At 41.5% G+C, this 280,821-nt stretch overlaps 7 protein-coding genes across 19 annotated transcripts; 5 read left to right on the top strand and 2 right to left on the bottom strand.

Moving 5' to 3' along the window:
• Nucleotides 1–9,000: 9,000 nt before the first annotated feature.
• Nucleotides 9,001–12,478, top strand: LOC126646668 (uncharacterized). Its single transcript, XM_050328133.1, has 3 exons — nt 9,001–9,037; nt 10,898–12,073; nt 12,231–12,478. Exons 1-3 carry the CDS (start codon nt 9,031–9,033, stop codon nt 12,476–12,478), a joined length of 1,431 nt encoding a protein of 476 aa, XP_050184090.1. The 5' UTR covers nt 9,001–9,030.
• A 515-nt stretch (nt 12,479–12,993) lies between these two features.
• LOC126640759 (RING finger protein 151-like) lies at nt 12,994–42,860 on the bottom strand. Of its 4 annotated transcripts, none has more exons than XR_007629131.1 (8): nt 41,364–42,294; nt 38,423–38,549; nt 37,225–37,450; nt 35,906–36,045; nt 34,030–34,192; nt 32,935–33,055; nt 26,192–32,012; nt 12,994–13,129 (listed from the first exon to the last, which is right to left on the bottom strand). XR_007629131.1 is itself a non-coding variant. In XM_050316885.1 (7 exons), the coding sequence occupies exons 3-7, from the start codon at nt 37,428–37,430 to the stop codon at nt 31,776–31,778; spliced, it is 867 nt and encodes a 288-aa protein (XP_050172842.1). In that variant the 5' UTR covers nt 37,431–37,450; nt 38,423–38,549; nt 41,364–42,294; the 3' UTR covers nt 26,060–31,775. The 4 variants fall into 4 exon arrangements, 1 of the variants encoding a protein (XP_050172842.1); XR_007629130.1 differs by lacking the exons at nt 12,994–13,129; nt 41,364–42,294 and adding exons at nt 13,541–13,662; nt 42,760–42,860 and having other exon boundaries at nt 26,725–32,012; XR_007629128.1 differs by lacking the exon at nt 12,994–13,129 and adding an exon at nt 13,541–13,662 and having other exon boundaries at nt 26,725–32,012.
• A 149-nt stretch (nt 42,861–43,009) lies between these two features.
• On the top strand, nt 43,010–106,606 carry RAD54B (RAD54 homolog B). Of its 6 annotated transcripts, none has more exons than XM_050316747.1 (15): nt 43,010–43,121; nt 46,035–46,183; nt 46,825–46,996; nt 83,114–83,314; nt 86,494–86,781; nt 89,273–89,435; nt 90,155–90,380; nt 95,236–95,443; nt 95,859–95,998; nt 96,585–96,875; nt 98,244–98,419; nt 100,588–100,849; nt 102,164–102,230; nt 102,537–102,737; nt 105,742–106,606. In XM_050316747.1, exons 2-15 carry the CDS (start codon nt 46,046–46,048, stop codon nt 105,966–105,968), a joined length of 2,760 nt encoding a protein of 919 aa, XP_050172704.1. In that variant the 5' UTR covers nt 43,010–43,121; nt 46,035–46,045; the 3' UTR covers nt 105,969–106,606. The 6 variants fall into 6 exon arrangements, with proteins under 6 accessions (XP_050172704.1, XP_050172723.1, XP_050172742.1 ...); XM_050316757.1 differs by having other exon boundaries at nt 43,100–43,121; nt 46,032–46,183; XM_050316766.1 differs by lacking the exon at nt 86,494–86,781.
• FSBP (fibrinogen silencer binding protein) lies at nt 61,112–68,662 on the top strand. Its single transcript, XM_050316853.1, has 2 exons — nt 61,112–62,000; nt 66,308–68,662. The coding sequence occupies exons 1-2, from the start codon at nt 61,630–61,632 to the stop codon at nt 66,831–66,833; spliced, it is 897 nt and encodes a 298-aa protein (XP_050172810.1). The 5' UTR covers nt 61,112–61,629; the 3' UTR covers nt 66,834–68,662.
• A 33,076-nt stretch (nt 106,607–139,682) lies between the features above and the next one.
• On the top strand, nt 139,683–148,290 carry GEM (GTP binding protein overexpressed in skeletal muscle). The gene is made up of 5 exons (XM_050316866.1): nt 139,683–139,797; nt 141,512–141,854; nt 144,744–144,820; nt 145,299–145,503; nt 147,070–148,290. The coding sequence occupies exons 2-5, from the start codon at nt 141,521–141,523 to the stop codon at nt 147,345–147,347; spliced, it is 894 nt and encodes a 297-aa protein (XP_050172823.1). The 5' UTR covers nt 139,683–139,797; nt 141,512–141,520; the 3' UTR covers nt 147,348–148,290.
• A 12,590-nt stretch (nt 148,291–160,880) lies between these two features.
• On the top strand, nt 160,881–189,542 carry CDH17 (cadherin 17). Of its 2 annotated transcripts, none has more exons than XM_050316464.1 (18): nt 160,881–161,006; nt 166,896–166,965; nt 169,712–169,810; nt 170,448–170,585; nt 172,118–172,256; nt 173,437–173,595; nt 174,254–174,453; nt 175,909–176,040; nt 176,857–177,007; nt 177,732–177,947; nt 179,219–179,295; nt 180,570–180,761; nt 181,991–182,235; nt 183,942–184,072; nt 185,002–185,238; nt 187,162–187,278; nt 187,385–187,501; nt 188,958–189,542. In XM_050316464.1, the coding sequence occupies exons 2-18, from the start codon at nt 166,921–166,923 to the stop codon at nt 189,062–189,064; spliced, it is 2,502 nt and encodes an 833-aa protein (XP_050172421.1). In that variant the 5' UTR covers nt 160,881–161,006; nt 166,896–166,920; the 3' UTR covers nt 189,065–189,542. The 2 variants fall into 2 exon arrangements, with proteins under 2 accessions (XP_050172421.1, XP_050172413.1); XM_050316456.1 differs by lacking the exon at nt 160,881–161,006 and adding an exon at nt 164,009–164,113.
• A 69,911-nt stretch (nt 189,543–259,453) lies between these two features.
• Nucleotides 259,454–266,984, bottom strand: PDP1 (pyruvate dehydrogenase phosphatase catalytic subunit 1). 4 transcript variants are annotated; one of them, XM_050329810.1, is made up of 3 exons: nt 266,871–266,974; nt 266,436–266,470; nt 259,454–263,425 (listed from the first exon to the last, which is right to left on the bottom strand). In XM_050329810.1, the coding sequence occupies exons 2-3, from the start codon at nt 266,464–266,466 to the stop codon at nt 261,774–261,776; spliced, it is 1,683 nt and encodes a 560-aa protein (XP_050185767.1). In that variant the 5' UTR covers nt 266,467–266,470; nt 266,871–266,974; the 3' UTR covers nt 259,454–261,773. The 4 variants fall into 4 exon arrangements, with proteins under 4 accessions (XP_050185767.1, XP_050185769.1, XP_050185761.1 ...); XM_050329812.1 differs by lacking the exon at nt 266,436–266,470 and having other exon boundaries at nt 266,871–266,984; XM_050329804.1 differs by lacking the exon at nt 266,871–266,974 and having other exon boundaries at nt 266,436–266,698.
• Between the last annotated feature and the right edge of the window lie 13,837 nt (nt 266,985–280,821).

Raw genomic sequence — 280,821 nt, forward strand, 5'->3', positions numbered from 1 at the left:
GTGAGTGTAGCGAGAGTGTGCGCTTTCAGGTTAGCAGTGATTGCTTCTTTTAACACCTCACTGAAGAATCGCGAACCCCAGAGCTGGACTGCTCCCTTCCTTGACACCATCGGACTGTGCACATATGTGCTCAACACCAGTATTTGGCTGGTAGGAATGGAAAGTTGTTTTGACAAGTTTTTGACAACGGTCATTGATGGGTGAGTGACACTCAAGATAACCCCGCTAACGGAAAAACCAGTTTGGGTGGATCAATGGCTGTTAAGTGAAGAAAAGGTTGCGCACATCAAGCAATTGGTGGAAGAACAAGTGAAAGCAGGACATCTAGTTCCAAGTACCAGTCCATGGAACACGCCCATTTTCACAACCCAAAAAATCAGGAGAGTGACGACTGTTACAAGACTTAAGAGCAGTCAATGCAGTGATGCAGGACATGGGAAGCCTTCAACCTGGAATGCCAGCTCCTGCTATGCTTCCCAGACTGGTCTATGACTGTAATAGACTTGCAAGACTGTTTTTTCACCATCTATCTACAGCCTGAGGATTGTGAGAAGTTTGCTGTTGGAGGTCAGGATGACTATGAAGATAAGGAAAAAGCATTTAAGGAGTGGAAAGAAATCCAGAAAACTGAGGCTACCTTTGAAGAATGGAAAAACTGACTTGTGAAAATGGAAAATGAACCTCAATGTGTTTGAGAGACTGTTTGCGGTGGTTTAGTTAAGCATAAAACCTATTTGTAGGTTGCCTTCCCTCCATTTTCCCTTTCTCCCTCATGGGCTGGTAGCCTGACAGGCTTGGATACAGCTTCCCATTGGTCAGTATACCATGCGGTACTGACCAATTCCGTTACCTCTGGTTTTCTCCTCCCTAGTTTCCGCCTCCTAATGTTTATGCATCAACTGTTGTCCTATCATTGTGAGCGGATTTGTATGCTCCGCCCAGGTTACTCCCCTTTTCCAGAATATTCAACCCCAGAGGGTATAAAAACCTTCCATTTTGTTATAATAAATGGATCAGCTTTTGGCTGTGCAGGTGTTCACTTCTCGTGTGTGTGTCTCTTTCCTGGGGCTCCGCGCGGTGGTGAACCTAACCTGTCAGTACTTGCTACTGCCACCTTACCATCTGCAGGCAAGGCAAGAACCTCTGTCGCTGGTCTGTCTCCCGATCCCAAGACAAGACTGCGACAGTTTGCCTTTTCAGTGCCTTCTGTAAACCTACACATGCCTGCCAAAAGGTACCACTGGGTCGTTCTACCCCAAGGGATGAAAAACTCCCCTACTATTTGCCAATGGTACGTGGATTTGGCATTACGGAGAGCCAGAGCACAACTACCAAATCACATTATCTACCACTACATGGATGACTTGTTAATCCGTGCACAAAATCTGGACCTGTCGAAGCAATACTCCCTTGCAAGCAGTGACAGTGTTCTCAGATGCCAGCAGTAAAACTAGAAAGGCTGGTTTTGTCTGGCAAGAAAATGGACAGTGGCAATCAGAAACAGTCTACGCATCAGGCTCAGTACAAGTTATGGAACTCGCTGCAGTAGTGCAAATCTTTGAGAAATGGTTGCACGAGCCAATCAATGTGGTGTCCGACTCACAGTGTGTAGTAGGCCTTGTTATCAGGATGCACAGGGCATTACTCAAACGAATAACCAATAAGGATTTGTACAAACAGTTCCTACGCCTGTGGCATCTGCTTAATGAAAGAATGAAGCCTTACTTTGTAACGCACATCAGAAGCCACACTAACTTGCCTGGACCTCTGGTAGAAGGCAATAGATGTGCTGATCAGTTGGTGACCATGTCAGCAATAGTCAAGCCAAACCTTTTCCAGCAGGCACAGCTGTCACATGAGTTTTTCCACCAGAATTCACAGGCTTTGAAACGGGACTTCAACCTGACATTAGCACAGGCGTGAACAATAGTTGCAGCATGCCCAGAATGTGCTCGTCTACCGAGTTTACAGCCTCAAGGAGTGAATCCTCGAGGACTTGCTCCACTACAACTTTGGCAAACTGACATCACAGAATATGCACCTTTTGGTCGGCTTAAGTACGTACATGTATCTATTGATACACATTCCTCCTTGCTATGGGCCACCGCACACTCATCAACTTCAGCAAAAGACATGATTAAGCATCTCTCAGAAGCGTTTGCAGTCATGGGAGTCCCACAAGAGATCAAAAAAGATAATGGCCCTGCCTATAAAAGCAAAGAAGTGGTATCATTCCTACAAGACTGGGGAGTTACTCATGTGTTTGGGGTCCCCTATAATTTGACTGGTCAGGTCATCATTGAATGGGCCCATAGAACCCGTAAAGAACAAAGGTCCTTAAATAAAAAGGGGGAGGACTTCCCTCTCCACATAAAATTCTTTGGAAAGCGCTGTATGTGCTCAATTGGCTGAACCCAAGAGGCATGGATATGAACACTGCAATTGAAAGGTATTTAATCAAGCAAGAACAAGAAAAAATATATCCTTTTTTTTCTGTCTATAATCCTGTTAACAATGTGTGGGATGATAGGTACAAACTAATAACCTGGGGGAGGGGATATGCTTGTGTCTCAACAGATTCAGGAGACGTGGTGGGTTCCTGCTTGTTGGGTCAAGCCATATCTGGATGACAGAAGAGTGCCCCGAAGCAGCGAGGAGGAGTATACTATGCCAACACCAGCTAACAACGAGATGGCGTAACGCATTGAATCAGCGACAGCTTTTCCCGATACTTTTATTCAGTTCAGCTTCCGGACTGTGTAAGTGGGATACTTTTGATTTAGATGATCAATGGAGCATAGAGGGGTGAGAAAGTGATTGTATTAGCATGTGAAAGTAGCCAGAGTATTGTATGATGTAACTTTATTGCACAAGTTGACTGTAAGGCCCATTGTACTTTTAGCAAAGTCAACTAGATGTCTCTTATTATCATAGCTGAGTTCCTCCTTAGTTTGGTTACATTCTGCAAGATAGATACAAATACCCTTGAAACACAATGGTAGAGGTCATACATAGGGGTGAGGAAGGTGATGGAGAGAGGAAGATGATGTGGGCAGGGGTTGTTCACCCCTTGCCCTACAGTAGGGCATGCGCAGGCTGTTGCCATGAGGTAATGAACAGGCGGTGTTTGGCTGCCACTCAAGCATCACCTTATACTACGTACTGGCCCTACGTAGTATAATGTAGAGCTGATAAAATGGGGTGTCAGGACTGCTGGGTTGAGCGATACTCATCCTTCCACCGAGACTGTGTTGCTCCGCGGGGACACCCACTAAGCATGAGTGCCGACGAGCCGCTGCAGATCCTGGTAGCCCTGACCCGTCTGTGCAGGTAAGCACAGTTTATTGATAGGAAGCAACCGAGAAAGCAAACACTTCATATCCTTTTTCTTGTATCCCTTTAATTCCCTTTTTACTGGCTAATATTGTATCCCTTTAATTCCCCTTGTACTAACTTTATACTTTAATAGAGGCTGTTTGTAGTATTGTATGAGTGCCAATAATTTTTTTGTATTCTTTTTAACTTTTGATTCTCTTTGCTAATAGTTTTTTTTAACTCTCACTGCAATAAAAGATATTTTGTAGTGTCTGAATGACTGTTGTACTCGTCTTTATTCCGGACATGTATCCTTGCGAACCTGATACAGACTGCATAGCATACGCAGTATTCTTGAAGCACGGTAGCTAGATCAGAGAGCCATGCCACTGTGCCCACAACACGGGTACACGTGCAGAGCGTGGATATGAGTAGATTGTCATAACTGCAGATGTTGTACGTGGAGAATTGTTAGAAAGCAAGAAGGAAGCTCCAATTTAACATGCTTAGTATGCTTTGGTAATTTATATAGATGTTGGACCCATGTAAATGGGCCCGGGATGCTTTAGGTTGGCAAGGAGAAATACATGATTTAATTGATTTAATTGAAAGTTTAGAGGTGCGCATACAGTTAATCTATACTTTTAGCATAATTACTGAAACCCTTAGGCAACAGTTATTGCAGCAAGCTGAAGTAGGAAAGCTTGACTGCGGACAGCATATTGTGGTACCTCGGTGTCACACAGTGGATGATCATCAGTAGGAGCGTGAAAAGACATTATGGAGAAGGAGACGGCCACATGGTTATCCCTGGCAGTCATAAGGACATGGATATGTCTCATCTAGGCACAACTGATTCAAATAGAACCCAGAAGCAACATATGGGTAACCACTGCAAATGAAACAGGACAGGAATCGTTTTGTCTATCTATGGCCACCCCTGGAGATCCCTTTAGAACTTGTTTAATAGGAGTACTGACTTTCGCACCTGAATGGTTTAAAGGTTTTGTGAACAATAAGACAGTGATAACATGGAATGACACCCAAGCTAATAATAATGCACAGGTCCGTCACCCTGGCATTAACTATACTGCGTGGTGGCAAGGACAAATCATAATGGCCCTGAATAAAACAATCATAGAACCCCAGGAATTAAATCTATTAGGATCCCTAGTGCCAAAATTTGGTGCTGTAATGTTCAAAGGAAACAAGGAAATAGCTGATAAACTTGTGAATGGATTAACTCAATTACATTTAGTACAAACTGTTTCTCCTAATGTGGCACTTTAGAAAGGGACTCAACTCACAGCCCACCTGAATGCCGATACAGTGATGTGTGGGGAAACAACACTGTTGGTCTAGCATTGCCTAAAGGTATGCTTTTGATATGTGGAGACAGTAGCATGGCCAGGAATACCCAGCAATCCTGCAGGAGGTCCTTGTTATTTAGGAAAACTTACCATGTTTAAATTAACCATGAAACAACTGCTAAATCATACCTTTGGAACATTACAAAAAGAGTGAAAAGATCAGTATATCAATTAGGGCCTAAGTGCGAGGATGATGTTCAGTTTTGGGATGTGCCAACAAACATAACAGCAATGGTAGCCCCCATAGGTACTGCTAAAGCGTTGCAGTTGGTGAAAAAGTTAGCAAGCTGGACAGTAAAACAACTAAATATCACCTCAAAAATAATTTCAGAATTGACAACTGATGTAGACGGTATCCAACATGCAGTGTTACAGAATTGTACAGCAATAGATTTCTTGTTGTTAGCACAAGGCCACGGATGTGAAGATGTAGAGGGAATGTGTTGTGTGAATTTGTCCGACCACTCAGAATCTATCTATGCACATCTTAAACAGTTAAAAGACAATATGAAAAATTTGACATTTGATCAATGGCTTAAGAACTGGGGAATTACTGGTTGGCTTAATGATTTAGTAAAAAGGGCTGTTATGATAGGCATAGTTATACTGCTTTTTGTAATCTTTGTACCATGTATTCTGCAATGCTTACAAGGAATAGTTGCAAGAATGATAAAAAACATATGGGTCATAAATAAAGAAAAAGGGGGAGATGAAGGAGAATTAGGGACTTTTTGGGTTAGGACAGGAGTGGACCAGCTGATGGGGATTTGAGGAAAGTTTCAAGGACTGAGTGTTTTTGATGATGCAACAAGGACTGGACATCTGGAGGTTGAGGAAAACAGCAACTGCGGATGGGAGGCTGAGTTAAACCAGCCAAGAGGCATATAAATAGAGTGTTATGGCTAGATAGAGAAGAAGAAGAATTTAGAAAAAAAAGATATATTAGCTAACCAATAAAGATGTAGTTTAGTCGTGTGAACAACTTGTGCTTTGTGTATGTAACCAATAACAAGTTAAATAGTCACATATATGGTAATTATTAAACTGTATAAAAGAAAGCATAATTTTCAATAAAGTCGGAGCTTCTAAAACATCATATTGGTGTGTGTGAAGTTTCCCTTGAGGCTCGCACAAGACAACAGAGAAAATAATGTAACAATGGCTATTCTACCTACCTGTTTTGTTGTGTTATCTATATTTGTACCTGTCTTGGGCTATCCTATAGGGACACGCCCAACTGGGGATGAATGGGAGGAGTATTTCCCTTTCCTTAATTTTGACATCAAAGGCCTGTTAAAGGAGATCGCCATCGTTACAAACGGTTCCAATTTTTACTAAAATTGTTCAGCAACAATTACTGATGAAGGTAATGGAAGTGTTATTTAAAATTGGAAGAATGGTGTTGTATTGCTTTCCTTGTTGTAGAAAAGGCCAGACCTCGAGAGGATTTGCTGGAACTTTGGGAAGGGTCTTGGAAAGGCCAGTTTCTGGATGGTAAGGAGCATGGGTAAATTTTGGCAAGTTGGTAGGGCGTGTGACACCTCCCATTGCTTGGGATTTTACACCAGAACAAGTGCCCAATCCAGATGAAATGGCATATTGTTTAGCAGAAGGGTGTCTTTCATATGATGACTCAAATATGCAGTTCCTTGCTTTATACTGGGGTTTAGCAACGGCTTATAGAGCTGCCATAGACCACTCTCGAAAGCCTAAGGTTGAGGCAGAAAGTCAAACTATGTCGCCCGAAATAAATGATGCCCCTATTGAGTCCACAGACGTCGGAATCAAGACTCAACTTGAAGCCAGTGCCGTCTCAGTATACTAAGTCGACTGAGTGTGGAACTCAGACTCAACCTGAAGTCAGTGTTGTCTCTATTAATTCAACTGAGCGAGGGACTCAGACTCAACTTGAAGTCAACACGGCTTCTGCTAAATCTGTTGAAACTGGAGTCCAACCTGTAGATCTCATGGACACTGGAACTCAAACTACAACTTCTAATGTTAAGGCTACGATGGAGACGGAGACCCAATGCGAGAATCACTATTGCCCCCCTAACTAAGAAGAAGATGTGGATAAGAGAGGATGCAGGGCCCACAAGTCCAGTTCCACGAATGAGGCGTGTAACTGAAGAAGAGGGAGTAAAGGGACTAAGAATTATCCCTTGCAGGGAATTTATCCAGTCCAAGTATTGACTGAAGGAAGAGGAGGAAGAAGTAGCCATGAGAGAAGGACGCCCCAAAGAATTAGGAGCACGTCCAAAAGAGAAGGGGACGTGTCCAAAGGAAGAAGGGGCAGCAGCACAGATTGTTGATAAAACACAAAAACCTCCAAAGAGAATGTTGACACCCGACTATACCCTTCTTGACTGTTCAACGGAGGAGATGAAAGACTATCTGAGATCCTCATCCCAGAGTCCGGAGGACTATTCATTACCTCCACCCGTGACGAGCCCATCCTGGTGTTGTGCTCGGTCTGCATCTCCACAATCTAGAAAACCATCCCCGCGGTGTACTCAGTCCCTGCCTCCACCTCCACAACATAGAAGCCCATTCCCACGGCATGCTCAGTCTCCACCTCCATGTGAGAGAAGCAGAGAGAGAGAGTGGAAACAGTTCCACGTAGATATGTCAGAAGGAAGTGGAAATGGTTCCACGCAGGAGAGACCCTTATTCTGGAGTGGAAGTTGTATGAACCAAGTGAAGTATTGTGAACAATGACCCCAGCAGAGCTCCGGGATCTACGAAGGGATTACAGCCGCTGGCCTGGTGAACGAATTCTCACCTGGCTAGTACGATGCTGGGATAATGGAGCCAGAAGCCACTTGGTAGAGGGTCAAGAAGCATAGCAACTAGGATCCCTCGCTCAAGACTGTGATATTGAACAAGACATTGCAGGAGAGACATATAATCTCAGTCTCTGGTTCTAGATCCTCCATGTTGTGAGGGAAAAACACCCATTTAAAGAGTATTTAATGAGTTCTCTGAAAAAGGAATGACTGCAGAAGGCAGCGTCCAATACCTACAAGAATTAACCATGCTGGAACTCATTTACTGTAACCCTGACTATTATGATTGCTTAGAACCAGAGAAGATTTCCTGTACAGAGCCGATGGGAAGGCAAGTAATTAGAGGTGCCCCTGCATCTTATGTCAACTGCTGTAGTAGTTTTAAGACTAGGCCTTCCTTGGTGACCAGGTTGTAACCAAGGAACCAAGGCCATGTTCCCAGTATTCCATACGATTTTTACGTAAGCAAGAGTATAAATAAGAGAGAGAGGAAACTCTCGCTCTCTTTTTCTCCCGGGGGACCGAAGGTGAAGGTAGCTTTGCTGTTGCTCTGCCCGGGCGAGGGAGTGAGGCCTAGCGCATCTGGTTGGCCTTAAGAGGCAGACAGAGTTGGTGGTTGTTTGGTGCAGTTCACTGTGTCTCTTGAGGGAAGTATTTGCTTTGTATCCCTTTTTACCTTTTCCCTTTCCCTTCCTCCTTTCCCCTTGGGGGGTTCCCTGTAGTATAATTTTCTGTATATACATATATTCTTTATATATATATAAATCTTCCACTTGAAATTTAGTTCGGTTTGGGTTCTTTTGATTTTCTTTTTCATGATCTTTTCGGTCAGCTGCACGAGAGTGAGAGGGAGGGGGAAGGCTTTGTCCCTGAGGTCCAGGCACTTGGCTGGGAGCCAAGTCCAACCTGGGACATTTTTTGGAGGTTCCACCGAGATTACCAGGAGGTTGTTTTGGTAACAATTTCTGGGCAGGTGGCCAAGTTCTGCCAAACATTGACTTTGTTTGGGAACAGTACCGGGATCGCAGCCCAGAAGGATTTGTTTATATAAATATACCTCTTGTTGAAGAACAGTGAGGACACCTATATAAATAATGACCACTTTCTTAATTTTTAATGTACTTTTAGCAGCTTTCGCACCTGTTTTAGGTTACTACATGTGGGACAATCCAAATCCAACGGTGTTCAATTGGCGAGACATTTGGGAAAGGTATTCTTCCTATCTTTACATTAAACGCTGGATCCTAGAAATTCCCAAACTGACTGTTGCCTCCAATGATTATCTAAATTGTGTGGCAACAATTTGGTTTATGATGAATGTGATGAACATGCTATTTAAAATTGGAAGGATTGTGTTACGCTGGTTCCCTTGTTATAGGAAAGGCCGTACCTCAAAGGGGTTAGCTGGAGCTTTGGAAAGGGGCTTGAAAAGGGCAGTTCCTGGTTGGCAAGGAGCATGGGAAGAGTTTGGTAAATGGATAGGGCGTGTGGCACCTCCCATTACTTGGGACTTCACGCCAGCACAGGCCTTTGATCCTAATGAGATAACCCATCGTTTAATGGAAGGTTGTCTTACATATAAGGATCCAAATACCCAAATCTCTGCTCTATGCTGGGGCCTGGCTAGTGCTTATCGAGCCGCTGTAGATCATGTTCAGAATGCTAAGGCGGAGACAGGGACACAAACTATGCCACTCGGAATGGAGTCCACCAAGACCAGAGTCCAGATGCCACTTGAAGCCAGCACAGCTTGGACCAAACCTGCTGACACTGGAGTTCCAATTATGGACTTTATGAACATGGGAACTCCAGCCACCTCTATGACCAAGACTGGGGCCCACACCACAGATCCTGAAATCACTATTGCCCCCATAACAAAAAAGAAGATGTGGATAAGGGATGATGCAGGGTCCACAAGCCTAGCCCCACGACTGAGGCGTGTAACTGAAGAAGAAATTGCAGGAGAGACATATAATCTCAGTCTCTGGTTCTAGATCCTCCATGTTGTGAGGGAAAAACACCCATTTAAAGAGTATTTAATGAGTTCTCTGAAAAAGGAATGACTGCAGAAGGCAGCGTCCAATACCTACAAGAATTAACCATGCTGGAACTCATTTACTGTAACCCTGACTATTATGATTGCTTAGAACCAGAGAAGATTTCCTGTACAGAGCCGATGGGAAGGCAAGTAATTAGAGGTGCCCCTGCATCTTATGTCAACTGCTGTAGTAGTTTTAAGACTAGGCCTTCCTTGGTGACCAGGTTGTAACCAAGGAACCAAGGCCATGTTCCCAGTATTCCATACGATTTTTACGTAAGCGAGAGTATAAATAAGAGAGAGAGGAAACTCTCGCTCTCTTTCTTCCGGTGGACCAAAGGCAAAGGTAGCTTTGCTGTCGCTCTGTCCGGGCGAGGGAGTGAGGCCTAGCACATCTGGTTGGCCTTGAGAGGCAGAGAGTGCCGGCAGTTGTGTGGTGTGGCTCGCTATCTCTGGAGGGAAGTATTTGTGTTATATCCCTTTTTATTCCTTTTTCCTTTTCCCTTTCCCTTCCCTTTTCCCCTTTGGGGGGTTCCCTGTATATAATTTTCTTTGTATATATATATATATATATATATATAAATCTCCCCCTTAAAATTCAGTTCGGTTTGGGTTCTTTTGATTTTCTTTTCTTTTTCGTGATTTTTTCGATCAATTGCACGAGAGTGAGAGGGAGGGGGAAGGCTTTGTCCCTGAGGTCCAGGCACTTGGCTGGGAGCCAAGTCCAACCTGGGACATTTTTGGAGGTTCCACCGAGATAACCAGGAGGTTGTTTTGGTAACAATTTCTGGGCAGGTGGCCAAATTCTGCCAAACATTGACTTTGTTTGGGAACGGTACCAGGATCGCAGCCAAGAGGGATTTGTTTATATAAATATACCTCTTGTTTAAGAACATTGAGGACAACTATATAAATAATGGCCACTTTCTTAATTTTTAATGTACTTTTAGCAGCTTTCGCACCTGTTTTAGGCTACTACATGTGGGACAATCCAAATCCAACAGTGTTCAATTGGCGAGACATCTGGGAAAGGTATTCTTCCTATCTTGACATTAAACGCTGGATCCTAGAAATTCCCAAACTGACTGTTGCCTCCAATGATTATCTAAATTGTGTGGCAACAATTTGGTTTATGATGAATGTGATGAACATGCTATTTAAAATTGGAAGGATTGTGTTACGCTGGTTCCCTTGTTGTAGGAAAGGCCGTACCTCAAAGGGGTTAGCTGGAGCTTTGGAAAGGGACTTGGAAAGGGCAGTTCCTGGTTGGCAAGGAGCATGGGAAGAGTTTGGTAAATGGATCGGACGCTTGGCACCTCCCATTACTTGGGACTTCACGGCAGCACAGGCCTTTGATCCTAATGAGATAACCCATTGTTTAATGGAAGGTTGTCTTACATATAAGGATCCAAATACCCAAATCTTTGCCCTATGCTGGGGCCTGGCTAGTGCTTATCGAGCCGCTGTAGATTATGTTCAGAAGGCTAAGGCAGAGACAGGGACACAAACTATGCCAGTCAGAATGGAGTCCACCAAAACCAGAGTCCAGATGCCACTTGAAGCCAGCACAGCTTGGACCAAACCTGCTGACACTGGAGTTCCAATTATGGACTTTATGAACATGGGAACTCCAGCCACCTCTACAACCAAGACTGGGGCCCACACCACAGATCCTGAAATCACTATTGCCCCCATAACAAAAAAGAAGATGTGGATAAGGGATGATGCAGGGTCCACAAGCCTAGCCCCACGACTGAGGCGTGTAACTGAAGAAGAAGAAGAACTAGCTGTGAGAGAAGGAACACGTCCCAAGGAATTAGGGGCGCGTCCAAAAGAGAGGGGGATGCGTCCGAAGGAAGAAGGGGCAGCAGCTCAGATGCCTGATGGAACACAAAAGCCAAGGAAAGTGTTGACACCTGAATACACTCTTCTTGACTGTTCCACAGAAGAGATGGAGGACTATCTGAAATCCTCATCCCAGGGTCCAGAGGACTACTCGTTACCTCCACCCGCGAGAAGCCCATCCAGGCGCCGTGCTCGGTCCCCATCTCCACAAGCCAGAAAACCATCCCTGCAGCAGACACAGCCCCCGCCTCAACCTCCACAACACAGAAGCCCATCCCCGAGGCATGTTCCATTTCCACCTCCACGTGAGAGAGGCAGAGTGGAAACAGTTCCACACAGATACGTCAAAAGAGAAGTGGAAATGGATAGGAGGGATGTCGATCCAGAAGCGGGAGTCGTGAGAACATCGGAAGTATTACGATCATTGACCCCAGCAGAGCTCCGGGATTTGAGAAAAGATTATAGTCGCCGGCCTGGTGAGCGGATTCTAACCTGGCTGGTAAGATGCTGGGATAATGGAGCTAGAAGCCACATGCTGGAAGGTCACGAAGCACAGCAGTTGGGATCCCTGGCTCGAGACCGTGAGATTGAACAAGGAATTGCAAGAGAGCCATATAGTCATAGTCTCTGGCTTAGGATCCTTAATGCTGTGAGAGAGAGATATCCATTTAAAGAGTACTTAACAAATTCTCCAGGAAAATGGACAACTGCGGAAGAAGGTATTCAATATCTACGGGAACTGGCCATGCTTGAACTCATCTTTAGTAACCGGATATTATGATATCTTAGACCCTGCGAGTCTCCCATGTACCAATCCAGTGTGGAGAAAAGTAATTAAAGGTGCCCCTGCACAATACATCAACTGCCTAATTTCAGCATTCCATCCAAAGTTGGATGAACCAGATGTAGAAACAATGTGTCAATGGATACAGAGCATAGCGGAAAATTTCGAAGATCTGTCCGATGTCCGACGTCAACCCATCCGTTCTAAGGGAAGAATGGAAGGAGATTATGAATATTCCAATTATGAAGATGACTACGAAGACAGAGATGACAGCGTTTCCCGAGACTACAGAGACACACCAGTAAAGCGATCTAGACCACGAGCTCGACCCCAATCTTGATCTTGGTCCAGATCTCGGTCAACAACTCCTCCCCCTACACACAGAAGGAAGGGCCCTAAACGCGAATCACGTAATCAGCTGTGGTCCTACCTGTGCGAACAGGGAGAGAACATGAAGAAATGGGATAGACAACCCACTTCCAAACTTCAGGCCAGAGTGAAAGAGCTGAAGCAGAAGGAAGCCAATAAGAAACTTGTCTTTGTAGTTGATGCGGATTTTGTGGAAAAGCAATTGCAATCTCCACAACACAAGAAGGCTGAAGTCCACTTCCTTGACAACAAGAAGGCCGCTGGTGGAGCAAAGAGGATATCTGACACTGAATGCTCTGACAATGACCAATAGAGGGACCCTGCCTTCTGCCAGGAGAAGGAAAGGGACCAGAAGGATAATCGGGTTTACTGGGCTGTGTGGGTTCGATGGCCTGGCACATCGGATCCACAGAGATACCGGGCTTTGATAGATACCGGTGCCCAGTGTACACTAATGCCGTCTGAACACAAGACTATGGAGACTGTGTCTATTTCTGGAGTGACAGGAGGGTCGCAAGAGTTGTCAGTGGTAGAGGCCGAAGTAAGCTTGACTGGAGACCAATGGGAAAAGCATCCCATTGTGACAGGGCCAGAAGCCCCCTGTATCCTTGGTATTGATTACCTGAGAAGAGGATACTTCAAGGACCCGAAGGGGTACCGATGGGCTTTCGGTGTAGCCACGGTGACTGAGGAGAAATCCAAGCAATTGTCTGCCCTGCCTGGTCTCTCAGAAGATCCTTCTGTTGTAGGATTCCTGCAAGTCGATGATCAACAAGTGCCAATAGCCACTTCAACAGTGCATAGGCGACAATACCGGACCAATCGAGATGCTGTGATCCCTATTCATAAGATGATCAGGAAGTTGGAGAGTCAAGGGGTGGTCAGTAAGACTCACTCACCCTTCAACAGCCCCATTTGGCCTGTACGCAAATCCGATGGCGAATGGAGATTGACAGTGGACTATCGTGGTTTAAATGAAGTCACACCGCCATTGAGTGCTGCTGTGCCAGACATGTTGGAGCTCCAATATGAGCTGGAGTCCAAGACAGCGAAGTGGTATGCTACCATTGACATAGCAAATGCATTTTTCTCCATTCCCTTGGCAGAAGAGTGCAGGCCGCAGTTTGCTTTCACGTGGAGGGGCGTGCAATACACCTGGAATCGACTGCCCCAGGGGTGGAAACACAGTCCCACCATCTGTCATGGGTTGATTCAGGCTGTACTGGAGAAGGGTGAGGCCCCAGAACACATACAATACATTGACGACATCATTGTATGGGGGAACACAGCAAAGGAAGTTTTCGACAAAGGAGAGAAGATTATCCAGATTCTCCTCAAAGCCGGTTTTGCCATTAAGAAGAGCAAGGTCAAGGGGCCTGCCAGAGAGATCCAGTTCTTAGGGGTGAAATGGCAAGATGGAAGGCGCCAGATTCCAACCGATGTCATCAATAAAATTGTAGCAATGGCTCCACCGACAAACAAAAAGGAGACCCAAGCTTTTCTGGGAGCCATAGGCTTCTGGAGGATGCACATCCCAGAGTACAGCCAAATTGTGAGCCCTCTTTATTTTGTGACCCGTAAAAAGAATGATTTCCAATGGGGTCCTGAACAACAGCAGGCTTTCAGGCAGATCAAGCAAGAGATTGCACATGCCGTGGCTCTTGGACCAGTTAGGACGGGACCAGATGTAAAGAATGTACTTTACACTGCATCTGGAGATAACGGTCCCTCCTGGAGCCTCTGGCAAAAGGTGCCTGGCGAAACACGAGGGCGACCACTTGGCTTCTGGAGTCGAAGCTACAGAGGATCTGAAGCCAACTACACCCCTATGGAGAAGGAAATACTGGCGGCATATGAAGGCATACAAGCAGCTTCTGAAGTGATTGGCACTGAAGCACAGCTCTTCCTGGCACCCCGACTACCGGTGCTGAGTTGGATGTTCAAAGGGAAAGTGCCTCCTACGCATCATGCTACCGATGCCACATGGAGCAAGTGGATTGCTTTGATTACGCAACGTGTCCGAATTGGAAACTCGAATCGCCCCGGAATTTTGGAAATCATAACTAATTGGCCCGAAGGTGGAAACTTCCGTCTGGCAGATGAAGAGGAAGAAGAGCCAGTGAGTCGAGCTGAAGAAGCTCCGCCATATAATCAACTGCCAGATGAAGAGACGCGTTATGCTCTTTTCACTGATGGTTCTTGCCGTATTATAGGAGGGAACCGGAAGTGGAAAGCAGCTGTTTGGAGTCCCACCCGACAAGTCGTGGAGGCCACTGAAGGTAAAGGCGAATCGAGTCAGTTTGCAGAACTCAAAGCCGTCCAATTGGCCCTAGACATCGCAGAGAGAGAAGGATGGCCAAGGCTCTACCTCTACACCGACTCATGGATGATAGCCAATGCCCTATGGGGATGGCTAGAGCGATGGAAAAACATGAGTTGGAAGCGTAGAGGAAGACCTATATGGGCTGCTGATTTATGGCAGGACATTGCTTCTAGAGTAAAGAAACTAGATGTGAAAGTCCGCCATGTAGATGCCCATGTACCCAAGAGTCGAGCCAACGAAGAACATCGTAACAACAGACAAGCGGATAGAGCTGCGCAAATTGAAGTGTCACAAATAGACCTGGACTGGCAACATAAGGGAGAGTTGTTCCTAGCCAGATGGGCCCATGATGCTTCAGGTCATCAGGGCCGAGATGCCACCTACCGATGGGCACGAGACCGAGGGGTGGATTTAACCATGGACACTATTTCCCAGGTTATCCACGACTGTGAAACCTGTGCTGCTATCAAGCAAGCAAGAAGATTGAAGCCCCTATAGTATGGTGGACGCTGGGACAAGTATAGATACGGAGAAGCATGGCAGGTCGATTATATCACGTTGCCACAGACCCGCCAGGGTAAGCGTTATGTGCTTACCATGGTGGAAGCAACGACTGGATGGTTGGAGACATATTCAGTGCCCCATGCAACGGCCCGAAATACCATTCTGGGTCTTGAAAAGCAGGTCTTATGGAGACATGGCACTCCAGAGCGAATTGAGTCAGACAATGGGACTCATTTCAAGAATAATCTAGTGGCCACGTGGGCACGGGAGCATGGTATTGAATGGGTCTATCACATTCCATATCATGCACCTGCTGCTGGAAAAATTGAAAGGTATAATGGACTGTTAAAAACAACTTTAAAAGCACTATGTGAGGGAAAATTTAAGAACTGGGATAAGCACCTAGCCAAGGCCACCTGGTTGGTAAATACTAGAGGCTCTATCAATCGAGCTGGCCCTGCCCAAGCAGAATCCCTCCACACTGTAGATGGAGACAAAGTTCCAGTGATTCACCTGAGAGGTATGTTGGGTAAAGCTGTTTGGGTTACCCCTACCTCGGGCGAGGACAAACCCATTCGTGGAGTTGTTTTTGCTCAAGGGCCAGGGTACACCTGGTGGGTGATGAGGAAGGATGGAAAGATACAGTGTGTGCCTCAAGGAAATTTATCCTTGGGGAAAAACTAACTTTGTGCTTCAAGTTGTTTTACAGGAGACCAGTCGCCAAATGAGAGAGACCTGACCAAAGCTGATACCGGTATCTGACGATGAGACAGTGAACCAGTCCTAAACCTGAACTGTGATTGTAACCAAAGTGCCAAGGATCTGAACTGAGCTACTGATGCTGAATGCAGATCTTCTACCACAAGACAAGCTTCTCCAAGGACTATATATATAAATACGTATATATATACGTGGGATATAAGCAAATACATGACATATAAGTGTTACAAAAAAATAGTATGGAATAAGGGGTGGAGAATGTAGTAGTTTTAAGATTTAGGCCTTCCTTGGTGACAAGGTTGCAACCAAGGAAGTAAGGCCATGTTCCCAGTATTCCATACGATTTTACGTAAGCAGAGTATAAATAAGAGAGAGGCTGTCGCTCTCTTTCTTCCAGTGGACCGAAGGCAGAATTGGCTTTGCTGTCGCTCTGTCGGGCGAGGTAGTGAGGCCTAGCACCATCTGGTTGGCCTTGAGAGGCAGAAAGTACCGGCAGTTGTGTGGTGTGGCTCGCTATCTCTGGAGAGTATTTATGTATATCCTTTTTGCTCCTTTTCTTTTCCCTTTCCTTCCCTTTTCCCCTTTGGGGAGATTCCTGTATATAATTTACCTTTATATATATATGTTTCTTATCACCTGCAAATCTTCACTTAAATTCAGTTCGATTTGGGTTCTTTTGATTTTCTTTTTCGTGATCTTTTCGATCAATTGCACGAGAGTGAGAGGGAGGGGGAAGGCTTTGTCCCTGAGGTCCAGGCACTTGGCTGGGAGCCAAGTCCAACCTGGGACAACTGCTTAAGAGCAGTAGACAATCCCAAGACAGATGAACCAAACGTGGACACCATGTGTTCATGGATAAGGACCATAGCGGAAAATTTGGAAGAGTCTTCAATGCCCAACACCGACCTACCCATCCTAGGGAAGCAATGGAGAGGCCTCATGAATATTCCAGATACGAAGATGACTATAGAGACAGAGATAATAGAGACTATAGAGACAGACCAATAAAACGGTCTCAATCACAATTTCGACCTCGATCTTGGTTCCAGCCTCATTCATGATCTCCTTCCTTAGCACACAGAAGGAGAGGAAACCCCAGACGTAGATCACATAATCAACTGTGGTCTTATCTGCGCAGCAAGGGAGAAAACATGAAGAAGTGGGATGGTGAACCCACTTCCAAACTCGAGGTCAGAATAAGAGAGTTAAAACAAAAGGAAATCAATAAGAAAGTTGTCTACGTGGTTGATGCAGATGTCCTGAGAACTGCAATCTGATGCTGATCTTCTACAACAAGACAATTGCCTATGGTTTTTTTTCTTTGCCCCAAGGGAAGAAGGAAGGGGGAAGGGGGTTGTTACTGTGAGTTTGGGCATTTGGCAGGGAGCCAGGTCCGAACCATAACACTCTACCAGCACTTAAAGCAGTGGCGGATGCATCCACTCCATCTCTGGGAAGCAATCTCAAGACATATTCTAAACCAGGCCTCCCAAGAAGTATTATTGAAAAGTCTTGTGGTTGAAAAGGCTAATGAAGAGTGTCAAAAAAAAAAAAGAAATCTAAAAAGCCTACCTTGCTCGAAATGATTGACGCCTGCCAAAATGTAGGATCACAAAAATCCAAGATTAAATTGCTTGCTGCTGCACTTAAATCTTCTCAAAAATGTTTTAATTGTGGGGAGGATGGACATTATCAAAGAAACTATCCGAAAGCCAATCCAAAGCCTAATTTACCACCTTATAATTGTACTCGCTATTGCAAGGGGAGACACTAGACAGCAGACTGTAGATTCAAAACTGACATTAATATCCAACCCCTCCCCCAAAAATCACCAAATCTAACTAAAAAACCTCTGAGATTTTTCAGGACACCACCTCCACAGAGAAGATCTATGGATCAACAGGGAAACTGGATGCCAGGCGCTGGGAGGAGCGCGAAGACACCAAATGCCTCCACTCAGTGCCAGTGCCATCAGGTGCTGTCTCAAGGCCAGTCCATTCCGAACCTCTTCAATATCAACGGAGGGGAAACCGAACTGTGAGTGTGTCGTGGATCATGCTGACACCAGTTCCACCATCTAGTGTCCTTTTTTCCCCTAAAAATTTAATCCCTGTCTCTCCTTCAGCAATAGTTTCAGGTGATGATACTTATTTACTCCCTGCTACGTCAGAAGCCACAAGAAAAGGACTTGTCATAATTCCTGAAATACTCAAAAACCTTGATCCTGATGATATTTATATCACAATTTATGTGTCCTTTCTTCCAGTTGAGATTTTCAACGATGTTCTGGTGGTACAATTGCTCTCTCTAAACCAGCTGGTCACCCTGCCTCAACCACCCAGGACTGAAGTGAACTGGGCACAGCCCATCAGTGCTCAAAGACCCATCATTATATATACTATTTTTTCTTTCGCAGCCAATGAAACAACACAAGTCACTGGCCTCTTAAACACTGGCGCTGATGTGACAATTATTGCGATGAAAGATTGGCCTAACCATTGAACATTCGATCCAGCAAGGATAAATGTTAATGGAGTAGGGGGCTCACAGAGCCCATTTCGAAATAAACGCCTTATTTCTATTTCAGATCCTGATGAATGAATTGCCACTTGCGGCCCTCTCATTTTAACCTTACCTATGACTTCATGGGGACAAGATGTGCTGCCTCCCAAACCACTGTTCATGATAAAAGATTTACTCTCAGGGCAATGGATGGGACCGGTGGACCTTGTGACGTGGGGGAGGGGTTATGCATGTGTATCTACAGGTAAAGAACTGATATGGATTCCCTCCAGGTGTGTCAGACCATACACAGGTACATCCTCACAGCAGTAGCAAGAACCAGAGTAATCCAGAGAGAAGAAACTGCAGATAAGCACAGTTATGTTTACCATTTGATGTTTACTATTGAAGATGACCAATGTGCGAAAATACAGTTTTGCTAAAAGCCACGGGTGTGCATGTGAAGAATGAGTGCGGCAGCCGCTGGTGTGAGTGTGTGTGAATGAATGGAGTTGTGTACAAGTGTATAAAGCACATTAAACACTAAGCCTTACAAAGGTACCATTACCTCAGCCACACAGTCATATTAGAAGAGTTCAGTTTATGAAATTTACCCTGTTGTTGAAATAACATTGAGTTTCCCTGTTCTATGTAAACCCTGAGATAAATGAGGGTTTCCAGTTGCATAAATACTACCCAGTTAGGCCAAAAGCCCCCAGATCAATAAAGTTGTTTATCCTGGTTACATTATACCCCTTAGAAAAATAAAGGTTCAAGCTTATATTAAACAGGTTCAAAAGGTTAAAGAGAATATTTCCAATAAATAAGTTTGTTAAAGAACCAAAGTAAATGGTGAGCTGGGTCACTGTGATACTATAGTACTCGTTAAAGGTTTACAAAGTTTGAAGAGGTACTGTTCTGTTATTTGCATTGTTCTGTGATTCGCCTTAAATATTTAAATCGGGGAGATGTAGGAAACATGTCCCAGGGATGCTGGCTGAGGCATTCTGGGATTGGTAGTTTCCAATGCTGTACTCTGACACACATGGGCAGAGTGAGTCCCACTGTGGTTGGTCAGGAGAATCATGTGTTGCTCAAGAGTATATAAGGGTGCTGTTTTCTTATAATAAAGGATTTGGTTGTTGGAAATCCTAAGCGCTGGGTTGTGTCTTTTTATATTACATTAATAAGCCATATTCTGCCACCACCGTCCTGTGCTATGACCTTGTCTGAGAATGATGAGGATTATGAGGAATTGGTAGGTGAGGATTACACTGAGGGTAATGAGAAGGATTCGGATGTTTTCCCCCCTGCAGAGGAACAGTGGTCATGTGATGATATGGGGACAATTGGGCGGGCAAAATTCCGGGAGTAGGCGTTGGGCGCAGGTGAGTGGAAGGTGGTTAACGCCTGCCCAGTAATCTATTGTCCCCAGCAGTGCCCTCAATATCAGACTTTGTCGTATGAAGTAATTAAAGAAATTTGGCAAAGAGCTAAGGAAAGAGGAATTTTATCTCCCCGTGTTCTTACATTCATGGAGGATTTAAGTACATACTGGAGACCAAAGAGATAGGAAACTAAGTATTGCTGTTAAATCTCTTATTTTATGGTTAATATGCACAAAAATAAAGTTTTTAAGGTTGTGTGTGTGATGTTTAAATGGGCAGCCACCAGATGTGTGTGGATGTGTGCGTGCATGTTTGAGTTAGTAAGAACGTGAATTTTTTAATTTATTTATGTATTTTAAGGTTCAATTACATTACTTCATTTTTTTAAAGGCTCAACATGCTCAATTTTAGTTATATACATAACCCTCAGATTTAAAGCAAATTTACAAACCCTGGTTTCCTTATATCTAGTATTATAAATCTTGGTTTCCTCAAATTTAACATTATAACTCTTGTTTTTTTGTAAGGATAGGCAGTTTTAATATAGATTTTAAAGACAAGTTCTGGGTTTAATAAGTGTTCATCATTAGGCTGTTTTAAAGTTTAAGTGCTAAGTTGTATTGTTTTGTATGGTTTTAGTTTTGTTTTAATTAATAAAAACGGGATGTGTAGGGTTACGAGAGAGTTAATATGGGATGCTTGTTGCGTAATGGTTGTGGTGTACACTGACAGTTGAAGTTCTGATGGAAGCCCACAAAAAGATGACCAATTATAAGTGTCCTGGGAAGAAGCTTTAAAGTGACTGGACAAGACTGCGCTCGCTCCCCCACGTTTTGTTACCACACCTTTTTCGAATATAAGAACTTGTTCAGCCATTAATAAAGGATTTTCCATTTTCCATCATCCCAGGAGGGTCTCGTATTTATTCACTGCCACACTCTGGAGAAATGAGCAAGAAAATTGGAAAAGTGACATCCATATAGTCAGAGGTTCACCCCAGATGGCTGAGCTCTCTGCAGTAGTGTGAGTGTTTCAACCATGGCCTGACCCTATAAACATCATTACAGATTCAACCTATGTGGCAGGCCTAGTTTCTAGAATAGAACATTCCTATTTAAAGGAAGTCTCTAATTCAACTCTGTTTGCTCTCCTCTGGAACCTTAAATGGTTCCTAGATCACAGAGAACACCCATATTTTATACAGCACATAAGGCCACACACAGTTTTACCAGGACCAATCAGCAAAGGCAATGCACAAGCAGACAAACCTTGCAGGCTTTACAGTGTTGCCAGACCAATTTGCACAAGCTCGCCTTTCCCACGATTTTTATCACCAAAATGCCAAAGCTTTACAGCTAATGTTCTGTTTAAAACAAGAACAGGTAAAGCAAATCATTCAATCCTGCCCTGACAGCAGATATTGCCTGCACCTTCTATTGGCACTAACCCTTAAGGTCTCTCTTCCCTAGAAACATGGCAAAGAGATGCTACCCACTAGCAGAATTCGGCAAATACAAATTTGTTCACATCTCTCTAGACACCTTTTCAGCTTGCATTTATGCCTCCAGGCATGTTGGAGAAAAAGCAAAAGATGTTTGCCATTACTTCATTTTGGCATTTTCCGCCTTAGGAATCCCAAAAACTATCAAAACAGATAATGGCCCAGGTTATGTATCACACAAAACACAATCCTTCTTTCTGCAATGGGGCATTCAGCATAACATGGCTATCCCACACTCTCCCACAGGTCAAGCAATCATAGAACGTGTGCACTGCACTCTTACGGCTATGCTGCAATAACAAAAAAGGGGGAGTGCAGGGTTAACCCCACAGGAACGTGTTGCCAAAGCCTGCTATGTATTAAATTTTTTAAATCACTGGACAAAGGAAGGGTCTCCTATCCACTATCACTTTAACACAGATGATGTGAAACCTCAGGAAAAAGCCCAAGTTATAATTAATAACTTGCAAATAAATCAGTTGGAAGGACCTTTTCTCATAATAACATGGGGAAGAGGGTATGCTTGTGGTTCTACAGGTTCTGGCCCAAGATGGGTGCCTGCAAGATGGGTCAAACCAGCACTGCCACAGCCATCCATGTGATTTGCAGTGTTTCTCCTGCTACGGTGTTCTGGACCTGCCTGGTTGGAGAGCCGGCTGACAAATGACAAATCCCTAAAGCACTGAGGCACAGCACAAAGTCCTTTGGTGGAATAGGGGACAGTTGGGATGGTTGGGTTCTTTATTATGCCTGATGCAAGGTTTAACCTTTTTGGGGATCTCCTTAAGGGATGAGAGTTAAATAGTTAGTTAAACAAGTGTCCTTAATAAAGAAGGGGAACATGGGGGGAACACGCAGGCTGAAGGTCTGGAAAGAACCAGACCTTAGCAGAAGATTTTGGGCCAAGCAGAGTACAGAGTAACTCATCACAGGGATGAGTTGCAACTCCAAAAGCCTGCAATGTCCCCATGTGACAGCTAGCAGCCAACTAGATGCTGTGGTTACAGTTTTTGCCTTATAAGGAATACTTCCATATTTGTGTTGGTTATAAAAGGCTGCATCCTTTTGAATAAAGTTGTCTTAGTTCCTTTCCCCCACTCTGAGTCCATGCCTTTCAATATGCCACAATGAACCAGGCCAGAGACATCATCATGTCATGTCCCGACTGCCAACAATTTGCCCCAATGCCATCTAAGGAAGCGGTTAATCCCCGGGGCATAATAGCTAATGAGATATAGCAGACTGATGTCGCTCATATAGCTGAGTTTGGTTGACTAAAGTACGTACACGTCACTGTAGACACCCACTCTATTAATGCCACTGCAAATACAGGGGTGTAGTGGTTTTGAGTCTAGGCCTTCCTTGGTGACTAGGTTGTAACCAAGGAACCAAGGTCATGTTCCCAGTATTCCATACGATTTTTACATAAGCAAGAGTATAAATAAGAAGAGAGAGGAAGCTCTCGCTCTCTTTTTCTTCCGGGGGACCGAAGGTGAAGGTAGCTTTGCTGTCGCTCTGCCCGGGTGAGGGAGTGAGGCCTAGCGCATCTGGTTGGCCTTAAGAGGCAGACAGTGTTGGCGGTTGTTTGGTGCAGTTCACTGTGTCTCTTGAGGGAAGTATTTGCTTTGTATCCCTTTTTACCCCTTTTTCCCTTTTGGGGGGTTCCCTGTGGGTGTAATAGTGTATATCATTTTCTTTATATATATATAAATCTTCCACTTGAAATTTAGTTCGGTTTGGGTTCTTTTGATTTTCTTTTTCATGATCTTTTCAGTCAGCTGGGAGAGAGTGAGAGGGAGGGGGAAGGTTTTGTCCCTGGGGTCCGGGCACTTGGCTGGGAGCCAAGTCCAACCTGGGACATTTTTTGGAGGTTCCACCGAGACTACCAGTAGGTTGTTTTGGTAACAATTTCTGGGCAGGTGGCCAAGTTCTGCCAAACACTGACTTTGTTTGGGAACAGTGCCGGGATCGCAGTCAAGAGAGATTTGTTTATATAAATATACCTCTTGTTTAAGAACAGTGAGGACAACTATATAAATAATGGCCACTTTCTTAATTTTTAATGTACTTTTAGCAGCTTTTGCACCTGTTTTAGGTTACTACATGTGGGACAATCCAAATCCAACGGTGTTCAATTGGCGAGACATTTGGGAAAGGTATTCTTCCTATTTTGATGTTAAACGTTGGATGCTAGAAATTCCCAAACTGACTGTTGCCTCCAACGATTATCTAAATTGTGTGGCAACAATTTTGTTTATGATGAATGTGATGAACATGCTATTTAAAATTGGAAGGATTGTGTTACACTGGTTTCCTTGTTATAGGAAAGGCCGTACCTCAAAGGGATTAGCTGGAGCTTTGGAAAGGGGCTTGAAAAGGGCAGTTCCTGGTTGGCAAGGAGCATGGGAAGAGTTTGGTAAATGGATAGGGCGCCTGGCACCTCCCATTACTTGGGACTTCACGCCAGCACAGGCCTTTGATCCTAATGAGATAACCCATCGTTTAATGGAAGGTTGTCTTACATACAAAGATCCAAATACCCAAATCTCTGCTCTATGCTGGGGCCTGGCTAGTGCTTATCGAGCCACTGTAGATCATGTTCAGAAGGCTAAGGCGGAGACAGGGACACAAACTATGCCAGTCGGAATGGAGTCCACCAAGACCAGAGTCCAGACGCCACTTGAAGCCAGCACAGTTTGGACCAAACCTGCTGACACTGGAGTTCCAATTATGGACTTTATGAACATGGGAACTCCAGCCACCTCTATGACCAAGACTGGGGCCCACACCACAGATCCTGAAATCACTATTGCCCCCATAACAAAAAAGAAGATGTGGATAAGGGATGATGCAGGGTCCACAAGCCTAGCCCCACGACTGAGGCGTGTAACTGAAGAAGAAGAAGAACTAGCTGTGAGAGAAGGAGCACGTCCCAAGGAATTAGGGGCGCGTCCAAAAGAGAGGGTGACGCGTCCGAAGGAAGAAGAGGCAGCAGCTCAGATGCCTGATGGAACACAAAAGCCAAGGAGAATGTTGACACCTGAATACACTCTTCTTAACTGTTCCACAGAAGAGATGGAGGACTATCTGAAATCCTCATCCCAGGGTCCAGAGGACTACTCGTTACCTCCACCCGCGAGAAGCCCATCCAGGCGCCGTGCTCGGTCCCCATCTCCACAAGCCAGAAAACCATCCCTGCAGCAGACACAGCCCCCGCCTCAACCTCCACAACACAGAAGCCCATCCCCGAGGCATGTTCCGTTTCCACCTCCACGTGAGAGAGGCAGAGTGGAAACAGTTCCACACAGATACGTCAAAAGAGAAGTGGAAATGGATAGGAGGGATGTCCATCCAGAAGCGGGAGTCGTGAGAACATCGGAAGTATTACGATCATTGACCCCAGCAGAGCTCCGGGATTTGAGAAAAGATTATAGTCGCCGGCCTGGTGAGCGGATTCTAACCTGGCTGGTAAGATGTTGGGATAATGGAGCTAGAAGCCACATGCTGGAAGGTCACGAAGCACAGCAGTTGGGATCCCTGGCTCGAGACCGTGAGATTGAACAAGGAATTGCACGAGAGCCATATAGTCATAGTCTCTGGCTTAGGATCCTTAATGTTGTGAGAGAGAGATATCCATTTAAAGAGTACTTAACAAGTTCTCCAGGAAAATGGACAACTGCGGAAGAAGGTATTCAGTATCTACGGGAACTGGCCATGCTTGAACTCATCTTTAGTAATCCGGATTATTATGATATCTTAGACCCTGCGAGTCTCCCATGTACCAATCCAATGTGGAGAAAAGCAATTAAAGGTGCCCCTGCACAATACATCAACTGCCTAATTTCAGCCTTCCATCCAAAGTTGGATGAACCGGATGTAGAAACAATGTGTCAATGGATACAGAGCATAGCGGAAAATTTCGAAGATCTGTCCGATGTCCGACGTCAACCCATCTGCTCTAAGGGAAGAATGGAAGGAGATTATGAATATTCCAATTATGAAGATGACTACGAAGACAGAGATGACAGAGTTTCCCGAGACTACAGAGACACACCAGTAAAGCGATCTAGACCACGAGCTCGACCTCAATCTCGATCTTGGTCCAGATCTCGGTCAACAACTCCTCCCCCTACACACAGAAGGAAGGGCCCTAAACGCGAATCACGTAATCAGCTGTGGTCCTACCTCTGCAAACAGGGAGAGAACATGAAGAAATGGGATGGACAACCCACTTCCAAACTTCAGGCCAGAGTGAAAGAGCTAAAGCAGAAAGAAGCCAATAAGAAACTTGTCTTTGTAGTTGATGCGGATTTCGTGGAAAAACAATTGCAATCCCCACAACACAAGAAGGCTGAAGTCCACTTTCCTGACAACAAGAAGGCTGCTGGTGGAGCAAAGAGAATATCTGACACTGAATGCTCTGACAAGGACCAACAGAGGGGCCCTGCCTTCTGCCAGGAGAAGGAAAGGGACCAGAAGGATAATCGGGTTTACTGGGCTGTGTGGTTTTGATGGCCTGGCACATTGGATCCACAGAGATACCAGGCTTTGATAGATACCGGTGCCCAGTGTACACTAATGCTGTCTGAACACAAGACTAAGGAGATTGTGTCTATTTCTGGAGTGACAGGAGGGTCGCAAGAGTTGTCAGTGGTAGAGGCTGAAGTAAGCTTGACTGGAGACCAATGGGAAAAGCATCCCATTGTGACAGGGCCAGAAGCCCCCTGTATCCTTGGTATTGATTACCTGAGAAGAAGATACTTCAAGGACCCGAAGGGGTACCGATGGGCTTTCGGTGTAGCCACGGTGACTGAGGAGAAATCCAAGCAATTGTCTGCCCTGCCTGGTCTCTCAGAAGATCCTTCTGTTGTAGGACTCCTGCGAGTCAATAATCAACAAGTACCGATAGACACTTCAACAGTGCATAGGTGACAATACCAGACCAATCGAGATGCTGTGATCCCTATTCATAAGATGATAGAGAAGTTGGAGAGTCAAGGGGTGGTCAGTAAGACTCACTCACCCTTCAACAGCCCCATTTGGCCTGTATGCAAATCCGATGGTAAATGGAGACTGACGGTAGACTATCGTGGTTTGAATGAAGTCACACCGCCATTGAGTGCTGCTATACCAGATATGCTGGAGCTCCAGTACGAGCTGGAGTCCAAGACAGCGAAGTGGTATGCTACCATTGATATAGCAAATGCATTTTTCTCCATTCCCTTGGCAGAAGAGTGCAGGCCGCAGTTTGCTTTCATGTGGAGGGGCGTGCAATATACCTGGAATTGACTGCCCCAGGGGTGGAAACACAGTCCCACCATCTGTCATGGGTTAATTCCTGTCATTAGACATTGGTTTAACTGTTTCACAGTTTTGGGAGTCCCAAAAACTATAAAAAACAGTAACGGTCCTGCTTACTGCTTGTCGAAAGTTAAAACATTTCTCACAGATTGGGGTCTATCTCACATTACAGGCATCCCATACTCACCCACAGGACAAGCTATTGTAGCGAGAGCACACCACACATTAAAAGGAATGCTACAAAAACAAAAAAAAGGGGGAATCCATCCATAGTCCACAGGAATGCTTGTAGAAAGCATTATATGTCCTGAACTTTTTAAACTGTGATGACACAGGTTACAGTGGATACGAGTGTCAATGTGAGTCCAAGGTGCTATCCTCTCCCAAACCACTGGTCATGACAAAAGACTTAATATCAGGACCGGTGGACCTCGTGACCTGGGGGGAGAGGATATGCATGCATATCCACAGATACTCAGTTAAGATGGATCCCCTCCAGGTGTGTCAGGTCTTTTGTTAATTCCTCTTCAGAACAAGAACAATCACTAGAAATGACAAGTGATGAAATTGAAGTAGAAGGAACACACAAGTCAATGACTGCTGATAATTTATACTTACAGTTGAAATGCAAATACAGAATAAGGATTTTAAATGTGTGCATGAAGTGTGGGTGTGGCAGCCACCTGCTTGAGTGGAAAGATGTGTGTGTGAATTCAAGAGCGCTTCATATCAATAACTGCCTCAAATAAAAGTACAATTATACAACAATATACCTCAACCACTCCAGTGTCCCCAGATGACAGTTAAGCACAATACTCATACCCTAACACATTTCCCCTTAAAATAAAGCTGATGTTTTTCACCCAGTTACATACATACCCTCAGATAAAAGTCCTACACGACCCACCTGTTAAAAACCCTGGATTAATGAAAGTTACACGGTTAGTGAAATTACTTAGCATGTAGCGTAGTTCATTCTAATAAAGGCCTTTTAGGTTTAATTCATAAAAGCGAGGGATGTGTGGGATTACGAGCAAGTTAATACAGGATATCTATTACGTAATTGTTGTGGTGTACACTGGGAGTTAAGTCCCAATGGAAGCTTGCAAAAGGATGACCAATTATGGGTGCCCCAGGAAGAAGCCTTGAAGTGATTGGACAGGATTGTGTTCACTCCCCCCACATTTTGTAACCACGCCTTTTTTGAATATAGGAACTTGTTCGGTTTTAATAAAGTAGTCTCTCCATTTTCACCATCCCAGGAGGGTCATGTTTTTATTCACTGCCACAGGCCCTGATTTGTATAGCTAGTTAAGATAAGGTGGTTTTATGTTAAGAAAAGTTTAAGAGTGTTACTGTTCTGTAACTTGTTATTATAATAAAGAAGGGGGATACGTGGGGAAAGGTTAACCCTTTACAGGAAGATTGTCAGAAGGAAGGATGGGAAATGTAGTCTCTGCAACAGGTGCCCAAAGAGAGTGCTTGACTGTGCACGCCCACTAGACAGGTTCAAGAATGATCGGTTGGGAATAGCACGTGTTCTATGGTGACATAACCTCTTATGTAATTGAGGGGTATGAAAACCTGGGCTTGACCGTTAATAAATGATTTACCAGCTTGCCCTCCATCTGCTGGGTCCGTGTCTGTCACTCATGTATGCGGTGAACAAAATAGCACCTATGTCTCCACCGGCTAACAAGACAGAAACACAAGCTTTCCTAGGCCTTGTGGGTTTCTAGAGGATGCACATTCCAGGTTACAGTCAGCTTGTGAGCCCCCTCTATTGACCCTTTTGAGTGGGGTCTTGAGCAACAACAGGCCTTTGAGCAGATCAAACAGGAGATACTCGTGCAGTAACTCTGGGGCCTGTTCGTACAGGACCAGCTGTGCAAAATATCCTCTACACAGCACCTGGGAAACATGGTCTCACCTGGAGCCTCTGGCAGAGAACACCATGAGAAACCCACGGTTGACCATTGGGGTTTTAGAGGTGGGGTTATTGAGGATCAGAAACCCACTACATGCCAACTGAAAAGGAGATATTAGCAGCCTATGAGGGCGTTCAAGCCGCCTCAGAAGTTGCTGGAACAGAAGCATGTCTCCTCTTGGCAATGCGGTTGCACTGGATGTTCAAAGGGAACATTCCCTCAACACATCATGCAACCAGTGCTACAGGGAGCAAGTGGGCAGCTTTGATCACACAGCAAGCCTGAATGGGAAAACCCAATTTCCTGGGAATCCTGGAAGAGATTATGGACTGGTCAGAAGGCAGAGGTTTTGGAGCATTGCCTGAAAAGGTGACTCGTGCCCAAGAAGCACCACCATATAATGAGTTACCAGAAAATGAAAGAGGCTATATTTGCTGATGGATCTTGCCATGTGGTAGGAAACCATCCGAGGTAGAAATCTGCTGTGTGGAGTCCCACACGTAAGGTTGTTGAAGCTACTGGAGGAGAGGAAGAATCAAGCCAGTTTGCAGAAGTGAAAGCCATTCAACTAGCCCTAAAGACTGCTGAATGAAAAAAGTAGTCTGTGCTATACCCCTATACTGACTCTAGGATGGTGGCTAATGCCCTATGGGGGTGACTACAGCAATGGAAAAAGGTCAGCTGGCAACGCAGGGGTAAACCCATCTGGGCTGCTGCATTGTGGCAGAACATCGCTGCACAGGTGGAAAACATGACTCTGAAGGTGTGTCATGTCGATGCTCACATGCCCAAAGGTCGTGCCACTGAAGAATATCAGAAAAATGAGTAGGTGGATAAAGCTGTCAACATTGGATAGCTCAGGTAGACTTGGACTGGGAGCGCAAGGGTGAGCTATTTATAGCATGATGGGCCCAAGAAACATCAGGGACATCGAGGAAGAGATGTGACGTATAGATGGGCTTGTGATTGAGGGATAGACCCGACCATGGAGGCCATTACACATTATTCACAAGTGTGAAGCATGCAGAAATCAAGCGAGCCACGTGAGTAAAATCTCCTTAGAATAGAATAGAGGGCGGTGGCTGGGCTTCCAGTACAGCGAGGCCTGGCAAACTGACTGCACTGGAACACTGCCACAAACATACCAAGGCAAGAGCTACATACTCACCATGGTGGAGGCAACAACTGGCTGTCTGGAAACATTTCCTATAAACCAGGTCACTGCTCGAAACACCATTGTAAACCTCGAGAGACACATTCTGTGGTGACACAGGACCCCAGAGAAAATTATATCACATTATGGGACTCTCAGAATAACCTTATAAGCTCCTGGGCAAAGAAACATGGCATTGAGTGGATCTATCACATCCTTTATCACCCACAAGCATCTGTAAAGACTGAGAGGTATAATGGACTGTTGAAGACTATGTTAAGAGCATCAGTTAATGGGACACGGAAGCATTGGGAGGCAAATTTAGCTCAAGCCACTTGGCTGATCCACACTAGGGGATCTGCCAACTGCCCTGGTCCATTATTCTATACCATTTGAGTATGACGCAAATGGTATGGAATAAGAGGTGGAGGTTCTATTTCATCTGGTTGAGCTGGAGTTCATTTCCCCACACAGCCCTCACAGTGCTGTGCTTTGCATTGGTGGCTAGAAGGGTGTTGATAATACACCAGTGTTTTGGCTACTGCTGAGCACAGCATCAGCACTGTAGCATTCCTTCTGGAAGGGGACACAAGTAGGCCAGATGACCCAAACTATCCAAAGGGATATTCCATACCACATGACACCAGCTTAGATATAAAATCTAAGGAAAGGAGCAGGAAGGGGGGAATTCATTGTTTCCAATGGCTGCCTGCTAAGAAACCACTATGTGTTTTCAAAGCCCTGTTTCCCGGGAAGTGGCTGGACATTGCTGCTAGTGGGAAGTAGAGAATAAACCTTTTTAATTTTTCTCTTTGCTTTTGCGCGCACAAGCTTTTACTTTTTTGCTTTAGTAAAGTGCCTTATCCCAAACCACAAGTTGTTTTCCATCTTATTCTCCCTCTGTTTTTCTGGCTGGGAAGGAGAGTGATAGAGCGACTGGATGGACACTTGGTGTGCAGCCAAGGTCAACCCACCACACTCTGTCACCCTCTGATGCCAGTGCCAGGCTCTGGCACACCCTGCAGGCTCTTGAGCACTAATACAGATGTCTGAAGTCTAAGTGATTGAGCAAATGTCTGTTGTGGATATTAATGTTCAAGTAGCCTTAAATCTGCCAAAAGAAAATGAAGGATATTCTAGGTATTTACACGTGCTTTAAAGATACTGAGTACCAAATGAACTGGTCTTATGCACAGAGGACCCTGTAGAAATAGCTGATACTTTCACATATAAAAGCTTCACATTTTTAAATAAAATATAGATTCCCTCCCACAAACTCCAAGTTACTCACACATCTATGTAAAAGGTTCTAGGTTGTTCTGTTACCTTGGGCTTTGGTATTAGTCTTTTAAGTGTATGAGCCTGGGAAATTAAAGAAGCTCTAAAGCAACAGTCAACCTCACCTGAAGCTGTTACATAGCAGAATCACAAATTAAAGTGCTTGCTTCCAACTTTGAAATATGATCTACAGATTATAAACAAAAAAAATTATTAATTTCTCTTACGGACTTACTAATTCTACTATTCACTTTTCCTAAAATTAAGTACATCCCAAATGCCATTACTGATGAATCACATTTGCTTTCTTGTGCTTTAAACATAGGTACTCCAAGATTGTTTCCTTCCTGGTCCATTACAGTCTATATCTTTGACTCTAAAAGGCTCTAGTAAATAATGCATTGAAGAGATAATAAGTCTCCTTCCCCCTTTTTATAAAAACACTAGCTAAAAATACATTTCCCAATTACTGGTTTTAACTCCCAGTGTTCCCTCAGAAAAAAAATCTCCCATTTGTTTTTATGCCCCAAAAGGAAACACAGTTGTAACTTAGACTTTAAAAGAAAACAAGTGAATCAGAAATTATATAAAGTTTACCAATCATTCGAAGAAAGTAGAGGTTTGCCAGAAGTCAGTATTAGAAGAAAATACTTTTTGATCTTACTACTGTTTAGATAACTGTAACTTCTCTCGGCTTTCTTTTTACACTCTCTAGTCGTGTCAGAGGACGGAAATTCATTGACTTCTTGCTTCCCTCTGTAGTAGTTAATCGGCAGTCCTTCTGCAGCCCCTTTAGCAGCTCCATTAACTCCCGTTTTTCCAGCTCTGCCTGCTCCAGCTCCTGACGGTGCTGTCTCTCCGCAGCCATCAGAGAGCGTACATCTGACATCAATCGTGATATCTGACTCTGAAATGCAAATGCAAGTTTACTGCAAGAAACAAACCCTTTTCTAATGACGGTGGGATGAAGTTGAACAGGCCATGCATATAGAACAATGGATTACGAAGAATAAGCAACACTGAAAGTATTTTTTGATAGTAGAGCAAATATAAACAATCTGAGACAATCCAGCATTCCCCTTCTGGGATTGTCTTGTTTTAAAGATTCCAATAACTTTTCAAAAAGTTTCTTGTAAAGTATGATAAGAAACAGCAGATTTACCCAGTTCCTGCTTATACTTTCTATTTCAAGACCCCAGTCAAAATAAAGTTTTGGTTATGTTCAGATACATTCTTCATGGATTTAACATCAAATCCGGCAGAAACTAACATTTAAACTATAAAGCACATCCATTGCTTTGGGCTTTAAAAATTATTAGTCTGCGATAAAACAACAACTAGATGACTGAAAAGATAAGGTGGCCTTGCTAATTTTTACTCGATGACGTTTATGGTGCAACTTTCCAACCTTCTGACACAGCTGGAACACAGTGTAAACACCACCATGGGCAGCAGTGCTCTGTGTCAGCTCTGGATTAAGCCACTTTGGATAGCATCAAGAAAACGAGTTGGATATTTAATTACACCCGATTTGTGATCTCTGCCCTGAGTTTATAGATACTGAAAATCTACAATGTTACATACGTGCAGAACATTGCAGTCCTTGCAGGGGGTACCCAGGTGAGCTTCAAGTGAACTTGAAGCAGATAAACCATGAGAATACAGCACTCAGACCTGGTTAACCTGACAAAGCTTTGCCACTTTTGCTTCCCATATTTAATGTCATTCTCCTCTGTATGAGACTTTATTTACAAAATAAGATATTGCTATCAGTAAAAAAGATAAACTGTTAAGAGAGAAAAAAAAAAAAGGAAAATGATCATATTTACCTTTAGTTCTTCAATTTCATTTTGCAGAATACTCTCTTTTTGGACCATATGCCTTCTCTGTGAATCTAACCTTGACTCCATCTCATGTTTTGCCTCCTCCACTCTGCAGATCATTTCTGACCTAAAAAGTTTATTTCTCCTTGTTAAGCCTTGTAAGTATGGAAAAAATTCCAGAAAGCCTTCTTGCAACTAAATGGCCTGATATGATTCCTTCAAACTCTATAAGGCACACCTCTAGAGGCATGATTTATTAATTAAAAAAAAAAAAAAATCATAAAGAAGTGCATCTTGCCCAAGGGTACTAAAGTGCCCATGAACAGCCTATAGAGGGTCAACTGCATCATATTCCTGAAGCAGTTGTATGAGCTCAAAAACACCAAACCTAATCACTCAAACAGCTTCACATCCAAAAACTAGCTGGTACTACATTAAACTTCTGAGTTCAGAAATAGGTATCAGAATCCCTTGTGTCTCAATGCATTTAAACCATATTTGAGCCTGACTTCACAGAAAATGGGAAGGAGCATGAGAAAGCTACAGAGCTACAGAAACATACATGAGAGGAAAAGGAATATGTTGGTAAGAAGAGTCATATTCACTGACTGTTATTTATCCATCAGAACTTTAACAGAAAATGACAATTAGATCTTCAGCAATTTAATCTACCTGTACCTGCAAAAATAATTATGAATTTTTATACTCTGCATCCGTAAAAACATAAATTTAATATAATTATTAAACAACATGACTTTGCGTCTGTAACAGGTCAACAGAAAAATTAGATCGCCATCTCAAGTCCAGTTTTCTTAGGTTTTTTGTCATTTTATATAGTAAGCTCACAGTTTTGTTCAACTGCAAGCAATAGTATTTTATGATTTATAGCAACATACACAAAAAAAACAAAAAAGAAAAAGAATCAAACCATCAAGAATTTGAAGTCTATGCTGACACATAATAAAACTCTGGCCCGTTAGTATCGAGTAATTAATGGACCATTTAACACACACCAGGATCCAGTACTAGTATATGAAGTGCTTTATGCAGTGACTTCAAGCCCAGACTAACAGAAACACCAAAGAAGCAGAAGATTTGTACCGAAGCAGTTCCAGCTCCGTTCTTAGCTCTGCTACACAGTTGTGCTGCGTGTCTTCCGCGCTGAGAATGGTGTAACCACAGCCATTGGGGCACTCCCGGCTCCGGTACTCACACACGGCCAGGTGACCATCCAAGTTACGCCGCTCGATCTGCACTGTACAGCCTGAACAGGGACGAGGAAGGTAAGCCAGTCAGTTACAACCAACAGAAGCATTCTGATGAATTCCAAACAAAAACACTCAAGAAAGGAAGCTGAAAAAAATTATTTCTTTAGAACATGAAATATGACAGTTATACATAGCTCATAATACAACACTGTTAAGAAATCTTAAGATATTTATCCATTAACTGAAAAGAGAGGTTGGAAGGAGGTATTTTATTTTCTGTAAAGTCTTCTACTGCTGGTCTGGCATTAAAGCAACTTCAGTAATGATAATGCCAATGTCAACCTAAGACACTGGCAGCTTGCATGTGCTTCCATTACAGACTGCAGAGACTGAAATTGATGAAGAATGCACATGTCTAAAAAAATATTAGGTTCTCAAATTTAGGGAAAAAATCCCAAAGATATGTAGTAAGAGAGATGTGGGTGAGATGGAATGTAACCTTGTTTTCCTACAGTTTGTTGGTCTTGTCTATAATGTACTGGACCACATAAATAAGAAAGAACATTTACATATGAACATTCAATACCTCATACAAGAACTCAAACATTTCCACAGAAATTCTAGGATACACACTTTGCAATTCCAGAGTGAATAAAAGTAAAATGTAAAGAATAAAAATGAACACTATATATAAATTACTGTTACATTTAACATTCTCAATGTGAAGTTTGTAGTCTTAACATTTAATCTTTGAGGACCTGTGTGCTGTAATACACAATTGCATTTAATTTGAAGTGAAAATCAACAATAAGGGAAATATGAAAAATCAACATAAGGGAACTGAAAGAGAGTAATGAAACTTTCCAACAAACCTTATCAGAAAATGACAAAAGAGCCCTCTAGAAGAGCTTTACTAATAAATATAATGATTTGTAATTGAGGTACTCAAAATACACTCCAGTGTATTCTTGGGAGAGCGTTCAAGAGATGTAAGAGCCCTCACATTCTGAACACCAGACATCAGGTGTGGTAACTCTCTAGACACTGTTTCTGTAGAAAGTAGACAGGTGAATCTGAAGCATCTGCAGGAGCCACTTACTGCTGAGAGAAATTATAACTTCCAGTACAGCAATTCTAGCACCTTAATCATCTCATAATTAATTATAATGGCAGACTCAACTATGCCCTTAGCATTATTAATTAGAAATTAACTTTATCTAGAAACATACAACATTTTGAATGAGATCAACTGGGAAATTTTAGCAATATGTTCCTTTTTAAAGGTGTAAGCTTGTTTTAAATAAGCATCTTGGCATGAACACAATTCTAATCAGAATTTAGCTTAGAACAATTGTGATTTCTGAGACACATTTTTGTTAAAACCACAGGACAGAGCGAGCACCAGGTAACCAGTTGTTATACAAATAAATTGTGAGCCATAAGTGTTCTGCAGGTGCTACTGCACTCATTCAAACATCGGAACATCCGGTCAGAATTGCAAAGCAAATGCATTAAAACATTTCATACATTTGAAGTCCATCATACTGATCCATTTTGATTAGTTCTCAGATAAGAAATACTTTAAATCATCATGGCTGCCATAAATCAGTACCATGTTTTGTTCAAAAACAATGCTGTAAAGAGCAGGTCATGCCAAAGCTTTGAATTTCTGTTTGAAAACAATGGCTGTTACTGCAGTTCTGTCGACCGGAAGATGACAAACACGTTTTGTAAACATAAAGGATTTAACTTCTTTGAATGTTACTCACCAGCATTGGAGCAAGGAATCTGACTGTATTCACACTCCCTTTCATGCCTGTCTATAGACTCCAGAGAACAAACCATTTCACAGCCGTACTCTCTGTTTCTGCAATGCAGCTGAAGACGGTTCAAATCATTTTTCATGTATCTACAATGCAAAGAAAAAGAATTTGTTCTTAAATCTTGGAATGTTATTACAAAACCTTATTTTCAGGTTAGGAAAAATTGTGAGAAACTAGTTTAATTTTTTAAAAAGAATTCAAGTGACCATATCAGAAAAAAACCAGCTTGAAAGAAACAATGTTAATGGAAAATTCAGTCTCCCAAACTAAATGTGCAAAGGAAATCTTTATTTTTGAATAATTTTTAACTGTGACCTTTCACTGACTCAGCAGATATTGCCAATAACAAACACCAGGACTACTAACTCATCGTTTAAGTGTATTTCTAAATGTGTTAAACTAAACAGACTATAGTGAGTACAGACAGAATAATCTAAAAATTAAACTCTAGTGCACTGTCTACACTGCAGTTAACTTCCACACAGTAAAATCTCATTAATAACAAAACTATGTTGTGAGTACTAATGAAGTAAATTTAACACCTGCAGCTGAAGACTAAACACAACATAATGCTTAATCTGAGTAAGATTAGACAATGCAGGTATTAAACATCAAGCAGCATCTACTGATGAAACTCTGTTGTGCTGGCAATAGCAGGAATTAAGAGTTTAAAACAGAATGGTTTGTTTGGAAAGGACCAGCAACAATAATCATCTAGTCCAACTGCATGACCAGTTATGGAAGGCACTTGTGAAAACAGCCTGCTTTACATGGCAAGGTGGCTCACAAAGGCATTCTTTTGTCTCAAGATTTTATTTTTTTTTAAGAATTTGAAGGTCATATCTCCAGGAATTATTCATTACAAACCCCACTACAGTATGTAGATAAGACAAAAAAATATACAGTGTAGTGACTGTTGTCCAGAGTTGCTTTGCTTGCTTTCTCTAAAATAAAGTATGGAATGTTTTGATGCTGTAGAAGGCATTTAGAATAATGTCCAGACAGGTATCTAGAAATGACATTCAAGATATAAAAAGGTGGAGAACAAAAGACGTATTCCTTCAATTTTGAAATTTAAACACCCTAAAAGATAGTTATAATAAATAGGAAATGCTAATGCCTTTATGCATATAATCAGTTTCTGCCACAGGCATACTGGATAAAGACAGCTGGAGTGAGTAAATAAAAAGAGATGAGGTTGTGCAAGCAAAACTGATAAATCCTAAATTCACATAATTTCAACATACAGCAAGATTGTGGAATACCTGTAGAGAGGCCGTAGCAAAGACACATCAATCACTTGTCTGTCTTCGGGGCAGTTACTGTGATGAACAAGCCAGCCATGGATGCAGGCAGTGCAGAAGGCGTGTTCGCAGGGAGCCTGCAATGGATCCTCCAACACGTCCCGGCAGATGGAGCACAACAGCCCCTCGTTAACGTAGCCCACGAAACGCTCAATGTCATAACCCATGCTCTCCACACACTTTCAATCTATTGAAAAAAAAAACCCTGCATAGAATTAAAGCCATCTTTGTGCTCAATCTGTGTGGTTAGATACACAAAAAGGCCTGAAAGCAACTCTAGGAACACAGGGGCCTTAACGTGAATAAAGAACTTCACAGGTGTGAATGCAAACACATACTTTGGAGACCTTGAGGTTTCAGTGAGAATTTGAGGATTGTACTGCTGGATGTCAGGATTCCAATTTTATATCCATATTTTCTGAATTCTGAAAGCAAAAATGTTAGTAGACGGTTGAGCTACACTTCTTCTAAACTCTGTTATTGAACATAACTGTAGCAGCCACTATGAAACAAACACTTTCTGTTTACATGGACTCTACCTGAAGCAGAAACATCACTGAAGTTCAAATGCAAATGTCTGCTTTCCATTTTAATGCCTTTTATGTAATGCCTTACAAGCTTACAAAACTGTGCCCTTACAGACAATAGCTGTGGCACTTTCAATGAGCAGATCATGTATTTATGAACCGTACATCTCTTAAAATGTGAATTTCATACTATGGTACTGCCAAAAAAAAAAGACTAAGATTCTCTGTTCAGACTTCCATTGCAGAGGGAACAGCATGAAATCTCCACATGCCTAAAGAAATACTTAATATTCAGGAAGTAAAAGAAGCCAAAACTGCAGCTAACCCTGAAATCACGAGGAGGTACAGTCTTCTCCCACATGGTCTATTTAATAAAATGGAGTAGCCTTTAAAGGGATTTGAAAGTTTTGTGAAGAAGAACTAATGGGCAATCTGCCTTCATCAAAATCCTATAATGAAAAGCCTAGTGAAACTCAATTAAGACTCCACAGAACTCATTTAAAAGAATGTTTTAGGTTCCATATTGCTCCTTAACATACAAAACTACTTTTCAATCCCACTGAGACTTGTAGAAGAGGTTTTCATTAGTTATGAGGTTTTCTAAAAAAAAGCAGAAACAGAAGACATCCTACCTTTGTAGATTTTACTACGTATATATGTAGTTTGTATATATATTTCTGAAGTATACTTCAGAAACAGTTTTCTGATCAGTAAGGCATGTAATACCTCCTTCAGTTTCTCTTCACTGCTTTATTATGCCTGTGGGAAAAATTAGAAAGAGTAAGGTTCAGTAGTGTTTCCTAAGTTACTGAGTCCTATGTCTAACCAGTCAGCTACTGGTTAGACATAGATGCTATCCTAACAGCCCATTAAAACCAAGTTTTCCAAAGCAAGTCACTGAAAAACCTACAGCATAAGAGATCTGACTAGACTGTGGGGGAAAAAAAAAATCATCAGTCTCTCTTTCGGTTATTACTGATGCAGATATTTAGCACATAACTGAACACCCTGCTGCCACTCAATTTTGAAGCCAGTTTCGTTTGTAAGACAACAGAATTCAATATTATTGAAAAGTAGCAACTGAAATCTGGTAAAATTATATTCCTCAAAAAGATGGAAGTTTCTAATCTAATCTGTTTTGAACTGGGTATGACATGCAGGTAATTTTTAAAATAAAACTATTATAGTCAAGTTCATTGCACTGACAAATATCATTGCTCTGATGTGTAGCATAACTTGCTACATAAGCTTGCTCACTTAAAAAAAGTATAGCAAAACATAAAAGATGTCATTACTTGTATGTCTTAAATTGATAAATAGCGATTGCAAGGATCTCTAAGGACTAATGTCAAATTTTGTTCTGAAGAGAAAAAACAACTCCACAATTCCTCTTCATGAAAACAACATAAAACTAGAATTCAGAAGTTTTTATGGATCTGAGTAGCAAAGTGTATCTTCACTGATTACAAAATGAGTTGTGTTACAAGGGCATTTGCTAAGACTAAAGTTAATAAAAGCCATAATAGTAGCACACATAACACAAGCAGGTGTGCACATTACTCAAACACAAAACACATCATCTGCTGCTTCGTTTCTGTATTGTGCTATGTTTCTACTGGCACGTTTATGGCACAGCCAGCACCAAGGCTTGCAGAGGTGCTTGAGCCAGTTTTAGATTAGCTGGGACACCTATAAGCCATGAGACCTACTGAGTGTTGCCACAAAAGCAGGGAGCACAATCCACAGACTCCTGACCATGTCCACAGCACATTTTACAGGCTATGTTTAACTCTGTGCTTCTGTGGCTACACTATCACCAACAACACAGGCAAGCTAAATTTACAGGTATCTGGGCTATGCTGTTTCTTCCTCCACAGCACCGACATTCTATGTTTTAAAAGGAGTCTTTTTTAGCTTATCATCTTAGAAGATGATAAACAATTATTTTTACAGTGTTGCTCCCTGCATGTTTTACAGGTTTCCTGCAGACAGAAAACTCAGGATTTTGCCAGTTCAGTGTGAACAAAATGTCATCTTTGCACAAAGCTGTGATTGTAAGGAAAGCAAGGATCACAAGGGAATGTTTAAAAAGCAGAGAACAGTGCTAATTATCGGTAAGGAGAACATGAAATCAAACATCAGTTTCCAGTACTGATGAAAATATTGAAACATACAGTATGCTTGTGCTGGAGGACTGTTAAACAGCATACATAGATTCAGTACTTTGAACCATGAGCCTATATTTTGATTTGGTTTGGTGAATCCCAGAGGATTCCGCTTTTAGAAAACTTTTAAGGATGCATAAAAGAAGTCAACAAAACTGTAAGTATTTTTGCTGTCCTAGAGTCTCTGTTCACTGGAACTGTGGATGCTGTAAGCTACATTTTGCACATACATTGCTGATCCCTGAGGACCAAGTCTTCAAGAGACTCTTTGGCATATTTTAGCAAGTTTGAAGTCTAACAGAACACAAGAAAGAATATTTTTATCAAAAGGAAGAAAAACTTTATTTGTGCCTGACAGAAAAATGAAGTGCAACAAATACAGATATATGTATATAAATAAATATATGTCTGTATAAAGCCCCAAACAAAACTGTAGTTCAAATGAAGAGTGGATGGGAACTTTGAGGCAAAAAAACACACTGAGGGGCATTCTAAAGATAATGTCCCAGCTGTTACTGAAGTGCCAGACCTCTTCCAGTAGAATTTTCTTGACCTGAAGAACCAGAGAAGTCTTATCTTCTTGCAAACTTCAAGAGATAAACTTTAGAGAAAGGCAGAGACAGTATCAGATGAATGCCACTCTAAGAGTACAGATGACTTTAATCAGTAGTTCCACCACAAAATGAGCTAATTTACAGCCTCTGCTCATTCCCACATACTTCTCCTTCCTCCACTTGGCCTCAAGACTTTTTGTATTACAATTCACCAATTGTTACTCTCACTCTCGTTTTTTGTTTTCACCTAGAAACAATTTTGTTGACAGTTGTTAGTTGTTTAGCTTAAATAAATAATTTTAAATAGAATAAGCCTCTTGATATAGTTACAACACTGTGTGATTTAGTATGCTGTTTACTTGCTTATTATGAGTAAGCTTGAGTTGCTGGAAGCCTGAGGACACAAACTGTGGACTTTCACACAGATATGCTTTTGGCTGGAACACAGTTAATTTTCTTAGGAATTTTCCTAGTAACCAGTACAGTGCTGTGTTCAGTCTTTAGAATTAGAAGAATGTTGCAACACACTGATGTTTTAGTTGTTGCTAAGTAATGTTTATCCTAAGTCTAGGACTTTCCCATGCTCTGCCAGGGAGCAGGTGCACAAGTAGCACAAAACAGAAGATAAGGAGCTCACAGCCATCAGAAGCTGCAACTCCACACAGTAAGAACAGTTAATGGCTTGCCTGCACGCAGATGGAGAGAAAATCCACCAAGGTGTTGGAAGACCCCAGACCACAAAGCACCAAGACTAGCAAGGCACATGAAGAACACATGGGGGAGGATGAATAAATTGTAAAGGGTATAATTGCACAGGGATGCCTTTGCCTGGGAGAAAAAAGATAAACTATTACATGGTATTTGCTTTCCGTTGTTTCACATATATTTTATTCTCCCCACCATCACTTTTGACAAGCAAAAATCTCCTCTAGACTTCATAGGTATTAACTTTTCAGCAACTGTCATCCCATGTTGTTTTGGAATGGACTGGAGCACAAGTCCTGGGAGGAACGGCTGAGGGAGTTGGGCTTGTTTAACCTGGAGAAAAGGAGGTTCAGACCTTATAACTCTACAACTCACAGAAGGTTATCCCCAAGGGGGGGTTGGCCTCTTCTCCAAGTAACAAGCAAGAGGACAAGAGGACTTAGGCTTAAGGGAGAGGTTTAGGTTGGACATTAGGAAGAATTTCTTCACAGAAAGGGCAATTAAACATTGGAACAGACTGCCCAAGGAGATGGCGGTGTCACCATTCCCTGAGGTGTTTAAGGAAAGACTGGATGTGGTACTCAGTGCCATGATCTAGTTGACAAGGTGGTCTTTGCTCATAGGTTGGACTTGATGATCCCAGAGATCTTTTCCAACCTGATTGTTTCCATGACTGAGCATCTCTAAGGCTGTGCAGGACTAGGTTCTGCTACACAGAAGCAACAGCAGGGCCAGAGGAGCTTCTATCTCCTGAGGGTCGTGGGAGGGGGAATTTTACACAACAAGAAGCGGGAAAGCCTCCGGGTCCGCCCTGGGAAGGCACTTCAGGGAAGGGCAAAGGAGAACAAAATAGGCCGGAAACATCTGGAGCATCAACCTGACACTGAGCAACAGCACCTACACGGCCTCAAGCAGCTACAGACACCCCTACAGCCGCACACAGCCACTCACAGCCGCACACAGAGCTGCACGCACACAGCTGCACACACACACGCACACAGCTGCACACACACAGCTGCACACACACACACGCACACAGCTGCACACACACAATTACCGTTCCCTTCCCCACACGCCGCCGCCAGCCCGGCACCGAGGCCGGCGGTCGAACGGGCCCTGACAAGTGCTGCGCGCAGTGCCCCCCGCCTCACGGCTCATTCCCCACTCTAGCCCCGCTGCCCGCCGCCCCTGCCGCTCGGGCAGCCCCGCCCGTCCCCGCTCGCCGCTCCCGTCCCCGCTCGCCGCTCCTGTCCCCGCTCGCCGCTCCGTCCCCGCTCGCCGCTCCCGTCCCCGCTCGCCGCTCCCGTCCCCGCTCGCCGCTCCCGTCCCCGCTCGCCGCTCCCGTCCCCGCTCGCCGCTCCCGTCCCCGCTCGCCGCTCCCGTCCCCGCTCGCCGCTCCCGTCCCCGCTCCCCGCTCCCGTCCCCCCTCCCCGCTCCCGTCCCCGCTCGCCGCTCCCGTCCCCGCTCCCTCACTCACTCACTCACTCACTCACTCACTCACTCACTCACTCACTCACTCACTCACTCACTCACTCACTCACTCACCCGCCGCCCGCTGCTGCCACCGCTGTCGCACAGCGCAGGTTCCCTTTACGGCCGCTCTCGCTCGGCGGCAGCGCGGCACGCGCCCGCCTCGCCATGCCGTGTGTTACGAGAACACTGCGCACGCGCACCTCCCGAGGGCGGGAAGGGCCTTCCAGGCCCCGCCCACCGCCCCCTCCCCGCCCCCCCCGCGCGGCCCCGCGCACGCGCACCCGGCGGGAAGCGCCGCCGCTCCCGTGCGGTTGGGGGTGTGGGTGGGGGTGGGCGCTCAGGGCGCAGGCGCAGCGGGGCCGGCGGCGCTGGCGGGACAATCGAGCGGCGCTGAGGCGGCACCGGCGGCACCGGCGGCACCGGCGCGAACGGAGGTACCGAGGGACTGGGGGCACGCACGGGGGGCCTCGGTGGAACGGACCTTAAAGATCATCCAATTCCAACTCCCTGCCGGGGGTAGGGACACCTCTCACTAGACCAGACTGCTCAGAGCCCCATCCAGCCTGGCCTTGGACAGTTGCAGGGATGGGGCATCCCCTGCTTCTCTGGGCAACCTGTGCCTCACCACCCTCACAGTAAAGAATTTTCCCCTAATACCGAATCTAAACTTGCCCTCTTGAAGCTGTTCCCCCTTGTCCTACCACTACATGTCCTTGTGAAAAGTCTTTACAGCTACTTATCATGTGAAGCGATTTTTCATTGATTTGGATGTTCAAGACGATGCAGTCGCTGCCTTCAGTTTAAATGACTGAAAGCTGATCCTGTGTCACACTTCTGTAGTTGCCCACAACCTCTGTTTGCCTCACCGTCTGTGCCGGGAGTGCCTTTTCAAACACTCAGGAGAGCAGCCTGTGACGTTTGGGCCGAGGTGGTTCACGTAGGCACGTTTAGCAGGGCTCTGTGCACACCGAGGTGGGTTTTGAACAAAACCCAGTGCTGAAATGTTCTTCTTATGCGTGTTTTATCGTAATGGAGCTATTAATGTACCAAAAGTACTACCAAATGCAGTGCTTGCCAAACCAGGTGCACTCCCGAGACAGTTTGGGCTGTGGTTTCGTGGTGCACTGGCTTTGGTCAGGCCGGGTGGCTAATAAAAAGCAGGATCTGTGCTTTTTGCTTTGCTTGCAGCTGTTTCTCTGCAGCTGTTCCCCTGCAGCCACACTTAAGGGTAAGGCAAGTACAGGATGGTTCGGTGTGTAAGTGGTGTCTCTGAGGAAAGGGCATAATTGCAAGTTAATTGATGTGGTTGTAAGGTGGAGCTGTCCCTTGCCCTTGCTACATCCAGTCTGATCTCATCTACAAACAAGATTTGGCTGATCAGTCGTTTGTTGCACATCCGTGATGGTCTATTTCAATTATTATCTTTTGTATTTTTGTTTTTATTATATTTTATAAAAGCTTATATTTTGAAGACAGAGAGGAAGATATATTGCTGGAAACAGTATTCCATTTTAAAAACACAAACCCCCTAAAGGTTTTTGTGCAAGTGGTGCAAGTAGGTAATACTGGAAATATTCTTACAGATTCTAAAATTTAACGCGAGGGAAGTTACTGATTTACCAACGGCAGTGTCTTTAAATTTCTTACTATTTTGCAAATTTCCTAATGAGTCTGATTTTGTGGTTTAAGACCCATAGGCAGCACAATGCCCAAACGAATTTGGAACCCAAAACACTTCTATCACAGATATGTGCAATTTATGAAGTGCACAGCTCCCCTGTTCCACTCGAGACGTGACAAGCTGTGGAAGTGCATGGGCAGGGTTAGTGTAGCAGCTCAGCCATGCTATGGACAGTCCTCATGCAGAGTCGTGGGTTGTCACCATGTGTTGTTGCGTTGGGTAGAGAACTCGATCATATTCACATGGCACCTGAAGCTGGCTGTGCTCAGTGCTGGCACTTGCAGTCTGCTCCTCTGGAAGGTTCTTGACTCCTTTCCAGTGTTCACAGTGACTATCAGCTGTTCACACTACAGGTATTCCTGTTATAATAACCAAGCTACTCCCTCATTGCATAGGGTTAACTAAAATCCATATGCTAACACTGCTGTCAAGTAGGCCTTACTTAAGTGAACTGCTGCTTACACAGTCAGGAGCTTCTTTCCTTGTATTTTTAATAACAGTCACAGTGGAAGTGACAACAGTTCAGGCCATTTTGCCATTAAGGTTTACAAACAGTAACAGCATCTTATATATCCTAATTGTTCAGATGTGCCGGAGAGATCTTTGCTTTTAGTGTCTGTGTGTTTGCAAAGTGTTTTGACCATACTCCTTTATTACTTCTATGCAAACCTTGGGAAGAATGGTGGTTGTGCCCCAGGAAGCCACTGGAGTGCAGAGTAGCGCCAAGAAAAGTGCAGAAACACACTGACTGTTGCAGCAGGATACAAATGTGCCTTAGAGATAGTAGAGAAGTTTGTATCTGCAATCTGTATTATGGTTTGTTTTTAACCTAGTAGTGGAGGGATCAATTAAAAAAAACAGTCCATGAAAATTAAACCCAAATATGTTCCATAAGTTGCTGTACCATGCTTGGCTTCTTCATTTCAGCTACTGTGTTATTTTATTGAAATTTTCTTCTCTTGTTTTGTTTCTGTCTACTACTTTGAAGCATTAAGATTATAACTTGTTATTCTAGTGGTTGCAAGTAAACTTTGTCATATTAACACTGGCATATTGGTTTTGCCCTAAGGTTGTTCAGGGGAATAATGTTCTTATACTTTGAGGGAAAATGTACTATAGATTTCTTCTGTTGTTCAAGTGGACACAACATGGAGCTCCACTCTAATTTTGAGCTTATTTCCTACTGAATTCTAATCCCATAGTGGATGAGGCATACCTTCAACTTTCATTGTTCATTGTACACTAATAATGGGCTTTTCAAAGTTACGTTTTAAGTGTTTAGAGTAGTTAGTTTTGCTTCAAATTTTCTTCCTTTTTACAAACTTAGGTAAGTTTGTTAAGCAGCCCGACATTGTTTAACTCCAGAGTATTTCTTGCAATTGGGAACAGCACTATTGGCTTTTTAAAAGAAAAAGGAGGTGTTCAACCACAGAATTTGCTGTAGTTGATCCTTCTTAGTACTTAATACATTGTAACAATACATCTTTTTCTTAAGTTGTATTATGCTTGTGAATTAAGATTGTTACTTGAAAATATTTTATATCTTTTATGTTGTTTTAAAATAGTGCTTATGTTGTCATCTTTGGATGTATTTTTATATTTAAAGCTATTCTGACTACAGTTGTCTTTATCTGCTTCCTTCCTTCCTGACCACCTGCCAAAGCAGTACAACTAAATATGAGGCGATCTGCAGCTCCGAGTCAAGTCCTAGGAAATGCAGCCAAAAAGCCCAAGTTTACACCACCAGGAAAATCTGTTGCAGTTTGTCCCAAGAATGAAACTAAGGAGATGGACCAAGAAATGAAATTAAAAGAGGTAAAATGAACAGTGCACTCACAAAAAAGTATATTTGTTTGTACAGTATTGTGACTAAAAGATAGCATCTGAGCTCATCACAAACAACCTCTGCTTAAATAGTCTGTTCAGAATAGATTTTGATAGCTTTGCTCTCAGTACCTTTATCTTCCTTCTCCAACTCTGTGAAGTGGATACAGAAAAATGTTTTTCAAATAAGTAAAAGTAATCAGTGTTGAGCCCAAATACAATTCCCAGTGTAGCTGAGGTAAGGATTGTATCTTTGTGTGGGCTTTGTTGGATGTTTTTGGTAAAAAAAGTTAAAAACCCAAGGTACATGTAATAAAGTGTCAGTACATTGAGTTGCAGTTTTGCTGCAAGGAACTTTCCCTGAAACCTTTAACAATAACCCAAAAAAGCATTACAATTTTTATTTATTTATCTACATAAGACTTTTATTAAATTCAGTTCATAAACTGTTGGCACAAGTGGTGTTTGTTCTGTTGTGAACACTGGGATGCATATAGTTGTGTAGGGATGTATATATTTATGCAGACAGTTTGATGATGACAATCGGTATTCTTGAGATCCCTTGCTATTTTCTCTATTTTTCTTTACCTGTATGAAGGAAATGCTATTGGGAACTCATTTCTCTTTTGCAGAGAGATGAGAAAGAGGGAAGTGCTTCATTGCTTTCTAAATTATACGTCCAGAATCAAAATGAAAATTTTACACAGTCTGTGGAGTCAACTGGGCAAGTAAAGACAAAAGCAACTTTCAACACTGATAAGTGTAGCAAGGTGGAAATGAAATCACTAAATGTCCCCAAAGCTGGTAAGATGATGTTTCTTATTTACTGCCGTGTATCATTAGAGAGTTTTAAAGCTTATGAATGACACACTGCTTATAAACTTCCATGGAATACTATTATAAGAGTTGTGCAATGGTGGCATTATTTAGTGTTCTGCTGGTTAGAGAGTAAAAGAAACAGCGTTAAATGACTTTTCTAATAAAAAGAGGCGGGGGAAGTGTTTTAGAAGCCAGTTGATAGTGTCATCAGTTGATTTGTGTCTTCCAGAAAAGCACTATAGTCAATTCACTCTAATCCACAGTTATAGCAATATAAGAGCTGTGATGCCCTAAATAGTGGGAAAGTGTTGTAATTTGGAGACCTTGCTGACCTCATGCAGAGGATGCTGATCCTTCTGAATGGATTCGGGTCTTTTTCCAGAATTCAGGAAGGTTTCTCTTCTTCAGTGTCCCCAGTGGGCATGCAAGGCTCAAGCCAACTCTACCAGCAGAGCAGAACTGGCTCTGCTCATTTGTGTGTGTGCACTCTAGTCCATTGTGGTCTGGTAATGAATGTTACTCTGAAAAGCTGGGTAGTAAGTGCTGCAAAGACACTGAAGTGTCTGAACTGTAGCAAAGGCACTTTGATGGACCTGAACGACTGTGTGGGGTCGAGTGTCTTTGTTTCCCAGTCTTGGTGTGCCCTGACCGCAGAAAACAGCACAGTTCTGTGTTGTGTGACCTCAGAGTCGAGTGCATTTTGAAAGCCTTGCACTTGAACTGGGTTATTACATTGATGGATGAAAATCACTCCTTTTAGAGCCAGCTCAGGCATTTCAACACCTGTCTTGCAGTTATTTCACTGTTGTTTCTTCATAATTAACGACATTGATAATGATGTTTTAGGGTTCATTTAATTGATAGTTTGTGTAATGAGTAGAGTTTTAAAAGAGCATTTCATGGCCACTTATCACCTTGAGTTGTTGGAAATATAATTCAGAAGGCTTTAACAAAGTCTTATTTTATTTGTGATAAAAGCAGCTAAATTTTGAAGCCTGATTGAAGCAAAGCTGCCATAGCTCTGCATTCCAAGGTCCAGCCAACAGTTAGGCTAATTCCCAATAGGGAATTATTCCCAGTAGGTGCTCATACATCCAATATAGATATACACACAGCTGGTAACACAGGCCAACGTAGACAGAGAACACAACACTCAGGCAAGCCCAAGCAGTGCCTGCCAATGGACACATCCTCTTCCCCTCTCTGGCTGATCAGGGTGAAAGCCTGTTCATGGAAAATTAATGAACATACTTGTATCTATCTGTAAATACACATGGACACAGAGAATGCAGATCACTCCAGTAACTGATCTTGTGCACTCAGTCTGTTCAGTAACCAGCTCCTTAATTTGTTGGACACCCCAGCTGTGGGCACATGAGCCACGAAGGCCCACAGCTCCCAGTCCAGGTGCTGGTATGCAGACCTGCACTCTCACAGGTCAGAGCACACTATAAGGTCCCTCAAGTACTTGGCCTTAGCCACTTGGTCTAATTACTGGTGGGCTCCTGGATCCACTTGTCTCCCAGCTCCTTTGTGCACAAGGGATGCACAAGTAAAAATGTGTCTGTCTGGTAGTGAGACTTACCAGTAGCAACCCCTAGGTGTCCTGGTCTCTGGTATCTTGCTTGGACTTACTGGTCCCTTCAGTAACCAACTCTCAAACCCTCTGGTCTCTCCAGTATTTGGCCCAGACTCATCACTGCTCCAATATTTGGCTACCAAGCCTCTTATCCGACTGCCAGCTAATCCACGTTGGTGTTAGCTAGCGATCACACACTGACACATGTATCCAGGCAGTGTGTATGGTCTCTGGCCTCTCTGTTGACACTTCATGTACCTGGGCCCTATGACCTGTGTGTGGTCCAGCTCCATCTGGACCATAAGCACTTATCCACAGCTCCATAAGCACTTATCCACACAGAATAGAGTCTTTTCATCTGGGAAAATATTTAGAAATGTATTCCAGTACAAAGGCAGGACTGGCTCGGGCAATAGGACGCAGTGCATTGCTGAAGAAGCTTTCTGACCGTCACCTGTTTAAAGGTGGCTGCCTTTCTCCTCTTATTATGTGCTTGGTCCTCCCTGAACCACCTTCATCTCTTCCTCTTGCTTGTCCTTGTGGTTTGCTTCCCTCCCTGCCCCCAGTCAGAAATCTCATTATAAGCCGTGAACAATCTCTAGATGCCCTTTCTTGCACAAGTTTCAGTAGGCAGCAACCCCCTCCATCCTGAAAGGTGCTTCAGAGAGGCTTTCCCACTGACTTCCTGCTGGGTTTCACCTCCAGAAAATGGGTGTGTGACAGCCCTAAGAGGGTGGTGCCACTGGCGTGTTATGTGATCCAGAGTAGTGTATGCACTCTGTTTGGCAGAGCTAATATGGACAAATTCAGCCTCCTTAAATGTCTTTGTCTTATGGATGGAACTTGCAGTTCTTCTGCTGAAGCTTACACTTGTAGATTTTCATTGTGTATGGGGCAAGTGGTTTGAGGGGTCATGCTTCCCTACAGGTACATCTGCAAAAAATTCCATCTGCTGGTTCTGACTAGCAGTGCACTTGAAAGATAAACTGTGGATTTATTTCCAAAATAATCTGGGAAATCAGCAGTCTTTCCAGCAAAAAGTGTTGTGAAATGGAAAAGATACTAAATGCGTTTTCAGTATCATGAATTCCGGGTGCAGCTGGTATGGGTCCTCTGTGATGACTTTCAAAAAAAAACCAAAGAGCTGTGGAGTGAGAGTGGCTGAGCTGCTTCTGTTGATGTGCTGCTGCCTTTCTAAGTAACTGAACAAACCATTTTGTGTCAAAAGCCTTTCTATGCCTGCAGAATGGGGCTAACCCTGCAAGGCTTCATAAAGCTATGATGAAATGTGGTATAAAAGACGGATATGTAATGTCAATGTTAGTTATGGTCTTCAGGTTCACTGGTAGTGAGAAAACAATCCTGTCTCCGTTAAATCTTAAGTAATTTCTTAATAACATAGATTTTCCAAGACAGTTTCTGCCCTTTACGTCACTTTTGTCTGCTATTCATTACACGAATGTAGCAATTACATAGATTGTGTAAACCATACCCTCCTTTGTAGTGTGAAATAAAATTGTGTTGTCAAAGCTGCTTTTGGTATGAAATTCAGAAGTAATGGAAACCATTTGTGAAAGCCAGAGTTAGTTCGGGGGTTTTATTATTATTATTAATGTTGTAATGGAATTTTATCTGACTGCCAGTCTCTGCAGCCAAAGAGTACTTTCCTGTTAAAGGGGCACAAAAATAATTTTAAGATTGAAAAAGTGTGTGTGTGTTTGTATTATTTTGGTTTGCTGTCTCTGTATCATTTAATGCAGATGATAAACAGTTTGTTAGTTTTATATCATGCTCAGAGTTGCTGTGTTTGGGTTTCCAATGCAGCAGTGGAATGTGTAAATAAATACCCTAGTTGCCATTGAAATTCTTGTGAAACACCTGTGGACCGCTGGACAACTGCACACTGTTCACAGAGCTAATCTTTCTGAAACCCAGCCCTGAAAATGCTGCACATTCTTTCAAAAAAGCTTGTTATCTGACACATGGTGTCCATTTCTTGAAGCAGACAAGTAAGGATTTGAATTGATAGCAGCAATCTAAAAATTATAGCATATCTGGCTTAAAACCCACTTGTTTTTCTAGGCTTCTTTTCAAAAAACTCCCTAAAAATGTAACTAATAAAAGTAAAGCGTAAGGTACTCAGAAATTCCACAAGATGAGCTATTTCTAAAGATGTTTAATAGTTTGTAGCAACTATAAGTGAAACCTATCTATGTGTTGTAATTTTAAGACTGTTTGAACTGTAAGATACTGAACGTGCTGTTCACTGGGCAGTTTACTATTTGTGATTATAAGTTCTGAATACTGGAAAATTATGATATGTATCTTTGTAGGATAATGAACTTCACTACTGCTTTTTGAATTGGTGTTTGCTTGTGATTAAGAGGCAGAGTGCAGAGTCATCTCCTTGGTATTGTTGTTTTGTATTCAGAATACAGTACTTGTTGACACTGACAATGGATGTGGGTGGGGGGAGGTAATTTATTTGACATTGTCATAAGTGTTTTTTCTCACATGCCTCCAGAGAATTCTATCAGCTAAGTTTTCATGCTCTTTTAAAATGAAAATTACTTTAACATTCCTAAACTATTTAGCAGTAAGTGAAAATAAAATCATAAATGTGTTTGGAAGAATATTATTGCACTTCTTAAGTGCTTGGTTTCTACTTGTCCTCATTACATTCTGAGAATCTATACGCAATAACAAGAAAATACAAATAATTTGAATTGAAAGAAACAATGGACAGGCAGACCCCTGAACTGTACTTAGTATCTCAGTGTTGCTGGTGAGCAGGATTGGCCAGAACTCACCATTTTTTTTACTAGCATTTTCTTCTTCACCTTAATGTTTTTAATATATATAACTTTATTTATATAAAACATACACAATGAATTTAAGTGATGTCTATTATGTGAGTTTACAGCTTGCCTTCTGTTGGTATTCTTAATTTAGGAGAATGTTGCTCTGTTTTACTCTTGGGCTTACTACACCACGTGAAGAAATGAATAGCTCTTTCACCTGCACACTTGGATGCCACATTCCAGTTGGACTGAGATTTCATTGTTTGAACCTGATGTAGGTGAACAGAAAAACTGGATATAGAGTTTTATTTTGTTACAGCTCACCTCCTGTTTGGTTTTTGGTTCAGGAGTGCCTTGTCTTTCATCCATCTCTAACATCTGTTCATGTGTGTTCCAGGAGGAACTTTGTCAGAAGTCATACTCAGATATTATCTTCGACCTAACAATGAGGACAGATTGTAAATATTTCACAACACGGTTAATGTGTTCGTCCTGTGTCTCAATAGATTCTGAATAGTTTCTGAATGCTTTCTATGCTGATGATATTAAATGTATTTATTACTTGCATATAGTTTTGAATATATTTTCTCTATCTCCTCTGCACTGTTAATGTTTACTGAGTACATTGGTGTGTAAGGTTCGGACTCTTTGCACACTTAAGTTTCATTTTTTCATAATGGGAATCTTTCTTGGCTCTTTCAGCTTTCTAGAACATTGCTACAGGTTTGTCTGATCCCTCCTATCACTTGATATGAATAAAAGTCCTCTTAACAAATTAGTTTGAATATTATAAGATGAATGAACAATCCACTGTTCATTTATGGCAGTAGCAATCAATTACCTATCACTTTAATCAGGATTGAGAGGATTAAATAATGTTATTTTCAGGGTTTGTCATATTGTCCATATTTCAGTCTAACTGCTTACTTTAGGTTTCCAGATAACACAAAAACATTCAGGCCTGGCATCTCATAATCAAACATATTATTGCTAGAATTCCATGGATATCTGGTAAAGTAGAAGTATTAATTCAATTTCTGTTGTTGCACTTCGCAGATGAATTAGAAAAGATATTCCAGTGAGGAGTATTTTTACCATCTGTCTATTTTAGTGGTGGAGCTGCATGTATAGCTGCAGCTCACTGTGCCCTTGAAATGTTTTATAAACAGCTGGTAAAGCAGTTAAGTCTTTGGGTAAAAGATACTGCATAAACATCTGTAGCTCTTAATAATTACCAAGTACACCTTAGTACAGCTAAGTTGTAACTGGATGCCTGAGTGTAAGGAATTTATTACCGCATTGTTTGCAAGTTAGATTTTGTGAGTTTGTAAATTTGTTATAATTTCTTATTCAAAATACTACCAAAGTACTTTGCAAGCTCTTTATGTTTCATAATGACCTCCTTCTCCCTGCAATGTTCTAGACAGAACAGTTTGTAATAGTGAATAGACACATTAATAGACAAGATGATTCTCAATTCAGAATAGTTTCTGATTCTCAATTCAGAATAGTTTCAATGCTATTTAGTGTTATCTGTACCTGTTTGATCAGGTCACCTTAGGAAATGGGGATTGGTTAATAAAACTGGATTAATGTACATGTATCATAAGAGAAACTTTCTATATCTCTGGTGGGAAATTGCTTCCACAAGCATTCATTTATTACATCAGCCACAGTGGGTATACGTGCACAGTGTCACTGGCCCAGTGCCACACTGTCCAGCAGTCACTGTGTTGCAGGGAGACTTGTCACAGAGACTTCTGTGCTCTAGATGGCTTGTGTTTTCGCTTTGAGACTCTTTGGCATCTCCTCAGGACAACACCTTTTACTCGGTGCTCTTCCTTGGGATGTGAGATGATGTCTTCTACTCTGCTGCTGTTTTAAGACCTTCCCCGGCATTTCCCCAGGTGATAGTAAACACTTGAAATTCCCTGGGCTGCTGTCCTGTCCCTAACTGTTGTTACTCATCCTGAATTTGGGATGTCCACCAGCTGAGTGGTGAGATACATGGTGCTAATAGAATTAGCAGCCAAGAGTGAGATGGAAAGAAGAAACTTAGAGCAGCATCCACCACCAAAAGTATCATCTCATATAATGTTCAGCAACTGCAAAGCTGCTTTCCTGGACAGGGCAGCCATTGGCAATGCTGCTGTAAAACAAATCCAGACTTGCATAATTCTAGTGAGATATTTCCACAGTTAGTACAACCTAATTTATAATTTCAGGTGATCATATCTTGCTGTCATGTGAATAACTAGGGTTTATGTAATTATAAATGATATAACCAGGATATTTACGCATTTGAGAAAAGAGCAGTGAATTGACAGAGAGAGAAATGTGCTTTTTGCTTGTTCCAGTTAACTGTGCTCTGTATTTGAACTTACGAAGATAACGAAAGAGAGGGGCAGACAATCAGAAATCCGAATGGCATTACATGATCAGAAAATAAAGAAAAAGGGTTATATTAGATGTATGATATTCAACATTTTCCAAAGAAGTTGGAAGGATAAAAAAGAAAGTTTTCCGGTCATAACTGGTCTATTGATTGGAACTGGGGCTGCTTCTTTACAATGAAAAAATATAAATTGTCAGGTTCCTTACTTTTTGAGTAGCGATATATCCACTATTAAAGACAGCTGTGCTCCATGTAAAGATAATAATCTTTCATGTATTTGTAAACAAGAAAAAAAGACTTAAATACTCTTTCTTGTGCAGAAACAGAGAGCTAATTTTGAAACTGCAGATATAAAGCAAACTCCCCTTTGCAAGGGCTGGCAGGGGATGTGGTGGGAAATGAACTTACTATCCCAATATATTTATTAAAATTTAGCTCCCTGAAGTTGCATGCAAACACACAGCATATAGTCTGCCATATATATAAAAAGAAATGATCTACTTATTCTTTAAAAATTAGGAACTTGGAAAATACTCTGTACAGACAATATTTTAAAGGATTCAGGTTTATCAGTAATAATTCTTTCTGTTCCTTCATTCATTCTGAGAGAAGGTATACACACAGTTTCTTCTTACTTTTTTTCTTGATTACCAGAATGTATTATCAGGCTGTGTGATTGTAAGATGGGCAAAAGAGAAATGCATGGCTATTCGCGTTTTCTCGCATGTTTTTTTTACATTCTTCCACACTTTGGAAAGTCCTAGTTTGGAGTGTGTGTGTGTGTTCCCAGCCCTTCTGTCTCTGACAGATACGAAGGTGGACTCAAGGGAAGACAGAGAGAATGCAGCTATCAGGTGGAGGGACAAGAAATGCCTTACTGAAGGGAACTGGGAGGTGTTTTTGAGCTATCATAAGTATTACTGCAGACTAGGCCTGGATGCCTTCAAAGGCAGTTGTCAAATCTTTCTGGAGCTGTGCTCATTGTTTGGATCCCCTCTGTTGCCATGCCAGCATAACTGGAGTCCAGTTCCAGCTTCTGGCTTTGGGCCTTAAGTTTTTCCCTGAAACAGAAGCTTTGTTACAATATGACTTTCCTGCAGTCAAAAAGATGGTTATCTTGCTGTCCTCAAAATATCCACTGAGTAAAATTAGAAGAAAGCTGCTCCTCTGTTTAATGCAGGGAATAATGCATGGGGAGATATTTTGAGGTTAGTATTTAAAAGCATAATCTCCAAAATTTTCATGTCTTTATGAAAAATCGTGAGAATTGCAGGAATTTGACTTCTTTTATACCATTTCTTTTTCTAGGGATATCTTGCTAGTGGGGATGTGAGAATTTAAGCAAAATATCCTGAGAAAATAATACTTTCAAACCTTGCTGTATTTCTCAGCTGCTTCTCATCAGTCATCAAAAAGCTTATTGGAAGAGAGGATCAGAGAAGATAAAAGCATGTATTTGGAATGGACACACTTCTTAATTTGTAAAGAATGGTGCTCTTAACTTTTCTATTTTTAAGGACATGACTTATAAAGTGAAGAGCTAATTCATGGTGCTGTATAGTCACACAGTATTATAATTTAGAGTCCTTTAGCTGTAAGCCAAACTTAGTTTGAAGGATGGTTACAGATCTGAACGTGTGGGCCTTGGAATGTCAGACTGAGATGAAGATAAATTCTTTAAAATTTGGCATGGGAGGCATTTTAATTGTCTAATGGATATATTTATTCCCCATTTCAGTGGGCTAAATGTTGATAGAATGCCTTACATCAGCAGAGGGAATGGAAGTGTAGTTTGGTTTTATACTTGGAATTTTAGCTGATAAGAGCTCTGGAGCAGGGTGTAAGCAATTCAGGCTAATTTCAAGAGAGTTCTGTAAAGGTAATAACTGCATTGTTAATGTCTGTGTTTTCTGTGCTTGCCATGACATACAGGCACCCTTGTTCTTGCAGCAGTTTCAAAAACTGTTAGAGGTTAGAAGTTAATACAGGTTAGATGGTGATCATAAAAACAGATGTAGGGAAAAAAAGAGGTAGAGCTTCCCCTTGTTTACCCACCCCAATGTAGGACAGGGATTTAGAATAATTGTATAGGAGAAAGGAAAGGAATGGTCTTGAGAGGTCCAGGTACACCAAGGATAAGAACAAGGAAGTACAAATTGATGGTAAAAGTGTTGATGAAGATGAGAGAAAAAAAATCAGTTGACATGAGAAAGCCGTTTGAAATACAATTTAAATAATCTTAAAGTATTTCTAAAAAATCTGGTGCAAATATATTTAAGCACTCTTAACTTCCAGGTAAGGTCGTCTTGCAATTTTCAGTTCACAAAACTTTTCACAAAACCCTCTCCTAAATGAATAACGCCTACACCCCTTAGCTTTAGAGATTGCCCATGAAACAACAGTCCCTATGGGAAATCTCTGGAGTTGAAAGCTTTCTCACCCACCCTTTGCTGCAGCAGGCTCTTCAAGACAGGCAGATTGAATGACTTGGCACTGTCTTGCTGTCAAGTCAGTAGAAGGGACTATATGATGACCTAATGGAAGTTTTGCAGCCCTTTCTACCTATAGACACTCTCAAATCATCTTATGCAGCTGCCAAATTCATTTGCAGGAGTGAACAACTGTCTTGATGCTTGTCAAATGTTTCCGTTGCCAGTATAGCCCAGTATATTCAGTGATGGGTAACATACCCCATCCTATCTGCTGAATCGTCTTACAGTTTATCATGAGCACAGGGGTAACAGGGTTTCATTTTAGTTTTGATTCAAATCTTGCACTTGTCCTCTTGTTCTCTAAGACTTTCAGGCTCCTCGGTGATTGAAAATGCTAACCCCAGGTCTCTGCAGAGCTGGTTTACTTGCGTATTACTAAATAAGAACAGGAGTCCTTCAGACTTATCCTGGGGCTACCACTTTGTGGGCAGAGCACATTCACAGGGCTTAGCAGTCTGTTGATTCGGTATTTTTTGCACTGGAAGGTCCCAGCCTGAATCACTTAAGCTGGTGTCATTCCCTTCAACATTCATGTTTGCTGTCTGATCCAAACTGCATCTTTCAAGACAGCTTCTTTCTTAGGGCATCCTTAATTCTCTCAGATGTCTTTCTGCCTTTGAATCATGTGCTTTATAGTGATTCTTTTTTTATGTCTGTCATGGACAGATTCTTCCTCAGTTCTGTGTGACAAAGGATCCTCCCTCTCCCTCTAACATGTTCCCCTGATTTAAGACATTCTTTTCAGGGTATTCTGTCTCATAATGTGCCTAAATTTACATGGGCTGTTATTGGCCATGATATAACTTGTAAAATTTGTGCCCACTGATCTTTTTCAGCAATTCACAGTAATTTGGCTACTTTAATCCCTGATTGTGTTATAGCTGTGATTAATTAATCTAAATAGCTCTCCAGATTGGACTGTTTTTATCTTTTTGGTAGTAATTCTTGACTTTTTCACAGCAAAACCCCTGAATTTACCTGTTACCTGTAGTTCTAAGTCTTATTTCCCAACTGTTGAAGTTCTGCAAACTTAGCAAGGGGCTGTTGCTTGGATTTTGAATAATCATGCTGATTTTTCTTTCCCTGGTCAAATCTTCTGATCGCAGCTGAATCCCAAATGCAAAACTCTTCTGTTTTCAGAATTCTGAAATTGGTGAATTCCACCTTAAAAATATGAAGGATAAATGAGCTGTACCTTGTCCATAGGATTAAAATGGGAAGTATAGAAGACAGTGAAGTGATGTGAGGGGTGCCTGTATGTTTATTTTCTTCAGCAGTGACCAGAATTTCCTCACTGCTACCTGTGGTTTGTTGTCCCCTCGGTTGTGTTAACACAAGTCTTTAAGAATATGGTTTGCAATTCACCCTAAAATCATCCAGATAAGAGGCTGAAAAAACTTCCTTTTCGTGAATTATTTGTCCTGTGGCATATTGGATCGAGGAACTACTAACCCAGCTCAGAAAAAATTATTAATGTGAGGACAAATCAGTTCCCTGATCTGAGTTGCTCAGAAGATTTGTCAGTGCTCATACCAGCACAGTGAAGGGGCAGGGACATGCCACAGGTGGGGGGAGGCAGAAATTACTGTTTTGGCAATGTCCCACATTTATGTTGACTTAAACCAATTATTAAATTATTATGCTTGCAAAATAAATAAATAAATAAATTGATTATTCTATAGCTGGATCATCTTGCTGAACTGGCTGTGTTGTGTAAGGGCAAGTGTTGGTGGTAGTAGTAGTTGAAGGTGTAGGATGAAGGGTGGATTGTAGAAACTTTTTTTTTGTAATTGTCTTGGAGCTACACCTATCGTTTCAGCTCAAAGTCTGTATGTATCATTAATATCCAGGCTTTCCACTTTCTGTGATTTCTCATCCAAGTACTGGTATGACCTTAGGCTGATGAGCAGAGCTATTTTAAAAAGGAAAAAAAAAAAAGAAGGAAAAAATCTTGGTCGGCAGCCAGCTTCATTTTTTACAAGGGTTATTTAACACTCATGCAGAACAATATGGAATTCAGACATTCCATCAGGCACTTGCTCAAGAGAAAACTTTATAGCAGTATTTTGCTATAATTACATGAGTGTGGAAACTTGGTGTCTCTAACAACACTAAGAGTAAAGTGATAGAGTGATACAAGTTTAGATAGGTCTCATATAAGGAGTTGCTGCATCTGGTGGCTCATTATAGAGGAGACTGCTGCAGCTCCCTGTGGTCAGGACCATAAGGATGTATCCCTAAGCAGCACATGTTGCACACTGTATGTGTATATACAGCCAGACATCACAAAATGCAGCACTTACACGAACACAAGCAGCTTCAATGGCCTCATCCTTTCCTTTCACTGACTGACTGTGATGAAAACTGTTTATGGGAAATACTTATGTACATGACGTGGGTCCAGCAGCAAGTGGCCTTAAATTCTTATTCTGCTCAGTTACTGGCCCCTGGATCCCCTCGCCTCCCAGTTGTCTCACAAACATGCATTGGGTCTCTCCGGCAGCTGGTCTGGGCTTATGACCTTGCCAGTGGCCAGTCCCCAGGTGCCCTGGTGTCCCTCCAGCAGCCGAATCTCAGGCCTTCTGGTCTCTGCAGAATCTGGCCCAGACTCACGGTCGCTCCAATTCTTTGCTCCCAAGCCTACTGCCTGGCTAGTCTGGCTTGGTGTTTGCCAGAGGTCACACACACAGGTATCCAGGCAGTGTGCCTGGGCTCCAGCCTCTCTGCTTGCCAATGCTTTCAGCACCTGGCCCGCTGTGACCCGTGGCACAACTCCAGCTGCTGCTTCCATACATTGTTACACAGAACGAAGATTCCCCACACACAGGAAAATAGTTTGTTGCAAATGTAGTGTAACAAGAAGCTAGTACAATCTGCAATGATCAGGTGCAGGGCATGGATGAACAACCATACTGAGCAGCCACCTGCTTACTACATGCACCTGGTCCCTCTTATGCCTTCCCCCCCCAGTATCTTCTTGCGATTGTTCTGTCCCAAGCCACTTCCATGGTTTACCCTCCCTTGTCTTGCCTTAATTTCTTTCTATAAATATCTCGTACTGTCTTCTGCAATCCCAAAATACTCTTCCTGGCATCTCACAATGAGTCCCCACCCAGTGGGTAGTAAGCTCCTCCTTCAGTCTGCAAGGTGGCCTAGAGAGAACCCCTCCTTGGAACTTGTCCCTCTGGGTTGCACCCTCGGCCCTGGGAGCAGCCTAACTGAGGGCTTGGTTCCTTTCATTTGGGTTATGTGGGTTTCTCTGCCTGACACTTTTCAGCTGTGCTCCTTGTGTCTGTGGGGAGGAACCTTTAATCACACAACCGTATAGTGACTTCTTTTTTTACTAAAAAGTCAAGGGACTGGGTGGGCACTGCACAACTGCTTCAACAGCACACTGTACAGCGTGGCTTGCCCCTCTGACTATTTAATTCTGACACTGCCAGAGCCTAAACTACCTGAAGCACATCCTTTTTTTTTGTTTGTTTGGTTGGTTGGTTGTTTTTTTTTGTTACAGAATAACAATGAAGTGCATAAACTGGGGGGGGGGAGGGAGGGTGGGAAGGATAACCACCAGCTTTCTACTCTTAATATTAGTAAAGTGCAAACTGAGAGGAAATAGGGAAGGATTAGGTGTTTAAAAGTGATGGTTTTCATATAGTGCTTCTAACCACAAGAGTATTTTGTTTCTCAAATTTGAGTATAATAGGCTTCAGACTATAAAATGCTTTATTTAATCTTGGCTTGAAAGCAATTCCAGCAAAGTGGACTGGTCCCAATTTCGTTGGGTGGTACAGGAAAGCCAAGTCTCAGAAAGGGTTCCAGAAGTGCTTGTTATTCTAAATGCTAATTGATTTTCAGCAGTTAAAAGTCTCCTTTTGTTTAATGTGAATTTCTTGTTTTGAATGCGGCTTGTGTCTACTTTGGGTTTTCTCCCCTTAGAGCAAACAAGTTTATACCTAGATCTTTATAGCCTTAGGATATTTCAAGCTATATAATTAGTTCTCTTTCCTTCCCCCCCTCTCCCCCCACCCCTCCACCCTGCTTCTAGGCTCCCTTGTTTTCAAGGCTGAACATGTTAAGCTTAGGAAGCTGTTGCCACTATCTCAAATGGTGTTTGTTTCCACCCTCCGGACTCTTTCAGTGGACTACGTAATTTTTCAAACTTAGTTTTTGCTTTTTGTGTTTGAGAGCACCTCTCCTTCCGTCTGCAGGTTTTTCTCTTTCTCTCATTTGTTGATTTAGTTTAGACCACACAAATGTAAAGCCTTGCATGCGTTATTATGTGAAGACTTGGCTTAAGGTGATACGTTGTTGAGCAGGGCAGACATTAGGAATGCAGGCACGTCTTGCTAACAAAAATAAGGTTTTTTTGTATCCTGAAAGAATGCCTGGATGTGTTATAATAGAAGTCGTTTGTCTGCTGGTGGATACTGGAAAACCCCGGTACCCTCACGCTGTAAGGCACTCGGTGAATCCGTCACGGCTCGGCCGCAGCCCTTGTGCCTCCTGGCAGCCCGCGGCCGAGGGGCGATGCCGCGGGCCGGGGCTCGCCGGGAGCCGCCTCAGGGCCGGCGCGGCGGCGCTCGGGGCCCCCTCGCAGCGGGGCGTTCGTGCCGCTCCCGCCGGTGCCAGAGCCCGGCCGGGGAGCGCAGCGGGCTCTTTAAGAAGCCCCCGTGTCGGTGGCTGTCGCCGGCTGCCAAGTGCAGCCGGGAGAAGCCGAGCTTTGCGGCGAAGCCCGAGCGTAACCAGCCGGCTGGGGGAGATGCCGCCCCGCGGTGACTGACAGCAGGACCAGCTCTATGCAAATGGCGCCGGGGGCTCTGCCGGGGCTCTCTCCACACGCCGCCGCCTCTCGCCTCCCGCGCCCCGTAACGCGCCGAGCCTCGCACAAAGCAATTGTTGCTTTTTTGGGGGACGTCGTTTTACACGTAAAATCATCTCCAGCAGGGTTTCAGTTTGAGATACGTGTGAGGGAGCTGGGGAGATGTGTCAGAGCTTGTTACTCAAGCTAAATTAGGTAATTTTTAGCTGGGTAACGTGCTAATCTTTAAACCTTTATGTTTCTAAATCCTGCGTATGTCTGCTCTCTTCATACAAAAGTGTATTTTGCTTGTTTCTTCTCGCCTTCTTCAGTCTGAAGCCTTATGTAGGTCAGGCTTGGCTTAAGCAGATTTCCTGAACCTGCGTCAGCTTAAGCTGAAGGAATTTTAATAAACCCTCCCTTGTAGGCGTGGGCCTAAATGAGACTAGCCTAGTTAAGCCTGATCTTTTTCTGTTTGTGAAAAAGAGCTGAGCAGAGCTAGGGACTGCATGGTGGCTCCAGGAACGGCTTCCTTAATTCAAAGGTAACAATGGTTGGGAAGGCCAGATCTTCTAATTTTACCTTATCTGAAAAGCTCGATTTGCTAAAACTCGTGAAGCCGTACGTTAAAATTCTCGAGGAACATACCAATAAGCATTCTGTAATAGTGGAAAAAAACAAATGCTGGGATATCATAGCTGATAACTACAATGCCATCGGAGTAGATCGCCCTCCTCGTACTGCACAGGGCCTGCGCACGCTGTACAAGAGGCTCAAAGAATATGCCAAACAGGAGCTATTGCAGCAAAAGGAGACTCACTCAGATTGTCAAAGCAGCATTTCCGAGCCAACCAAGAAAGTTGTGGAGATGATTCCACAGATTTCCAATGTGTGTTTAAGAGACAGGAGCGGTGTTCAAAGGTGAGACAATTCTTTTTATTTTGTTACTGAATGAAAATTATGGCGCCTCCTATCTACTGTGTAACGCTTATGCTTATGCTCAGGCTCCTAGAGGAAATGTTTATCAGAGAAAATTCCCAAATGGGGAACAATGACAAAAATAATACTGCTTTTGTTTTATGGGAAGCTTTATGGTGACTTAGCACTGCATTCTTTTTTTTTGTTTTTTTGTTCAGCTCTCTTTCAAAGCTTGTTTCAGAGTCTTTGTCATACTCTGGAAAGTGAGGGTTAAGAGAGAATCAAAGGGAAATAGTAGCTCCAACCTCTACCCCTCCCCTACCTTTTAATAGGCAGATTATTCAAACACTAGCAAAGTGATGGCTATTCTCCTCCATTTAAGGTAATACTGCAGTCATTTTGCAACATATGGAACTGTTAGCAGTTTATATAGGATATTTAATAAAGTTAGTTCACAGATCTAAGAAACCTCACTCACACATCTTTTTTCTTTCATGTACTCTGGTGTTTGCATGTTACATTTTAGCTGATTCCAACCCTTTAAAAAAAAAAAAAAGCCTCCACACTGCAGTGCCTTTGTGAGTGCAGATGTTTTTTTAAATTATACTTTTCTTGCATTGACGGTGGTTCCCTGAAGCTGGAGCAAAGCTAACTGAAGTCTTAACTCCAAGCAGTTCTGTGTCTTACATGAGGTAGTTTAGATAGAAACTAAGAGGTACAGCACTAGAAGTTTTCTTTTTTTCTTTTTTTCTTTTCTTTTTTTTTTTGGTAGGTTTTTTTTTTTTTTTTTTTTTTTTTTTTACTGCTCAGTAAAGTGAGACACACTGTCTAGATTTGAGCCAGACATAATACAGGCAGGCAGCGTTCAGGCTTTCTCCCACAGCTGGCTAATGCCCCTCATATCTGACTTGCAACACTCTGCTGGTTCTGTATTGGTCCTTGAGGGATCAAAAAATGCCTGGGTCAGGTTTTGGTTCCTGCAGATACAAAAACTAAGCTGGGGGGGGCAGGGTGGGGAGTCACATAACTCCCCAGCAACCTTGAGAAAGCTCTGATTTTTCTTATTTTCCCAAGCAGATTAATGGGAAGCAAACTTTCCGTATTTTAATCAGATGTGCTGACAGTGGGTGCAGCAGCGTAACACTCTAAGAAAAGCTGGCATGCGCACACTCGCTGAATTGGACTCATGGTGCCACTGGTTGAACTGAATGGTAACAATTGTCTAAATCCCAACATGCCAGATGCTCTAAAAATATGCTGTTGTGGGTCCTTTGCGTAAAGAAGTCTAAAGCAACTGGGCTGTGCTGCTGCTCCTGGTGAATGCCCCTGGAGGAACCATTCCAAAGAATTCTCTGGAACAAAACGAGGCTTTTAATTGCGCTAATAAAGGTTGCAGTGTCTTGACTACCAACTTTTGTAAGGAGGGGAGAGAAAAAATAGTGTGAGAACTTTGGTTTGTAGATCGGCTTATAAAAAGCACTGACGCTTTTAGTGAATGATTAAGAGCTAATGATCTCCCTAGTTTGTCTCCTATAATTTAAACATTTTTTGCAGTTCTTTATGGGTCTGGGAACATTGACTTGATTACTGCTTACCCAAAATGGTTCATCTTAGGAACAACCACTACACTGTGTGCTGAAAGAAAAGAATATAATTTAAAAGATTTTTTTTTTTCCTGCCCAAATAGATCATTGCTTGATACTTCTATTTTTAACTCTGAGTTGCATTTTACCCTAATTTTATAAACCCTGTATTGGGTTTTAACTCACCGGGATGTGGTTTAGGTTTTGTAGGAGGGAAATACAACTAAAAATGAGTCCAAATTCTTAATCGCACGTTTAAGCAATTTCTAGCTCACTGTGATGAAACAAAACCTGGTGAATCATGGGTGCCTGCAGGGTTATAAACACCATGCCCCAATTGTGGTAACTGTTGTTTGTCTTTCTTTCAGTCAAGTTGTCAGAAACAACATTAGTAACCACCATACAGGCAGCTCTTTTGTTTCTCAATTCCTTCTTTCTCTCTTTGCTGTCTAATTGTTTTCCTCTTAAGAGGCTGACTAAGGGGGAAAAAAAAAAGCCTCATCAGAGTTACCTGAAGATTTGGTAATGTTTTAGTTCTGTGTGAATTACACTTTGAGAGATGGATTTTTTTCACTGCTTAGAGGTTCTAGTCTATGTTAGACTAAATCTTACCTTTCTTCTATTTAACCTCTCTCACTTTCTCTTTCTGCTCTCTCTCCGTTTCCTTTTGTCAGAATGACCTGCTTCTCCTGCTGGTTGTTTCCTATTTTCTCAGGCTAGAAGCTGGCTGGGAGCCAGCAAATAAGAAGGAGGGAAGCTGTATTAGAAGCTGCAGTTGGGAAGAGGGAGGAAACCCGGAATTAAAGTCAGCACTGGGGAAAAAAAAAGTGAAAATTTGTGTTCAGAATAATTCTTCCGATGCTCAATGAGAGGAATAAAAGGAATGTGAAAAAGAAGTATATAGGGAAAGGTGAAGCTTTGTGGCATGAGGAAGAGGCAGTAAGGGGATAAAATTGATACTCCATAGGCAGTTCAGGTAACAGGCAATAGAATTAAGATTATCTTGGCATTTTGTTTGGGGGATTAAGGAAAGGTCAGTTTTCAATACCTGCTTCAGATGGACTGTTTTCAGGGTTTTTTAAAAGAATCTTCAGTTAAAATAGTTTGTGTGGTTGACAGCTTAATTTTTTGAAAATACATTGCTCTGACTCTGATGAGCTTTTTTACAACTGATTATTGAGAAGCTTTCATGCTTTTATTCTAGCATGAATTCTAGCATTGAATCTAGTATTTTCATGTTAATGGATGGCAGGCTAGTCAGGGTCCTTTGGAAATTGCAACCATGACTGCTTGTTTCTTTTACACCAAGAGTTTTGAAGACTATGGGATATCCAAAGTTATGATCATGCCGCCTTTTTATTAAGGAGGCATTTACATGAGAATAGGTAGTACAAATTACATTTCTTCTTGCTTATGGGAATTTGAACCCAATCTATTACTAACCAGGACAATGTTTTAATAATCAGATAGTGCATGGATTGTAGGGCTTTCAAGACATTTAAAAAGTGAAAAAAAAATCCCTTTCCACCCTCCCAAATTAATAGCAACTTGGGTCCTTGTGTTGGGGAGCATCCGTGAATATTCTGTTAATCATGGATCCACTCACTGCCTTTAACTGCTATAGTGGCTGCCTAGTTTTCAAAGGGTTGGGAAGTGTCTCAAATCTGCAACCACCAGTTGTAGACCCTGTTTTAGACAGCCATGGCCATGAGGGTGCACTGGCTTCACTGTCAATACCAAGTTAATATATTCCTGTTCCCATGTTACACTATACTGCCTTCCCAGTCATGCTGCAAGTATTTATTCTTTGCAGATCTGTACTGTAACAGATCAAGAGGCTGATCTGGCTTAAAAAAGCATTACCTGAATAAAGGAGTGATGTGCAGACGTGTAGGGTTTCAAGCACAACTGATGGTAGAGAAGTGTCAGGAACAGCTTGAACCATTATTATCGTCAAAGCCAATGCAATGTCAAATCATGATTTGAGATGCTGCTGACTCAGGGATTTACACAAAGACAGATGAGTAAAGTGGGCGTTGTTCTTTCGAAAGGAAATGCACAGAGCCATAGGCTTTCTTAATGGAAACCCTGCAGTGTCTTCTCTTGAAGTTTCAGAAAAACATTAAGATTGCCAATTCAAAGAGAAGGAGCAAGGATTAGCTTGATTCCCAAATTGACTGGCAAAGTCATCATTTGGGCTCTGGTTTCTTCTCCCATGACTCTTTGTATAATTCCATTTAGTGATTATTGTACCTTTTAAAAAAACCCAAATACTTGGGTGCATGGGTCAGAAAGAGGGAGCACATTAGAACGGGGGAGATTATGAAGTTTGTGAGATGAAAATATTTCTCTTCACTCAATCTCAATCTCCTTGTAAAATCATGTTATATATTATATAACTCTTTCCTGTGTTACTTTCATGACTTGCTGCATGGGTTTTTTATCTTTTCATTTGTCACTACTAGCCTTCCTTGCTTCTCCAGTGCCAGAAGGGCCTCCCAAGGGGAGTTCTCTATTGGCTGTACTGCCTTTATAGCAATAGATTCTGACTGTGATGTGGCTGTGTGGTGGAAAGAAAAAGGGATACAGGTGGTGTTCAGGCAATGAAGTAGAGGGTCCCAGGCATAGATAGCAGAGTAGTATTCAAATGAAGTTTTGGTTACTTACAGCTATGCCTTTCCAAATAGTTTTTAATGGATTATTTAAATATGATTTTATGTGTTCTAGTGCTAGTATCGATAAAGAAACAATTGCTGGTACCAGTTCACCACAGGCAATGTTGGATCACCATCCTGCGACAGTCATGATGGACTTGCAGTCGGAAGAGGATGTCAAACCTCCTCCTTCTTTGATTATAGACTCACAGCAAAATGAGAACTTAGAACAAGAGGAAGAACACCAGCTGGTGCATATTATGGAAAGGTCTCCTTCAACATCAGTATCTTCAGTTGATATGAGAGTGATGATGTCTCCATCCCCCGTACCAAGAAGAGATGAGTTTTTTAGGCTTGAGGTTGGAGACCGCTTTAGACCAATGTGTGGTTATGACCCACAGATGTTACAAATGCTGAAAGAAGAGCATCAGATAATATTAGAAAACCAAAGAAAAATTGGTCTTTATGTCCAGGAAAAAAGGGATGGTTTGAAAAGAAAGCAGCAACTGGAAGAAGAACTGTTGCGAACAAAAATCAAAGTAGAGAAGCTGAAGGCAATACGACTACGGCGTGATCTACCAGAATACAGCAATATCTAAATATTTTATTACTTCTGTCATATTCTTTGATATTCTTAATAATAAATGCAGAATTGTTTCTTATGTTAATATGGATGGATCAAAATCTGGGCTTGAGACATGAAAGCATATTTTCCATGTTGTTGTTTATGTACCTTAGAAAAATACCTCGTATACGTTTGAATGCACCAACTCTTCTGGTCTAAAATAGTCAAATCCTGTACATTTAAGTGTTTAGATTGATAAAAATCCAAACTTTTAAAATATTTCCACTTATCTCTATTGGAGTAGTGATGAGCTAATGAAATTTAGTCAGGTCTTGTTAAAATTTTGTTCATATGCATTATTTTTTCAAATAATCACCTTTACTATCTTGATGAAGTTACAGGTTAATAAATACATATAAGAAGGAGAAATAAGAGGTTATGTTTAAATGTCTTTTTCAAGTTGGTAAATCTTACAACAGTGGTGGGATTTTGCTGACATATCAGCTTGGAAAACAAAATGACTGGATTGTTATATTTTTTTAATGTTCAGTAGACAGTTGAATAAATGTACATATTTTTAAAAGTTAATACTTTTTAATTGTTTCCAGTGGAGGAGTGTTTCCACAGGATATTATAAAAATAGAGACAATGAATGCAACACTTGGTTTTTAAAACTGCATGCATGTGTAATTTGTGTGTACAGTTACCATGATCGTATATTCAGTTATAGTAATTATGCTGGTGATCAACCACATAAATGTCTGATTTCCTCTTTTGCATGCATAATGACTACAGTGCATGTGCAACCAAGACAGTTGCAGGTGCCTTTGATCAGTATCACTAGGACTATAAGCTACTGAAAAGAAATCATTTCTGTATGTAAGTAACATGTGACTTGAAATCAACAGGATTCTGTGTTATTCTGGGTACCTTTTATAGATGCTGTTGTTCTGATCTTTCGATTAGTTTCAAATAAAAAGCCTCAAATAAAAATAAAATTGATTCTTCTGTCTGTCCTAGCAGCAGCTGTTTCCTCTGTAGTTGTGATCAACGTTTATAACTGGAAAAAAAATATCTGGAAAACATCAGTCCCAGATGATTCATTTCTTCATAATTCTAAGTCCTGCCTGTTATGAATGGATCCACAACTGCCTTAGACCTCTGGCTCCTTATTCCCCATAACAATACTTTCCCCTTCCTCTAACCTTTAGCACAAGAAAAGGAAATGAAGCGCAGGATCAAGAAAAAAGAGAGAACAAAGGAGATGTAATTCCTCCTGTACCTCGCATCTCAGAGGGCCCCAACAACAGTGAACAAAAGCAATAGGAAGGAGGAGGCTGTTTCTTCCTTGCTCCCCTCACCAGTGTTTTCCCAAATTTGCTTCCTTCTCCACACCCACAGAACCTCAGCATACAAGCATGAGGCACTGATCTGCATCAGCAGATTCTGAATGAGGTAAGCTCCTCATGTGTCTTCTGAGTGAACCAGGTTACCTTTGTAGCCACGGGGATAGGTGCTTATTGAAAACTATGAAGACTGGGAGAATGTGAGTTTAACTGAGGGGCTAGTGGAGCTTCAAGAATTGTAGTTAAATTTTGTGATAGTAGACAAGAGGCTTGATCTTGACTGTCAGGGCCCAGGATAACTTTAACAGGTTATAGGTAGGAAAAGTTGAGGAAACGAGTCTTTTGTTTACAAACTGAGGAAAAATACAGAACAGTGAAAACAGATGTTGGCAATATGGAGTTCCCCAATACTTTTTCATTTGTTTTCTAGAGAAGAGAACACTGTAAGTGCCTTGGGAATTCTTGTATGCAGTGAAAATTATGGTGCCTGGATAACTGGTCGTTGTTTCTGTACAGTTCTTGGCTTTCTGCTGTATTTTTTAGTTCAAGGACATTGATCTGTTTTTGTGTAGGTGGCAACATTTCAATGAGACATTGACTTCCTTGAGTTCACAAGAATCAAAATGCTGCCTTTAATAAATAAATAAGGATTTTATTTGTTCTACTTCTCAGAAATGGGAAACAGCACTGAATTACCTGCCCTCATCTTGTAATTTGGAAATGTCTGATCTTATTCTTTTAGTTGAAAATCAGAATTCTGTTTTCCAGTGGTAAGGAATTAATTTCTATTTCTTGTTTCTGTTCTTAGACATTATGCAAATGAAAAAAATTTTAATAGTTCAGAAAATAATTCCCATACAATTCATTGTCTTGCAGTGGTTTTGAATTACAGCCAGTCCAGTGTTGACCACCAAAATGCTCCAGAGATTAAAGAATATTTTCTGTTGATGCTAGATGAAGAGGTGACCTCCAGGGTTTCTATTGGCATGGTATTTTTATTTCGAGGACTAGAACCAGAGGAATTTCCAGTCTTGGAAAGCTTACAGTCTTTTCTGAACTGGCAGGCAAAGTAGTTGCAAAAATAGGACTGGGTAGAGCAAAGTCTCTTTTATGTTCCTGATATTGTAAGGGGAGGAATGCAAATGAGTAAAGAAATAGAATACACCAACCTGGTCAGAACTGTGCTCTTATGGTCAGTGTTCTTCCATGTTTGGTTGTTCTGACTTTGTCTCATTTGTTAGTGGAAAGGCTTTCATTCTTATCTTCAGGCAGCAGCTCTAGTTCAGAGATCTCTCATGCTTCTTGTTTGCTTTGTTCTCAGTTTTGTTTCTTTTGGTTTTTGGGGAGCTTGGGCAAGGGGGAGATGTCTTTTGAGTCCCCTTGAATCTTGCTCATTTCTTTACTAGTGAGGTGGTTTATTTCCTTTCACTAGAGATGTGTTTCCTCCTTTAGTGAAATTATATTGCTCTCTCAGAGGAGTGTGTTGCTGACTATTATACCCTCCATGCTGGTGGATCTGCATTTCTTTCTCACTCCACATCTGCTTTACAGCATCAAGTTATCTGTCTGAGTCAGACTTCTCACTTCTCTGTGCCTGTTCCTGGGTTTTTTTCCATGTATTCCTAATGTCGGGTACATGCACCACAGCTGTGTCTGGTCCTTCTGGACCATGAAGTGCTATGAATTTTTACTGTTGCATCAAATGACACTGTGTTAGTGTGTATGAAAGGGATGGTAGGAAGCCCTTCCCTCCTTCACCCTCATTCTTATCCTCTTACTCCCTTCACTACATCTGGCAGTGCCATTCCGTGTCTGCATGTTTATAATGTACATAGTACAAGCAGAGTAATTTTAGGCAAGGACAATTTTCTACCATATGTTCATGTCCTTCTACTAAGATAACTGAAATAAACTGGCTCTGGAAGTAATTTAATTCCCAACATCTAACGGATTTATGTTTAGGATTCGAATAAAAAGCTGTAACCATGATAACATTGTGATAATTGTGATAGCATCTTGTGTAATTTCATCTATCTGGGTAATTGTCTAATGATCAGTCTATAATTTCATTGGCTGCTCCCTAATTATCTTGCCTTTTTTTTTTCTCTCCCTGCTTCCCCCCTGTAAGCTTTTGATTCCTGTGGAATCATCTCAGTGGATGTGCTTTCCTTAGATCAGAATTCTTATCAAGTAAAACTGGTAGGAGAGAGTACTCCAAGACCAGGAGAGATTACTCTTAGCTAAACCCCTGTTTTCTAACGTTTTCCACCTCAGTAGCCTAAGTTCCTTTCTTTCATATATATATATATATATTTCTATAGATTTTCAGACTTGGGATTTTTTCCCCCATACAATGAAAACGCATAGACCAGAGCTTGCATACTATCTTCTTTGGGAAGACTTGTGTCCACTTGATTTCCAATAGGCAAAGCTATGAAGTTGCTTATAAATAACGAGAGTTGTTTCTGAGTGGGAGGAACAAGTAAGGAATTGTGATACCCAGGCTGCCTATCTAAACTGCCTTTTAAAATTTCCTGTATCTTATTTTAAAAACTGTTTTAGAATGGTTCAGTGTGAATTTTAACTTCAGTAATGTAATAAAAAGGCTACTCAAGAAGATGATAAAGTGTTGTTTTCCTAAGATGTTGATTACTTTTTCATTTTGCATATGAAAATAAAAAGACTTTAAAAAGATTGTTTTTAACATTAAAATACATTAAATGTAGCTTCTCAGTGTGTATCCCTAACTAGTTGTGCTGCTATTCTGTTTTAAATATCCAGGTCTTAAATAATTTGAGAAATGCTGCTATCTATGTCTTAGATTAAAAAAAAAAAAAAAAAGCACAAAAAAAGGTGCTATTTACAGTAGTTAAAATAATGTCATTAGCTGGCTATATAACACATGACTAAATTTCAGTCATTCTGGGATCTGTTTTATCTCTGATAAAAACAAAGTGCTTGCCTTGGTGTTGACCAAGTTGCCTGTGTGTAGTGATGGTTGGGGCATCCAGTTTGTCTGGGCAAAATGTTCTCCACAATAAAGGTACAATTTCCTGAAGTTCCATTGAGTGCTAGCCAGCAAAATGTGAACTCTTCCTTGCAAAAGCTACAGTTGTTCAGTGGAAAAGTAGTTGAAAACCTCAGTTCCGATCTGTGTGTGGGAAGGTGGATGAGGGTCAGAGAACCCATGGAAAGCTCAGCCATCTGTAGGCATTGGCATTCCCCACTGCCCCTACCTTTTTCCATGCTGTGGGATTTCACACTGTTTTATCCTAGTGATTACACAGAATTATTTGTTGATGTGTTCAAATGTCTCTGAGTGAACATAACACCTTGTTTGACTGTCTTACACAAGAAGAATGTCATATAATTATCACTGAATACTTAGTCAGCAGTTACTCCACATAATATATGATTTTGATTTGCTCTTCAGCAAAACTGCAGACTTGGAAAATGCTACTGAATTTTTTATATTTTACATTTGCAATTAAATTTATTTTTTTAAAGAAGTAATTGTTTCCTGACCATTTCCTTTTGGCTCTTGGTTTTCATCTGTAGTTAGGATAATTGCAATAATTAGTATAATTAAGCATACATGTAGTGAAAAAATAATTCCACTGGATTATATTGCCACTCTAAAATCAGTTGACGTCAGAACTCAGTTTGTTTAAGGCTCAGTCATTTTCACCAAATCACAGAATTTTCTGAGTTGGAAGGGACCCACAAGGATCATCAAGTCCAACTCTTAAGTAAATGGCCCATATGGGGATCAAACCCACGTCGTTGGTGTTATTAGCACCACGCTCTAACCAACTGAGCTAATGTCAGGGGTTTTTTGTGTACTGTAGCCTGTGTGTTGCCTTATGCTTACTTTGTTATTGTGTAAAATCCTTGTCTATATTGCTAATGCTTTCTCGAAATATATCAAAGTTTGGAACTTTCTGCATGCTTGAAATAAGTAAATCAGTTTATAAATTACTGGTTTTTTTGTTGTTGTTTCAGCTTTAGTTTAACAGTGAAGCAATAGGACAAAATGTTTATCTAGTTTGAGGATGGGGAGAAGGGATATGGGACTGCCTGTGGTTAGTTACAACAACATTATTCGTGTCCTGCAACTGCGTGAGATAAATTTCTGTAATGTCAAGTTGTATTTGTTATTAATCACTGACGATGTTATATGAAAGAAAGTAATTTATAAGTCTGCAGCAGTTTGCAGGTAAATTTTATGTAGCCCACTTGTCGATACTATTAAGAATATAATTTTGCGAAGTCAGAGCATTTATGTGAGGCGTGTACTGGAAATACAGAATTAAAATCAGTGTGTATCCATTAGTATTGACACATTCTCTGTCGTGGTATGGCATTTGCTTAGCACTGCATTGTAAGGCCCCTACCCCCCAAAAAATTGACTTGTAAGTTCTGCAGATTTCACCTAGGTGATGTTTGGTTCGTCTTGCATTGTAAGGAAGCTTTGGCAGTAGGTTGTACATTGTGATGGACTTCCACATGACATTAGTAGCGTCAACTATCAGTTTGGCCAAACTGCTTTATGCTGTTACCTCCTCTTGGGCTATATTGTGTGTTTTCTGTCTATGCATTTGTGCTTGTTTATGTTTCAGGTTTTTTTCTGTGAAACAGATTACCTGGAGAAAACTCTGTTTAGGAAATACTGAGTTTTGATCATCTTTCCTTTGTAGTCTTCCAGTTTCCTTGTGTTTGTGAGAAAGTACTCAAAATGTGGCATCAAGCTGGTCTTTGGCCATTCCTGTAAAACCTCATTCAAGTTTGTCTAATTTGTAAGTCATTGGCAAACACATAATTTGGTCATTTTTAGTACAAGGTTGTTACACTTTGGATGTAGTCCATAATAACTGAATTCTTAGGAGAGCCTGTCCAGCCTGAGCACATTGAGCTGTTGAGAGGAGATCAAGGACTTCTCAGCTGTGAACGCCTTGAATGAGAGCAAGAAAATACATTCCTCATTTTTGCCACTGACAAAACAGACAGCCTCAATAAAGGAACTACTTTGTTTAGATCCAGAGAGGATGACAGCAAGGATCCCAAGCACAACTGTCCTTCTTTTGGGGCAGTAAGTTTGTAGGAGCTGTTGAACTGCCCAGCTGGATAGGTAATGGCCCAGCTCTTTCGCAAAAAAAAATCAGCGATAGCTTGGAAAATACTGTTTCTAGTCTGGGATTCAGAGTGCTGCACAGTATGTGTGCAGAAAAGGAGTGAATTAGGCTCATTTAGGGAATTTAGCCATTGCTGTTTGTTTTAATTATTTCTGCTAGATAAAATCTATTTCTTTAAGAATAGTTTTTGTTATATAACTGTATATGCTAATTTGCTGTAGTTGAGTTTTGAAAACACGTGATTCCTAAGCAAACTCCTGAGATGGTGCAAAAGATGTTTTTCAACAGTCCAGAAGTGAAATACATTTTAAGAGTTTCAGATACTTTAACTCTGAAGATCTAGTAAGCATCTGTAAAGATTGTTTTCAGATTAAATACAGTAGAGGTAAATTTAATCTTTTTCTAAATCTCATCCTTCTCTGATGAGCATGCACATGTACATATGTTTGTAGGCACATACATACCCAACGAGATACATGTATGGTGAGTTGATAAGGAGCTCCATGTCCTGCAGAGGCTTTACAGTGACAACAAGGGTCGAAGAAGTCCCTTGGGAATAGCAAGTGGAGCTGGCCTGCTGATGGAAAGCTGCCACATCTCCATGTCTTCTAGTGTTTCCTTATGTAAGTGGTCAGCTCAGGACCAAAAATAGGCAGAGTTGACACAAAGTAGGCTCTGTTAAAGGCATCATGAATTTAATGATCCCTGTATGGAATCATCTTATTAATTTATATTGGAATTTCTATGCAAATTAAGTTGTATTCAGTTTTCTTACATCCAGAGCCAGCAAAGGCAGCACAGTGAACACTGCTTACCTCCTCAAGGATGATTTCTTCTCTTCCTTCCTCCCTCACCTTCCCTATTCTAGTTTTGGTTTCCTAGTAAGAATTACAACTAGAGCTCTAGGTTTTTGTGTTTGGGTCATAAATATTACTTGGACTACTGAATGGATTACACTTATGTAAATCAAAGTTATGTAACTTGATTTGGAAAGATTACTCTTTTCCTTTCCAAATATTTCATCAGCCACTCTGCAAGTAATCATTGCTGCATAACACATGAAAATTCTAAAAAATATGACTCATCCTTTGTGTGCCTCTTCCCAGGGTAATGCCATAAATTTTAAACAGTCCTGTTTAAATAATTTAGGATAGGAATATATTGTGTTTCATGCTTGTGACAGTGGGCGCAAGTTTTATTGATTATTTATATTTTAAGGACTCTTTTATACAGGGACATCAAAGACGACCGTTAATAAACACAAACAGTACATTAAAAGTGTTTTTCCTTCCAATATATGCTAAAACAGATGTTAATACGAAGGGTACATAATCTTAATAAATCCCTTTCTGCCTGCTTGCGTTTTGTTACAGATCTAAAAGTCTTTGCATTTTAGGAACAGAGATTTTGTGCAGTACAGAAATAGTTCTATTTATTATAAAAAATGGTAGAAGTAATAGCAAATGCTTAAAAGAATGCCAAACCATGTATTTTCAAAGTACCACATGTGGGATTAGCCGTGTACCTTCCATTAACATTTAAACACAAAAAGATGCACACTTATGTCTCTGCAAGCTGCTTCAAAAATGACTGCTTTTTGAGGTTACAATTAGCCTGTGATTGTATAATAGTTGATTAACTATTCTTAGTGATTTGCACTTTTTTGGTAATGTAAATATTTGGATTTTTTTCATATCCCATTTAGACTATGATTTATTGCAACAGCATTCAATATTTACAGAACCCAAGAATAAATTTTACTTTCAGATATCACTTTTGCATTTATTTTTTGAAGTAAAAAACCTTTACTTCACAAATTAATCAAAACAACTTTCAGTGTGGATGGCAACATGAAGAAGTGTAGTAAACAATTGATTTGGATGTCATGGTTCCAATGTTTTACCAACCCGATCTGGCTCACTGCACCAAATGATGCCTGCAACCTTTCAGAATTCTCAATGATGCTGCTTTTTCCTTTGATAATAGGAGTTGCACATCTATTTCTGTGGACTTGACAGAAGCTTTCAGCTTAGTTCATTAAATTTTTACAGTGAAAACTGGAGTCAGTTGGATTTTTAGACAGTTGAGAGGTTTAGGAAGAATAGTTTTCTACCATGGAGCTATAATTTTGAAAGTATGTGCTCTCCATCCTCCCTCCTCTGCAGCTGATACCCTTAAGAGGTAAGTGTTTCATTAAATAGTGATGATAGGATTGTTCCTACTTGTTCAAATTAAGCACATCTGCCGTCTCTGTTATTATATATGGAAGGTTCCTATCTGAAAATAAAATCAAGTTTACAAACTCAAGTACCCAAAAACTTGCCAATAGCACAACCTGAACCCAGCTTTCACGTTGTGTTGGCGATAGTCATTAAGTACATGATTAAGGATTGTATTTCTGTACTCTTCCTTGCCAGTTTTGGTTCACAGAATGGACTGTGTCCACTCAGTGAGTCATTAGTCAGTATTTTCTTTCTGCTTCTTTGTTCAGTTATAGACCTACCCCTTGTTCTCAGCACACTATTCAAACTATTTTGAATTAATTAGCTAATTTTTTTTCCTCTGGTGCTCGTCATGATACTATCTGAGTGCCTCCCAGATGTAATTACGTTTCACAACAATCCTTGTGAGATAAGAAGTTGGTATAATCTCCACTTTTTAGGAGATAAAGCGGGAGTTGAGGCACAGAGAGAATAAAACCAAAAAGCCCCATTTTTATGGAAGGTGCAGACTGAATCATCGAGCAGTGCATTGTCTCAGTGCTTTACTATACCGTACAGTTAATCTCTCCCAACCACAATTTCCAGTTACACCCGTGAGTGTGCACTGTTAATACAAATGAGACTGAATCACAAGTCAGGTGCTCAGACAAATATTTATTGCTGAAATTGGGGTGAAACGACTTCCATTACACCGTAGAGGAACTCTAGAAGACATGCAAGTATAATCCAGTTCTCCAAGGTATCATTCAGATTATTTAACCACAAGACTGTACTGTCAGTCCTTGCATTCTCGGCCTCTTTTGCAGTTTACAACAAAGCAGTTCAGGGATGGCACAGGCAGCACCAGCTTTTTTTCCTGCCATCTTTCCTGCCTTTCCAGCAGTTCAGTTCTCTGCACTGAAGTGAGCAAGAGGTCCCATGACAGTGTAGTGCAGCGTGCTTTCTGTAAAGGCTCTATCATTAATGCATATGCACAGTGGGGCAGATCAGGTCACTGGAGCACTGTTATTTTTGACATCTTCAAACTCTGCTTGACTTCACAACCGTAAAACTATTTACTTAATGGAAGGTGGCTCATGGGGGTGGTGAGTGGGTGGGTGACGTAGTTTTATACCACTGGGTTGTAGATGTTAATCTTTTGGCTTTTAGAGCAAATTAACATTTCTAAACAGATTGTTCCATATCATTTGTTGTTTTCAGCTATGTAAGACAGACAAGGTTGAAAATCTTATCTTTCCCCTTTGGGGTTATGAAGTGAATTGCTATATTAAGAGATCACTGACTTCAGTGTAGACCATTAATATCATGGCATGCAGTGTTTTGCCCAGTGAGTTTTGCACATGTTTGCTCACAGCAAAGAAACTGAAAGACTGAAAATTTTTCAGGTTGAAGAGCAGAAATGTATCCAAGGGACTTCAGGGAAAGTGATATGATGATTCAAGCTTTGGGTCCTGCTTTGCCTTCATGGACTTGTGCCCTAGAAATTGTTTGATTCTGGGTCTTCTATTAGTCCTAAAGTCAGAATTGATTTGGGTTTTTCTTGCAGGGTGTGATCTGTCAAACGCAGCCAGTTCAGGAGCTTAAGTGCCTCCATCTCTTGTGTTGCACCTAAATCTCCTATTGCAGCCCTATCTACCTGTAGAGCAGCTACCAAACTTGGGTTTGGTACACAGAACAGTGTAACAATTAGAGTAGTTTTAAGTTCACTACCTTTAACACTACCTTGGTAGTCTTAAAAATTGAATTAGGGGAAAAATTGAAGAATGGGGGAAGAGAAGTTGGCCCTGTTTACCACGAAGTTGCGTTGCTCTGAGTGCTCTTCATGTCTTTGTGCAGTCAGTGCCCTTCTGCACTCAACGGTTTGCCATTTTTTATGTTGTGCTGCCATGTTGCCTTTATTTCTTCCGTTGTCATTTTCTGCTTCTATTTTCCCTGTCGTTGCCAAATCTCTTCCTGTTCTCATTTCTTTGTCCCAAGTCATCCCTTGATTTCCCTTGATGGCTTTCAGCCATATGTTTTTTCTAGTGAACCTTGAATTTTGAGGGTCAGAGATGAGGAGCAGTAAGTTTCTCTTGCACCAGCTCCTGCTCAGAAAATCCTAATTCTCTCTCTGCTTCTTATACTGTACCCCAGTCCCAATCCGTCCCAGACTGTTCTCCCCACTCATCCTCCTAACCTAATCTGTTGTCTTCCCACTCTTTTCACTCCCTGTCTGGTTTCTTGCCTTTCAATGCATGCTTTGCTTCCAGCTCAGACTTACGGTCTTTTACTCAGTTGTCAATTCTCTACTGGTTTAACATCAGACTTCCTTTCCAGCAATAATCTTTGTTTTCAGGCTTTGTCTCCCAAATTACTTTTCCGCATAGATGTCCTTGTCCCCTCTGCCATCTTTCCCTGTTTGGTGTTAGGAGAAGGGATGATGTGTCTAAAGGAGAGGGCCAAGGAAAAATTCCCTGCTGGCACGCATGGAAGAAACCCAGCTTTGGTCTGAGCAGTGAGAGCTGTGACTACAGAGAAGTCTATTCTTGGCCTCAGTTAGAGCATGTGCAGTGTGTAATCCTCAGGTAATTAAGAGAATGTACAAACTGCATTTATTTCCAAGAGCTTTTAGGGGTGGAAAAAGTTTTACCTCAGCCAAAAAAAAAAAAAAAAGGTGTTATCTTCTTTCCAGATTTTTAGATTCTTCTCCAAAGTATTGAGTTAGTAGACTTACTACAAGGAATAAAAGTTTATTGTGGCTATGACTGCATTAATCTCTTATTTTTGTTCTCATAAACAGTGATTTTTCTTTCATTGCCAGTTTTTGTGGACATTGTGCATTTGTGTGAATATGTGTGCTTAAACTGAGACAGCTAGCATGGAAGATGTACTATGGACTGATAGTTATTAGCTATGTAAAATAAAATCTACTAATTTAAATCCCCATAGAATTGCATGTTCAGGAATCTAGAGGCTAATTTGATTGGCTTTTCAGATTATAAAGAGACTTTGACACAGAAGTTTAAAAATATTTAATTTTTTTTGATCATTTGTGTTTTTGTTTAAAAATAATTTTGGATTTAAAACAATAATGTGTTTTTCAAAGAAAATATTCCTGCTTGAAATGTCGTTCTTTAGGTGAGTTTGCTAACAATGCTGATATGTTAATACATTACTTAATTACATAAACATTTTGTGTTTGAAAGGGGTACAAAGCACTGGGTTGTAATCAAGTGATTCTGAGGTGTAATCCTAGGTGTCATTGATTCCTGTGGGTTTAGGGCAAGTCACCTCGACTCTTACTTGCACTTCTAATAGTCTCACAGAAGTGCTGTGAGAAGAGTTGTTACATATTTTTCCATCTTAGAGGAACACTAATATACGTTGACATGTTAGCTTAGCGTTAAGTTTTATCTTTAGACTGAAGTTGCTTTGCAAATGATGGAAGATGCTCTCTGTCTCATATTTCTTTAACTATTCCTGGGATATCTTACGAGTCTTTAACAGATAGATGTTTCATATGCAACTAGACATTTAACTACTATGTAAACATCTGTTCTCAAAATGTTATGAGTTAATTTAATGAAGAAACTTTTTGATTACTTCCTCTGCTCAGAAGAAAGAGCTGGTGCTGGCTCTATGGAGCAAGATCCATGGCACATGTTTAGAGTGACTGTGGAGGCTGCAGCAGAGCACTGCCATCGAGTTTGGGCTGGGATTCATTCAAAGCCCAAATCTCCTTTTATAGTGGTCCATTTTTTTTGCTCTGCCTCCCTCTATTTCCTAATTACTCCTTAGTGCTACAGAGTGCATCTTGAATCAAAGCTGTCTTCTTTAAGTTGTAATTTTTGCACTGTGACACTGCTTTTTATTGAGAAGATTCAGAGCAGTTGAGGGAAAATTCCCCATTGTGCCATACATGGTTGCAATGGGAAAGTTCAACTATGGAGCTGTTGGGTAACTTGACAGGTCCCATGGTTTCAAAATCACCCCAACCTAACAGTAGCTGCTAGAGAAGAATGGGCAGAGTCCCAGTCTCCTTGTTCCAAACCTCACATACCCCTTCCCTGTATTGACTGTAGCTGCTGAAGGGATTCATTGAGCTGGCTTGCCTGCAGCTAGTGGATGAGAAGCAGAGGGTTAGAGGGAAGGAAAGGTGAGCTCTTAGGCTTTGGCAGCACCTGCAGCTGGATGGGGTTAAGCCATCCATTAAACCACACCTCAGGCCAAGGTGTTGAGTGCCTGGCTCACTGGACCGTGTCCCTCACTCCTTGTGGTAACGTGTGTGTACTTACAGTGCTGCAAAAGCTGCAGTGTACAGTCCCCTGAAAATGCACTCGAGTTACTTCTGTAGTCTTTCATCATTCAGCTACTTTCTTGCTGCATTGGGAGTAACTTAATGCACTTATTCAATGCATTTTCTCTAAATCCTGCTCCTCAGAAACTGGTTAAACTAGTTTGCCATTGGAATGCTCCCCGTCCCCTCTCCTGGATCCTGTCCTGATTTCTGTAAATCATCACCTTCCTGAGGCTGCTGAAACTTTTCCTCATATCAGTTAGGCTGCGGTTTATATCTTGAAACTTAAGCCTTTGCTTTCTCAAGCAGAGAGAGAAAGCTGTATTTGTGGAAGTTTTTCAAAGCCCTGTTAACCATGTCTTTCAAGTTCCCAAGCCCTCCATTCTGGGAGGAGAGACTTTGCCGCTTGCTGTGGTTTCTTCGTGGTTAAGCAAACCGCACTGCCAGGCCAGGCGGTTTGCTTGTCGGGAGAGAAATGAGTGGGCATGACTCTGTGATGGTTCTTCTACCGTGGTGCATGCACAGTTCCTGTTACTTATTATTTTCACTCCAAACTGATTAACAGCAGAGCTCAGAATGTACAACTGAAGTTTGTCTTCCAGGGTCTCAGCAAACCCAGCTCTGTTTCAGGTACTGTCTAAGGTCAGTGAGCAGCAAGGGGTTTCTGCTGAAACCGCTGCTGTCTGTATCCCTGTATCAAACACTGAACTTAGTCCCTGTGAGCAACATACCAGTCTCATTTCAATTCCTGAAAAGCTCATGACACTGTATTTATCAAATTTGAATATTCTGCTGTTGCACTGGAATAAATCTTTGAAGTTAAATAGGGTTGATGCTGATACAAACAAACGGATAAGATAAAAAGGTTGAATGAAAGTACCTAATCAGCATTGCTGGTTAACTAAGGTTTAGGTTTTCTATGCTAGGAAATTATATGGAAGATAATTTTGAGAGGATATAATTATTTTTACAAAAAATGTTTAATTAAAAACCCTTACACTTTTATCTGAAACTAAACTGTAGTTATAGGTAAAGGGAAAATAATTTATGTAGCATAGAAACAAATTGTTACTGAATATTTCTATAAAGAGAAGTTATGATAATTCAGAAGACAAATTGAGGGAAAAAATCTGAACATTACAGAGACTATTTTTTTTTTCATTTTTCCCATAGGAACATGGTAGTATTTTATGAAATACTGTTGCTGATTTGCTTCTCACTGGGGGCAGGTTGCTTTGAAAATCCTTTTCAGCAAAAGTCACTAATACAAAAGGATAGCAGTTTCCAGCTCTTTTTATAAATTATTGGTTTTCTAATTATTTTAAATGAAGCAGGGATATAAAGAGTTTGAAGACTTGTTATTGCCTTGAAAGTTAATCTGCCAATGGTTCAGATAACACCACGCAGGACTCCCTGAGTAAAAGAGCAATGACCATAAAACAGATCTCAGGGGTCACCAAACCCATGCGAGAGGTCAGTGGAGGAGACAAAGAGGTTTGTTTGTGAATGGCCATCCTTCGAGAGGGAAGAAGAATATTCTGCAATGAAATCTCCAGTTCTTGCAGTTAGAGTTTAAAATCTTAATACGAGGGCAGAAGTTGCTGATTAAACCAAGAGAATCAGTTGGGGAAAAAAAATACCTTGTATTTATCTGTCGGATCAGTTTGCAATTAGAAGCTCACTATAGAGTGAAATTAGTCTTTTGTATTTTTAGCAAGGTACAGGTTCCCCTCTTCCCCTCGCTCTCTTTCACTTCTCTAAATCTTATCACTTAAAATTTTTGAAGATCCAATAGAGCCTTTGTACATTTTTACAGAACTGCAAGGATTTATTATTGTTCTTTGGCTCGTTTAACAGGGTTCATCTACAAAGAATCCCCTGCATTATGAGAAGGGCTTCTCTATTCCATTTTCTCATCCTTCTGTGGCATACCAGTGTTCAGTAGTTGCTCTATTACTCTTTGGACATGGGGGCATCTACCACATGAAACTCTACAGACGTTGGCTAATGCCCTAAAGAAACATCCACACATGGAAAGTCCTGTCTGCTTTAGGCACTGTATTAGCATGGGGTTCTATACAGACAATACAATTTTCAGAGCGCTTTGGAAAGAAAATTGTATTCAATAAATATAGCATTTTTCATTTAGATAATACCTTTTTAGTAAGTGCTAGCCTGAAAAAATGCACATGTTTTAAGCAGGTAACTTATGAGTATTTTGCAGTTTTGAGAATATGTAGCCAATGCAGAAGTGGTAAATCTGCTTCCCTATTGGACCATATTTGTGAACAAAACTTTCCTCTTGCTGCTTCTCCTTTAAATGCCAGCACACTTGGAAGTTTTGGAAAGGTTAGTCTGTGGCATAAGCACTTTTCTGTAAGAGATTTGTATAGTGTTGAATCCCAGATGGAATCAAAGGAGCAAACCGATTTAAGCTTTTAACCAGAATGCAAGGGTATTTTAATGAAAATTAGTCTGGGTCTCTCTTTGAAGCTGTGCATGTGCTGAAAAGGAATGCTACAGATATTCCTTTAGGTAATGCTGTAGACTTATTTACCATTACATATCTCAGATTGCTAACTCTTGAAAGCATGTGTTTATTCTTAATTGATATTATAATCAGCTGCTCTCTGTTCTATTATGATTTCTTAACTTTATTAACATAAATATTTCCTATTAATATTTACATCCATACCTCTTATAATTAGGTAGCTGCTGACAAATCTAAATCAATCTAAGCCCAGTAATAACATTTGAGTTGAACTCAAGAGATGGTCTGTTTCAAGATTTACGCAATCATTTATTTTTCAAAGGTGCCAGGAAGGGAGTTGAAATAATATTTTGCATTACTACATTTGTGGTTATTCTGACACTTAATATGGATGACTTTATCTCCAGATCTGATTACTGGCTGTGTGTGTTCCCTTTCCTGAGTTCTGTGTTCCTGTCCTTGCTTCCTGAACCTTGCCCACCACCATCTCACCAGGACCCTGCTTTCATTTTCTGCTATGGTTGTTTCCCTTTTACTTTTTCCCAGCCTTTCAGCTCGTATGTGTCAAACCAGGAGCTTACTTAATAATGCACCAAGTAACCTGTTTTCCCTGGAAGTGCGTACTTTCTGAAACAATTTAATGTTTGGGTTTTTTTTCAGGGTGAGTCCTGATGTACTGTTCTCTCTCAGTCCAAATTTACCATAAGCGGCTCAGACGGGAAATGCACCGCTTTGTTTATATAAGATCAAATGTATAGATTGTAATTGATTTTTTTTGAAATGCAAATGACCGTATGCTTTGTCAAGATAACCTGAGATACTCTTTGTTATTTTATTTCCCTTTTAGATGGGCTCAGTTTGCCAACATCAGGGAATGCAAAGGAAGAAGCAGCTCAGGAAGCACCTGACTGCCTTGCGAAATATTTCAGTGTTGTGTGGTGTAAGGCATCAAAGAAAAAGCACAAAAAGTGGGAAGGAGATGCTATTCTTATTACAAAAGGAAAGTCAGTAATACTGAAAGATATGGAAGGCAAAGACATTGGAAGAGGTACTGTAGATTTGCATACTTGTGTAAGGGAGCAACTGGCATAAAATCACTTTGTGCTTTGAGTAACGGAGACACAGCTCTTCACATAATTTAGTTCTCCATGCCAATGTTGACCATTGGGATGAAAAAACAGTAGGGTTTTTTGTGTTTGTTTTTTTCTGGGTTTTGTTTGTTTGTTTGTTTTTTTGTGTGTTTTGTTTGAGGTTTTGTGTTTTGGGGTTTTTTTGTGTGTTTTTTTTTTGTTTGTTTTTTGGGTTTTTTTTTGTTTGTTTTTTTGGGTTTTTTTTGGTTTTGGTTTTTTTTGGGGGGTGGGGGTTGGAAAGACTGCAAGAAAGCTTTATATTTCTTATATATAGGGCAGATGCATGGGGGAGGCTGGAACAGGCTGAATAACATTATTCACAGAAACACCAAATGCTAGTCCAAAGAGAGGATCTGGAAATCAACGGCTGTCCTAATTCAACAGACATGCCAAATGAGGGATGAGTAGTTGATTTTAGTTGCTCACATAATGCGGAAGTGAAGGTGTTAAAATTAGGGGAAAATATACTGTTAAGTTCCTTGTGGATGTTCCAGTCAGCAGTGAGGCAATGGGGAATTTCAGAGGTTGGATCTCTACTTTTCAGCCAGTCAAACAGCTAAAAATATTATCTTTGTTGGAAAGACAGGCAAACAGCAACATTTTCCAACCCAGCCAAAGTCAACTGTGTAGCAATTTTTAGTCTTGTAGTTTTAGCAGCAGCTGCTGCTGTAAGACATAGTTTGGGTTGATATCAGAGTTAAAAATAAGACTTGCAAACCATAGGCTGTAGTCAACTTCAAGCAGTAATTTTTTACTGAAAGCAAAGCAAGAATTAGCTTTGCTAACAGAGCCAAAGATATTCTGTAAGGGAGTAGGATTGAACAGTGTTGCTACAAAACATAATTTGATAAATTTTAGGTCTGAGATGGCTTCTCTGCTCTTTTGTTACAAACATGACATTGTGAGCCAGGCACTTTTGATTTGCAAATCAGTCTGTAACTTAGAAGTTAATTTGAATTTATTTATAGCAAAGCAATATATGTACAGACTTGCTTGTTTTTGAAAAAGGCAGAGAGAAAGAGAGTAATGCCTGGAATGCATCAGCCACCACCCTGTTGTTCTTGTGTTTTTTTCAAGTCCTGTCTTCTTGAATTAGCAGCAAACACAATGGAAAAATGAACATTCCGATTTTTGCTGGTAGAACTCTTCTTTCCATGTTTGATGGTGTCAGATAACGCAGTGATACCAATGTCATTGGGGCTAACTTGCCCATTCAGAATTGCTTTCAATGCTTATTGATTCTAAGAAAATAATAAATTGATCAATTTAAGCAGTGTGAGTTTTAAATCTGTGCAATTACTTAGCCCACCGAGTGAGAAGGAAAGGTCCAGTAGTGGTGCTTACTTCCAAAATTGTATTTAAAACTCAGAATTCTATAGTAAATGTGTATGAGCATTCAGGATTGTTATTTTTAAATGGAAAGAAAAAGTCAAAGGAAGAATTTTAGTCTTTTCCATAAGCTTAGCAGGGCTGGATCTAGGATGGTGCTAGGGAACCTAAAACCAGCACAGCCTATAGCTTGGTTTTGAGACGGCAGAAATCTTGCTGTTCTCCTCTGCAAATGTCCTAATTCCTTAATAACGCGTTACAAAGAATTTAGGAGGTGCTCTCTTGTAAATTGCTTTATGTTACAGTTATTTCTGGCAACTGCATCAACAGTTGAGCTGTGCGGGTTTGCTTTTTGCCTTTCCTTTTTCCAAGTACCCTTAAAGCCCATCTTGTCCTAGAATCAGACTCTTCAAACACAGATCTGCACAGGGATGCACCTGTATTCAGTATGTTCACCCTGAAGCTATGTAAAGGTAATAACACAAAGCAAAAATGCAGATTAAAGGAGAGGTCATAAATGCCCTCCCTAGGCACCTTGTTTAGGAAAGCTCGTGCATTCTCTTGTGTTCAAGCTCTTTCCTGAAAGCAAGTGTTCTTCTTTCAAGAGCAAACAAGGTTCGCTGTGTGCTTTTTGAATACATTTAGAGGAGAGGAAGAAAAGTAAGTCCCTTTTCCTTTTGACCAGACTATTTTTGAGCACTTGCTTAGACTGTGAAACACCTCAGTTATTTTTCTCTCTTAAAAGAATTCAAATCCAGACCTTCACCTTCCAACCTTTCGCATTCCTAGAAGTGGGAGACCTGAGCTTTGCAAACAGCTTCCAGCAGTCTTTATATGTAGTGTTTGTTGGATAAAATATGTGTAAAACCTTGGGAGGCCTTGCCTCTTTTTTCACAGCTGAGTGATTTAACTGCTGCTCTACATAGTCATGCCCTTTTTTTTGTATTTTGGCCTAAGTGAGGATCGAAACCTGTTTATCCAAACTCACACAAATTCAACAGTTGAGGTAAAGAATTCCGAAGTAATTAACTTTCTGAGTTAAGAAAATAAATTATATATGTCCTCTGTTTCTTATGTGAGAGCTTAAACCACTAGAGTGTTTGAAAGGAGGAACCCCCATTCTTTCCTACAGTGTTATCTAAAAAGAAAGGAGCAGCTCTGGCTGTATTTTGTAGTGACTGATAGTATATGTAACTGCTCTGAGAATGCCCAGCTGATCAAGTCCACAGACTTTTGAGCTGACTGATAAATCCTGACGATAATCAGAGCATATATGTTTTGGAGCATGTGTAGAAGTAAAGATTTCAGATGCATCTGAATCTTTTATTGTAAAAAAACTAATTTAGAATTGTTTTAAAAGTAGAATTTTTCTGTTTAGAACAATAGCAAGAGGTGCTAGGGGGGTTCGTGTTGGGGCATGAAAGAAAGGAAAAAGGGCACAGAATAGTCATTAAGGGAAGCTGTTTGATTTTAGGATATAAGGCTAGTTTTTACAAATGCTCTTAAATGATTATCTGACATTCAGTAGACTTGATTGTGGATGAGGATGGCTTGAGTAGTGGCTCACACATTCTGCTACCTAATTCTGATTATTAGCACTCATGTCAATCTCTGTTAGGGAGGGAAAGGCTTTATGTGTAACAATGAAATGTTTCAGAATCAAATACCTTTTCACAGTTTTGGTTTTCCTTCCTGCAGATGAGTAGTGGTGTTAAGGAGGTAGTATTTGCTGTGTTGTCCTAATTCATAAATTTTTATATTCTTTTAGGTACTGGATATAAAGCTAAAGAGCTAGACAGTCTTGATGAAGGTCAAACACTGATGGTTGGAGGAAAAGAAATTGAAGTGATGAGTGTAATTTCAGCAGATGACTTCAGCAGTGGCAGGTGTTTTCAGGCTGGAATAGGGACTCATGACACGGTCCCAACTGCATTATCTCAAACTAATATGAAACCATTCTGTAAACCATTCAAAAATGTCTGTCAACCCAGTAGTAAAGACAATATGTTCAAAGACTCTCAAAGCTGCAAACCTCGCCACGATCCAAATGCTCCAAGTAAGATGCAGATTTTTAAGTTTCTTTAAACATGCTCTGGCTCTCAAAAAATGTTGAACGTGTAACCAAAATTTTCATGTTCTCTGATGTATTACTGAAATATTTGTGACATATAGTACTAGTGTCTAACCACGTTAGGATTTTATCGTGTGTTTCTAACAAGGAAAATACTCTACAGTGCGTAAAGTTTCTCATAGTTGCTACAGATGGCTGTGGAAACACATTACAGTGATTTCTGAGGGTTCTGCCAAGGAAAATGACTTATTGATCAGAGAAACAATCTGACACATGCTAGGAGTTCTAGATGATTTCCAGCTTCTCACTGGGGTCAGTTAAGCCCTGCCATAACGTAGCAGCACAGTAATTGCAGTGGAGAATCAGTAATAGAGAAGTTGAACCAGATTTAGAGAATTGCTTCTGACAGTGCCTTGTCCTTCACAGCCAGCGAGTGTAACCACACCACCCAAACTCAACCCAATATGTTTTGGAACAGAAGTTTTGGTTTATAGTGCTGGAAGCATTGTGTGCTGAAGACCCATGAGAGTTCACATATTGTGTGGAAACAGGCTGGTTAAGCAGTTGTGTAAGAGGGACCCTATAAATATTTGATAGCTTCAGGAAGTGGTGGTGGTTATCTAAACAGAAATACTCTTTTGTCTGTCAGTAATAAACCATTTAGGAGCTGTATTCTGCTGGTGGCTCTGTCTTTCAGACTGAAGAGCCACTGAGTTTTAAAAATGTTACTAAGCAGAGCAATGCGTATTTTTTTAAAAAAAGACTGTTTTTTTCTACATTCTTACTATAATACCTCTGTCCTACTTCTTGCCTCCTATGTTGATAATATTGAACTTTTTAAAGCTGCTTCCTGGCTGCTATGTAAATAAACAATGAACTCTTAATCAAGTGGTAATAAGTGATATAATTAAGTGTTTTGTAGAGGAGCCTTATTAACACTAGCTTCTGGTCTGAATTTAATTTGATTATGTTTTATCTAAGAATGTTCCTTCCTGTGGTTGCAAGATTATGCTGCATTAGCATTCTAACTGAAAATCTGGAAAAAAAGCTGATATATTCAACACACAAATTAACTTCTTTGCTTGTTTCTGCACTAGTCTGTTAAAATGTTACATTTTATTCTGGTTGTCTGCCGGGACTTCTCTTCTGGTGACTTTGAATAATTCCCAACAGATTTTGAGAGCCCTCAACACATCAGTAGGTTGGACTCTCAGTCATTAGATTTGGTTACACAGGGGAATCACATTATTTAATGCCTGATTGCATAACTTCTTGCAGAAGTTACTGAGATACTTCACAGGAACAGTCTGAGGTTTTCATTTTGAAGTCTATGACTATAGTTGATTAAAATGCAGCTTTTTCAAAATGGAAAGTCATTTATCCCTGTTCTCAGCAGAACAAAGCTCAGTGACAAAGATGTAAAGCTGCACCTTGCACATATTATTTCTAAGCTTTTAGTCCATTTTCACCCAAGCCTTGTTTATTCCCCATTTTCATCCAAATTTTTGTCAGAAAAGTTATCTTTTGGTCATCACTGGCTCTTAAATATATACACTTGCTGTTTGATGTAATCCATCAGAACTCAGCCCCTTGTCAGTCGGAAACAAAATCTCCCTGACTGATACAAGCCTTCAACCAACCTATTCACATGAATAAATTATCAATATAGATCTACTCTAGTGACATAAGACTACAAGCAGCTATAAATTGCTTTCTCATTCTGTTTTCTGATGATACAACTTTTCAGTGAAGGTGTGTAGCATCAATAGAAGCAACCCAATATGGACACTGTGTAGCAGAATTAGGACGTTAGTTTGTAAAAAAATTATGGCAAGCAAAACTGCTATTCAGAGGTAGCCCAATACTTCATGCTCTCTTTGTCTCTGTAGGTCTTCAAACTTGTCAACCTCTTTTATTCATGCACTGTGGCAGCCTTTGTCAGCTCATGCTCAATCCTTGCCTATTTTTCTTTAACACATCAGTGCCTTTTGCCTCTGTTTCTCAGGCAGAGAAATCTTTTCTGGACAACTACAAGAATATCCCCTTGAAATGTAGTGTCTAGACTTTATGCAGGTCATTATTTATGTTCTTTTTCTTAAACTTACAATTCAGAAGTGTTTTGGAACTTCTTCTGGTTTAAACCTATGCATTCAAAGTCATCATGCAACATTTATTAGGTAGGCAGTTTTACCCATCATAAAAAAAAACCCTCAAATGTCTCAGTTTATCACCTTTACCTTCAAGAAAAATGCAAACTATTTGGAAAACCTTTGTAAAAGGATTTTTTATTTAGAAAGCAATCTAGGTACTTTGTAAATGCATTTTCTGTCTGAGAATGGTCAATGTATTAAACAGTATCTTTAACAGTCATTATATCATTACTTTATTCTGCAGCTGAGTTAAAGAAATAATACCCTTTGCTAACAGACTAAAGTAAATGTTTTTGTTCAATACTCACATATGCTTTGAACTTCAGATTCTCTAGTTATGCCACGACCAAATGCAAGTCATCAGTGGGCATTCAATAAGTCTGGTTTACCAGTGGTGGACGTAGTTGTAGATCCTTACATTGCAAATAATCTCCGACCACATCAGAAAGAAGGAATTATATTTCTATATGAATGTATAATGGGAATAAGGTAAGAAGATAGTTATCCTTTTGTCTTTCAATACCCATAATATTTTCATGCCCATGTGAGAAATTTGACAATTTGAATGGGAAGATTTGAGCTGTTTTACAATTAATTAATATTAGTAATTTTTTCCCAGTAAAGGCTGCAGAAGTTTTTTCTGATCCGAATGTTTCATCGTGCTTGCCGTGATTTTGCCAGATGTGATGAGAAGCTAGTGCACAAAATGGCCTGTCTGGAAATACCAAGTCTTGTACACACAGATACAGTCAAACCCATGCTGAAGAACACTGCTTTCTGGGATTTATAAATCATAGAATTCATCGTGATTCATGTAATTTATAATTCAGACATTTAGAATAAACAAGCTGTTTTGCCAACCTGTTGAAAAATACAGGACTGTTTCCAAAAGTGTTTTCTTGGGTCTTAGATTCCTTAAGGTATACACAACTTTTAAAAATATTGGATAATATTTTTAATTCTAAAAGTAGATTAAAACTCTTTAGTTTTGGAGGACTAATGCAATAATGTAGAAAAGGATTTTCACTCTAAGATCTTCTGGTATAACTGAATGAAAACCTACAGTAGAGCATAGTAAGTATAAACAGGTTCTTTATACTTCAGAAAACAACCCTTTGCTCTTGCAAAGAGGCAAATCCCTAAACCAGTTGTAAATAATTATAGATATGTCTTTTAAAATATTACCACTGCCTCATTGTGTCTTACAGAGTTAGTGGCAGATTTGGAGCTATTCTTGCTGATGAAATGGGCTTAGGGAAAACACTGCAATGCATTGCACTTGTCTGGACTCTTCTGCGTCAAGGGCCCTATGGATGCAAACCTGTACTAAAGCGAGCACTAATTGTCACCCCTGGGAGTCTGGTAAAAAACTGGAAAAAAGAATTTCAGAAATGGTTGGGAAGTGAAAGGATCAAAGTCTTTACAGTTGATCAGGTAATACTTATTTCCAAAAGGGGATTAGGTCATGTTTGGCTCAGAATATAGGAACTGTGATTTTTTTCGCCCCTTTTTTTAACTACAGACCAAACCTAGTAATTTCTCCATTAATATTTATTTGTAATACTTTATTTCTTCCTCAGGTAATTGTCCATATGGGCATTTAGCTGTCAGTAACCAGGTCATAACTCAAGCTCACCTGCCTGTGTAGCATGTCTGTCTTATCTTTCCTTAGGTTTCCCCTGTGAAGATGTAAAAGGTCTCACACTTCTCCTTCTGCCTCTTCAGTTGAAGGAGTTTTCTGTTTTCTATCAAAGTGCCCACCTTCACTGCCTGACGTACCAGAGCATCTACTTTGTACTCTGTTTCTGTGGCAGTTGCTTTTGTTCTGTACTGAAAACTTCTGATTTGTGTCGACTATGTGTTTTGGTTACTTCAGAAGGTTATTCCCTTTACTGTCACTGTCAAGAATCAGATTTCTCTAGGGTTGTTTTAAGGTCACATGAGTTACCAAGCCTAGAGTCTCAGTGTTAGGTAATCTGAATATCTCTCATCTCTAGAAGAATGCAGACGAGTACAAATCTCATTAAGAAGAGTGATGATGCTCATCCCTGTCCCCTCCTACAGTGAAGCTGTTCCTGCTGGTGTTAACATCGCGCAGTTCCAAAAAAGTGGAGAGCTTATAGTACCTGCACTGGTGCTTGCAACAGAGATAAAGATATTTACGTTCCAAAATTAGTTTTTAATCTAATAGTTCCATACTAGTAGCTTGAAGAAACAAATAGTACTTCATTCTAGAGGTCACACAATTCTTATATCAACCAGATTTGCCTTTAGTTTCTTACATTATCCTTATTGCCTGTATGGAAGAGTGAATATTTCAGATGAAATGGAAGTTTTCAACCTGTTTTTTAACTTCTTGGTAGAGTGTGGAAAATTTTGTAACAATAATTATTTCTTTGAATTCCAGTCATTAATGTAGAACTCTTGAAGTGGCTGATCTTCCACTCAAGACAATCTACATGTATAGGTGCACTTGGCATCATTTGCTTTTCTTAGTAGCTTGTTTCAAGATGTGAAAATGAAGCAAACTGACTTGTTAGGAGATGTAATATAGATTAGGATGAGAAATATAGAGGTTTCTAAAAGAAGCAGATACAAGGCAATGTATAATATGGCAGCATTTTTACCTGGAAAGGTAGTGAGAGATAACTGAATGTTTTATTGCTTTTTTTTCTGAATAATGCTGTGAGGAGAAAGCCTGAATTTGATGACAGTTACTATGGCTCAAAATGACAGTAGCTTGCATTTTCTTTAAATTGAAATAACTTTACTATTCTTACCCCTCTTGTTGGACCCATTTGATTGAGGACACTCAGCAGCTTTTAAGATTTTGTTCCCAAAAAGCAAGAATACTTTGTCATGCAAAAGGAAGACACAATATGACTTGCCTGGGGTGTAATGAGGTATTTCAAAATAATTTACTGTCTGTCTTCTCTGGAAAAACATCAATTACCATACTGTTACTTCTCCAGTATAACTCAAAAGGAAGAACTTATCTTAAATGGTTTTTTTATCTTCTTGCCTTTGAGGAATATATTTAAAGAACTGGCAGCTGTTTTAAAATGTTTTCCTCACTTTCATGCTGAAACACCACAACCTGACCCAAGCCCCTCAGTAACAGACTTTTCAAAACACCAGACCATTATCTGCTTTCAAAATGTGATTACAGTTTAATTCTGTTAAAATGCAAATGTCATGTAGAGGACATCTCTTTTCAAATGAAGGCATTCCCACAAAAATTGATTTTAGGTTATCACCATTTGAGATGTGTCTGAGAGAAGTATTCCTTTATGTGTCTTATGTGTATCGCTTCTACTGGGGTTGTTTTGATTTATTTTTTAAGTCAAAAAATCTTGAAAAATAATTCATTGTAGGTTTACATTATTTATGATTCAGCATTTTTGAATTTACACTTCACCAGCTACATTGGCTTTAAACTAGTGCAAATAAAGGTCTATTCAAAGAGGAAGTCTGGGACATTATGGAGTTCTAATACTGATTGACAATTGCTCCATATGTGGCTCCAGGCAACTCTCTTAAACCTGTCAAGTCACTTTGGGTAATTGTGAAAATGGAGGCTATAATACAGACATATCTTGCAGCCAGTTAAGGGAATGAATTAATTACTTGAAATTATCTTGTAAATTTATTTTAATTTCTAGTCCATCATCCACTGCTGGTTTTATATACAGGCAGAAATATATTATATTTGTCTGCAGGGTACTCACAAAATGCCAGGATTCTCCTGCTTTTTTTTTTAAGGGGTTCAAACAGTCCAGAAGAGTTGATGATTTACTAGGGGAGGAATGTTGGAGGCTGTTCCCCAGTGCCTCAGCACTCTCCCTGCAGTCTCAGCTCATAGCCTGAAAGTGTAGGAAAACAATATGTTTTCTGAACTCTGGGCGTCTTCTGATGCTTGACCATTGCAAGAGAAGTTCAGAGAGGCATTGCCTCTGTCTTCAAGGCTGCAATGTGGACCTGAATACTGGGCAGGGACAACACTGGGTGTTGTCTACAGGGCTTCTCTCTGTCTCTGTTCATGTGTTGGGAAATTTTCCGCTCCTTTTTTAAAAATGTCAGTAAAAATATGTCCAGAAAACAGTCAGTTAACTACAGTCCTGGAAATAATAGGAATGCTCAAATCCAGTCCCAAACACCTGGGGAAATAGGTGCATGCCCTTGTTACCTGCTCCTCAGTATTCCTGGCTTCTTTCAGCATGTGCTGGGCATCTTTGTGAGCAGCATGTGGGGGATTGATCCACCTCAAGGTACTTTGTGAGATTAACGTGCCAGATTCGTCCCATAGATTCATCTGATTCACCTGCTAGGGGGCTCTAAAGGTTGTGATAATTAAGTGGTGCTGCTTTTACAGTGTATTACACCATCTGGCTCCAGACTTAGTTGTCTGTGTTTGGTAACTGATCTTGTTTGGAAATAAAAATATCTCCTGAGGTTCTAGCTTGATTTGCTGTCATGATTAAAGAGGTTCTTCAGCTTGTCAGCTGCACCCATGGCCTGTTTAGTTAGTGAACTCTGTTAGGAAGTAGGAAGATGCATGCAGGAAATTGGCATCTGGAGCCAAGCCGAAAGGTAAGGGACATGCCCAGAGTAGATTTTTCCATTTTTATGCATAATTGCAACACAGGTAAACAACTCTAGTACATTCCCAAGTCTGCACAGAAATGTAAGTATTTATAGGAAGCCTTTTTTGGAAGAAGCTCGCTGTCCCATTACAATGAGTTTTTATTCAGTGTGTGTATTTCCTTCAATAAACATGAAAATTCTTTGTGTCTATTGAAGGAAAAGGGCTTGAGTGGTATGTTCAAGAGGAGATGCTCACAGACATTTTGTGTCCAGTAGTACCAGGTTTAGAAATCAACCAGTAGACAGACATTTTCTGGGGCTGGTTAGGGACTCTATTTTCTGAGTCCCAGAGTGCCCTTACCTGTTTGCCAACCCATCAGTGTTAAGGGCTAGTAACAAAGTAAATGATAGAATAATCACAAAATACCAGGTTGGAAGGGACCTCAAGGATCCTCTCTGAGATCAGCTCGGTTGGTTAGAGCATGGTGCTGATAACACTGAGGTTGTGGGTTTGATCCCTGCATGGGCCATTCATTTAAGAGTTGGACCTGATGATCCATGTGAGTCCCTTCCTACTCAGAATATTCTGTGTTTCTGTAATCTGATCCAGCCTTTCTTTGCAAAAGCATGGTCTAGCCAAGATGGCCCTGCACCCTCTCCAGCCAAATCTCCAAAGTGCCCAGTGTTGGGGAACCCACCACTTCCTTTGGTAGATTATTCCAATGGCTGATTGTTTTCATTGTGAAAAATTTTCCTCTTGTGTCTGATTGGAATCTCTCCAGGAATAATTTGTACCCATTACCCCTTGTCTTTTTCCATGTGACTCCTGGTAAAAAGGAAGTCTCAATTTTCTCTACAGCCAGCCTTTAGATATTGGATCATGGTGATAAGGTCTCCTCTAAGCCTTCTTTTCTCAAGGTGAAGAAACCCAGTTCTCTCAGACTTTTCCCCTGTGACAGACTTTCCAGTCAGATGCAGAAGCTTGCAGTTAAGCCAAGGAGGTCTCTTGCTCCACCTACTTCCCTTATCCTTAAAGGGGATGAACTGTTTTCATTCTTCCAGGAGAATGTTCTTGAAAAATTCACAGCACTTGTGAGTTCCTTTACCCTCCATGGAAGCTTCCCACAGAATCCCTCCCAACTAAGCTCTGAGCAAAGTTCACTTTGCTCTTCTATAATCTGATACCTAAAACGTATTCGATAGGTTCAATAATATTTATATAATATAATATTCAATAATATAATATTCAATTCAAAGCTGCAAGAGGAATTTTGGTAGAATGCAGTAACTTCCTACAGGACCACATAACTGCACCTTGCAGGTTGAAATCCCAAAGTGAATGTACAGGGAGTCTCTTTGTTATCCCTGCTTTAATTATTCAGTTGAAGCTTACCCAAATGCCAGCACTGGGAAGCTGTTGCAGGAAGTCTGTGCTTTTCACCTTCACAGTAATGTGTCTTGGAGGATTTGAAGGCCTCAAAGAATAATAAATTTTCTTTTAATGAGGTGGTAAAACTCTAAATTGCTGTATCAGGTTCCATATTTCCTTTGCAAATTAGAAAAGAATCAATAATCCAGACTTGTGAAGGAGATAGTAAATGTGTCATGCTAGAAGAAATTTCTCTGGATACTGGATATTTAAGGAATATAATGAGTGATCTCCAAAGATGTATGCTGTATGATGTATTTTTCTTTATGCCTGCAGGACCACAAAGTAGAAGAATTCACTGGCTCTCCACTTTATTCAGTTATGATAATCAGTTATGAGATGCTGCTGCGATCTTTGGATCAAGTTCAGGCTGTAGAATTTAACCTCCTAATCTGTGATGAAGGACATCGTCTGAAAAATAGCACTATTAAGACAACTACAGCCCTCACCAGTCTGTCTTGTGAGAGGAGAATTATCCTTACTGGTTGGTATCTTTAGTTACATTTAATATTTTGCTATGCTAGTAGTGCTAGGTTGCATAAAAGGAAAAAGGTATTCTATGTATGGCAGGAGATCAATATGAATTTTGACAATGGGTATTGAATGCAGTAAAAACAGGTTATTTCTAATGTTTTTTTAAATAAAATCAAAATTTGTCAGTGTCCAGGGGCAAGCAAGGAGCCTGGGAATGTCTATAAGGAAAGCAGGACTCTGTTTGCATACACTTATTGTTTTCCTTTGTAGTTATTTAATAAAATGGATTTAGAACTTGACTTTTTAAATTCCTTTGTCAGAAAATTATATGCAGAGTCTGTTAGTTAGGAGGGCAGTATCTAGTTGCACTTTCATCAGTTTAAAGAAAAAATTATTGAATGCAGAATTATTATTTTTTTTTCAAGGTACTCCAATCCAAAATGACTTGCAAGAATTTTATGCGTTAATAGAGTTTGTTAATCCAGGAATACTTGGTTCTTTATCCACATATAGGAAGATATATGAGGAACCAATTGTCAGATCTAGAGAACCTTCAGCAGCAAAGGTACTTTGTTGAAAAAATGCGGAAGAAAACTCATAGACAGCAATGTGAAATTTGCTTTCTGTGGAATAAAGTGAAGCTCACTGAAGCTACTAATAGTAACAGAAGCTTTTCACCTTCCTATTTGAAGTAAATTCACTTGTTCTCCAAAGGAGAAGGAGTACATGCATGTTGAGATCACCTCATTTCAGCTACCTGGTAATTTGCAGGCAACAATTGTTCTTCCAACAGTTGCATTTCCCAAAATGCCATGTGACATGCCATGTGAGAATACTTCATTAATGCTTAGTTTCTCCACAGCACTGCGAAATCTGCATGATTTTATTGCACCTTGAGAAATTCTAGAATATAATTCAAGCCTTAGATGTCATCTGGGACGTTATTTTCCTTTTTTTAAGACTTTAGAAACCTGATGTAGAAGTAAGCCAATGCAGTGATACTAATTGGAGAAGAATTGGTCATTACAGTCCCATGTCAGAAAGTGGTATCATACTTTTAAAACTTTATTTACATACCTAATTAAAATAATACAGAACATTATTCTGATGAAAGGCAAGATTATAATTAATTTTGTGGTTTGTTCTTTTAGGAGGAAAAGGAATTAGGAGAAAAAAGAGCAGCAGAACTCACACGCCTCACTGGACTCTTTATTCTAAGGCGAACACAGGAGGTTATTAACAAATTTCTACCCCCCAAAAAGGAGAGCATAATCTTCTGCCGACCAACAGCACTGCAACTCGAATTGTATCGAAAACTGCTTAGTTCTCGAGTTATTACGTCCTGTTTACAAGGCAGGCTAGAAAACAGTCCTCACCTAATATGTATAGGAGCTTTGAAAAAACTTTGCAATCATCCATGTCTTCTGCTTAAAGCTATAAAGGTATCCATTTGCATAGGGGTGGGTGCCTGCAATTAGCCATTTCAGCAGACAAAGGTCACTAAAACTATGTTATGGTCAATGTGCATGTCACTTAAGGTCATTTCCATACTCTCACATCCAACTTGCTTTAGGAAATCTGCTTTCACAAACAAATGTTAGGAAATCTGAATGTACTCAGGGAAGATATCTCATCAGTTTCCTATTACCTTATGGTATATTTTTTCCCTATGTATTTTCCTTCTTAATCTTGTCTTTGAATATATCCAGAAAATACCTGTAAATGTGAATTTTACAAAGAACACTAGAGATAACTAGAGATTACTGTATGTACTTTGTCTGCTGGTTCCTCTGAATCCTCCCTGTCCACGTGATAATTTCACTTTCTCAAGCTCAGTGACATTGGGAGCTGCAGGCTCAAGATTGGATGTCTCCATTTCCACTTCTCCTGGGATCCTATCGTGCTGTACACCTTGTTATTTCTATAGAAATGTTCTCATTCCTGTAGGTCAATAATATGATAATTAGAACTTGGTAATAGTAACTTCTGTGGCCACTATTTGAATTCCAAGTAAGGTGTGTGGAAATGTAAATCTTTCCTAAAGGACATATACTTCATGACTGTAGGAATGTCCACAGCACAGACTTCCCTGTAATTTTCAGCACTGCCAAGGAAAGCTCATTGCCTTTACTTCATAGTATAAGCATTAGAAATTTTTCATATGCAAAAGCGTAAGCCTTCAGAAAATACAGGGATGGGAAGGACTGTATGTGCAAGTAATTTACTGCCATTGTGGTTTGACATTTAGTCTGCCTTTTTCCTCCCTGTGAAACATTGATTTTCTAAGTATAGCAAGATATTACCTGTATTTCTTCTATTTTATTGGTTTTGCTTGCTAGCTTTTCTTCATTTCCAGTTGTATAACTGAATCTTAATGACAGTATTTTTCTAAACAGAGTGAATGAGTAGGAAGTTAATGGAGAACATTATGGGATTTAGAAAGAATAAACAGTGTATTGATTTCCTCCTCACTCCCAAGGTTTAGATACGGGTTTATTCTCTGGATCTATATTTGTGTGGTTGTTTAAATAAAGAAGTTGTATACATTTTTTCAGTTTTAAGTATTTCAACTCTCTACTCAGCTGCAAGCAGTGTCTTAGGTTAGAGGGTGTAAACCAAAATGAACACTCATGGTATTTTAAAATTTCGCTTTCAGTCCAGTGTTGAGAGGTTGTCATGCTCACATGATACACTACTTTCTGGCAGCTTTTGATGCCTCCTTTTGTTGTTGTAATAAAAATACAGCAAAGTTTAAAAAGAAAAAAAAAGTTAGAAGGGGTATGGAACTTTAATCCTTTTATTTTTAACAGGATAAAAGCTGTGATCCTGTGTCTGAGGAACACGATGAGTCCAGCCTCTATGAAGGTGTAATAGATGTCTTCCCACAAGATTATACTCCGGATACTTTCTCTGAAACTGATTCAGGAAAATTGCAGGTGCTGGTGAAGTTGTTAGCTGCAATCCGTGAGCTCAACTCCTCTGAAAGGCAAGTGTGAAAGAAAGCTAGAAGGGAGGTAATGGGAGTGACCTTCTGGATATTGATTTGCTTTTCAAGTGCATAGGTGCATAACATTCAAAATAAAGTCATTGCAGGTATTTGCAGAGGTGCCAAATGTATTTATGTGTTGTAGTCCTGGCTCTTTCTTATTTAACTGGGACTTGCAGCTGACATAATTTCCAAAGATGCTCTTCGTATTTTTTCCATGTAGAAATAGTTGTATTTTTCACACCAAATTCCAGCAAGTAAGATAATTTGCTACAGCCCTTGTAGTATATTAGCTTCGCTTGCAGAGAGTTTCCAGTGCTTTGTATCTCTTTGAGATGTATCAATCTATTACATTGCACTAAAATAATTTCATTATTAGATTATAAGTTATTTAATCATTCTTAACTGCTCAGTGCTCGCTGCCTTTTCTGTTCAGGGCAACCAGTCTCAACAGAAGAACTTGCACAGCAACAACTTATTTCCCCTGTGGTATGCCACTGGCATGTAGGAAAACCTCTGTTTATCATGGGGTAATAGGATGCACATGATTAATTTCTGTGCAATTGCTGATTTGTGGAAATCTCACATGACCTGGCGTCACATAATAATTTTTATGGACTCAGACCTTAAAGCCCAGTTGTTCCAAAAGTATTTAGCTTTTATTTCAATTGATGCTTAAATAGGACGTGTTGTAATTCACTAGTGGGAAGTAACAGGGGATCTCTTGACAGTGATGTCATGCAATATGAAGATATTCTCTTTTTACAAATCAGAGAGATGAGCCCGTTGTTGGAGTTGATATACCTAGAATCCATTGAGACCAGTGACAGCTAAATATCCAAAGTACTAGCCTTATTTCTTGTAGGTCAAAAAACCCAAGGGTATCAATAAAAAGCACATCTCCCTGTAGCAGTACTGTTGGAGATGTTGAGTTACAGCTGTTGTTGAGGCATTATTTTACACCTTTAAGTTTTGTTGATTTAATTCAGTGCTGTTCATGTTCCTTTTTCTTTTGTTTCTCTGCTCTCATGGGTACTAAGTAGTTTTAGCAATGTACAGACTCAATTCTGGTCCTCTTCTGAAGTTCATATTCTATTTTTGAGGGAAAACAAAGGTGTGAATGTGGTGCTGATTGAGAAGAAAATAAGAAGTTTTGCAAAGTCTTTACAAACAAGTCTTGGATGTAGTTCAGTTGTAAAGTGTAATAATAAAAACATTCTGAAACATTTTAAAAATCTTAGTATTTTTATTTTTTTCATTAAATTATTTGTCTAGTTCTTCAGAACTTGTTTTTAATCACAAATATTTTTAAAAATAATGAAATTTGTTACATCTAGTTTAGATTACAAAAGACCTCCGAACAAGATCTGGCAGAAAATGCCCTAACTGTCCCTATTATTTTATTTATGGCTTAAATTCAAAAGATATTTGTTTACTTAGTAGAATCATCCTCAATATCTGGGAGGATAGAAATTTTAGATTTGCAGATCTCTGAAACTTATTTAGGAAAATTTCAGAGAAAATACACTAACATTGTTTGGGTCATTAGTGTAAGGGATCAGATTTATTTTGTTTTTCAAAAAAATAACACCAGCGTACCATAAACTGTATTGTTTATGGTGTCTTTCACTAGCCTCCATCCCAGTTCTTTTCAGTCATAAAATGTCAGAAAGAATCTCAACTTTCCTACTCAACTTTCAGTATGTTGCTTGTTAGAATTTTCTGAAGTTTTCTACAGGAGTTCTTAGTAGCTTTTTGAGTAAGTGGAGTCATATATATATTATTTATTAGCTCCTACAACATCCTCTGCAAATGCTGCCTTAACAACAGCTGTTTTGTAAAAACAGAGATTATTTTTGGAAAAATCTCTCTTTGTGATTGGTTCTGAATCCCTGCAATCTGTGCATTATGCCAAATTCTGTTGCAAAGGGAAGCATAAATTATTTAACATTTGAACGGTTGACAGTAGGTATAAGGCATCCAGATTTAGTATGTGATTCTAATTAATATGATATGTTTTATTTCTTAGGAAATAAAAGTAACCTCAGGTTAATGTGTAATTTTTGCTTGACTTTTAATTTTATTTTCTTAGGTGTCTTCAGTAATTTGTTATTGGACTTGAATTTTAGCATAGTGTAAGATGATAACGTTGTTTTACTGTTTGGCAGAGTCGTACTGGTATCCAATTACACTCAGACATTAAACGTACTACAAGAGACGTGCAAACGCTGTGGATACTCTTATACTAGACTTGATGGAAATGCCCCTGTCTCCCAGAGACAACAAATTGTCGATACTTTTAATAGTAAATTCAGTCCAGCTTTTATCTTTTTGCTGAGTTCAAAGGCTGGTGGAGTAGGACTGAATCTGGTTGGAGCATCACATTTGATCCTGTATGACATCGACTGGAATCCAGCTACGGATATTCAGGTCTGATAACAGCTGTGTATGTGTGGTTTGGGATGGGCATCAAATGAATTCTTGATTGATTTTGAATTGCCTGTCTTTATGTGTCTTATTGCTTCCCAGTTATCACACTGCGTCTGGACAAGTACAATACTTAGGGAAAGCTTTTTCTGAGAAGAAAAGAAGAAATATTTATCTGGCATATCCTATATATTGGGATCATTAGAAGCCTCTTGCAGTAAAAACAAAAAAAAAAAAAGATTAAATTCTGATTTCTTTGGAGGAGTGAATCATGTATCCTCTTTGTCTCCTGACATCTTTTTAACTGGAGAGTTGCTGTGTTTCTAAAAAGAAAAAGAAAACAGCATTAGATTGCATAGGAAATGTTGCTGTTGATTTGCAATCCCTGAGAAAAAGTGAGAGATTCTGATCAGAATTACAAGAATGAGAAAATCACATGGCTATGATGCCAAAAGAAAGAAAACAAAGCCAATGCTGTGCTATTCTTGTAAAGGCACTGTTCGCCTCAAGGGATTATTTAGTTGGCATAAGAGTGTTCAGTTAAAATAGTTCTTAACAATAACAATTAAAAAAATCTTTTTATGAACTCGGTAAGAAACTTTTTATTGTGGAGCAATGCTGTGTGCTTAATACTTGAAATAAGCTCCGATTCTTGGCCCTGCTCCTCTTCCAAGGGTGACTTAGTACCCTCATGTGGTCACTTGTCTTGTTGCTTGAAACAGTCTGCTAGATCAGGCAAAATTGCTACAGGTTGCCAGAGACTGCAAACCATATTGTGGGTGCTTCTACCCAGTCTGTAGGTGTAACCCATGCAATTTTGAAAAGAATCATATAGCAGTACTCAGTTTTACATTCCGTTTGTTGAAGAAATAAAGGGGATACAAACTACCATTTTTGTACTTTTAAAAGAAATGGAAAAGTCACTTTTAAAGACCTATTGTGGCAAAAAAACCATTTTGGAGATGTGGGCGAACAAGGAGTATTCCTGAAATATTAAATGGTTTTTAGTGCTTGGAAAATAAATGTGAAGAGGGGACTTCTGGCAGGAAAGAGTTGAAACCCCCACTTTCCTTCTATAGGGTACAGAGAGAAAGAGGAGCATATATGGCAGAAAGTAAATTAGATTTTCAAAACTGTTTATACTTAATACCAGAAAACTCACAAAACCAGTCAGTTATTGAGGAATGCGTTATTCAGACAACATATTTTTGAACAAGTGAGTGGAACTGGTAATTCAATCAGTGGAAGCTACCAATTTTAGTTAAAATATCATTGTGGATTAAGCTGTTAATGCCCTTCATCTTTTTGCTTCCACAGGCAATGGCTAGAGTGTGGAGAGATGGTCAGAAACATACTGTACATATCTACAGGCTGCTAACCACAGGTCAGAGATGGTGCTCAGACTTACCCTTGAGTGAGGCAGCTGTTGAAATTTTGTCCATAAAAGAAAGGGAAGGAGTGTTTTTGGAAATCATTCGATCTTTAAAAACACATTATTTGTTCTGAATTCAGTTAAAACGGAGACAACGCATTTGTTCATTTGCCTTTGCTTTGCTCTTGCTTAAATAACTGAAAATAGTGGTTTAGCATTTTCTATGTATATTGTTATCAGGAAATGGATTTGACTTCTTCTTTGCAAATACTGGTCAAAGATTATCCCAATTTATGTATTTTTCTTTTTTCAATACAGGCTCAATAGAAGAAAAGATTTATCAAAGACAGATTAGCAAACAAGACCTTTCCGGGGCAGTTGTAGACCTTTCCAAGACATCTGAGCACATCCATTTTTCCATTGAGGAGCTTAAAAATCTCTTTACTCTTCATGAAGATTCCAGCTGTGTAACTCATGATTTGCTTGAGTGCAACTGTATGGGAAAGATTGACCATCAAAGTGAGTTTGTTTTTCTTTATCTCTGGCCATTGCTGGGGAATCCATTCTGAATATACAGTTTATCTCTGGAGAAAACCTTGTTACTCAGTAAAATAGGATTTAAATAGTGAAGTTCATTATGGGGTCTTTCTAATATTGGCTGGTTTATCTAATCCATAGGAGCCCTTGACAAAACTAAGAGGAGAAGAGATAAATTCCTTGCAGTAACAACCAGTTCATTTATCATGCCTTTTAATTGGAATTAGCTATGTCCAGCTCAACTAATGATTCCTTACAATCAAATGACACAATATGGTGTTCTGTTTCTAAATATTCAAGGATGGTAATGAGTAGCTGGTAAGGGCTAGTTAAAAAACAGGTTATCTGAGGGCAGCTATACCAGATGAAGATCTGCAGCAGCTCATTGCATATAAGCCTTCATTTCTGAGCTATTAACTAAAGCTGATGCAGGATGATTAAAATAGTTATTTGAGAAATGCTGGAAGACTTCCTGGCAGTTGTAAAGCCAGGTTGCAAATATTTGCCTCTATCCTTTCTGTAGGAACCTGTCTCCTGTTCTTTTGGCATATCAAATTTGGTTTCATACCTTGCTGCATACAGGTATATAGCTTTAAGTTAGGAGAAGGGTTAAAAAAATAAATTGTCATAAGGCATGTTTGCATCTTATCCATTTTAATTTTTATAGCTCATCTAGTTTCTTAAAGGAAAGAGTGTCTATTGCTCTGGTATATTTGCTTTGGGCATGAAATATCCATGTACACTGTTTACAGGTGTGATAGTGAGGTGCCAATACTGATGTCTTCTAAATGCAATAATTTAGAAATACCTCAATAAAAAGGACTCAAGAAATGGGTACAAGAGCGTGTCTTCTCAATAGACATGGGCAAGAAATAAAGTAATGTGGACCCAATACGAGACTATTTTGCTTGATGGTTTGCATGTTTTCAGGTGATAGGCTAAGCTTCTGTTTCTTTCTCATCTCATTCTACCCAGAATGGGGAGGACTTGGCTAGTGTAAGCACAGGGCTTCTGTAGCCATAAGAATTTAATTGTCTCCTTTATTTTTGCTCCACATGCTGATTAAATCATCTTTGTATCTTTCTTTAATGATTGAAAAATTAGACCTTCTGTTTTTGCGTAAGTGATGTTCTAAAATATACCAGCCTCCACTTAGGTACTATTACAGGATCTGTGTGGGAAAGGCACCTTTCATGTTAAATGTTAGCTGCATTTTCTCAGTGGCGTGCAGTGAGGCTCCTGGACTGCAGAAATCCCGAGAAATTTTGTGTTGTCAGTGTGGTGAACGCTGGTGCATGTAATTTTATTTGGCATTCTGCAACTGTATTAACACTCTTGACTTCTTATCTTACGCTTTGAACACATCTTGGTTTCATCAATTCAACCACAGCACTGGTCTCTTGGATTCTATAACTGGGACTTCCTCGAGGGTAATTATATCCTGGTCCCAGTGAACAGAAGCTTTTGGCAGTAAATTGAGGAAAAGCCTGAAGGCCATTCTTGGTGGTGGTAATGATAGAGTGAGGGGAAGGTTAGTTTTCTAAAGAGCAGAGGACAAGCTGGCTCATCGTTTCCCTAGTGAAATTGTTTGGAGTCATGGTCTTCAGTTTGATCACCCCAGAATGCAGCTACCACTAGTTGGTCTCTGCCTTTCCTAAGAACAGAAAACTGTCAAATTACTGCATCAGGGAACATCTCTGCACAGAAAAGCCAAGAACTCACATTGATTTGTCTCATCCATTTCTAGCAAGTGTGATTCAAAAGATAAACTAAAGAGGAGCCAAAAAATATAATAAAGGCTTCAAAAAATATGAGCTTTTCATAATGATCTCCATTAGATTTACACCAGTAAGACTGGATATTCTTGACCAAGCTCCTGTGGTCCATTCACACACTTTAGGAAACTACAGGGGCCTTGAAAGGAGAAAATTACCTGTGCATGGATCATGCAGATGTGTTGCTTGCTATTCTGCTGGCCTTCAGATCAGCTACAGAACTGTAAGCCTATTGTTTTACCTCATCTTATTATAATTTAAGGAGTTAGGAAGGCAGAATCTCCAAATGCATCTATTCTAAATTTTCTTCTGGCCAGTAAAAGAATATATTTCAAGTCTACTTCAAATGTGCACTATATGTCAGTCAAAACGAAAGTCTTGCATGTATGAGTCTTTGTGGACTCTTCAAAACTTCAGAAAACTCTGAGTCATGCTACTCACATCACTGGTCTTTCCTAAGGAGCACATAATGCTGCTGTGAAAATACTTGATGACAGGTTTTAAACCGGTAACAGCAGTGATGCAGTTTTTTCCCATCCAAAATAATTTGTTCATTTTTCCTATGCATCAGATGAATCATAAAGCCATCAATCTCTGACATGCTCTGCAATGACCTGGTACTGTCTGGGTCTTTAGAATCCTTTGTTGAAAGTTAATTCAGCTCTTTGTGCTTCACAGCAATTTCTTTTCCTTACTGTGATATATAGTTATGTGTATATTGAACAACTTGGCATAATCTGGATGTACAGAGTGTACAGATCGAGTGTGCTGAGTCAATGAAACAGCTACATAAACTATTCTTAGCTGGCTGAAATGATTCCTCTGGGAGGAAACTGAAGCTAGTGAGAACTTTGCTGCAACATACATCTAGATTCAGGTTTACTTAAAGAATGGGAGCAGCCCAAATGTCACAGAATTAAGGAAGATAGAGGAAAGGAAATTGCCAGAAAAGATATTTCCTGTCCCATCCATGTGTAAAAGGATTTGTCTTTATGCTAGCATATGGTGATTTTGATAAACTCAATCACTGAGCAAGAAACAGGCTTCTCCCTCTTACTGTGAATACATATATTTGGGTTTCATTGACACAGAAGGATTATATATGCTGTTCTGTTTTCTCTCATTTATTATCACCAACTGGCTTATTGATTCAGACTGAAATTTTCTATCTTATTTTTCTCTGATTGGTGTACTGCATCTTTTTTTTTCAGATACTTCCTCAGAAAAGCCTTCTGTATCTAGAAGTTGCCAGCTTGGACAAAACCATGGGAAGCCTGATTCAAAGAAACCACTCTCTATGTCACAGTTGATGCAGTGGAAACATTTCTCTGGGCAATGTCAGATTTTTCCTGATCCTTTCCTTGAAAGGATAAAGGAGAATGTTTCTTTCATTTTCCAGAATGTAACCAATTCAACTTCCCCACCTAATAAAACTTAAGTGCCTTTCCCTACCGCTTGCATCCTCCTGGTCATTGGCCAAGTAAACAACTGATGTGCAGTTACCTTTTGTTCTTTTTGCCTAGTTCTGTTTTGTGTGTTTCTCATGAGTTTCTGAGTAAATGTGATTCCTGGTGTTTGTACAAAGTTACATTTACTAAAATTACAGTTACTACTAAGTTAATCATTCCTGCTATAATTATAATACAGATTTTAAAAGCTAACTTTGCTTTCCAGTCTTCTGTTCCTTCGATAACAAAATTAGTAAGATTGTTTTTATGCACATTCCTACTGTAAGTCTACTTTGGTTTATAGTTTCCATTTGATCATAACGATTTACTGCTTGTAAAGCTGGCAACTCTTCATCCAAATTTTACAAGATTAGGCAGTGCTGTATGCAGGTATATGCTGTTAACAAGATTCTGTTTGGATTTCTGTTGTGACAGTGAAAAGTTACATATCTGTATAAATGCAGCCTTATAACAAGGTAGATGTTTTTACCCTCGAATTTACAGCTTGATGAAATTCAGAGCAATAGTCACTGAAGTCCAAAAATCCGAGGCCACAGATTGATACTGTGTCAAAATATTCTAAAATTCTCCTGTTGCTTTTACTTGGGAAAATAAACTTTATTTCTCAGATGTGCAGAGTGCAAGCTTATCTACATTTAGTGAACTCTTTTCAAGAACACTTTCTGTCAAACGCTGGAGTACTGAACATATTTTCATGGTATATTTTTTAATGACTATATTTTCCTTCTTCTTTGAAAACAGAAACATTCAAAATCAGTTTGTAGCTTTTAAGTGAAGTACTTTGAAAGGCCCACAAGAGCAGAAGATTGGGTAATTTTCAGAACCATTGTGGTAATTCTGCATTGTGTCACATGATGTACAACCTCTTGATATTTGGTATACATGACAACAGAGGTCAAAAGCCCAACTAACTTTCAGAAGACAGTTTAAATTGGTTTATTCTCCGTGTTATAACAGTTAGTGCTCCCTTTTTCCCTAGACTGTCACTGAGTTCAGAATCCATCCTAACCCACAATCACATATTCTTCTTGTATTTTGATGCAGCTTGGGAACTGAAAGACATGTGCACTGACCTCTATTTACTGTCCAAATTTATTTCAGAGGGTTTTTTGAGGTTTCTTTGACTCTAAATACTGAATGACAGGAAACAATGAAGACCAAAGTGAGAGAATGATTGAGGAAGTCCTCAATTCTGAGCATCTTTTTGGTATGCGAATTGTGTTCTTGGTAGCAGTTAGAATTATGCTAATAGGTAGATTAATTCTCTAACATTTTAGGCTGACTGTTAAAGTGTGTGTTCTTCCCCTTTGCATGGGGAGTGTGGTAGCTTATCTGGGTGCTGTGGTTGCCCGTTTGCTGTTAGACAAAGTTCCCCAGCTTGTTTTGCTTATCAAGGACAAGGTTTGCTTGCAGCTTTGTAACTCCACAAGTTGATTCTAGCGAATCTGTATAATGATGATTTTTGTAATTAATAATTATTTGAGACTGGTCCTACTTGGATCTGTGCTGCCCATAAGTCTCTGTAAATTTGCTCCTGTCCCTGTCTGTAGGGTCAGGCCAGCCTTCTCTGCTCTCTGCTGATGCTGATCTCGTATGTGGTTTCTTGCACCTGCAAGAACAAGTGTATGGTTCCATGGAACCAGTTTGGTTCCCTTGCTCATTTGTTTGTGGGACCGTGGTTATCTCCACTGAACACACATGAGCCCACTCTGGTTTGGAGCAAACCAACTGGCAGTGCTGTTGAGGAAAGCTGGGCATAGAAGAGAAGTTTGCTCTGGGATCCACACCAGTCTGTGTTTCATCTTCTCTGATGAACACAACCCCTCAGGAGTATCTCAGCAGGTCTTCTGACCTCACCTGTGGAGTCTTGTCTCAGACAATTGTGCTTGCTGCCACTTCATGCACTGCCCCACACAATACAGATGGAGCTGCATGCTGGCTGAACACAGGTCTGACAGGGAAGCAGTTTTGTTTGCTGGCCTCCAGGGTAGTTTCCTTTTGGCAGTTTTTAAATAAATAAATTAAAAGCCAGTGGTGGACCACCATGGAGCTCTCAGAATGCTGGAGGAGAGGAGCACCTGGGCACATCCTGCTGTATGTGTGAAGGTGATCCAGGCTCAGATCATTGCTCTGGGAAGTGGGCTATGACACTAAGTAATGTTGCTTCAAGGTTAAGAAGGCCAAAGCAGCCTATACAAACACACACAGTGCAAGTTACTGCTTCAGTGTGATTCCCTGTCTGTGCCCTGCTATGCCAGGCTGCCCCAGATCTCCGGCAGTGGCAGCTGCATGGTGATGCTCAGTGGAAAGCTTCTCCAGCGTCCACCCAGCCAGCAAAATGTGTCCTTCTCATTAACCTTTCATGGCTTCAGGGCATAGTGGAAGTGTGCATGTGTTTCTTGGTTGTTTGGGTCAGACAGTATTATATTATGGCATTATCTGTGATGCAGATTGAAAATCTGATTCTGAAATTTGATGTATCCTGGAAAATTATGCTTCTTACTGGAAAAATAGGTAGTTGAAAATATATTAAGCATGAAGACAGACTCTAATTTATTGTGCCATCTGTGATTCTCCCACAGTAGTCTGCAGCAGCCTTCAAAAGGCGACCTACTCAAGTAATCAGTATAATAATCAGTGTTTTCATACAGACTGCAGCAAGTGGACATGTGAATTTCTTAACCCATAGGTGAGAAACTTCTCCTAGGAAAAGTCCCTGTGGTGAATTTACCCTGATTTGACTGTTGACTGGTAAGGTATATTGGGAATTTCAAGTCTCCAACAATGTCACGTTGCCCCTTCTCTTAACAATTGTGAAACCCTAGAGGATGGGGAGGTGGATGGTGCTGAAAAGCAAGTATCAGGAGGACCTGACACTTGGTCTAACAGATGGTCTCATCTGTGGCTTTGGGATTCCCTGCCAGTGATGCCAGCTGTAAAGCATTATGTAGTTTATGTTGCGTGGTCCCATTGGTCAGTCCCAGTCTCCTAGATCCAAGACTTGCACTGCTGAAAGGGGAAGGCAAGGGCTGTTGAAGGGCTGTGGTCTATTGCAGTGCTTGAAATACGAGATGTTGATTAATATACTTGGTTGTCTTCTACAGTTTTTGAAGGATGCAAGTGTTCATCCACCAAGTGGTAATACTCATGGACACATGCCAAAGAACGAGGCAAGTCTGCCCAATAACAGGTCTCAAGAGGTGCTTCTTCAGTGCAGCACAAAGAGCAGCAGATATTACAGGTGTAAGCACCATGAAGAGGAGCTTATTTTTTTAACAAATGCTAATCAAAGATGGCCAGTATTTGACATTTATTAGTGCTGCAGGATCAGGATGGAGATATGTCTGGGGCAGCAAGTGGTGAGTGTAGTGCCAGCTACACATCCTGGTGCCCTTATGGGTGTGAGATGTTGGGGGTTATCAAGTCAGGGTGTGCTCCATCTGAGCTCAGACTGTTGTTGGGCACTCCCTGGAATGACAGTGATTGGAGCTGGTTTGCACCAGTGGGCCCAGAGAGAAATGCTTACCCTGTCAGAAGAAGAGATCACAAAGAGTGTTCTTAGAGAATGGTCTGCTAATCTTAGAGCGGGTGCTGCAGGTCTCTGAATCACAGTGGGCATGGAGGCCTATCAGCCAGTCCTCAGATTCAGCAATCAATACTGTGTTTGTTCCTTGCCAGCTCTTAGATGGGAGGAGGGGATTTTGGAGAAACTGAGTTACTTCTGGTACAGGGCATGCTGCCAGAGAGACAAGTGTACTGCATGTTCCTGCCTGAGACCAACCCTGATTTTAAAAAGCAGAAGGAGTGGTGTTTTATTTATTTCTGTATACTGCAGCAAGGTTTTTTTTAACTGGTTTCATATGACTCTTTTTGTTGATTCAGCTTTTAACCATCTTGGCTCAAGTTTTCTTGTCATTGAGATGGTGACCCTTTATAATTATTCAGTTGTAGAATAGCAAGCTGAGTTGTAACTCCATTCACTTATTGTCAGACAAGGAACCTTATAACAAGCTTTGGGTGTCATTCAAGTTTGTATGGCAACTGCCATAGATATATCTTGCAGTCTGACAAGAGGCTGACATCAAGTCCAGTTAAGGGTCTGCCTTTTTCAGGGATCATAAAGTTCTTTCACTCGTCATCTGGTACAGGGAGGTGCCAAGTGCTGACTGAATGATTCTGTAATGGAATAAACTCATGGGAATTTCTTAAAATGCCAAATATGGAACAAGCTTTGACAACTGCCTGGGGTTACCACTAGGAATTTGGAAAGACATGCTCCAGCCCTTGCAGGCAAGGAACAAGCAGAAGGAAAGTAGTTCTTTCATGTGCTTTCCACTGAATGAAAAGTTGACGTACATCATGATTATTTATGTGTGGCTTAATGAAATGATGTGTTTGTGTCTAGAAGATCTGGGCAGGCTATATGAGAACAATGAGAAAAACCACTTTGGGCTTTATAGAGTAACTGAAGAATAAGCTGAATTGAAATCTGCTTTTAACAAGACCTTGTGTGCTATTAATTAGTACAAAAGCAAGAGTGTTTGGTAGGCATAGGTACTTCACAGGACTTAGAACATGTGGTGCAGTGTTCCTCTCTTGAGAGGCGACATGTGTTTGTTGCACAAGCAGCACCAGTCAGGACTAGATAAGTAATCCTGAACAGTGCAACCAATTTCTGAGTATTGTGCCAGAAACTTCCCTTGTTGTGTACATTGGTTGCTGCTGCCTTTCACCAGGCTTTTCATCAACACATGGAAATACAGGCTGATTTGAAGGAAATATGTCTGTCTAAAAGTCTCTATGGCTGTTGTTGCTTCCAGCCTTTTTTCCTCTTCTCTCTCAGCCTTGATGTCAGCCTGAGTTCTCCCTGTACTCTTTTGTTTGCTTAGTTTGATTTACACCCACTTGACAACATACGGTCTTCATTCTCCTTTAATTCATTTCCTTCCAAAGTGTCAGTCACTGTGACAAAAGCCTGGGCCCCTACAAGCTAGATTTTTGGGTGTTTTCTGTCAATTAGCCAAAAATCTTTTCCTTCTGTTCATGATGACTGCCTTGGCCCAGGTTTTAGTTTTATAGAGTGTGAGTTATGTCACGTAACAGTGAGTTCCCTCTTGACCCTTGACTTTTCAAGGTTCTTTTTGAGGCATAGGGTTTGCTCAACAATAGAAGTGCAGCCTGAAACTTCCTCCCTCCAGCTGAAAGGTGTTGCCTTTCATAAGGTTTTCATCCTGTCCTGTAGCTGGTTTGGAAACATGGGGCTCCAAAGCCTCATTGAGTCAGCAGAGTTTTGTGCAGGAGTCAAAGCTTATTCGAAGCCTTGAAGACCTGGGATCTAAATAAGATCACCAAATCAATGAGTTAAGTAGGTGAACCTTAGAGGGTTGCTCATGCAAGTGCTATATTTGATATATGTTCTACAAATGTAGAGGGGGTTAACAGCACTTCTGGCTATACAGCACTTTTCTCCTTCCGTTGCTACTCTGAAACTTTTCCTGTTTGGACTAAATTTTTCCCCCATCAGTTTTGTGCTGCCAGGCTGATTTACATTTGTGTTACGTCAAAAGCTTCAGCCAAAATGGCTGATCTCAGGCTGTTCCTGAGACTGTGGGTAGGAGAAAACAGGTTTTTTTGTCCTTATTCCAAAATTGGAAACCCTTCTGCTGAAATGCCTTCTTGCCTTCATATTTTGGATTAGAATTTAGAATAGAGGTGGGAAGAGATAGGAGGAAAAGGCATTACTTCTGTATTAGCATGTTTTTCACTGTTGCCCTTAGATTCTGCACCAGTTTATAAATATTTGCAAAAAACAGGCAGTAGGAATATGTACGGTAAAGACTTCTTTCTTTTGAGCAGCTAAGTGTCTCCTGATTTCTTCCTCACCAAAACTGGAAAAACTGCAAAGTTTTACCAGTTTGAGCAAGCTGCATTCAGAGCTGATACTTGGGATCAGGTCCTGAATACCCCACAACCCACAGGGTGACTAAACATTGTCTGACCAGAGTTGTTTCAAGAGATTCTTTCTGTAATTCTTGCTTCCAGTTGCTCTCTGCTGGGCAGGGCACAGTGCAGCAGCTGACAGCAAGGAGCTGTCTCATCTGTGTCCTAAATCAGCCTACCAACATCTCATCCAACTCCAGGAGGAAAAAGAACCAGGTCACAGTGGTAAAACCAGAGCCAAGGTGGTATGGGATAAGGAAACCAGTGAGATCAGGATTGTCACAGAGAGAGAAAAGGAGGTGGGGAGGACCTAGGGGAGCAAGGAGCTGGTAGGAGGGAGGACCAAGACTGGGCAAACATAGGCTAAGATGATGTCCTCCAGTGTGAGTCTCTCCTACGGGAGACAGACCTCTACAAACCTTTCCAAGGTGAGAGACCTCTACAAACCTTTCCAAGGTGAGTCCTTCCCACAGACTGTAGTTCTTCACAAACTGCTCCAGTGTGGGTCCCCTGCAGGTCACAAGTCCTGCCAACAAAACTACTCCAGCATGGGCTCCTCTCCTTCTGGGTTCCACAGGTCCTGCTGGGAGCCTGCTCCAGCTCAGTCTTTCCATGGAGTCACAGCCTCCCTCGGGCATCCAGTTGCTCTGGCCTCCATGAGCTGCAGTGGATCTCTGCTCCCCTGTAGACCTCCGTAGACTGCAGGGGCACAGCTGCCTCACCTGGTCTTCGCCAGGGTCTGCAGGGGAATCTGCTCTGGCACCTGGAGCACTTCCTCCCCTCCTGCTCTGCCACTGTTTCTCCCACATACTCTCACCCCTCTCGTCCAGTTACTGTTCCACATTTCCTGCTCCTTTCTCCCTGCTCTGTTTAAACATGTTATCCCAGAGGCACCACCACCATTGCTAACAGGCTCGGCCCTGGCCAGCAGTGGGTCTTGAAGCCAGCTTGCATTGGCTCTATCAGACATGGGGGAAGCTTTCAGCCCTTTCTCACAGAAGCCACCCCAGTAGCCCCCCTGCTACCAAAATCTTGCCAGTTAAACCCAATGCACCTGTGGAGTCATTGGCAAAGTGATTGTTTCCTCTCAGCTCATGTCTGTAAGCTTTCAGAGTGATTGAATTCTTTGCTATTGATTTGTGAATCATTGGAAATTTGAAAGTGTGGTCCAGATGAAAAGGTTTGAAATGCTTATCGCAGCATGAACTCTTAAAGGGCACAGATACTGTTTTGCAAGCTGCAGGTGTTCAGGATTAGCATTGCCTTGTGGACATTTAACAGCCTTGCACATGTGCATCACAGTGAAATCTTCTGTGAACACGTTCTCTTTCCTTGCTTCAACCAGCTAAGAGGATGGACAGCAGTCTGGGAATAAGTTGTGTTGCAGCTGATGTGAATCCAGTCTGTGCTTCCTACATATATAGAAATCTGTTATCATTTATCTTAACACTGCATTCCAAATTAGCAAGTATCTCTGACTTGTAGTTGCTATCTAGTTAGGCACTTACGTGCCACCTCGTAAGTGCAGTTAATAACTTTTCATCTGATAGCAGTGGTGTGAAGATAAATTAATCAAATTCTGTGCAACACTTGGCTCTATATGGGGAGGGTGTAAAAATTCTGACCTGTGGTTTAGAGAGAAGGTGCATCTGAACTGTTATCAGTTATCAGAGGTGCATAACAAAAGGGTAGAGGAGACAATTATTGATTTTAGAATTAAAAAATTGACTGGGTATAAATAATATAAAATAATAATAATTTAAGAAAACACAAAACCAAACCAAACCAAGAAACAAACCCATCAAAAAACAAAACAATACAAAAAACCAAACAAAAGACAAAAAACAAACAAACAAAAAACAAAAACACCACAGAAAACCCCAACCAACCAACAAAAAAAACCCAAAGAAAAAACCCAAAACCACAAAATAAAAAAATAATAATAAAAAAACAACCAAAACACCAAAAACCACAACAAAAGAGATTAACTTGAAAGAGGCCTCTCAGGAGGCTGTGGAAGCTCCTGCATTAGCAGTTTTCAAAACTGGACTGAACAAAATCCCGAGTAACCTGATCTAATGTTGAAGTTTGCCCTGTTCTCAGTAGATAGTTGAACAAGATGACCTCCAAAGACTCATTCCAGTGTAAGTTCCAAAGACCTCCCAGACTTTATTAGGAATATGGAGAAGGTACGGATCTGCAGGGTCTGTGACTGACTGTCACTGACTATTGTCAAGAGCTCCTTGGGGTCTAAAACCTGTGACAGATGTAGAACAAAAGAATCTGCTCAGGAACAGTGAGATTTTAAAAATTTCATACAGACTAAAGAATTCAGGAATCCTGCTTTGTGGAGGAAAACTCAATACCACCAGTATGAAATCAGCAGCCTGGAAAGAGTTGTGAGGTCTTACACTATGTATTGGCAGCTTCCAGAAGCCACTGTTTCCCAAGGAGCCTGTGGTGTGCAAATGAACAGTGGAAGGTTGCCTAAAATCCGAGAGCCACTTGAAATTGTAGTCCCAACTTTCCTGAGGATGCTTTTAGCCTAGCCATTGACAAAGTACGTTGTTTTGCATAGCTGTGCAATAAAGAACAGCATAACTCAAAAGCAATAGTAGTCAGTGTATCTCCTCCCAAAGATGTTGCAAGCTTTAGTGGTCTGAAAAGCTCTTTAAGAAACTGCTAAAGTGTTGCAAGTACTGAAACGTCAACTTTGATTTGAAAGCTAAACACAGTCCAGAAATTACCTGGACTGAAAGCTGGAGCTTTCCTTCCTGAAAGCTATGATGGTCTCAAAATCCAACAGACAAAATATTAGAAGGGAAGAACATAGTGGACATAGAAATACTGCTGAACTTGACACTTTCTTGGAAAATAATTTCTATTTGCACCCTACTTCAGCATGCAAGCAACCTCTGGAAAGAAGCTTCCAAGAAAAATCCTTATCATCAGCAGTAACCTTAAGTCATACGCTGTCAAGAGGACATAAAATTTCCTCCAGGGCACGGCTTGTTTAGTTCTGCACTTAGATGTACCAGTAAAGTGGCTCTATGGACAATTAATTTCCTTTCCTCTCCCTAGCAGAGTTGCAGAGGTATCACAGAGGTGAAGAGACCACATGTATACCAGGAGAGAAATAAGAGCAAAGATTTTGCCCACCTTTCAAAATTGACTTCTGTTTAACTGGCTAGGCTGTTTTACTAGGCTGTTTTGTTTAACTGCCCTGGCTACAAAGGACTGCCAGAAGCCAACTTTGCTCCATCAAACTTATCCCTCCTCTGCAACGCAGCAGCCCTGGAAGCAAGGAGGGACACTGCCTGCCTTCAGAACAACACCCTGCCTCACAGCACTGGCAGTTTCCCCCTCACCGCTCTCTTATCTCACCTGTGTCAAGGCCTATGTCCCTCAGCCTGTACAAGCTCACATAAGTAGTGCCTGGTCATATAAATGCAAGCAAAACACTTGTTAAAAAGCAATTAGGCTTGCTTGATGCAGCACTTTTTCCCAGCCTTGGCCACAGCAGTAGTCTGACTGAAAATGCGCTATTACTGCTGGGGAGGAGAAGTGTAAGGGTGTGAGTGTCTAAATCCAGCTGGGAATTTGCCTGGGGGTTTGGAAGCAGGGAATTTACGGTGACTTCAGGCTACCTCCTTCTTTAGCTCTGCTTTCCCTCTTGCAGTTCCAGTCCTTGCAGGTATCACGTTCCTGGGGCAGGCACAGCTTGTTTTGAGCTATGTGTTCCTGCAGGCCTGATGCAGCTGCCTGGCCCGTTGCCCAGGTGTGCTGGGCTGGGAGGTTTTGAGTAGCAGAGAGCTGAGGCATCACACGGCAGAGAGGACTGTGTGCTGCTCCCTGGCTGCAGATTTGCACTGCAGCCCCATTCCCGAACCTGAAACTCAGTTGTATGAGGGGACTCAGGCACTGGAACAGTCTAGCCAGGGAAGTGGTGGAGTGGCACTTGGGGACATGATTAGTGGTGGACTTGGCAGTGCCGGATTAATAGCTCTAAAAGATCTAGGAGGTGTTTCCAAGCTAAACAATTCTATGATTCTGTGACTGTGGCCCTGCTGGCCCTCCTGCTGTGCCACTCATGTCAGAGGTGCTTCTGCTCCTGCTCTTACGTGGAGCATTTTAGAGCCTTGACGTACCCACAGCGAGCACTGCCAATAAGGTGTGAGAGTCTTATCATCCGGCAGCTTTGCTTGTGTTCGATTTTGATTTCGTTTTGTTTCAGAGCCAGCAAAGGCAAAGTGGAGGTTTCCTGGAAGGGTGACCTGAGGGTGGCAGCAGCTGCTCACGGTCCGTCGGTCCGAGTGCCGGTGCGAGGAGGCTGCAGAGCCCTTGGAGCGCTGGGTTGTCGCCAGCCCGAGGGACCTCGCAGAGGTAAAGGTGACAAAGGATCATTGTCATGCATCGGGAGCGCCTGTGACCAGGAAGTTGACTTTGCTACAAAAAAGACCTTATGTGAACCTGATTGCTGCTTCCAGACAACAGTAAGGCACGATCACTCTGTTTCTGCAATGAAATCAGTGAGGTACCATTGATCTGGTGACCAGCCCTGTCATGAATTATGATGGGATGATACCTCCCGGTGTGGAAAGGGCAATCCGTGCAGGCTGGTAACCGATGTGAAAGACCACAGTTTGTAAATTAAAGCTGCAGCTGGCACCTGACAGCCCCAGGATGGTGGGTTACAGCAGCAGAGGGATTTGGGTGCCTAAGTACTGCCTTAGTGCTGCTATAGGCACTGAAAGACTCAGAGTCCTGAAACCACGCTGCAGCTGCAGGCTGAGCTGTGACACATCTGAACACACTAAATGCCCACTGGAACCAATAAACTTCCTGAGGGCAATCTCAGGTTGGTGTTTAGTTGCCAAAGACTTGGCAACTAATTGAAATGCCCATAATTGAAATGCCCTTCTGATTTCTCCTGATGCTATGGACATTTGTGGACCCCACTTGAGGTACCCAGCTCTCTCCAGGCATTGCAGAGTGCATTTGACTCAGAACTGTGATTTCTGAACATGGAGAGAACACTGAAAATCTTGGTGCCATAATGCTGAGTTTCAGAGCACCTGTCTCTGCACATCTATCTGATTCTGGCATCCTTCTCCAAGGCTTACTTATGAGCCAAGAGGGAAAAGTAGAAATGACTGCACAGAACTGCTCTGTTCTTTTCATTTCCAGGACCAGCAGAATTCAGTAGGATCTTATAAGTAATTTAAGACAGCCTGAGCACTTTCTAAATTACAATGTCTTGCAATAGTTTCAAGAGGTTGTTCCCTCACAACCCATTGTAGCCTTCAAACCTGCCCTCAGTGGTAGCTAAGACCGTGGAAGGTCCCAACTCTATCCATTACCAAATTTGGCCACTTTGCATCATTCTGTCAAGATTCAGGGTCTTGGGGTTTTGTTTGGGATGGTCAGAATCCCATGGGACATAATTCTTACTGCATTACAACTAGGCAATAAAATCTTGAGACCACACACAAAATTTCTTTCAGGCCGTACTTCCTCTGAAATCCTTGGTAAGAACTGAGCAGAAGAGGAACAACGCGTCAAGTTTGGCTCTTTGTTTTTTTGCCAAATAATAGACATGCTCAGAGTCAGTTCAAGCAAGCCTGGCATTTTCCAGCTGCTTTTCCCTGTTATCTGTGAGCCTTTGCACCTCAGGAGTGCTCATCTGCAAATAGAACAGAGCTTAAGATATGGAGGGCTGACCTGCTAAGGAAGGGATCTAAAACTACTGTGTCTTGCCCATTTTGCCTCTTCAGATATGACCACTTCTACTCCACCTCCAGGTGCTCACCATGTGATTAGTATACAACCCACTAAGACATAGGAGCCCCTGCTGGTCTAGTGGTAAAGACGCCGCGCTATCACCGCGGAGACCCGGGTTCGATTCCCGGTCAGGGCCACTCCCGGGCAGGTGGGGCTCGTTAGCCCTTAAAGGCAACCCACCTACGTCCTAAGGACCTCGCTGCCACCGTCCAAGCTCGCTTGGCCCCGGCAGATGAACCTTAGGATTAAAGGGTGGGCTCAGTTCCGCGCACACTGTGTCTCACCTAAAAAATCCAATGCGCAGGCTGGAAGGTGGAAAGACCTTCCCCGGATCTTCGCTCGCGAAGACTGGCCATTATTATTACTAAGACATATCTTCTACAGCATCCAAGCCAAACCTGACTAGGTTGATTCCAGTGTGGTGACATCAGAAGTGCATTTGTAAGAATCAAGGTAGTAGCACCTAAGAAAGGTCACAGGGAAGAGTCTAGTAAAATATGGGGAAACATTTGCTAATAATCGTCTATCAGAGTGGGTGCTGCTTCCATTTCATTTGTCAGTGTGCTGGCCAGATAACTTCTGATGACCAGAAATCCCTTGTAGAGGTTGTTCATTATTAGCCAAAGCTATGTGCTGCTCTGCTTTGCCCAAACACATGAGAACTTGCTGAGCCGCCTGGAGATGGGACTGATGAGAGCTTGTGTTTGAATGAGTACTCTGCAGAGCTGGGTTAAGTGAAAAGTTAAGATTAAGTATCCAATGTCCAGCCCCTGGCTGCTACCAGCAGCTGTCAGCAGCAGGTCCTGTTTTGGGGTGGCTGAGGGTGTGCTGGGCTGGTTGTGCTGCCAGACAGGCCGGAGCTGTGTCTGGAGCCAGTACGGGCTTCTGCTGAGCTCTGCAGAACATCTGCTGTGGGAACCCTTTCTCTCTCCTTCTCCTTTCTTATAGAGAAATAGGTCAGGAAGTAAAAAAACAGGAGCTGGGAAGGAGGATGAGAAGTTACAGTGAGCAGGTGTTCCTCTTAGACTGGAAATGAGTTGCTGGGAATAATGCACTCTCATTGCCGAGCTCCTTTGACATTCCCTGTCTGCCTGTGGGAGCACCTTTCCTATTTGTGGTCATGGCCAGCAAGGAGTTGCAGACATGACAAGGCATGGGGACCCACACCAGCCCTGGGCATGGCAGAGTGGAAAGGCAATGGCTTCCTTTCAAACAGACAATATTCAAGTGGTTCAGGCTTGAGGAAGAACAACTTTGAGCAATCTTTTGGCTGGCCATCATTAATGAAGGGCCTCTCTGTCATTTTTAGAGGGGAGCCACGCATTTGTGATGCTAGAAATGTGTGTGAGAGGAGGCCTGCAGAGAAGATGGTGTTGTGGCTGCTGACGCGATGTGCTGCTTAGAGGAGTCAAGTCTGAAGAGGAATCACCCCAACATCCTGAGTGGGTAGTGCAGTGCTGCCCGGAGGGAGGAGCACCAGCACTTCCCAGATCACTTTGGCATGCCTCTCGTTATCAGAGAATAGTTCAGTGACAATAAAATGCATTTTATTATGTTTAAATGAAGAACTAAAAAATCAGATTTCTAGAATTAAAAACTTATTTTCAAGTGTTAGGAAAGAGACATATGGTTATAATCACTGGTAACATTGATGAGGACTCCTGAGACCACCCCCCACACCCCTCCCCACTTTGTGCACTCTAGGCTCACAGAATTAACCTGCAGCTGTTAAAGTTGTCCTGGGTCCCAGTCCATCAAGTCCACCTTCATGGTCCAGTATGTGATGCCAGGTAGGGGCCATAATCCTGAATGGTCTCTCTTTGTGTATATTGCTCTTCCCTGGAGATCCACTGGTTTTAAACATACCATGGGCTTCCTGATAGCGTAACGTGTTGAAAATTAATTGCTATATAAATTTCTGCTCCTCCTGTTAATTAATTTCAGCAAAGAGCATGTACACTGACCTCCCATAGGTGGGGAAGCACAGCAGGTGGGTGCATATTTCAAAGTAAAGCAATTAGTGGAGGTAAATAAATGACATTGCTGGTAGAGTCTCCTGGTTTTTTATCAAGTGTAAGCACTGGAAGTGCATACTTTTCTCCCCACACTTCAGGATGGCTGAGATGCCTCTCTCTGTTAACTTTACTTGGCTAAGAATTTCTGGTAAAAGGTATATCTTAAAAAACACAGGGGTACAGATATTTTGAAGTGGCACCTTAAAAACCCGTCCATGCCAAGTCAGGCATGGGGGATTTAATGTTATATTGCAGAAAGTGGTTTTGAGAGTGGGATGTCACATTGCACTCACTAGTACATCTGAGAAGCTCCAGTGCTGTTGGGTTATGGGGTATGGGGTATGGAAACTGCACTTACAAAGGTACTGTATGTCAGAGTGACAAACTCATGCAAGTTGTGAATGGGCCTGCATCCTGGATGGACATTCTCTGGTTGTTTATCAGCACTTAACGCTGCACAAACTCAGTGGCACAAGTTCAGTGTTTTAGGTGCCTTCCAGAAAGGCATCATTTGTGCTCAGGAATTCCTTGACATTTGCTGTAGTGGATACTTTTGGAGCTAAGGTTTGACTGACTGGCTTCATCAGGCTTTTGGGAAAATGGAAGAGTGGTTAATTAACTACGTATTTTAGCATCAGACCTTCTCTTCCTGCCTGCTGTGACTGTCTGTTGGTCATGCTGTTTGTCCAGCCACCGATGGCCTCTCAGAGAAAGCACTGAAGTAGGTAATGCTTCCTTTAAAGCCTTCTGAGCTCATGGGAGTGAGATAGTGCATTCCCATGTGGTTAAGTTATACACTTAAAAGCTCTGGCTAGAAGTGTTAGCAAAACAGCCTTGGGTTGCTAGGAGGTGCTGCGTGGGGATTAATTAATCAGGACGGTTGTGCCTTCTGCTTGCCATCATTGCTGATACAGAGAAGAGGTTTTCAAAGCCAAAAGCTGTGATGGACTCTTGCTGGGCTGAGAGATTTGCATATAGAAACACACATTAAGACAGTTGCAGGAAATGTTAGTCACTGCAAAATACTGCACGGAAAAAAATCTAAACTGTGAGGCCCAAGAGAGGCTCTGCCTCTTCTAAGCTGCTCCTCTGTGCATGTTATGTGCAGTAGCTGCACAGAAACAGCTGAGATTCTGCTAGTCCAGAAAATTTACATATTACACTAAAGGGGGAAAAGAGCTTGATAATTAGCTCAAAGATTTTTATTCTGGTTTTGAAGCAACGTCCTAAACTTTCTCAATGCACAAGCAAGAGAGTTGTCTTGCCCCTTGCAAACACAGGGTATGCTACCACAGGTGGCAGCGCCTTTACTGTAGCCTGTTGAGCTGCCCAGATGATAATTTTCTGATATATTTCCATCTATATGGAGTAATTCAATAGATGGGGAAGGAGATGGGATAACAGTAAATCAGCAGGCAAAACAGAAAAACCATGAAGAGACTGGTGAAACCTGATAGAGCTTGGAGCAATCTCCTAAACTAGACAATGATGAGTGCCCAAAGCTCCAAACTGTGGTAAGACACAAGGCAGTCTTGACTACATGCACACACAGAGGGTTGAATCCACACAGCTTTTAAATGTTTTTAGGCATCAAATTCATTGGACTCACAAGCTTTCTGCTGGTTGTCTCCAAGCATTCGATCTCTGGGAGGTACTATCCAAACAAAAATACTTAGTTTCCCCTCAGCTGAAGTCAGGTATTTCCTCAGCTCTTTGAGAAAGGTGTAGAAGGAAGGCAGGCATGGTGTTCAGATTCCAAAAGCCCTTCAATGGTGACCCTGCATAACCAACTTTAGGACAACTGGCCCCAGGGTCCCATATTCAATGCACCCAGAACCAGAGATAGGTGCTCTAATTCTGCATCCCATGGGGCTAATGCTCCTCAGAACTGATCCCTCTTATGTCCTCTGTGAGACTGGGATTCAGAGTTCCCCACGAGTATTGTCTGGTCCATGAACAGGTCAGTGTGTGCAATCACAGCAGCGTGTTCCACACTTTTTGAGCATGTCAGGAAGGGAGAAAACTGGATCCAAAAATGAGCAGGTGAGCCCTTCCAGTGCAGTGTAGGGGGAGCTAGCCTTACAGAACAACCCACAAAATCCCACCTATGCCTGTGTGCATCCTGTTCTATTACCTTTGTCTCTCAGCCATGAAAAGAGGGACCTGCACAGAAGGTAAGGCAACCTTCTGGTTAATAGTCAGTTCCTTACACTGCTCATTCATAGGGGAGCTCCTTGCTCTGAGGGAATTCAGCTCTGCAGCTTCTTCTTCTCAGAAGCATGCCCGAACTCCTGGTTGGTAGAGGAATTGCAGGTGACAGGGAGCAGCTTCTTGCCAAAGCTGACACAGTGGGCTGATAATATTCATGGAAACATTCTAATACGTAAAAGCAGGAATGTAGTCTAATGGTTAAAAGATTCAGTGTGGAAGGGTGGGCTTGAGTTTCCTCTCTGGGCTCTGTGTTGATTCCTCAGGGGTACATTGCAGCAGCAGCCCAGGGAGTGTATGGCTTTGAGTCCCTTCCAGGGGAAGAGAAGAATATGTACTGCTTTCCCATTTCCTGCATGAGTGCTGTGTCCACAAGGCTGCTGTGGGAAACCTGTTGGAATTCATTTCAGGATGGAAATGACTGCTCTTTGGGCTGGGATTTTTGTTTGATTGTTTTTTGCTAAATAGCTATTGCTGAATACTCTAGACACGTGCTGGGAATCCCAAAGGGACCAGGCTGTCAAGACAGTGAGCAGTTTGTGATTTTCAGACAAAGAGGTATGATAATCTTGGCCACAGAAGTGACACCCGAGGGCATGCACAGTGAGGAATTTTAAACACCTGAGAACATTGTTAAGGCAAAATCCTTCATGCCCATAATCCCTCAGGTATACCGTTGTTCTAGTGGGGTTTGGTAGCTTGTTTTGCTAATGCTAGTCACCTAAATTCCCACTTGTATTGCACTTAAAGAACTTAAAGAACTCAAGCACACATTTTGTCACCCTTGCACCAGTGTTGGACATGAAGACTGATGCAGTCATTGCCTTTGCTGTACTCACAGTAATGTATAGGTTATAAATGCTAGATGTGATCATAGTCACTTCTCTTTCCTACACACTGCACACTTCCTTGCTAGCCTCAGTGTAGAACACCCCCTGCCTGAAGCGGAGAGGGGGAAAGCTGAGCAGTTTTTGTTTTCTTTCCTCCAGGGGGTTTAAGTCCAGGCACTGCAGCATCGTTGTTTCAGCTGCTGCTCTCACTGCCCTGCAGCAGTGCAGTAGCACAGCGCTGGTAAGCTGTTTTGCAGCCTGCAGCGACACTGTCTGCTATTTGTAATGAACAGGATTATGGAAATACTGCAGGACAGCAATCAACAGACCTGCTGTGCAGGCAGGGGAGCTATGGTAAATCAGGCTGTGGAGTTAACACGTGCAGTTCCAGAAAAAGGAGGTTATGCTGCTGCTGGAATAGCACATTGCCCCACCGGTGCTGACACCTCTCTGAGCACTGTGGCTTCTAGCAAAAGGTTTGCATAAAAGAGACGTTACGGTTCAAGTCTCTATTTCATACCTGTGGTTACCTGCACCTACAGAGCTCATCGCCTCGTGCCCACCTGTGTTAATAGATGAAGTGACCATCAACTGGCATACCAGCATTGTGGCACAACTCAGGGCTTGTGGAACCCTCATCAGTACAGCTGATGAGGTTTATTGGTCATTGTTAACAGTGGCTTTTAGTGCAGCTGCTTACAAACTGGTTTTTACTTTGTACCTTTTGGATGAGCGATGGTAGCCCTCATTCTGCAAGTTATTTAGGTTCCTGCCACCAAAATCTGTGGGGACAAAATGTCTAAATTTAATTTTCCAGAATGTGGGACCTGTGGGACTGTTCTACTTGCTGCAATTCCAGTGCATAGAAGGAACCCTATAAATATTTCATGGCCTCAGGGACAAACTATGATGTGGCTGCAAAGCTAGACACACATACATCTCTAGAAGAAAAACCACATTGTGGCAGCAATGGAGAAACCCTCGTCCTAACCTGTCAGTACTTACAGCTGACAGATGCAGAAAGACAAAGTATAGTTTATTTTCTAGTAATAGGCTTTGCACCAGTATAGGTTTTCAGTTTTCAATATGCCTTTTAAATTAAGGAGAAATTACATGCCTATCTACCCTCAGATTTTCCTTGTTAGCATTAATCAAGCACACTTGACTTGCTTACAGATGAATTTGATTAGGATCATGTATACTCTTAGGAACCAAAAATAATGAATCATGACTTGAGTGTACGTGCTGTTACAGCCAACATTGTTGCTTGGTGTCTGCTGCAGCAGTGAACTAATAGAAAGCTCCTAGAACTGGGTTCCAAATCATTGGCAACAGGAGCTGGTAAATGGCACACATGAAATAAAGCAAGACCACACAAAATGGAAGGCTATGAAGTGCACAGCTATTTAAATGACTATATAATTGGTTGAAATTCTTTATGTTCTGACATAGAAAGAGCTATAATGGAAACTTGATTTTTGTCTACATGCATACACAAATATTTTTGCATATGTTCCAGCCTCTGGCCCACAATGTGTAGCTTTTAGATCTCTAAGCTCACTTACACTTCTCAATTTATAATGCTGACATATTCTTCTGTTCTTTTAATACTGAAGAAAAAACTCTGCTTGCAAATAATTTTTTACACATTCACCTCTACACATGTAAATTCATGCAAAGCCCATGTGCTCAAGCACTGGTTCAGAAGCCAGCAGGGGATGCAGCCTTCACTGCCTTTAAAAATGTTTGTTGATAAAAAGACAAACACAGAAGAGAAGAGTGTTTCTGGTTTGACAGTACTGATATTCCACATAATTTATTCTGACCTGTCATCCTCTTTTTTTTTTTTTTTTTTTTTTTTTACAGTTAGTTGTATTGTGCTGTATTTCTTATTCTCACTCATCTCCCCGGTGAGGTCCATGAGGACTGTCTGTGTGATAGAAGGATACAAGGCTGTGTGCAATATCTGTTATCCCTATTATCATGACAGCTGCCTGGGCCTTTGACAGGTCTGCAATCTACTGAATCATTTACCTAAGAGCCAGAAAATACCTGTAAGAGGAGAAGTAGACATATGAAAAGAGAATAATGCATAAAGAAACATCTGCATTGAGGTAATTCGTCATTTTTGGAAAGGCTTTGAAGAACGATACATACATTTAGTATAGCGTCATGCTTGTGACTTTATGGATTTTTTATTCAGCTGACAGGCCTTATCTGGCATGTATCAAGTTTTGTCATGTCTGTAGGATCCCTGCTGTGTGCTCTGGCTGCAGGGCCCTCCCTGACCCTCCTGAGTTCTTGTGCTGGATGAGGAGGTACTGCCCTCCCTGCTATGCCATGCTTACCAATGCTTAGTTTGCAGCAGGTGCCTTTTTCATTAGCTGTTTGCTTTTGGTTATTCTGCCATCTCCCCTGTTTGCCCAGCAAGCCCCTGGGGCTCTCTGTGCTGTCACTGCTTTCCAGTCTTTGTTGCTGGCTGCAGGGTGACTTCACCCCAAGCCCCTCTGTTACAACAACATCCTGTGTCTTCAGATCCTCCAAAGCAAGTTTTCAAAACTGCCTTTTCAGGAACAAAAACTGCCTATGTCAATATATGCCGTGACCAGAGAAGGTAACTGTGCTGCTAACGAGCAGAGGATGACTCAGCAGCAAGCGCTGGTAAAAGATTTCCACATTGATTCAGATCCCTGACAAAGAGTTGTAGTTACCTTGAATTCGCTTTGTGATAACAGCACCAGAAAAATTGCCATGGCACTGCACAACTTCTTGCAAGACAAAGTGCACAGATAGGGAGTCACCCTGGGAAGGAACTGAAGAGACAGCATCCTAACTGGCCATGGCCCTGGGCTGATGGTACAACTCCCTCACTCCCACTGCCTGCTGGTTTATGGAACACCGGAATGGCCTCAGGGTTAGCTCACTGGCAAATATCGAGCTATTAGGGGAATACACAAAGAAAGGAAAGTTTGAAAAGCAGAAACATATTTCATACAAGGTTTTAATGGACTTTTTCAAGGGTAGATGTGCCAAAATGTTTCCATTGGAAACTTTATATAAAATTATTAATGTAAAGAGGTTCTGCAATCCTGGCAACTCTCTCTCCTCTCCTAAGAGCTATCATAGCTCATAACAGCTCTGTTTTGTGTACTGGGAGCATCAGCAGCTGGGATTTATAATTTGTTAGTCTCAGTATTTCTGTAGCTCATTTCAGAAACTCCACTGGTAATGACAGCTCTTGCCCTTTTACCTTCAGGACAGCTTGGAATTCATCTTTCAGGGCCAGAAATCACTCAAGCACCAAATTTATAACAAGAAGAAAATAAATAAGCATTTAGTACAGTATCAGACCCGATCTTGGCATTCTTTAAATTCCTTCAAAGGACAGTCTGAGGGACAGAGTGTCATTGCAGCTCTGGGCTCTCTTTCACCACTGCTCTGCGATTGAGCGATGCTCTTCCTAAAACCTTCCCCTTGGTTTTTAACTCTTCTTTGCCTTTCTAAAGATTTTACCCAAGAGTTTTCAGATGCCTCTGGACAATGACTACCTTTTAACCTTAGGGCTCTCTAATGAAATCCCACCCCTTTCTTGCAGGCCTGGGCTCCTGGATGCAGGTTTGACCGTCCTTGGCTGCCTGTTGCAGTTCCTGATCTATGATCTCCTGTTTTGTTGGCCATGTGGTGAAAAGCAGCTTTCTCCCAAAAGGGGGAGACTGGAGAGATTGGGGATCTGCAAGTTTGGGAAGCCCAAAGTCTCCCAGGGCTTCTGATAAGGTGGATTATGGGACACTTATTTTGATTACACCTTTACTGCAATGTCAAGGTCTGCTGAACAGACGGTTTTCCTGGGGGCTATTTGCTTTCCCAGAAAGTTGGGAAGATTATATTTTCTTTTCTTCCCTGGCTCACAAGAACTATTTCCTTGAAAAGCCTGACATAAATTGAATCCATACGTAGAAACCAGAGGGACCAGCACTCCCTGTACGTCAGAGAAGTTCTTAGAATAAACAGGGTGAAAGAGAATAAAGCTGTCAGCTACAGCCAGTGACAGCAAACAAGGTGGCCTTTCCTTCATTGCCTTCCCTGATGGCTGGGTCTTCACTCTTGAGCAGTGCAGCATCCTGAGGTCCTCATGCCCCAGACGTTTTAGACCGAGGAGCCATCGTGGCTCATCGTGGCTCTGTGTGGAATCTCCTTCCAGATGGGAGAGGATGCGTGTTCGTGCCTTGTCCTCAGGACATTTCCAGCATGCCTGCCCTGCCTCTGGGACAGCAGTGAGGTGGCACTGCCAGCAGGGACCCACTGCCACCGGGATCCCCCTGTGCCAAGTTCTTATGCAGCCTTTTTCCTACTGGTGCTAAGGGTGTCTGTTTAAGAAGCAAATGAATCTGCCACAGGAATCTCTTGTATTGGGATTACATGTGCTATTAATAAAAATCGCCTTCAAATTCTAAATCAAGGCACTTAAAACCCACAATGAATGCATTCTGCAGTAATGAAAAAACCCACCAATTTTTTTTGTCGAAATTTAAATAGGCCCATGAACTTTTGTATCATGCATGCTATTTTAAAACTGTAAATCTATTCCACTTTTTCCATTGCGGTTGTTTTTATGTTTCATTGTCTTCTTACATAGGAAAGTCTTTGGTCTCTTAATATAAAAGATTTTGTGTTTCCAGGCACAGGTTTTTGCACACAGTTCAATATGTTTGGTAAGAAACTAGTTTTCTGGCACTACTTTTTCTATGATATGAGAATAAAAAAAAAAAAAAAAGGAATTGAAGAAAGTACCAGGGCATCAGGAAATTATTGTTAACTTGAAGTTATTGCTAACTTCTGGAAATTTAGATTAAGGTGTTCTAAACATGTTTTAAAAATAAAGAATAAAAAAAAAAAAGAAGGAGAAAACCCAAATACCGACAAGTTAGTTCTTTTCTTTGATTTCTGAGAAAATCAAGCAGAACTCAGGCTAACAGACTAAGTCCAAATGTTGTGTTATTATGAACATGGCCTGAAACTGGATGATAAATTCTGTAGGTAATGTAAAGGTGTTCTGAAAGACCCAGAGCTGTTTAGAATTCTGCTAGAAAATGCACTCAACTCTGCTCCCCCTAAAAAAATCTCTTATCCATAGCAGTGAAGGAGAATTTATCTACAGTTTTCACTTTGCCATACTTTTTCCTCTGCTGTTCCCTGAGCTTAGAAGATCTCTATAGACCACAGAGCTATTTCATTCTCTGTCAAAGTCTACATAAAAGTAATTGATTATTTTGCAAGTATTTGGTGCGTGTTGTGATGCTGATTTACTCTGGTCACTGCATTTCCTGTTGAACAGTGTGCTCTCTTTGTTTCCTTCTGTTTCATGTGCCTCTAGTTTAATAATGAGACTGACAGTTGTCTGGGACAAGGACTATATTTTTGATATATGTTTGTATAGTGCTTGGCTCGATGTGGCTTGGTCTCTGTGTATGTCAAATAATAATGATTTTGTTTACAGTTCTTTCAGTCCCTAGTTTTACAACTCTTTCAGAACTTCTCTTTAAATAGTTAGAAGCAAATTATTATTTAAGCAATATTTTCCACATCAGTTATGATTTCTTTTAATAACGTAAGTGCTTTTTCCAATACTCTTCACAAGCACTGTGTTATTCATGCGTCATTTTGCTGATTTAAAGACAAAGACCTAATGATACAGAGATCTGCTCCAAATGTCTGAACAAAACTGCACAGTGCAACAACTGAAAACCAAGTGTTGCTGCTCTGGAGGGAGTGCCTTGTTAATGAGAGGCAGCACAAGGAGTTCAGTGGGTGCCTTCTAAAACCTGATGAATGCCCTCAGTGTCAGCAATAATTTACTCCTCGGTATTATTCCGTTGGAGTATTTACCTGTCTCATAATACTTAAGGGAAGCCCTTTTCTTAGGATAGGAAATGACATAAACGTCAGAGATGTCAGACCACTGTCAATGACAAACATCCCTGACCAGTGAAAGCCACTGTTCGCTGGTTCGTCACTGTGTGTGGGCTCTGTTGTTATTGTCAAGTTAATCTCTTTCTATTTCTGAAGTGGAAATCAGGATCTTCTTCTGTGTTAAGCCATTCTCTAATCCTTGTACCCAGCTAAACATAACCACAATCTATTTATATATTGGGCTATCCCCAATTAAGCCAAAAAATAGTATAACCTAGTTCGGCAATTGGGTAACACCGAGTATTAGCAGTGGTTATTTATATCTTTAAGATGTTTCAGTCTTGCTGCATTAAATGAAAGCTTGGACTGAGCTTTTAATGTTTGCTGTCACTTACAGCCACATGGGCTTGAATATGCAGCCATGTGATGATAACCTCAAATATTCTGGGCTGGGCTGGCTCAGCTGCAACCTCCTGCAAGTTCCTCATCTGGGGTGGCAACTGAAGTCCCTGACTTGTCTGAGCCCTACAGGAGAGAGTTCCTGTGGCAGCTCTGAGTGTTCTCATGAAGTTTTGAACTTGGCAGCTCCTTCCCTCCACTGCAGCTGGCGAGGTGACAGCAAGCAGGAGGGTCTGTTCAACCTGCTCAGGAATTTCTCCATGTATGTTGGTGTTTGATAAATCAGTTTTCCCCGAAACGCATATGGGACAGTTTGTGTATTTTAACAGGTGTGTTTTGGGAACTCGCTGCTCCATTTGCAGGGAAGTATACACTCCATGAGTGCATCATGGAAAGACAATAACTAAAGTAGTGACGCAGACTTTAAATAAACAAAAAAGTTACTACCAGGTGATTTGTGCAGCTCTAATGTAATTAGTTATTAATATTAGAGACAGCATGTTACATTTGCCTCTGCAAGGCACTATATCTTACTTTGGGTTTATTATGTCCTTTGCATTGCTATGGGATGCACAGAGCTGGTGTGGCTGTCAGTCTTCAGATATTGTTTGTTTTTTTTTTTAAAGAAGATGAATATATGTGATTGCAACTTCCATTACTTCTAGACCAAGGCAGGGCTGGGACCAGGCAGCTGAGTTTCTCTCAGTATTGGGTGCTGATCTGGTGAAGGTGGAGAAGTATCTTCAACAGGGGACTGTGATTCATGCAGATGCCGCTGAGAAACTGCTAGTATGGCCTGGAAGTGAAATTAGAGTTCTAAGGCCAACAGCAGAGTGTTGCCAAGTACATTCAAGATGCAAAGCAACCCATAACATAGTTCACTTCCCACTTGTTGTCTGTTAAGTATCTGCCCTTTCCCTTACATGACTTTTTATTGCACTTTTCTAAAATTTAGGAACTTTTCCCCTCACTTAGCAAAATATTTTCCAGTGTTCTTCAGAAATGGAAAATAAAATGATCCAAAAACCAGCTGTTTGAAAGCCAGGTATGTCCTTCACAGAAAGTTAAATTTTGTGTCTGATACCTCCAGAACCTGACATCTTCCCAAGTGAGGGAGAAGTAATCTCATCTTGTCTCAACTCTCCTCTCATGGCTGATAATATGTTGTTAATGCAGGCTGTCCTCATCTCCACATTTTCATCCTCACTTTCTCCCAGTTCCACAGACTTTGGGCCTAAAGCTGATCAAATGTGCATCTTCCTTTTTCTGTTGAATTTGAACAAGCCCACACATGACTTTGTGTATTTGCTCCACAGCCCCTGCTGTGAACAGAGCAGCCGATGCTCACTTCAGGTAGAGCTGCAAGGGTTTTGGAGTCAGCCTGCATGAGGGCACACACAGGGAAACCTCTGGTTTATCAGAAATCTGAAGAAATACCTCTCCTGCCTGTATGCTGGGTGAAAATCCACGATAAGGATCATTATGTTACTGATGGTTGAGGAGTCCTTTGGGAAGCCAAAGTGGTGGAGCTCTTAGGTCTCTCCTAATCATTTAGGGAGCCTTCGCTCCTTAGTATAGTCACATGACTGTAAGCAGTAAGAGACTGAGACACTGGGAGCTGGGAGCACTTTCCTGGGATGTTGCCAATGTAAAAAGTGTGAGTGACACTCCACAAATGATAAAACATCTTCAAATAAAGGACAGTCCTTGAACCTGCATGATCTCAAGTAGGCTATTCTGAGAGTAGGACATATCTTTCTGACTCTCTGTCTCTTCACCTCTCTTCCTCTCCTCAGTTTTTCTTTTTTTTTTTATTCAGCTAGAAGGTTAACAAGTTAACAAGTTATATGCAACACATAAGGACAGTACAAATTATGTTAATTAGAAAATAATTCAAAGGTGGTGTTCAGGACTGCCTGTGATGTGAGTGAAGGCAGCAGGGAGAGTTCAAGGAAATGAAGGCAGTAGCTACATTCTGTTCTCCATGAGAAGTGTGAGAAGCATTGAGACACGAGTGTTCTACAGTAGTGTTGAACCAGAAATGTGCAGATATATGGGACAGGGGGCGTTCGTTCCCTGGAACATGTGGACTTTTGTTTTGCCTTTGTGTAATTTGGACACATTTTAAGTATCATTGATATTGACTTATTTTAAGGGTGACTTCTGATGTATACCACTGTAAGAGAAGAAAGAGGCATTTCTATTTGAAGATGTTCAGATAAGCTGTCAGACATAGTTTTTCCATGTGAGCCTCTGATGAAAGAATATTTTGTGTATTTTAGCTTCATCTTTTCCTTAAACTGTGAGTGAGGGAGAGCGTGGAAGGCAATTCAGTACCAAAACCAACCTTAGCTGCTCTGCTGTGCCTGCTGAAGGAGTCCATTTCCCTCCACTGACACTCAGCCAAAGTTCCTCTTGTGCATACCCTACTAACAAGGCAAAGAGCTACTGGAAGCAGTGTTATACTGACCAGCAGTGGTGATGTAATTACCAACAGCTGCCTTGGGTCAGAAGTCAACCAGAAGTGGGCTTGTAACTAGGAGATCCAAATATTTTCTCTGCCTTTTGCAATGGGACGTGTCCGTATTGTTCCCCCTTGTTTCCCTCTTTGTTCACTATGATATATTTTATCATCTCAGTTCATGTTTGTGGTACACTGGGTCTTACTTTGTAATGTAACAGAATTGTTTAAAATCCATCAGACCAGGGTTGCAGAGAGGGCAGAGTGCGGCAGGAGGGACAGCAGGGTCTGCTCGCTCGCTCAGCTCCGGTGGCTGAAGTGTGAGCTACACAGAACTGAGATTTGTAGAGCATCAACAATCAGATCTAGTTTATGAGTCATGCTAGAAATACATTCCTTGAGCTTGTGACTTTGAATTAACTATTTTTCTTTTAGCTTCTAAATTTGCCAGCCTGGCCTTTGATTAAACTTCCAGTGACACACAGGATTTGTGAAAAACAGGGCTTTAGCTACTTCCAGAGGCTCAAGGAATCAAAGCTTTTTGCTACCAGTTTCTCTAATTTTGTGCTTCGTGGGAACAATGCATGTCAGGTATCCAGCTTCAGAGCAGCTCACCTGAGAAATGCTCTTGAACAAGTGACATTTTCTTTTATAGTCATCTACGTCTTTTAGTCAGTAGCATGCTCAGTGTAGTTGGCTTGATGAGAACAAGTCCTCCCTTGTTCATGGGAAATTTTAGTAGCTTTTAGGTAGAAAATAATCAGAAAGCATTAAATAATATGTTAATTACCATGAAGGAGGAAAAACGTGTGACAGAGTCCTTGCAGAGCCCACTGCTTCTGAAAAGTATGGTATTGTCCCACACATTATTACTGAGATGTACATTTTGCAGATACATGATTTGCACTGGAGCACAATGCAGTGAAGTTGTTGAAGGTTCTGCTTGCCATCAAAATGGTTGATTTATTAATTATGGCTTTTTTTTTCTTCTCTGCCCAGCTCCTGTGTTTACTGCCTTGTTTCAAAATGAATAAATTTTATTAAAACAATAGAGAAAAAGCAAAAGACAAACTAGTGGTGGTTGTAGGAGGTCACTCAGCAACTTCAGCATTGTCATACATGTGTGCATGTGTGTGTCCCAGCTAGAGAGCTCAAGAAGATCCTGCTGTAGCTGTGCCACCCCTCTTTGGCTCCTACAGGAACGTAAGAGACTTCAGTGACAAGAAGCTGGCTTTGTGGAGTAAGATAGAAACTGACAACATTATAACTGCTGCCATTTTATTGAGTATGTTCCCTGAAAAACAGGCTGGCTGTGATATTCTTTCTCAGGAGGCTGCCTGGCTGGAGCAGGACATGTCTGTGGTGCAGTGACAGCACACTGGCTTGCAGAAGCAGGGCAGCAAACTCCACAAGCCATGACAGCGTATGTCTAAGGCTGTGCAGAAACAGCAATTGGTGCTCCATCAGGGTGGATGGCATAGAAGAAATTTGTCTCCAGAAGTGTCCCAGCAACTACTGTGAAAAGACCCCACTTGCCATCCATGTTGAACATAGCTCATGTACTGATATCTCCAGTTTCGTAACCAGGTTGCTTGTGCATTTATGCATCTCCTGTACTACAGCAGGAAAGTTCTATTCAGCACTGCATATGCAATGGTTATGTCTTAAATCTTGTCTTATTTATTTGCCATCTGAAAAAGCACTTGTAAAAATCAGCCTTTAGGCTGTTAGTGATGTCTTCATTTCACTTGACTGCCAGTATAGTTTTCAGACAGTGCAGTTTAAGGCCAGCGTTAGTACAGAGAGACTCATCTCCCCATCTCTCTGTTGTCAGTGGGGAGAGAGGAATCTCCATGATTCATGTAACCTGTGCTGGATGAATCACCCTGAAGCTACTCAATTAACCCTCTCTGCTTCCCTCTAGGAACAAAGGCAAGTAGTTTAAATGAGGTGAAGTGAATCCTACCTGCGGGGCCCGATGTTCAATTGTCCTGTTGTCCTGTCATGAACACAGTACAACAGAGATGAAGAATTAGATCTTCAAAAAGAAAATAAAAAACATATATTTACTTACATGTTCATTATCACATCTTACATTTTGGAAAAGTGGAAGGTACATGCTGAATGACATGGGAGTAAAGCTGTGTAAATATAAGAGGTACTGTTGTTCAATTAAATAGACATTAAATATGCCTGACTGTGTAGAGCATCTTGCTCAAAGGCATTTCATACGGCTCCAATCCGCTTACAGCCTGACACTGGAGAGTGTGTATTTTGCTGATAAACATGAGCCCAGGAGCCAGAAAATCCAAACAAGGCAGTGAATCACTGAGCAATTGCACGAGGCATCACTTTACTAGGTGCTAGTGTGGTGAGTGGGCAGCCGAGTGCTGAACCAGGAACACTGGATGGGTGATACTGTAAACGGGGAAAGGAGAGCTCCCTCCAAGAACACCATATTTAGCTGTGGTTTTGTTACTCCTGGTTGACTGCACAGTAAAGAGAGAGCTGGGGAGGGATATGATGCCCAGACACCATAGCCCAGATGTGACCTGATCTTTTGGAAGAAGAGCTGGTTTAGCCACTGTCACGTGCTGTGCATTTTAGCACGTCACGTTTCTACTGGTGCAAATGCGAATAACAGCCCTGGTGTGATCTTGACTAAAATCAGCCCAAACAAACTCAGCTCTGTTTCAACCATGTGTCATTACTTTTCCTCAAGGAGTGAGCTAAGGTAGTGCTGGGTCCTGAAGACACCCACAGCCTTGCCGCTCTCCCAGGGCTCCCCTACCTTGCCCAAGACCCCATGTCAGCCCCTGCCCCAGCAATGGGACTCCTCCACCCAGGCAATGGGCCCAAAACACTTTTAATTACATGAAACAGAAGGTGTTTTGCAAGCCGAAGTGGATTGCAGAGCTCAGTGGTGCTCTCTTTCCATCCCAGGCAGGCTTGTTTTGTAGAATGCAATCAAATAAATAAATAAATAAACAAACAAACAATTAAATGCAATCAAGACCTCAAAGTGAAGATCTGACCACCACATGGAATATTTTTTAAAGAAATTTGCTTCTATTGGTTGGTTTTTGAGGGCTTCCTTCATACCTTTGTCTGAATATGCCTGAGTATTGATAATTAGTGTTGACTGCACTCAGTGTAAGAGTCTTGGGCACCACAGTGAAGAAGAAATGGCATTTGGAGCAACAGACCTTTTCCTGGGTCTTCCTTCAACAGTTCTGAAGACCAGAGACCCATTGTTCTACTGAAGTTTCTATCCTATGGTTTGCTGATGAAGCAGTTGCCTGTAGTTAAATTACCACCATCACTTAGTGCTATTAAATCAAGTTATTGAATTCTGTGAGTCCTGCAACTGCAAAGGAGTTTGTGGCCCAACCTGATTGCACTGAGGGCTGTGGCATACTACAAAGATGTCAGCTACAAAAAGTCGTCTGTGCTGGTGCCGTCTGTGTGAAGGTTTTTTTAGCTCAGCATTTGAAGAACATTTGTATCTAGCTCACATCCTACTATTATTAGTATATTGTGATTTTTTTATTTGCATTGAAAAGCACATTTATTTATGTCATACATGACTTAATCCTATTCCCCAGACAATTATTGGCAGAATTCATTAACGTCATTGAGAGCAGGAGCGGGAAATAGTCAGTCCTTTTGCTAAGTAACTCGTACTGAAATAATCCAGTTTTGCTGTTTGCTCTTTATCATTGCTCTTTTTTCTCCTCCTAAAGCTGTCAGTTGTTTTAATTTCTTTTCAGTTAACTAGACTGAAAAGTACCTGTATTTTATTGTGAACTGAACTGCATTGCTTCCTCTGGATGCTCATTTCTTACTCCCTGCCAAGTCTTCAGCTGTTCTGGCTTAATGAGTTAACGGGGAAAATACCTTTTGGACACCCATTATAGTCAGCAAAGCTCTGCAGTGCACAGATATAGTACACACCTTCCCTTGGGTTCATCAGAATCCAGATTATCTGCAAGTAATTCACTAATAGCGAGTTCTCCAATGAGTCAGCTGATTAAAGGCAATCCTATTCCCTGAGAACTCTAATGCTGGCTTTTACAGCTATCTAGTGCACAAGGAGTACAGATCATTTCTTCCCTATCCTTGTGCTCCCTCACCAAAGGATCATATTCTGCTTTTAGTGCTCAGTCAAAGAATTGTAAATACTGCTGTGATGTGGGAGGAAAAAAGTTAGTAGAACAAATTCAGTACTTCCTGCAAGCAATTGCTGGGAACAGTCTACCAAATCTGCTCCACTGAAGAGAGGAATGGCTTTATTTATTTTTTTAAAAATATTGGATGGTGGCACATTGAGGTGATCCTGACTATTTCTCTTAAATCAGAGTTTTGTTATTCCTTAATTTCTGAGGGTCTTTCTCTGCCCTACCCCCAACTTAAGACCCTCAGCAGTTTACCTCAAGCACATAATTCTTCATTTCCCTACCTCATACCTCGCAGTCTCAGGGTATTTTATCCCTTGTACCTTTCTCACTCAGCAAGAAACTTCATATCCAGTCATTGAATGTGAATTGGGACAGGCAAAGACAAAGCTGTGGACATGAGTTGGTATAAATAAGCTGGTGGTCCCATTGCTGTGGGCCTAATCCTGCTTAGTCCCACATCTATTATTGCTTTTTGTTCTACATTTGCTCGCCAAGCTGTCTGTGTCCCCTGTGCAGTAGAAGTGGATGGTGGCAATGGAGCAGCTCCCCTGGGGCATGCAGTGATTGTGGGCACTCCCAGTGTGTCCAGCAGTATCCAGCCCAGCACCCAAATTAATTTCTGTTCATAGCTGATGTTGCTGGTGGGGTTGAGAATAGCCAAGGGCCAGCCAGCACTGCAGGATGTGAAAGGCAGAGCAAAAGTGAAATGCCACAATGATCTGGAGGAGAGTAAGGCAGGTGGACTTCTTTCAATGCCTGTTCAGGCAACACACTACTGGGAACATGGTCTACTAAATCAGGTCTTCTGAGGGGAAGAATGGAGATGAACTCCTCCACTAAATGCACTGGGAGACAGTGCACTTTCAGACATGTTGCATTCGGTTTCTATTAAAATAAATCTGTATTTTGTTTTTCCTGCTTTTTTGACTACCCCTCTCCCCTTGCATTTTTTTCCTGCTCCGAATTGATTTAGGTCTCCTCTGTGGACAACCCTTATGTCAGAAGGTGATTTGAGGAACTACTTTTGCCTTCATATACATAAATACAGACTAGCTAAGTAAGTGTCAGTTAAAAAGCACTGCTGTTTTATATCCAATGGAAAATTTCTGCCTAATTGCTTTGTGTATCACCTTGTCTAATCGTAACTGGCTGGGGAAGGATTGCAGAACTGCTACTCTGCGATGTTTACTTCATCTTGGCTGCAGGGAGAATTCCTTGAAGATGTGATTATTGAAACAGAGTCTGGATAAGATGAGTGAAAAAAAATTGCTCTGAATTTTAGGATTGCACTGGGCGATTATGTTCAAGCACTTCTTTTGCCTCTGTCTTGGGCAGTCTGAGTTGAAGAGGTGTCAACCAGCAAAGAGGGAAAAAGGGCTGAACAGACCAGGATTGCACCGGTCTCCATCAATCCATGGGATTGTATTTGGAAATCCAAACCTATACTCAACCCTAATAAAAAGGGCTCAGTTCATGTATTTCATTAATCAACCTGCTGTTATCCCTTGGAAGTAAGTACCAGGAGGCTGAAAATACTGCACCTCTCCCCAGCTTTAAAAACAAGTAAGCAAGTGTTTTCCCAGCAGATAGAGTAATTGAAGTTCGTGAGTGCTGATGGTATTCCTTGAGGAAGAAGAACTCTTCATCATGTGGAAGTAGACAGTAGTACGGAATGGGACCTGGAGAGATGATTGTCCAGTTGGAAAACCGAAGTAGACTCAGAAGAGACAGTACAAAGGAAAACACCTGTGCAAGTTCCCTCAGTACAAACGCTTCATGCCATGGTTGGGACAACCCTTATGGATGGCTTTATGGAAGAAATATATTGTGTGGTTGCTGGAGAGACATGTTTTCTTTATCTGCCTTGAATTTTATGAAGCGAATATGAAAGATGATGTCTAGCAATTCCTAATCTAACAGTAACTACAACTAAACACAAAGGCTTTTCTGACTATAGTTTATTTCTTCTGTCTGCGCTTTCTGTTACAATGTATGTTAAACATTTGTATGAGATGTTAGAGCCTACAGTTCTGCTGAGATCAGTCTGGCCATAAATCTCTCCAGTCCTGCAGCAGACAGGTCTTGCTCTTTTACTCTGCTGTGACAAAGAGAGTAAGAGATGCAGAGCACAGTACTCCAACCACCCACTCAACTTCATGATTTCCAGCATGTTTCAAAAAAATGAGCAATTTCAGTTGAGTATGCCAACAGCAGAAGTATTTTTGCCAACCGCTGTCCATGCCATAAACGTTCCCTGATGGAGATGTTGTTACATTTTGTGCAGTAATTATTACAAGCCCCTCTGCACATCCAACACAGTTGGAGATGGCACTTTGTACTCTTTGGGAGTATCACTCAGCAACAGATACTCAGAGGGTGATGTGTAAGAGACAAGTGAGGTGGAGATGCAGGACCTGGGACCAAGCACTGAAACACAGGTAAAGGAAAATCAGGACGTATTTTTGCTTAGTTCTACCCTTGGTAGAATCTGCATGATTCCTATGTACATTGATGAGTGCCTATTACTTTGGGAAAAGCTCTTGGCCCTTCAAATTTGGGAATGGCCCAGGAGATCCCTGAAAATCCTCATGAAAGACACAGGAATTCAGTAAAGTCAAAGGGGAAACAAAGCAAGCAGATTTCAATTGAAAAATTTTGTAAAGGTCTGCTTTTACTGCAGAGGAATGTGCTAGGCTACAATCACAGCAAGAGATGTTCTTTTCTGCATATCACTGCTGCCTTCAATAAAGGTACATCATCAGTTAAAGAGCTGCTTGCCTGTAGCATGAAAAAAAATTCTTCCCCTCCAACAGCAACCAAAGCTGTTCATATTTTCTATTGCAGGGTAAGAACTGGTTCTATTAGATTCGGTGACTGATAAAATAAGGAAATTGTAAACATAAAGGAAAGCTGTAGGAGCTTGGTTTTGAGGCCATCGTACTTAATCCAGAGTCTGGATAATTGACATCTGACTACAGTGTTTATGTATACTTTTTGTTGTGGTAGCCCCACAAGTAGTTTTGTGACAGTTTCTTACTCTTCATTTGTTAATCAAGAAGTATGTCGTTACAAGTGTCACCCAGTGGCACACATTACAAGTTTGGACTTTTTTTTTCTTCTGACAAAATGTCTTCTGCTAATCAGCTATGAGACTATAAAAGTTTAAGGACCACAGTCTGGGTCTGTGGCATATCCACTACATATTCATCTTTCCTGTGGACAGCCTCAACACTGTGTGTCTTTGTGCAGAGTTTGTGTGTTCTGATGCATCTTTGCTAATATCCAGCTGCAGTAACACTGAGTTTCTCGTTGTTTGAGCCCCTGCTAGTAAAGGGTTGAAGCAGAAGTGAGAGCTGGTTATGCAGTTCAGGAAATTGGGTGTAGCCACTTTGAGGCTGATAGAGAAAAGTAGATTTGTAAACATCAGAGCTTTAAAAAACAAATGAACAAGCAAACTAACTAACAACTCACTCCCCCAGTAATATTCCTACTTTTAAGATAGTTCCAAAATAACATTCAGATATTTTATTCCGAAGATATGTTTTATCCAGCAGGGGCTGAAGTGTGTTTTGCAGACAGAGAACAGATACATAATACATTTAGAGAATTTCATGCATTAATGAAACTTAAGCAATTTTTTAATCATCATTAATTTTGATAACATTTGTATTAAAAACTGTCTGAGGCAAAATGGCATGTAGTATTTTGCTTTGTTCCACCTTCCTGTTTTCATCATGGAAGAAACAAATGTGTTTATTTTACTGGCAATATTAAAGCAATCATATGATTTTGAGTAAGTCTTTTGAGATTGTTTGCAAGTTTTTGCTCTTCTGCATGTCTGCTTCCTCCCAGCTGGGGGCTGGCTGTTGTATGGAAAGGCCAACCACGTCACGGAAAAGCCCTGTCTCTGATCAGATGGGCTTAATATAAACCAGGTTTGCTGAGAGAGAATTAAAGGGGCAGCCCCAAAGCAGGAGAGGATTTACTTCAGCAGAGCAGCTCAGTGCACCACAGTCCACTGAGAGAGAAGGGCAGTGTGAGCGAGGGATCGGACTGCCTGGAGGAGCCTGGCACAAGTAAGGCAGAGTGGATTCTGACCCGGTCTTTTACTGAAGGTGCTAGAGACCCAGGCAGCTAAAAGCAGTATGGGGTATCAAAATCAGTTTGAACCTGGAAGGCAGTGTGTGACAGGGACTCATTTGGCTTTGTTTAATGAGGAATGGTAAATTTTTAGAGGCTAAATTGTAAAATGTTTGTGTTTGTGATGGTTTTGTGAGTGACTGTTTATTGCAGGTGGTGAGTTATACTTTGTTGTTTGACTGAATCAAAGCTGGCTATTCTCATCTGGTCTTTTCAATGGGGACGCTGCAGGGAAAAATGCATTTTAAAATTCAACTGTAGTAAATATTTAATTTTGTTTGTGAAGCAGTTTCTGCTTAGTGCATGATTTCTAGTTTAGATATATTTCTTGCCTACAAAGTTACTGTGACTAGGACCATGCGTATAATCTCATTTTGCCCTGAAGTACCGCACATCACAGAGAAAATATTGTGTATGCTGTAATAAGTTGAGACAGTACTTGTTCTGTATATTTGACCTATGTCCTTCTGGGCACTTATTCACAGAAGTTTTTCAGACTTTCAGTTTTGTGTGAAGAAGAATAGTAATTTGTGCGTGTTGCTTTGCTTTGCTGTACTTTTTATTGTTCACCATCTATTACTGAAGTCTGGAAGTGGTTGGGTGCATTTTATGGACAATTATCCTATTTACTGATGTGGAAGAGAGAACTGAGAAACAGAGATATATCACAAAAAAGCAAAATGTCTAAATAACTGTCACTTTGGGAGATGGAATGTATCAAAGTAACTTTCCTAAAAATGGTAGCTGTTGGCTTGTGAGAATGACATCACTGTTCTCTGCCTCCAAGCAAGGCAAAATAGACGTTATTGAGTAAAATGTAATTATGAGCTATACTTAGGCAAGAAGAGTGAACCTATCTAACTAATTGTGCAGTAAATTAAGTTATTGATTTAATATCTATAAATTAATGATAGTGATATCTCCTGTAGCAGCTATAAGCTGTACCTCCTCAAAAGAGCTGTTGGACTTCACTGTGTTGTCCCTCTTACCAGCTGAAAAGTCACTTTCTGAGGCAGAATCATTCTTTGTTTACCTGCCTACAGACAGGAACCAAACTCACCCCATCATAGCAAGACTTGCTTGCATGGCTCTTTTCTTATAACAGTGTTGTCTAAGAGTGCAGTGAGTGATGCCTTATTGCTTTCCCAAAAGTTTCAGCTCTTAACTGAGACAGTGAGAAATAGCTGTACCTGCAGTTGCACTGGCAGTTGGAGACAACTGGGACCAGTGCCTCTGTTTGCCTCCAGTCAATCCAAAGGATAGGGAGTGTTGCCTTGGCCACAGACAGCCTCTCAGCAGGCCTACAGCTGCTGTGTAGAACAGGCATGGTGAGTGCTGCCCCTTCCATCTCCTCCTGGGACATAGCAATGCCTCCCTCTCTCCAGGTCTGGGCTGCACCTGGCATGTCTGTGGGCTTGTAAAGGCTAAACAAGGCAGGATTTAGCATGTGAGGGTGGTATTTTCTCTACACTGACTCACTAATGAGTAGTACTTTGTGTACTAGCAAGTACGAAAGAGTGCAGAAAGGCTAACTTTTCTTATATATTAGGTCCCTACAGAGGATGTGCTGCCTTGAAGTTTGTAAGAGAGCATTAATACATTTCTAAATGTTTTGTGGGTAACATTTGTGATTTTCCTGTTCCTCACTAGGAGTTCAAAATGACTCTCAACAATGTTACCATGCGTCGCACCCACAATAGCAGTCTGCACCAGCAGCAGCAGCGATGGAGCATCCCTGCTGATGGAAAGAATCTGCTGGTCCAGAAAGATTCCAATGAGTACAACCCACAGAAGCGATACACCATCAGTCCTGATGAATATTACAGAAGGAGCTGGTCCTCGGAGTCGTCTGACTCCGTCATCTCCTCCGAGTCTGGCAGCAACTGCTACCGGGTGGTGCTGATCGGGGAGCACAGCGTGGGGAAGTCCTCACTAGCCAACATCTTTGCAGGGGTGCATGACAGCATCGACAGCGACTGTGAGGTGCTGGGAGGTACGTATTTATGTCCTGGGGTCTTTGTGTTTGCTTGCAGTCAGCTCTGCCAGTAGTAATTGGCACAAAAGAAACAGAGGCCATTTAATAAAGAACAGAGGTAACAAACATTTGGATCTGATCATCATAACTGATTCAACTTAAGCATCTCTTTCAAGAAGACAGGAAAGGAAAATGAGATAAGTAAGATACTAACCATGACTGAAAGCCCCTGAAAGAGAGCAATTCAGATTCTCATGCTATTTCATTCCAAAATACCTGTTGGAAACTGCCTTATTTCTGCCTGTGATGATGATACACAAGAGGCTGCTTCAGCTCTCTTGCTGGTCCAACATTTGTGTCACCACTGGCTTCACAGGGCTGACTCCATCTTTCTGTGTGGGAGAGAAAACAACTGAAGGTCCTCATGGTCTGCAAGAATTAAATATTTAGGAATTATATATAAAGAAAAAGTCACCTCCAAAATAATTGCCATTAGAAGTCATCTCAGCCTTTCTGTATTAACACATAACCTCAGCACAGGCTGTATGGAGTTTGAGTAAAATATATAAAATTTTGAGTAAAAATCTCATTTCATGTTATTTGAACAGCATAGGTTCCGCCAAAGGCAAAACAGATAAATGTCTTTCAACAGAGTAAGAAAATTCCTATTACCCATTGGGGAGGAAAAGGCACAAGCTGTAGTTGTCTCTGATGCTTTCCCCTTGCTATCCTCCTCTTTGTTTAGGACTGTAAAGTGTTCTTTAATCTGAAATATCAGATCATTCAGAAGGCGAAGCTGTGGCACCAAGTCCTGAGCTATATTGTATGCAAGATGTTGATGTGGAAGTGTTGTGCCGCCACAAAAACCTGTGGTGGCTCTAAGGATGCAGTCGCTGTTGCTGTCAGGGGACATGCAGTTTGCTGCCCAGTTTTGCTTGTCTGAAGTGTGCAGGACTTTCTTTGTTTCTCCAATATCCCTTACCTCTCCTGCCTGTACTCCCTTGGTGCAATGGTGCCAGTGCTAGCACAGACAGTTTCTGGGCTTCTCTTCCAGCCTTCAGAGGGGCATAGGATGGACAGGTTTTTTTTGTCTTTCACCCTCCAGCTGGGGGAGGTTTTGCCCAGAATGTAATACAACCCAGCATCAGGAGGGTCAGACTCACATTTTCCCTGCTTGCTGTCAGACTGGGGACACAGATCTTTGTGCCTTTGGGGGATTTGAAGTTCTTGGATTTATGTGTGCTCTGCCTTCAGCTTCTGCCATCAACTTTTCCTGTAGTTCTACCAACTCCTCAGCCTAGAGTATCTCTGATAAAAGTTTTCCTAGTGCTAAATGAGTGATGTAGAGTAGGACTGTGAGGCAAACAGTCAGAAAGTGCAGCTGATTTGCTCTGCACACCCCTGTCAGGCAGTTTTCTTCTCCTTCATGTGAAGCCGTGGGGTTTCCTCTTTCCATTGCACTCCCAGCAATATTGCCTGGAGTGTAGCAGTGACAGATTTCCAAGGCCAGCTCTGCTGAGGTACTGCTGTTGTTACATCTCTCCATTTTTAGTGTCAGCTTCAAAATGAGCAAGACATGAACTAAGATCTCACTTTCAGTGTGTTTTATATTCTATGAAAGTTCCTTAGGATTGACCAAGGTGCAAATGAGTGCTGAATATGACTATTTAGGCATAGTATTTTCTAGGAGTACCTATTTGTACCTTCTCCATCTTGTTCTCACAAAGATGCTCAGTCACTTGAAGAAACTATTCTCCTAGTGATTAGCTCTGTCCTTTTAATCTTGCAATTTTAAGCTGTGTCAAGCATGGGTTCTCTATGATTTTGTTTCACACGTGTAATATTTTTTGTTCATTCTCTTTCATGGATGTAGATTCCTGGCTTTGAAGAAATACTGATTACAATTTAGGGCAAAGTTCACTCCATCAATGCCCAGCAGAAGTCTTACGAGGCACAGGTTAGACACAGTCCTACCTACAAGCATGGTTGGGACAGATCCTTCAAATGCTACAGTGAGAGGGCTGGTATGCTCAGAAGCCCTAAGGCTGGCTTTTTTCACTGACCAGTAATGTAACGTTAGAAATGAGTCCAACCTCCTTATAGCTCATCCAAGTGTCTCCAACTTTGTGGAAAAGAAGAAAGATTAGTATTTGATGTAGAAGCTAGACTGAGATTTCACAGCAAGGGTTGATCAAATTCAGCCCTTCCAGAGTGGGAACAGCCTCCTCAGATGTAGGCAGAATTTTTCCACATAGCGTTTATAATCTAGGTATGAATTTATGTGACCTCAGTACAAAATAACTGACCTTCTATGGTTTGTGGATTCTTTTGCTATTTTGACATCAAAGGCAATGCGGGAAACTGCGAAATTGGAGAGAACTAGGGCGCAGCAGAAGTCTCAGTCTCCCCAAACTCAGCAGCTGTTGTCTCCCACACCCTGTCCCCATTGCTTGTCGGCTGTTGGCTGTATCGCTCTCCGCAGCAGTGACTGTTCACCCGTAAACTGTCCATGCTAAAGCGAAAGCAAATATTTTCCATTACTCAGCCTCGCTGGACCCTGCAGCTCCCATGGGGCAAATGTTCAGCCTTTGGTTATTTCTTCCACTGGTTCTATTTTCTCTCTCCCACATAAGATAAAGAGAGTATCAGCCAAAATAATGAACATTTTGTTTCCTGATCTTTCAGCCTCCTTCATATATCATGGAAAGTAAGACAACCAGTAATGAACAGAGGGCAGGTTCAGTGCTGATGGAAATGAGGAAAGAACTGAATGTGAGCCAGCCTCAAATTTGGCTCAATAACTTTAACTGTGAACAAGTTACCCATATTCAACTACTTGGTTTTTTTTCTAATGTACATGACACCACAAAATAATATATTACCAACCTTTCTGCTTTTTTTTTCTAGAAGATACATATGAAAGAACCCTGATGGTGGATGGGGAAAGTGCAACCATTATACTGCTTGACATGTGGGATAATAAGGTACTTCAATTTGTTCTAGTCAAACACTGAATGAAAGGTGCATATGAATGACTGCTAATATCCAAAGTAGGGATCTTTTGGGAAAGAAAATAGGTGTTTTCCATACAGCAAAATCAGGGAAAATATAGAATTAATGCCAGCCCCACATCAAGGAAAGCACACCTAATGGCTCTGTGATGTGAGCCTGAGAAGTTCAAGTCTTCTTCATCTTTTCAATGATAAAACACTCAAGGTTTTTTCCAGACCATGTTTATTCCAGTCTAAAGCCAGCACAATGAATTATCTGGGGTGAGTTTTGCCCTCCTTCGTGGCAAAGTATTCATACCATCACCACATTGGAATTACTTTTAGTATAACTGTGATTCAAACCATACCCATTACAGTTTACAGCAGGAATGTATTTGGATTCTCTAATGTTTTACTTTCTAAGTAAAACCTGCTCTGGGCATAACGATGTCTGACTATTTCATTTGAACAGCGTGAGGGAGAATGGATTCGAGACCACTGCATGCAAGTGGGAGACGCCTACTTGATTGTCTACTCCATCACAGACCGAGCAAGCTTTGAGAAGGCCTCTGAACTCAGAATACAACTCCGCAGAGCACGCCAGAAAGAGGATATCCCCATTATTTTGGTTGGCAACAAAAGTGACCTTGTCAGGTGCCGCGAAGTTTCAGTGGCAGGTAAGGCAAATGATAAGCATAAACCTAACATAAACACTAAACGTCATCTAGCAGCTTTTGGGCAAACTCTGGCTGAGGGACTACACTGTGATCAGGACTGGGCAATGAAAGAGCAATAAAACAACAGAGGACCAGAACACAGGACAGAGGACTGGGTGGGGTCTGTCACTTCCTTAAACCTTCCTTGGTAATGCTGTTATGTCAGATAATCCCTTTTCTATATTTATTAAGTACCACCATAAAAACAGCTTGAATTGCTTTCCTTCCAGCTCCTAGTGTAAGACCACTGCAGTATGTGATTTCTCCAGTAGCTGGAAACACTTTGGATTCCCAATACATATTTACGTATAACAAGTTTAGCCCCCTTTATTCTGCTGACAAAGACTCTCTTCTTTGTAACCTGTTCTCTGCCCTCACTGAAAATGAAATTCCTTCTCAACCTTTGTTTTGCTAGTTTGGGCAGGGACTGTGCAACCTTTCAGGAGAGGTCTCCTTGTTGCTTACTTTGGGGTACTAAACCAGCCCTCACTTGGCTGCACACAAATGAACAACCACTAAGTCCATAAATAGGAATTGAGAGACTGCTGAGAATGCTGCTGACTCTCGACATCTGCAATCAGTAAAATGTCTTCTTGAAGAGCCTTCCCCCAGGCTTAGGTGACACAACATAACACAACAGTGTGATCTCATCTTGGCGCATCAGAAACATGGGTTCCTCTGTTTGACATTTTCTTGTCTCTTCAGCTGTTCTGCTCTTCCGTTTCCCAGCTGAGCTAAACTAGCTTTTTTCTCTGGGTATGTGTACAGTTCCTCTGGCTCCTGTCACAGTTGCCCCAAGTGAAGAGTTTTAACTGAGGAGTTCATAGAGAGCCCAGGGATGGTTCTCATTCCTCTCTGAATTCATGTCTCTTTAGTGGTCCTGTCAATGAGTTCACAGCACACCAGAAGACAGCATAAATTGGCTTGTGTGTGAAAGACAGCTGTCAGGTTTTGCTTAGCTTAGGCTCACATAAGGTAAGAACTGTGACTTCAGATGCACCCCTAAAGCCGCAAACATAGTTCTGCCTTTATTAAGGGTTTTGTACATAAGCCTGTTCACACCAAAGTTGCTACTGTCCCCAGATCCCTGTTTACAGACACAGCCCATGGAGGAGGATGGTGCCCTACCTCCTATGCTGTGCTGTGTGCCTGCAGGTCACCCTTTAATGCAGCTTGAGGGAGCCTACATGTAAGATAGCCATGTGGTTTTGAGCCTTCCAGCCTCTGGTGTCCCAGCTCAAGTCGGTCAGTCCCAGCTTCCTTTGCAGCCAGCAGGAGGGCCAGGGCTTTTCCAGGAGGGGATTTGCCCCCCCTCTCTGGGAAGGGACTGTGACACAGAGCAGATGAATCATGGGCTAGCAGGCAGCATGAGATGATTAAAGACTTATCTGTGCCTATATTAAGCTTGAGGAATTCCCTGGTGGCTCTGACTCCCACACACGTGGCAGCCTATGGTTCTGATTCCACCTCCCCGCTGCCCCTGGGGCTCGTGAGCTGCCGTGACATGTCCACCTTGCAATTTTGCAGAGGGACGAGCCTGCGCCGTCGTGTTTGACTGCAAGTTCATCGAGACCTCAGCAGCTGTGCAGCACAATGTGAAAGAGCTGTTTGAAGGCATCGTGCGGCAAGTGCGGCTCCGGAGGGATAGCAAGGAAAAGAACGAGAAGCGACTGGCGCTACAGAAACGGAGAGAGAGTATCCCCAAGAAAGCCAGGCGGTTTTGGGGCAAAATAGTTGCCAAGAACAACAAGAACATGGCCTTCAAACTCAAGTCCAAGTCTTGCCATGACCTATCAGTACTTTAAGGGTTCTGGACTCTGCCAGAGCCTGTGGCATTTTATGGACATTATCTAACTTTGTCATGGGACAATCAATCAATCTATATTAGATTGGGCTATCAGTGACTTAGGTTCACAGTTGTGATTATGATGATACGTGCTGGCATAAGAACAGCACAATTTTTTTTTTTCCCAGTAGTTTTAAAAGAAACAAAAAGACCAGAATGACCCAAAATTATGCTGGGAACTGTTCTGGAATACCTGTTCTTTCTCCTCTTGCCTTTTGATAATAGTGTAAGAACCTTGAATGCCGTGACGTGGGAAGTGAATACTACTGTCTTTACTCTCTCTCCTTGTTATTAATATTTCCTTTTTAAAACTATGTAAAGAATTGAGGAACTGAGTGGGTATTGGCCCCTTGCTAGTTGGCTGGTCAGGCTTGGGCACCCACAGCTGAAAAAAATGCATTTTTGTAGAATAGCTGTCAAGACACCTGTTTTGTTTTTGTTTGATGGTTTTTTTTTGTTTTTTTTTTTTTTTAATTGAAGATTAGTTTTAGTGAGTTTACACTTCTCTTACTCTGAAAATATTTAAAGGAAAAATCCTATAATCAAACAAGTTTTCCTCTGATATTTTAATATTATGGGACTGTTTAAAAATCGTAGTAAAATTAAAAGTGCAAGTTGTATCAAAGTGCATCAAGTGCAGGATGCCAAACCTTTATAAGTCACCTAAGCTTTTTTATGAAACCACATGGACTTCTTGTATCCAGTCTTGGCCTTTCTCCATGCCAGAGCTATGCTGTATTTATTGTTGTGCAAAGTAACAAGCATTTTAATGTTGAGGGGAAATGTATTTATTACCAATTTTCTTAAATAATAATGTTAATTTTATTACTGTTTTCTATCTAATATCTTTTTTTTTTCAGATATGCAAGTTTTTACTTACATGCCTTCTAATAAAATAAATAAAAAATACGAATGCCTTTGAGCCTCAGTGGGAAATCCCTAAGAATGTTTTCAATATTTTGAATGGTGGGCAAAACTGCTACTTGAGAAGTGCAATGAGGATTCCTTACATCTCTAAACACAGCCTACTTGGCAACCTATGATCACAAGGCAAGAATCACGTGGGACCTCAAAGATATGAGTGCACAGCATCCCTCCCATACAAATGGGGTTGAAAATAAATAATTCCTAGAAAAGGTATTTGACCTTTAGCCTGGAAACACTTTAGAAATGTAAATGAGTACCATTACCTCAATTTTGGAGGGAAGTGGATGGGTAAAAGATCATACTGCAGGATTACTCTGTGCTACTGAGAACTCCCTGGAAGGGTATTCCTGATCTAGAATAAAGTGTTGATAAGAATAGAAAACAAAACTTTTTGAAAAGAGCACAGACAAGATCCATGTTGCTGAATTTTGAATTAATGCTTTTGAGCTACTGGCATGTAACCTAAGGTCAACCCAGAGAAGTTTAGAGAATTTTGTTTTCAGAACTTTTAAACTCCCAGAACCTTTTTCCCATTCAAGAATGGAAAAAATTTGCACAGATTAAAGAAATTTTTAAGGTCATATTTAAGAATTGAAAGTATAGCTGTACGCAACCAGCACATTTCTTTAGTCTATTCTATATCAGTCAAGCTACAAATCTAAACTAAACAGGTTTTAAAGAAATGTAAAATGTCCATGTTGATCATACAGCCTTTAGGGATAAAACCTGTCCATGTTCATAGCATCACTTGGTACCTAGATGGCATCATAAAAATTTAGAGTTACCTAGTAAGTTTTCATGCCCTCACTGCTCTCTTTCCACTTCTTCCAGGATAATAAAAATTAATTCTAAAACATGATTTTGAAAGGAAAAAAAACAATGTGATAGGGCCATTCCCCAGAGCTGTCACAAGTTGCTACAAAGAACCACATGGTGGGCACGACGTGCCACCTCGTTTTTCCTGTGGACATGGTGAGCAGACATGACTGCAATTCTGTCTTTGGGACTGCTGTTCTGAAAGGCTCAGCACTGCCTTTGGACCAAAACAATTTAAAGATATGCATCTACCTTCCATGTCCCAGTCATTCTCTCACTGGCCCTCTTGGTTCACCCCACAGGCTCCTGGCTTACCCTGAGTTTTCAGGGAGAGCACAGGGGAAGCTGTGGGGTGAAGAAACACGAGCAGCAGCATCCGCTCCATGGAGCTGTTGCTTCAGTTCACTCGAACAGCATTGACACTTCTCTAACCTCTGGATGTGGAGTGAGAGAGCTGGTGCTGAGTATCCATACTCTGCACATTTCAGGGTTTGTTTTTTTTTTTGCTTTGGACTCAGTCTAATCTGATTCTGTGTACTAATTGTCCACCTGGGACTGCAATGCCTGAGATGCACTCCTGAAGGACACTGTGAGTTTCATGTGAAGGACACTGCAATCATCTGCTGTGATCTGCATGGCTCCAGTGAGATGGGCATGGAGGAAGAGCTGGGGCTTTCCTTTGCAGCTTATGAGATGAATGTGAATCATGGTTTTAGTTGATCATCACCGGATTACCAAATACAGCAACTCTTACTACATATAACAGCTAGTGTACCTGGAATGACTGATTAATACTAACTTAATCTGGAATGCTGGAATATTCACAGTCCCTCTGTTCATCTCAGATGTGAATGTCCAAAACCATGGGACAGATCAATCAGCAATTCTAATCACTGTTCTGGCTATTTATTAAGTCCGAGCTACAGTGACAGATCCTAATGCAATAATTACAATACCGGGCCTGGAGATCTGGCAGTAGCTGTGGAATACGTGAGTCACAGCAGTGAGCACATCAAGGCCAAAATGGCAAAACTCACAGAGTCCAAATAAAATAAAATAAAATAAATACTGAACAAAAAAGTCTAAGAACACACAAAATGCCAATTACAGTGCAACAACTGTTATAAAAAGCTCTTTTCAAGAAGATAGATCAGATCTGCAAGAGGAATTACGGAGTATGTCCAGCTTTAATTAATTTAATTGTGACAGATGAACTGCAAGAAGAAAGGTTTACTTACGCTTTGGGACAAAAAATCACACTAAAGAATTATTTGTTATTATGGTATTGTGTGGATTTGCAGGGTATTACATGCTTTTGGATGTGGGAGAATTATTGATAAAATTTAGTCAGGTAAAATAAAGATATTTTCAATTAAATCAGTGGAGGTACTGTGGATTTAACCCTCACATATTCAAGCCATTCAACATCAACCCCTTGGAAAGCTTTAAAGACCAGAGGTCTCTCCCTGAGGCTGTTAGGAGTTGAGATAGAAATGGGAGAAAGGGCTCCTGACAGCGTCAGTCCTGGTGATGATGAGATCTACAGAGAGCTGCCTCAGAGAAAGGAAGCAGTTGAGTTCTGTGCAGTATTGCCTTTATAATCTGCTACAGCTCTTCTTTCTCTCTGGGAAGGCGTTTTAGAGAAAGCTGTTGCACCCAGAGAAGAGGCGAGGTACTGAAGAGATCCCTGAATTAATAAGTTATTGAATCTTCAAAAGTGAACTCTGCAAGTCACACTTTGCAACATCTCTGAAGACTTTAGAGCTAAATGCATTGCTTAAATCATTCCTGTGCCTGAACCACAAACGTGGGAGATAAACGCTCGTGAGAGCTGTGAGGCTGATCCCCCTCAGGCTCTGTTTTGTGGGCTAACCACTCCTCAGTTAGGAGGGCAAATGCTGTGGGCTGTGATGGTATTCAGCACACTGCAAGTATTTATCAGATGTGGCTTCCAGGTGCATTGAATAATATCTAATGAGAACTGCCCACCTTGTCTGCAGTCCCCACCAGTTCTGGTTCAGTGGGGTTGCTTTCAGCAGGGACCATGGGCTAGATGGGATGCAGGGTAGGAATGGCTGCAGAGAACAGGGTGAATCCCAGCATATGCCACGACCAGAAATTCCATGATGTTAGTGTGCAGCCTGACAATCTCCCCAGCTGCCTTCTCCTTCTGTTTTTTTCACTCCAGAAATGTCCCACAGGTGTTGCAGTGAGCCCAACCTCCTCTCTCGGAGACCACCCCAAACAGAGGTCTGCAGTATTCTGCCTTTGTCCTCTGTAATCACACACGTAAGATCATCAAGGTAGTGTTTTTTTGCCTAGAGTCACTGATATTCAGTGTATTCATTACTTGTGATTTTAGCAATTTTGATGCAACAGGTTCCCTCTTGTCAGACAGCGAGGACAATGCACCCTCAAGAGAGCACATGAGTCCTGTGTGGCTCACTTTACAGGGCCACCTGTAACCTGGTTAATAATTTGCTAAGAAAATGATTGGTGTAACATACTTCCTCCAAGTTCTGAAATCTATGCATGAATAATTTTAAAATGGAATTATTTCTAAGTAACAGTAATTTCTAAGCTGATACTCTGCGTGTGTGCACTCAAAAGCCTCCTGCTAGACACAGGTTGCCCAGAGCCAAACTTTGACTGCTCTTTGGGCCAACAGGAGAAAGGGAGGTGGGAATTATCAATGAGAAAATTCAGACTGTTACATGATTACACTTAAGGATGCCTAATTTCAGCTCCTGCAGCTGTCCTTACTGCATGCAGGACTAGCATTTCTTCCCCTCTTGCACTGCTCTCTTGGTGGGTGTGGGGAGCCCAGGATGCCACATCCCCCACTGGACCTGGCATTGCCCCCCTGAGGCCCAGTGAGCAGTGGGAGAGCTGGAAGGACCACTGGGAAGGCACTGGGCAGGCAGCCCTGCCATGCAGGAGTGAGGGGGAACATGATGACCAGACCTCTAGCTCTGCTGAGCTTTGCATCCGTTCTCTGGTGCTGTGTGCATCACTGAATTGCTTGGTGGTTTAACTTCCACTGAACTAAGAACGAACCTCAACAATTTTGACATGGCCAGGATGCTGTTTCTGTGTCTACCTATGGCTTTGAGTAGTGTGTGTGTATTTCTACAATTCACAGCTTTGCTCTAGCGTTGCTCAGGATGTGTTCCCTCCCTAAATGCTGTCGAATTCCTGAGAGATACCAAGTAGGATGTTCTCAAGCTTTGCCACCATACTATCATTTTAGTTGCTTTTAAACTATGCTTTCAATCTTCTGTGTTTTAAGGTTTTCCTCCTCTCCTTCACGCAATCTTGTGTCATGAATGGCTGCATTTGCTCCTCCTTGGCTTGCTCCATTCATAAGTAAGCCACAGGAGCTGGGATGCTCCCTTACACCCATGGCAAGATTTTTGCCAGCTGTGGTATTTGGAAATCACCCAGCCCCACCAGGATGTGTGTAAAATCCTTTGGTACACTTTCATTGGTGCTGTGGCTGGGATGGTGTGCCCAGCTGGTGAAGCCCAAGGAATGGAGATGTCCAGTGCAGCTGTACTGACACAATCCATCAGTAAATGCAAAGAAACTTGGCAGGAGCATGCTGAGCTCTTGTCTGTGTCCCAGGCACTCCTTAGAATGTTGATAGAGAAAGTGTGGAAAAAGCTTGCAGTAAATAAGCCTGCAGTTTAGAGAGGTGAAGGAATAAATATACCTCTCTCACTTCCCTGATAAGTGCTCTACCCATACACAAATCCATCCCCTGATATTTTTGGCAAAGCAAATTGATATTCCTTCATTTATGGACTTCAGACTGCCCCTGGATCATTATCACAAAATAATCTAAGGACACAGAGAGAAGAAATGCCCAACTACTTTGGACCTGTGGCGCTTCCAGCCCTGTGCTCTCTCTTAGAAGGGAAGGGGAAGCGGCAATAGGAGATACTGTTTAGGAAAATCACCTTATGAACAGGAATTTTTCTCTCACTTTCTCCAATAGCTTTGTGAAACTGAAATTATCCATCATTTCACCCTCAGCTTTCTCCTCTCCACATTGAAAAGTCCCAAACCTATTAGTATTTCCCCTAAGGCAGCTGCTCCAACCACTTAAATGTGGTTGTTACCGTTCTCTGTTCCTTTTCTAATGCTTTGCTACCTGAGAGACAGAGGCTGTAGCTCATTCTACTCTAGATGCTAGGTTTTAGAGACTAATAAAACATAATTCTTTCCTCCTTTCAGTACACTTTTTGATTATACCCCATGTTTGTTGGTATATTTGGCTGCAATTACCCACTGTGTTCAGCCCACAGTGAACTGTGACTGCTCATCTGCTATCTTTTTACCCACTGACTTAGTTTTATGAGATACTTCGTCATCAAAAATAGGGTTTTTTTTCTGTTAACTGCACTCCACTTAAATACACTGAGCATCTCTTCCATGCATTATTTTGAAAATGACCAATTTTTACTGCACAGCTGTTCTCCTAATTAGGGATTTAAATATATGTGTTTGGTCACAGGATACAATTCCTATATTCTGAGTGCGACAAAACTTGTCTTCATAAGTATTATCAGATCAAGACCTTCTTGCAGATAAATGTCTTCTATTGAAACCTTAAAATAGGTGACAAGTTTGTAAAGGGCAGCTCTGTTACCCCTGCCAGTGTTTGGGATTGTGTCATACAAAGAGGAAGACGGATGCCTGAAGCAAACACGCTTGCAGATTTGTGCTCAAGCAAGTAGTCCAGCTGATGTTACTCACACTAGTGGCATTCTGAGGATGAGATAGTGCCTTTTTCATTGAATCAAGAAAGGACTAGCTGCCAAGAAAGGATCTGTTGCTTTGCTCGTGAGTAAGAAGTTCTGTCATTCTCCTGCATGAAAAGCAACTATGTAGTGGTTTCACCTGGTCCATCTGCCACTTCCTTTAAGGTGTGCTGGTATCTCCCATGGGTGGGGTCTGGAAGTGTTCTGCACTTTGGCACACAGGGAAACAAGGTATTGTATTGAGAATAAGCATAGACTTTTCTCTAAACTGCTCAGAACTGGAGGTATGTTGGAGGAAGAAAAATGTGTAGATCCACAGGTCTGCATGGATTTTGGCATAGAAACCTTCCTGCACAGCACCTCTGAACATTCCCTGGAAGACCACGTACCCCCGTCTCACTGCTCTGCCTGCTGAGGTCCTGCCCTCCTGGGCTACGTCAGTAGCACAAACGCTGCTCCCTTCATAGGGCTGCTCCATCCATTGTGATCTTTGCTACTTTGCATCAGAAGTTATTAGCAAATCCATGAAGCCAGCAGTGCTGCCCAGCTGCCAGGCTGCCATCAGCTGGTCTGACAACAACCTCTTGGCTCCAACAGCTTGTTAATGAAGCTTTCCTGTCAGACCACTCAGTGGCAGTCTGGCAGTCACACTCCCACCACCAGAGACTGTGACTGCTGGAGCAAAGCCCCTTCACAGAGGGAGGCTCCAGTGACCCAACGGGTGCACCTCTGACTCCCTGCACATCAGCTCTCGCGCAGTCAAACCAGGTTTCCTTGCCAGCCTGACCCTACATTTCCCATGGCAGCATCTCAGACCTCTGGTTCCTTTAAGTAATTTAATCATGGTACAAAACCAGAATAACAATTTGGTCTGGGGGCCTCTGAAGAGAGACCCTCAACAATATCACTTTATGTCACTTACTTTTATACCCTTACAGTCTATGTGGGCTTTAGTGGTCCTCCTTTCTGAGTTCTCAACTCCTGCTGCGTTTCCAAGTGCCAGAGGTCCCCAGGCCCTTTGTTATGCAAAGGGTTGGGGCCAGTTCATGGCCTCTTGCCTTGAGCTCCCACCACCCAGAGCTCAATTTGCAGCTGGAACTGCAGCTGCACCTGGAGCTACCTGCACTGAATATATTCCTCGAGGCTCAGCTGGAAGCTGACCTCTGCCAATCTGGGGCTGATCTCTGCTAGTCCATATGCCCCTCAGCAAAGAGGGCATATCTGAGTAATGACTCCAGACTTCTTGTCAAACTGGCCTGCAAGAAAGGACCTGGGAGGGTATACACAAAGCACAAATTTCTGTTTGGAAAGAAAAATGAAGGAGTGAGATAGCAACCTGTCGGCTTTGAATTCTCCCAAGCCAATATAATTAAGCCCTTGAGAACAATGTATTTTCTTTCTTTTATTCTTGCCTTTCTTTTGCCTTTCTATTGCCTTTCTCTTCTTTTGTAAGTCTTCCTTTTCAAAATGCATGTAAATCAGAGTTGGATGCATCTTGGAACTGTAACACAAGCCCACCAGAAAGTTTGCTTTCTCCCTATAATTAGCCAATAGCAGGAGTTGGACAAATTATTACTTGAAATGGTAGCAATGCACACATCCCTCTTGGAAGGGGTGAGGCTGCAGACCAGGCTTGTGCTGTGTCAGATGCCCATTTTGCTGCTCTGATTGTCACACACTATAGTTGGTCCCATGAAGCCCTGCTAGGAAACACAGGATCATTACAGCTCTTGTCCTCGGAACTAAATTCTACTTCCTGGAAAATAATGTAACTGTTGTACATGCAGAAACTTTGCTTCTCCTCATAAACAGCTTTACTCTTCCAGGACAAAGCCAGCCATGTGTTTTGTAGTATCATCCTAGAGAAGTCCTCCAGCAATCAACTGAATTCCAGTTTATCACAGTAGAAACCCACTAAAAGCAAGTCTTGATTGCAGTCATAATCTGCAACTGATGTAGCTCCTCACATGATCATGATTGTTGTCTAAATACAGAAGCAAAAGTCACCTACAGAAATCCCCAATGGCATGAAAATATATTTCTGGGAGACCTCTGAGAGAATATACAAACAAGTCCAGCTTTTATTTTTGCCTGAAATACTACACCATTGCCAAAACCTGCTACTTCTCTCAAGGATGCTTTAAAAAATAACCAGAATATCAAATGCAGTAAATAGGCTTGTGCTTCCTTTCTTTCTAAGACAATTTGCATTTTTTATGTAAAGCAAATTCAATTCTTGGTAAAAATATACTTTTAAAATAAAACCATAGTTAAAGAGAGAATAAATGAAAGAGTCAGTGTCTGACCAAGGTGAGCTTGCTCATAGTTGACACCATTGCAGCTGAGGCTTAATGGGAACACACTCCCTCTGGCACAGCTGGCTGGGGCAAGAAGGGTGCACATCAGCATCCCCCTGGAAGTGCCTGTGCAGTGGACATGGCTGGGGAATGGCTGTTTCCTTACACCACCAGAGTGGTGTACACCACAGGAAACAGTGGATCTAGTCACAGTAGATTGCGTGAACATCAAAGACATTGGACATATATTGCTTCTTTTCTTGCATTAGCTGCTCATTGCGCTGTTTAACTTTCTAGCAAGTCATTAATAAAAACTTACTACCAGAACTACCATTTCATGAACACAACTCAAAGCCCTTAGACCGATAACAGGCTCTTTATGCTTTAGATTAGATAAAGATAGGAGATAAATATCTTTGTAATTCCAAATAGTGCACTAATTTATTTGAAAAGTACATAGAAAGTTCAGACAAAGTTATATTTTTATCTTCTGAGCAGACTGTTTTGAAACAGCCTTATTTTTGTTTGATAACTTCTACAAATTTATGAACGTCTGAGAAGTTTCCTTTTGTTCAAAGAAACCTCTCTAATCTTTATAAATATATTGAAACATTATGAGTCACACAACAAAAGGTGAATAAAAAAACATTTATTCATATTGTTTTCCTCTTAAGACCTTTTTAAGCCTACCATGGTATTTTGGGCCTGAATTATGGTTTTTTAATTCCTGAAATTAATGGCAGCACCACGTTTGTGGAAAGGAGATAGTTTTTCTTACAGATCTTGAAAAACTGGATTAATCCAAGCCTGCAAAATACTTGGAACTCCTACAGTGCTTATCTAAATGTAAATGTATCATTAACTAGTAATTGATGCAACTTATTCACTATTCCATGAACTGCTGGGTCCACTCAGCACTTAGAGAAGATCCATTAAAAAGAAGAAATTCAGTGTTCTACACGAGGCTGATTTTGTTTTATAGATAAGCTGCAAAGTGTGCTGGTCTCCCTTTGGACTGGGAGGAGATTCCAGCCTGTGTCAGTTGAGCTTGCTGGGTACCAGGGCTTTTGTTTGCTCAGCCCTGCCCTGTTGTACCCGTGCTGGGGATATGGTCTGGGTAGTACCTACAGAAAGGAAATGCAAACTTGAGGGCAGACACGAGGTGCTACTCTGGCCCAAGCCCAGCCAATCACAAGACCTTGCTGGAGTCAGGAGTAAAAGGAAATGTCTTTGCACTTCTGTTTCTTGGTGAAACCTTTAACCCTGTGTTTGGGCTTCTAAAGAGGAAGTCTGCTCTGTTTTCTGTAGTATTTGACTATGAAATTAACCCCTGAATGCACAGCATTTAGTTTCAGCTTTGTTGGTCCTGAATGCCTGGAGCCCAAGACAGCTATAGGTACCAGCACAGGCCAGCACCACAGCACTTCTTCTCATGGGCACTGCAATGTTAAAAGTACTGGTTCATCCTCTGGTTGCACTAGCCTTGAGATGCAAAAAGGCAGAGGTATCTCTAAATTGATGAATTTATCCTACTGACTGTGCTTATAACTTGAAAGGTAATGAGATAGAGATACATTTGAGGCTTTAAGGTGGGAGATGAGGGAAGGCATTAAGTCATGGAGTTTCCATAAATGTCAAGCAGAGGTGTATGTTTAGGGAGGCATTTCCATATAAGTCACAAATGAGACAGAGAAACAGCTAAAATGGTTGCACTGCAGTCTTTGGAAGTACAGAAGTGAACACAAAGTCCATGCACTCATAGGCCAATACCACAGTTATTTAGTCATAGAAATAGTCCCTTGAGGTCCAAGCTTGTGTATGGTGTGCCAACAAAAGCTGGTCATCCACCGCTGGCAGGAGTAAAAATTATGCGGTATTTCTGATATTTTCTATTCTGAGCACAGGAATTAGTACTTTAAATAACGTTCATTGTAGGTGGCTGCAACACAAAATGTGCACTCTGCACTCTCCTCTCTCGCAGATCATAGGCCTTGTCTTCTAATGGCCCAGCCATGTGACTATGTCTTGACTACCAAAGTAGGTAATTGAAATAAATGAAATTACTTATGCTTGGCATGGCCTATAATGCATGCAAATTCCTTCCAGTACAGGTCAGTCTTAGCGTTGATTCAGGTTTATCAGGTGAGCCATGTAATTTGACATGAAATTGGAAATGAAATAGACAGAGCCCTAGAAGGTTCAACTCCACTTTTAGCACTTCTCTGGAAGTTCATAGTGCTTTCAGTGGAAGACATAGGTGCTGCCAAACCTCATGGGCCTGCTGAGATGAGAGGTAATAGAGCATGGTGTTAATAATACCAAGGTCTTGAGTTCAATCCCCATATGGGCCATTCACTCATGAGTTGGACTCAATGATCTTTGGGGTCCCTTTCAACTCAAAATATTCTGTGAATATCTGTGAACTGGTTCGTGACAATTTTTCCATCAGGAATCACATTTGTGGTCATCTGGAAATTCCTCTGAAAAGAATGAGTGCTAAAATGAAAACAGAGTTTGATATCTAGACATAAAGTACCTTCATTGCTAGTTAAAATCAATGCAAGTATTCAGTTCCTTGCTGTCTATTCCTACTCTTGTCAACAGCTTCAAGGTATTCAATTCAGTGTTCGAAATGCAGATATTATCTAGGCAAACATACTCTGGAAACTCAGCTATTAGGAAAAATTCTTGATGAGCAGAAGCTTGCTGCTCTTCTTGCTATTACATTTGCCAGGACAAGTATTTATAAGAGGTGCTGTGTACAAGGGAATGCTTGGTAACTTATCAGGCTGTAAAAGTTCCATCTTGTGATGTAAAGCAGTGGCAGTATGAATATTGTCTATGTGGAGAAGTGAAGAGCTAAAATGAAGGGGCAAATGAGCCAGGATTGACTCATCCCTGTTCAGGGATAGAGAATAATTTTTTTAACTTATCCCAGCAGAACAAGCTGTTTGATTATAAACTGTAAAGCTGAAGCAGTTCTGTCTTCACTGGTCAAGCTCTGCATTTCTTAGGTTTATACTGGTATGGCAACAGTGAATCCTGCCCTTTAAGGGCAGTCATCAGACTTGAGATGAGGGCATTGGACTGATGTTCTGTTGCTGACTTTACACAGACAGGACAAAGTGAGAGTCAGGAAAGCCTGAGCAGCAGAAATCAAGTCTGTATTCAAAGCTGGAGAGGTGGGAGAGAGGGACACAAACAGCATCAGTTTCCAGTAATTTCTGCTGGTTTTTGAAACATGTTTTCCTTCAAAGGCCAGTTTTACGAGTTCTGAGATGAGCAATGGGACATGTGACTGCCCAGGGACTGCATGATCCATCTGTATGATCCACTGAATTTCGGTTTGCCTTTGTCACCCTGTATATATTTCATATATGCATATGCACTATGTGGATATTGTAATAGTAGTTTTTAATAAAGAAGTTGAGAGCCAGACATAACAAAAATCTTGAACACCACTGAGCTTTTTTGCTCAAGCACTTGGAGCAAAATCCAACCCCAAAGCTTCAAACCTTTATTTCTGACCCAGCTAACAGGGCCAGTGAAAAACCTCAGGAGGGCAAACCCAGGAGGTGAGGAGGTGAAGCAGTGAGCTTTGCAGTGCTGGGGACCAGGGAAGACTAAGCACAGGGCTGAACATGAGCATCTGCCCCAGCTCTGGGGCTTGGATGGTGCCAGGAAAGTGTTTGTCCCTACACCTGGGACCCAGAGCCACGGATCTCCCAGGATCTGAAGGGATTGCCAGGCTGTAATTTCTGCTGAGAGGAGAAGAGAAATGAAGACCTGAGTCCTCCTTCAGTTTGAAGGAGGCATCTTGGCCTCTGGACTTTGCTCCTGGGCTTATTTCTGATTTTCATCCAATGACTGCCATATGTACCAGTTCAGAGAGCAGAATTTGTGATCACAGTGATAAACAAAGCCCTAGAGACTCCTTTGTTTTATCATGCCGATTTCAGTGTCCTACAGGTAGGCACATACATCTGGGCAATAGACCGTCTGCATCACAGGTCTTACAGCCATCTGCAATTACATACATGTGTGAATAAAAAAAATAGTGTCAACCTGCCTGCTTGATGGTTGTTTCATGTCATAATACTACCACACTTTGTAAAAAGACTGTAGCTGAGAAGAGGATTGGGTTTCCTATTTAGATTTTACACAGTATTATATATTTTGAACTGTGCAAGTTGGCAACATGTCTTTATATGTATTGAGTAATGAACGGAAGAGGTAATAAAACTGTTTCTTCTGCATTTATAAGAAAAAAAGTAATTTTGAAATATACAGTTCATAACTTCTAATGCATATGCTACCCTAAGACATCATGAGAATTAGCTAGAGGACACCAGCACACTGAAAGAAAGTTAATTTCCTCATACTTCAGTATGGAGCTCAAGTTTTAATCTCCTTTGGAGGTCTTGCAATGTAGAGTAAACACAAGTAATCTCTAGAATATGCCTTGTTTATTCCAGAAGAGCCATTTGGTTCCATTATGTCATTGCTCGCAAGAAGAAAAAGGGAAACTAAAATCTATCATCTTGACCTGGGCAAGTTTAATAGCCTGGGAGTTTAACAGCATTAGCTCATCATCAGGGACCAGGACCTAATGGCAGCAAATCAGGGAACTTCTCAGCAGGCCTCTTCTCTCAGTGATGAAGAAGGCAAGGCAGTACGGTCTGTCTGTGTGCAGGGGGAGAGGTCAGACTTCCGTGCCTGGGACTTCCATACCATGGCTGAGAGTACCACGTGTGATGGAACTTCTGCAGGGCTGGGGCTGACCAAACCCTTCAAGGAGATCCTCTGGGAATGAAGGTGAGGGTGTGCTGTTCATCAAAGTCAGGTGTGCTGCTGATTCAGCTTCCTTCTGCTTTGAGGATGGCCACACATAACTACAAATGAAATGAGCTTGGGAGATCTCTGCCCAAACTCTGGTGTGGACTTCTTGAAATATGAGGTAGCATCAGTGTCAATGCAAGCCAAGAATGTGGTACAGAGATAGTGGTCATGTAAGCATCTGGTAACTATACCATGATAAGAATCCACAGTCCTTGCAAAGGAAAAGAAGGAAAAAGAAAAAAGCTAAAATTGACTTGAAAAAAAGTAGATTTCTATAAAATAAGATTACTGATAAAACGAATTTCATAGGAAACAAACCAAAGAAAAGCATTGGCATGAATGATCAGGTCTCTGTATAAATGGAGTGAACGGCGTAAGTCCTAATGCAAAAGTGGTATTAGGAAGGTTGATAAGAACAAACTACTTTGCTAAGTCAGAACTTATCAGTGTTCTCAATCTCACAAAGAAGCACCGTCATAAGTAGGTTACACCTCTAAAGTGAGTATATAGAATAGGCAAATACAGACAAAATCATAATTATGTCAGTGCAACTATCAATGCAATGAAGATAACATGAAAATATATTAAATACAATATATATGTGCATTATTCAGGGACCTACTTTTTGTAGGAGCTTTTCCTCAGCAGCATTGGGAAGTCTCACCTGGGAAACTGAAGGCACAGGTCATCAGCAAAGGTGGAGGATGACTAAGCAGGGTACAGAGGGCACCAATGTGAATGAGCAGGTGTCTGAAAGTACCGCAATGGATTAGTTAGGGAGACCTGGAACGGTCATTATTTACATTTTTTACTGTCAGGGAGGTTGCAGGTGTAGCTGATTCTACCTCATGAGAAATAAAAGAACTAGATCACTAGAAATTTTTCAGCATTATTTTCCTATGCTTCCTTTCCCTCCACTGGTGCTAGCTCATTTTAATACATATTATTTATGTTGTCAAATTATCATACCCTAATAGATCCACAAAATAAATATTTTCTAAACAAACAGAAAGGGAAAGAACCTGAGGTCAGGCAGGTCCTGTTAGTTTGGAAGTGGAAGAGGTACATGGAGAGACATCAGCTGAATTGAAACCAGGAAAAGACAAAAAGAAAAAAATGAAAAAGGAGTGAGGAAGAAATGACAGAGCTGATAAATGGGAAGAGTGAAAAGGATGTGACTAATGATATGAGAAGAGTTGTTTCTGGAAAAACTGACTCACTGAACAATGTTTCACACAACGAACACCTGGACGTTTGCCTTTTCTTCATCGGATTTACTCAGAGAAACAGCTGGCTCAAGGAACCAGTCACACTGCTGAGTTTGTTCTCATGATTTTATCTGTGGCACCCTGTTATGACTGTTGTAAAGCCTTAAGTGCTTCTGGACTTTGTAATGAATTTGACATGGGAGGATTTTTTCCTGTGTGGTTGCAACCTGCAAGCAGTTGCTCTGTGCCTGGGAAACTATTTCAACCAGAGAAAGATACTGGGTATGAGAAGGCTCAGCTCTTCCAGTGACTTTAAAAAACAGAGGCATTCAATTAAACATATTAGGTACCTTACATTTGTTTTTTTGCATTTCAATTAACACACTGCACTTCCTAATAATTGGACTTGCTAGCAGAGATATTGCTATCTGAAAGACAAATGTGAGACTTGTTCATATGGCTCTGACTTCTGACATACTGACTCGAGTTGTTCTGCACTTGTCAAGTAAAGGAGGGTTAAAATGACATTAGGAATTTGTGAATGGTTTTTTGGTTTTGCTGCCGTGAATTCTTGCTATTTTGAAATTAATACTCCATGTTGAAAGTACTACTCATCCATACTCAAGTAGTACATGATTATTCCATATGTATGTACTTAAAATCAATGTATTTCTGAGAAAGCGCAATTGCCTCCCCTTATTATATTTACTTAGAACCGCTAACAGTGAGTTTTAATGCTTTATTTGAAACTGGATTCAAACTGTTCTCTAAAGAGCTAGCAGACTGCTAGCAGACAACTCTTGAGAAAGTCTGAATCATTCTGAGTGCATGAGCAAATGGAGAACAATTGTCTTTGAAAGCATGCTGAAAGCACAGCCTAGAGGTGTTTTCCTGGAGAAACAAACACTGATTTCGAGGGAAAAGGGTGATCTGAAACACAGAAAGAAAGCTTAACTTTTCACAGAACTGTACACCTTTGAGCTGCAATTGACTCTAAACACTTCTTTCTTTAGATGCATAATTCAGAAAATAATGTGCTGCACAACTATTTTTTTTACCAAATATATTTTATTTGTTATTTGTTTTACCATAGTTCTTCATGGTCCAGTTGATTTCAGTTCCCTTTACTGCAGGTGTCATAATACAGAGACTAGTGGGGACTGGTTCTCTTGAAAGGCTGTAAACCTAAAGAGACATGAAAGATGACACACAAGAGAAAGGAAGGATTACATCCATTATGAGATGAGTATCTGGAAAAGGGCAAATAGAGCGATTTACCCAAAGCAACCCAAAGTAAAGTTGCGGTTGAACTCAGACAGAATTTGAACTTTTTGATTAGAATAGACAAATTATTCTCATAACTAGGCTGGTTCCTCCCCATGCACACATCTCCTGTGAAAACAAGCCACTTTTATGTCCAAATTATTCTCTTTTGAACAAGAAATATTCCTGTAACTGGGCAAGTAGCAAACATGCTCTCCAACCGAGGCCCATGCCCCGTCCTCTCCACCTCCTCTCCAACAGAAAGGCTAACTTACCCACTGGAGCTCCAATGCCACACCTTGAGTGTTCATTTCTCACAGCCCCACTGAAAATAATTAATTCAGAAGGAAAATCGCAAAGGACCTAAAAATATTGAAGGCTGTAAATTACCTTGGAGCTACATTGCTTCCTGTTTCATACCACACCTAGTCATTAGTATCAATAATTCTCCACGCAGTTAATGTTTGAGCTGCTGAATCTCTACAGGCAAGCCCAAAGAACTATAAACTGTCTTGATAAGCACAGACAGACACCACCAACCTGTGCAAAGGAGATTCCCACAGCTGAAAGGAAGAAGCATTTTTAGAGCAAAATAAGCTTTTCATGTTACAGGTAAGAGATGATCTAACTGCCATTTCACAGAAAGATTTTAAAAGCTGGAATGAGGGTTTTGTTAAAGGATTTTCAGGCGGTGTTAGGAACTCAGCTGTCCCTGTGAAATGGATGACTGCTGTGCTAAGGTTTAGTCTGGTTTATATTTGATTTGGATCAATTTCCTCTGTTTTCTCTTTGTTGAATTTGAACATCTGAAATCAATCAACTAAAGAAAATAGTATTTTTTTCCATGGAACCAAATACTTGTGATTGTTGCTGATCTTTAACCTCCGGGAATATTCTTTGTTCTCTGAATGTTTATTATTGAAAGTCACTGGGATATTTCTATGATGGTTATCCTAGAGATTTCTCTTCAGTCATGGGAACTGTAAGGGATTATTAGGGATATAGTGCTTAGATGAAGCTGAGAAATGAAGGAGAAAATATGGCTCCAATCCTCAGCCAGAATCCAGGCTGCATTTAGTTGAGTTGATACTATTCTCATCCTGAAGCTGCCTATTACTGAAAACTTTTGTATGAATCTATATATACTGAAACTCTGCTATAAGTGACAGAGGAGTATGTCTTTTGGGTCTTTGGTCCTTGGCAGGGCAATGCTTCATGAGACTTGGTAAGAGTTTCCAGCCAAAAATTAATGTTCAAGGGTTAATCAAACTTTACAACAGGCACTGCAAATAGCATGACATAAGGAAGGATGTTTATATTCAAAGAGAAGGAAACAGCAAAGGCACTTATCATGCAAACTATGAAATGGTTGTATTTCCACTGTTGTGTTTCACAGTTGGATCTGGACAGAAGAACCCAGCTGTGACACAGTGCTGCAGGGCAGCCACATGAAGGAGGGCGTTTTTCAGCATTTTCTGACCCCTCTAGTAAGGCTGGATGTGTCCCTTCCTCAAACTTTCTCCTCTCCATAGTAGGCTTTGCTCCTTCTCCTTTCCCTGAATCCAGACCAGGGTATCACAGGCCACCCCATACCCTTTTCTCCTACCTCCTACTGGCCTCCCGCAGTACTTTTAGCTTCCTGCTGGCTGGCCAAGGGGAATTTACAGCTGTGCCTCCCCTGCCAGGCACATGCTGGACACAAACTGCAGCCTTATGCCTTGGGTCCTCTGTACCCCCGGCACCCCAAATTAATAATGAATGAGATTTTTGCTAATACGGGCAGCTGAAACTGGCCAATGTATTCAGAAGAGACAGGCAGGAGGGGAGTGGAGAGGCAGAGGCCGTTGTACAGGCAGATAAATGCCAAGAATTTTCATGACTATCTAACCAAAATATTAGCAGCAGTCTTGGTTCAAAATGTCCTTCCAGGGGGCTCAAAGTGTCTTCTCCTTCTCTGCCCTGCCTGTGCCATCTCCTCTGGCTTCAGGTGGACAGTGAGGGACCTGCTTGACAGGCATCCCTGCCAGGCAGCTACAGGGGGCTCAACTTCAGCCTTTGTTTCCTGATGAATTTCCTGGTCACTTCTGTTTTCAAAGGGGTGTCATATCATTTTCTTCCAGTACCTACACAGTTAGCTCCAGCCCAAGGAAAGAACCTAGTAATTTCAAAGGGTGTAATTGCACACACATATAACCCTGCTTAGAATGGGATTTGAAAGATAAAGTCATGTGGCATGTCCTAGAATGAGTGCTAGAGAGAACAGTGATGTGGGCAGTGGTTTCTGTATTTACAGGTCCCCTTTTGCGTCAGCCATTGAGGAAAGAAAAGGAGGGGGAAGCAAATGGCATGATGGAAAGCACAGGCAGGAAGGCATTTGGAGGGAGCTGTGTCTCCACACTGTGTTCTTCTCCTTGGGAGGCTCCATGGGACAGAGCTGTGGTGGCTGAAGGATATTTTGAGTTGGAAGGGACCCATAAAAATTATCAAGCCCAACTCTTAATGTTTTGAGCTGGAAGGGACCCACAAAAACCACCAAGCCCAACTTTTAAGTGAATGGCCCTATATGGGGATTGAACCCTTGACCTTGGCATTATTAGGAACCAACTGAGCCAACCCACTTCCCCAATACCTGTAGGTGTGAGCCACATAACATGGATCACCACTAAAGATGGCAGCACAGTACATCAGCTTCACCTCTCTTCAGAAACAGCTTCTTCCTCTTTGTTAAAATCTAGAAGTAGTGAGAAAGTAGGATTTCATTGTGAGAAACCCATCTAGTTGTCAGGAGGATGTAACAGAAATCGTGGAAGTGTGTGCTCAGCATTTCTTTGAAACTTGAGGCAGACAAGTGCTCCTTGGACTTGGAAATTTCATTTCCAGTAACTGTGTAGTTTTAAGGGGTGCAGATACCTCAGGCTTCCTCTGCCTCTGCAAGCTGAAGCAAATAGTTGTTTATTAGGAACCAGAAGACAGAGACCTTAGAGTGGTCCCTGCAAGACTTTCATCTTATTGTGGTTGTGGTTTTCCTGTGAATGTGTTGTTGCGTTCAGTAAAGCAGAAATGAAAATGGGGCTTGCATGACAGAATCATTGTAACAATGAGGTTGCATGGCTTAAATTTTTGTGCTGGGTTCATTCTTTGACAGCTCTTTGGGGCTCTCACAACATGTGGCACCTCTTGCACCATTGTGCACAGGCCTGATGGGCACAGGCTTCCTGGACAGTCCGGAACACCAGCGGTCCTGCCTCCCATGGGCAGAGCTGCCCCTGGTCCTTCAGAGCTCACTTCTCAACTCTCTCCCTGCAGCTTCAGGAAAGCTCAGCTCTTGCCTTAATTTGCAAATAGACTGGTCAAACTCTGTGGCTTTAAAGTGACTGTCATCTCTGCTTTGCAGGACCTGAGGCAAAGCATATTCCAGTATGCTTAAGCTGTGTGGACTTCAAATTCTGCTTGTCATTCACTCGGTGAGTTACAGGTTTTCCTTTGTTTATCTGGGAGCAAATGGCAAAGGTTGCCTGTGAGCCTCTGAACTCTAATCCACGGGGTGTGCCAGCCTGCAGGTTGGGCTGGTACTTGTGCCAGCAGAGGGGCTGCAACTCTGGGTGTGGAAGGGGGGCCCTAACGTGTGTGCAATCTCACGGCCAAAAGTTAAGAAGGCAACTCAATCATTCGGAAGAACACTTTAAAAAGCCTAAAAGGGCACCAATTTACCTATTTTGCCTCTTGTGCTTCATCTTTAGATACCACTGTTTCCAATAATTGGATTTCACACTTGAAAAGACTTAAAAATACTGGAATAAATCACCAAACAGTGAAGTCATCTGTATCATGTGTTCTGTATTTATAATCCATATGTATGATGACATATTAAATGTATTCTAAGACATATAATGGCACATAGTTTAAACTGTGCACATTAATTATGTATCCTCATTATTCTGTCTATGTGAATCCCTTTTCAGAGGATTTTCTGGAACTGAAATATATTAATTATGTTATTTATGGACCTCATGTATTAAATTCAACAGAGTTACTGATGTTTGTAAAGACTACAGTAGTAGTGGCTTCTACTTCACAATTGAAATTAACAGAAAAGGTTTAAAAAAAGAGTAAAATTCAAGTTCAGTAAAAAATGCCTTAGAATATGGACACCCTGAGGGGTGGGACTGATGTGCCATAGTGAGCACCTCCTTTTTCCTTCCTATTGCAAAAGCCGCTGCCCATGGCAGTGTTGACCCACCCATGACGCCACTCTGCAGGCATTATAGCCATTTTCAGAAGGGATGCCACTGGATATGGACCAAGGAGCTTTCACTCCTGAGTAGTGACTCATGCTGTAGACATAAGTTTGGAAATATTTATGTTCCACATAAAGTAATTTTAATCGAGAGAAGTGATATCGCTTACTTGCTTCACAGACTGCACTTTGAACTCGTTGCGTTTTATAGCATGAGCCTTTGTTCCTCCATGGCAAGGAACATGATCAAGCAAAACCTGTCCACAAAATGGCCCTGGGAGACACCTGCAGGAGCCAGGCTGTGCCCACTTCTGTGGCATGGGAACAGCCTCAGTAGGTCAGATTCGGGGTCCTGTTATCATGTCTGTAGCAGAGGCCAGCAGTCGGCATTTGGCAAAAATAGTAAAAGGAAGGTGTAACTACTCTTTCCTGGATGTGTAACTACTCTTTCCTGGATGTGTAACTATTAGATGGCTTTTTTGATATTTTTCTTTTGACACTAGAGTTCAGTAGCATCCCTCCCACTTCTTCCTCATCTCTTACAGTACTTTGCTTTTCCTGTTTGCAAAGGGAGTCACAAACCCTTGTAGGGGAGGAGGGTAGCATCTCTGGCTATTATTAAGCAGAATCTGGCATTATTGAAACACCACTTGTGACACACACACACAGAGCAGTGCTTTAGGGTAAATTGTGCTGAACTTAGCTGTGTTTTTGTCATAGGCAGAATTAAGTTTTCCCTTGGTAATATGTAGATTGTGCTTTTCTGTGAGAGGTTGAATAGCTGTCCCAGCAGCAATAGGACCAAATCCAGGGGAAAAGTCATTCAGCAGAGAACATGCGCTCCCAGAGCTCAACTCCATAGGGTGGCCCTGGAACTCTAAATGTGTAAAGCCAAATAAAGTAATTTTTACTCTGGAAGAAAGGGAATTTTACCTGTGCAGTAAAATGATGGAGCTCTAATTCTGGCAGGCAGCTCCTCAGCATTGGCAAGACAGGGAGTGAAAAGCAGGTATTCAGGGAAGTTTGGTCTTGCTTTTGGAGAAACTGGCAGATTATCTGAACCACAGTCTGAATTGTCATGTGTGCAAGGGCTGCCCTTGGAGGCTCGTTTCTGCTTTACTTTTTTGGTTTGAAAGAAGGAACAGCCCTGAAATATTAGAGCAGAAGTGTGTCTGGAGGTCTTAGGGCAGTAGGGAGTGGTGGTTATAACATTCATTAAAAAATCAGCAGAAAAAACATGATGTGAAGTCATTGCCAGACATAAAGAAAAAGACAGAGGTTGAGACAGAACTGTATGGCATTTTTGCCATCAGATAGAAGCTAAAGATCAGGAGGACCCATATGCTCTGTCTGTGGCTTGCACTCACATGCAACTGATGTGAAGGCACAGGGTTCCAGTGGCTGGTCCGGATGGCTATGGCACTGAGGGTGACAAGGTAGGGGACCCAGAGAGGTCCACCTTGTTCCCTTACAAAAAAAGATTTGAATTTACTGAAGAAATTACAAGGAGTGGAATCCCTGTTCCTCCCCATCCCCAGTTGTGGCATTGGGCCTCCAGACATATTAGTTGTCACAGGACCTTGTGACTCCTAGATGGAACATGGATGGTCCCGCTGGGGACACAGAGGTGATCCAGCAATGATTTTACAAACTTTCTTTTGGTCTCAGTCTACATTCATCTCTTTGCTACTTCTGTTTGCTGTTGATCAAATCTCATTTAATTATGTAGTGGTTAGAAAAGGGTAGGAGCCAGATGTTTGTTCTCAAGTTAATTAATAAATAACACTACTTTTAAAAAAGGATGTGCCCTAAACAACCTGGAGATGTTCAGTGCAAACCAGCAAGAGTCTCTGCTGTTGTACTATAGCAAACTAACTTGCAAGAAGCTCAGTAATGGAAAGCTGCTGTTTGTGCATGGTGATAGCAGACAACCTTCAGCTGTTTTCCTCCATTCTTATCTCTCTCTGTAACAGGCTACGTGCTTTAATCTGGGAGACCTGCATGTGACTGGGCCTCTGAAGGACATGAATTTCTCTATTCCAGAAGGAGGGGGTGTGCGCATCCTTTACCAGGTAATCAAGTGTCTCTGTTATCCACTCCGGTCAAAAACCCCATAGCCTGCATGGAGAGACCACATATGGAGTGTTGTCATCTGTGCTGGTGAAGAACAGTCCCCCAGGAGGATCTGAAATTAATTTCTAATTCCTCTCTCTGGGAATTCAAGAGTCTACGTGCAAACAACAGGAGACAACCCCCTCCCTCAAACACATTTTTAAGAGGATATCCTAAGACAGGGATTAAGAAAATCAGCATTCCTAGAGAATGGGTTTCCATGTAATTTGTGTCATCATTTTCCTTTGAGGTTTTCTTCCCAAAGCCATAACCAGATCCAGCTCCCAGGCAAATGGAGAATATGTATCATTTTTTTCCATTCCCGTGCTCAGACAAAACCCTGTCCTAAGCAGACGTTTGCTTTGGAAACAAACTGCAGTTGGGATTTCTTGAAGCATTAAGGAAATAATGTGAAAATTCCCCTGTTGAGAATCAGAAAAGAGCAGATTTGTTTGAGCAGACTCTGAGAATATAATTCTCCCAACCAAACACACTTCTGGCAATAGATTTTAAAAGTCACAAAAGCATGAAATGATTTTTATTATGTTGAAAACGTTGAAAAAGGAAGATTCTTCCTCAGATTTTTTTCCATTGTAGTTCACATCTGAGCCACCTGCTGTGAGATTCAGATTGTCTGGTGATAAAGATGGAATAATAGACATTGCGCCGGAGAAGGGCATCCTGTATCTCAATGGGTCCCTGGATTGGGAGACCAAACCAGTGCACAATCTGGAGGTAAATGAAAATTAGAAGGAGAGTGTTAATTCGCTCTCTTTTGGTATACCTGAAATTAATACAAAACTGTTGAAATTTCACATTCTTTATTTTGTCTATGTTTACAGACAGCATTTTCACTTTTAATACTGAGCTTTGCTGGAAGATGCATGGTTTCATAGTTCTGAAAGACTGCACAGGAAAATGCTCATTAGCAGAGGAAAGCTGTGTTGAGAAAACAAAAATTATGGTGTTGCAAACACCAGTCCTTTAACTCTCTTAATACATGGGAATACTTGACTGAAAGTGAAATCTGGCCTCATGAATGAGTTCTGTTTGTTATCCCTGACAACTGATAGGGTGAATTCCATGTCTGGAGTGGGAAAATAAACTATTGTAATCTATTTGGGAAGACTATAATCTGCATGGTAACAAATGGTGTGAGTAAAAGGCATTTAGACAGAGAGATACAGATCTAACCTATGTTAGATAACAGCAGAAAGCTGTTTTGCAAACGTTGGAGTTTATTAAAGGAAAAAGCTTTGTGTGCTTTGTCCTGCTATAATAGCCTTTTCATAAGGATCTCGTTGTAAACACTGTTGGGTGTGGGAGGGCGGATAGGCAGTCCTTTGGTCTCAATATAGCCTTGTGATGTTATTCTATGTCAAAAATGGTGGTGTTTTTTTCTGAGGCACTAGCAGCTGAGAAGGAAATGACCACGAGAGGATCAGTATATGAACAGACAAAGCACATGATGATTTTTTAGCTAACCTTAGCTATCTTTCTGAAGTCTAACACTCAGGTTTAATGGTTTCAAGTTCTCAGCTATAAAGCACCCTTGGATTGGAATTAGAGAAGACAACTTTCTAGCTCCAGATGTTATTAATCCTAAGGATGTGGATCATTTATAGACAAGAAGTGATGACAGAACTAAAAACTTATGCTTGGTTAGGCATAAATAATCATGATTTTGTCTATTATGTCTATTTATAAATAAAATAAAGTCTCACAAATGTATTATATACTAGGTGCTTTAAAGACAAGGAATGCTGGAAAATAAGAAGTCAAATTGTTTGAAAAAAAGTCATTAAAAATAAGAATTATTTTTTCTTTACTAACCTTTAGATCAGCCTATTTACCTGGTTGTGATATTTATAATAGCAATTATTTATAAATGTTATACCATGTTGGGTTTTCTCCTTGTTCTTTAGGAAGTATATGTTTCTATTTAAAGAAAGACATGAATTCTGAGCTGTGCAAAAATACAAGTTATCTGCTGAGAGACTGGAAGTGAGAAATTGTCCTCTGAAAAGTGTCATCAGAAGGAGGAGTGGGTTCTTTTGTTTTGTTGGCATTATACACTGTAGCAAATTATTATCAGTGAGCTACAGTGGCAAATTTGTCCTTGTAGAGGGAGCTACCCAGAGATGGCTCTCACCAGATTTGTGTCACAGTAGGAATGACTTGACATTTGACATCCTTATGTTAATTTATGACTTTTAATTTACCTACATGAAAATATTTCCTTGCTGTTCCTTCTCTTTTCAAATCAGGTGGAAAGTCTGGATGTAAATGAAAATGTAGTGAATGGTCCATATGCTGTTACAATATATGTGGAGGACATCAATGACAACCCACCAGAATTTAACCAGACATCATATGCTGGAGTAGTGAGGCAGAACTCCCGTCCTGGTAATTATCTTAATAATTAAATATTATAATTTATAGGAAGGTAGGTAAATTAAACAGAAAGATAAAGCGGGTGCTATATTTCAAGAAGCAACAAAATTATCAGTTTTTCTTCCCACAGGACTGTAGAAAATAAGGATGAAAGCCTGGATAATATGATGAAAAGGCAAAGAGGTCACCACTATGTAGTGCAAAGGGATGAGTGTAATCAAAAATATTTCATAGTACTCATTGCTTTGCAAGCATCACTTAGCAGGCAAATATGGCTGGTCTCTCCTTTGCACTGAAAAAAACTCCTGTGCTAGAAGGAGTTTAAAGGTTACCAAAGACTACACAGAAAGAGAATGCTAAGAATATGTAGCTCTTTGCATAACAGTGAAATAAAATGCCAGGGTAGATATGGGGTATGTGTGTACTGTGACAGATGCTTCTCAGGATATGGACTGAACCTTAGTATTTAGAAGAGAGTCTTAGATTATCGACTGCAGTGATTCAGTCTATAAGTCAGGAAAGTATCAAAAACAGTTTCACCTTGAAATGAAACAAAAGGCTGTTATCACTGTGACTATGGACACAAGAAGAAACTTTCACTAAAGAATATGGATATAAACCTCTGTGGGGTCAGAAAATCATTCTGAAATATATTACTGTATTCTTAACTGCATCCAAGTCAGAAAGACTTTGAAATTTACATTGGTGCTCAAAAGGTAAAATTTGAGTTACGTTACCATGTGTTTCTATATCTTTTTCACTGTATAATTGTTCCTTTAATTAAAACTGTGTCATAGCCGTCGGCCACTTTTATCGAGGTGCTTTGGGTTGAACTGACTTACGTATGAACTGTAAAGTGGCCTTAAAGAGAGATACCAGTGAGCTGCATTCTGGGTTCAAGCACTCGTGTGGTAGATAGCTCGCTGCTGATTTAATTCTGTCACCTTCTTCATCTACTGGTTTTCACATCTATTATGACCCTACTGGTGGAGATGGGAGGAGGGGACCTGTGGGATGACATGCAGGCGATGTAACCTCTACACACAATCATGGCTTCCCATGAGAGATGAAGTATGAATCAATGGCAGTTCCCCATAAGCTGCCTTTCTGGCTTGAGAGCTCTGCCTGAATGGACTATATATTGAGGTTTCAGCCTCATCTCTTACACCTGTTTCTTCTCTAATCCAAACAGGCAAACCTTTCATGTATGTCTATGCCACTGATCGCGATAATCCTGCAACTCCCCATGCACAGCTGACGTACAGTATTCTCCATCATTTTCCCAACCCTTATGAAGAAATGCTTTTCCAGATTGATAGTAAAACTGGAGCCATCTCACCGAGTAAGACGGGTATGTAAAAAGATCCTTGTTTTCAAAGAGCAAGCATGAGTTCCAGGGTGTACGTAAGAACTAAAGACCAACACCGGTCTGATGTTACATTCTGAATAAATGTAGTTAGTGGGGCATACTCCACTGAGGTCCTACTTTTAGGGACCTTGTTTTGTGTCCCACCAAATTCAAGGGAAGTAAGCAGAAATGGATACTGGGATCTAAAAGTACACGGAGAAGAAAGACAGATCCTCTGGCCCTCAGGACTACACTGTGTCATATTTTGTGATTAATTCTCTTCCTTGAAATCTAGAGACTCAAAAGCAGCAACATGAAAAATGCAGAGAAAACTCAGCCAGCCATGTGATCCCAACTGAATTGCAATGATTTAGAAATGCCCATCTCTTCTACTGAGCTAAACAAGTGCTTAACTGGGGTGAGGGCATCTGCACAATATGAGACCACAGCACAGAGGTCTCATATGATCACATCTACTTGATGCTGTGCTGCATCATTCAGAGAAACCAGAGGAAATTTCTTGCTGAGATTTGTCACAGAGGACCATCTAAGGAGTGAGTCTGAAGCAAATAAAGAAACAGTGTATGAAGGAGGCAATGGGGACATGAAATATCCCTACAGGCTCTGCAACATTTCACTTGGCTCTTTGCTCTGTCTCTAGGCTCTTATTACTTAGATCCTCAAAAGCAGAACAACTTCCTACTTGTTGTTTCCGTGAAGGACATGGCAGGAATGACAACAAACGCTTTCACCAGCAGTGCTGATGTGGTTATCTCTGTAATGGAGAGCCTGTGGAAAGCTCCCTCCACCATCCGCATCCAAGAAAACTCAACCCAGGTCCATCCTGTCAACATCAGCCAGGTAGGCTTTTTGGTCACACTCCCTTGGTGCCACAGAGTCGTATTCTCCCAACTAAGTGGGAAGGTGCCCCCACTGCACTCAACACTGGGCTCTTCAGAAGGACTTCAACACCTCCCAATTATTTTTTGTATGGTATCTTTTGGAAATGATTGTTAGTGCAGGTCTCATTGACTTACTGTTAGTATGAAAATTAACAGTTTGAAGGTGACCAAGATACAGTCAATACAAACATTAGAGAGATTGGACTTTGCCCTTCAGTTTGGATGCAAAGTCCAGTCATGGGTCCTCCAGGCTTTGGGCAAACCAAGAGTTAGTCTGTTGAAGGTTATTTTGAGGTTAACTTCTTCCAGCTGCAGAAGAGCCTGTCGGGGGTAAGCTCCACAACAACCCTGCTGTGGGCAGTCCCCCCCACTCAGGGACACCTTATGTGACCAGTTTTGTATCATGTAGTACACCTGCTACATCAAAAGTACCTAGGAAGGACTGAAATGTCCTCCTTCACATCCTGCATTCCCATGGTATTCCTCTTTTCACAGTGCAAACACAAAATATTTTGCTGATAACTGCAGACCAATAGCAATGCATACATCAGTACATATTAACTAACAGGCCAAGAGCCTTTCAGAAATATTTGTCTTTGAAAAATGCCTTGGCACTGACACCCTCAATGCCGTCATCCCTTAAACATGGCAGGATTCCTTGGGTCCTGTTTGCAAGAGTAACAAACTCGGTGCTATTCCCACTGGTCTCAGTGACAGCCCAAGGAAGTCCAGAGTGAAAACAGGTGGAAGAAAGATTAACATGAAATGGTGCATCCTTTCTGGGGTCACTTGTAGACAAATTTCAGGTGTCAGCCAATGACATGTTGGTTCTGCTCAGGGGAAAATGAAATGCAGTTGCTGCTATATGGTATAAAACATAAACAGTAATACTGACTCCATTAATTTGATAGTCTGTGTACTTACTTAATTTTAAATCTGTAGCACCCCAGTAAAGATTCTTCATCACAGACTGCACACCTATGTGCAGATAGGTACTGGGTATTTGTTTCACTTCTCTGAATTATATAAACCAAAACAATAGGCAGGAAGAGACAGTGTAAGGAAGTGGAATAAATTAGTGTCAAGATATCCAAATACAAATAATGTGGGTTTTTTTCTCACAAATGTAGGTCCATATCACAAGGCCCTTCCATAAAAAATAAGTGTTGTAGCCTATCTGGACAGCTGGAGAAACGGGTAAAATGGCTTCACCACACAATTCAGAGAGCAGAGGTGGATTATCAGTCTGATTTTCTGCAGTTCATCCCAAGAGCCTGCCAAACTCTTATTTTTCTGGTTTATGAAGCTAACAGGAATGCAATCTTTTCTGTTTGTGTTCCAGAAATGATCCCTGTTAAATCTCAGTCTGCACTTCTGACTTCCTATCCTAACTTATTTTTTGGGTTTCTTTTAGGTGCAGTCAAATGAGATAGGTGCAATTTATGACATTTTTGAAAAAGAAAAGCTGCCCAGGCTCCCATTTTCCATCAGTCAGGATGGGGTTATTTATGTGACCGAACCATTGGACAGAGAAGAAAAGGATGCTGTAAGTAAACACATAAAACCTCACTGATGCAAGAGACCATAGCTGGAAACTGATTATTGATGTGGGAGTAAATATGAGAAAGCTCAATAGAAAGGACAGAGGGGGAAAAATCAATAAAAGTTTTGTTTCTTGCCACTTCTGTTTGGGAATGATTTGATATTTAGGAAAGCGCAAGCACCTACTACACTGCAAACAGCCTTCAGGTTGATAGCCTGCAACTGGGCTGGCAGTAGCAATCACTGTCCACAGCATATGTGCAATGTACAACATGGACCAACTATGGCAGGATTGTGGCTGCATGAGCAAGAGACAGGTGGTGGCATTTGTGAGCCTCAGGATCTGCACCAGAAGTAAAGTTTAACTTGGAACTGCAACTGTAAAGTTACCTTGAAGTTCCCCATCTGGGGGTCTTTTAGGCAGAAAACCCTCTGTTCCCTTTTGTTCTTGGAGGAAATTTGGACACAGAAGAGGCCAGAGATCAGATATGCTGGAGAAATTCTATCTCCAGGTGCAACAGATGAATTTGCGAAGTGACAAAAAGGAGTTATTCCTGCTTTTCTTGAATTTTTGCAGGAGTAGGGCCACAGTTCAGGGATTTTAAATTCTTTTAAAGGAATTTCAAATTCTTTTGAGAACTCAGACCTCAGACACTAAGAGGTAATGGAAGAGTTCTGAATTAAACAGAGTGAAAATACTGAACAAAATTATGAGAGGATATTTCATTTGTGTGAAACGCTTTCCTAGTTACATATTTAAATGCAGAACATCGTCACAGTGGACATTCAAAAAAATCTAATCATGTTATTCTTATTGCAGTATACATTCTTTGTGGTCGCAAAAGATAACCAGGGAGAATTGGTAGACAAGCCTTTGCAAATTCATATTATTGTGGAAGACATTAATGACAATCCCCCTGTGTGCCAGCAGGCCCTCACTGTAATTGAAGTTCAAGAAAATGAAGTTGGAGGTATGAAAACAGCTTCTATTAATTTATACACATCATTCTAGTCCTGTTATTGTTTCCAGTTGGGTGCAAATGAAGCTAGAAATTCTGATCCCAGAGAGTAAAATGTAGCTCTCCTAGACAAATGTTTTCCTGTGCAAATAGCCCTGTTGTTTTCACTTCAATATTTCATGTGGAAAAGATTTCAATAACCTGAGAAGGGCAGACCCAAGACACCTACTTCAAAAATGCTGTTCCATTTAAAAGGTAAAATTGCATTTTCCCACAATCACAGTTTTGGACAACTGCTTAGAGTGTAAAAAGAAAAACACCCCTTTTATTACTAATACAAGAAATAATGCTCTAAAAGTGGTGTGAGCCCATTTTCCCTCATCCAAATACTCCTCAGTGACTTCGTCTTCAACAGACCATTACCCAAATCTGTCCATAAGTCTTTACATCAGTTATTTGGTTTCAGAACTGAAGTGCCTGTTGTTATAGCCACTTCTGATCAAAATACATGGCCCAGTGCTTTTGGACTGCCCCAACCCCAAATCTGTAGGTTGGGATGTTAAAAGAAACAGTCCCAGAAGTGACATTATTGTGTCTGTCACAGTGTTTTCCATGCAGTTTTATTTGTATTGACCCTGTACTCTTTGCATTGGTATCACTGTTGTCAGTGTTTACCTCTGTGGAGAAACAGGACCACTGCATTATCTGCCTGACTCTGGTGTCTGCTCTGCCACAGCAAGCACTATCGGCACCGTCTTTGCTACAGACATGGATGAGAAGGACACCCTTAACTCTTACCTGCGGTTCAAAATCAAAAGTCAGGTTCCTGAAGTTCCTGCAAGTAATTTGTTTTATATTCAGCAAGAAACTGGAATTTTGCAGTTAACTGGCCGTTCCTTAAGCAAGATCTATGCATCCAACTATTCCTTGGAGGTGCTGGTGACAGATGGAGGTATGTAATGCCTGCTGTTATACACTGGAATAACTCTGTTGGCACTGGCATCCCCTGTGGTCAGTGTCCAAGAGATGTGAGAAGACATGGAAGATTCACTGGACAGGCAGTAGTATTGAAAACTGTCTTGCTCTGGTGTGGTACTTGCCTCATTCTTGAGACACAGGGCTGTTAATCATGATTCATACTGCAAGCATGGAAGGAAACCAGCTCTAGGGCAGAGTGTGGCTGAATTGGGAAGCTTGTTAATACATTCTCCAGTGAGAGATTTCCTTCCATGGGGTAAAAAAAATGAAGAGATCATGATTGTGGTTTTCCCCCAAAATCTTTCAAAGGGACTTACTGAAAAAAAAAAAATCAAGAAATTAAACACAGCTGCTCAGCAGTCCAGATAATGTATTTTAAACATTAAGAGCTGAAATTAAACTTTGAAAAGAATCTTGTCCATTATGTAAGTTCCCAGGAGTTCTTTGTGGTTCACCGAATGGAAAGGAAATCGAACTCCATTCTAAAGCTTAAAGCTTTGTGCTGGAGTCCTTATAGCTAAGCAAAACTTGTGGATGGAGGAACTGGCATGTAAAGAAAGCAGTGTGACGTGTTTGTAAATTAAATAGCATCATTTAGGCAAAAGACAAGAAAACCCTGCAGAGGGAGAAGCTGGTGTTTTGTTTTGGATGCTTATTGAAATTTCATCAAAACAGTTTTACTTAGAATATTCCTTAACTTTCACCTCATGAAGCATGTCTGTAAAACACTAAAATCCAGTTTACATATGAACAGCACATGACGAGACATTTTATGCTTTAAACCCACAACCCTCCTATGCTATGGATGCCCCCTGCTCAGGTAGTGCTTACATTTACACAGATCTGGCTGTAACAAAAATGAGTGTGCTGCCTGATGACCTGTCAGCAGGACAGGGTAGTGTAACAACCCAGGGCTTACCTTTTGACACACAAAAGTGATACTGAGAAAGCTAACGCAATTCATGGTTATCAACATCCTGGTAAAGGGATATGGTTTAACAAGTGAAGGCCATAAAACGAAGCAGGATGGGATGATGGTCAAGAAATTGGAAAGGGGAATAGTAAGATAGAGTGAGGTCATCAGTGACCAAGAGATACTTGAGATCAAGTGCTTCTTATAACAGGAGGACTTTGCTTGGATTGGGCAATCTGGCAGTGCTCACTTTTGCTCACAGTGAACCATTTCGGAGGAAAGTTATTTTTGGCAGAGGGGCTGCTGTGATATTGTTTGTCTCTTTTGTGTAGCATTTGAAACAATCTGTGACGTGGAAGTACATGTCATTGACACCAATGATCAAATTCCCATCTTTGAAAAATCAGATGTGAGTATTTTAACATTGTTTTGGATGTTCAGATAACTTTTGACAATTGTTTGAGTGTATGTTCAATGTCTGTAGAATGTCAATGGGAAACTAACAATTTACAGAATAAGTAACAGAGTAATTCACTACTGAAAATAAAGGCAGGTATTGCTGCAAGCCTGTATATATGCTCTATCTAAACAGTGAACACTGGGACTGACTCATAGTTAATTCTCAAATTGAAGGTGATTTGCTCAGTGGAAAACTACATGTACAAAAAGAAATTATTCCATTAAAGCAGTTTATTCCAGAAATGAAAGTTCTGAAGGAAAAGGGGGGAAGAAAAGGCTTTGAAATTAATTAAATAGCTAAACGGAAAAAAACTAACATTGCTCAAGTTCCCTTCCAAACACAGTGTTAATACACCCAAACAGAAGATGAATGGAAATCAAAGGCCCTATTTGGTTTGACTAGAAATAGTGGTCCAGTGATCCATGCCCAAACGCATACCTGCTGGCCCTCAGTTCCAGAATGGGCATCAGGCTCTTGCCTTTTCCTCTGGCGGAGGTGCTGGCATCTGGTAGAGAGACCTGCAGGCCTCTTGTGACTTCTGCCTGATGGCCCAAACCTCCCTTGCAGACACTGAAGTGGCTGAAGTGCCTACATATAGGTGTCCATTCTTGTAGGCAATGCAGGCAGTGGGCTCAGGCCCATCCAGTGTAGATGTCCTTTTGGGGAAGTTTTGTTGCTTTTGGGGCTTTGCTGACTGCATTGTCCAGGTCTCTGTTGATGGCAATGGGAGAATAATCACATGCAGACTAGGTGCCTACATAGCAGGTTGTAGACCTTCTCACCTCAAGGTCTCAGTACTGGAGCTGGTCTCAAGATGAAGCTTCTGGATGAGGGCACACATCAATCAGAGTCAATGGAGCTGGGATGCTAATGTGGAAACAGCCTACGGTGCATAGAGTAATTAAATATTTAACAGGGAGGGGCCAGGGTGCTCCTGGGGTACTGAGGAGCTGTGATGCCTATCCTGCTGTGAGCACTGCATGAACCATCAGTGGTTACAACAGAGAAGGTGAAGGATTGTAAATGTTGCTAGTAGTCTACCCATTGACATAGATCCCATCACTTTTGATAAATGTGTGGCTAAAAAGCTTCCCTCCCTCACTTGGCTGCTGTGGGTTAAAATACATCCATGTTTGTGGGTTGCAAACTTGTTGTAGTGCTCAGGTTTTTGTCCACAGATGGTGTTGGTGTATCATGTTTCAATGATATCTCTCTCTCTTCAGTATGGCAGTGTGACCATTGCAGAAAGTGTCCCAGTAGGAACTGTGATATTAGAAATTCAAGCTAACGATGGAGATGAGCCTGCCACAGGGAGCTCCCTCATCATCTACCAAGTGAAGGAAGGAGATCCAAACAACACATTCATCATAGAGACAGATGCTGAAACAAATAGAGGGTTTGTCAAGATTAACAAGGTGAATAGACGGATTTGTTCTTCTCCTTTGTTGTTACTTATTTGTCATAAGCAGTAACAGCCTTGGTGATGATTTGCAAGGAGTGGTGTTGCCTAGTGGAGGGGTGAGGACATCCTAAGCATGGTGCAGACTGCAGAAGGCTTCACTCTTGGGGTCAGGCGCTGTACCTGTGCAGTGCTCATACACTCACCTATCCTCCTGCCTTTGCTGTCCCCTAACCAACAGCAGCTCCCTTCATCACCTTGGTTGTTGGCTGCTTCTCCAGCACAGCAGGCTCTGGCCAATGAAGAAGGTCTTTTTGCACCATAAAGATGAAAAATGGCATCATTTGTGTGATTTTGCAGTTGCATAGGAAAAGAGAAAACCAGTTAAATGCTTCCACGGGCTGTGGTGGTAGTGGTGGGTGGTGACGGGGCAGATTCCCTTCCCTGCTGTTGCTCTGGGCCATCAGTGGCTTTTGCAATGGGAGGTGCAAGTGAGGCCAGTAAGTCTCAATGTCAGGATGGAGAGAGACAGCTTGTTCCTGCTGAGGGAAACACTGACTGCAACAAAGCCAAGGTTAGCATGTGCTGCAGTGGGTGATACAGCCCACATGCCGAATGCTGGAGATGGGAATACAAGGAACGCTTTTTGCTGTGTCCATGAATTTCAATAGCAAAATTGCTCTCCCTTTGAAATTAGCCTTCTTGAAGGTGCTTGGATTGTGGGTCCAGAAAATCTATCTCTCATTTTCCAAGGGGTACCATATTGTATGCAACCAGTTCACGTGCTGCTGGCCAGACCCAGGGCAGGGAGATGCAGTGTTTGGTGGACCATCTTCAGGATCAACCTCGCTGTCATTTTTTTCCCAAGGAGGCAACTGTGAGAAACTCTGCAGTGCAACAACCCTTGCATGACTTTTGGCACCCAGAGTTCCTTTGAGGCCTTCTCATACAGAGCTATAAATACTATTCCCGTAAACAGGATATAGTTATTAAACTTAGGCAGGTGGCAACACTATTAGAAAATGCAGTTGCTGAGGAGGCCCTCAAACAGGCATATGGTTTCATTTAAATTGACTCTTCTCAGTGTCATTTTTCTCCTGACAGCTCTCCCTTGTTTTGTCTGTATCCGGGATGCAATCTCCACCTTGAGAAGAGGGGGGATTTGTGTTTTCTCATTGGAGCTCTTCGTGGCAGCAGGGCCATTGCTTAAAGCACCTTTTTTTTTTTTTTTTTTTTCTAATCCAGGCGCTTGATTTTGAAACAATGCCAATGTACAACCTGGTGATCAACGCCACAAACCCTGAACCGCTGGTGCAAGGCGTGCAGTACAACTCAAGTTCCCTTACCTTGTTCAAAGTTTTCTTAACAAATGTGGATGAGCCACCCGTTTTCCTCAAGCCAGTTTACAAAGAAGAAGTACCTGAAAACATTTCTGTCAATACTCTGCTCATGACTGTGGAGGCCTATGATCCTGAGGGGGATTCTGTACGGTAAAAAAGTGTGACTTTAATTAATTAATTGAATTTAGTATTTAGAAAATTGTTCTAAAGAAGATGTGAGGAAAATATGCCCAATATTTGACATGCAGGAAAATACTTTTTTTACAGAAATCTTGTCTCCCAGTAGGAAGCAGAGGTGTGGTGGGGTGATGGCCAGTGACCCATCTGCTGAGCAGTGCTTTTCTGACCAGATTCTCTCTGTACTGTGACGAGCATCAGCCAGTGGGGCCCTTGAAACAGGAAACCACTAGGGAAGAAGGCCAATATATGTCTCCTTGTCAGAGCAGAACTGGTCTGGGAATAACAGGTTTTCCATATTCAAAATGCCTTTAACAAAGGAATGAAGCATATACTGCGTATCCTTAAGAACCGGAAGAAGAGTCTTCATGTCACACATGGCTTTTTCTCCATCAAAAGACACAACCTCAAGTCTACAGTCAGCAATTAATTAATTTTCTTTCCCTTCTGTCAAAGATAATATGCCTACTTCTACTGTGGACACAAAGCTCTGTACAAAGACAATTCCTGTGCCGTGTTGCATGGTGTAAATGTATCTTACACAGTAGAGTCCGACAGGATAATTATCTTGGGCTCTTCCTGCACAATTCTCATCTGGAATGCTGAACAGATCAACCCAAAACAAATAATTATTAAAATTTAACTAAAATTTATCAAAACACCAAGTAGTTAATAGAGTTGTAGAATATAACTCTTAGGCCTCCAGTGGATTTTTATACCCAGGGGTTTCTCATCTGGCTTTCTACTTTCCTCTAACTTTTGGGAACTTAGCATGTTTGGCCTTCTGTCAAACTGGTTTGAAAGCGAGCCACATAGTCCAGAAGCTCTAGGGGATGATGACAGAGACAGATGACAAATATTCACAAATACATAAACCACATTTTTGCTAAAAAATAGATTAAAGGGCATAAAATAAAAACTATAAAAAAGTAGAAGATGTACAAACATGTTAGCATGCTTTTTCTAATGTAAGGAATACTGAAAGAACAAAAACTTTGAGTGGGAAGGTCAGGTTGCTTCTACTCGAGCAAGTGCCTGTGCTTTAACTGGGTCATATGTTCATGGTTAAATCTGTACAAGTAAATACCCAAAGACCTTGGTGTTTTTTTAAACAGCGATATAAAGGCAATTATGTGGTGGTGTCTAAAGCAGTCTCCGTTCCAAGGCTGACCCAATGGTAATTACAAGCTTCTCCAGACTGGCAGCAGATATTCACTATAGTCCACTTGGGCATCCTGTTCCCTTGCTGATCCAAAATAGGGTGCCTGGCTGCACTGCTCTCTCTGCCCCCCAGCCTTTGGCTTGTGCCCCCAGCAAAACCAAGGTCTGGGAAGTGCAGTGGGGAGAGAGTGACATGGGGTTGGGGCAAAACACAGTTTTGGATCAAAAGCTCAAAAACACACCAGATTTCACAGTTAGGAGGACAGTGAAGTTGCAATTACACATGCTGGAGTAGTGGTGGCATTTCCATGGTTCTGCTCTCACTCTTATTCTGGATGATTTTGGCCTCTCTTCCTCTGTATCTTCTGCTTGACTGTAGTACTGTGACTCTTCCAAGAACCCTGTCTTTGAGTACAATTGTAACCAAGCTGCTTGGCTAAAATCAATTTGCTTTGTCAGATTCTTTTTCTGCATCAGAATAGTGTATGTGATTTTTTTTTCCCAATTTCTTTCCAAAGATACTCCTTAGAAGGTGATGTGAAGAAATGGCTGAAAATTGATTCAACCACTGGGCGGGTATACAGTGCTTCCCGTTTGGACAGAGAGGAAACAGAAATGTACACAATAGACGTTGTTGCAACAGAGCTGAGTAAGTGATGAAACAAATACACACACACACAGAGGAATCGCCTGTCCTTACTCTTTTATGGGGAATTATCATACCTCCCATGACTAAACCCATGAAAAGTACAGGAACATGTATCCTTAGGTATACATCCTATGATGTATCCTTAGAAGTATATATTTCTTAAGACTTTGACTTTCTTTAAGAAATCTTGATGCTGTAGGTAATGAGGTTTAAAATAGTTTTCATGAAGCTAGCTATCACATGATCTTTTATTTGTTTAAACCACATGACATATAAAGAGGGTTAGAATTTCTTCAGGGTTTTCAGCATCAATATTTTCTGCCACTTTTTCCTCTATAGCTGTAAAGATTTTCGTCTTTCTCATAGATATCTTTAGGTTTCCTGAAAACATACCTGTAGAGTAGCCTGCAGCCTTGTACAGAATTTCATTCTATTGTGAATAAAACTAATACTCTATCAACTCTGAAATATATTAGGACTTCTAGTCCCAGCCATTAGAATCTTTCAATGTTGACTTGCATTTCCTGTATATAAAAGAGAGGTGCAAAACTTAAGGAGTTTCATGCTTAAAAGAGCTCCATAAAGCACTGGCCACCTTGGATATGATCACTTACTAGGTATGATGGTCTGTCTGACTCCTTACCCTTGCTAGTGTCCTGTAGTTAGCAAGAGTTGGTGATAAATAAACCATACTTGTTAAAAAGAAGTGGCAGCTACCAAGAATTCCTCAGATCCTCCTGGGACCTTGCCTCTGCAACCTTCAGACACAATGACACTCCCCACTTCCTTCCAGCTCTTTCACCAGCTTTGTTTCTGTCCTCTGGACACATTGGTAGCTATTGGTACCTGCTACAATAGCTGCAAATGCAACAACCCAGCATGTGAATTCGAGATGTCCATGTAACTTTGCATTCTGTTAAACTCTACAGATAACCCTGCTCAGAAATCCAGAGCATCCTTGATTCTACACTTACAAGATGTGAACGACAACCTTCCATATTTAGCTAAGGATAACCCTGCTTTCTTCTGCTACCCGGTCAGGGGAGGAGAGAAAACTCTTCTTCAAGCTACTGATGCTGATGAACAGTGGTTTTATTCAAAATTTACTTTTTCTCTTCCGGATGATATGGATACAAGAAAAAATTGGGAAATCTCAAAAGTCAATGGTAAGCTAATACAGCTACTCTTACAATGATATGGGACTCTCTTAGTACTCTGGGAAATATAAAGAAATATTTAATTCCTTTTCACTCCTTTTATTGCATATCCAGTATTCCATGTAGAAAAAAAATTAAGTTGTTGAGAACACCTAAGTCCTTAATTATTTTCTTCAAGACATGACGCGTAGTATGTTGCAAGTTAAAATTTCATGAGCACTTGTGAGAGGAGAAACAGGTAAGACTGACATGTACTGTGTGCTTAAGGACTACACATCACTGATGAAAAAGAAACAGAGAAGTTGAGCAGCTTGCAAACTGTACATTGCTGACATTTCATGTGCAAAACAAAGTCGTGCCTCACAAACCAAATGGAGCTCTTTGAAGGGGGTCGTAAACACATGGATAAGTGCTCGGCTGATAGAGCCTGTCTGAATTCATAAAATATGTTTGATGAAGTGTCCCACTAGAGAAAATTGGGTTGCCATGGTGTTAAAGGGACAAGTTATGAAAGGATAAATAATAATTTAAAATTCAAGAGTTGGAGTAAATGGTCAGCTCTTGCAGTGAAGGGAATTAATCTGTGGTTTTCCAAAGGTTTTTTTGCTACGATCTGCATAATTCAATACATATGGGTATGCAATGAGAAGCCAAAATTTATTCATTATATAAAGTTATTGGAGTAGGAACCAAGTGTGAAGAGTTTCAGAACATTCTTGAAAGACTGAGTTGGTTGAACAACAACATGGCAGGTGCTAATGGACCCTGGACTCACAAACTCACTTTTGAAATCATAGGTGCTGAGCTGGCCATTATGAGTCAGGAAGGAGACCTGTAAGCAGTTCCATGGAAGTGTGAGATCAGTTTATCAGTAGTGTTCAGAAAAGCAAATCAGATATTGAGAATCACTAGGAAAGAACCAGAGAAGATAACCAGAGAACACCATTATGCCCCTGTATAAATCCACGAGTTGTTAAAATCTTTAATTCCAGTCTTTCTATCTCCACAAAGATGCAGTATAACTGGAAACAGGTTCAGGGCAACAAGGATAATGAGAGTTATAGAGTAGTCCAATACAAGAAAGTGCATAGGAGCAGCAAAGGAAGCTACTACTTTTTATCTTGGAAGACAGTAGAGAAAATTATGATAAAGAGTTATAAAATCATGAGTGCTATGGTCAGCGTGGCTAAAGGTTCATTGTTTGACCTCTCTTCCAGTAGACAAACCTAGGAACCTTAAATGAGGCTTGTGGAGTTATTACCAGTGCAGATAGAATGAGGAGGTAATTGACTTTGGAACTTGCTGTTACAGGGTGTTGTCTATGTAGAAATTTTCTACAGGTTCAAAGCAAAAAATTACATCTTGCTCAAGAAGTCCCTGAGCTGAAAATGGTTGAAGGCTGGGAGGGCATTAGGAAAAAATAAAATATATGCTCGCAATCTCCACTTGATCTAAAAACATGATCCTGACATCAGTAGAACTTTGATCTGTTCCCAAGGGCTCTTACAGGCTTTTCCAAATTTTAAGGTGTCTCAGATGTGATGGTGTAAGTGGGCTAGAAGGATGGCCCGTCCTACTAAATTACCTTGTGAAAAATTTAAGCTGGTCTTGGTCTCTATGAGTATAAAGGGTTATTCTTGGTTTAGATGTGATGCTATCAGTGTAGCACTACCCAGCGTCAGATTTGGGCTGGTGTAGAAACCAGGAAGGAAATTCTATGATTGCATTATGTTGAAGGCCAGACTAGGCTTTTAGGTAATCCCTTTTTGCTTCATGTCTGCAAGCCAATGAGACCTTGGAATACATAGAGGAAAACGGAAACTACCATCATGTTTGAACCAGCCTTAAAAAAAAGAACATTTGCAACTGATATGAATGTTGGGATAAATTTCTTTTTTGTGCTGACACAAATGTCCTATTTCCTACCTACAGCTACTCATGCTTACCTCTCTCCAAAACATCCTAACTTTGAGGAGAAGACGTATAATGTTCCAATAATACTTAATGACAATGGAAACCCACCTTTGCAAAACAAAGTGAATCTTAAAGGTATACTATGCACAGAACTACTAGTTTCAAGACAGCAGTTATATTTATGACTAACCAAATCTAACTACCAAACTTCTCATTAACCTCATGGCACTTCTTTTTGCAGTAAACATCTGCAAGTGTTCAATTGAAAAGTCATGTTTTATTGAAGTAGAGCGTGAGCACTCCTGGCCAACCGTTGGGCAGGCAGTTGGGATTCTACTTGGGGTCCTGCTCATCATTGGTAAGTCACTTTTCTTGGTTGATTTGAAGCCAGATCTCCGAGATATGATGGTGCTGCTGCATTTCTGACACTAATTTACTTGTTGGGTGAAGATTTGTCATGAATGCTGCAGACTGAAAGAGGGGAGATCTTGCGATTGTGTATCATGATTGCTGAAAACTTAAGTTTTCTGTGCTTCTTAATCAACATACAATGGCATTGCAATCAGCTAGAACAGAAGCAACTGTTGCACTTGTAGCATGTTGTCACTTCATTGTTACCTACTGCCTTTTCTTTGTCGAGGAAGGGATTGGAGCCTTGTCTTAGGCACCCAGATTATAGTGAAAGTATGGAAGTTTCCAGGGATGTCATGCTTAAAATATCTGTACCCGTAGCTTATAGTTATGATTTTATTCATTTATTTCAGCTTTGTAGGTTTACCTTATTCATATGGAGAGTTATTCTGAACTGTGGGAATTTACATGAACAAAGTGTAGTTACATTGTTGAGCAGCAGTGAACGGTATTATGTTCCTACAGGCTCGTGCTGATGCAACTTCAACAAGTAGCTTAAAATTTTTTTCAAAACAAACCAAAATATTTTTTAGTATAAGGATAGAATATTTCAGTTAGAAGGGACCCACAACGATCATCTAGTCCCGCTGCCTGACCATTTCAGGGCTGATCAAAATTTAAAGCATATTTTAAAGGCATTGCCCAATTGCCTCTTAAACGCTGACAGGTTTAGGGCATCAAACACCTCTATAGGAAGCCTTTTCTAGTGTTTGACCACTCTCTCAGTAAAAAAATGCTTCCTAATGTCCAATCTAAACCTCCCATGGTGCAGCTTTGAACCATTTCCACATGTCCTATCCCTTGATACCAGGGAGAAGAGCTGAGCACTTCCCTCCCCACTCCTCAGGGAGCTCTAGAGAGCAGTGAGGTCACCTTACAGCCTCCTTTCCTCCAAACCAGACAAGCCCAAAGTCTTCAGCCACTTCTCATAGAACATTCCTTCCACTCTTTCACCAGCTTTGTTTCTGTTCTCTGGGCATGTTCCCATTCCTTAACATCCTTCTTCAATTGTGAGGCCCAGAACAGCGTTCAGTGCTGAAGGTGAGGCTGCACCAACACTGTTACAGCGGGACAGTCATCTGTCCTGGCACACATGACAAATCCCTGCTCAAAGGGAGGGAGGTTAAATAGACACTTTGCCACCTGATCAGATCCTAGAGGTGAAGTTCATCTCTGGGGGAAGGCCTCTGAGCCCCTCAGCAGCTGATCCTGCCCACCAGCTCCTCTCATTCATGCTGTTGGTCCAAGGCTACATGGTCATTCCACAATCCTGTTTGTTTCTACTCAAGAGGTAAAGCACATATTACAGAGGATATTACAGTGCAGATGTCAGGGCCCTTGCTGAAACCTCTTTTCAGAAAGTGTTCTTTTCCCATTATTGATGAATGCTCTTTGTTTTTCAGGTGCCATTATAGGGGGCGTATTTTTCCACATGAAATACAAAGAGAAACATGAAAAGAGTCACCAAAAAGATGCAAAAGATAGCGCTGAACTCAACAGACTGACTTAAAGACTGTTTCATCAAGTGACAAAATGTGGCAAAAATGCCCTCTGGGTTGTGAGTAAGTAAACTTCACTGCTCCCAAAGCCCAGAAGTGTACTGTCACAAACTGAATAGCAGTTCAGGTAATAAAGTCCTGCACTGCATTTGAAGATGTCCCATGAAATTATATGAAATTACCTGACTCTCAGCAAAGGAGGTCCCAAACATATTGCAATCTGTAATCTGTCCCGGGTCATGCCTGCTTACATTATGCTGAATTTGTACTCACTATGTGACATTTCAGTTTTTCATTTTTGATATCCAAGGAGTAGAACCAGTTTGTAAAGCACCATGGCCTTTCATTACAGTTTCCAATTTAGAAAAAAAAGACTATGCCAAGTCATGTGGAGTTAGGTAATATGCTGCAAGTATTGTATCATACTGCTGCAAATATTGCTCTTGCCCCCTACACATTAGACAAGAATAAAAATTTTCTTTAAAGGTTTTAGTGCCTGCTTATTTTATTATATATTATATTATATTATATATTAAAAAGACAGTACATGACAGCAAACCATTTCTGCTTGGTTATCTCTTGTATTTCACCCTCACTTTCATGAAATACAGATTAAAAATGGCTCTTAGGCAAGTGACACGAGTCCAGCTGATTGAAGATGCAATGATTGCTGGAGGCACTTCTATCTTAATTAGAGTAAAATGTACTTGAGCACAGGATGACACTCAGAGAGGGAAAGCCTTTCTCCTGACAGCATGCCTATAGAAGGGCATTTTTGGTGACAGTTTGTGGGAGGTCTTTCTTTTAAACTATAAATAAAAGCTGACAAATATTGTGTTAAACTAAAAAGACAATATATTTTTGAAAATGTCAAAGAAAAGTTCATATGGAAAAGACTGTATTTGCTTACCCAGGATTTTTTTAATGGCTTTTGCATACAGCACAGAACTAGAAAGAAAAGAGCACTTTTTTGGTAGCATTGCATTTATAATAGGTTTTCCTAGAATGCTGCCAGCAAAAACTTTGCTTTTGGGCTTCAACAACACAACCCAATTGTTGTACCTCTTCCCCAGCTGTTGGAGCTCTGTTATTTGCTGTGGGGCTCACTGCTGGAATGTATTTATTTTATGATGGGAATGCAATCCATTATATTTGGAAAGTATGACATTCAGTTACGTCAGTGTGTCCAGGGATTAGGTTTAGTATATTGTTTTATAAATAAAGAAGCCAAAGTTTAGGAGTTGTACTTGTGTGTACCCACACAGCTTTATCTGAAGATGAGGAAAATGAGCAGAAGTTCTCCTTTGCTTTACCTCCTTGACCTGTCTTTCTGTTTGATAAGTTTACCCAAGCCCATCTCCTGTTTTCAAAAATTTCTTTTCTGGAGAAGAGTAAAAAAATTTCTTGTCTTATTTGCCTACATTCGTGGCTGGTTTGATAGCAGGACCTTAACCTTGTCCTGAGCCTGCAGAGGCATTGCTGTAGTTTCCTGTGTCTCATGGGGTGATTCACTGCACCCTCTCCTAGCTGCCCTCAGACCAGCAGATAGCAGAGCTTCTCAGACAAGCCAAAAAGTTCTCTGGGGTCTTGAACACATCTTCAGCCTTGAAGACTTTCAGTCTCAGTGCACTGGGAGTCAACCCCACTGCAAGTGCTTACCAAAGGTGGTTCACGTGTGGTAGGAGGAGTCTGAGTGAAACTGCCTTGGGGTGTCCCCTCTCTGGCAGCTGCCCTGGGTGGACATCTCTAGGGCCCAGCACATTTTCCCTTGCTGCTGCAATGACCCCTTGATAGCCCACACTTCTGCCTGCAGCAGAGCACAGACAGGGCCTTCAGCACCCTGACTGCCTCACCTCACCTCTGCCCCCTTCCCCACCCCACTTGCCCAAAGTCCCCTCCGCTCAAGGGATTTATGTTCATGCCCACACAGGCATAACTAAGCAATGCAGCTGCTAGCTAACCTGTGGCTGGGGCATCACATGCTTCTTAGTGCTTCTTGTACTGTGCAGTAGTCCTCCCTTAAACAAAACAAAACAAACTAAAAACCCCCCTCAAACAAAAAAAACCCTGATTTCCAACTCTGACACAAATATTCTCATTTTCTTCACCCTCCTCCTGCCTGCCTGCCTGCCAGGATTTTATCCCCAGTCCTCCAGGGGTTTATTTAACCCAGTCCTGCTCTGGGTTCTTCATTGGTTCAGTATCTTTTGGGAGCCAGACAAAAATTCTCACCCAGCCTTAACTCTCCCCCCGCAGCAGACTGCTGCCCCCAGCCTCCTTTCCAAGGGACAAATTCAGTTTTGCTTGGGTCTCTGGAGAGGAAGAGAAGCAATACTTATTATTATTCCTTCCCAGCATGCTTCCCACTAGTTCCAGCTGGTTCCCAGGTCTCTGCAGGAGTGGCAGATATTAGAACATTTTGCCTGTACATTACGTTTTTGCTCTGAATTCAAGTTTTAAAGAATGAGCATTTCTTTTTGAGCTCCTCAAATTCTTGACAATGTCTGTTAGTCATGTATCCTGCAAAGTTGTTTCATTGGCACTTATTGGTAATAACTGACAACATAAACCACACTTTAATTGTAAAAGTGTGAAACTATAGATAGCACTCAAACAAAAATTTTTACAGACCTCAAAAAAATAGTTCTCTGAAGTTGGCCATATTATTACTTTTTTAAACACCTTTGAAATATTTGCTTATACTTATTTTTTATTCTTGAATAATAGATATTCTGGTAACAGTTACATGCCAGAATATTGGCATGATTTTCACACCTGCAGGATTAACTATGAAGAAATTAGTAAGGTCTGCAAGCATTAAAACCAAATTAATACTTTCAATGCATGATACTTAAAAGAAAATGTTAGAGGAGCTAAAGCTCTCCTATTTTCTATCCACAAATTATTAGAATAACTTTATACATTGAGAGGAGGACAAATTTTGAAAACAGTGTTGATGGCTTTGGACTCCAGTTACAACCTTTCTGCCAAGAACAATATCACACAAGAAGTCCAGTGATGAAATCTGCTGAGAATATGTCCTCTGGCACTGCTCCTTTCCTTGGCTCCTCCTCCAAGCATGCAACATCTCATTACAAGGTTCACAGATAGCAAAAGATGTTTCGGTGCTTTCTAATCCTTTTTTTACAAGATTAGAGGCTTATCAGGGTTTTGATTATCTCCAGGATTAATGGAATACATTAATTAAACTGTCATTATGCATATTTTTCAACTCTTTTGTAAATACAAACTTGAAAAGTACGAACAAGATTTTTATCTGGGTTTATAGAACAAATGCCACAGAACAGCAGCTCCTGGGGAGAAGAAACACGTCCTTAATCCATGTTTTCAAGCAGAGTTCATCAGCTCTGCTCACATGATCAAATGTGCAAGGCTGTATCCACCACACACAGCTACTGCTGTGCCTATTAATGGGGATAAAGGTAAGGCAGCCCCCTGTGGCATGGGGATGGATGGGTGCCAGCAGCATGGCTGGGATGGCCATGCCACCCTGCTGGCTGGAGCCATCAGAACTTGTCGAGGGACAGACTCCCCCCAGGTCTGGGGAGTGCAGGGAGAAATTTGTCTTCACCCATAAAATGGCTCTGTAGTGAGCTGTGGTCTTGGGGTAGACAAACACCATGTGGAGGAGCATAGAGGGCACTTAGGTGGGATTAGGAAGATGGATGTTAAAGGGCAACTGGTTTTGGCTGGAAGCAGGTGGATGCTCTCCTAATCTTCTGTATGGTAGTTAATCCTAGGTGCACCTCACTAGGAGTTTGAGAAGATTTTGCTTTAAAATAAATAAACACATTTATTACTGGTGTTATTTCCCACAGATTTGCCAAAACTGAGAGCTAAAATTAGCTAATTGTTTATGTAAACTAGAGCAAGGAACCACATAATCCATAGAGTTACCACTTCCTTCTAGACACCAGAGGGGTTGTGCCCAGTTTCTAAATGTGATTCCAGTGTCATTCACCCCCTCAGAGAAGTTCTCCTTGCCTCTTGACTGACATTGCCTTGTCGTTGAAGCTGTAAATTTCTATGTTCAAGACACAAAGTCCCAGAGCTACAGGTCTGTGCCACAGCAGGGGAAAACTCTTCTAACTCAGAATATTCTGTAACTCTGTGATCCTCTAGGGACAGAGCTCAGTAAAAGGAGGCACCATAATCTGTGACCAAAGGATTACAACATGAAAATCCATTAGTGCAATAAATACCATGGAAACATACAAAAAGATGGACAGCATGATCATGTTAAGGATCCTAAGACAGGAAAAATAACTCCAGTTTTTTGATTGCATATTCCAAAAGCAAAACAGAAGATCAAAGGCAAACCAGAAGCAGATCTTTGAACTTGTTGCTGAACAGCATGTTCCTCCACTGATAGTGAAAGATTGTACGGTGCAGGGAGACAAACTACTTGGGCCTGTTCTATTTAGAGCTTGGGGCCCACAGATGGATGATGAGTGCAGTTGCAAACAGATATTACGCCACAGATGAACTTAAGGGGAAGAATATGGAAGCTGGAGACAAGGAGGGACCTCTCTCCTGCATTAATGCCATCAGCTGGGGTCCAGTTGCTGGCAGTCAGCATAGGCACACACCTCGTGTTGTTTCTCCACCTGCCAGAAACTTCAAAGAGTTCACACCCTGGGGTTTTCGTTGCAAAAGTATATGCCTACATTTGAATTATTTCTTCTGCTTGGCAAAACCAAAGAGATGCAACAGTTGAACCCAGAAGACATTTCTTCAGGTAAGATTCATGGAGGGTTTATCACATCTCTCTGCTCAGTGTAGTGAGCTCACCCATGCTGCTTGTCGCTTCCCTGAGTGAGGGACTTGCCTGTCCTCACTCAGCACTGAAAGGCCATTGTGGGAAAGCAGTGGAGGACTAGAGTGATGCCAGCAAAGATTTACTGACTTACTACTGATTTAGTGACTGATTTACCTGAGTTACAACTGTTGAAACTAACTTGTCCCAGCTGGCCGAGCAGGCTAACGAGATGGGGATTGGCATAGCTGGTGTTGTGTTGCTTTCCCACATTCAGTCTGGACAGTGAAGAGTTACCAGAAGAGCTGATGGTGGGAGCAGCAGGTAGAAAGAACAGGAAGGCAGCACAAAGCAAGAGATACCAAAAAATGAAGTGTGCTCTGAGCCTTAGCTGAAGACCTACAGGAGTGGACAGGCCTGAAGGCTGTGCAGCAGCTCTGAAGCATCACTGTCTTTCCCACGTGGAAGGAGATCAGTGAACTTCAGGATGCATATACATACTTCTGGATCTGGTGGCCACAGAAGAGTCAGAGGGAGCAAGTGCCAGGGGCTTCAGAAGCTGGGGGATTTCCAGCTGCCACCCCTCTTGAGCTCCTTTGGCTGGTGGTTCCTGCTGCTAGACCTGACTGAGAAAGTGCCTGTTTTTCTTTCATTTTTGGCCAACATCTGAAAGACTACAGATTTTTTTCTTGCCCTTTGGATAACTCCGTTGATGTTAAAGTCTAGCCTTATGAAACTTTTTCCATTTCCCCAGGAAATATTTTGTGTTAATATATTCTTATCCTTTCCTTATTGATTTTATCTGCAATGCCTTTTGCCAAGTCTAATTTTTAGAGCCTTACGTTTATTGTCTTAGGTTCCAGTTGTTAAGTGTTTTGCTGGGCTCCACTTTTTTTTTCCATGATGCACAGTGCACTTCTTTTAAGTGAGGCACAGCTCAGAGGGGTTTATTATTTCTATGTAAGTCAGGCTGTCAGTGTGGGCTATCAGACAGGGTGGATGAGTAGGTAAGAGGGCATCTTCTTATGTGCTTACTTCAGGGGAGCTGAGGCCAAAAGAAAGCTGAATGATGCCTAATTAGGTTAAATAAGAGGGAAATGAGAAGGAAAATTAGCTCAGCTGGTTAGAGCATGGCTCTAATAATGACAAGGTCACAGGTTCAATCCCTGTATAGGCCATTCACTTCAGAGTTGGGACCTTGTGGGTCCCTTCCAGCTCAGAATACTCTGTAATTCTGTGAAGGGGACATGTGTGAAGCCCTAGATAGTTTCTATTTTTGCTCATTTTTCTGGCTATATGGGTTCAAGCATTAGTAAACCATTTTGTACTAACAAGTCATTTAGTTACAAATATCAGATATTTTAGGAGCATCCTGGATGTTGGGCTTGCAGTTTGTCACCTGCAAATGCTTTTTGCCTTTCCACAGGTCTTTGATTGTGCTGTAGAGGACCCTGAGGGTAGCAGGACTCTGAATGCCCCAAATTAGGGCATGTTACTATGTCCCCTCCTTGCATTGGTCAGTTGTTTGCTTTGCAGTCATCAGCGAGTGCCATTTTTTTAAGGCCTAGCTCCTGAAAGCTGTAAGCTGTAGTTACGAAGGCAATTGTCTATCTGTCAGATTATGTACAAGCTCATGTGTAGAAGTTAGACTTGATGATCACCTGCACGGGGCTGTGGGCCTGGAGAGTCCCAACTGGTCTGCCAGCTCAGGCAGAGTCTGCCGGCCTTTCACTAGCATAGCTGAAACTGCCACACAGCTCCTTCCGTGCTGTTAGTGTGGATGATGTCCCAGCTCTGATGAAAAAACAGCTGTGTAAAGACTAAGCAAACACCCGGCATAAGCAACAATCAGCAACAGTGGCAGTGTGGTGGTGCCCAACGTGGGCTGTCTGCCCCAGCAGAGCACCTGGGAGTGGTGAGAGCCTCTCTGGGGAGGGAGGGAGCCAGAGCCACAGAGATGCCAAGTGACTCAGCGGGTGCCACGTAAAGGATGTTCAGATTCCAGAGATGAGGAAAGAACTGTTTTCCCAGAGGCTCAGGGAGGCATTATCATAGCAGAGCTGTGATGATAGCCACTTTCCCAGAATATTTGGAGTGAAAGATACCCTGGGCGTTTAAATATTATTGATACCAGCAATCTCCAGAGCCTGTTTGATTTGCAAGGCACTATCACCCAATCTCGGTCTGCCTTTGATGTGCATTCCTGCATACTCACAAAGAGTGTTCATTTCCTTTTGCAGTGTTTCATTTGCTGCTAGGAAGTCTCTCAGCCCCTCAGAGAGGCCTGTGGCTATTAAAACATTGTCAGTAGTTTTCATATCACTGAGGGTCTTAAACAAACTCTGCTAGCTTTCTGCTGCACTGCATACCAGAGTTTTACCATGGTCCAGAGTTATGAATTCCCACAGTAAGACCTATGTCTTCTCTTCAGAAATTACTCACCATCATCACTGCAACTGCCCAAAATATTCACCTGAAAACTGAGCTCTTGCCAACACCCATGGCAGAGTCCCATTTTCTAAAACTGTAGTATGTAACAGAGCTGCCCTCTCCCACAGGGGTATTAAAGGGTGTCACCAAAGCACACAACAGGAGGAATAAAAAGATGCACAACTCAAATGTAGTCTGAAGATCCTCTTAAATAGTGCAGATTTGCATCTGGAAATGTTAGTCAGAGGTAGTCTTAACAAAGAAGTGTTTTCATAAAACACTTCTACAAGAAACATTCCAGTAAAAACTACCATGCATGGGAGAAAAAGCAATTCTCTGTCATTGTGCTGTTTCCTAGGCCATTTTTCCTTGTGCCATTTTTTGTCTTTACATGGTGTTTACAGCAGAATTACTATAATCAGCCTACCAGTGACATTATTGTTTCTCAGGGTGCCTTCAGAGGCTGATTGCCCAAAAAGACAGTCAAATGTTGCAACTAATGTGCGCTACCAAGGATGTAGAGTGGACCAATTGAAATTGGAGGGAAGTAGAAGTTATGGAAGTAGACAGGGTTTGCAATCAAACAGACTAGGACCAAAGCCAGAGCGGAGATATGGGCATGGCAGGTCATGATTCAAAACATCAACGAGCCTTGAGCACAATGAATCCAGTGGGAAAGCAGGGGTGCACTTTGGAGTCACAAAATTATCAGGAAACCTAAAAAGCAAGGAGAATAGAAAAGACAGCCACTGGAGCAGGGTAGTCAGGCTAGTTAGGAGCAGTTGCTAATGCCTATGAGCCCTAAGTCTATTGCCAAGTCTATTCCTAAGGAACACTTTGGTGTCCCCATGGCCTACAGGTTCTGGGCCAGAAAGGCTCAGGTTTCAGATACAGATCCTGGGTCATACCTGCAAGGCCCAGGCAGATGGCAATGACATGATCCTTCCTAGCATGTGAATATGGGAGCTTGTGGCACTACCCCCTGGAGTTCAAGATGTGTTTAAAGCTGTCATGACCATGGGAGATGTTATGTCCATGACTAATATGAGAGGTAAATGAGATGTGAGTAAACAGAAAGGGGTTAAGCAATGAAATATGACAGTCTTTCCCAGACCCTTGTAGACTTGGGCAAGAAAACACAACATGCCTCAGTGCTTTAGCTGAAAATGGGTTCAGATAACAGTGAAAAGTAGTTCTGTGTTTTGATGACTTCCAACACGCAAATGTCTGCTGAAAAATTAAGGGCTTTTGAAATGAAGCAATGCAGGTATTCTTGACAAACTTCCTTGGCATGGTGGCTCATCAGCTGTGCTGTATTGGGGATTCAAGTGGAACCACCAAAGTTCAGAATAGAAGCAGGGGGGAATCCCCAGATGACAAATAAGCACCCTGGAAAGTGAAGATGTGGAGGGCATTGCCCTGAGCAAACATGGCCAAGGGTTAGGTGAATACCACATCACACTGATGAAGTTTCAGAGAACAGTGGTGTTATCTAACAGTGATTTCCATTGCAGGGGACTAGCTGACAGAGTGATGTAGAAGGATTTGAAAATGATGTTTAGAAGACTATTTACCAGCAGGTAGAAGAAATAAGCCTGAAATTACTCTGATTGACACTTCATGGAACCTGTTCCTTTAAAGGCCAGGGGCGCTCCTTGCATGGAGCCATCCATCTCCAAGGATGGTGGTCTTAAGATATGGTCTTGTGAGCGAGGCAGATCAAAGATAACTTCTGAAAACACAGTCACTGATGCCTGGAAGGAATGGGGTGCTGGGGGCTTTTGTGAATTGGTCTGATCATAGGTATTACATGAGTCAATAGATATTCAGACCTCTGGTTTGTGTATCTGTCCACCAGAAATTGTCCACATTCCAGGATTTCCAACTCAATTTGTACCTCCAGGATTAAATCTCACCTTTTTATGACAGAGCAACCTTTAAGTCTTAATTTTAATCACAGCTAGCTCTTTTAGTCTGTCAAGGTAAGACAGATCTGTACTAGGATTTTTACTGGAACTATCTTACAAGGATAATTCCAGCAGAATGACCTCTGTGAATTGCACATTTTTTCACTGTTGGAACTGGGAGGTCTCAGAACAGTATAACTTGCATTTTCCCTTTACTCGGCATCTGCCTTGATGTTTTGATTACTTGGCTGATAAGTTACAGAAATCTAAACACTGGGGAGAACAAGGACCAAGCCGCCTGTTGCTTTGATAGCATTGACTTCACTGCAGAGTTAGAGGCATCTTTCCCCTCAAAGAGGAGTTCTGCTGCGTTTCAGTGTGTACATGTAGGGATGAGGTGATCATCCGTTTCGGCTTCTCCAAAGCCAAACAGACTCCCACAAAGCATTTAATCTCCATTTAGGAGAATACAGCTAGAGGGGTCACTCACTTGAAAAGTCTTTGATGAACTTGTAACACACATCAAAAAGACCGATTGTATTTTTTAATTAGTTGAAGCAGCATCCAGGCTCCCAGCATCAAACCAATGATCCAGAAGAGGGATGTCTATGCTCTCTTGGAAGGCATTGTAAAAGTACTATGACAGTCACTTTCTTTTTGGGTTACATAGACAGATTACCTTGACAAAGATGTCCCAGGGCAAAGAGAATACAAAGATTACTCTAGTTTCTCAAGAAAATAGGTATTATATCATGTCACTATATATCAACCTAATGCTAAAACATGGGAAAAATTCTGGAACATCATCACTGGAGCATTTAAAGACATTTGGGTTTTTAAGCATAACTAAACATGTATCAGATGTAGAATATGGTTTTCCATATTCTGATATGATAGATGCAGGTGTGTCCCCTGAAAGCCAATTTAAATTGCAATACTTCCTGCTATCTCTGAAATACTTCATTTCTGAAGAGGGTGATATAAATTTCCAGATTTTACTTGGCGCAGAGTTCTATTATCAACATAAGCGACAAAAGACAGAGCCAAAAAAATATGCCTTTAATGTTGTTAATTCAGTAGAACCACATGATGCTAATGTATGGCAATTCATCAGCTAGCCCAAGATTTGGCAGTTTTGTTTTGTGTTTCTAACTTTTTAAACCTAAGGCCAGGAGCATCCTAGCCTGGGTACAGTTTCAAGGGTCTTAGATGTGGCAGTGGTATAACATAAACAACAATACCAGCATCTTTGTCAGGAGAGGCTGCAAGGATGAAACTGCTCTTTTTTCACATTTCAGTATCTGTCATTGCCTGCAGGACATGTGAGGACACTGAGGGCAGCTCTACAATCATACCACTTAACAGCAGTACTCAGTGAGGCGCTTTTTTTCATTTTGGCTGACTAGATTGGGCCAAACAAGAGGAAAACAATGAATAAAAGTCTATAGAAAGGGAGCTTAGAGTTCCCTGCCACAACTGTGAAGAAAAATGTCAAGGATGAGGAAATTCAGTGATGGCAATTTAAATTAATTTTTAAGGGAGGAATAGAAAGATCTCTGGGCAGGTGTGATGACAAAGACAACATAAGTTGCTAGAGGAGTTACCTGACAGCAACTATTTATACATGAAGCCGTACCTGATGTGGTTGATGGAACAGAGCACCCATGGGCAAGCAGTAACCCTGAAGATGGACAGGACACACATGGTATTGTGGGAAAGGGAGCAGGAGAAGTGTGGAAAGGGAGAAGGAGCAGGAGAAGTTTCACAAGAAGAAAAAAACAGCAAGGAAGAAAGAAAACAAATAAAAGAAGAAGTTCATACAGAAGTACAAACAGGAAATAAAGCAGTAAAGAGGATGTGGTTTACCTGAGGAACAGAAGAACCACTATCTCCACCAAAAAAAGAGTAGGACAGAAAAGATACAATCTCAAGAAACTGAGCTGAGAACAGGAGACCATCAGTGTATGTCTTAGTCATCAACCTGAAGCAGAAAACAAGTCTTTAGGATGCAGTGATGAATGCAGTCACATGAACATACTTTAACTTTCTAGCTTCAACTTGAAGAGAAAAGCTCTACAGGAATAAATGCTTCTAGATGTACTAGCCAGGAATCACAGAATCACAGAATATGCCAAGCTGGAAGGGACCCACAAGGATTATCTAGTCCAACTCCTGGCCCTGCACAGGACCATCCCCAGGAGTCACACCATGTGCCCAAGAGTGCTGTCCAAACACTTCTCGAACTCTGTCAGGCTTGGTGATGTGACAAACTTCCCCTGTTCCAGTGCCCAACCAACCACCGTGGGAGGAACTTTTTTCTAATATCCAACCTAAACCTCCCCTGACACAACTTCAAGCGATTTCCTTGGGTCACCACAGGAAAAAGATCAGTGTCTGCCCCTCCTCTTCCTCTCATGAGGAAGTTGTAACTGCAATGAGGTCTCCGCTCAGTCTCCTCTTCTCCAGGTTGAACAAACCAAGTGACCTCAGACACTCCTCATATGGCTTCACCATCTTCTTTGGACACTCTCTAATAGTTTAATATCTTTCTTACATTGCAGTGACCAAAACTGCACACAACATTCAAGGTGAGGCCTCACCAGTGCAGAGCAGAGCAGGACAATCTCCTTCCTCGACCGGCTGTCGATGCTTTGCCTGGTGCCCCCCAGGACAGAGTTGGCCCTCCTGGCTGCCAGGGCACTGCTGACTCATGTTCAACTTGCTGTTGACCAGGACCCCCAGGTCCCTTTGCACAGTGCTTCTTTCCAGCAGCTCATTCCCCCCATCTGTACATACATCCCAGGTTGTCCCTTCCAGGTGCACAATCTGGCACTTTTCCTTGTTGAACTTCATATGGTTGGTGATTGCCCAGTCCTCTAATTTGTCAAGGTCTCTCTGTGGGGCCTCCCTGCCTTCAAGGGAGTCAGCAGCTCCTCCCAGTTTTGTGTAATCTGCACATTTACTTAGTATCTTTTCCAGTCCTTCGTCGGAGTCCTTTATGAAGATGCTGAAGAGCACAGGGCCCAAGATGGAGCCCTGTGGAACCCCACTAGTGACAGGTCACCAGTCTGATGTCACCCCACTCACTGTTACCCTCTGTGCTCATCCCATGAGCCGATTGCTCACCCACCACACAATGTTTATCCAGCTGTGCTGGACATTTTGTCCAGAAGAATCCTGTGAGAGACAGTACTGAAAGCTTCACTGAAATCCAAAAAGCTGTCTTCCCTTGATCAGCCAGGTGGGTTACCTTGTCATAAAAGGAAATCAATTTTGATAAGCAGAACTTTCCTCTCATGAAGCTGCACTGGCTGTGATCAACGACAACATTGTCATTCAGGTGTTTTTCAATACCTCCCAGAGTAATCTTCTCCATTAAGTTTACCAGGCACAGAATGAGACTGACAGGCCTGTAGTTTCTGGGGTCCTCCTTCTTTCTCTTCTTGAAAATTGAGACAGCATTTGCCAGTTTCAGTCAGCTGGGACCTCTCTGGATTCCCAAGACTGCTCAAAAATCATTGAGAGAAGTATTGTGATGACGTCAGCCAGCTCTTTGAGGACTCTGCGATGAATCCCATCAGGCCCCGTAGACTTGTAGGGATCCAGCTGGAGCTGCAGGTCCCACACAATTTCGGGGTCAAGTGGGAGGAAAAATGGTGAAGGTGGCTGAACTGAAAAACTCCAAGAGCCGAGTGAGGATTAATCTTGGTACTTCTTTAAGTCAAAAATAGAAAAATTCTTTCTAAGAAGAAGCAAAGTTACAGAGAAGCACTCTAGAACTTAATTGCCTGAGTATCCTCTTGAAGAAGACATTAGAAATAGTCCTTAAAGAATACAAATACTTATGAGCATATAAATCTATGGCCCTAAGGAATACAAACAAATTCTTATGATCAAATGAAACTGTGTTTTGTACGTCAGGAAGTGCAGATGTAAGTAAAAATAGGCCAAAAATCAGAATAGTTGTTACAATGGAAATGAAAAATAAAACATTTTTTTGGTAGTATAATAAGAAAAATAGCAACAGTGAAAGAAGATGTGTAGTCACAAGAGAGCAAGGACTAAATAGCTTAAAGATTTAATTCATACTTTGTCTTACTATTCAATTCATACTTTGTCTTAGTATACAAGAAGAAAAACAAAACATGGAAACAAGCAAGCAACTAAAAAAAATTATCACATTTGAGATGTAAACAAAACTACAGAACCTCTAATAATGGGCTTCCATCTCCTAAATTCTACAAGATTTAGTTACATTCAACCGCAGTTTTGGTAGCCACAATTTGGTATCAAGTTAAAAATGTTACAGTTATGAGTAAAAAATCGCAATTACGATGTTTCAGAAAGGAAAAAATTAGTGTTCTGGGCCAGGACTAGTACTCACTTCAGAAGTAGGAATGGCTTTAAAGAACAAGCATAACTGAAAAGAAGGAGTAATTAAAGACATGAAAATAATTTCTGAATAGGAACAAAGGCAATGGGTTTACAAAGTTTACTTATCCCAGGCTTACAGAAGGATGAATTCCACCCCCTCTACTCCCCTCTCCACCCTCAAAAAAACCCCAATAAAACCCAACAGCTCTACTCCCACTGAGTGTCTGCTGGTATTCTGATTCATTCTCCAATGGAAAATGCTTAATATAACTGAGGAAGGTAGAGAATAGAAGTGAGATCAAAAAGTCATACCAGGCTTTCACAATGAGAAGGCAAATGAGATCATATTGAAAACAAAACTACTGGGCTGAAGTACATATAAGTTAGAGTTTATCAAAGATCAGACTTGGTTTCATTTAATTAAATATTTTCCTTTGAGACTTCAGCAAAGACTGCAATTTTTCTAGTGACATTTGCTAGAGATACGAGTAGTCTTTAACTGTCAGCACAATGCAGAACCAGAGTATCACAAAGGAATAAAAGATGACCTTGAGAAATAAGTAATAGGAATGGGTTCAATGTTAATACTGTGAAGGGCACCATAATTTTGGGATCAAAAACAATTTTTGCTGATTCTGAAACCACAGATGGGAATGGCTTGAGGGGAAACCTCTTATACGGTTATGCTGTTGGATGAGCATGAACCACTGCTGCAACACAGCCATGAGAAAAGCAAATATGTGCAAATAGCAAATTATGAGTACTGATGTCTCACACTGTGAGATCCCATCTGAAACACTGTGGACATTCCTAGGCATCCCCTGTCAGGAAGGATTATTTGAAACAGGAGCAGATGAGACAATGATCAGATTAATGGACACTATCCTACAGGAGGCACTGGCGCCTGCTTAGCAGGGAAGAGAAAAGGAATACAAAAGGTTTCTAAAAATACATCAGGAAAGAGTAAACACCAGGGGAAGAAAAATAGCTATATAAGGGAAAGTGGCATAAGATGGAAATCTAAACTAGTTACAAACAGCATTAGTGTAGACGATAGAATTTGGCTTTTATGACTCAGAAGAGCAAGCCTGTGGCACGTCATCCCAATAATAACACTGGAACAAGAGATTTGCCTGGTATCAACATGCAACAGGATTCCTGCATAACAGGATTGCGCTCAAAAGGTTTGCCTGAGAAGCAGAACACTGCAGTCGGTGGTCCCACGTGCTCCTGGGGGAGCAGGAGGAGGCAGGCCCCTGTTTCTAATGGCATAAACACCTGTGGTTCATGCATATGAGCTGTCACCCTGGTTTAACTAGAACACTGCAGTTGTCCCTAGACTTGAATTAAATGTTGGATGCATGGAAATCTAAAAGTGCTCATCTGCTGCTGCCAGCAGGGACTCTCACTACTATTCTGCTTTAGCAGTACCATTCATTCCTCCCATTTGAATGAGAAGCTCTCCACATCAATCTGACTGTCAAGCTTCAGGCACTATCACTATATATTTTGTGTGATTATACTATATCACTTCCAGACATGCACCACTGACACCATTCCATGGTAGAGGAACAAATACTGTGTTTCCCTTTTTGGGACTGCCAGGTCTCTTGACTGCCAGGAACCCCCTGTAAACTGCACAGAACCACCTTCTTTTGGTGGAAGGTTGTCTTCAAGATCTACAGAAAAATATTTCGGCAGGCCATGCATTACAAAATAAAGCTATAAGCTGTATGTAGATTTAGGATGCATTTTCCCTGTAACAGTAAATGTCTTCAGAGAGTACAGTGTGTACCAAAATCAGTCTACAGTTAGTGTCTACATGAGACAAAGCAACCATCATTTTATCATAGACATGTTCTTCGGAGAACTACTCTGTTTAAAAGTTACAAAATCTTTTTGAAGTCTAAGCTTGGATGAAGCTAATCTGCTCAGGAAACAAACAATTTCTTTCTTTATATGTCACTGTTCTTCTTCCATTTCAGCTCCCTAAGAGCTTGTGCCTTTTTAAGCAAATAAATAAGCTGCTGGGCTGCTGGGAACTGGGCAGCTCTCTGTTCCTCATCTTGCACAGTGATGGATCTGTCCATAAACCTTGGGTTTATTTGAGTGCCCAGTCCAGAGCACAGGGCCTCAAGAGTTAGATGTTCATGTTTCACATTCACTGCAAGAGTGTGAATAACTTCAGATTTACTGGGCCCAGGATTTAGGAAAACAAGAAGAGAAAATCAATGTTTGTGGCAGAGAATATAGGACATGAGAGGAAGCAGGGAGATTGCAATTAGCAGGGAAAGCTTGGATAACGCCTAAAGGAAAAGTAGAGAAGAAGAAAAGAGAAACAGAGGAAGTTGAGCCAGAAAAGCATGTAAATACAGGGGAGGATGGTGTAGTTATTAAAGGAGAAAAGCCCTCACCCACCCAGCATTCACCCAGGACCTGGATGAGAGAAGAAACAGAAGGCACAAAACTACAAAAGATTTTAGAAGCAGTTTGCTGACCATGCAAAGCAGGTAGTAAACTCAAAGCACACCTAGGTGCATTCAGGAACATAGAATCATGATATCATATAGGTTGGAAAGGACCCTTAAAATCATCGAGTGCCACATCTACATGTCTTTTGAATACCTCCAAGGATGGTGATTCCACCACCTGCCCGGGCAGCCTGTTCCAAAGCCTAAGAACACTTTCTGTGAATAAATGTTTCCTAATATGCAGTCTAAACCTCCCATGTGCAACTTGGGGCTATTTCCTCTTGTCCTATCTTTTGTTACCTGGGAGAAGAGACCAACCCCTGCTTCACTACAACCTCCTTTCAGGTAATTATAGTGATGAGGTCTGAGCCTCCTTTTCTCCAGGCTGAACAATCCCAGCTCCCTCAGCTGCTCCTCATCAGACTTGTGCTCCAGACCAGCTCTGTTGCCCTTCTCTGGACTTGCTCCAGCACCTCAAAGTCCTTCCTGTAGTGAGGGACCCAGAACTAGACACAAGACTTGAGATGCATCCTCGCTGGGGGAGAGGCAATCATCACTTCCCCCGTCCTGCTGGCTGCACTATTTCTGATACAAGCCAGCATGCCGCTGGCCTTCTTGGCCACCTGGACACACTGCTGGATAACAGGTTAAAATTACGCACATATCTAATTTCTTTTTTGATCTCATCTTGGAACATAAGGCAGATTAAGAACCGGGAAAGGATATCACGCCTTGAGCACCCAGATGACAATCTGTTTGCAATGGCATTTTTAACTACAAATGTCTTCAGAGTGGGAGCTCATTTACTCACTCCTTCCCTTTTTCACTTTTCATGAGCTCAGAAGGAAAAGGCAGTGCTGGGATACCCAGAGCTTCTTGGTGTCCAGGGGCTAAGCAGGCACTTCAGATATGCTGAGAATGTGATTCATGATGATGCTTTTACTGCACTTCAGAATTTTCTCCTTCCTTCTAGTTTCTGTGTTTTGGTGCTGGTTCTAAGCTGTGTGGGATTCAGAATACCTGTTTTGGGAAATTTCTTTTTCTAATTGGAACAGAGCACCATGAAATTTTCATAAAGCAAATGATAATGGTAAAAATCTACCATTTTCCATCCATAAGAATATTTCACATTGACTTTTGCATTTTCAACATGGAAAAAGCTCAAATATTTTAAAAAACATTATCCTGAAGTAAAAGAAAAACATTGCACTTTTTAAAACTGAATGTTGAAATTTTAAAATAATAATAATTAAAAACCAGACTGAAAAATTCCACCTTCCTTAACGGCTTCTGATTGTTTTCCTTCTCCAAAATAAAATGCTTTTGACATACCCATATCTCCATGGAAAGTTTCAGTTTTGACATGAGTGGCATTGTTTGACTGAAAAAACTGTCTTCTACTGGAAAAAAAATGGCTAGTTCTTGTGTAGCCATCCACACCCGTTTCTTTCTTGCCAATATCTTTTTCCAGTCTTGATCAGTTAGCCTCCTGCCAAAAATGCTCTGCCCACTTGAAAAAGTAGCAGAGAGATCAAGTCTGCTGCTGTTCTGCCCATTGCTGTGTGTACCCTCTACTTTTTCACATCAAACCTTTCCCCACCCAGACCCTGCAGAACGAAGGTTTTCAGGACAGCCACCACCTCCCTCTCTGTAGGACTAGTATGAAGGGATGGGATCAAACCACAGATCTCACCCTCCCACTCTGCCAGAGGAGACACTTCACTGTGCTCAGTGGGAGTACCCCAAGTGGGGCAAGCAGGTTCTGCTCCTCAATAAAGGCAATACATTTTGCTGTGCTTCACTTTGGCTCTTCTATTCCCTCAGCTGCCTTTGGAGTAGAGTGATCCTGAATAAGTGCTGATTACTGACAATTAAAGGAGTTCTGCGTGCAAACAAAACTGGTAACACAGACCTGAGCTGGGTGCTGGCAAATTTTTTTAATTGCTTCTACACTGAGGATTTCTAAGAAAAGGAAAAGATAGTTAAGTGTAAGCTCTGCAAACAGGTATGTCAGGAAAAGAAGTATAGGTTTAGGGTTCCAGTGCTCTAAGTGTATCATTAATTCCACATCATCCAAGACAGGTGGCTTCACAGCTCTGGCAGGGCTGGTGCTGGGCCCAAGAAAGATTTATTACTGTTACTTGAGTCTGTTAACACAGCACTTGGGCAGTGAGAGAGGACAGAGTCATTCCAGTAAATGCAGTGGAAAAGTTATCCATAGCACAGACTGGTGTCCATCCCAGGGAGCTGAGTGAAGGAGTAGGGAGTGTTCCCATGTGACTCTCAAATGGTCTATAACTCCACATTGAAAACAGGAGCTGGTTTTAAAATGTCTATTATGGAAAAGTTAAACACAGCTAAACAACACCCAGAGCTTGGCTACTATTTGGCTTCAGGTTATGATGACATTAAGAGGGGTGTCAGGATTGGGGTGGGATATCTCACCAGTGCCCAGCACACAGCTCGGCACAGCGATCCTTCCCATGAACTGCCCCAGCTCCAGTGTGGGATGGATGGTGGGTGACTGCCCTGACAAGAGGGCTGCTCTCGTCAGGAAAAGACCTGGACTCTTCCTGGCAAGGAAGGAGTGGCAGTCTGCAAATCTCACTGAGTGAAAAGAACAAACACTATGATGTAGCTCCTCTCTGGAGCTTGGCTGGAAGGTGTAAACACAGCCCTTGCAAACCTTCATGGAACTGCTTGCTGGTATGACTGAACAGGGGCTGGAACTGCTGTGGAGATGACAAGCCTTGGCAGAAATATTTATGGGTCTGTAGATGCTTAAAACCAGAAAAGCTGTTCAGCAATCAACTTGTGGTTCTATCTAACAATGTGAGGAGAAGGGTCTCTTATCCCTCAAATAGCTTAAAATTACCAGGTGCTATCTCTGCCAAAAAAATCAACTTTAAAACTTTATAATATTTATCCCTTACAATTAGTGTTTTTGTTGTAGCATTTGTCCTTGAGTCCATATTTTGAAGGAAATCACAGAATCACAGTCTAAGAAGTCTGGCTGAATAAAGCAAAGCTTCATAAAGCACCATGTCATGACAAGCAGTGTCACCACTCAAGGACTGGTGTCACATCACAGGCACACCTTTGGGTCAGTGCTGTCTCTTCTCCAAGCACCAGAGGTACCACTCCCACCAGAGCTTTTGATTCCTGCAGAGTTCTCAGGGTCACATGCCCTGAAAGTGTCCCTGGTCCGTATCTTGGGGATGCCACAGCCCAATTAGAGTGGGTGGTACCTGTCACTGATGGCCTCCTCTAAGAGCACCTGCACTGAGGGAAGGGGGTCAGTAGTTTTCCCTAACCTGCCCCAAGGCAGGCAAGGAGGAGAAATTTCTGTTTTAAATGGGGCTATTTCAGAGGCAGTGTTCCTCTAGCTCCTGATAGGGAATAAACATCACCCACGGAAGGCACATCAAAACCAGGGGGCAGAGATTGAGGTGTTACAGACTGGCAGGGATAGGGACAGACTATAGGGTTTCTTTGCACCCAGAGCTGCTGGCGGGAACATTCAGCAGAGGTGGGCAAAGCGCCTGCTGTGCAAATCCTCTTTACGCAAGTGTTTCTTTCCTTGTGTCAATGGACATGTTCATCACTGTTTATCCTGGCACTAACCAGCAACAGCAGCAAAGCCAGAGGTCTCTTTTGTTTGTAATCTCTGCTGAGCAGATGAATCATTGCCATGCACCATCAGATCATTTCTGGTTTATAACACCCTGTTCATTTCATTACAAAAATCCAGCCTTGCGTGGAATAAACTAATTTGTCTTGTTCTTGTCCTCACATCTCCTTCAATATTTAGAATATGACCTCCACAGAAGAACAGAAATACTACTCTGTGCCTGGGGACAGCTGACTCTGACCATAGGCTATGTCCAGGACTGTACTTTCTGGGCACCAGCCACCATTTCACAGATGAGCTCCTTCGAAATAGACCCCTCTTAGTTGTCCTGTTCATGTCCTGTCATCACTGACTTGCTGTTTCATCCTTCCTCAAAAGCAATATAACCCTGAAAAGTTTATTATGCCCAATCCTGTTTGTCTAATGTCAAGTTTAAAAGTCCCCTGGCCTTTTTTTGTGGTTTCACCTTGGTACACTGTACCTAAACTGCATTGCAGTGTGCATCAGCTCAGCAGTTGCCATCAAATCAGGAGATGACTGTGGTGCAGTGCTTTAAGTGTTCACCTTACAAAAATGTCCAGAAGAAGCACTAAAACGAAAAGCACCTGTAATTATCCATTGTATTGTCCAACCACCGCAACCCCAAAAAGAGCAAAGAACCTCAGGCCCACCAAGGTCAACAGGGATCTTCCCTAGAATTTGGAATGAGGTTGAAATTGTATCTGTCCACCATGTCTGCAGTGTGTACAGTGGAAAGTGCTCACCATAGAAGCTCCAAACAAAGGGAAACTGTTGCTGGAATTAACCCAACAAGCATAACATAACTCATGTTCTGGTGTGAGGCTTCTGAGATATCATACTACAGTTTCTGCTGTCTTTCTAGTTTGCTTTTTTATTCATGGAACTTCTTGTATCATCTGTGAATTTCTTTGACTTGGTGTAGTAATAAGGAATAATCTGCAACACGCAGGTGTTAGAAAAACAGCAATGGGAACGATGGCCTGGCCAGAGCTCCAATACTGTAAAGCTAAATAGAAAATAGCCAGTAGAATAGAAAACTTCACTAATGCCCAAACACACACACTGATATTGGCACTAAGTGTTTTTCATGCCCCTGCTCTGAGTTCCCAGGGACCAACAGAGATGGCTGTATGTGCTGGAGCCTACAGGTTGTTACTGTACATCTTCCTTGCATCTGTGCCTCCCTCTCACCCATGGGGTCTCAGAACAGCATAAAGGGGCAGCAAGGACCATGGTGAGCTGTGCTGTACCAGCAATCCTAAGTTATCCCAACCTTCAGGGTGCACTGAAGCTGTACACTTTGAGTACTGATTTCTGTGAGTGTGATACACACTGAAAGGAGGTATCCCAGTTCCTTCTCCGTTGACTGCCATGTCCTATGTCACCTACCATATCTGGGTTTCACTGGGACTGATGCAGAGACTTTTCTGCTTGCAAAATCTTCTGCAAAGCAGTTTAAGTCTCTGGGCAGCACCATGGCCTCTATTCACAGGGCATGGCAGCTTAGAGAGGTTTGCTTGCTGATCTTCACTCGGAGTTGTGACTCCACAATTTTCCATTGAAGAGAAAACAAATATTTTGAGTGTGACTGATTTTTAACAGAAAAAACAACCCCCCAAGAAAATGTTGTATGTAAAGGCTTTTGTAAACAAACTGTGTTTTGGAATTTAATTGAGGCTTTGCATGCACATACTAATGTCAAGCTTAATTTATTGTGATTTGTTGCTTGAAAAAACATGTGAAAAGCGTCTTCCTGCATGTTAGCTATTATTTAAAAGGCAGGACTCCATTAGTAGGGCATTGCAGCTTAGATCACTGCAGGCCAGGGGAGATAAATCCCTTCGCCTGTGTCTCTCTGGTTTTCCTTCTACCTTTTCAGGTCTACTAAAAATAGGAGCTCATGGGTCAGGCAATGCCCAGCTTCATGTTTGCACAATGCCTGTTGCAATGCTGCCTGAACTGGACCTGGGGATGCTACTGTACCTAAGTGCTTTATAGTAACATGATTGATAATTCTATACATTTCAGAAGCATCACTCAAGGTTGAGAAAATTGTTATGATTCATCCACTGCTTTGTCATTACTGGCGAAAGCCACACCTACCCCTGCACCAGACTGGTGGAATAGGAACCAGGGAATTTTCTCCCCTGGCTCTCTGGGATCACGGTAGGGCTGTAGGAAGCAGAGTGTCTCAGACAGTAGAAGATATTAACCTTGGGAAGTGGTGTATCATTCTGAACGCTACAACAGGATGCCAGACCTTTCATGATCTTTGAGTTGAAGCCTTAAGTGCAGATTGCAAGCAATCACAAGGCAAGCTAGAAACTTCAGGCAGTACAGTCACCTTTGTTGCTCTCTAGCACTTTGTACCACTGTGTGCAAGAAAGACCAGGAGGGCAGTCAGGCTAGTGAACAACTTTATCTTCCACATCAGAATCAAATACCCAAGTCTCTGAAATATGAACCAGTTTATGCAGTCATTCAAAGCCCAAAACTATAGAAAAGAAATATCCAAATTCATCAAGCCCTGTGGCCAGTTTGCTGCTTTGTAGGACTCTTTCCTGGGCTTCCTCCACTCCTGTGTGTCACCAGGCCTTCTTTGGCACAAGACATGCCTCATCCCACAGCAAATCATACATGAGTCCTTTGTGCCTTGTGTTTGGGACTTGACCCACCCTTCCCCTTCACCCTTCTCAGTGTCATGCTGGGGTCTGCACCCCAGAGAGGAGCCAGTGGAAAGGGACATGATAATTAAGCTGCTGCCTGTGGCCAAAACACTCTTTCAGTGACTGCTTGCTTCTCCCCATCATAGTGTTTTTCATTTATCAACTCCTTTGTCAGGGTCTGGTAGGGAATCCCAGGCCAGAACCATTCACTGGGCAGCTGCTGTCCCACCTGCCTGCTGGTCCCAGTGCCTCCCCAGTCCCTCTGGCACACTGCCATACCCTCTTCCTCCTGGGGATGTGCCGTGGCTGAGGTGAAAAGTGGGAGTCAACTCTTTGTTAACCTTATGGGAGTACATTACTGTATGTGTTTGTACATAAACTCAAGTCAACTCTGTGTCATGATAAATACAACCACTTGTGGGACTATTGCTTCATTTCACAGATAAGATTGCTATTTGCTTCTTCTGACTCACTTGTTTCGTTACATGTGCTTATTCCATGTATTTATTCGGGATCTGTTTGTAATGTTGCTTTATTTTTCTCTGTGGAGAGGTAAACACAGCTACAGACTCCAGTTCTGTGTTTCCTCTCCTACAGCCCAGGGACACTGTTGTAAATGACATGGCACAGCGGAGGCAGGTCAGAATCCAAAGATCTGGATTTTGAGATTGCTCAACCCTGCAGACTGGGCAATGTGTTTTGGGAAAAGAGCCCTTCTTTTACGTCACTAAATACCATCAAATATATGTTGAGCTGTGACATTGAAAAAACCCTGAAACATTTGCCTGTGACCTCTGTGAAGAGCAGCAAAAGAGATCACTCCCATGAAAAAAACAGCCTTGCAGGAAGAGCAGTCATCTTCATACTACTAATATTGTGGGAAGAGCAACAGCCAGAAGTTTACTGAAAAAGCAGGTTGTACTGATAAATACATTCTGCCTGATTTTGTGCTTTTGCCAATTAATCAAGTGTGTTCTCATCTTTTCACAAAGGACAATAACGAAACAATAGCTTCTCAGTCTAATCTGAAAATTTCCTCTAATAAAGCATCTGGCATGCTCTGTCTTCAAAGGAGAAGTTTTCTGTTTTTCAGATCTCTTTGGCCACATAAAGGAAACATTTGCCAGTGTACAATATAATAGTAGTTGAATGTTATCAACCAGCCTTTGTGATGTCTAACATGAATCCGTAGTGCTTCGCTTTATCAATTAGCCAATCCCATTTAAAATCTTTGACCGTGCTAGAGAGAAGTGAAAGGCACAACAAGTGTATCTTAAACATTGTGCTTTCAGGCTGTAAGAACTGAGGTGTCTGGGTTGCTGTTGGAAGGAGGCAGGAGCAGCCATGAGATGCTGAGCTCTCCCTACTATATTAGGTAACATGGAAGTGGAGAAAGCTGTGCAGGATTACAAGTAGGATTACAAGTATGTTTCTCTCTCGCCCTCTTCACTATATTTCTCTGTTGTACATATTCCAAGCAATTAATGGCTAGGTTTTAAATTCTGTTTGGAAAGTGATGGTTAGGTAAAGGTTGGTGACAATAGCAGCATATCTGACCTACATATCATTGCTACTCTTGCAGCTCAGGGTGGTGTTGAACAGAAGGTGTTGACCTCTGATCACTGTGCAGAGGACTTAGTGAGCTGTGGTACCCTGAATCTAATTTTTTTTTCAATAGAGATGTCTCCAGCTCAAAATCAGTGCCCCCATCAAAGCCAGCACACCTGCAAGAAGAGAGGACAAAGAATAAATGAGGATGGGAAATTAGTTATCCTCCAACCCTTAGATACTAATCTTGCTTCAAATAAGTTACAGTACAGGCAAAGTTGGAAGTACCACAGCACCCAGATGGGCCTGAAAAGAATGATGGCTGGATCTTGTTGCCATCAACCTCATCCTTATCTTTGCAATTTTCCTGAAACTAGCATCTCACCAGCATCACAGTAAATATAAGTAGCTTGTTAGTAGTTTATTGATCATAAATTTCAATGGTGATTGAACAACTGGTGTTGAGAGCAACGCAGTGTGTGATGGTGAGTTACCTGCTCACTGTTAACACCCGGTAAATGAGCACTGTTTTCCTATGTGTGTTAAATGCAAGAAGGTTCTCAGTCCATTTTGACATTCAGTATGTCTCTCCACTCTCTTCAAATACAGTGATATATACCTTTCCAGTGTCTCCAGTTGGATCAGAAAAAAATGAGCAATAAAGTGTTCCTACAAATTAATCATGGTAGTAACAAGCAGGCCTTATTGCAGCTGTTACCACCTGAGGAGTTTTTACAGATTGACAATCTGAGGAGTTTTTACAGATTGGCAATCAAGTGTCATATGTATGCATTAGTCGGTATGCATTAGTCACTTGGCATGACAGAAGACTTTTCATGGACATGCTCCTTTTTTCTGAATGGTGCAAGAAAAATGGAGCTACCCAGATGGAGATTTTCAGCTTACTAGCATTGACCCTCACTGTACTCTTGATGGCATTGTTGCTTGAAGTACAAGGAAGCTGGATTAGGTGACCTCAGGAATACAAGCCCAGTCTTTCTGACAAAAGTAGATCAGGCAGTCTATACAAAGCTATTAGAGGGCTCCATCCTGTCATGGGTTAAGATTTGCTTCTGTTTGCCTGACTGGCTGAAAAAAATTTTAGTAAGATGACCCAAAGCACACGTGTGCACCTCTGTGAAAGAAGAGTCCATTCAGACAACTGTCTCATGCCCTACCATGTATGTAGTTGTTCATGTGTGCTGATATCCCAAAAGTGCTCATCATCAACTGAGGCAGGGAATGAAGAGAAGCAGTGCTCTAGCAATCATACATTTCCTTCAGTTTCCTGAACTCAAGCTTAATTGAGGTGGTTTCATATTTTCCTCCCAGCTTTGTAATACACACTTGGCTACCCAGATGTCTGCTGAATTACCAAGCCCCTTAAACAGTTCTCTCCACAGACTTGCAAACTAACAGGGAAAGTCTCCTTTTTATCATTCTCTTCTTCCTTAGTTCCTTCAGACATTACTCTGACAGGGAGTACAGTACTCATGTCTCTAAACAATCGTAGTGTTGTGATGGAAAAACACTGGGAGGAAACACAGATGATCTATCTTCTAACACAAGAGGTCCCTTTTCAAATGAGTGATAATTTTACTGAGGCCTCTATATTTGGAAAGATTATTATTTTTACCTACATGCTGTTACCGTTAAGTCGTGATAGTCCAATAAAATACACACAAGAAGGTTGATTCAGGGTGACATGAGAAAAGGCCTCCTCTTTATTAAATCCCAGCTCCTTTTATATCATTTTCAAAAAGCAGCAAGCAAGTAGCAAGCAAGCAGCAAGCAAGTAGCAAGCAAGCAGCAAGCAAGCAACAACATCCTAACTGGCCACTCATCATTACTGATACACTTGGCAGCAATCATGAGACACCTGGAGATGCCCAAGGACAAGGCTGTGGTTCTCACATACCCAACCTACGGACTCACAATCCGCCCTCCCTCCCCAGTTAGCCTATGTGTAAAACTTACTTATCTTCAAGGTCACACTTGAAAGTTTCCCAAGTCAACCTCCTTTTCCAGGGAGCTAACAGACCCTCTGCAACATGCAACATTAAAATGGGTGGTAATGTTCTCAACTCATCAGCTTCATCAAAGCTTGTAATTTGCAGTTTTGGAATTAGAATTATCTTACTCATCCCACTAATCTTATTGTGTGGAGCCCTCTAGGAAGACTTAAACCTAACTTCTAAACTTGGCCATACATTAGATAGGATAATAAATCAACTTAGTTAACATTTAGCAAACTCTGATAGAGTTATTTAATAACATAATTTATTACACCAATAGCAAATTAACAGCAAAATTGCTAAAAGTATAGACAGAATCCTCATTATAAAATATCAGAACTAACAACAAATATCTTAGCAGTTGGATGCAGAAAATACTGTGAAAGAGCATGGTAATATAAAATAGCTTTTCCTAGATAAAAAAGTGTTGTGTCAAATTTGAGAAGATTATTATATCTAGTCTTGTTAAGCATTTTTCTGTTAATGGACTTTTTCAACTGTGCTACACAAATTGTCAAATCTTTGAGGATATTAAATTGTAATTGTCAGGGGCTATTGTGCATTACAGATTAAGAGCCAAATTCAAAACCATCTTGTTACAGTAGCAACTTCTCTAAAGATCTTTTAGATCAATAACATTAACTTTCAAGAATTCATAATGTAAACAAAATAGGCAAGCACTTCAGAGGTGGCTAGGCTTCAAAACAGTCCTAATAGACAGAATTTCCAGTAATTCCATAAAGTTTCCGCTGCAGAACTGAAGACAATGGGAATTTTGATTGAAATGAGACTATGGGATGTGGTCCATGGTAGTTAAAGGAATACTTCTTGGCCTTTTGATCATGTCTTTCATCTGTCTATATTTTTCTAAAATTATGGAAACCACCAAGCAGCATGTAACATTTCATAGTCAGGATGTCTGAAAAGCAAATACCATTTCCTAGCAATCAGGATAGATTTTTAAATTCTACTTTCTTAGCTATAATTTGATCTGCAAAGTATATCTGACTTTGTAAATTTTTCCTACATTCATTAGTGATATTTTGTTAGCTAAAACAGTATATTCAAGGAAAACATTGTGAATGGTCAGCATATATCCAGCTGTTTATGAGTACTTGGACACACTGTCACCAAAGTGAGTATATGTCTTTGACATCCTCTCCTGTTTTGATGCCTTTGAGTTTACAGTATCAGACATTGCATTAGCAATCTTTCTTGGATGTGCCTAAAGTTAAATGTTGCCCAAAGTTTACATGTTCTCTGATCTAATGATGAAGGAGTCTACACTACCTTGCAAAAATACTGAGTGGTCTAAAGAACAGCAATACTTGCAAAATACTGAATTTTGTGAGAATTATAAGTTATTTTTAGCACAAGCATTTTCTAACTCCTAGGCTTTAAAGGAAATTTCTGTTAGGGAAAAAAAAAATTTCCAAGAGCAGACATTTGACCCATCCTTGTGTTTGTAAATACAGAGATTACCATAAAATGTTCTTGTTTATCAAACAATCACGTCTTCCTGAGAGCTGTTTGACTTTCTTTTAATTCTGCAACGGCTCAGCCTTCACTAGCTCGGAGAGTTTACTCCCATCTCTTCTGTTTTACAGAACCTGAGGAGCCAAGCTGTGTCAGGTGGTGACAGAAACCTTCTCCAGACCTCCTCAAGTAAATGACATCTCTCCTGCTCCCTCACTTCCACCTTTTGATTTTCCACATATATAGCTGTAACAAGGAATGTGAAAATGAGAAACAATGCAAAATCCCCAACCCCAACCTCTCTGGCTGAAGAGGAATTTTTCCAAACCACCAGCCACACCTAGAGTAGACCTGGCTGGCCCTGATGGACCTGCAATTCCAGTGCCATCCACAGAGCCAATTAGTCAATTTTCATAAATTGCTCATTCCATTCCAATGTCCCTGACCTGTGTTCCTATGAGGTGCACACTACAGCCGTGTCCCACATGGGGAGCTCCCCAAGTGCCTTTGGAAAAGCCACCCCCACCCTCCTTCCATCACACTATGTTCAAGTGAGTCCCACTGTATAAAACCTACATCTTCTTTTTGCCTATTTCTGTACACCTAGAGGACAGAATGTGCTGTCTATATTTAGTGAAAAAATAAAACTGCCCACATTGTGCTCCATTTAAAGTCCATGGAGAGCTTTGTTGCTGATTTTAACGTGGAAAGGATAGTGTCACTTCTTTCTCCCTGTGCTGAAGCTGCAACCGCTGAGCTGCTGCCCTTGAAGCCACAGCACTAAGTCAAAGCCTTTAAATCAGAGGGCTCTGTGCACTAGCAAACAAATGCCAATGGGAACTATAGGATATACTTGTGAGAAGTCAAAGATCAAGGAAAATAAAGATAATATAAATTATTACCAATTATATCAAACAAAGGGAGTGCATTGTTAAGCTGGTGGGCTGTATTTTGGTGCTGATTTATATTTAACCTACTTAAATAAACTGCAATGGCTGTTCTGTGAACACAAAAATGGATTGAAAGTTTCCATTTGATTAAATAAGGAGAAGAAATTACCCTGTGGCTAGTCTGCACATTCACTGATCAACAATGAAATCTCAATGGAAACTAGTGACCTGCCAACACTCAACTAATTTGAACTGAGCTTGAAGGGGGCAGTCATGCAAATACCACTGTGGACATTCATTTAGCACCACTTTAAAGCACAGCTCTCTGTCCAGCTCACAGTATTTTCTGTGTATCGCTGACTGAGACACGTTGGCTCTGGCTGTACATGGAGATTGAACATGACCAGGTTATGCCGAGCTGTTGTACAGCTGGGTGGGCGCCCTGCACACTGGAATCCCCCACGGGGGACACCAAGCACACTGGGAGATGGTGTGGTTAGGGTCTCTTCCCAGGGTCAGGCAACCTGGATGCTGGGGAGAAAAGGGGTTGGTAGCACAGATGCCAACTGCTCCGAGCCAGTAGGAGCCAGGGAAAGCAGTCTGAGGAACATGTCCTCTGGGTGCAAATTCCTGCAACCACCCAGCAAGGCAGGGCCCAGCTCCCCAACACCCTGCAGCCCTAGAAAGATAAGGTTCAGCCTAAGCCCTTCCAAGCCAGAAGAATTCCTGACATGCGCTGTCTTGAATGTTGAAATAAAAAACAGTTAAAAAATTGATCAACTTGCTAAATTTTGCAACCCTTTTGCAATTTTTTCCCCTAAGCAGCGAATGCTGAAAATACAGTTCCAGAAGAATTTACAGTAGAATATTTTGCTCTCAGCCTCCCTCCAGGCAGAAACTTGACTGAGGGACATGCGTTTAACCCATACAAAGAATTTTAACATAAACAGCCAACCATCCTCCCACTGGTTTCTCAGAAAACTAGTCCATGAATTATCCTTTATTTCAAGATTCATTATCTAACATGTGAAAAATGCTCAACACTTCTTGCTTAGTTTAGGAAAAAGGTTACTGGGGAGTTCTTGTTAGTTCTTGTTTTCTGGAAATGTAAGAGTACTTGCTTTCTCTTCCCAATATTTATTGCCTCTTTGAATTTTATTACTAAGTTTGAAGGAAGACATAAAAGTAAGGCTGCTCCGAGGTAACATCTCCTTGCCTTTTTACAGGACCTGCATATTTTAGATAATCTGAAATCCATGCTGATTTGCCCTGTAGAAACAAAATCTTTCTCCTTGAGAAGTGATCTCTGAGTCTCTCTCAGGCAGTTTTCTTCCTGATTCTTAATTGTGATCAAAAAAACCCTAATAATCTCTTTGATTTCAGATTTCCCCACAGAAGGAAAAATATCAAGTAACAAAATGCATTTACAGGTCCTGTTTAGCAGCAAGGCTCCTTCTCAGTCAATCTCAGCTTTATTTAGCTTGCCGAAACTAAAATGGAATCTCTCCTTTCTCCTAAAATTTCCAGGGTTACTTAGACCCCCAGCTTTTTTATGTCTGTCTTCCTCTGTTAAAGGGGGAACTGTTCTGCCTCATTTCTTTTTTCCAGTCTTCAAACCTTTTCTTGTTTGTAGTTTCTTCCTGTGACTGACAGCTAGGGAGAGAAGGATTGTCCCCCTCAGCCTGGGGGCTTCTCTGATTTTGCAATTCCTTTGGATTTCATAATTAGCATGTTTCTGTCAACCTGAGAAAGCCACCAAACTTTCAAAATCATCCTGATATTTTCGAGCTCATTAGACACTGACAATACTGACATATTTTAAACTCATGCGTCCCAGTTCGCTGTCAGCTTTACAGCACCCACATATGACAAGCTAGTAAAATAGACTGTAGATAATAACTCAGCCACGAGATGGCTTTGAGAACATTTTTTCTAAATTATCTCCTTCACCGTGGGAAAGACATTAAACTACTTTGGGGGACTGGGTAATAACTCACAAATTGGCCTGTACATTGTCAGGAGAAGCTTTCAAGACAAAGTCACGGCATACAAGATAGGAACGGTCTGTCTACTTTGAAAAAAAGCAGGGCTGTGTTTGCTAGCAGGTGAAGTGGGAATAGTTTCATGCTATGGAAAATGAGGTCCCAACATTGCTGTGTTACTGGAGTAAACTGCACTGTCGATAAACTAATAAAAAAGGGAGCATTGATTGTGAGTACAAGGAGCATGCTGACCTCATGAAGTGCAACTCAGCTTGGATGGGAGAGATTGAAAGAATGATTAACTGAAACAAGAACATTTCATTAGACCTTTTCTAACATAATCTGAAAAGGCTGGATGGGGAGGGGCGGGGATTTACATTTCTGGGAGGCACCCATCCTCTCAAAGGATGGGCTCGGTCTCAGTGCTAGAGTAGTTTTGTGCTTTTTTCTCCCATGTCCCTCATTTTCTATGAAGTTTTGGTTCTTGACGTCATTTATTGTGCTTAGTACAACTCTTTGTTCTCTGAGGAAAGGATGAAAAATTATCTGAAGCCTGCCTTCAGTGCTCCGAGCTGTACACCACTAATATCTTATTACTGGTGTTAAAAACACAGGGCAAAGCTAAAGAAGCACCAAATGGAAAAGCTCAGAATCAAATATTGAGAATGATGCTGGTACTAAAGGAAAAGTAGTAACTTGTGGATTTAAGCTACTTTCCAGAGTTTTTTTCATGGGGTTCAGCCCCCAAAGTATTATTATTCTATTCAGAACTATAGATCCACTTGTAAAATGGCCTCAGGGCATTTTCACTCAGAAAAAGTCATTACCAATGGACTGGGTTTTGGGGAGGAGGGTGGACACAGAGACCCTCCCAGATGCAGGGATTTGAATTGCCCCATCGTTCTCTTATTGGTTTTGAGTCATCAACATGTGGTAATGCAATTATCATATTACAGGCAGCCTCAGGCAGCTGAACTTTGCTCTTTGGTGGCTGAGATGTAATCCCCATCCCACTGGTAGCACGTTAAGCTATTAGGCTGGCTTGTGTCATGCCAATTACAGATATAACAAGTTACAATAATGTTTTAGTGCCGGAAGTAATAACTAAGATCACCAAAGAGAATGCGTTAAAAGACTCACACACAGAAGGATCATTTAAAGCTGATGCTTCAAGTTTCAATTTAAAAAGCAAGGGCTGAGGTCTGAGAGTATTAGCCTTTCCCTGGAGTTAGCCACGTCTCACATCTCAGAAACAAAATCCTCTAAAGAATACAGAAGAGAAGGAGATATGATTATGATACTAATTTATGTAAAAATTAGAGATTTCTAGATCAGCCCAGACATTTTTTGAGGACATGGTCTTTCCTATAAATATGAGAGTAGAATGTAAGAGATAACAAAATCAGGGCCAACTGCTCAGAAGTATCCACTGTAAAGGACTCTCACTAAAAATTGTTTAAACTCAGAGCAGGAGAAAGAATGCAGCCACAAACTATAACAAGTGGGAGTTCAACAACATCTGAGAAACGCTGTGTAAAACCCAGCTTTGTGTCTGTCTTCTCTTTCAGATATCTTCAGTTACAACAAGTAGAGGATAGTTTTTCAGTAAACCTCTGCCTGTGTGCCATGTCTCCAGCTAGTTCACTTTTTTCTTTCACTTATATCTTCTGCAAGAAAATAGTTACACGGAGAAGCAAAAAGAAGTGGAAATTAAAGTGAGGCATATCTCAATGACACAGCTCTATAAAAGGGAATTACTCAGCAGCATTGGAAGTAAATCAGAAAGAAACAAATCCAGGGTTTACTGCCCTTGTCAGCTATTTTGGATGAATCAGATCCAAACCCAAATCTGATCTCTCGGCTCTGGAAGAAAGAGTGGTACTTAGTCACGTAGTTAGGGATAATAATGCTTCAGACTGGGATGGTAGCATGCCTCAACTGTCTCCTGCTTTTGTGATCTGCTCCTGTACCCAGTCTGTATATCCTAGAGAAACACATCATCCTCAATTATTTGTTTTTCAGGGCCCGTTCTGTAGGGTTGTTGACCCTGGCCTGTCATCTGGGTTCCTACAGTGGAGAGGCAGCCACGTGGCTCTGCAGACACTGCCCTCCCTGAACATGAGGCTCTTATGAATCCCTTATGATTCATGGACCATTTCCTGTGGCCTTGATAATCACCAGTGAGCCACATCATTGGGAATTACCGCTGGGGGTGTGTGTAGTTTAATACTCACTGACATATCCTCCAGGTGGTGACTTGAACACAAGCAGCCAGTAAGCACATCATCAAGTTCAGCCTTCGTGCCATGCTGCAGAATAGTGATATTTCCATTTAAATGCCAGGCAGGAAAGCAGTGTACTGAGCAGAGTACAGGACACAAGTCAATCTAGTTCAGTTCAATATTCTTATTTGAGAGTTGTTGTGGGCTAGGTAGAAAGCAAAATAGCCTGCAGCTTGCAGTACTGTTCTCTTCCTAAATGATCCTGAACGATTTAACTGATGTAAGCTACTCCCTCCATTTAGTTTGAGGTCTGAATTGCTTATAAACTGAGATGAGGTGTCATGCTATGCATTCAACAATATCATGACATTTCACAATTGTGCATGGTTTGTGAAGATGGACTACTTGAACTAACCCATCTATGCCCTTGTGGTTGACAGCTGAGGTCTAGCTGATGCTTTCTCTGTCCTTGCATGCACATCAAAACCCCATTTCTAATTTAATGTCTAGATTAAGTTAAACAGTAGATCCATGCAACCATTTTAGGGATCAAGAATGTTTATAAGATGAGTCAGCAAGGTAAGACCATGAGTGAGTGCCAGCCAGGTAAAGAGAGATTTACAGCCTGGGGAAACCCAAGTGACTGAGAGCGGTGTTGCACAATGGGTTTCCCACACAGGTAATATGTAGAGACATGGTCACCTTAGGAGAGGAACTGAGCACCAGAGTGTGCCTTAGGCATCCCACATTAACCTCTGCAAATTTCATCTTTCTCTATTGACTGAACATCAGAGGGTTTAGCTCCCCCTTAAAACAGCTCTGCTCTCCAGAGGTTTAGTTGGAAACTGAAGCACAGGCAGTTTGATTGCCTCTGAAAAGAACAGCAGGATCAAGAGAACAGCAGAAACACACACTGATGTGCTGTGCCTGCTGCCAGGTCAGCAGGGTAAAAGGGGACTTTTCAAGGTCAGAGACAGTTCATAGGTATTTTTGGGCTCCTCTGGTTCAACTGAAGGGAAAACAGGATCAGGAAAGGCTCTGGGCAAAAGGGCAAAGGAATTGTGTGTGGGTGGAAAAACTTACCCTTGGTTTATAGCTTCTGATACTAGATTCAGTGACTTGTATGTGAAAGCACCATTTTTCAAATGTGCTTTGTCATGAGAAGGCTGTTACAGGAAGCTGGGAGAAAAAATCCCTGCAGCGAGCAGGACACTCACTCCAGCCCAAAGATGGTCACACAGTTCCTCAGGTGCACGTGTACAAACGAACGACCTTGCTCTGAACAGGGAGGGACAGTGGATGTGCAGCTGCCGGCACTCACTGCCTCCAGCTCTGCTCATCCCTGTTAACCACTGTTTTGGAACGGTTGCTTGGATACCGCAAGAGCCTGGCTTCAACTTTGGACAAGTTAATTTGACATTAAAACTTGACAACACCAAACGTACTCCAGGGTTGAGACACACTTACAGATGAAAGCCATAACATTGGTAGACATGAGTATTAAATCTAACTTGAATGAACAAACCTCCTGTCAGAGGTCTAGTCGAGACTCCCCTTTCTTCTCCTCAGGCTCTCAAGGATCATAAGCAATGAGACCCATATGTGAAATTTCACATGCCCTTGGCTTGCTGGAGTTAGGCTGAGTGCCAGCTCCATCCACCCCTGGCCTCAACTCCTCGAGGGGGGGTTCCAGGGCCAACTTTACATTTGCCAGTCCTTGTAGTGAAGAAGCCCTACAATTTCAAGGTCATGGCTGCAGACCCAGTGCCATACCACCCTTAGTGCTTGCATGCTTTTTCAGAAGCCACCTGATATGAAAGCTTTCTGGCTCATCATTTAGTTCTGCAAGGACTTTTATTAATGAAGATACCACTTTGGAACCATTGCAGGATATTATGACTTAATTACCCAAGGAAAAAAAGCCCAATAAAGAAAAATGGGATTGCGGGAGTAACCCCCCTTCTTGTGCTCTCTCCCACCCCCGTTTGCAGTCTGCTTCTGTCCAAGTTGTCAGGGTCCCTTGAATCTGCAAGTAGTGACTCTCTTGGCCTCTGTAGTAGTTTTAAGACTAGGCCTTCCTTGGTGACCAGGTTGTAACCAAGGAACCAAGGCCATGTTCCCAGTATTCCATACGATTTTTACGTAAGCAAGAATATAAATAAGAAAAGAGAGGAAACTCTCGCTCTCTTTCTTCCGGCGGACCGAAGGCGAAGGTAGCTTTGCTGTCGCTCTGCCCGGGCGAGGGAGTGAGGCCTAGCGCATCTGGTTGGCCTTGAGAGGCAGAGAGTGCCGGCGGTTGTGTGGTGCGGTTCGCTATCTCTGGAGGGAAGTATTTGCATTGTATCCCTTTATATCCCTTTAATTCCTTTCCCTTTCCCTTCCCTTTTCCCCTTTGGGGGGTTCCCTGTATATAATTTTCTTTGTATATATATATGTATATATAAATCTTCCACTTAAAATTCAGTTCGGTTTGGGTTCTTTTGATTTTTCTTTTTCGTGATCTTTTTGGTCAATTGCGCGAGAGTGAGAGGGAGGGGGAAGGCTTTGTCCCTGAGGTCCAGGCACTTGGCTGGGAGCCAAGTCCAACCTGGGACAACCTCAAGCAGTAAAAACAGTTGAAAGACTAAGAAAGAAACATTCCTTATTCTTTTGCAGCTTTTAGGGTTTGGGGTTTTTTGACAAATTATCAACAATAATAAGCAATCTCAGACCCCAATTATCCTGGATAAAAGGTCTTTTATTTCTCATACTTGTCTCTCTTCCATCCAGAAATACATATTCATATGTAGAAACTAATGGGACCTGGTTACTGTACTGTTCTGAAGTGATTTTGTCACTGATATCTCAAACATTCTTCCGTGATTTTTCCCTTATTACTAATATATTGACAGTTGTGTAGGACTTTGCTGCAGCAACATTTCCTGTTGTACTTTGGTGACTTAGCAACTGTCTGGGGCAAGCACATATAGGCTTTGTGGGTTCCTCTCAGAGCACACACACAACACTGGGCTATTTCTCCCACTGAGTGGTTACATTCATGATTTGATACTCAAAAACACTGATCGACCAGATTTTGCTTTCTGTGAGAACACTCATTTTATAGAAGTTCACTGGATTAAGTCTTGTAGCCTTTAATCAAATATTATTCCCAAGAACAATGGAAAGGAGCCCTGGATTAGTGAGAATCAGAGCACTCTTTCATTGTTTTCTTGTTAATATATCTCACTTCATTTGGAATGTCTCTTAACTCATTTCAACAACTGAATAGTGTGGCCCTTATTTCCCCTGGGATCATGTAAAATGGTGTAACATGCCACTGAGAACAAATAACCCAAGAAAAGCGCTGTAGACAACATTTTAATAAGCTTTATCAGATGATAAAAAATAGAATGTTTTCTGCTGTAGACATGGGGGAAACCATGAATCTTGATCTTGACAGTGGCTCCAAGAGAATGAAGGAAAAAAATTAGAAAGGATAATGGTTTTCAGTGTCAATTTTACTTTTGAAAACCGGAATCGCTCTCTTCTTTGGTCTGTAAAAAAACTTTGTGTGTCTACAGATATTTCTCATGCTCTTTCTTGTAATATCTAATTCTATAAGAAATTGCAGGTTTGAGCCATAACCACAGACTGAAACAGCAACTGTATCACAAACATGGTATTTATTTTTACTACCATGAACTTCAGAAGAAAATCAAAGGTGTCCTAAAAACAAATGTAAAACAAAATAAATCCCTTAGTTATTTAAATAAAAAGGTATTTTCTCAGTTAGGCATATTCAGTTGCTTAGAACCCCATCCAGCCTGGCCATGAACACATCCACAAATTCTCTGGGCAACCTCTGAGTTAAGAATTTCTTCCTAACATCCAATCTAAACCTGCCCTCATTCAGGTTAAAACCACTGCCCTGTGTCCTGTTACTATCTGGTCATATAAAAATCCCTCTGCCTCCTTTTTACAAGCCCCTTTAGGTACTGAAAGTCTGCTCTAAGGTCTCCCTGGAGCCTCTTCTCCAGGCTGAGCAACCCCGGCTCTCTCAGGTGTGAGGTGTCCACCTCATACAAGATGTGTCTTGTAGTCTGTTTTTATAAGAAAAAGCATAAGCTAGTTACTGTAAAAAGAAGATAAATTTCTTTAAATATACAGTAGATTTCTCTGCCAGTAATTCCCAAAGGGAATAAAGCCAGGCAGTGTTGACAGTCCTGTAGGGCAGGGCAGGGCAGGGCAGTTATGTTACTGGGTTAGTTAGTATGTTACTGAGTGCCCCCAATAAGGTATTAAAAATCAATATGCTATAAGGATAAATTAACAGAAGTTATAATTTCTTATCTAACAACAGAACAATGAACTTCAGATAAAGATGAAATAAACAGGCCATTTGTAAGTTAAGATTTATAAAGACAAAGTAGTTGTTTATTAACCAGTAACAGTAAAGTCTGCATCTATCAGGATACCTGCTGACAGATTTATTTTTGAGTTTAACTGGGAGAATATATTTTTAGAAAAGGGCAATATATTTTTCTTGTAATTTGAAAGTTCAGCAGGAAGAAATAACTCAGTCTTGCAAAAAAATTCCTACTGCAGTGCTGTAGTTTTATGAGCACAAGATTTTACCATGATTAGTGCTCAGTAAATGTTAAAAAAAGAGAGGTTTGCTTTTTAAAGAAAGGAATTGCTTAAAAAAATTGTGATTCTATTATAGTCCCTGCAATCAGAATAGCAAAACAAGAGGTCTAGAGGCATAATGGAAAAGGGGGTTCCCAGAGTAGGAAAGTTTTTAGTATCAATCAAACATCTGCATTCTTCTGTGATGTTAAGATCCCTTATCAAAAACATGCTTTGGTTTTGTGTGATGCTTAGTAAATACAGAAAGGTCTAAACTTAAACTTTTCATCTAAAATGGTTTTTATAATGAGGAAATAAGATCCTGGCCCATGGATGCACACTGGGGCTGACTGGTTGATATCTCCATGGTAGAGTGGAGGGTGGCTGTGTCCTATCAGCAGCCCATGGTCTATCACAGCTTTTGTGCTGAGTGGATGTGGTTGGAGAGACCTGATGGGAATATGGTAGCCTTCATCCAAGCAGGGAATTAAAATCAAAATCTGAAGGCCAAATATCTCATCCTTAATTTTGACAGAGAGAACTACGGCAGTCCATAGTGAAAAAATACAGTGTGGTTTGGAATTGGTCTCCCATCTCCAAAAACTTAGTGAGAATATTAGGGGTTTGAGTAAACAAATTTCATCACAGAAAAATAGGTGGTCACCGTGGAAAATATTCATGCCATTAGACAAGCAACAAAAACACATTTTGCCCATAAATATTTTCTATTTTGAAACACTGTTACAGTATTCCATTAGTTGCAGGAGCTGATATTCAGCTGTTTTCCATCCAAGCTTCTCTGTGGTCTGGAGTTCTTCATCACAGAACATCACACTAAATGCACTGTAGAACTTAGTGAGGGAAGAGGTACCACATCATGCAAGATGGGATGTGGTGAGAGAGTCTGCCTAGGGGAGGAATTGGATGGGATTGTAAGGATCTTGCTCTGCCAGTGGGCTTTAAGCAGAGGCAATCCAGAATGTATGATCTGGCTGAAAAGATTCTGACTGACTAGTTAAGTTTTTTAATACACCCCAAGATCTCCTTCTCTTTAATGGAGTGGGCTGAAACAGCCTGAAAGCAGAACGGTTTTGCTGGACTAGCAGGAGGTTGAGACTGCGCATCCTTTGGGATTTAGGGGCAGGATAGGGCAGTGAATCTGGAAAAGCATTGTAAATAACCTTCAACTTCTCTGATGTCTGTGTCCTTAAACAAGAACTGAGAGTGTGGTCCAGCAGACCAGCAAGCTGGTAGACCTAGGATGTCAGGACCTTGCGCTCCTATTCGCAACAGTGTTTATATGAGTTGTAAGATGCTTTGAAACCTAGCAAGGATCAGGTAGGTATAAGTGCTATTTCCATACACTGTTGGATGCTTATTTTCTCTTTCAGGCAGAGAACAGATGGAGGCAGCTGGGATTAGGAGTGGCATTACAATATTCTTTGTGTTTATATTATGATTTAGTTTTTCAACTATTTAACGAGAGGAATCATGCTTTAATCTTAAAAGCAAAGAAGAAAAGTGTGTTTTGAATGTCTTTGTATTTTCAAGTACAGTAACATTTTATTGAAATGAAGACATTAAACTGTGAGGGAGAAAAGGCCTAAGTTTAGATCTAGATGTAGCTAAGTATTGCATAACCCTCCTCTACACAACTTAGTCACTGTAATGTATCTCTTACCTATCTGTAACATAAATCCTATGAACTTCAAGCCATCCTGAAATAAACTTAATTCGCAGGATAATGTCATGTATATTTCTTACATATTATAGTTCGACTGGTTTTAATTACTACCCACTGGAAAATTCTATGGATTTGAAATAACATCTTTGCCTTTAAAAAAATGTACTCATGGTCTAGTAAAAAATTCAGTGTATCTACCCAGTGACATAAGACATCCAATTGCACTAAGGTCACTGCTGTTGCAAAAAGCTTACTTGTTCTTATTCTCTTTCCCTTCATCTCCTCACTACCAATCTTCTCCTATGGCAGATTTTGACCTTCAAGCAGTGAAGGAGGTCTTCAAGGCCAGGCTGGATGGAGCTCTGGGCAACCTGGTCTAATGAAAGGTGTCCTTGCCCATGGCAGGGGCATTGGAACTGGGCGATCTTTAAGATCCCTTCCAACCCAAACTATTCTATGATTCTATGAATTTGTATTTCAGTTCTTTGAGAACAAATTTTCTTCTTCTGTAGAGCCCATAGTTACCTGAGATTTCTGCTCAGTCTCTGAAGTTCAAAAGGCCACATATCCTTGAGAAAGGTCAATTCAAACATAATCTTTGGTTCAGTTTGATTCAGGACCTGCAAATTTACTACAAATTATATTGATATTTCTAAAACTTTTTTTTGGGGGGGCAGCAAGGGGGTGGGTAGTGGTGGGAAATACTCACCAAATGTCCTACTTTATACTGGTTGCCCATATATGTATGAGCTGCTTACACCTGACTTGTCCTGGATATGGAAATGTTCATGTTTATCACAACCAAACCATCTCCCTCAACTCTAAAAAGAAGGAAGAGAAAGGGGTTGTTTGCTGAAGGGACTGCTGGTTGTACTTAATCCTTGGAAAGGCAGGGAAAAAAAAAAGAAAAAAAAAGGAGAGAATGTAGCAGAAGTAGAATAAATGGAAGGAAAAGAAATAAAAAAGAAGGAAATTATCCATCTCCAGTGCTGCAGCTCTATAACCTGGCCTAAGTGTCAGCCTTTGGAGTAGCATTTGAGGATTATTTGTCCCTACTGAGAGCTGGGAGGATGATAAAACAATAGGAAAATAACAAGCAGACACTCACCAGAGAAATTTTTTCCATTTGCAGTGAGGCTAGAAACAAATAATCAAAACAAGACCCAGTGTAACTTTTGCTTTTTCCACAAAGTTTTCCCTGCCAAAAGATGTAATGTCACATGGATTTGGTAAAGCTGCCAGCCTGGAGCCTTCACCAGGCTGCTGTTATGGCTCCCACCAGAGGAGACCCATGTTATGGGGCTGCATAGGGGCTGCAACACAATGTCTTCTCCTCGGCTTTCTGCTGCTCCCCACATCTGCCACAAAGCTACTTTCCCTGTTCATTGTGAGACCTTACTGCCATCACCTGCCACTGCTGGCAGAGTCCTCAGACCTTGGACCTAGACTGTGCTCATTCCTGCACTGACTCATTGACAGCCCATCTACAGCACCTGCCTAAACACCTTTGTTAAGGAACTTTACAAGGGTTACAAAACCTTAAGCTAGCACAAGTGCAGATCTAAAGAAAAGAAGAAATACCTATACACTGGTCCCTGCTCCCAGGAGCACAGCAGATGCCCCATCTACCTGCCACAATCTCCATGTCCTCCTGAACGGAGAAGGGCACGCTTCCAACAGATAAGAATTATCCCCAAGACTTCAGTGTAACTGCCAGATTAAAGAACAAATCTAGAAAGTAACCTTTTAAACCACAGTATTTACATTGTAAAATCACTTGTATATATCACAAGACAAACATCTCAGAGCAAAGGCATGATCCTGATTGCAGACCAAAAACTAAACAGACCATGTCTTAGCTCTGGGCATCTTACAGGCTGCAGACCCCACCGTGCTTTATTGTGTAGGTGGCAAAATTTTGCAAAAGGCATAGTCTGTGACAGTCTAAATCTGGAGGTGATCATACAGTGGATCAGTGTATTTAGCCATGAGAAGGACACAGCTACGGTTTATTTGTGGAAGGCAACCACTCCATGACAGTGGTGCTTAGAGAAAACAGTAACCCTGATCCTACAGCGCACTGTGTAAATCCAGGTGTTCCCAAGCTGTGGGTTTCCACAATTCCGTTGCAGTCTCAGAGACAGATAGAGAGAAAGAGAGAGAAAAGCAGAGAGAACATTTGCAGGGTCTCTCTTAGAGACTGGTGACATCTTCATCACCAGCATTATGGATAGAAGCTAATTATTACAACAGGATTTTTCTTTTAAAAGAGAGAGATTAACATTAACACTTCATGGGTATTTAGGCAAACTCAGATGTTCAAAAGCTATTGTAAATTAAATTAAACCATTGCAAATGTGGTCCGATCAATGTCTTATTTCAAATTAGATGAACATGTTTGCAGTGTTTGCAGAAAAAAAAAAAAGTGGAGAAGAGCCTTCAATAAGTACGTGCATATAATGCATTTATCTTTACACAGTTCCTCATGGAACCCTCTGCAATATGAAATAATTAGTTTTGTTAATGCTTGTATTGAACACAAATACAAACAGCTAGCTTTCAGATGACTTTCCCATCAGGGAACATGGAAAAAAAAAAAAGTAGGTTGTTTTGACTGATTGCTCTTGTCATTGCTCTTAAAGATGTAGAACTGAGCTTACTTAACAACTTTGATAAGCAAGATTTCACACTGAAAGTTTTTCTCCTTCATAACTGGTATGAACTCAGAGAGACAACAAAGATATTAATAAAAATATGCAACATAATCCACACAATATTCTTTTTTGGTCTCCTGCAGGAGTGCATGGTGTGTCTCCAGCCTAGGAGTTTCTGTAAATGATTCTTGTGACTCTGAGCAATCCTTTTGCTTAATTCATTGTCAGTGTGATCTGCAAGGTGTAGGACAGAAAGCAGAAATGTAGCTGTACTATATTTGCAATGCACTCCAAATTGAGACAGAATGGAAAAATTAAGAGCAGACTGGAAAAATAAAATCCCTGTTTCTAAACAATAAGAGCTGTGAGATATCCACTGTTTGGGTTAATATTTTTTTCCATGTTAAAAAAAAAAAAAAAAAACCAGATGAAACCTCTTTGTTTCAAGGTGTATTTATAGAAGACATTCTCTTATTTTGCATTTTACTATGCCTCTAAATTTAATTGATGCACTCCTGTGGCTGCAGGCAGGGAGAAGAGGCAGTTCAGAGAGGGATTTTTGCTGAAGAGTGATGGGTAGGTGACCAGCCCACTTCCCACACAGACCTCCAAGCTGTGGTGAGGCTGGAGACAGGCTGTGCATGGGTGTCTGGCACCACAGACCGCTTCTCTCCCAGAAATCTGTACATTAAAGGTTGAGCTTTCATTGAGCAGGAATAGCCCCCAGCTATAGATTGAGAGACTCTCTTGAATTTGCGAGACGTCACACGTTCATTGCCTCAAAAATTTGCACCAACAGATGGAAAATGTGAAAGATCTTCCTAACCTAATGAGCCCTGTCTTACTTCTTGTCCAGGAAAGCTGGCTGCTTCCTTGTAGGGAGGATTGAGGATATAACAGTTCAGTTATAAAGACCATCTTTTTCCATCTTCAGAATTATTGAACTCCCATGAGGCATCAGGATGTTTCCATAATTATTTCCAGTTTCTAAAATTTCTTGTAAATACAATGTCCTCAGCCCCACCAATATGAACAGACTAAACAGGGCTAGAACACTGACACACATCTGTTCCCCTTCCCCAGCTTGGCTGCCTGGCACCATTTCAGCCCCAGCCATTAGGTCCCCTCATGGCCCAGGTACCTTAGTGGCATAATTCCTGGGATAACATACATGGATAACACCACTTTGCTTGGGGAGGGGACACTTTGGCTGTGCCTGCCATGCTCTGTATCTGCCCAGGGACTGGAAGGGCAATGCCTGGGTATCTCACTTATCAACACAGAGAGAGCCCATTGAGCCGGTATGGTTCCTGATTATTAAATTAGTCTTTATGGGCTTTTTCATTTCAGTTTGAAATGTCCAAAAAACTTCTACTGCCAGAGATGCAGCGCTGCAATATGTAGAGTGTTTTTGTGGGATGTAATGAAAAGTAGATGCTGCTCATCCTGAACTGCACAGGAGAGCAGCTGAGGCTGATTGAGGGTGCAGAGGCTGCCAGGACACTGCCAGAGGGCTGTGCAAGGGGAGGAAGGTAAACTCATCCTTCCTGGCTACTGGTAGGGATCTCAGGAGAGAGGAGAGACCTCCAGAACCACATGCACAATGTGTTTCACAGGGAACCAGGTCCTGCAAAAGAGAGTCTAGGAGTAAACTGATGCCATGGAAGCAAGGAGATAGACAAGAACTACAGAGCTAAGCTGTTTGAAGTGTAGATGCCATCCTCAAGTGCAAGAGGAAATACTGTTAACTGATACTAGGAGTGTTATTTAATCCACTGAATAAAATATTCAATAAAAATGCTGAATTCATACTGATTAATTGAATGTTGTCTATAAAACTGCCTACTTACAGAGCCTGTCATGACCTCTCTTTCAGCGTTCATTTAAAGACAAGAAATGCCTCATTCATTTAAAGACAAGAAATGCTTCAATATCCTTGTGAGGTAGGGACTGAGTGTTTGATAAAAATACCTGTGTGAGACAAATATCTTTTGATTGCACTATAAAAATCAGGAAAAAGATCCAGGGAGAGGTAAATGATTGGGTAAAGGGGTTTCAAAGGAAGGGGAAACAGTCTAAAAAAAAAAAAAAAAAAAAAAAAAAGGAACTGGGAAAAAACAGAGAAGCTAGGGAAAATCCATTCTGCACAAAGCTGACCATCTGGAACATGTTACTGAAGAAGAGATGTGGGATCACATAGATTGTTTCTGGAAAAGGAGGGGCTTCAGGGGCATGGAAAAAACCCAACATGGTTGAATTAAGAGCCAGCCACAAACACTGAGCCAGATGGCTTTTTCGCTTCTTAAAATGATGTATGTTCACATCTTTCTATATCTCTGCTAATCGCTTTAACATAGGAGTAGTATATGGAGCAAGATGTTAAGGAGGAAGCAGAGGCACCTGGGTAAGAGGAAAAGAACTTTACTTCTCTTGTGTGCCTCTCTGTGCTATAAACTGAAATTCAAAACAGGGATGTCTCTCTTATGCAATAGTACATCTGTTGCTGTTCTGAAGCCTTTGGGCACAGAAACTCTTTCCAGACAGTGCAGAGCAATCATTTGAGTGTTTTGACAGGTTTCCAGCTGTAAGCCATATATTTGTTTTATGGCAAATTTTAGGTTAGTTCCTAGAGTTTAAAACATATTCAATCTGCTTTTGTTTTACAATCTGTAAACACTTTTAGAGCTCTATTCTTTATTTAATGATAGATAGGCACAACACAGCTGTTCTCCAGTGGCCTGTATTTTCAGCATAACTTTTTTCTTTCCTGCACACACCGTTCAGTTTCAAATATGCTAGAAGAACATGGGCCAGAACATCAGGAGGCCAAAAGTGATCTGAAATAGATAGAGAAGGTGAATGATTTTTATTTTATATCTGCAAGACTGTACATTGACTGTCTCTCCCAGTACCCAGGGCCATAGAGGATGGCTTGGATACATCTGGTACAGGAATATGTTTCTGTGGCTCAGCAGAAGATACTCAGGGGTACAAACAAAACAGGGATGTCAACACAGAACCCGTTAAACAACGGCACGTAGTTTCTCAGAAAGGTCAAGCATTGCATCACCACTATTATAAATCCTCCCAGTAGCCAAGGCATTTCATTTGGGGCTGGTGTCTCAGCATGGCACTGCCCTGTGTCACATAATCCCACTGTGAGAAGGGGCGAGAGGAGCAAGAGCCGTGGGCAGCACCACAGTGACTGTCTGGAAAGCATCGGTGCAACTGCCCAGCTTAAGTTAAAGGCTGCTGCCTGCACAGCCACGTCAGAGGGCTGGATTGGTACCTCTGTTCAAGGATGCCCTCTGCTGTGCCCTGAACACTCAGTCGGCAGACTACATTATGACCTTCCTGCCAGCAGTAAAATAGCTAGTTTCTACTCTGACTTCAGTTTATACTTTGAATGCTGTGACAAAATGATCTCCCAGCAGTAAGGAATGCAATGTGACATTATAATGAACACCACAGGCCCCCAGAATTGGTTTGGCACCCAAGCTACATTACAAATGTTTGCACATTATCTTCCTTTTAGAGAAACTATGCTGACAAACTGTAACTCTCTGGATGTGCCCAGCTCACGTTCCCGTCTGTAAACACTGCACATTCACAAATCAATCCCATGCTACAGCAGGATAAGCAACAGCAGTGAGTTCAAATTCACCTTCTGACAAGTTGATGCAAACACAGTGAATTCTTTCCTCAGTACAGAGTCATTCTTCAAAGAAAAGAATTTGTTTCCAAAAAGTCTTAAAACTTTAAGACAGGAAATCCTGTCATCAGGAGACTTGACAAGATTTTTTTTTCATATACTCGCATTAATAACTCAATGCTTCTCAGAGACCACTTTGTTCAAAACAAGATGCCCATATGCACAGGAACAGCTCTGCAGATGCTGGCTGCTACCTTTCCCTCCTTCCTCTTGTGAATCCTGAATTTCTATCCCCAAACCTAAATCAGGTGACTCAGTTTTTGTGGGCTTTAGTTGGGAAAGAAAAAGAGAGATGCACCATTTCAGGTTATTCCCTTTCTGCTATCAACACCCCTTACCCCTTTGGCACCTTCCAGTTCTTTTTGGGGATATATGGGGCTGAAAACAGCCATCCCATAAACTCTTTTGCAGCTGTAAACTCACCTGACACAGTAATACTGGGTGGAGGGGGTGGTGGGCAGAGTAGCAAGAAACTGGGAGTACCGTGTTTTAATTTTTATTATTATCGTTGTTGTCCTCAGGGTGGATCAAGAGACCACAGATGTATAACACAGAACACAAAAGGGTCACTTCCCCCAGAAACTTGCATTTTAAATATAAATATCTACCATAAATGGAGTCTGAACAGAAGATGTTAAGTAGGGGAATAGTCTCTCATAAGAGGAATTGTGAGCAAGGATCTAATTTATAATGGAATATAAAGCAAGCAGACTGCACAAGAGAGTGCTGCATGGTCATACAACAGCTGCATGGAGGACAAGCAAGAGAGTGCATTTGTTGAAAGACAGAGAGATGATTTTGCAAAAAGGTTTTGGTGCTAGAAGCAAAAGGGTAGTAACCTTCTTGATCCCAGCTGTGCTCTGGGGAAAAAACCAGCTATTTACATTACACACAAATAAACACGGCTGCATCAGATAAAATACTAGCCCTACCACCAGTTTCTTCTCCTCACCTCCAAGACCCCAAATTTTAGCTTAAGAGGATAACCTTACTCCTCTGAGCAGTCTTAGAAAAAAAAGAAGTAAAGAATGGCTTTGTATCAAAACATGTCCTAGTAAGTTATAAGAACTGTGGGCATTATTAGACTGCTCAAGGCAAGCTGAGATTTATAAAATATCTTCCCATAGGCACAGATCCAAGGCCTGTTAAAGTTAACAGGACTCCTTTCTCTGACTTCAGTGGGATTAAGAGGAGGCCTCCCACCCATCCCACTAAGGCTCTCATACAACTGACAAGAAGTTTAAAAGATGCACTCTGCACAGTTGATCAACTTGCATCATGGAGTAAGTTCCATCACAAGCTCCCTTCAAAAGCCTGGAGACAAGGGCTGATGTATTGGATGTGTGGCATGTGTAAACACAGGAGGCCACCTACTGAAATATAAAACCTCAGAGGAGAAAGCTTTTTATGCATCTAACAGGATATTTCTAGCACTTCAAGGGTTAAGAGTTTCTATGAATTTGCATGAAACTCATTTTGATTCCTTGACAAAGGGCTCATCCTCGCAGAAGAATCAGCAACTGAAGAAGCTGCCACTGACTGCATTTTTTTTTCTGTGTGTTGCACTAAAGACACTTGCATTAATGAAAGGTGACTTCTCTCATGTCTCCTTCTCCTCCTCCCTGCAGAATACCCATCAGCCACATGGAAATTTTTGCAAACTTTGGCACTGTCTGCATGATAGCAAGCTGTGCTGGAAAAAAACCCAACCCAAACCAAACCAAAACCAAAACCAAACCAAACCAAAACCAAAACCAAACCAAAACCAAAACCAAAAACCAAACCAAACCAAACCAAACAAAAAAAACACCACAAAACCCCCAAACAAAACCAACAACAAAACAACAAAAGCCCACAAAAACAAACAAACAAACACAACAACAACAGAAAAAACACCCCTCCTAACAAACCAGGCAGAATGAGAGGAGTTACCTTGCAAAACAGTAGAAGGTGTGAGCAGCAACCAAGGCAGATGAGCCACTCAGACAATCCTGCACACAAGAGAATTTGAGAAAAATAAAACTGATTTGCTGTTGAAGCAGTTTACAATGAAATGTTTAACATTTACCATGGTAATAGTCCAATTTGTAAATGAACTGGGAAAAGATAAAACATTCATGGTCACAAGGAATTATTCCAGAGGCTCTAGCACTGATCAGTAAAGAACAAGAGCTTGAAACAGAAGGACATGGGACTGTGCTATTCTCTGAAATGGCAATATTTTCTTCTGGTACATCCTTAGGAAAAAACATAAATTCTGTAAATTCTCTTAAAGAAGACCAAGAAAAGACTTAGGTTAATTATTAATGCCTTAGATTGGCAATAAAACATTCCCATAAGGATTGGAGCAAAAGATAATATGGCAGCTCACTCCACTGCACAGGTAAACAACCCTGCCAGAGAACATGGTGATGACAGTCTCTTCTTTCTAAACAGTTTCAGCTCACACCAACATACATCCTTTTTTTGGTTTGTTTTAGTGCACAGCATCATTGTGTGTTATGTGTGTGACCACGCCAGGAATGTGGATAGACCCGTGCTGGGCAGTGGCTGATGACATTCCTCTGGGCAGAAATGGGGCAGTGTGTTCCCACCGTGCAATGGAGACACTCCCAGAGCTAACTTGGGGTACTTACTTCCATTTTAGCCACTGCAGATGGGAAGTGCCAGTCTTCTTCTAGCAGGCACTTTCATAGCAAGGGAAGAGACTTCCCTGTCTTTTTTTTTTGTCTCAATCTCCATGTCGCAACTTAGTAAGAACTCGGAAGGAGAGATATCAAACATTTCACTTCAGTTGTTCATTCACATAAATTGTCATGCCTGAATAAAAATCATGTGTATGTTTTTTCTGTTTTAATAAGCAACAAAGACAAGTTTGCTTTCTGAGGAGCATATTTGTATATTGCTAATTATCTTTTCCATGAGTATGTCAGCTAAAGTTTGCATGGAAAAAACCAAACGACAGGATATCGTTAAAATGGGTCCCAAGAACCTTTCAAACGAATCACAGTGGTCTTGTCCTAATTAAAATTGAATGTGAAAACAAACATGCTTGCAATTTGCATTTTGTCAACCTGGCCCATATGTGAAAAAATGAAGCACATACAGTTGAAGTTTAAGATCCTAGTCATGCAGAGTAAGTGTTTGAATCAAATTAACTTTCCAGAGAATCCTGCAAGCATTTGAGCTTACAAATCCTTAAAGTACTGTAGCTTGTTAACTCATTGAAAAAAAATTCTATTTGAGAGTTTCACCGTTCTCCCATTACTGGAATGGGAAAGCATCTAATGTACAAAACCTTGAGCCCCAAGTAAGCCCCAAATGCTTAGGGTCCCACTCCATCTGCTCTCAGTGCTAGTATGCATACGTTCAAATTTATGCAAGGAAAAAGACTGGAAAGAGATATTTCTTGATAATGTAATGCATTCTTCTGTCTATTTGAATATGCTTATGGACTAACTGGAGGGCACTAAAAATCTGGAGATAGGTGATGGGCCATGAGGATGGCTAGAGAAAGCAGGTCATTGCCTCCCTGGTACAAAACCATTGTCTTCACTTGGCTTAACCCCATAAGATGTTTAGAACAGCTATAAACTGGATCTACAACTAAAAAACCATTTCAAATAGACAGCCTATGGGGAAAAAATGAAAGACAAACACCCAAATCCCTGGGAAACTAGTAAGGAATTTAGGCAATACTGAACTTGTTGAGTAGAGCACAGCATTCTCTGTTACGAAATGGATGTCCATGCACCCCATGGAATGGAGTCAGGAAACTTTGCAGAAGGAGTTTCTGGATATTTCTTCAGAGGTAGATTTTGTCTGACTCCATCCTACGAAGTGTATGGACATCTAACTTTTTTTTTTAAATAATAAACAAGGTGGAGGGACCAAGCTACAATTCCGAGGATCTGAGGGGATTAATTCGGGATTGCTTGAACTCCTGGGGGACCCAAAGCCAGGAATCCTCCAGAGGAGAGGTACCTACATCACTTCTTTCAAGGAACAGAGCAAGGGTCACTGTTTTCTTTTGAAGTGGCACCCACTGTTTACTTCTTTGACTTGTGATGAGTACTCCTCAGAGAAGCAAGAGACCGGACTCCAAATAACTGCCAGATCCCAGGAAGCTGCAATAAACTGCTAAAGCAGGGAAGAAAAGAGAGACAGGAACATGAGCCCTTCTGTCAAAACTGTATCCCATTTCAGGGTCATATTGGAGAGATGCAGAACTTCAGAGAGAAAGGGTCTGAGAAGACTCAGAGAAAATGTGATGGTTTTGGGTTACGATTGTTGACAAAGATGAGGGAACACTGTGGTTCCCTCTTATGAGACTTATGACTGTTGTTTATAGAAGTCACAGATAAGAGGCAGAAACAGACCTGCAGCAGTGAGAAGAAGGTAGCAGCCCTGACAGCACTTTTTGCTGTCATGTACTTTGCCACAAAAATGTATATTCTGTGTCTTCTCAATTGCGTGCCTCGGTGAACTTGGCACCACTCTGTCTAATTCCCCTAATCTGACCTGACTGTGAGGGAAGCCCTGTACCTGCTGACCTGGACTGAGAATATCTCAGCAGGCAGCATAAGAGCTCAAGGGAAATGTCTAGGAAAAGCAAGTACTAAATTACTTCTGGACTAGATGCATCCAGTCTGTCTGAATTAATTTCTGAATATAGTCTTCAAGGACAAATCTTGTTCCAATTTTAAGAAAAGACAAACCTCCCCTGCACTCCAGTGGGCTATGGAAGGGATGGTATCTGTTGTTTAACCCTGGGTGAGGAATCAGTTAGGCTATAATTGTGTACTCCATTATGAATCTGCCAAGTTTCTTGACACCTGTCAGTCAGATGGATAAAGATGCGCCCAAAGCCCCAGGGGCTGGCGAGGGTGGGTGGAGAGCTCACTTGGGTTCAAGACTGGGTCTCTAACCAGTGCTTGGATCTGCCAAGATCTGCCAGTCCCTCTGCCAAGAAGATGAGGTTGTTGCAGAGATAATTTTTAACTTCACACCTGTGAAAAGGCCACAGAAGACACGTTCATGTCCCGTGACTAATAAGGAGAGCTGGGGCCTTAGAGCTGAGCCTTGCCCAGTGATAGAGAGTGCCACGTCTAGTGGGAGGAGGTTATCAAAGCCTGACATTCTCAAGGCCCAAACATCTCACAAACATTTCACTGCTCACACAGTTTTCATAGGAATAAGGTGAAAGAAAGAACAAACTACATATGACAGGTGTTAATTGCTTTGCACAGGCTCAACTCCACAAAGGTTCCTGGGATTGGTGATATTGAATGTCAGCTGCTCATTTTTAGGTACTCAGGGTCTAAAAAGGAGCTGTCACTGTTTCCTTTTGCATAGTATCCATTACAGGAGGCTCAGGAACTGATTCAATTAATTTTGCAATTCATACCCTTATCTATGACTTCCAGTGTCAGCTATGGAAGAAAATAACTGTACAGGTGTTCTGTTATTCAAATTGCCACCACAATTTGCAGCTCTTTGTGTCCCTACATAAACAACCCTATTGCCAGAAAAAGAGAGCCTATACATACGTTAGAGGAAGTAACTGTCAGATTATCAGTAAACTGGAATAGTTGTCACTTTTTGATCTGCTTGAGCTGAAATCAGCACTCCAGATAAGATACTACAGAAGTTCACAGTCAGATGTTCCATTCAGTGTCCCCACTACTTTTTTTTAGCACCCAGTACTCTAGCCGTGAATGCCACATCAATTACGTGGCAGTAGATTTCAGAACATTTTGACACCTATATAGATCACTTCACCAATGAGGCTGCCACTATTTTGATCCTCCGCTATAGCAAAATCTACTGCACCTTATCAAAGGGATTCAAAACTTCTTTCCTGAGCTCGCAAAACTTCCGAAGCGGCTGCACCCACTGCGGCCGGAGCGGGGCCGGAGCGGGGCTGGAGAAGGGCCGGAGCGGAGCCGCTGCCTGATCAGATGCTGCCCCCTGCCTGGCTTCTCGTTTCCCGGCCCCGGCTGAGCTCTCCTCGAGGCAAGGGACACGGCTCGCAGCTTTTGCCTCTCCTGGCATAGAATCATAGAACCACAAAATCACTAAGGTTGGAAAAGACCTGTAGGATCATTGAGTCCACTACAAACCCAGCGCTGCCAGGTCCACTACTAAACCATGTCCCTAAGCACCACGTCCACAAGTTTTTTGGACACTTCCAGGGATAGTGATTCCACCACTTTCGAGGCACTCAGTTCCAACGCCTGACCATCCTTTCTGCGAATATTTTTTTCCTAATATTTAATTTAAATGTTCCCTGGTGCAACTTGAGGCTTTTTACTTTCATCCTACAACTTGTTAACTGGAAGAAGAGACCAATCCCATCTGTTTAAAATTCCTTTCAGGTTTCTTCAGACTAAACAACCCCAGTTTCCTCAGCCACTCCATGATCACAACCTGCACCCCAAGCTACAGGTATGCTACAGGAGGAACTCCAACAATAAGCTAGTGGTGAAGACAGGGAAAAAACTAGTTATTTCCCTGGGCAAATAATAGGGCACTTTGACTAAACAGTTGTCCAAATTGCTCAGCATCATTTAAAAAGGAGAGGAAGGACCTAAGTCCATGCCACAAGATAGTGGTAACTTCAGATTATCTCAGATCTTTTGGGGCTGCACTATAGTGATTTTATGATATTTTATTGATTTTTTTGGGGGGGAGGGTATGTGCTGTTTTGAATGACAACCAAGTCTGTAGCATCCTGTGATACTCATTACTGTAGTCTGCTGCTTGTGGGAGAAATTGTACCCAAGTACCTGAACTGTAATTAAGTTCCTTCATGATTTTGCTCCTTCCAGCTGTAAAAATCAACAGTCAAATCTCCCACTGGTTTCCTTCCAAGGGCATGCTAAATTTCCAAAAGGAATGAAGCCTCTTTCTCCAAAAACACCAGTCAAAGTCACTCTTTACTTCTGTAGAGAGACCTTGGACGTTGTAGTGGCATGTTCCCCTGCCCCTCCCCACACCCACACTTAAGCCATAATCCACCAGTGGGAGTTTTGATGGATGCATCCATCTTATTCTGGACTTTGGGGGACAGGTGCCAACATGGTAGCCAAGGGTTGTCCGGAAAGGTGACTTAGACATCTTGCTGTTATGAAAATGTAAGTGAATCATCTTACTTCATAAATAGTAGGCAAACCTCTGATCGTGTTTGTGACACTCCTCTGTACCTGCTCCAAACTCCAACAGATCCACGTCTTTCTTGTGCTAGGAACCCCAGATCTGGATGCAGTACTTCAGGAGAGGTCTCACCAGCACAGAGTAGAGGAATGGAATCAACTCCCTCAACCTGCTGGCCATACCTATTTTGGGTGCAGCCCAGGACCCATTTGGCTTTCTGGGCTGTGAATCCACATTGCTGGCTCATGTCCAGCCTCTCATCCATCAGCCCAAGTCCTTCTCAGCAGGGCTGCTTGCAATCCCTTAATCCCCAGGCTATGTTGATACTGAGGATTGCCCCAACTCAGGTGCAGCACCTTGCACTTGATCTTGATGAACATCATGACACTCCCATGGGCCCACTTCTTGAATTTCTCCAGATCATTCTGGATGGCATCCTGTCCCTCATGCGTGTCAGTGCACTTGATCACGCTGTCTGTGGCATAGATGAAGACATTAAATACACTGTCCCAACACGGACTCCTGAGGGACACCACTCATCACTGACCTGTATTGGAACACTGAGCCATTGACCACTACTCTCTGGATGTGACCATACAACCAATCCCTTATCCACCACACAGTCCACACAAATCCATTTCTCTCCAATTTAGAGAGAAGGATGTTGTGGGGGCCATGTAAAAGACCCTGAACAGGTCCAGACAGATGACATCCGTAGCCATTCCCTTAGCCACTGATCTAGTCGTTTCATCACAGAAGGCCACTATTTTGGTCAAGCAGGACTTACCTTTGGTGAAGCTGCCTGGTTGTCTCAAATCACCCCCCTGTCCTCCATGTGCCTTAGAAGAGCTTCTAAGAGGATCTGTTCAATGATCTTCCCAGGCACAGAGAGGAGGCTGACAGGTCAGCAGTCTCCAGAGCCCTCCTTTCTTCCCTTTTTAAAAATGGGTGCAATGGTTCCCTTTTTCCAGTCACCAAGGAATTCATCTGACTGCCATGACTTTTCAATATCACCTATTACCATATAAGCATGGAGTATAATTTGACTGCTTCCTGCAATGAACAGTTCAGGTGTCCCACTGGTGAAATGGCCTCTCTTACTCAGCCCTACAGACGTTCATACATGTAGCCACCATGCTGCCAGCTGTGTTCATGCTTACAGGTGAATTTGCACACCCAGGTCTCTCTGCCAGAATGCAATTTCAGGTTCTGTGTAGATGAAAGCCAAGGATTGGAAGAAGGGAAATTGAAGAAACATGAGTAGTTCTAAGAATTGGGGAGATTTGCCATCCCTTTCTGGACCAGGGGAGGGTAACTGAGGGTGTGATAATGGAAGGGAAAATGAGGACCATCTAACCATGCAGCCAAAAAATTAAAATGGAAAAGAACCTGGAAAGATTCAGCTTCCTGAGTAGATAGCTGCACTAAAGCATCATCTTGTAGCTTGGAAATGCTGTTGTCACCTTGCCACTGTAGGGCGAGACTACTTTCAAACTTATTTTACTCATTGCACCGACAAACCAAGAAATATCTCAGGGGAACTGAAAGAACATGACTTGTGAGTATAATTATATAGGCATATAAAGAAATCTTAGTGATCTAAAAACTGTATGAAAGCATTTTACTTAGAGACAGGGTAAAACTGTGACACACATCAAAATGCCAGGCATGTTGTCATTGCCTTCACCAATGAGTCAAGATCTGATCAGTTGTCAGCTGAATACATATAATTATCTCATTTTGTAAGATGGGCATTCTGGATGATTTGTCCAAATCCATGCAAAAGTAGCCAATTAGATGCAAGTTGAAAATTATTTCCCTTTTCATTAAAAATGTTGACATTTCTAAACAGTCACAGCCATCAAAAATATGAACAGAAGTCAGAATCTCAAGGATGCCTAAACAATGAAAGCCAGCAAAAGAATAACTTTAGATTGGACCTGCAATATTTTTTCTTTTTATGATCAAAATTTGTTTCAATTTGGCTTTAATTTTGCTACAATTAATTTAAATTTTAAAAGCAGTTTTTTAAAAAACCTCACTCAGAAAAGTTGAAATAGGATATGTGAACAAATTCTAGGTATTTATAAAGAAGCTTTAAATTTATTGAAATTGTTCTTTTCCAGTGCACTCATAAAGTAGCACTTGCCTGTGGAAAACTATTATGCCAATCAACTTCTGCCACTGCTGCATCCTGCCCTTCACAATGAGGTGTTTCCAGTAGGAGTTGAGGTTAATGGTTCTGCTGATGGTTTTAGCCTGTTCAGGTAATGAACCCCCATAAAATCTCTGCCAAAAGGATTGGGTAGGCAGCTTTTTCCAAGACTTGCTGGTGACTAGGCAGGACTCTCACCCTGCCGTGGCTGACAGGACAGGTGAGTCACCCGCTGCACCTCACTGCTCATGCAGTGTTGACCCAGGCTGGCACAGTGACTGCCATGTGCACACTCGGACATGTCTATTAGGTTTCATCTCAAATTAAGATGGATTTTATTTTTTTTTCCAGTGAGACTAATCATTCACTGAACAATATCCCCAGGGACAAGGTAGAGTCTCCTCAGGGAGATCAGGTAAGTCCCAGGAGAAATCTGCAGAAGCCAGTGGTGAGAGTTTTCCTGTGTGGCAGATGAGGGCTGTCCCTTTGCCCTACCAAGCACAGCTTTCAGATGCTGGCAAGGGATGTGAGGAGAGCACTGTGAAAAAAACCTAAGCCCCAGAGTACCCTCAGAGTCATGGAGAATCTGCTCAGTACTCCTGTGTGATGCTGAAACCCTGTGGGGCAGTAGCTCTGAATTTACAGGGCCATGTGAGAGAGGACTTGTTCTGACTCTTTACAATAAGCAGTGACAGATTATGTAGGAATGATGGGCTCTATTCACTAAAATGTGAATTAATAAAATACAAGGCTTCAGAAAATGCAGAAAACACAGTGTCAACACACTGGGATAGGCAAGTTCTTGTATTAACCTTTTAATAATGTTACATTTTAATAATGTTACCTTTAAACTGCTGGAAACAAATAAAGCGTAAGAAAATATTCCTACTTATTGAATAATGAGGGAATTCTCACTAACAGCATCTGCAGAACATCTGCTTCAGTGACAATTAACAATGTCAAAGTGTCACACTGGTGAACTGACTTTTACTCAGGACTTGAGGTAATCTGTGGCACGCTAAGGAAGGCTAGCAGTAGCTTCAGTGGGCAGATACGTACTGCAATATAATATCCACTTCAAATGTATAGCTAAGAACAGAAGAAAAAAATTCTTGAGAGGAAAAAAATTCCTTTAGGAGTGATAATTTAAAACGATTAAGCCTATATTGGTGCCCACCAAGGGACTCCTGAGCATATTAGCGTACCAAGTAAATGGTTTTTTAGGGTTATAAAAATAGGCTGTTTGAAACAAATTTTCTATTTCAAGGCTTGAAATTTTCATTTTGGCATACCTTTCACCCTTCTCCCACTCTTACTTCTTGTCATAGCTTATGTTGTTCTTTTTTATTATTATTATTTTATTTTGCTTCATTCCATTTACTTTTCTCTCTTGGATTTTTTTGCTATAGAGAAAAATAAAACACTTACGGAGATTGGCACCTGTCCATCCTACTTGCTACACTTTTTAGGATTTTCCTACTAAAAATGAGAAATTAATTTGGATTTTGTTTTAAACTTGTCATGTGTCTAGAAGGATGGAAGAACTAAGGGAAGCTATCAGAGCTGCCAGCCCCTGTGAGACCTGCTGTGTGCCTAAGCTGCCAGGAAGTAGAAAATGAAAGCAAAACTATGTCCTCACCTGTAAAGACACAAAGCTTGCTCCTTGTGGCTTTGCAAAATGGCAATATTGAGTAACAAGGTTTTCAGTAATTCCGTCCAGAAAGTTGTTTTTAAACATAACAAAGAGTCCATCTTTTAAAGAGCATTTGTTTGTTTAAGTAATGAGAGTGAAGGCCAAATAATGGAAGGAGTGACTTGAGAAGGACATGGCCACTTAATGTGTGCCATGTGAGGAAAAACTCTGGACACAAAATACTGTATTTGCTGCTCTGTGGAATAAAAATATTTGAGAATTCCAGTTTAAACTGAGAAAAAGCCTGGAGACAAAACCCCAACTATTTTAACACTCTCTGATGTCAGCTAAAAAGCAAAGCCCAAGCAATATCAAACTATAAATCTGAGCTAAATCTGCAGAGAAGCGTTCTTGACTCATGAGTCATTTGGCTTGTGCCAGTCAGAGCACATCCGCACTGGGGCTTGCAAGCTGGGTAGGCTTTCCCAGAGAGCCCCTGCTACTAGCTGGGCCAAGCATTATGATAGATGTAAGAAATAACAAGCAGAAATGCTTTTCAGATGGTGCTTTCCAGCAGTCACATAGAGTAAATACAAACATCACACACACTTCTTAAAAATTCAAAGCAGAATGTGAATGCTACAGCACAGCTCCCCCATGACTTCAGTAGGCTGGCCCGTTCCTTCCAGGAGCCAAGAACCTGGGGGGCAGCACATGGGGCATCACGTAGACAAACACAGTTTTTGTTTCAGAAAATGATAATGTGTGTTTCATTGCCATGGAGAGGCCAAGTTAAGGTATGTTCAGAAGGTAAAAAGATATGGTACCAAAATAAAGTGCTTTCCTACATGGCTATGTCTCTCTGGTTTTACATTTAGTCCCTATCAGTAAATTGAACAAAGTATTAGAATTTCTTACAGGTCAACTTGAGGAGGTACCCTCAAGAAGGACTGATTTTTGCTGATCATATTTAGCAACATAATGCTTTTTAGATAGTTCAGGTAAGAAGTCCATTTAGTGCAAAACACCAGGATAATCATCAGTGTCTCATTTACCAGGGGCTCTAACAGTATCTCTGCCCAATTATAGTCATCTCAATAAATTCCCTTTCCAAAGTCAGCCTCTCTTGCAGGTAAGCAGTTATTTCTTTCTAGGCTGAGATCTGGGTAGTAGATTGTGCTATTTGCCAGAGTAGTTTACACAAATTCTAGCACCAAGAGTTCTGTTGTGTTTCGGACAATGATAGAATTAATATCTCATAAATGTCAGGATAACGCTCTCATAAAATACAGGACTAATTATAGGGGAAAAAAAAACAACACCTTGCCATGAAGTGCTTGTTCATCATCTACATGGTGAGTTGGGCAGGCAGATCATAATTTCATGACTTATCCATTCAAATATCAATTTATCTCCTAAATCAGATCTCTTTAGTTCACATATTTTCCAATTGCTTATCTTGTTAGTTCTTTTGAAGTTGTTCAAGCTACCATATTCTTCCTCTGAGGAACAGTTTGCATATTGAATTTTAAAAGGTGTATGTCTGTCAGTCTTTTAGGAAGAGAAATTTGCATTAATTACAATACAGTGACAATAGTTTCTGCAGGAAAGGCTTGTTTGGTTTATTGACTGAACCAGAATACAACTGCCAATAAGTCCATATGTCATATTTATATATTTACTAAACCATTCCTCTCACATTCTATTATTCTCCATCTTCTATACCATCTCCAAAGCCAACATAATAGTTTTTTAGAGAAAGGTACAAGAAATCCATAGTTTGCAGTCATAAAATAGCTTACCACTAAAACAACTTGCTTCCTAGTGTGCTCAAAATAGCTTTTATCTTAAACATGGGAAGTCATTCTAATTTCCAAATGCACTTACAAAATCCTGCAACTACTTCAGCTGTTTAAGATCTCCTTACCTCCGTGACAGTGACACAAAGACTGATTCATTTCTTCTTGACAAGACTATTGTCATCTGATTTTAAGAAAACTTTTATAATATATAACCTTTCCTTTCATGGTTGTTGAATATTCTTTTTCCATATTAAAATGAGCAAACAAATTGGCCTATTTACAGAATTGTTTTTCTGCACTCAGTAGCATAAATAGTAGATAATGATTCAGTCAGATAACTTACATGGGTTTTTTAATTATTATTTCCATAGTATATTTCTACTGCTATAACTCTAATCCAAATGGAAAATCACACCAGCACTGTGATCATCATCATGTCCCCCTGAGAAATTAAACTTAACTTTGATGACTCCTCTGGTTGCTCTGGTGGCGCTTCATGACTCAGTAAAGTGACACTACAGGATGAGGAAAGGGACATGAGAAATGCCTGGACCACGTTCCTGCTGCCAAGTGAGCTCATAGCAGCTGACAAAGGTACACACAAATCTGCAGCACATGGAGGCTGTGGGCCAGAGCTGGCACTTGTGACTGCTCACACTTAGGCACACAGATGCACGTCTGGTCACAGAAATGTCATTGCTTGTGTCTGTCTGCAGTGAAAATGTTACTGAGAGCAAATCAGAGGAGGACTGTGATGTCTATTAGATCTTATCTAATCACCTGCATATCCCTTTCATGGAGGTTTTGTGACAAATCTCTGGTTTATGTGTTTGCTAGACAATAAAGACAATGGATAAAGATACAATTTTGCTTCCCCTTCTCCTTCTATCTTGAAAGTTCAAATAAAGCAGTATTTCACTAAAGTGAAATAAAGTTGAACGACTGGTTTTTTTCCCCCTCTTTTCTAAGTGATTGTGGATGACATTCTTGCCATTTGCCAAAGCTTGGAGCCACACAAACACCCCCATCAGGACCAGAACCATCCTCCACTGCTTTTCCTGCCCAGGCAATCTGCATGTTAAGCACAAAGGAAGCAGTACTTCCCAAAGGCACCATAACCCCCCCTGTTAATATGAAATAAGGAGAGATTTCTTTTTATATAATTTCTATAAAGAATGTGTCAGTTTCCTTTTGAGTGTCTGCCTTTCATAAATACTCAATTTTAAATTAAAAAAAAAAAAATCCTAAAGGGTTGTATTGAGAAAATCTCTTTTTCTTTTTATTTCAGGTGACCCTAATTGTATTTTGACCTTTTGTAATTATACGGAGAACAGGTGTTTTGTGATTTAAAACACATATAAGATAGAACATCAAAGATAAACGGCACATAAAAGTTATCTATAAATTCTAAAAAGGTAAAAATTTGAATTTTTCCAACTTGAATGGACAGAGTTTCAACTTCAACAGGATCCTTCATTTCAGCATAACACTGAGCTATGACACAGTACATTATTTCAGCTTTTCTAAAAGAACACTTGACTGAAAATCACCATGAAATTAAACTGTGGGCAGATTGAACCAGTGCCATTTCACATTAATTCAGGACACAGGGAAGTGTTTCCTCGTAGGGTTCTTGCCATTGCCAAGCCTGCTGCTCTTGGCAGCAGCATCCCCAGCTAATGTGAAATTAATTTTAAATTAATTTAAGGGTGGTGGGCAAACTTGTTGGTATCAGCCATTGCACCTTGCAGCCATTGAGACAGAGACTGCTGCTTCTTTTCTCACATGGCAGCTGTGAATAAAGGCTGGTTGGCCTCAAGAGAGCATCTCCCTTACCACCACCTCGGCCTGACTCCTTACAAAAACACCTCCAGAGCTCGTAACCATCAACCGCCCCTCGGGCTTGCACATGAACCTCTGGTGTGAAGTGTTGGCACAACTGAAATGCTTTTTGCATATTAATCGCCAACGATTTGCTGTGCCTAAACCCAGGCAGCTGCAGGGACCGGCCCGCCGCTGCCCAGCCCTGTGCTGCGAGCATCACCCACAAGGAGGAGCCCCATTTACAAATAATTCATTAAGAGAAAAGACCAGAGTCTTGGTGGTACCCAGACTGAACAGATTAGCTGGAGAATCATTGCTTGATAAAAGAATCAGGGTTGGTTTTTTCAGCTAAACTCCCATCAGGAAGAAGATTCAGCAGCTAGAGGATGTTTGCCTAATTACATTATCCCAACTTTTCCCAATTACATGGAGAACAGATGTTTTGTGACTGAAAACGAACCCAAAGGGAAGGAACATCAAAGACCAACTGCCTACAACAAGAGCCTACAAAATCAATTTTTTTCCTTAAACTCAGTTAATTACAATTAATTACAAACACGTTTTGCCCAGGCAGGAAGGTGTGATTAAGTGAAACTGCTTCCTTGAGGACTACAGGATGATGCTGAAAGAAAATAAAAGTTAGTAGAAAGTTTTACACAGTAAAATAAAGCTACTATATGAATGGTCAACAATATTAATGTTACTATATCAATGTTCAAGTTTGCATTTTGAATTTACTGTGCTAATTCCAGTACAACCCACAAAGCTTAATTTTAACTTAGTAGTGTCTTTGTGAATAACCTCATTACTAACTCACAGCTGTAACAATCTGGAGAAGAGTAGGAAGCGCAAGTGTGCAAAGCACTTGTTCAATTGTGACTTCTCTTGCTCGATTTTCAGGCATGCTGAGCATTCAGAGAGCCATTTGAAGCCAAAATGGTGCAGGTGCACTCTCAGCCTGTATGGGCACGGGCTTTGAAATTGCAATTCAAAGTCTGAGGTTTGCAAATTCAGTGACTACATTTTAAAACTTGATCTTGAGCAACTTGCCTACAATAACCCAGTCATGCCTGGCAGCATAAGGAACAGAATCCATATGTGTCAAAGATCAATAAAATGCTGCCAGATGCCTTGCCACAACCAAGGATTTCTCTCGATTTCAGAGCCAGGATTTCATTCAAGAATTCTTTCATGTAACCAGGTTTTGGCTCAATTTTAAGCTCACTCACTTTCTTAAAAGGCAGTGCAGTTTTTCCTTCCTCTTTATACATTTATTTTATGTACCCAGAATTCATAGTAATGTGAGTGGTTTCTCTCTTTATCTGCCTGATTCCTTCTCTGTTTGCTTAAATTGCTTCCTACTTTGTAAAATTACCTGAGCTGTTTATTAAGACTTCAGAAAAAAATATTTTTGCATTATTCAGAAACAAGTACCTTCAACAGATTGCTTTAATAAAGTTGATTAACTGCTGACTTTCTACATTCTAACAAAAATGCCCTGCTATGATACTGATTGGGAGGTCAACCAGGACACAAGCAGGTTACTGGAGTGCATTGATGAGTATTTGCTAATGAAGACGATCACAGAGCCAATGTGGGCAAGCACTCTCCTGGACACCACACTTGCAACTTTTCAGGGATATGAAGGGCAAGGGCAGCAGTGGCCATGAAATGGTGGAGGACCCCACAAAGAGAAAGCAAGAGAAATAGCAGGATCAACCCTGGACTTCGGGAGAGCAGACTGTGGTCTCCTAGGGTATCTACTTGGAGAAATCCTGTGCAATGCATCTATAGAGAGAAGAGGGGAAGAGGAGACCATTTAATTTTTGTGTCACCTCTTCCCACTCCAAAATGATCCATCCCAACGTGCAGAAAATCAAGCAAAGGCTGTGAAGATGAGCAAGGAGACCCCGACAAAGGTCAAATATAAAAAGGAAGTGTACGAGAGGTAGAAGCAAGGACAGGTGAACTGCAAGGGATGCAGAGATGGTGTCCAAGCACGCAGGGAAAGGGATAGGAAAGCCAACACTCATCTGGAGTTAAATCTGATAAAGAACTGTGGAGAACACCAAGAAGGATATCTACAAATGTATCAGCTGCAAAAGAAAGGCAAGGGAAAACATGGGCCTGCTGCTGAATGGAGTAGGGGACCTGGCAGAAGGGATATGGTGAAAGCTGAGGTATCTGCGATTTACTGGCAAGGTCAGCCTTCAGAAACTCCATGCTCCTGAAACCTGTGAGAAAGCCTGGAGCAAGAGGAAAAAGATCAAGTTAAGGAACACAAAACAAAAGCAAGCAAGCAAGCAAACAAACAAACAAAAGGACATGTTAAAGTTCATAGGCCCAGTGCTGGCTGATGTTATTGAGGCCACTGTCAATTATCTGTGAAAGATTATGGTGATCAGAAAAGGTTCCTGAACAGTAGAAAAGAGTGAATGTCATTCCTGTCTTCAAGAAGGGCAAATAGGAGGACACAGGGAACTACAGGCTGATCAGTCTCATTTCTATCCCCTGGAGTGTGATGGAGCAAATATTCCTGGAAAGAACCTCCAAATAATTGAAGAAGAAGGTGACTGGGAGCAGCCAGCATGGACTTTGTAATTACATAGTCCTGTAACACAGCCCAGTCATTGCTAGCAATGGGCCATAAGCTTTGTACTGAGTTTGCAAGGCCTCAGGATAGAGAGTCTTCAGGCTTAGTCTATCCAAACTTCTTCTGACCTGCCTGAAGCTTTATTTAATTTGGTTTATCTGTGACAGCAGTTTTCCTGACTGACCAGGGGCTTAAGCAGGAGATTTGGACTAGATGATCTCCAGAGGTTCCTGCCAACCTCTACCATTCTGTGAAAATAAAACCTGAAGAAATTCATGCAGAATTTGTCTCCCATTTAAGAAATGCACAGTGCATTTTTTAAGTTATTTGACTTCTTAAGAAAATTTCAAACCGCAATTTCCTCTTTATTCTGACCCTCTCTTGCTTTGACTCAAGTGACTAATTCTAGCTTATGAAGAAATGAACAGAAAAAGGCTGATGCAAAGTGTTTTGGAGGAGTTTACAGATATAGAATGTTTTATTCAAAATCTTAAGTAAAATACTGGGTTAGATTAACTGAAGTTTTAAGAAAGACAGAAAACTAGCAAATAAAGAATTTGTAGTATTGCTTTCACTGCTTCTTTAAAGAGTAATTAATCAAATTCATTTGTGTTAATCTTTGGAAATGTAATGAAGCATATGAAAATTAATACACATTTTGAATCCAAGATGTCTTTTGCAGCCTTTGTAACTTACGCTGCTTCTTAGTTTCCTCTACAAATACATCAGCAAAGACCTATTTCTTGGATAGGTCCATTGATTTTTTAAAATCAGGAGTAGATCAAAACTGGTATCAGTGTGAACATACATTACCTCTGTTCTTATTAGTAATCACTAGCGTTTTCTTTTTTTTTTTTTACCTGCTTTTACAAGAAAACTTTGAAGTCACAGTGGAAATGATTTGTTTGTTCTTGATTTGTAGGTTTTGTTTTTACAAACTGTCATCCAGACCAACAATGCTTTTATTGTCATCGTTTGTATAAGATTACCCATTAAAATATTATGCTTAAGATCTGAGTCAAGTTTTTTATTTACTTTGGGTTTTGTTTTCTGTTATGTTTTGCTGTCAGGTGTGGATGTATTATTGTCCTTGCTAGTTGAATACCCTAGAATGTCAATTTTTGCTTAGTTCAGTCAATAGTTGATCAATTCACTATTGCAAAGTCCAAATGTGTGTTGGACTTATATTCCTGGCTGGTTCTGCCAAAACAATCACATCATCAGTACAGACATATTCACTGTTCTACTAAACTCCCACCAGTGGAATATTCTGGGAACTAAATTTATCTCGGGAGGAGGTTTCTGAAAATGAAACACCCCCAAAAGTCATCTTATGAAAAAAATTTTAGTTCTTTGCCTATGAAGCTGCCAGATAACATGTGATGCTTCAAGTTTTGCAAACAATTCTGATTATTTACTCCCCATTTGGCAATAGTTGACCCAGTTGTCTGTCTCTGGTGGACTGGCAGGATCTCTGAATGCCTTGAGGACATTCCATTTAAGGAATGCACATGGACAGTCATGTGCATGCTTGCAGCATGTTCTTCTCTTGGGTGGGTGTGATTTAAGATAGACAAAATGAACTTGGACTTCAGGACAGCAGCATTTACCTGAAGTATGGAGAACAAGAAAAACTTGTTGAACAAGGGAAGGCCACAATGATTAGTATTCATTTGGGCAGCAACTGCTGGAATGCATGAGCAAAACTTCCAGTTTTGCATTTTAACACTCATGCAAATATCAGCATACAGTTGCTTTTAACTACATTCTAAGCCAAACTAAACTTTTCATGGTCTACAAGCACAGCCTTAGGGCTCAAAAACCTATAAAAAACTCCACACAGGCATCATCCAAATTAGAAGACTTTGACAGAAAAAATAGTGACAAGCTCCTCAGCTCTGATTTTAATTTTTTTCCTCTACTTAGTTTCTCTGATCTTTTATCTTTCTTCCTCACTCACAGCTTCTTTTCTGTCTTCTGTACTGAGGTGTCGTTGCAATGTAAAAATCAGAAAGGTAGTATTTTGTAATGTGCATTTTCCTTGGTTTTTAAAATTCCCTTTACCCATACATTTGTTTCAATAACTTGTGTCTCTGTTTTCATGTTTGCACAAAACCAGTAAACTTAATTTAAAAAATCAAAACAGCAGAAGCTGTACTTTGGTCAGCTTTCCCTTTTCTTTTCTTTTTTTTTTTTTGGTCTTCAGCTTAGACATCCAGTCATTTCTGATCTCTTGATCTGTTGTTTATTTTTTCTGAGCAGGACAATGTCACCAACTATAACCAATGCAAGATTCTTTCTCTTCGTAGCTCTCTCTGACATCACTGTAGTTTATTGTGCTGCCTTCTGTATCTGTTTTATGACACACATCTAGGTTTTCTTTCAAGTGTACAATTTCAGCTCTAAAGAAACATTAAGACAGGTTTTTTTCTCCCTTACTTTTTCCTGCTTTATCCCAATTTTTCTTTAGGATTCACATTCATTGTATTTCTGTGTACTACTGAAAAACTCCACCTTCTGTTGCTTTTCTGTACCTGTCTCCTAACTCCACATTGCCACTTCTGTTACTGTCTCACAGCTTATGATGTGCTTTTTATGTCTCTTCACTAGCTAGACAGATCTTGTGTTACTTTTTTAAGAGTTAGCTGCTGTGGCGAGTGAGAGTTTCCAAATCTCCTTCCCGTGGCTACCCTGGGAATACTTGATCTCATATCAAAGGGACTCTTATGATTCCCTCACTTCAGAACTGAGCTTTTAATATCACTGCTGTGGCGTGTTTCAAAGGCTCTTTTGAGCTGCTGCGTTGAGAAATAGGACCCACAGCACTCTGATATTTCTATTTTAATACAGGTTACCAAATACAGCAGGCATCAAAATTGTCTGAATTGAGTCTTTTACCAAATTCAGTAATGATATGTTTCAAATGTTTGAACTCTTGTCATAGCTCAGGCAATTTTAATTCCCAAAATGTTGTTTGCTACAGTAGCTTTAAAATGCAGTAATACCAGCCTGAGTGCTTGCCAGCTACCAACCTGGAGGGTCTGTTATTTTTTGGGACCTTATCGTGTATGACTTTCTTTCCTTGTATTTTTCTGTCAGCTGGATTTTCACAACTGCTCCTCACAGACTCTTGACAAAGTACCAGTAGTCAGTAGCCTTCCTCAGCTGTAAGAAGCATCTCCTGCACATCGCTTCTATAGAATATAGATTCTTTTCACCTATTTGAAGATGATTTAGCATGAAGCTAAATAAACACGGTCCAAACGTAAAATAAAAAAAAAACAAACCAAAAACAGAATACCAAAAAGACAAAGGGTCTGTCAAACACCTACACATTTTTTATGCTGTCTATTTTTCTGACACTGAGCTAGACAACTTCTCAGAATCTTTTGCGTCAGTGTTTGCTAAGCAGTGAATGGCACTTCAGTGTTCATTTCTAGATCAGATTCACTGGCTCAGTTTGGCAAAAGTCTGCCTTCCCTTGCCATATTACAGTGCTGCCAAGCCTCCTGCTAGAATATTCTTCTTCTCCCTTTTGTATTATCAACTTTAAGTTCAGGCTGCGTTTTTTCCTTAATTATTAGTATTTTACCTTTTACAAGGTGGACTATTTTGATAAAAAGACATTGTGTCCTCAGTTTAGGATTTTTTACTTCTTTTTTCAGATAGAGGGGAACTATGTAAAGGCTGGATCATCTTTTCTGTAGAGCCATTCTTACAACTGAGCTTTGCAGCAGAATAAATAGAAAACATAGATTCCTCTGATCAGCTGTGCTGTGAGCTTTACAGATTCCTGCTCATGAAAGCTAGAAGGAATGCTGAACACTGTTGCAAGTGCAGGCTTCAGAGGTTATGCCAAGGAAACCATGTTGCTCACTTAACTCATAAACAGTAGCAGGGCTTTGTAACAGGGAAAATAAAGGGAGTACTTGGTGTAATCATAAGTGCACAGCAGAGACATCCTACACATTACCCGGGTAGGTCAACACAAAAGGTGACACTGAAGTTTGAGACGCACTTCCATATACCTTAAAAACAAAAGGGCAAGAACAGGCCTTTAGAATAGGGCTAATTACAGGTACACTAAGTATGACACAATTAAAAAAACTATAGTCATTATGCAGAAGTGGCAGATGCTATGTGGCCATGGCAGTCCTTGTACAGGACTGCTGTACCTTGGAGGACACTGGAAAGAGTGGTTAAGATTTGCCTTCAGGAAACATGTAAATGGGGCTGCCTGTGGGGACAAGGTGATGAAGCTTCTATTGTACTCAATGGAGTTTAATGCAGGTGTGGAGTGGGCTGAATAGCTACTCAGACTCCACAGCAGGATCAGAATACAGCTCCACCAGCTGTGACAGGAGCTTCAGCACCCAGCACATACAGAGGTATCCAATTTAGATGTCTTAAGACAAAGCTGGTAAGGGATCTGCCCACAAGAGTGACTACACAGGAAAACATTGAGTTTTGCAGGGACATTTGAGCTAGTTCCAGAGTAGTGGGGTGGTAGCTGCACTAAGGTAACATCCTGTACAAATGAACACATTTGGCTTTTTAGCAGGAGTAATAAATCCCTATCAAACACTGCTGTGCTATAGCGTCTGTACAGGTCTCCTGTACAGCAGCCAGCTTTTGTTAAGAGACAGTAAAGATTTACCTTTTCCCCCTTTAGAAGAAGCTGCTATTAGGGAAGCAACATTCACTCATCTCACAGCTGCCTCAGACTGGGAACACTAACCAATTACCATTAATCATTTTAATCAACTTGCATACAATCCACAAAACATTGGAAAACACTATTGTCATATTAGCTTAGTTGTTAAGCCACCACAGTGGGCAAGGAATTACTAGGGAAGAGCAACAGTGAAGACTGCACAATTAATGATTATACCCTTGCTGCAAGTTTGAGATTCATTTCATTAATATACAGAGCTTTTGAAAGAAACTATGCTTAATACATGGCTGTGTGTCAGCTCACGGGGTGCTTTCCTGCTAACATCAATGATTTCCCTACTTATCAGGCATTTTTTCTGTCTTTCAGTATCATGTGATGTGGCAGTTAAACAGCCCTAACTGGATTATTTTTGCAATTAAGATGTGAGGCAATATATTAAAGGCTACACTAAATACAAATATAGGATATTAAAACTGACCAGTTTGTTCATGATGCTATAAAAAATAGTTTAGTATTGACAAGTTTTATTCAATAGGACTTCCTAGCTAGGAAATGTAATAAAAAGTCTATAAATCAAGAAAATTTTTTCTGTTCAAAAAAGATTCACCATGATGATAGTGAACAGTCTGCTGTATAAAACATCCCCTGCAATCTGTGAAACTGATTACTTACTTATACAGATTGGGATAGTTGGATACTTATCCAATCTAGGATAGACTGTTCTGTTGTTCTTTTCACCCTTTTTATCCCCTTCAACACAGAAAGAGATGAAAATATAAGGAGGACAATCCAAAAATAATCTCGTGCTGTGCCATCCTGATTTTTTGAGGAGTGAGAATTTTTAGTCTACTCCTCTTACTCAAGTTCTAGGAAAAAAACCTATCTTGTTTCCTGTTAATTGCCACATGTAAAATAAAGTACCTGGTTATCACGGCATACTGAATGGTGCCTGTATTTACTTACGCTGTTTTACGTAATCCTGGAAAGCTTCATGAATGATTAAGGGGGTCACTTGCAATAAATGCAGCTTCAGAAGACTTACACATTGATCAATACATGAGATAAGTTGTTTGAGATTGTTTTTTTACCCTCAGACCCTGCAGAACAGATGAGGACAGACCATTTATCCACTCAGATTGTTTTGGTTTTTGCCACACAGTGCTCCTACCAACTTCCACTGCGTTTATGAGCCACTACTGAAAGTTATTCTTTGCCACTATCCAGAAATTTATTATTAAAACATGTATGAGTAGCAAACAAAACAGAAGGTGTAACCAGCATAACAAGCTTATCTATTGCATTGCAAAGACAACCCTAGATCTGCCATCATGTCAGTAGGGTGGGCAACTTATTACTACTTAAACCTGTCAAGAAGGCTTTTGGGTACGGTTCTGCATAAGCTTGAATAAGAAACAACACACCCTGTACAACTGACATGTGTTGTGTTTCAGCATTCAGAGGGATGGCATACCAAACAGCAGGACAAAAATTAAAATTGGTTTGACAATTTAAAGGATTAATTACATGATTTGGTCTGTTTTTCTTTTTCCTCTCTCCTAAGAACCTATTTCCCATGGTAAAAGCAATTATTTTCAAGTTTTGGCTTTTACAAGACAACAATTTAATAAAAAAAAACCCTCAGTCATTAAGAATGTTTAATACCTAAGTGGAGAACCTACATGTTTCCTCATCTTCCAACTCCATGGATTTTGTTTCTATTTATATATTACTGAACAACAATCAGAAGCTGCAGGAGTTTCCTCCATAGGATCAAGTATATCAACTAAAAGATGCCAACTACCATGGAATCTCAAAATGCCTTGTGCTAGCACTGTTCTGGGACTGCCATCCAGCAGCACTTATGAGTAATCAGCAGTGTTTGCCACAACAGCCATTGGTGCAAATCAGACAGCACTTGTTTGTTTGTCATGAAACCACATGGACTGTCTGCATCAGGGAGCTTAGGTCAACACAGATGCTTAGAACCAGAAACCCAAATTATCCATCTACATCAGATAATCTCATTACAAACATGCTTCCAGTGTGAGGAAGAACAGAGCAGCCTAAGCCTTCTTCAGAATATTTATCAGAAAGTTACCAGAAGCATTTCAGTCCAGAATTGTTTCAAGCAGAGAGACCCAAGTTTAAGAGACTAACTTCAAACAGCTTCTCACATTGAGGCTACACTCCTGTGTTTGAAAGGTCTGCTATATGCAAAACTCTGCCCTACATCTAGGACATGAGTGGAAAGGGAAAATACTTTATTAAGTTCTGTGCACACCAAGTCATGCACATAGATTGCATGTGAACATTGGAGCACGAGTCTTAAGAGGAGCAGCTGAGGGAGCAGGGGTTGATTAGTCTGGAGAGGAGGCTCAGTGGAGGGATCTTACTGCTCTTTACAACTACCTGAAAGGAGATTGTAAACATGTGAGAGTCAGACTTTCCTCCCAGGTACCAAGTGACAGGATAAGAGGAAATTGGTTCAAGTTTTGGCAGGGAAGGTTTAGATTGTTATGAAAAATATTATGAAAAATTCATTATTCTAATGATTTAGTGGTGGACCTGGCAACAGTAGGTTAACAGTTTGACTCAATGACCTTAAAGGTGTTTTCCAACCTTAGTGATTCTACAGCAAACTGAGAACACAGAAATTATCACAGCAGTAGTTGTAAAATATTGTCCAAAGAAAATACAATGCACATACCACACCAGGGAAGATTTACAGAGTATTAAGTTGAAAGCACAGACTAACAGGAGATCTCCCATTCCTTTCTTACCTAGTATCACTGTTAAACAATTCTGTTGATATTCATCAACAACAGTCTTAAAGATTAAGGTGAACTTGAGGTCTCGTGTTGACTACCAAGATTCAGCCACTCTCCTTGGTTGAGCCATGTATGTGCATCTGTGAAATCCTTATTTGGAAAAGTAATCACACCATCCTCCTTACATACACCGTAACTGTACTTTCTGCAATGCAACAACTCTGGTAGACAACGTAAACAACATGTCTGCAACCTGTGGCAGAAGAGCTGTTTCTATTTAGTTCATGCTCCGTTCATTCTTACGGCAGTTTAATCCACAAACGTGTTTTAGATTGTGTATGAAATGCCGTGTTGCTCTATACACAGTACAGTATGCAGCTCTATGATCTCAAATTATGCTGCTTCATCAGCAGCAGTGCACCTAAAGGTACTCCTGAGGTGCTGGGCACTGAGACATGCAGTGATACTGATGGAAGGATTTGAGTTCTGCTGCCTGGGGGAGGTAGCACCAGTATGCCTGATATGTAGGTGTTCAAGTCTCACAGTGGTATTTAAGAGCTCAGAAGTTCAACTCTCAGTCTGTTTCCATTTATACTTCACTTTGTTTGGCCATCTGCTCTATTCATAACAGGGACAAAACAAAGAAACAAAGTCTTGAAATATAAGCAGTTCATAAGCTCAGTCCTAGCAGAACAGAAATCACATTCTACATCAATTCAACACACATGGATTTTTGCATAATTGATCATTTTATTGGAATCTGTTAAAAGATGTTTGTTCAGACCACCTGGTCAGCAGGCAGTTATGCTGCTTCTGTTCACTGCATATGTACTGAGCAAGCCTCCAAGCAATACATAAATATTCTTTTGTCTGACCCTATATATATATATATGCATCTTTACTACAAAAAGCAGCTTTTCCTCAATAAAAGTTGTATCCATGGGACAATGTGCATTTGTTTTAGCTGTGACTTGTACCAAACCCATACTAACAATCATAGGGTAAGTACATCAATACATGTAATAGAGCTTTAACAGTAAAAAAGTAAGAAAGTTAAATACTGCAACAGCTGAGATTACATACTGCATTTGAATGCTAGAACAAAAATCTATTGACCTAGTTAATGACACAGTCACCAAAACACAAGATATAGAAGCAATGTCAACAGCCAGTAATTGTCTAAGTATTTTAGAGTTCCTCTTTTCCCTTCAAATAAAGAAGGGTTGTGCATATCTTGAATGTGAACTTAGATATCATTAATGTTACAGCAATACTGATGCTGATACTTAAGGTCAGGTAAAGAAACAGCCATACTAAAGCTGCAGGCCACTGAGTACACATAGCATTTGCGAGTTTGAGGAGCCAATGTTTACTATAGGACAGGTTTGTTGTTCAAAATAAGTGTATTCTATGCAAGAGTAGCATTAATTGGCAAGATTTATATGTAGTGAAAATGCCACTTTAGAAACCTAGCATATTTTGGTTAATTGAGGAAAGTGTTGATTTAACTAGCAATGATGAAGGCTAGGGAGGTATTTTAACTGAAACACCTTGCTAAGTGAAATAAGATGACCAATCACTGTTCTCTGCAACACAGGAATCAAGTTGCATGTGTTCTCTCAGTCATCAAGTATTTCAGTCAGCATTTGAGTTTTTAACCTAAGGCCAGGTTAAAATAAATCTGCATACAATGCAACATGCCTAAATTAGATACAAGGATGATCAATTAGCTGTCAGTCTCTACTTTCTATAACTACAAGCCCAACAACTTCAGGTACGGAAGTATAGCCAATCTTTTAAGTTCAAATTAAACCATTACAAGACAGAGAGACCCATTCCAGAGGTTGCTCTGTGATAGCATTCTGGACTGTAAGAACATGCATAAAGCAGCTGTCTAGAAACACACAACTAAAAGAAGCTGCTAGAAACAGCCACTGAACATACACGTGCATGCCAGTTTCCCCGATTAAAATGCTATTTACAAGCCATACTTCAATTTTTTATAATTTGTAGTTTTTAACGCAACTTACAAATATGAGTTCAAGTGAGGGACTTCTGATATGTGACCATTTGAAACAGCCAAAATTAAAATGAGTGCAAATTACAAAGCCACAAAGAGGTTAGCAATGATTTCCTGATCTTTTCAAGTGAAAATTTATTTACTAGACAAGCAACAAGAGGTGGAGTCCATGAAGGACATAACCTTTAGGAAAGCAAACATAGCCTTAACCAACAACACTGACTTTCTGGAAAGTCTGAAAGAGTGCCAACTGAAGTCCTCCACAAAGTTATCTGGTATCTTGCTGCATGTTGTAATGTATTATTGCCCTACAGGTTGACCAGAAACCCACAGCCAAGTATTAATGCACAAGAAATTTAGAAGTTACCGTGCATAAGATTCTGATTAAGCTGTAACAATCTCAGGTATTGATTATGGCTTAGACCTGCACTGAAAGTCAACACTTAGACAAATATCCTTATGTGAATGACATTGTCCATATGAAAGTGAGACAACTTTGTTACACTGAAGACTTACTTGGTTAAAGTGACCTTCTACTTCAGAGAAACAACAGACAATATATTCACACATAACTATACCAAGAATTAGCCCTGTAAAAAAATTCAGCAACGTTTTTACTTATCTCTTCTTAAAGTATAGATATTTTCAGCTATTTTATAAACAGGCTTTGTTTCTTGAATAGCCAGATCTTTGATAGTTAATTCTTCATCCTACTTCCCTCCCTCACCCAAATCTGCCAAACTCAAGACATTGTTCTAGCAGTATTCATGAAATCAACAGTGCAAAGCTGTTACAAAAGCCTGTTTTCCCAAACTGTAACATCCTCTTCAAGTTTTGTTATAGGTCAATAGCACTTCCCATGTATTTAGAGCTCTGGAGAAAGGCAGGAACAATGGATATGCTGAATCTAGCAAACAAACAATTTGTTTGCCAAAGGCTTTTTTGGGTTTTATTGTTGGGTGGATGTTTTTAATTTGCTGCTCATACTGGCCATTGTTACAACTTTGGTGATTAGTTCACTACATTAAATTCACAGTTCCTCATTTTGACATGCACCTATAACATGTGAATTGAACTGCACCACAATAATTGTAATGTCATCCCTATACATTCGAGCCAGCTCTTCTGGAAGACTAAGCATCTTGGACAGTCGCTCATGATCCACGGTTCCAAACTCATTGTTACCCACTGCATGTCGTATCAGGTGAGTCGCTGCATTCTGATCTTCAAATACTGAAGAGATTCTTGCTCTCCTTTCTGTTAAGAGACCATGCATCTGTCCCAAAGTTACCTTATAGCCCCCAACAGCTATTGGCTGTTGGTGGTGAACACCAGTGAGGTACTCCCCTACAATTCTAGCCACATCTTGCCTGTGCATTGTCTCCCACAGCCCATCTGTAGCCAAAACCAGGAACTTATCCTGCGGCCGTAATCTGTGATGTATGACTTCTGGTTCAGCTGTGAGGTATGGGGGAGTGTGATAGTTTGGAGGAATGAACTTTGTATATTCATTGTCATTCAACTGATCTGGGCCTGATTCTATTACTCTCTTCTGCAGTTCAATACTCCATTTAAACTTGACATCACCAAAAGCTCTGAAAGGCATCAGAAGACCCAAGAGACGATCTTGTTTCACAAGACTTTTCTCTTCAGATTTTGGATGCTCCATTTTCACACGTTCCACTTCATGTTCATTTTGTGCATTGTGGTCATAGGACAAATTAACTGCAGACCAAGATCCATCTTCTTCCTGAACCCCAAGCATTGCTCTACTATCACCTGTGTTTGCAATGTGCAAGTCAACACCATCCACATGGGCCACACAGGCCGTTGCACCAGAAAATGCAACTCGCAGTACTAGATAGTTGAGAAAAGAGTTTGGATCTCCTACTTGAGCTTCCAAAGAAATATCATTATCAAGCCTCTTAAAAGCACTAATTAAAGCTTCTCTTACATCAGTAGTCTCTCCACTGTTGAGATCAATCAGCTCCTGCCAGTAAGTTCTTAAACTGTTGAAATAGAGCTTGGAAGCTTCTTTGCTAAAATAATCATTGGGATGCTTGTGCCACTGTAAAATGGGCAACAAAGCTCTGCCACTTTCCACAGCATTTTCTATTTCAAGTAAAGTCTCATGAGGTAACAAAGAGACAGCAATGTAGTAAAACAGTCTTTCACTTACAGCTTGAGCACAAGCACAGCCTGCGTGGCCATCAAACACACCCAGAAGCATCCCTCTTGTCTGTAAACATGTGGCAGCACTCCTCCGGTCCTCTATAGGAGCATTAGCAGGCAATTGGTTGCTATCAAAGCCAAGAACAGAACTCACATTTTTACCATCAAATTCTGGGACTTTGAAACTGTATTCATTTGCCTTCAGGATGCTGTTGACCTGTGGAGGAGTGAGGTAAAACCTCTGTGGTGCAGAAGCGTGATCCCTTGTGTGAATGAAGTGATTAAAGTTCTCCTTTGGCCTATAAAGTGCTGCAAATTTCTTCTGCGGTGCATATCTGAAGTGACTGTGAGCAAAATGAGATGACAAACAGCACAGATGTCTATGGTGGCAGTAACACGCAGTGCTGCCTATTCTGCTAATCTCACAGTTACGAATCAATGGGAACAGATGAGCTGGTGCTGGCATGGCATCAGACAACAATGGCAGCCTGGAGCTTCGGACTGGAATTGCTGAAAGACAAGAGAACAACTATGCTTACAGGGACAGCCAACAGATTCCCCCCCATCCCGAATTCTGTGTTAAGATGTTAACAGCCCCTAACCAAGTTCCTTATTATATGGGGTTCATAGCTTCAGAGGACTTGACAAAGAAAGGCATTAAGAGGTGTTTGTTCATAGACACTACATTGGGCTCCAACAAAAAAGCTATACCACGCTTCAGTTCAGAATAGATATTTTAGCTCTTATAACCACTCAGATAGCAGGGAGGAAGTGAAAACATCACCCAGACAGACAAGAAATCTTCAAAGAACTTAGGACAACAGTTACCATGGAGCACTGCCACCTTCTACAGGGCTTTCATAGGTATTTGCTTTCCTGGTGATTTTGCAGATGTCAGAGCCAGATGTGGCACATAGGGAGGAAAACTCTGTCTTTCCATAAGCTAAAGAAGAGAAAGCATCTAACAGTAAGACTCAAGAACAACTTCAAGATTATATACAAGTGGGCTTAAGATGAAGATGGTTTAGATGACAGAAGAAAGCAGTAGGTCATAAAGAGCACATATTCTTTATGTAACCACATCTTACTAACAGCTCACCTACTCCAGTAAGTTTTAGGATTATAAAACACTTTAAGAAGCTATTCAGTTGAAGAACTACATCCAAACTGTGTTTGCTTCCATGACTAAAACAGAACCCTGCTCAATAGGCTAATGCTAGTTCAGTGTTAAGATAAACTATTAAGTTCAGTATATAAAAAAAAATTCTACTACTTGCCATATTTAAAAGGTTTCCTTATTTTTCATTCCCCTGAAGAAACATCATTCTAACATACTCTTCCCTGTCCCCATCTACATACCAAATCACAACATTAGTGTGAGTATCTCTCAAAAATCTTATTCACCATGCCTCATTATCAGGAAGTCTTTCACAGTGTCATACTTGAGGAAACAATTCCAGAGTGGAAATAGAATTGAACTGCGCCTTGTGCAAGGCACACGCAGTTAAGGGAATTCAGTTTCCTCTAACTTTTATGATCAAGTTCCATCATAAAAGCTTCTTCTCAGAAAAGACCATTAGAAGGCTTACTGCAGTCATCAGTACTAATCTATCAGCACCATTCTATCTCAGATTTAATTGTTGTACTGAAAAAATGGATATTGCTGTGTTATGCAAGTCATTAAATTGTTTCTTTTTTTAGCCAAGCACTACAGTATTTGACAAGACAACTGCTACAAAATATGCAGCAAGCCCCAATACTCAATCTAAAGGATCGTGCAATACAGGCGGAACTGCATTCTGTAAACACTCTAATCCCTGAGCTTTCCATAGCTTCGGCCATAGGATTCTGATCATCCAGACCAGCTGAGAAGTGTCTAGCAATATATGAAACTTCACCCCATTCACTCTGTTTCAAGAGAGGGAAGCAAGTCACATTCTTCCCTTCAAGCTTGCTTGTTCTCCTTATGTAACCTGGAGCGGAGTCCATTTCTCTGTTGCAAGATACATAACTGCCAAAAGCAAAGTAGAATTCATGTTGCTATTATTGGTTTCCCAGCCTTAATGAGTGACCGTCACTCTTGACAAAAAATCTTGTCCACTGACCTCTCCAAGTCTCCCACTGAGAGCTGTGAAGATTGAACTGAGCAGTTTTCTGTTGTGCAGCTACCAGGAAGAGCTTTGGTTGTAGTCCAGATGCTCAGCAGCAGCATATTGGCTCAAACTTCCAGATGAATACTAAATTTATGTTACCCATTTGCTTCTCAAAGTCTGTTTCTCCAGTCCAGGCTTCACATGCACACAGCATGACAGCAGAAGACTGCAACTCGAAATATTCACTGCCTTCTAATTATAAGGGATCTATTTTGGTAACAGTATGTATATTTCTTCAGGTGACATTTAAAAGCAACAATTTTGCTTACAGAATGGTAACCTCAAGGTTCTATGGATGTGTCTGGCCTACAGCAGCACGTTGGATTCAGCATTGCTCTCCCATTACGTTCCAGCTGAATCAAGTTCTCCTGACTGCTCAGCATTTGTGTTCAGTGCTGACCCTCAGTGGTACCACAACTGTTCTGACAGTTTTGTTGTTGGTCCATGATGAAGCAAAAATACCAATGTACCACTGTTGTAATGGCTCTGCAGTGCCACTGGAGGATATTTTGCTGACTTTTAATCATTAGATCATTAAACATTACATGAAATCCAAGAGGAAGTAGTAGAAAGTTGGCCTCAGATAATCCATGGCCTGTATCATTTACACTAGATCTACGTCAGCTGAAGAGATCAGTCTGTTTCACATACCAGATTTAATAAATCCTATGAAGTTGATGAAGTAAATGCAAAATTTCAAGTTTCTCAACCTGAACTGCAATTCTCAGTCTCTCCCATTTGTCCCCACAATATAACCAGACACTTCATATCTAGCTTTTAAACAATTACTTTAAGACCCCAAATTCATTATGGTTGATCAAAAGGTGGCAGAGAAGGAAAAGATGTGAAGTACAAATTTTACAGTTCAATCAAAATTTGTCAAGAGATTAGAACTGATGCAGTGTAAACACCTCTCCAAGCCCAGAACAGGGTACAAATGTTACTTTTCAAGCTGCAAACACAGAACAGTCAGTAATGAGTCAAGTGGTCAATTCTTGGGTTTTCTACTACTACAGTGAAAAAACCCAAAAAAATACCACTTCGTTTAATAAAGGGATGTTCTAGTTGTACTAGTAAGGCAAACTGACACAGCACAGACAGGTTCCTCCATAACACTGTGCCAAAGACATCCATGGCTTCAGGTAATAACACTTCCCCGGGGTACCTTTCCTACACCTACACTAGACCTGAACGAACCTGTTGTAGAGGACGGAGATGGGGAGGAGGAACAAGAAGCACTGAACCCAAGCGGCATCGTTAATGCTCCCCCCCCAGGCCTCAGCCCTCGGACACGGCCCAGCCCGGCAGACCCTTCCCCGGGTCCCATCCGACCCCGAGCCCGTCGCTGCACGCAGGGAGATACATACCGATCCGCCTGGGCCCAGGACACACACACATTCTCCTGTCACAACATGAAGCCGCCAACATCCACAAAGCAGAAGCCCGGGGGGCGGGGGGAGAAGCAAGGCAGAGAGTTTGTTAGAGAAGGCGGAGAGCTCCGGCACGGAGGTAGGACGGCAGACAGGAGGAGACACGCACACACAGCCCTTCTGCGGGCGCCCGGCGCCGCCGCCCGCCCGGCGATGGGACCGAGCCAGCTCCGCAGCGACCGCCCGCACCGAGCCCCGCCGGCCCCGCTGTCCCTTCCGGCAGGGCGAGGGGCCGGGCCCGCCCGGCGCCGCCGCGGGGACAGCGCTGCCCGCTCAGGCGCTGCGCGGCCCCGACATGGCCGCCCCTCCCCAGCCGCCCGCCCGCCTCCGGCACGACGACCACCTCCTCCTCCTCCCGTCCCGGGCACAGACCTGGCCCCTCCCCGGGCGGCACAAGGAGGCGGCTGGAAGGACCAGGCGACACAGGGACAGACGGGTGGAAGGCCCGCGACACCCCGCGCGCGCTCCCAGCCCCTCTCACTCCCCGGCAGCCGCCGCCTCACGCCCGCGGCTGCCGCGCCGCGCCTTATAAAGCGCCCTGCGGCGCGCGGCGCGCCGCCCATTGGCTGCCGAGGAGGGCAAGGTGATCACGTGACGCGGAGGTTGCGGGAGCGCGCGTGGGGGGCAGGAGGCGGAGGGCGGGGGGGCGCTGCGTGCGCGCGCACCGCGCAGGGGCGAGAAGGCGCGCACGCGGCGGCGGCGCGAGGCGTGTCCGCCCCTCCCCCACCCCACCCCCGCTGAGCGTGAGGGGAGGGCGAGGCCGGCGGGAAATGTGCGGCGTTTTCTGCCTTCAAATCCTCGTGAAGTGCCTTGTAACAGTCACAAAGCACGTTAACTACGCAAGAGACCACCGTGAAGCCTGTCCCCTAAACCGGGGAACTCTGCCCTGAGAAAGCCTCCCACGCTGGTCAGGAACTAGAGTCACACAACTTCTGTCTGTTAGAATGAATATGGGAAAATGTCTAAAAATCGTCTGTAAGACGTATTGACATTTACTCTGAATTAATTTTAAAGAGTGAGAAATTTGGGCTGGGGGTTTTTTTCCACTTGAAATATTCACGAGGTGAACCATCACAAAACACGTTAAGTCTTCAAGAGACGACTGAAGTCTGTACTGCAACATGTGACTTTTCTGTTTGTTGGGTTTTGTTTGTTTGTTTGTTTTTCATTTCCCCCGTGGCGTTTTGTCTTCACCAGAATCCCTCCAGGCAAAGCTGCCATGGAGTGCCAACCTCCAGGGACCTCCGTGCTGAGAAAGCCACCTTGGCTGCTGCCGCTGCCAGCAAGGAATGGTTTGAGGGCAGTGGTTACCAAGCCCTTCCCCAGGAGAGCAGCACCTCCCATTCCTACCAGTGCGGCAGGAGCAGCAGCCTCCCTTACTGCCTGTCTCTCCACGCTGTTAGTTACGGTCTTGTCCTCACTGACATCTCTAGGGCAACGCTAAATTTTGCACGTGCTTCTGAGATACTCTGATCCAGCCTCACTCTTCCTGTAAATTTCTGAATATGGAAAGTATATAAATTCAACAGTCGATGATCTCTTTCTCTGTTGATAGATGCCTGTGCTCTCATGCCTTTCTATTTTCAGGGTGGCCGGGATGCCCACTTTGCTGTGTGTTGTTGGCAGCAGATGTTCAGCGAGCCTCAGGGTGTTACAATTAGCATTCCCTTAGGAGCTCTAACAAAACAGATTTTGAGTATACTTGCATCTTTACCCAGCTGGTAGGGTGGTACAGCTGTATACCAAAACCAGTAGAGGAAACAAAAGAAAATCTGCACTTAGTGAGTTGTACTTGAGATGTAAGAGTGTGGAAAGTATTGCCCTGTAACCCTCTGCGTGAAAACCAGCTAGAAAGACAAAATGATGCCATCCTTAAAAGTGCAAGTCTTCCCCAGGAGTAGCTGAAAAGAGAGTATTATAATGTTAATTCATTGATGTTCTGGGTGATGTTTGGGACATTTGTTTATCAAGAATGTTACACCACCATCTTCTCTTTGAGGTTTATTTTAAAATTTAAACAAAAAAAAGGCATTTGAAAGACACCATTGTATATTAAAGACTTCATTAAACTGCATGGAAGATGAATAACTTGCATTCCTTTGTAATGCCAGCACATGGTTAGAAATAGATTGGCAGAATATGCTGAAACAACAATCATTTACATAATTTTCTACTTGCAGCCAGAGTGACTGTAAAGCCCCCAAGTTTAGAAATGTTCTTATAGACTACGTACAGTGGTACAGTTAAGGCATCACCTTACCCTGTCAGAAGGTAGAAGGCTGTGGGAAGACCGACCTCTGCCTGGGTGAATTTGAGTGATAGTTTTATGAGTAGATATACAGAAATGGATTGGGATGAAGTTGCCACTCATCACCTTGTATTCCTGACTGTAAGTACAATAAGTACAGAGTTTGTAGAGTGGATTCATGTGTGAATTCTGCATAGATTGTTGGTCTCTAGAATGGCCTACTGAGAAAAAAAAATCTCAAAATAGTTAGCATTTAGTACTTTTGGTCTTTGGAACATCTTGTGCCCATTTGTTTGATTCTCCATAGTTTGCTGTGAAATCAGAAGTGTAGAGTTATAGGTCTCTGTTTATTTATTTATTTATTTATTTATCCCTTTGTCTTTCTGATTTCCTGATAAGGCCAGGAGAAGAGCTACTTTTAGAGCTTGTGTTGGAAGTTTTGGCTCGTTCTCTTATATGTGGTATCCTGTTGATACCACATATCTCTGAAGAATAGACAAAATCTGAATTTTAAAATACTGAATGAGAAGAGAATTTGGCCTTAGCAACCACATATAAATCCTACAAATGAAAGACAAAATACTAAAACTTAGCTGATATTTTGCTCCTCAAGCTGATGCGAGTCTGCTAGCCTTCCAGAAACTGGATGTTGCAATTTAACTGGAAAATTAAGTTTTCTTTCTCTCCATCTTGCTGCTGCCAAAACCTCTTTGTGCATTTTGAGCAACAATCCATTTTTGCTGATTCTAAAGAATAAAAATTATTGTAATGAATAAAAACCTCTTGTTCCACATTTTACATCAGAGACTGACGGAGAAGCAATCACTTGTAACTGCTTTGCAGTATGCAAAGTCTCCGTGTTTGCCTGGATGAAAGGATTATCAACTGAGTGTGACAAAAGACATCAGTTCTTGTCCACTGTGCCTGTTGCTGGCAGTGGGTAATTCTCCACTGCAGAATCGATAGGCAGCTATGCACTTTAGCTGCAGTGCTTACCCTGACACACATTTCCAGAGAAACTCCATTACAGAGCATCAGAACCCATTTTCATTGGAGATCAAGAGTTTGTAATAACCTTCTAGTTTAAATAAGTTCTTATGCCTAGCATATGAATATTTTATTGATTACATTTTATTGATTAATTTTACTGAAAGCTAGCCAGGAGCACAGGGTAATACTTTACTTGTTTTTATATCCACTGACTCCTTAACATTCTTACGATATCTTTGCACACAATGTTTCAGGAATGCTGTTTTGTTCCTGCGCTTGTTGGAAGGAGCAGTTGCTCCTAAAACCTGTCTCAAAGCTGAGTGCACAGATCAAACACTTCCACTTGGCATGCTGCCATAACAACCTCAAGCAGGAAAAAAAGGCAGAGGAGTCATACAAGTTTTGAAAGCGTAAAAAAGAAAAGCCTAGGAAGGGGGGAAATAAGGGAGAAAAACATACCGTGTACTGGATAAACAGGAAGAATAGGACAAGACTAAACTGTCTTCTTTCCTCTCCTGAGAGCATTACAGAAGCAATTAAAGCAATCCAAGTCTCTGTGCAGTTGCACAGAGCAGTAATTTGTTTTAGTGGAAATCAGGAGCATTATGTGGCAAAAACGAATGTGTCAGTAGAGTTCAGAGCAGTTGGAGTACCTGCAAACAGCGGTGGCCTGTGGTCTTCAGTTTGCTTCAAAGGAAGAGTTTGGTTGTATGTTCAAGTGTTCTGCTGCCCTCTCGGGGAGTGTTTGCTGCGAGTGGGACATTTGTCCTCCCTCAACACAGCTGGGTTCCCGAGTACAGTGAATGTTTCTGAAATTTTACGTTGAGCCCTGCAAAAGGTGATTTTTAAAAAACATTTTTTAAGAGTATCAACTTTAGAATAAACCAGTGGTACAAAATTGATGTCTCCCACTGCCCTTTCTAAAGGCAAGTCCAATGGGGAATCACAGACAATTGCTTTCAGTGGGTATTTTGCTATCACTGTGAGACTCAGGCATAGTTTAATTTATTTTATCTCCCCTGGAGGCCCTTTGTATCTTCACTCTCAGTTGCTTTCTGAAATGAAGCGATGGTTCTGAGTCATTCAACCATTCAAATCCACCTTCCTCATAGAGTAATTGAGGTCAAACAGGACCTGCTCAAAGCAAGGCCACCTTCAAAGCTAGGTGAGGTTGTTCAGGGAGTTGGCCAGTCCTGTTTTGGATGTCTCTGAGGACTGAGGTGCTCCAGTCTGCCTCGGCCCCAGTTCCAGGGGTTCACCACTTTCATTGTGAAGATTTTTAATTTGTAGTTAATCATAATTTTCCTTGTTCAGCTTTTATCTGTTGCCTCTTGCCCCTCATGACTTCTTTGCTCCATACTATATGTTGATCCCTACCTCTTTAGCAGAGAACTAAATGCATTTTTTGCATTTGGTAGTAGCTGTGCACTAGTTTGTGCCCTTCACCTGAGTTGGTCTTTCAGGGTCTGTATCCAGTTTGGGGAATACAGCATTCTGACAACTTGGTGAAGTAAAGGAAATTCTGTCATAAAATGCTGTTGGAAAATAATTTTTTAGCCAGCTTCAAGAATTATACTTATGACATTATCAGTGTCTGTGCTCTGAGGAAGCAGCTTCAGGATATCAGGAGGTTGAATCCAGGAATTATCTTGGCTCTGAAGGGTCTGATCCATTTTCCAGCTGTAGTTCATGATGTGCATTTTTCAAATATCTTTGTTACAGTCATTTAAGGAAGTAACTACATTTGCAGTTATAATGTCTGCCATGCAAAAGATTCAGTAGACTCCAGGGGAAGTAGCAGAGATTAAAACTGGGAGGGGAATCTGCCAGCATTTTTCCATACAGAGAGTAGCCTACACTTTTCAATAGACAAAATATTATTTACCTAATACTGCTGGAACAATGATATCCTGGGTTCATTTTATCAGGTATGATACTTCTGAAATCAAAGATTGTTTAGAGGCTGGTAATTGGATACAGCCTTTTGTCTTTGCTTGAGGTCACTGGAATCAAAAGTGACAGAATCTACAGAAATTGAAATTTCTGTCTTTACAAACAGATGACTCATTTGAGTTGAGATCTTTCTAGGCAAATGCGGATGTTAAAGACTAATAACTTTTCCAGCAATGAGGAAGAGCAACAAGTGCAAATTACTAGAAATACCAGTGTTACCTTCTTAGGAGGAGTGTGTACTTTGGAGTGGAAAGTAGTTATGGAAGATAAAATTAGAAATTTCAGTTTAGAACCAAGAGTAGACTCTGAACCAATCTCTTAGATGTCTCGGGGCCCAGGGTTAGATCAGATCTCATTTCCACTTAAAATAAGGAAGTTTAGAAAGAATACCAGACAAAAGTGACCTCTTTGTCACTCCTATTTATCTTTCTGAAGTTTAGCCTTGCCTAAATGCTGGAAAAATAAGACTGAGCTGTATCCTTTGGGGTTTGAAATTTGTATTTGATGAAAAATTGTAAGCATTTGGGTTTTTTTAGTGGAAGAAAGATGAGTTAGATTACTGTTTTCCTTGGTTGATAAATAGACTTATTATCTCAAGTGACTCCATCTACATATATTTCCTACCTGCTTTATACTGTGTGTTTAATTTATATTTTTAAACAACAAATCAAAGATGTATTTGTCTATCTTCTTACCTTAGCCGTCTGGTTTGTCTGCCCATCCCTAAACAGTGTGCTTCTCAAAACAAGGAAATAATTTCCTGGTGGCTTGGAAAGGAGTTAGCTCAAATCTAGCCACAAATAACTGAGAATATAGTCTAAGTAATATATAACTGATATAATAATTGAAAAAGATATGGAGCCTTATGGTTGGATCCAGTAAATTACTCTGTTTTTCCAGGCAAGTGCCTAGGCAGAAGGTTACAGAATCCCAGCTGCTGCCTCTGAGCCAAAGAGTGATGGATTCCTGTGTGAGTCGGGGAACAGTTTTCACTGCAAGCTAAGGGACTGCCCTCACCTCAGCTGACCTACAGCCAGACAGTAACAGGACTTCCCTGGAAAAACAGGTGGTGTGGAATGAAGGTGACAATTCTATCAGTGTTTTACAGTTACAAGCTTTAGCCACTATTACAGAAAGATAGAGACCAGCAGAAAGAGCAACACTGTGTCTTACAAGGAAACCCAGAGCTTTGTTTATTGTGTCCAGGAACTGGAGGCAGCCAACTCCCTTTGAGAGATCCTCTCCATCTCAGCAGAACAAAGCTGTGCTCCTGTGTCAGGTTTTTAACCAAAAGAGAGGACCTGACTGTGACCATTTCCAGCAGGCCTGCTTTAGGGGTGTCCTTCTTGTCCTGGGGAGTTTTTAATAGGGTCATTTAGGGATCTCCACTCTAATTTTGCCCTGCATTGTCACCTGGGTGCTTTCCTTGGATCTGGATTCCAGCCCAGGGCTGGATCTGGCTTGCAAGTCTGAATAACCTGCATATTCAGCTGCACAGCTCAATGATATCCCTGTAGCACAGGTTGGGGAGGTGGTGCAAGGTCCCAGGTTTCCTCACAGGTGGGCCTGTGTCTGGGAGAAACCTCCATAAAGATCTAGGAGCATCGGAAAGACATTTAGTAAGCACAAGATGACTGCCTCCTTGCTGCTTGTCAGGAGCTCACGTCACGTGTTTCCTGTGGACCATTTTGGGCCTGCGTGTCCAGGCACCTTGCTCCTTCCCCACGATCATTTTACTTCATGGTTTCAAATGTCCTGGAGCACATCCAGATTGCAAGCTAAGTGTTTTAGATCCGTATTTTAAGAGGAAGAAGGGCTAAACACCAGCCACATTGTTTCTGTAAAATTTTTTTGAACTTCGGATACATCTCTGCAGCCTGCAGCCTTGTGTAACTGCAGAGGTTTGTCCAATTTGGCTGGATGTTATATAAGCTGTCTTTTATTTTCCTTTTGCTTGTGATCATGTTACGTAGGCTGCCTTCTTAAATTTCAGCAACCCTAAGGCAGCCTGAGTCATGTGTATGAAGCTCGTTTTTGCACTGTTGTATAAGGTAGCGAATTGCAAAGGTCATGGGAACGAGTTATTTAAAAACTGAAACATGCTGGGCTCTATCCAGCTTAGAACGGATGAGCTCAAAAAGGCATTTATGTTTTAAATTACAGTTTGGGTTATCAGAACTGATTTACTTCAGTCACTATTTCAGTTACCTTAGCAAACTCCTGTAGCACGCAATATTCCTGTTTCTTTTAAATGTGTTGTTGATATAATCCTGCATTCACATGAGACAAAAAAAAATATTTACTTCCAATCCTCAGGAAACAAATGCATTCACAAATATTGTCATCATAGGCACAGTCTTCATGCTCATTTGTTTTCAGTGTTCACAGCAATTAATGTCCTTTACCGTTTGTTCCCAGTGGAAAATGTAAGATTCGTGGTCGAAGTGCACAGAGTGCTTTGTTCAACCTAGTGGACAACCAGGTTGTGATGTGTCACTGTGCTCTTGTGTAATCTGGCTCAGTCATACTGATGCCATGCAGGTTAAAGGTGCAAGAACAAATAACAGCTATCCAGCTGTAACCTCATTTATAGAAAGCTCTTTCTTGCTTCATCTTTCATGTCCCCTCCCAGGCGCTCCGAGTCACCACCCATACAAGAGCGTGTCAAGCCGTATTTTAAAGTGAAAGTCCTCTCTAAAGCACCTTTAATCTCGGATCGTTTGACAGGGCAGTTCAGGACACGACTCCACCGACAGCTCATTACACAGAGCAGGGTAGACAGCAGTCTCTGGCAGCAGGGAGGGGCACTGCAGCGGGGCCGGGGGAGCAGGAGGGAATATGGAGCCACACCCTGGGAATGATTTCTGTTCTCTCCATCAGCCCGTGCAGCTATCCCAACATGACTTTGGCCATTTGCAAAATTCCACGTGTGCAATTGCAATTTACTTCCATTTTCATGCAGCAAAATGTAATCAACTTGTGATCGCATCAAGTCTTGTTGAAAATAGTAAGAAAAAGTTACGGGATGAGAAAAAATTAAAATAAATTGGTTCATCATGAGAAAGCAGTTAAATGACTGATTACTAAAAACCAAAACAGTACAATCCACCTCCCAAAATATTGCATCAGTATCAGAAAATTTAAGTAATAGCATGTTCTCAGACTCGCTATGCAGTGTACTGGTAAATGATACAGACAGAAAGTGGTTAAGTCATGTGTAAGTTGTGAAGTCACATGTGTGCACGTAAGAAAGGAAAAAATATTTTAAAAAAGGATAGAAATGCAAAGGCGCAGTAAACTGAGGTCAGGGACATGACACCGAAAAGAAGGAGAACACTGGGGCAAAGAACTTCCTGGAAAGGGCTTGAATGTGAGCACAGGTGGGCTCTTGTTTGCCTGCCTGCTTTTTGCTGTGTTCAGAAAAACAAGAACTTTTTAAATAAAGGCATTGTACACGAGTCTATTACACTATACCCCATACCAACATCATGACTTAGAGTGATTGCTAGGATCAAATAGGAATGGCTAAGAGTTGGAATAAGGAAGAACAGAGTCTGTGAAGCTGTAAGGGTTTAAGAACGTTAGCAAAAAGAAAAATCCCAGTGATTTTCCTGTATTCAAGTTGTTCTGGTTTGTATTTGCATGTATCAGTGGGTAAAATATATGAGTCACAGCTGGGGTTTTTTTCTTTCATGTTAATAATGAAAGGATGCCTTATCCTGAGTCAAAAAGCAGTGCCTTAAGTTAATCTAGAAACTACTTGAATCTGCCATCACCTGGAGACTGGCAACAAGCTCACTTTCCCCCAGAGGACAGCAGTAAAACCAAGCAAGAGAAATCTGCAAAGAGAAAGTCTGTTCAGTTCTCTAACACTGCTCTTATCCTCTTGAACTATCTTGGGTCGAGCAGCTGGAAGACAGCATGTCCTGTAGGCAGACAGCTCCTGGCAGGCAGTCAGTACAGCTGCAAACACGACACTCGGTGCCAAACATGAGTCTGTAATTTCTACTGCTCTCCAGCGGTCAGCTTTTGGAGGATACCATTTAGTAATTTCCTGGGAAGACAAAGGGTGCCCATCAGAGCTAATGATACTTCACTTGCTCACACGTTGCCATGTGGGAGGTGTCTATAAAACACACTTGGAAAATGAGCACAACTGATTCAAAATTACAGCAATGGTGTTGACGCAGGAATGTGCTGCCAGGCAGTTCTCAGAGTCCCTGAACCCTTTGTCAAACAAAGGGTTTTTCTTCTTCTCAGCTGTTTGAATAGGAGAGCAAATGCATCTCAGGAGAAATAAGAAGTGTGTTAGTTTTCATTAACTTTTAATTTGAAGTCTGCATAACTGAATGAAAGCACTGTAGTAGTCTGTAAAGAATATCAGAAAGCCCTGTTGAATCTGAGATAATTCCTCCCCCCTCTCTGAAAAGTACATATTAAAAAGGTGCTTTGTTCAGAGGCACAGTATCCCCAGCAGTACTGCCAAAGAGTCTTCTCCAGCTCGAGTAGTGGGAGCGGCTCTACAAAGTCATTTCAGGCTGCTGCAACATTCCCAGGACTGTAGTAAAGGTCAGTGTATGTGCCCTTCAGCCACGGAGTTTTGATTAGCAAATCTGCGTTACCGACAACTCTGAACTGTTTCCAGATGGTGACATATCAGGGCTTCCACGCGCACAAGAAGTGCACTCCCTGTGCCCAGTTTGTCCTCAAAGGCACTGGGCTTGCTACACAGCATTCAGTCTGTAAACACATACTGCAGCAAGGCTCACACCTAAACATTCCAACCATGTCAGAAAAGAAAAGTTTTAAAGTGTTGTTTTGCTGCCAGATCTTTCTGGGGAAAAAAAAAAAAAAAAGGACTGGCTAATATCCAAATACTTAAGGATGACCTATGAAAACAGACAAACTAGGTCTCAAGTGCCTCCCTGCATGCTTATAACCAGTAATGCTTGTGAACAGTGATTTTGTACATGTCACATACCAGGGAGCAGCTGGTGAGTGAAGCACCTCCATGGCAGCCAGGAACATCAGAGGAGCTGGATGCAGAGAGGAAATGTCACTATATTGATCTGGTGCTTCTGTTTTGTTTTGTTTTCTGTTAATACCCCACTACTGCTTTATTTAAGCTTACGTACGGGAAGCAACTGGGGACTGTGACAATGCAGTGAGCTGAAGCTGCCGACACACACAAAAGTGGGAGGGGAAAAACATACATTTCAGTGAGACAAGAATTTGGCTGTGTCACCTTTTGATTTTATGCAATCAAGGCAAACTAAAATGCTGTTGCTGACAGTCCCAGCTTTTAACAGTAACTGCACAGTTACAGGACATCGTATTAGAATTTATGTTAATACTTAATTTTGGATTTCACCTCTTTTTTTTTTTTTTTGCCTGCCCTCCTGAAATGTATCTGCCTTAATGCTCCAAAAAGACATGTCCCTGCAGTCAATATAAACAGACTATGAAGACATAATGTCAAATGCTTTCTGCAAATACAAACTTCTTATGAAGCCTAATTTTTGTAAAAGTTCATATCTTTGAAACGTGTAAGCCAATGATGTAGTAACTTATATTTTCAGGCTTGCTAAGTGCACTATTTTTCTACGGTCTCAGTTAAATACTGTGAATGAAGGTTGCCATAGTTACAGCCAAGTTCTGAAATTAGCTCTATTATATTGTAATTCTTGTTTCTTATCTCACTTCTCTTGCTCTGCTACAATGAAAGACACATTTTCATCTCTGTCATTAACCATGATGTGAAAGATCTTGCTCATTCATTTAAAAGTGCTTCAGCAAATGTGAGATGAGGGACATTTTCAACTATCTTGTTTTTCCCAAAACCAGTGAGTGACATGGTACTTCCTGCACCCAGTCTGCATACCTTCTGTGCATAACTTCAGCCTACTCCTTGAAATTTAGGTTGGCATTTTAATTCATTGCAAAATTGTACACCATCAAGTAAACAGGTATGCCCATGACTTCCTTTTATAAGGGATATATGGCATGTAAAGACCTGCATTACATTGGTATTTATTTTGACAGAAACTCAAAGGTCCTGATGTGACTGGAGTTGGCAGGTCTTAACATTGACTTCTGTGTGGTTTGGATGAGGTCTCAGGGTGGTGGCTGGTAAGCAGAAATCATCAAGGACTTCATGTAATATGTACTGAGAAGCAAATGCCTTCGCCTCTAGCTGAACAACAGCAAGGTATCTGTCTTACTGTCAGAACAACTTGTCTCCATGAGCTGCTTGTGAACACTTCAGAAATGACACATGAATAATTGGCAATGATTTGGGAGTTTTGTCAGGCTCCTGAATCCTTATGAAGCAGACTGGGAGCTGGGTCGTACTTCCCTGCGGGTCAGGACTTGGCACATCTGGGTCTGACCTGTGCTGACCCCTGAGAGCAAGACCTGCTCCAGGCTGCCACTGCTCCTGGGTCCAAGCAGGGAACGGGGCAGCAGCTCAGTGATACAGCTGGGGTCATACCTCCTCACCACGCTCCCATTTTCTGCACCTGCATTTCTCACCTGCAGTCCAGTCCCCTTCCTTGTGCCGGCTGTCATGCTCCAAAGACGCTTTGCCAGGACAGCACAGCTCCTAAACTGGAAATAGATGACTACTCATTTTTTTCTCATTGTGTTGGATACTGCTGGTTCAGTGAGTTGAATCTGCCCAGAGAGGAGGCAGAGGGCTGCTGGGCTGGGCCGAGGGGATCCATTGGCTCTTGGGGAGAAACAAAGGGGAGCAAGGAAGGCAGGTCTCCTCTTGTCTCCACTCTATCATCAAGCTGTTCCTTTGGATCTTAATGGTGTCCGTTGCCATAGGATTTGTTAAACAATCAGCATCACTTCCTCAATACAGTAAAATATTGTGGAATTATAGGAATTTATCATGTGTGTAGCTTACAGAAGGGATCCCCTGGCCATTTGGGAGGAACCACTGTAAACTGACATGAACAGGGCTTTGTTTTGAATGAGATATTTGATGCAATACTGGTAGAACTTTAAGGAAAACCATCATTCATCATGCTTTAATATCAAATTCGAGCTCTCTGAGATTATATACACAGCACATCTGCATAGTGGACGTAATGAAATAGGCATTTCATACCCATAGTGAAATAAATCTTCAGTTTGCTTGCAGCCTGTGACTGTGATGCCATATGCTTGGCTGAGCATTGCTCCTGATGGATCACTGTGCGAGGATGCCTTACGCTGGGGGCTGAGCTGCTTGGTGAGTCACTGCAGTAGAATGCACGGTGGAAAAGCTCATTTCCCCAGTTACTCAGAGGTAAAATATTTTTGGATCCATGCCTGGTTTGTGCTAGGAATAATTAAGGATGTTTTTGTTTTTCTGATAAAGTTCCATTGAGAGAGAGAGTGATCATGGCTGCAGTTAGCACTGAATTCTCCCAGGCTACAGCTGACTTTCCCTTTCCAAATCAGTTCACGTAGCTTTGTCTAAAACATGCCTTGAAACAGTACAGTTGACTTCTTTATCAAACACACAGCACTGCATTTACTCTTTCATCTTTGCTTTATCTTTAATCCCCAAGAGCAAACTGGCATTGAGCCCTCATCTGAAACATGGACTGTAGCAAATATGTAGTTTTTCAAGCCTTAATGCAGTAATTAGAAGATGAAAAATAATATAATTTTTTTTTAAAGTTCTGTTAAAGCCATCCAAGTTCTTCAAAATAACAAGTGGAATTAAGCCCACATCTTTAATCAAAACGAAAGCAGTGGAAGGAGTGTCCAAATTTTCCTGTGGTGAAAAACTAATGGGGCTGAGTGCTAGAGCTGGAGGTCAGCTGGTAAAGTGGAGCATGTTCTGTTCTCAGGTGTCTGTGCACAGTGTTGATCAACTCTCATGACACCTGGATGTGAGTGACCAAGTGCAGAACTTGCTCTGCCAGCAGCAAACATGGCAAAAGCAGACAACCAAAGAGAAGGTGGTGCAGGACTGAGCAGTCGTGTGTCTCTGAGTCCAGTAGACTGTGCCCATCAGGGTATCTCTCTTTGATACATCAGAGTGTATGTATCACCATTTATTGAATCCTAACCTTTTCTAAACATTTTACTTTTTGCATCTGTTCTGTTTATGAGCAGGTGGCCACTTGCTTACAGAGTGCAGCAGTGTCATCTAAGCTACCTAGGGTCTAACATTTTTTTGATCAAAAAGGGCACTGTGCTGAGCATGGTGAGGATTTCTGCCTGTGTCTGCTGAAGGCACAATACTATAACCTTGTTGGCAGGTGCTTTTCATGCAGTATAGCAACAAGGTGGTCTGGTAATCAAGTAATTGTAGGTAAAATAGGGTGATACATCAGGCCATGATTTATTTGACATCAGAATTCATCTCGTAACCCCTGCTGTAGGACCAAGACTCAGTGGTGACAATGGGAAACCTTTTCTCCCTCCATCATCTTTCCTTATCTTCTCTTCTCCATCGTTCCCAATGTCACTGATTCCTTTTTCTTTCTGCAGGAAAAAGAAATGAGATGTATTTAGTGCCTTTGGAGCTATGGGACACTTCCTCTGTTCTCAGCTTGGGGTCTGACACCCTTTGCCACTGGTACTCCTTTGCTCACAGCAGCACCATGCGATGCTGAACCAGAGCTCTGGAGGAATGTGTGAATATCTGATATGGTTGTTAATGAGGAGTTCAAGCAGGTGCTTATAACTAAGCAGATGGTTACCCACAGGTAATCAACCAGCAACAGCACTTCAGATTATAAGGGAGGTTGCAAGTGTGTGCCTTGTCCCTTTGGGGTCTGGAAAGTGTGTGTGATAGAGCTAGGCACCTGCAGGTCTTCAAAATGCCCCTGAAGGTCACCTTTGGTGTGAGCCCTGGAGACCACGTTTCTCTGACCTGTGGGTGCTCAGTGTTGGAAAGGCATCCAAACATCTTGGCATGGGTAAGACAATGAGGGCCGTGGGCTTGTTACCTTGCATGGAAAGCCCTTGGACTGTGCAGAGTAGCCTTTGCTCCCTCCAGCAGCATTAAATGACCCACCCAACTGGGCATCCAGTCTTGCCCTGGGTGACACAAGGAATGGTCTATCCAGAAGAAGAGACTACCACAGCCAGATCAGTATGTCTCTTATTTCCCTATCTCTCATTCTCATA

This window comes from Myiozetetes cayanensis, unplaced genomic scaffold, assembly GCF_022539395.1.
Source record: "Myiozetetes cayanensis isolate MyiCay16 unplaced genomic scaffold, myiCay2020 scf1, whole genome shotgun sequence".
NCBI classification, from domain to species: domain Eukaryota; kingdom Metazoa; phylum Chordata; class Aves; order Passeriformes; family Tyrannidae; genus Myiozetetes; species Myiozetetes cayanensis.

Bases quoted from the DNA above. Each gene is read 5' to 3' on its own strand.
- LOC126646668 (XM_050328133.1), top strand. The intron at 12,074-12,230 runs GTATTCAATATC...GCCTAATTTCAG, and splicing joins ATGGACAACTGCGGAAGAAG to CATTCCATCCAAAGTTGGAT.
- LOC126640759 (XM_050316885.1), bottom strand. From the start codon at position 37,430: ATGGGTTATGACATTGAGCGTTTCGTGGGCTACGTTAACGAGGGGCTG. The intron at 36,046-37,224 runs GTATTCCACAAT...TTTGCATTGTAG, and splicing joins TTGCTACGGCCTCTCTACAG to ATACATGAAAAATGATTTGA. The intron at 33,056-34,029 runs GTACAAATCTTC...TAAACTTTTTAG, and splicing joins ACGGAGCTGGAACTGCTTCG to GTCAGAAATGATCTGCAGAG.
- RAD54B (XM_050316747.1), top strand. From the start codon at position 46,046: ATGAGGCGATCTGCAGCTCCGAGTCAAGTCCTAGGAAATGCAGCCAAA. The intron at 46,997-83,113 runs GTAAGATGATGT...TTTCCCTTTTAG, and splicing joins ACTAAATGTCCCCAAAGCTG to ATGGGCTCAGTTTGCCAACA. The intron at 95,444-95,858 runs GTTGGTATCTTT...TTTTTTTTCAAG, and splicing joins GAGGAGAATTATCCTTACTG to GTACTCCAATCCAAAATGAC.
- FSBP (XM_050316853.1), top strand. From the start codon at position 61,630: ATGGTTGGGAAGGCCAGATCTTCTAATTTTACCTTATCTGAAAAGCTC. The intron at 62,001-66,307 runs GTGAGACAATTC...TATGTGTTCTAG, and splicing joins GACAGGAGCGGTGTTCAAAG to TGCTAGTATCGATAAAGAAA.
- GEM (XM_050316866.1), top strand. From the start codon at position 141,521: ATGACTCTCAACAATGTTACCATGCGTCGCACCCACAATAGCAGTCTG. The intron at 144,821-145,298 runs GTACTTCAATTT...TCATTTGAACAG, and splicing joins TTGACATGTGGGATAATAAG to CGTGAGGGAGAATGGATTCG. The intron at 145,504-147,069 runs GTAAGGCAAATG...GCAATTTTGCAG, and splicing joins CCGCGAAGTTTCAGTGGCAG to AGGGACGAGCCTGCGCCGTC.
- CDH17 (XM_050316464.1), top strand. From the start codon at position 166,921: ATGCTTAAGCTGTGTGGACTTCAAATTCTGCTTGTCATTCACTCG. The intron at 176,041-176,856 runs GTAAGTAAACAC...TTCTTATTGCAG, and splicing joins ACAGAGAAGAAAAGGATGCT to TATACATTCTTTGTGGTCGC. The intron at 185,239-187,161 runs GTAAGCTAATAC...TCCTACCTACAG, and splicing joins GGAAATCTCAAAAGTCAATG to CTACTCATGCTTACCTCTCT.
- PDP1 (XM_050329804.1), bottom strand. From the start codon at position 266,496: ATGTTGGCGGCTTCATGTTGTGACAGGAGAATGTGTGTGTGTCCTGGG. The intron at 263,426-266,435 runs GTATGTATCTCC...CTTGTCTTTCAG, and splicing joins TCCTGGGCCCAGGCGGATCG to CAATTCCAGTCCGAAGCTCC.